This window comes from Procambarus clarkii, chromosome 55 (assembly GCF_040958095.1).
Source record: "Procambarus clarkii isolate CNS0578487 chromosome 55, FALCON_Pclarkii_2.0, whole genome shotgun sequence".
In the NCBI taxonomy this organism is placed as follows: domain Eukaryota; kingdom Metazoa; phylum Arthropoda; class Malacostraca; order Decapoda; family Cambaridae; genus Procambarus; species Procambarus clarkii.
In genome coordinates, this window is record NC_091204.1 from 2629452 (window position 1) to 2896951 (window position 267500).

The following is a 267500-nucleotide window of genomic DNA, read 5'->3' on the forward strand; positions in this document are numbered from 1 at the left end:
TTATTCAGCTACGGATCGGGAGGCACTGGCAGTAGTAGAATCAGTTAGGTATTTCGAGCCTTACCTATTTCAGCGGCATTTTGTAATCTACACAGACCATCGAGCGTTAACACACATATTTAAAAAGCGAACGAAATGCCCACGAATGTCACGCTGGTCTCACGAACTTTCGGCCCACTCATTCCAGATCTTGTACAAGCCTGGTCCAGCACATGTTGTGCCAGATACGCTAAGTAGAAATATAGCGGCAGTTCAAATTAATGAAAACATTGAAGCCATTCCATCAGATAAAATGAGAGAATACCAGATGAACGAGCCTAGATGGAAAGAGATTATTGAGTATTTAGAGGGAGGAAAATACCCCAAAAAGAAAAAGAATTTACCTATTCATGATTTTGAGATGAAACAGGGCGTCCTGTATTATGTTAATAGCCAGAATGATAGGGCAGTATTTCAGCTAGTTATTCCGGACGCGTTGCGGTCATCAGCGTTAAAGCTTGCGCATGCTTCAAAAATTGCAGGGCATCCGGGGATCTTTAAAACACACTTAAAAGCAAAGTCTCTATTTTATTTTCCAGGATTACTTTCTGAGGTAATCAATTTCGTGAAGTCGTGCCCTCGTTGCCAGAGGAGGAAAGGCACCCTTAAGGTACAAGCCCCACTTCAGGAATTTCCTGAAATTCGCGAACCGTTAGATCGTGTGGGGGCCGATCTGATTGATTTACACCACAGTCATTCAGGAAATAGATATGTGTTGGTACTAGTTGACCATCTGTCTAGATACACTACACTAGTTGCATTACCTCAGAAGGATTCTCGTACGGTTGCAGATGCATTCTTGCGTAGGTTCGTTACTGTATTCGGACCTCCTAAAGTTTTAGTCTCTGACCGGGGTCAAGAATTCAATGGGAATATATTTAGAGAAGTTTGTAAGATTTTAGAGACAACTTCGGCTTTTACAACAGCCTACCACCCACAAGCAAACGGAATGACGGAACGGACTAATCGTTCAGTCAAGGATATGCTTGCAATCCTTGCTGAACATGATGCAAACACCTGGGATGAACACCTACCCTATGTTCAGTTCGCCTTGAATACTGCCATCCACCAATCAATTAACACCCAACCACTTCATTTGTTTACTGGTAATTCATGCAATTTCCCGTCAGGTCTGCTTAACAGACATAATGTTGCATACGGGGAGGACTATCCTTCAGAGGTCCTTGGAAAAATGAGAAATGCATGGAATATTGCAGCTGAAGCGTCCAAGAAGGCACGGACTCGGTATGCTCATTTTTATGACAAGAAAGTGCGCCCTCTTGAGTTGAAGGAAGGAAGCCTCGTATTGAGAGTGAATGAGGCTGCGCCCGCCAATCAGAGCAGGAAACTAGCTCCGAGGTGGCGAGGACCCTATAGAGTAATTAAAAGGGCGGGGCCGGTTAATCTTGTTATAAAAGGAGTGTTCGAGGACCAGGTGGAAAGGACAATCCATGTAAATAAATTGAAACATTATCATGCTAGAGAGGAATTAGAACTGCCTTCAGCGGGTCTAGTTCCTGACTCAGCAGTGCTGACTCATGGCTTCACCGACGAGTCAGAAGATGAGGATGACCCTCTGTCATCGCTCATTAGTAGTCAGGTGCAGTCTCGCCACCCTATGGTGACGAGATCTCGCGCTATACAGTAAAGTAACTTCCTTGGTTAGTATAATTTAGTATTCATTAGATTTTCCTGTAAAGGCAATGAGATGTACTATGTCTATACTTGACTCAGGTAGCAACTTTTACCGTGCTCTGGGGTTCCACCTCCACCAAACCCAGAGTATATCTATGCTTCCGCTGTGTTGTGTCTGTCTGTTCCCAGGTCTGATTGGTACACCGACCCAGTTGTTCCAGCCACACGTGAACCCTTGTCTGTAAAGACCGAGGGGGGAGGCACGTTACACAAGCCCTCCCCCACCAGACCCAGTAACCCATACATCAGTTACTGTGGGGAGGAGTGACTGTCCAAGAGTCACCCGGCCGACGCCTCACGTCACTAACGAGGTTGTCAGGGCCAGCGAGCTGTCCACATTATAGCAGTCACCGGAGGTGCCATACAACGCCGGGGTAGCTGTCTCGAGATCACCAATACCCACCTGCTGCGTCATCAAGACTGCAGTCATTCCAGCAGTGTTGGAGGAGAGGTCAAGAAATGGAAAGCACGTAGCAGTACTCAAGAATTTCGCCGGAAGATTAATGATTACGTCATCTGAAGTAACAAGAAAGCAGAAGTAAGGCGGTCACAGGTGGAAGGCACGGTTTCCCTACAGAGTACCGGGACTCGCCAATAGAAGGTCGCAAAATTGTCTCCTTTGGCCTAAAGTCGGCGGTACGAGGGTATGCACAGTTGGTGTTTACGGCCTAGTAACCTGGTGACATCAAGAAACGCCTGAGATGACGTGAGCAATGATGGAAGACGAGATTCACCTGTTCTGCAAACAAGCAACCCGCCTCTACGACCTTCTAACATCACTCCTGCTAAGAGACACCGTTGGTACATCCAGTTCTGCTCTGCTGTGGTCATCTGCGACAAGTTTAACATCAAGACTACCGTGTGAACTGTGATTGATACGAAGGCGTGTGGACTGTCGAGAGCAAGATTAATGGCCGAAGTAACAGTATTCTACAGCTGTCACTTGGTACTCCGCTCTACTACACTCTGTCGTCATTCAGGAGTACTGGATGGGAGTACAAGAGGACCAGGTATTGATGTCTACACATGAGAAGAAGCAAGATCGACACCGTCATCGTCAGCGACTACATTCAGCATCCAGCAGCATCGATTTTTTTTTTCTCGTTTACTCAATATGAACAATTGATACGAACAACAAAGTTGGCTCTGAACATCTGTGTAAAGAACATCTGGACACTTTTGTTTAAATGTTGAAAAACAGATTTAGAATCAATACTTTATAAATGTTGAAAAACAGATTTAAAATAATAATTCTAGTATAATATATGAATTTTACTCTATAAATTGGTCAGTAATCAAAATCGAAGCCCCTGTGTAATTGTCTCAGCCCAGAACAAACGGTTATGGAAAATTATGTTGTGTGCTATTTTTTTCAGAATGTTTGAACACAGGAGAGGCGGACCAATATAAACATTGACACTTCTAGTGAGTGAGAACACTTGGCTGTACAGTCAGCTGAAACCTGTGATATAGTATAGGATTTTTTTTTATATTTTTTAGATAGATGTAATAAACATTAGGTGTGTTCCTTAACATGTCAAGGTTGACATTGATGGGGAGTGGTTAGTACACGGATGTGAACTTGATAGTTCCGTAGTACGCTCCCGGATGACTGAAAGTTCAGTCTGATGATATAACTTTAATGTTTGTTTGAGCACGGTGTGGCCGGCTCTAGAGGACACATGGACTTGGCTAGTGAAGAGCCAAGAGAGTTTAATAGCTAGTTTTGATGGTAGAGTAGGGACATGTTATTTAGCTATGTCAGTAAGGATAGGATGTATGTTTCCTGATATTGGAGGGTTGCTGTCAGTTGACAGCTGGGAAATTTATGAAATATGAACATGTTCATTATGATGTTGGACTATTATTTGTCAAATTTTATTAGTTAGGTTAGCTTTTGTTTGTGGCATGAGTTGAATTGTGGGTTTGGATACTAAACCTCGTGAATTTTAACAAATTAACAAGGTTTACTAAGTGCTTGTGCGGGGGGGTTGTAACAGACTAGGCTGTTGTAAGAATTATCCAGAGGGGTTTATCGACAAAAGAGAATGGGAAGCTGAGCCGCATGGTGACCTGACCCCCAGGGGAATTCGCGGTGGAAATAACCAACGCTTTGTTCATAGCTGCGTAAAATGAATCATCCTATAGTATTCAGGAATTTAGAGAAAATTAGCCTTTATTCATTTTGCATTAAAATTGTATTGTATAATAGTACTGGATACAATATCAAGAGTATTCTAATTATTGAGTTAAGTCACCATCAGTGACGTCACGAATCGGATCTAACTTTTAAGGCGGAGTGACCGGCGGTCATAGGTCAGCAGGGTTGACATGTCTAATATTTCTCAAAGTTTTAATAACCATTTTTGTGATCGGGAACAGCTCTGCCGTTAGATGTTTGTAATTCAATTCAGTAAAATAATTCAACCAGTCTGGATCAATTAAGTACAACAGAGGTTAATTGTTATAACTTAAACCTGGCTAGGAACTGGGTAGAACTTTGACTAGGCGGAAGGATACAAGGTTCTAGTCTGGGCTAGGCCAGACGAGGACAAATCAGTGTGAATACGGGAGCAGCTGGGAGAGGTCAAACATCTTACCTCTCCCCAAGACATCTAGCTGGTCGCCCAAGGTATAGTTGCTATGGTTATGTATAGAAATAGTCTTCTCATTTGCCATTCAGGTCAAGTAGGGAGTGTTAAAGTGATAGGGAGTGAACCTATTTAGATTTTGTCTTAGTTTTCTTTTAATAAATTAAATTTGTTATTAATTTGCATTTTATTGTTTCCATGTGTTTTATGTGTATACTTGTCCTGGTCACGTGGTCCACACGAGGCAGAGTTGCATTGGGCGCCGATTCTAACATCGAATCGGAATTATCATTACCGTGTAATTTATTCCACACTCAAGGTCATCGTTTATAGTGGGGATCAAGCCCCTAGGTTGATTAATTAGCGTGATCGATCCAGACCTCGATCATTGCTCTTGTATTACTGGTCTGGTGGTGGCAGCAGAGGTGACTCTAGGGTTTTGTTCAGAGCTTAGGTCACGTCATACTGGGTGTAGAATCCTAAGTCGGTCAATCGTCTTAGGACCACGTGGCGTGGAGTTGGCTTTGTTAAAAGTTTTGGAGTCTCTTGGTTTAGAAATAAAAGTAAGAATACGGGTAGAGGGAGTAGAAAGAAGGAAGTAAAGTGAGAGGAACCCTAACCCGTGTTACATCGTGGTGCCAGGAGGCCTTAGGCGATAGTTGCCAAGTCGTCAATAAATCACATCTCTCGCTTGTGAAACATCAAGTAATCAGTGCCCATAGTGCTAAACTCTCTATGCAAAACAAATTATTATAAGTCAGGTCTAGGTCAGGTCAGGTCAAACAAGTCTATTATAACAAAAATTAAGATAATATATTTTAATATCAAGTGAACAAATTATACACAAAATAAGTCCGTCGTGTGTATGTAAACAAGGGCCATTTGGAGGTAGGCCCACCCCTGTACCCTCTGTGTGTGTATTCTTTCAAATAGTGTAACGTACTCAGGTAACTAGAGCCCAGACACAGAAACTAGAAGCCTCCGCTGTAAGGTAACTAGTGGGAAAATGCAAATAATGTAATCTAACAAGTGAACAAAACAAATTAAGAGTGCGGCATGTGGTAGCAACACTGGCCGTCCATACAGCCTCCTCCAGGCCTGTCTCAAGTTGGTAAACACCCACGGTCAACACCCACGGTCAACACCCACGGTCAACACCCACGGTCAACACCCACGGTCAGCATCCACGGTCAGCACCCACGGTCAACCCCCCCCCCCCACCGGTCAACACCCCACCTTGTAAGACCTTGTAAGACCATCACCACTGAACAGAAGTGTTCAAAAAATGGCTTTGATAAAAACGTGCATAGAATGCAAGATGAAGGTAGATTACCATCAGAGCTTTCAATGCCAACTCTGTTCAGCAGCCATACACAAAAAAATGTGCCAACATGACTAACAATTCAAGGAGAAATGGTCCCAGTGACCACTCTGTGTACTGGCTCTGCAAAAAAGGATGATGTAACTTTTTTTAAATTGATGGAAATCCTGGATAAAACTCCGCGTAGAAAACAGAGAATTACTAATTAATTCCTGCATAGCAATTTCTAATGTCTTCAAACAAACTGTACATGACACCAAGGTACAACCAGCTGTCGCAAAGAGCTCGGTGGCAGCGGCGCCTGAGCAGGGCGCGGAGTCGGGGATGCCTGAGTAGGGCGCGGAGTTGGGGACGCCTGAGCGGAGCGCGGAGTCGGAGACGCCTGAGCGGAGCGCGGAGTCGGGGACGCCTGAGCAGGGCGCGGAGTCGGGGACGCCTGAGCAGGGCGCGGAGTCGGGGACGCCTGAGCAGGGCGCAGAGTCGGGGACGCCTGAGCAGGGCGCGGAGTCGGGGACGCCTGAGCACGGCGCGGAGTCGGGGACGCCTGAGCAGGGTGCAGAGTCGAGGACGCCTGAGCAGGGCGCGGAGTCGGGGACCCCTGAGCGGCGCTCAGTGTCTCAGGCCCCGGAGCAGAGCACAGTGTCGGGGACGCCGCAGCAGAGTGCGGTCCCTGGCAAAGGGAAACAAAGAAAACAAGGCCCCAAAATCTGTTGGTATTACAGATGGGCTACCTGTAAACATGGGGAATCGGGAAGAACAAATGGAACATGTACACACGATCACCCTAGAAAGTGCAGAAACCTCCTCAATACAGGTAAATGTACCAAAAGCTGTGAATTCTTTCACCCAGAAATTTGCAAGAACTCTTTGGACAGGAAAGAGTGCTTCAATGCTGAATGTCCAGCTTTTCATATAAGAGGTACCAGGCGAATAAAACCGGCAGACTACCACTATGAAAACAGCCACTACTCCATCGACCGGGATAATTTTTTAGCAAGAGGAGGAGGAGAAGAACGGCTAAAAATGACCAGACTCTACCACCAACTCGGTCAAATGCTAGAGAGGACGCAAACACAGTGGCCTCCTTACCAGAGCCTCAGATATTAACACCAAGTAAGGCTTCCAGCACTTCCACTAACACGATAACATCATTTATATTTGCCAACATCCAGGGTATAAAAACACGCAAATCCAACAAAGTTCACTTTATAGATGGTCTCCTTCATGAGGCAAATGCAGTGTTTGCAGCCCTAACGGAAACTCACACAAAGAACTACCTTGATGGTGAAATATGGATCTCAGAATACAATCTCTTCAGATGTGATAGGAAACACCGGCTTCAGGGTGGGGTCAGCCTCTACATCAAAGACACACTCATCTGTACTGAGCTGCTAAACATCTCAAATGATATGGTGGAAGTGCTGATAGTCAAAATAGAGATCCTAAATGTAGTTGTTGTCCTCGTATATAAGTCACCGGAGGCAAACCCTCAGCAGTTTAAAGACCAACTAATGAAAATAGAGCACTGCTTGGAAAACCTCACAAATCCAGCTCCAAACATCATCTTGCTTGGGGACTTCAACCTACGGCACCTGAAATGGAAGCACCTGGCTAATACAGTAATATCAGAAAGAATACCAGGAAGTAGCCTAAATGAACAGACACATGCAAATGACCTGCTACGGATGTGCGATAGGTTTGCCTTAAACCAGCAAATAGTAGAACCAACTAGGAAGGAGAACACGCTGGACCTCATTTTCACTAATAATGATGAGTTGATCGGGAACATAATGATTACAAATACCTGTTACTCAGATCACAACTTAATTGAAGTTCTGACAACCATGGGGAATGCACCTTCAAAACCAGTCCAGATTCCCGGTGGAGGAGATTTCAGTAAATTAAACTTCAATAATAAACAGATAAACTGGGAGCAAATAAACCAGGACTTCACAGAAATAAACTGGGAAGAACAGCTAGAAAATGCAAACCTGAACCAGTGCCTGAAAAAAATAAACTCAGTAGCACTAAAAATATGTTCAAACCTCATACCCCTAAGAAAAGAGAGAGAGAGAGATGCAGATTGGAACGGGAACGTCGTTCCCTATATAGGCGAAGAAAACGAATCGCGGAACAACTTGAGAGTCGCACCCTATCTCAAGAACGGCGAAGAAGGTTAGGTAGAGAAATAGAAACAATTGAACTCAAGCTACAAGAATCATACAAAACCCAGGAGAGGCAAAAAGAGCAAAAGACCTTCAGTGAAATAGAGAGAAATCCGAAATATTTTTTCTCCTATGCAAAATCAAGATCAAAAACCACATCTAGTATCGGGCCCTTGCGAAAGGGAGATGGAACTTTCACCAATGACAACAAAGAAATGAGCGAGTTACTGAGGAAGCAGTACGACTCTGTTTTCAGCGAGCCATTAATTGCACTAAAGATTGATAACCCAAATGAATTTTTCATGGATATGATACCAACATCAAATCATATATCAGACGTCGCCCTATACCCACTAGATTTTGAAGAAGCCATAAACAGTATGCCTATGCACTCTGCACCAGGCCCGGATTCTTGGAACTCCATATTCATCAAGAAGTGTAAAAAAACACTATCGCAGGCCCTTCACATTCTGTGGAGACAAAGCCTAGATACTGGCGTTATCCCTGACATACTAAAAACAGCAGAGATATCACCACTCTATAAAGCAGGAAATAAGGCAGAGGCAAAAAAATACAGACCGATAGCACTAACATCGCACATCATAAAAACTTTTGAGAGTGCTAAGAAGTAAGATCACAAAATACATGGAATCACAGCATCTCCATAACCCCGCACAACATGGTTTCAGAACAAGGCGCTCTTGCCTGTCGCAGTTGCTGGACCACTATGATATGGCATTAGATGCTATGGAAGACAAACAAAACGCTGATGTAATTTACACAGATTTCGCAAAAGCTTTTGATAAATGTGACCATGGTGTTATTGCACATAAAATGCGTTCAAAAGGAATTACTGGGAAAACAGGCAGATGGTTCTACAATTTCCAGACTAACAGAACCCAATGTGTAATAGTCAACAAAATAAAAACCAGCCCATCAACCGTGAAGAGCTCAGTCCCCCAGGGTACTGTGCTTGCTCCAGTACTTTTTCTCATCCTCATATCGGACATAGACCAGAGCACAACCTATAGCACTGTATCATCCTTTGCAGATGACACTAGGATTTTCATGAGAGTTGGCAACATAGAGGACACGGCAAACCTGCAATCAGATGTAGATCAGGTCTTTCTATGGGCTACAGAAAATAATATGGTGTTTAACGAGGATAAGTTCCAGCTCATGCGCTACGGAAAAATTGAAAATATAAAAACAGAAACCACGTACAAAACTCAGGCAAATCATAACATAGAACGAAAAGGCAATGTAAAGGATCTGGGTGTACTCATGTCGGAAGACCTTACCTTTAAAGAACACAATAAAGTAGCCGTCACAACTGCAAGAAAAATGACAGGTTGGATAACAAGAACTTTCCACACTAGAGATGCTATACCGATGATGATACTTTTCAAAACGCTTGTGCTCTCTAGAGTGGAGTACTGCTGCACAATGACAGACCCTTTCATAGCTGGAGAAATTGCTGACCTGGAGAGCATGCAGAGATCCTTTACTGCTAGAATCCACTCAGTAAAACATCTAAATTACTGGCCGACTAAAGAGCCTAAATCTCTCTCTTGAGCGCAGGCGGGAGAGATACATAATAATTTACACGTGGAAAATAATTGAGGGGCTGGTCCCAAACCTGCACACAGAAATAACATCACATGAGACCAGGAGGCATGGCAGGATGTGCAGAATACCCCTGTTGAAAAGCGGAGGTGTAACAGGTACTCTGAGAGAGAACTCTATCAACATCAGAGGCCCGAGACTGTTCAATATGCTTCCACTACACATAAGGGGCATAACTGGCCGACCCCTCACAGTGTTCAAGAGAGAACTAGATAAGCACCTCCAAAGGATACCTGATCAACCAGGCTGTGACTCATACGTCAGGCTGCGAGCAGCCGCGTCCAACAGCCTGGTTGATCAGTCCAGCAACCAGGAGGCCTGGTCGACGACCTGGCCGCGAGGACACTAAGCCCCGGAAGCACCTCAAGGTAACCCCCCCCCCCCCTTATTTTTAGGGGGCTATATAGGAGTATTTAAGGATATATAATCGAACAAGTCTGAATGGCCTCTCTAGGACTATATGCATATATATATATGTCCGGAGCTATATAGGATATATATATCCTCAAAATAAAAGAGGGTGAAAAGAAATAGCCCTTATGTTTTATACATTATATTAACAGAAGTACATAGTGGCTTAAACGTAGTCATAATCTAAATCCCCTCCATAATATTGTCTAACTAGAGTCCTCCTTCGTGCCCACAGGTCCGTTGTGGGGTCTTCCTCCCCCTTCTGGGATGATGATGATTCATCATCATCCAGAGGGTGAAAGTGGTGTTGTGGTTCTTCTTCCTCTCCTAAGGGGGGGGGGGTGCTGACGTCATAGCGTTCACTCTCACTGGAAGGGTGTCGCCCTTCCTCTCCTTGTGGCTTTATTGAATATTGAAAAGTATTTACTACTCCATTACTGTGTAGGGTCTCTTTAAAATGGTTATGTGTTAAAGATCTTTGCACAGCGTGGAGGATACCCTTAGCGGTAATGAAATTTGAATTGTCGTGCAACAGCAAACTATACATTTTGGGCTTAAGAGCTACAACTTCAAGGATGTGTCTGTCTGAAACCTCTGACTTTAAATGTCTTAAAACACCCTTTTTAGAATGATCATACAAGGGGTGAGTTTCAGGGAAGTTACTAGTATCCATCCACGACTTAAGGGGTTCTTTTCCCATCTCGTTAAAGAAATCTTCGGTCATTAAACTGAAGATGAAACTATCTGTATCACTGTATATTAGTGCTGCCCTATCTGTATAGTGCTTCTTAAGTACCCCTGTACCAAAAATGGTACAAACTGTATTTTGCTAGCTCAAGAATCTTGAACCCAATGTAATTAGGATGAGTAATTTTAATGAATGGTCTGGAACTGACAGACAATAATTTATTGGCACCTAAATGTACCATACGTTTAAAGCGAGGATTCTTCACCTCCCGTTAAAAGACCCTAGCAGAAGTCACTAGTTTGGTGTCAATGGCATAATGGGCTGGGTTCAGTAGCGTTTTACCAAAAGCACTATTAGTTAACCGTTTAAATAGTGTTTTCCTATCGTTACTGGTGGAGGCATTTCTATTGTTAACATTGGTGTTAACAAATTCCGCCATAAAATCTGACTGGCAGAACTCGTAAATGGCGTGTATAGTCTTTACTTCAAGACCTATCTCAATAAATAGCTGTAAGAGGTGTAGAGATATGAAATAATGTTTTTTGGGGAGATGATCCCCAACCACCTTAATATTTTTGGGGGGAGCTTTGTAATGTTATTTGTTTCCAGAAGTCCCGTACTAAATGGTGAGATATCCCCCATACTTATCCCCCTATGGTGTAAACAAAGGGGTAGATCATCTGTTAGTCTAGCTATTTCAGGTCTTATGTGTTTGGTGTCAATTAAGAGCCAGTACCCTTTGTTAGAAGAGAATGGCTGTTCTGTCATTATCTTCCCTTCACTAACGAAGGAGGTCATCTCATCAGATGACAACCTTCTTAGACCACCATAGGGTAATTTCTTAGCATACAACTCCCATAAAGTGAGTTGAAATCTAAAAACAGTAAGAATGAAGATCTATCCTCCTGGGGGTTAAAAGATGGGTTGACGTAGTGGTTGTTAGCTCTGGCGTAACTCCTAACTGCAGTTGTTAAAACCCCCTCGTATGTTTTGTGACAGGAGATTGTGTAACGTTACATGTGCACTTAACTCCAACGATATTTTGCTGCTTTTCAAGAAGCAGTCATAGGAGTAGCCTGGAAGGCTACAGTAATAAGTCATTTCTAATGAATAGATATCATTTAGAATTACCCTATGGTGAGTAAAAATGTCAGCTAGTAAACCAACGTCACACTTCAAATAAACAAGGAGATAATCCTTTAATGACTCACATCCTGTTGCCTCCCATACTAATTTAGAATGTCTATATTCTTCCAAAGTGATGGATGATTTGTTTAGGGAGCTGTAAAACATTTCAATTGGGGGGAGTGTTGCATCATTAAAGCAGCTGATTTTTGTGACATATTCATAAGAGAAAAACTGCTTACCCCCTAAGAGTAGGTGGTGACTCTCTTCGGGTAAACCTTCTATCATTGAGTGAGTGAATGTTAAGGGGCTGGCTGACTCAATGTGGGTCTTTGCTAGGGACGAAAGACTGCCTGTAATAAAAGCCAGTGAATCAAGAAATTTAAGGTTGCCTATTTCTACCTTAAGATATTTAGTCCCCTGCCTCATGAGGATATTGTTCTTAATATTTGAACCCATGGCAAACTCCCTCAAAATTAAGCCCTTGTCATAAGACATATTGTGGGCAATTAGGACTAAAGTCTCTAGAGCATTCTTGTGACGGAGGTTGCTGTAATTACGTAGAGCTCCAATATAATTGAGCTTTTCCCTAAGGTGATCATGATGTTGAACCTTGAAATTGGTGGGTGTAAATGCCTCCTCACAAAACTGACAGTGTGTCTGTCTCCTAAAATGAACCATATTATCAAGAGACATGTCTATTTCATATTTGGGCAGGCTGGATCTGATAATTTCCCATTTGGTGGCAACTCGCTCCATGAAATGAGTGACACTGTCCCCCCAAATAAGTAAATTTATCAATGACGGAGTGGTTCCTATCAACAATTATATAGCTGTATGCTATAGGCCTATGTATGGCTGTAACAGAACCTAGACAATCCTCAGTGCTTAGGTGGCACTCAAAATCGAAATAAGCTATATGGGATGGGGGGGGGGAGGTAACCTTTCCCTGTATTTTTAAAATGAAGGGTGTCCCCCTCCTGAGGATAAATCATATTCTGGGTGATGTCACAGGAAGAAGAGTGATTTGTCCGCTCGCTAGAATTTTGATATTCTGAAAGACAGCTTCTACAGAAGACTGTCTTTCGCCTGTGGCTGCGAGTAAAGTTCCGTAAAAACTTGTCCAAGTCTTTAATTAATAAGACTTACATGAGACTCCCCCAACAACAATAATGGTACTATGTCCGAGTAATGTCTGCTACCACGACGGCAAAGAGAGACGTGATAGACACCGTCTGTATGTTTGTGAATTGAATACAAAAAAATGGAGAGTTTATTCCTATTCTCCAATTTAGAGATGTCCTCCCATGAGAGAGGGAAAGATAATTGGTCGTATTTGACCATTTTCCTAACCCTAGAGTGAGACTCTACAAGTCTTCCTATACGTTTCCATTTCCATCCTTGTTGTAGCGCCCGAAAAGCAGCAATGCATTGAATAATGCATGTTCCATTGTTACCATTGGGTTTGGGTTGAAGACCTCATGTCGCCCCCTTAAGAAGGGGGGACAAGGCACATATTCCCCCAAAACTGACCTTACACTACCATTACAGATAACGATTTTGAGGAAATCAACGTTAAATAATATAAAACCACTTCCCTCTGTTTCTGATAGGAGATCCTCCAGACGTGTAATCATATATCCCACCCAACTATCAATAAGATCGCCTACCTCCTCAAGAGTTACCAGCCTAGCAGGTGTCGTTATGAAGTGTTCCCTATAGTCATCATCTTCTGTGAGACGTTGTTTTAAAAGTGTTACCTTCACTTCATGGAGGATTTTGAATGATGAAGTAAAATTGCCATGACCCGCCAGAGAATTCATGTAATTCTCTATTTCATTGGTGAAAAGTTCTCTAAAGTTGCTTAGGAGACCTACAGGATCTGTGGCAAAGGCTGGGGGGATGGAATATTCCATTCTAGTAAAGAAATCCCCCAGGGCCCCCACCCTATTAATTAAGAGTGGGGTGTCTATAACATCCTCCCCTTCTGAGGAATTTACATCACTATCTCGAGTGTTGTCATGGGGTCTAAGACCACTAGGACCTGCCTGAGGGATGTCACCACCATCATCATCATCATCATCATCACTCATCTCTTCCTCCCCCCCATTTGCATTGGGCTGTCTAACCCCACCACCACCTAAGGGGCTATTGTTACGTTGGGCTTTGGAATGAAGTTCCTCTTCTACCTGCCCCTGAGATGTCTTTCCCTGCTTCTGAACCACCCCTGGAAAAAAAATAATATTAATAATAATAATAATAATAAAAGGCAACACCCCCACACCCTACTAAACCCCATGACATAACGTCTCAAGAAAGCTTCTTAAGATAATAAAACTAGAGAGAGGGTTTATTCACACACCGACTTTTACCCGGTTATCCTATCCGTTCCTCCGTCCTTACCCGTTGGCAGGCTTCTTGGTCGTCTGTTACTGGTAACAAACTACGTACTCTTAAATGTTGTGTTTCCACGTGGCCGTCCTCCTACCACTGTAACCGGCGATGGGAAACAGCTCTGGCGAGGTTGCGTATTGGCCATACTTGCTTAACCCATGGTCACTTGATGGAGCGTCGCCCTTGTCATGTTCACAGAAAATGGTACCATCCGTTTTCTATGTGCGGCGGCTGAGACGCCAGTGAGAGAGGAAGGTAAACAGAAGAGCGTACAGGACGCCCGCCAAGCTTGGTAGCTACTAGTCATGTAATCATATTAAGTATTAAAGTCAGTAACCAAATCATGACTTTACATCAACCCTACAACCAAGACTTCCTCAGTAACACACAAACACCACATTGGCGACGAGGATGAACTGTGAACGCAGGTATTTGTTCAGTTTCAAACACAAGGGAGAAGCATGCTGCCTGGAGGAGGAAGAGAAGCTGTGAGCGCCATACCCGATGCTGTATGCTAACCGATGCTGCGTGCTAACCAATGCTGTGTGCTAAACGATGCTGTGTGCTAACCGATGCTGTGTACTACCCAAGCTGTGTGCTACCCAAGCTGTGCTGAAGAAACTGTACTGAGGAATCTGCCGACGTTGTGTACGAAACGACGCTTTGATGTGTACAAAACCTGATGTTTTGGTTACGAAACGACGCTTCGTGCTGCAAAATTCATCACACTGAACTGACTGCTGTACCAACTGCTGCACCAACTGCTGCACCAACTGCTGTACCAACTGCTGCTGTACCAACTGCTGCTGTGCCAACTGCTGTGCTGCTGCTGTGAGTAGGAACAACACATGTACACAAGGGCTAGGTAAGAAGTCAGTTGCTGCTATATTGTGCACTGTTGTGAACTTTTGCATTAAAATGCTTGTGTGCTTTGCAAAATTAAAGTAATTACAGTGAATTCTTGACTAACATATACAGTGCAGTAAGTGTTTAATATTCTGAGGAACATTTAAGTGATAAGTTACATTTATTCAGTAAAAATGGCAAATATACCTCAGTTTCCTGCATTTGATCCTGACTGTGACCAGACAAACCTGTCACAGAGGTGGGTCAAATGGCTTAAAAGGTTTGAAAATTTGTTGATAGTTTCTGACATCAAAAGTGCTGAAAGAAAGCGTGCCTTTCTACTTCATTATGCAGGTGATAGAGTTTGTGACATCTTTGACACACTGAAAGACACTGGTGGTGCCAAAGATTATGACACTGCCAAAGCCAAACTAACAGAGCATTTCAAACCAAGGCAAAATACTGCCATGGAAATTATGCATTTAAGGAGAGCAAAACAACTCTCTAATGAAACTGTGGATCAATACCACACACGTCTGCAGGGTTTAGCAGCCCATTGTGAGTTTGCTGATGTTGACAAAGAAATCAAACAGCAAATAATTGAAACATGCACATCTACACGTCTCCGTAGAAGAGCTCTAGAACTTGTTGATGATGAAAGTTCTCTTACCAAGATACTGGATATTGCTCGTCGAATGGAAGATGCTGCACGTGATGCTCGTGTCATGGAGTGCAGTGCCAACAACAGTTCTGCCACTGTTACTAACAGTGATGAGGTACGTAAGGTTCAGGGAGGACACCGTGATCAAAGAAGATATCATGGCAAACCTAACAGTAAATTTAGCCGAGAACCACGTCACAACTGGGGTCAAGGAACAAGGCTCAAGCAGTCACAACGACCCACATCAGAGGGTGTCAACAATAAATGTTACAATTGTGGAGGAGACTACCCACACCAAGATAATGTTTGTCCTGCTCAAGGTAAGAAGTGCTATGAGTGTGGAAAACTAGGTCATTTTGGTGCTATGTGTCGTTCCGCACTAAAGAAGCCACAGTCAATGAATAAAAGCACTGTACGAGGATCAGGTCATAAGGGTCGAGGTGGTAAACACAATATTGCACCTCATATCCAGAATGTTAATAATGTACAAGACAACATTTCATTACAACCAGTCTCAGATGACAGTGAATGTGATTATACTTATGGAGTACAAGCAATCACAGAATGGAATGATCTTCCAAACAACCCAGAGACATGTGTATACATTGCTGGTATTTGTCTCAAGGTTCTCATTGACACTGGATCAAACATTGACACCATTGCTGAGTGCCACTATGAAAAAATTAAAAAACAGTTCCCAAAGCTTGAGAACTATAATGGCAAAGCCACTGCCTATGCTTCAAAGGTAGCCTTGCCAGTGATTGGAACTTTCACTGCAGAGATTAAGTCAAAGAATGCAATGCTCATTACTACATTCCATGTTGTTAGGAATGCAAAGGAGTCTTTACTCAGTTACAAGACTTCAACCAAATTGGGGCTACTTCAGCTTTCTAATGCTGTAGCAGTGGAATCTGCAAACAATGTTGATGCTATTGTTGCTGAATTTTCTGATCGATTTAAATCCATAGGTTGTTATACTGATAGCAAAGTACATCTGCATATCAACCCAGATGTAATTCCAGTTGCCCAACCACATCGCCGACAACCATTCCATACTCGCAAGAAAGTCGATGCCGAACTGGATTGGCTGATAGAACTAGATATCATTGAACCAGTAACAGGCCCAACACCATGGGTAAGCCCAATTGTCACTCCACCAAAGCCGAAGAATCCAGATGAGATACGCATTTGTGTGGACATGCGTGTTCCCAACAAGGCAATAATGCGTGAACGCCATCCTACACCGACTGTAGATGATATGATCTACCGCTTGAATGGTGCAACTGTATTCAGCAAGTTAGATTTAAACAAGGGCTATCATCAGCTTGAACTTGATGAGGAGAGTCGATTCATCACAACGTTTACGACACATCGAGGTCTGTATAGGTACAAGCGCCTGAGTTTTGGTATCAACAGTGCTGCGGAGGTATTCCAGCACATCATCAGCCAGGTATTGCAAGACATACCTAATGCTGACAACATGTCTGATGACATCATTGTTTATGGCCGTACCCAAGCTGAACACGACAAAGCTCTTCGTGCAACATTGCAACGCTTACGAGAAAAGAATTTGACGTTAAGCCGAGCAAAGTGTGAGTTCAATCAACATAAAATTGAATTCTTTGGACATGTACTTAGTGACAAAGGTCTGTCTCCAGATCCTAAGAAAGTTGCAGATATCAAGAATGCTGCACCTCCTTCAACGTCCACTGAAGTACATAGTTTTCTGGGAATGGCAAACTACTGTTCTCGCTTCATTCCAGATTTTGCTACCATTACGAAGCCTCTACGTGAGCTCCTGAAGAAAAATGCATCATGGTACTGGAGCGATATCGAGCAAAATGCATTTGATGCTGTGAAAAATGCACTAGCAGAGAATGCGACTGCTGCGTATTTTGATCCATCAATGGACACTGAGTTAACGGTGGATGCTAGTCCTGTTGGATTAGGTGCTGTTTTAGCCCAACACAAACCTGGTCAACCAGATTCCAGAGTAGTAATTGCCTACGCCAGCCGTTCTCTCACAGATGTTGAGCAACGATACAGTCAGACAGAGAAGGAAGCTCTTGCTCTTGTATGGGGCTGTGAACACTTCAATGTGTATCTGCTTGGTGCGCCCTTCACCACGATGGTCACTGACCACAAACCGTTGGAGACCATCTTCAATAATCCAAAGTCCAAACCACCAGCTCGCATTGAGAGATGGGCTCTTCGTCTGCAACCATACAACTTTACGGTGAAATACAAGCCGGGTGCAGGCAATCCCGCTGATTACATCAGTCGACATCCTGCCAACAGTTTCACCATCACCAAGCATCAGCAAGTTGCCGAGGAATATGTACACTCTGTAACCTGTGATGCAGTCCCTAAGGCTCTTACTCTTGATGAAATCCGTACTGCAACCCTAGAGGACCCAACTCTGCAAGCAACAGTTGATGCATTGACTAAGAAAAAGTTTCCACGCATCCCACCCTCAGGGGTTGACCAAGATGCATTCAAAGCACTTGAACGCATCCAGACAGAATTAAGTGTTACGCAACGACGCGACACTGTGCTGCGAGGTACTCGTATCGTTATTCCAGCTGTTCTCCAGCAACGTGCTCTGAAGCTTGCACATCAAGGACACCAAGGTCTTGTTAGGACCAAACAGCTGCTACGAGAAAAGGTGTGGTTTCCTGGCATTGATCGTCAAGCAAAGGATATGCATGATGCCTGTGTCCCTTGCCAAGCTGCAGTGGATACTTCAAGACCAACACCTCTACAACCTTCACCACTACCTGCTGCACCATGGACGGAAGTATCAATGGACTTCTGCGGACCACTACCAACTGGAGAGTACTTGATGGTAGTCATTGATGATCACTCACGTTATCCAGAAGTAGAAATCATCAATTCCACATCTGCAAAGGCCGTCATCCCGAAACTTGACAAGATCTTTTCAAACTTTGGCATTCCTGAAGTTGTCAAGACGGACAATGGACCGCCATTCAATGGACAAGACTTTGTCAACTTTGCTGAGCATATTGGATTCAAACACCGCCGTGTGATGCCACTACATCCCCAAGCAAATGGAGAAGTTGAGAGATTCATGCAACCTCTCATGAAAGCGGTACGCTGTGCTCATGCCGAAGGACGATCCTGGAAACAAGCTATGTATGCTTTTCTCAGGAACTACCGTGCAACATCACATGGAACACTGGGCAAGTCGCCTGGCGAACTTTTATTTGGACGTCCTATGAGAATCGCACTACCCGTCATGCCAGCCGAGGTAACGGATAAACGTCTCGCTCAGAAGGATGCACTAGCCAAGGGCAAAATGAAAATTGCTCATGATCAACGTGCAAAGGAACAGTTCATAAAGGTTGGTGACACTGTTCTCGTTAAAAAGAAAAAAGAGGGAAAGTTAGATATGCCGTATGATACAAAACCATATAAAGTGATTAGTGTAAAAGGAACTATGGTAACAGCTAGTAATAGAGATCATAGTATAACACGTAATATGGCTTATTTCAAAGTGATTCCAACTAGTGTAGAAAATGATGAAGTGCAAAGTCGTGCAAAAGAAAAAGAAAAAAATAGTTATAACCCGACAAACAATTCATCAAGGGATGTTATTGCATTTAAGGACTCTCGTCCTAAACGTCATGTTAAACGCCCTACACGATTTGATGATTAATTGTGTTCCTATGTAATGAAAAGTATTTACTTATTGTGCTAAACTAAATTTAATATTGTTTGAATAATGCAGATATCTCATTCAATATTTTGTAACTTTGTAGTACAGTTTCTTTCATGTTTGTTTAACATTGCATATGTATTTTTAACATTGAAATCCTTTGTGGAAAAGATTAAGTTGTTTAAATTCTTTGTGTGCTTAATTAATGTTAAATGTATGCAGTATCTCTTGATATGGTAATAACTTACTTTGTGTCAATAACTTTGCTTTGTGCTACAAGCATGGTAGACATCCTGTATTCATTCTTTTTAAAGAAAAGGAGGGATGTCATGTTCACAGAAAATGGTACCATCCGTTTTCTATGTGCGGCGGCTGAGACGCCAGAGAGAGAGGAAGGTAAACAGAAGAGCGTACAGGACGCCCGCCAAGCTTGGTAGCTACTAGTCATGTAATCATATTAAGTATTAAAGTCAGTAACCAAATCATGACTTTACATCAACCCTACAACCAAGACTTCCTCAGTAACACACAAACACCACAGCCCTGCTCCTTATTGTCCTAGTTGCATTGTCCCTCTTACAGTCGTGCATGTCCTTCTTGAATGTCCTGACTTCCAGGACGAGCGTGTGTCTTGCTTTCCAACTGCCCCTTGCAGTCACCTGTCCCTCAATAGAATTCTTGGTGACTCGGATACTTTTGATATCGTTCGCCTTATGCGTTTTTGTTCTCATATTGGCATCCTTGGTGATATTTAGCGCCCTCTGATTATTCTGCGCATTTGATGGTGCTACATAGCCTTCCCGGTTTGGTGCCTTCTTTTGATAATTACTTACTTATTCACACACCTTGGGGACATGATTGTAGATGTTCAGAGACCAAGTGCTCACACAAAGTAACCCAAGAACTGCCGCAGGTGAAAGTGGGGTGAGGCTTGAAGGTGACGTTGCCGCAAATGAGGCATACAAATCCACCCTCTCTGGTAGGCTGGTGATGTTTACATCCTAACAAGGAAATAGCATATAATTATATAATATATTCACACACACACACACACATATATATATATATATATATATATATATATATATATATATATATATATATATATATATATATATATATATATATATATATATATATATTATATATATATATATATATTATATATATATATATATATATATATATATATATATATATATATATATATATATATATATATATATATATATATATTGTGACGGGAAAGTGTTGGAGTATTGATGTTCGTCAGTCATCCAATGGCAGGTGTTAATGCCTGGTCACACTTACAAAAAAAGATGGACTGCTTGCCTGTTGTCTGTGGTAAGTTAGAGGGAGGAACACGTAAAAAACAAAATATGAACAATGAAACTTTAATATATTTACTTTAAACATAAATGAAAATAAAGACAAATCTCGGGGGATTGAAAAATACAATTAAATAACAAAGATAAATGCAAAGACAATGTGAGACACAATAGTATAATGGTGAAATAATAAAATGGTGCTGAGAATATCGGCTATGGCTGAAACCTCCCTTCGTATACAAGCCAGTGAGCTTAGTATGCCAGAGAGAGATGTCAACTCTAAGAGCACAAAGAATATTCTGAAGTTGATAGCTGGTCAGGGCCCCAACGTCGATTCAGGTAGATGGCGCGGAGGTGCAGTGTGCAGGTGCACTGTCGGCGAGTCACCAATCAGGAGCAGGCAGGCTGGAATGGGTAGTTCGCTGGTTGACGGCAAGCCGGCGTGGAGGGTGTGTGGAGTAGGGGGGATCTTGGGTACGTTTTGCCTCTTGGTCAAAACGTTTTGTGCTACCGGTGACGTATCTTGAATGTAGCATCTTATACATGTTAACTGGACGTAACTTGAGGTAGGGAAGAACAGGCTAAATCTCTCTAGAAAGAGATTGACATCAGGTACCTGTGTAAAAATGTCGTCAAAATACCTGCAGTATATTTTACACAGGTACCTGATGTCAGACATTTGCAGGAGCTGAAGGAGGCATTTGAGCAGAGTTCCGTGCTGCGTTTCACTTACGAGATGGAAAAGGATGGGAAGCTGCCCTTTCTAGATGTAACAGTCATGGAAAAGAGCGGAGGTTTCCACACTGCAGTCTACACTAAGGAAACGAGCATAGGAATGTGCCTAAATGCCAACAGCGACTGCCCAGACAGGTACAAGAGGAGTGTTGTTAACGCATATGTCGACCGTGCTCTCAGCCACAGCTCAGAATGGAAGCAAGTCGACGAAAAACTCTGTAGGGTAAGGCAGGTCCTAGTCAACAACGGCTTCTCCAATGGTTTCGTCGAAGACATCATAAGAAGGAAAGTGAAACGCCATGCAACCTCTGAAGAGACAACTAACACAACACCTATACCCCTTATCAGACTATTTTACAGAAACTTCTTTTCCACAGCTCATAAAATGGAGGAAAGGGTCCTGAAAGATATTGTTAATAGAAACGTTATCCCTACAGACAAAAATCAAAGGATACAACTGACGATTTACTATAAAACCAGAAAAACGGCCAGCCTACTCATGAGAAACTCTCCAGACACAAAACAGAACGCTTTAAAAGAGACTAACGTCGTCTATGCCTTCAAATGCCCTCTTGGGGACTGTAAGCTCCAAAAAACCCAGTATATAGGCAAGACAACAACATCTCTTTCCATGCGTTTAACGATGCATAAGCAACAGGGCTCCATTAAGGAACATATAATCTCTTCCCACAACCAAACCATCGCCAGAGAAATCCTAGTAAACAACACAGAAATCATCGATAGATACAGCGATAGCAGGCGGCTTCACGTTTGCGAGGCACTACACATCAAGAAGTCAACACCAGCAATCAACAGCCAATTAATGCACAACTATATTCTGCCCACCTCAAGACTCCGCTCCAATATAGAAGCATCAAGAAATATGGACCAATAGGCTTTCTACAATCACTTCTATTCAATACCCATTGTTTCGTGTTCTGTCTTGTGTTGATGAAATTAACACCCTATTAATGCCACCTCTTGTTCTGTCATGTGTTGATGAAATTAATACCCTATTAATGCCACCTCACCCCATCCACCTCTCTCAAATGTAGATATAAAATCGGAGAAGCGTAAGTTCTATTCAGTTGTGTATTTGTAAACTAAAGTCTTTGAAAATGTATTAAGTTTTACGAAACGCGCTCGTGTCGCGTCAGACTAGAAATAAAAATAAATTTTGGAGAATTGATTTTTGATTTACCTCCAACAGTGAAAAGAAATGTACGAAAGATTGAGAAAATTCGTGTTAGAATTATTAATCTTACTTTTTCGGTCATATTTAATAATATATGTCTACAGGAAAGACTGCTACCAAAATATACTAATATATATATATATATATATATATATATATATATATAGATATATAGATAGATAGATGACCTACAGTGGAAACAAGCCTCTCTTCCCGTAAGAATGGGGGCCTCGGAGTTCGAACAGCAACGCAAATCCGAGATCCGAAAAAATCCGAAAATCCGATATATATATATATATATATATATAAAGAAGCCTGAATGGTCCCCAGGACTATATACTACTGAAAACTCAAACCCCAGAAGTGACTCGAACCCATACTGCCAGGAGCAACGCAACTGGTATGTACAGGGACGCCTTAATCTGCTTGACCATCACGACCGGACATAAGGAAGTGATAGCCGAAGCTATTTGAACCTCTTCCCCGCCGGCACTCGGATGGTAATCTCGGGCATAGCATTTTATCAAATCACCTCATTCTTTGGGGCACACGTGAGGAACACAAATGTAAACAAGCCTTAATTGTCCCCAGGACTATATACTACTGAAAACTCAAACCCCAGAAGTGACTCGAACCCATACTGCCAGGAGCAACGCAACTGGTATGTACAGGGACGCCTTAATCTGCTTGACCATCACGACCGGACATAAGGAAGTGATAGCCGAAGCTATTTGAACCACTTCCCCGCCGGCACTCGGATGGTAATCTCGGGCATAGCATTTTATCAAATCACCTCATTCTTTGGGGCACACGTGAGGAACACAAATGTAAACAAGCCTGAATGGTCCCCTGGACTATATACAACTGAAAACTCACACCCCAGAAGTGACTCGAACCCATACTGCCAGGAGCAACACAACTGGTATGTACAGGGACGCCTTAATCCGCTTGACCATCACGACCGGACATAAGGAAGTGATAGCCGAAGCTATTTGAACCACTTCCTCGCCGGCACTCGGATGGTAATCTTGGGCATAGCATTTTATCAAATCACCTCATTCTTTGGGACACACTTGAGGAACACAAATGCAAACAAGCCTGATTGGTCCCCAGGACTATATACAAATGAAAACTCACACCCCAGAAGTGACTCGAACCCATACTGCCAGGAACAACGCAACTGGTATGTACAGGGACGCCTTAATCCGCTTGACCATCACGACCGGACATAAGGAAGTGATAGCCGAAGCTATTTGAACCACTTCCCCGCCGGCACTCGGATGGTATTCTTGGGCATAGCATTTTATCAAATCACCTCATTCTTTGGGGCACACGTGAGGAACACAAATGCAAACAAGCCTGAATGGTCCCCAGGACTATATTACAACTGAAAACTCACACCCCAGAAGTGACTCGAACCCATACTGCCAGGAGCAACGCAACTGGTATGTACAGGGACGCCTTAATCTGCTTGACCATCAAGACCGGACAAAAGGAAGTGATAGCCGAAGCTATTTGAACCACTTCCCCGCCGGCATTCGGATGGAAATCTTGGGCATAGCATTTTATCAAATCACCTCATTCTTTGGGTCACACGTGAGGAACACAAATGCAAACAAGCCTGAATGGTCCCCAGGACTATATACAACTGAAAACTCACACCCCAGAAGTGACTCGAACCCATACTTCCAGGAACAACGCAACTGGTATGTACACGGCCGCCTTAATCCGCTTGACCATCACGACCGGCCATAAGGAAGTGATAGCCGAAGCTATTTGAACCACTTCCCCGCCGGCACTCGGATGGTAATCTTGGGCATAGCATTTTATCAAATCACCTCATTCTTTGGGGCACACGTGAGGAACACAAATGCAAACAAGCCTGAATGGTCCCCAGGACTATATACAACTGAAAACTCACACCCCAGAAGTGACTCGAACCCATACTGCCAGGAGCATCGCAACTGGTATGTACAGGGACGCCTTAATCCGCTTGACCATCACGACCGGACATAAGGAAGTGATAGCCGAAGTTATTTGAACCACTTCCCCGCCGGCACTCGGATGGTAATCTTGGGCATAGCATTTTATCAAATCACCTCATTCTTTGGGGCACACGTGAGGAACACAAATGCAAACAACCCTGAATGGTCCCCAGGACTATATGCAACTGAAAACTCACACCCCAGAAGTGACTCGAACCCATACTGCCAGGAGCAACGCAACTGGTATGTACAGGGACGCCTTAATCTGCTTGACCATCACGACCAGACATAAGGAAGTGATAGCCGAAGCTATTTGAAGCAATTCCCCGCCGGCACTCGGATGGTAATATTAGGCATTGCATTTTATCAAATCACCTCATTCTTTAGGGCACATGTGAGGAACACAAATGCAAACAAGCCTGAATGATCCCCAGGACTATATACAACTGAAAACTCACACCCCAGAAGTGACTCGAACCCATACTGCCAGGAGCAACGCAACTGGTATGTACAGGGACACCTTAATCCTCTTGACCATCACGACCGGACATAAGGAAGTGATAGCCGAAGCTATTTGAACCACTTCCCCGCCGGCACTCGGATGGTAATCTTGGGCATAGCATTTTATCAAATCACCTCATTCTTTGGGGCACAAGTGAGGAACACAAATGCAAACAAGCCTGAATGGTCCCCAGGACTATATACAACTGAAAACTCACACCCCAGAAGTGACTCGAACCCATACTGCCAGGAGCAACGCAACTGGTATGTACAGGGACGCCTTAATCCGCTTGACCATCACGACCAGACATAAGGAAGTGATAGCCGAAGCTATTTGAACCACTTCCCCGCCGGCACTCGGATGGTAATCTTGGGCATAGCATTTTATCAAATCACCTCATTCTTTGGGGCACACGTGAGGAACACAAATGCAAACAAGCCTGAATGGTCCCCAGGACTATATACAACTGAAAACTCACACCCAAGAAGTGACTCGAACCCATACTGCCAGGAGCAACGCAACTGGTATGTACAGGGACGCCTTAATCCGCTTGACCATCACGACCGGACATAAGGAAGTGATAGCCGAAGCTATTTGAACCACTTCCCCGCCGGCACTTGGATGGTAATCTTGGCATAGCATTTTATTAAATCACCTCATTCTTTGGGGCACACGTGAGGAACACAAATGCAAACAAGCCTGAATGGTCCCCAGGACTATATACAACTGAAAATTCACACCCCAGAAGTGACTCGAACCCATACTGCCAGGAGCAACGCAACTGGTATGTACAGGGACGCCTAAATCCGCTTGACCATCACGACCGGACATAAGGAAGTGATAGCCGAAGTTATTTGAACCACTTCCCCGCCGGCACTCAGATGGTAATCTTGGCATAGCATTTTATCAAATCACCTCATTCTTTGGGGCACACGTGAGGAACACAAATGCAAACATGCCTGAATGGTCCCCAGGACTATATACAACTGAAAACTCACACCCCAGAAGTGACTCGAACCCATACTGCCAGGAGCAACGCAACTGGTGTGTACAGGGACGCCTTAATCCACTTGACCATCACGACCGGACATAAGGAAGTGATAGCCGAAGCTATTTGAACCACTTCCCCGCCGGCACTTGGATGGTAATCTTGGGCAAAGCATTTTATCAAATCACCTCATTCTTTAGGGCACACAGGGGGAACACAAATGCAAACAAGCCTGAATGGTCCCCAGGACTATATACAACTGAAAACTCACACCCCAGAAGTGACTCGAACCCATACTGCCAGGAGCAACGCAACTGGTATGTACAGGGACGCCTTAATCCGTTTGACCATCACGACCAGACATAAGGAAGTGATAGCTGAAGCTATTTGAACCACTTCCCTGCCGGCACTCGGATGGTAATCTTGGGCATAGCATTTTATCAAATCACCTCATTCTTTGGGGCACACGTCAGGAACACAAATGCAAACAAGCCTGAATGGTCCCCAGGACTATATACAACTGAAAACTCACACCCCAGAAGTGACTCGAACCCATACTTCCAGGAACAACGCAACTGGTATGTACACGGCCGCCTTAATCCGCTTGACCATCACGACCGGCCATAAGGAAGTGATAGCCGAAGCTATTTGAACCACTTCCCCGCCGGCACTCGGATGGTAATCTTGGGCATAGCATTTTATCAAATCACCTCATTCTTTGGGGCACACGTGAGGAACACAAATGCAAACAAGCCTGAATGGTCCCCAGGACTATATACAACTGAAAACTCACACCCCAGAAGTGACTCGAACCCATACTGCCAGGAGCATCGCAACTGGTATGTACAGGGACGCCTTAATCCGCTTGACCATCACGACCGGACATAAGGAAGTGATAGCCGAAGTTATTTGAACCACTTCCCCGCCGGCACTCGGATGGTAATCTTGGGCATAGCATTTTATCAAATCACCTCATTCTTTGGGGCACACGTGAGGAACACAAATGCAAACAACCCTGAATGGTCCCCAGGACTATATGCAACTGAAAACTCACACCCCAGAAGTGACTCGAACCCATACTGCCAGGAGCAACGCAACTGGTATGTACAGGGACGCCTTAATCTGCTTGACCATCACGACCAGACATAAGGAAGTGATAGCCGAAGCTATTTGAAGCAATTCCCCGCCGGCACTCGGATGGTAATATTAGGCATTGCATTTTATCAAATCACCTCATTCTTTGGGGCACATGTGAGGAACACAAATGCAAACAAGCCTGAATGATCCCCAGGACTATATACAACTGAAAACTCACACCCCAGAAGTGACTCGAACCCATACTGCCAGGAGCAACACAACTGGTATGTACAGGGACACCTTAATCCTCTTGACCATCACGACCGGACATAAGGAAGTGATAGCCGAAGCTATTTGAACCACTTCCCCGCCGGCACTCGGATGGTAATCTTGGGCATAGCATTTTATCAAATCACCTCATTCTTTGGGGCACAAGTGAGGAACACAAATGCAAACAAGCCTGAATGGTCCCCAGGACTATATACAACTGAAAACTCACACCCCAGAAGTGACTCGAACCCATACTGCCAGGAGCAACGCAACTGGTATGTACAGGGACGCCTTAATCCGCTTGACCATCACGACCAGACATAAGGAAGTGATAGCCGAAGCTATTTGAACCACTTCCCCGCCGGCACTCGGATGGTAATCTTGGGCATAGCATTTTATCAAATCACCTCATTCTTTGGGGCACACGTGAGGAACACAAATGCAAACAAGCCTGAATGGTCCCCAGGACTATATACAACTGAAAACTCACACCCAAGAAGTGACTCGAACCCATACTGCCAGGAGCAACGCAACTGGTATGTACAGGGACGCCTTAATCCGCTTGACCATCACGACCGGACATAAGGAAGTGATAGCCGAAGCTATTTGAACCACTTCCCCGCCGGCACTTGGATGGTAATCTTGGCATAGCATTTTATTAAATCACCTCATTCTTTGGGGCACACGTGAGGAACACAAATGCAAACAAGCCTGAATGGTCCCCAGGACTATATACAACTGAAAATTCACACCCCAGAAGTGACTCGAACCCATACTGCCAGGAGCAACGCAACTGGTATGTACAGGGACGCCTAAATCCGCTTGACCATCACGACCGGACATAAGGAAGTGATAGCCGAAGTTATTTGAACCACTTCCCCGCCGGCACTCAGATGGTAATCTTGGCATAGCATTTTATCAAATCACCTCATTCTTTGGGGCACACGTGAGGAACACAAATGCAAACATGCCTGAATGGTCCCCAGGACTATATACAACTGAAAACTCACACCCCAGAAGTGACTCGAACCCATACTGCCAGGAGCAACGCAACTGGTGTGTACAGGGACGCCTTAATCCACTTGACCATCACGACCGGACATAAGGAAGTGATAGCCGAAGCTATTTGAACCACTTCCCCGCCGGCACTTGGATGGTAATCTTGGGCAAAGCATTTTATCAAATCACCTCATTCTTTAGGGCACACAGGGGGAACACAAATGCAAACAAGCCTGAATGGTCCCCAGGACTATATACAACTGAAAACTCACACCCCAGAAGTGACTCGAACCCATACTGCCAGGAGCAACGCAACTGGTATGTACAGGGACGCCTTAATCCGTTTGACCATCACGACCAGACATAAGGAAGTGATAGCTGAAGCTATTTGAACCACTTCCCTGCCGGCACTCGGATGGTAATCTTGGGCATAGCATTTTATCAAATCACCTCATTCTTTGGGGCACACGTCAGGAACACAAATGCAAACAAGCCTGAATGGTCCCCAGGACTATATACAACTGAAAACTCACACCCCAGAAGTGACTCGAACCCATACTGCCAGGAGCAACGCAACTGGTATGTACAGGGACGCCTTAATCCGCTTGACCATCACGACCGGACATAAGGAAGTGATAGCCGAAGCTATTTGAACCACTTCCCCGCCGGCACTCGGATGGTAATCTTGGCATAGCATTTTATCAAATCACCTCATTCTTTGGGGCACACGTGAGGAACACAAATGCAAACAAGCCTGAATGGTCCCCAAGACTATATATAACTGAAAACTCACACCCCAGAAGTGTCTCGAACCCATACTGCCAGGAGCAACGCAACTGTTATGTACAGGGACGCCTTAATCCGCTTGACCATCAGGACCGGACATAAGGAAGTGATAGCCGAAGCTATTTGAACCACTTCCTCGCCGGCACTCGGATGGTAATCTTGAGCATAGCATTTTATCAAATCACCTCATTCTTTGGGGCACACGTGAGGAACACAAATGCAAACAAGCCTGAATGGTCCCCAGGACTATATACAACTGAAAACTCACACCCCAGAAGTGACTCGAACCCATACTGCCAGGAGCAACACAACTGGTATGTACAGGGACGCCTTAATCCGCTTGACCATCACGACCGGACATAAGGAAGTGATAGCCGAAGCTATTTGAACCACTTCCCCGCCGGCACTCGGATGGTAATCTTGGGCATAGCATTTTATCAAATCACCTCATTCTTTGGGGCACACGTGAGGAACACAAATGCAAACAAGACTGAAAACTCACACCCCAGAAGTGACTCGAACCCATACTGCCAGGAGCAACGCAACTGGTATGTACAGAGACGCCTTAATCCGCTTGACCATCACGACCGGACATAAGGAAGTGATAGCCGAAGCTATTTGAACCACTTCCCCGCCGGCACTCGGGTGGTAATCTTGGGCATAGCATTTTATCAAATCACCTCATTCTTTGGGGCACACGTGAGGAACACAAATGCAAACAAGTTGTATATAGTCAAGTGTTGTACAGGACTATATACAACTATATCAGTTGTATATAGTCGTGGGGACCATTCAGGCTTGTTCGCATTTGTGTTCCTCACGTGTGCCCCAAAGAATGAGGTGATTTGATAAAATGCTATACCCAAGATTACCATCCGAGTGCCGGTGGGGAAGTGGTTCAAATAGCTTCGGCTATCACTTCCTTATGTCCGGTCGTGATGGTCAAGCAGATTAAGGCGTCCCTGTACATACCAGTTGCGTTGCTCCTGGCAGTATGGGTTCGAGTCACTTCTGGGGTGTGAGTTTTCAGTTGTATATAGTCCTGGGGTCCATTCAGGCTTGTTTGCATTTGTGTTCCTCACGTGTGCCCCAAAGAATAAGGTGATTTGATAAAATGCTATGCCCAAGATTACCATCCGAGTGCCGGCGGGGAAGTGGTTCAAATAGCTTCGGCTATCACTTCCTTATGTCCGGTTGTGATGATCAAGCGGATTAAGGCGTCCCTGTACATACCAGTTGCGTTGCTCCTGGCAGTATGGGTTCGAGTCACTTCTGGGGTGTGAGTTTTCAGTTGTATATAGTCCTGGGGTCCATTCAGGCTTGTTTGCATTTGTGTTCCTCACATGTGCCCCAAAGAATGAGGTGATTTGATAAAATGCTATGCCCAAGATTACCATCCGAGTGCCGGCGGGGAAGTGGTTCAAATAGCTTCGGCTATCACTTCCTTATGTCCGGTTGTGATGGTCAAGCGGATTAAGGCGTCCCTGTACATACCAGTTGCGTTGCTCCTGGCAGTATGGGTTCGAGTCACTTCTGGGGTGTGAGTTTTCAATTGTATATAGTCCTGGGGACCATTCAGGCTTGTTTGCATTTGTGTTCCTCACGTGTGCCCCAAAGAATGAGGTGATTTGATAAAATGCTATGCCCAAGATTACCATCCGAGTGCCGGCGGGGAAGTGGTTCAAATAGCTTCGGCTATCACTTCCTTATGTCCGGTCGTGATGGTCAAGCGGATTAAGGCGTCCCTGTACATACCAGTTGCGTTGCTCCTGGCAGTATGGGTTCGAGTCACTTCTGGGGTGTGAGTTTTCAGTTGTATATAGTCCTGGGGACCATTCAGGCTTGTTTGCATTTGTGTTCCTCACGTGTGCCCCAAAGTATGAGTTGATTTGATAAAATGCTATGCCCAAGATTACCATCCGAGTGCCGGCGGGGAAGTGGTTCAAATAGCTTCGGCTATCACTTCCTTATGTCCGGTCGTGATGGTCAAGCGGATTAAGGCGTCCCTGTACATACCAGTTGCGTTGCTCCTGGCAGTATGGGTTCGAGTCACTTCTGGGGTGTAAGTTTTCAGTTGTATATAGTCCTGGAGACCATTCAGGCTTGTTTGCATTTGTGTTCCTCACGTGTGCCCCAAAGAATGAGGTGATTTGATAAAATGCTATGCCCAAGATTACCATCCGAGTGCCGGTGGGGAAGTGGTTCAAATAGCTTCGGCTATCACTTCCTTATGTCCGGTCGTGATGGTCAAGCGGATTAAGGCGTCCCTGTACATACCAGTTGCGTTTCTCCTGGCAGTATGGGTTTGAGTCACTTCTGGGGAGTGAGTTTTCAGTTGTATATAGTCCTGGGGACCATTCAGGCTTGTTTGCATTTGTGTTCCTCATGTGTGCCCCAAAGAATGAGGTGATTTGATAAAATGCTATGCCCAAGATTACCATCCGAGTGCCGGCGGGGAAGTGGTTCAAATAGCTTCGGCTATCACTTCCTTATGTCCGGTCGTGATGGTCAAGCGGATTAAGGCGTCCCTGTACATACCAGTTGCATTGCTCCTGGCAGTATGGGTTCGAGTCACTTCTGGGGTGTGAGTTTTCAGTTGTATATAGTCCTGGGGACCATTCAGGCTTGTTTGCATTTGTGTTCCTCACGTGTGCCCCAAAGAATGAGGTGATTTGATAAAATGCTATGCCCAAGATTACCATCCGAATGTCGGCGGGGAAGTGGTTCAAATAGCTTCGGCTATCACTTCCTTATGTCCGGTCGTGATGGTCAAGCGGATTAAGGCGTCCCTGTACATACCAGTTGCGTTGCTCCTGGCAGTATGGGTTCGAGTCACTTCTGGGGTGTGAGTTTTCAGTTATATATATATATATATATATATATATATATATATATATATATATATATATATATATATATATATATATATATATATATATATATATATATATATATATATATATATTGTTAGGATAATCTCCTTTCAGAGAGATTTGGCCTGCTCTTTCCTATCATCATGTTATTTCAGTACATCTACAACATCTCGATACTACAAGCAAGTGTAGTACGTATTGACTCTGATACGTTTTGCCAGGCCAAAACGTTTCATCGCACTCGCTCTCCACCTCCCCCCTCCCTCTTTGTCGATCACCAAACTACCACTTCCAGCCAGCCCGCTTCTGATTGGTGAATCGACATCTGCACCTCTGCACTTCAGCGCCATCTACATAGCCGATGACGGAGCATGCACCAGCCATTGGATTCAGAATATCCTTGTGCTCTAAAGCTGACACAACTACTTGGTAAACGCTGTGTTTATTGATGAATGTTTTCAGCCAGCACTTTATTCTCAACACCTGTTAATTAATTTTTGTCTTTGTCCATTTTAGAGTAACGTCACCAATATTTTATTTTATGTTATTTTTTGACATTATAATCTTGTTTGTTTGCACTGTACATAGCCAAGGAATTGTCTTATTCATATTTATTTTCAATTTAATTAAAGTTTTATTGTTCATACTATTTGTTTTGCTTGTTTTGCCGTACTCTGCCACAGGACACAACAGGTACGCAGTCTTCTTTTTTTTTTTTAAATGTGATAGGCATTGACACCAGCCATTGGGAGGACTGCCGAACACCTTCACTTCTTTTTTCCATCACATTTAATGGACACCTGTCCTAGGAGCCTCACTCAGGTACTAGTACTAGAACATCAATTTGTGGAAGTGTACTTGGCTTTGATAAAGTTGCTTTTCATTATTTTCATAACTTTTAATATTTATATGGTGCTGTGTATTTTGTGCACAGTTAACATATTGTTAGTGTTGGATAACTGTGGATTACGTGGTGACTGGAGGCCTCAGTCATTCTCTTAATTGGTCGTTCATCCCTCAGTGTTATTACTCGTGTATTCCACCTTTTTTGTCCCAAAGTTATTTCTCAAATTCAGACAGATCATCATTTTGGTACCCTGGTACTTTGGTTTGTCTTCGGGCCACGTACCCTATCTTCTGCAATCCGACCAAAGGAGGATACAGAGGGCCATAGTTCCTCTAGCACGAACTACGCTGTTGAGCTGGGACCTCAATAGCAGTTCTCGTCACCAGTTGACACTCGCACCCCTACACATCGGTCAGTGATGATGATATTTACTCAGGTAGGGAATTGGCTTTCTTTTTCAGAGCACAAAGAACGCTAATTCTGTTTGAAATTAGTTTCAAACAGAATTAGCGTTTCATGGGAACGCTAAACCCATGGCAAACTCCCTCAAAATTAAGCCCTTGTCATAAGACATATTGTGGGCAATTAGGACTAAAGTCTCTAGAGCATTCTTGTGACGGAGGTTGCTGTAATTACATAGAGCTCCAATATAATTGAGCTTTTCCCTAAGGTGATCATGATGTTGAACCTTGAAATTGGTGGGTGTAAATACCTCCTCACAAAACTGACAGTGTGTCTGTCTCCTAAAATGAACCATATTATCAAGAGACATGTCTATTTCATATTTGGGTAGGCTGGATCTGATAATTTCCCATTTGGTGGCAACTCGCTCCATGAAATGAGTGACACTGTCCCCCCAAATAAGTAAATTTATCAATGACGGAGTGGTTCCTATCAACAATTATATAGCTGTATGCTATAGGCCTATGTATGGCTGTAACAGAACCTAGACAATCCTCAGTGCTTAGGTGGCACTCAAAATCGAAATAAGCTATATGGGATGGGGGGGGGGGAGGTAACCTTTCCCTGTATTTTTAAAATGAAGGGTGTCCCCCTCCTGAGGATAAATCATATTCTGGGTGATGTCACAGGAAGAAGAGTGATTTGTCCGCTCGCTAGAATTTTGATATTCTGAAAGACAGCTTCTACAGAAGACTGTCTTTCGCCTGTGGCTGCGAGTAAAGTTCCGTAAAAACTTGTCCAAGTCTTTAATTAATAAGACTTACATGAGACTCCCCCAACAACAATAATGGTACTATGTCCGAGTAATGTCTGCTACCACGACGGCAAAGAGAGACGTGATAGACACCGTCTGTATGTTTGTGAATTGAATACAAAAAAATGGAGAGTTTATTCCTATTCTCCAATTTAGAGATGTCCTCCCATGAGAGAGGGAAAGATAATTGGTCGTATTTGACCATTTTCCTAACCCTAGAGTGAGACTCTACAAGTCTTCCTATACGTGTCCATTTCCATCCTTGTTGTAGCGCCCGAAAAGCAGCAATGCATTGAATAATGCATGTTCCATTGTTACCATTGGGGTTTGGGTTGAAGACCTCATGTCGCCCCCTTAAGAAGGGGGGACAAGGCACATATTCCCCCAAAACTGACCTTACACTACCATTACAGATAACGATTTTGAGGAAATCAACGTTAAATAATATAAAACCACTTCCCTCTGTTTCTGATAGGAGATCCTCAAGACGTGTAATCATATATCCCACCCAACTATCAATAAGATCGCCTACCTCCTCAAGAGTTACCAGCCTAGCAGGTGTCGTTATGAAGTGTTCCCTACAGTCATCATCTTCTGTGAGACGTTGTTTTAAAAGTGTTACCTTCACTTCATGGAGGATTTTGAATGATGAAGTAAAATTGCCATGACCCGCCAGAGAATTCATGTAATTCTCTATTTCATTGGTGAAAAGTTCTCTAAAGTTGCTTAGGAGACCTACAGGATCTGTGGCAAAGGCTGGGGGGATGGAATATTCCATTCTAGTAAAGAAATCCCCCAGGGCCCCCACCCTATTAATTAAGAGAGGGGTGTCTATAACATCCTCCCCTTCTGAGGAATTTACATCACTATCTCGAGTGTTGTCATGGGGTCTAAGACCACTAGGACCTGCCTGAGGGATGTCACCACCATCATCATCATCATCATCATCACTCATCTCTTCCTCCCCCCCATTTGCATTGGGCTGTCTAACCCCACCACCACCACCACCTAAGGGGCTATTGTTACGTTGGGCTTTGGAATGAAGTTCCTCTTCTACCTGCCCCTGAGATGTCTTTCCCTGCTTCTGAACCACCCCTGGAAAAAAAAATAATATTAATAATAATAATAATAATAATAATAAAAGGCAACACCCCCACACCCTACTAAACCCCATGACATAACGTCTCAAGAAAGCTTCTTAAGATAATAAAACTAGAGAGAGGGTTTATTCACACACCGACTTTTACCCGGTTATCATATCCGTTCCTCCGTCCTTACCCGTTGGCAGGCTTCTTGGTCGTCTGTTACTGGTAACAAACTACGTACTCTTAAATGTTGTGTTTCCACGTGGCCGTCCTCCTACCACTGTAACCGGCGATGGGAAACAGCTCTGGCGAGGTTGCGTATTGGCCATACTTGCTTAACCCATGGTCACTTGATGGAGCGTCGCCCTGCTCCTTATTGTCCTAGTTGCATTGTCCCTCTTACAGTCGTGCATGTCCTTCTTGAATGTCCTGACTTCCAGGACGAGCGTTTGTCTTGCTTTCCGACTGCCCCTTGCAGTCACCTGTCCCTCAATAGAATTCTTGGTGACTCGGATACTTTTGATATCGTTCGCCTTATGCGTTTTTGTTCTCGAATTGGCATCCTTGGTGATATTTAGCGCCCTCTGATTATTCTGCGCATTTGATGGTGCTACATAGCCTTCCCGGTTTGGTGCCTTCTTTTGATAATTACTTACTTATTCACACACCTTGGGGACATGATTGTAGATGTTCAGAGACCAAGTGCTCACACAAAGTAACCCAAGAACTGCCGCAGGTGAAAGTGGGGTGAGGCTTGAAGGTGACGTTGCCGCAAATGAGGCATACAAATCCACCCTCTCTGGTAGGCTGGTGATGTTTACATTCTAACAAGGAAATAGCATATAATTATATATTATATTCACATATATATATATATATATATATATATATATATATATATATATATATATATATATATATATATTGTGACGGGAAAGTGTTGGAGTATTGATGTTCGTCAGTCATCCAATGGCAGGTGTTAATGCCTGGTCACACTTACAAAAAAAGATGGACTGCTTGCCTGTTGTCTGTGGTAAGTTAGAGGGAGGAACACGTAAAACACAAAATATGAACAATGAAACTTTAATATATTTACTTTAAACATAAATGAAAATAAAGACAAATCTCGGGGGATTGAAAAATACAATTAAATAACAAAGATAAATGCAAAGACAATGTGAGACACAATAGTATAATGGTGAAATAATAAAATGGTGCTGAGAATATCGGCTATGGCTGAAACCTCCCTTCGTATACAAGCCAGTGAGCTTACTATGCCAGAGACAGATGTCAACTCTAAGAGCACAAAGAATATTCTGAAGTTGATAGCTGGTCAGGGCACCAACGTCGATTCAGGTAGATGGCGCGGAGGTGCAGTGTGCAGGTGCACGGTCGGCGAGTCACCAATCAGGAGCAGGCAGGCTGGAATGGGTAGTTCGCTGGTTGACGGCAAGCCGGCGTGGAGGGTGTGTGGAGTAGGGGGGATCTTGGGTACGTTTTGCCTTTTGGTCAAAACGTTTTGTGCTACCGGTGACGTATCTTGAATGTAGCATCTTATACATGTTAACTGGACGTAACTTGAGGTAGGGAAGAACAGGCTAAATCTCTCTAGAAAGAGATTGACATCAGGTACCTGTGTAAAAATGTCGTCAAAATACCTGCAGTATATTTTACACAGGTACCTGATGTCAGACATCTGCAGGAGCTGAAGGAGGCATTTGAGCAGAGTTCCGTGCTGCGTTTCACTTACGAGATGGAAAAGGATGGGAAGCTGCCCTTTCTAGATGTAACAGTCATGGAAAAGAGCGGAAGTTTCCACACTGCAGTCTACACTAAGGAAACGAGCATAGGAATGTGCCTAAATGCCAACAGCGACTGCCCAGACAGGTACAAGAGGAGTGTTGTTAACGCATATGTCGACCGTGCTCTCAGCCACAGCTCAGAATGGAAGCAAGTCGACGAAGAACTCTATAGGGTAAGGCAGGTCCTAGTCAACAACGGCTTCTCCAATGGTTTCGTCGAAGACATCATAAGAAGGAAAGTGAAACGCCATGCAACCTCTGAAGAGACAACTAACACAACACCTATACCCCCTATCAGACTATTTTACAGGAACTTCTTTTCCACAGCTCATAAAATGGAGGAAAGGGTCCTGAAAGATATTGTTAATAGAAACGTTATCCCTACAGACAAAAATCAGAGGATACAACTGACGATTTACTATAAAACCAGAAAAACGGCCAGCCTACTCATGAGAAACTCTCCAGACACAAAACAGAACGCTTTAAAAGAGACTAACGTCGTCTATGCCTTCAAATGCCCTCTTGGGGACTGTAAGCTCCAAAAAACCCAGTATATAGGCAAGACAACAACATCTCTTTCCAGGCGTTTAACGATGCATAAGCAACAGGGCTCCATTAAGGAACATATAATCTCTTCCCACAACCAAACCATCGCCAGAGAAATCCTAGTAAACAACACAGAAATCATCGATAGATACAGCGATAGCAGGCGGCTTCACGTTTGCGAGGCACTACACATCAAGAAGTCAACACCAGCAATCAACAGCCAATTAATGCACAACTATATTCTACCCACCTCAAGACTCCACTCCAATATAGAAGCATCAAGAAATATGGACCAATAGGCTTTCTACAATCACTTCTATTCAATACCCATTGTTTCGTGTTCTGTCTTGTGTTGATGAAATTAACACCCTATTAATGCCACCTCTTGTTATGTCTTGTGTTGATGAAATTAATACCCGATTAATGCCACCTCACCCCATCCACCTCTCTCAAATGTAGATATAAAATCGGAGAAGCGTAAGTTCTATTCAGTTGTGTATTTGTGAACTAAAGTCTTTGAAAATGTAATAAGTTTTACAAAACGCGCTCGTGTCGCGTCAGACTAGAAATAAAAATGAATTTTGGAGAATTGATTTTTGATTTACCTCAAACAGTGAAAAGAAATGTACGAAAGATTGAGAAAATTCGTGTTAGAATTATTAATTTTACTTTTTCGGTCATATTTAATAATATATGTCTACAGGAAAGACTGCTACCAAAATATACTAATATATATATATATATATAAATATATATATATATATATATATATATATATATATATATATATATATATATATATATATATATATATATATATATAAACAAGCCTGAATGGTCCCCAGGACTATATACTACTGAAAACTCACACCCCAGAAGTGACTCGAACCCATACTACCAGGAGCAACGCAACTGGTATGTACAGGGACGCCTTAATCTGCTTGACCATTACGACCGGACATAAGGAAGTGATAGCCGAAGCTATTTGAACCACTTCCCCGCCGGCACTCGGATGGTAATCTCGGGCATAGCATTTTATCAAATCACCTCATTCTTTGGGGCACACGTGATGAACACAAATGTAAACAAGCCTGAATGGTCCCCTGGACTATATACAACTGAAAACTCACACCCCAGAAGTGACTCGAACCCATACTGCCAGGAGCAACACAACTGGTATGTACAGGGACGCCTTAATCCGCTTGACCATCATGACCGGACATAAGGAAGTGATAGCCGAAGCTATTTGAACCACTTCCTCGCCGGCACTCGGATGGTTCTCTTGGGCATAGCATTTTATCAAATCACCTCATTCTTTGGGGCACACGTGAGGAACACAAATGCAAACAAGCCTGATTGGTCCCCAGGCCTATATACAACTGAAAACTCACACCCCAGAAGTGACTCGAACCCATACTGCCAGGAACAACGCAACTGGTATGTACAGGGACGCCTTAATCCGCTTGACCATCACGACCGGACATAAGGAAGTGATAGCCGAAGCTATTTGAACCACTTCCCCGCCGGCACTCTGATGGTAATCTTGAGCATAGCATTTTATCAAATCTCCTCATTCTTTGGAGCACACGTGAGAAACACAAATGCAAACAAGCCTGAATGGTCCCCAGGACTATATACTACTGAAAACTCACACCCCAGAAGTGACTCGAAACCATACTGCCAGGAGCAACGCAACTGGTATGTTCAGGGACGCCTTAATCCGTTTGACCATCACGACCGGACATAAGGAAGTGATAGCCGAAGCTATTTGAACCACTTCCCCGCCGGCACTTGGATGGTAATCTTGGGCATAGCATTTTATCAAATCACCTCATTCTTTGGGGCACACGTGAGGAACACAAATGCAAACAAGCCTGAATGGTCCCCAGGACTATATACAACTGAAAACTCACACCCCAGAAGTGACTCGAACCCATACTGCCAGGAACAACGCAACTGGTATGTACACGGACGCCTTAATCCGCTTGACCATCACGACCGGACATAAGGAAGTGATAGCCGAAGCTATTTGAACCACTTCCCCACCGGCACTCGGATGGTAATCTTGGGCATAGCATTTTATCAAATCACCTCATTCTTTGGGGCACACGTGAGGAACACAAATGCAAACAACCCTGAATGGTCCCCAGGACTATATACAACTGAAAACTCACACCCCAGAAGTGACTCGAACCCATACTGCCAGGAGCAACGCAACTGGTATGTACAGGGAGGCCTTAATCCGCTTGACCATCACGACCAGACATAAGGAAGTGATAGCCGAAGCTATTTGAAGCAATTCCCCGCCGGCACTCGGATAGTAATCTTGGGCATAGCATTTTATCAAATCACCTCATTCTTTGGGGCACACGTGAGGAACACAAATGCAAACAAGCCTGAATGGTCCCCAGGACTATATACTACTGAAAACTCACACCCCAGAAGTGACTCGAACCCATACTGCCAGGAGCAACGCAACTGGTATGTACAGGGACGCCTTAATCCGTTTGACCATCACGACCGGACATAAGGAAGTGATAGCCGAAGCTATTTGAACCACTTCCCCGCCGGCACTCGGATGGTAATCTTGGGCATAGCATTTTATCAAATCACCTCATTCTTTGGGGCACACGTGAGGAACACAAATGCAAACAAGCCTGAATGGTCCCCAGGACTATATACAACTGAAAACTCACACCCCAGAAGTGACTCGAACCCATACTGCCAGGAGCAATGCAACTGGTATGTACAGGGACGCCTTAATCCGCTTGACCATCACGACCAGACATGAGGAAGTGATAGCCGAAGCTATTTGAACCACTTCCCCGCCGGCACTCGGATGGTAATCTTGGGCATAGCATTTTATCAAATCACCTCATTCTTTGGGGCACACGTGAGGAACACAAATGCAAACAAGCCTGAATGGTCCCCAGGACTATATACTACTGAAAACTCACACCCCAGAAGTGACTCGAACCCATACTGCCAGGAGCAACGCAACTGGTATGTACAGGGACGCCTAAATCTGCTTGACCATCACGACCGGACATAAGGAAGTGATAGCCGAAGCTATTTGAACCACTTCCCCGCCGGAACTCGGATGGTATTCTTGGGCATAGCATTTTATCAAATCACCTCATTCTTTGGGGCACACGTGAGGAACACAAATGCAAACAAGCCTGAATGGTCCCCAGGACTATTTACAACTGAAAACTCACACCCCAGAAGTGACTCGAACCCATACTGCCAGGAGCAACGCAACTGGTATGTACAGGGACGCCTTAATCCGCTTGACCATCACGACCGGACATAAGGAAGTGATAGCCGAAGCTATTTGAACCACTTCCCCGTCGGAACTCGGATGGTAATCTTGGGCATAGCATTTTATCAAATCACCTCATTCTTTGGGGCACACGTGAGGAACACAAATGCAAACAAGCCAGAATGGTCCCCAGGACTATTTACAACTGAAAACTCACACCCCAGAAGTGACTCGAACCCATACTGCCAGGAGCAACGCAACTGGTATGTACAGGGACGCCTTAATCCGCTTGACCATGACGACCGGACATAAGGAAGTGATAGCCGAAGCTATTTGAACCACTTCCCCGCTGGCACTCGGATGGTAATCTTGGGCATAGCATTTTATCAAATCACCTCATTCTTTGGGGCACACGTGAGGAACACAAATGCAAACAAGCCTGAATGGTCCCCAGGACTATATACAACTGAAAACTCACACCCCAGAAGTGACTCGAACCCATACTGTCAGGAGCAACGCAACTGGTATGTACAGGGACGCCTTAATCCGCTTGACCATCACGACCGGACATAAGGAAGTGATAGCCGAAGCTATTTGAACCACTTCCCCGCCGGCACTCGGATGGTAATCTTGGGCATAGCATTTTATCAAATCACCTCATTCTTTGGAGCACACGTGAGGAACACAAATGCAAACAAGCCTGAATGGTCCCCAGGACTATATACTACTGAAAACTCACACCCCAGAAGTGACTCGAACCCATACTGCCAGGAGCAACGCAACTGGTATGTACAGGGACGCCTTAATCCGTTTGACCATCACGACCGGACATAAGGAAGTGATAGCCGAAGCTATTTGAACCACTTCCCCGCCGGCACTCGGATGGTAATCTTGGGCATAGCATTTTATCAAATCACCTCATTCTTTGGGGCACACGTGAGGAACACAAATGCAAACAAGCCTGAATGGTCCCCAGGACTATATACAACTGAAAACTCACACCCCAGAAGTGACTCGAACCCATACTGCCAGGAGCAACGCAACTGGTATGTACAGGGACGCCTTAATCCGCTTGACTATCACGACCGGACATAATGAAGTGATAGCCGAAGCTATTTGAACCACTTCCCCGCCGGCACTCGGATGGTAATCTTGGGCATAGCATTTTATCAAATCACCTCTTTCTTTGGGGCACACGTAAGGAACACAAATGCAAACAAGCCTGAATGGTCCCCAGGACTATATACAACTGAAAACTCACACCCCAGAAGTGACTCGAACCCATACTGTCAGGAGCAACGCAACTGGTATATACAGGGACGCCTTAATCCGCTTGACCATCACGACCGGACATAAGGAAGTGATAGCCGAAGCTATTTGAACCACTTCCCCGCCGGCATTCGGATGGTAATCTTGGGCATAGCATTTTATCAAATCACCCCATTGTCGTGACGCTGAACCCCGGTTCATTCCGAACACAGCGATTACACAACACATAACACCTTGCCTCAGCAACCGTTACTACCACCTATACTCCTACACACACCAGACCCTTGAGGCGTACCACTAGGTTTGTACTGGAACACAATGAATGAACATATGGAAGGTATTTAAAGGCCGTCGTGTTTTGTCATTTAATTACCAAGAATAGACACTGACAAATAATAATATATTAACATACTCTATTAGGTCAATACACTTCCAATACCCATAGACCACTTGACCTCCGCGGTCACCACACACACTCGTAACTTCCGCCTAAGTCACTAATACGGAATGATTACTACAACGCTCCACACCCGGTTAGTCTTACATTCAATACTCACATACTGCAGACTTAACTTGGTCACTAAGATCACATCAGGTTCTCGCATAGCTGTCTGCTACCCTTCGCTGCTGCCACAAACGGAGACCTCGGAGGACTTGCTAGTCCAACTTCCACAACCAGACTCACTCCAGTCAGCCATCTACCTCAACCATTTCACCCCACCTCTCAAGGAAGGTATAATCCGATTAACCTTATCCCTAGAGAGGTAATCTTGTTCCTAGAAGCCTGACGAAGAATAATTCCTCTTTCCAGGAATTATTAATTTGGGTAAACAGCTTCGGTCTTAATCCATTGACCTTTCTTAGATATGTGATCCATAGTCTGTCTACTTACATGTACTTCCAGTCATCATTCGTTAAGTGTTGTAGTAATGATCCTCTAGCTAATAATTCCTACTAACTTGTGGATTACAACACCACTCCCCTCCTTAAACACGCATATGTCCCCATATGCATCATTGCAATGGTTCCATTAGTGTAAGGACCTGGAGGATGCACCCACCATATGTGTACAACTACAAAATCATCCAAAAAGTTCATCATACACACGATGAAATAAATTAAAATTTTCCCCGACATGACTCACAACACTTCTCCAACATATACATTATATTCACATCATAGCACAGGTAAAATAGTCTGTAATAATTTTTCCCATCTCCAACAATGCACATATACCTAAACTGCTGACATATAATTACATACAAACATAACCATAAAATTACATGGACCAGAATGCTGGCACTTAAACAGAAATGACACTAGTCATTAATATATACACAACACATATATATCTAAGGTTCTTCATCCTTAGTAATTATAATTTAACATCTTGCCCTGTACTGTTGACATAAGGGCTTACAATGATCACACAATGTTTCACTGGCCTCCTCCACAATTGGCAGCATCACTTCTCTTGTCTTCGTGTCCCATGGTTGCTAGGTCATAGATCCTCCATGACCCAGACAAAACCCAGGCTGTCCAGCCTGTTGAATGTTGTCAATGTCCCATCGTTGCTCTGAGGTAACGTGATCCTGGCCTCCAGAGCAACGGAGATTCCTACCCCAGGGTCATGTTCCCTTGGGTCTGTGCTGACGTCTCGTTCCAGGGCACCAATCCCAGAACGCTGTAGATCCCTCACAGCTCTCTGGTCTAGGCCCATCCGCCCAGAGTGTGTCCACCTGTATTCACACCTTCCCGACCGCTGTACCTGCAAAATATTCCCTCGGAGCCCCCTGGCTCGATCCCATTATTACATAACCCCCTCGGCTCCTTACTCTCTCCCCGTATATAGCCTGAGCGCAGCTGCAAAACCATTGCAGCTGGCCCTTATCCCTGCTTTGATGTCAGGGGGCGAATTTCGCCTATAACGTCACGTTGGCTTCACTTCCACCCCCCTTTTTTTTCTAGAATAACTGAGTGTAGCCTCATAGCTTCCCTTCTACTCTACCTGAAGCTCTGTGACATGATCCCGGGGGACCTTCTCAAGCCTAACACTCAGTAATGGTGCCGATGAGGTAATATACAGTATATACATACACATACATTATCACAATAAATACCTCATTAAAATAATTTCACACTTATGTCACTAAAACATCATACTGCCACTGGCTCGCCTCTAGCGAGATTCCTGTAACAACTTAATAAGAAATTAGTATATCTACTTCGCTCGTCCACTGCAACCACCAACACCTGAAATTTTGAAATTCTACATTATAATCTTATCCATAAGACTTACCCACTCCGACTTAATTAATGAAAATTTTAATGAAAATAATGAATTTTTATTAGTCTTTTATGAGTCTTGCTAGAGATATCGACTTGACTCGCCTACTGCAGCCACCAACTCCTGCAATTATCCACATTTCATCTTATCCATAAGACTTACTTACTCCGACACACCATTACCACTGGTCATCCCAACCACTGATGACCTCAATATAACGCCACACATCCCTACAACCACTTCCTGCGTCCTAACGCACCGACCTTGCTACGCCAATACTCACCTTACCGACCACTACCTGGCGCCCCTGCGCCACCATATACTCCACAACACCACACTCCATACCAGGCGTCCAAACGCCACCACACTACACCACCCATTGGCGTCCCCAACGCCCTCAACACAACACCCGGCGTCCCCAACGCCCTCAACACAACACCCGGCGTCACCAACGCCATCAACACACCACCCGGCGTCCCCAACGCCATCAACACAACACCCGGCGTCCCCAACGCCCTCAACACAACACCCGGCGTCACCAACGCCATCAACACACCACCCGGCGTCCCCAACGCCATCAACACACCACCCGGCGTCACCAACGCCATCAACACAACACCCGGCGTCCCCAACGCCATCAACACAACACACGGCGTCCCCAACGCCCTCAACACAACACACGGCGTCCCCAGCGCCCTCAACACAACACACGGCGTCCCCAACGCCCTCAACACAACACACGGCGTCCCCAACGCCATTACCACCACAGGCATATGCCTTGCGCCAGAGCGCATCAAAACACCACGAGACGTCACCACCAATAAGTAACCAGACGCCACACACACTCCCTTTTCTCTCGTAATCCGTTAATTACCTGACCAACACTCGTCAGGCATAATTTCTTGTGTAGTGGCCACCCGCCACACTCTACCACCTGCGTTAACATACTTCAACGCTAATGTCTACAATACACCCGGTGTTACAACACCCAGTTATGCTACACATGCTACACCTTGGCGCTACAATGCCAACAATGTCATGCACTATACTACATCCATGATATCCACAGTGAAAACATGCACATTTCACTACAGTAAATACTATGCATTACGCTGGCGTCTAATAAGCCACTACACATGCATTACACTACACACCACATGCATTACACTACACACCCCGGCGTACAAACGCCAATACACAACCATGCACTACACCCGGCGCCACACACCCCCACCAACGGGACACGCTTCCCGTGTCCCACGCTAACACTCTCCATAATGCTACCTGCACCCACAAAAAAAATCTCCATGGCCCTCTCCAGGGTACAGTAGACGGCGAACCCCAGACGTCAAATTACGCATCGCTCGCTATGCCAAGGCGTCCATAATTCACTGCGCCTATTTTCTGTATCTACACCTGACAACGCCGGAACTCGCACAGTACTTTAGGTAATATTTCATTATCCTTAAAATATTCGATTTACACGTTACATGAAATTTAATTAACTTTAAATTACGTAGTTTACACGATTAATTTCACCTTAGCAACGGTTTCTCACTATTTCCGCCTTACCAACGATATAAAACAAGCTCCAAGGTGCGGCTCGCTTGGCCCGCACATGGCCCACGCTGGCCCGCACATGGCCCACGCCGGCCCACATTCACCCGCGCTAGTTTACCTCGCCACTCTGTATACTCCGCACTACGAACACTGTATAATCCGCACTACGAACACTGCACTTGTTTTGGATCCCGATGCTTCAGTGGTCCAGACTTGCCTCTTAGCCGTCTCTCGTTGCGGGAATCTGGAAAGAAAGAAATAAACCCCACATGTGCCCCACAATGGCCTAGTCCCTTTAATTAACTAACTCCTCTGACCTGGTCTCACCTGACCCTTCTTTCCTCCGTCTAGTAACCACCATTCTCACCACAACCCGACGTCTACCATTTCCCGAACACTCCCTCACCAACTAAACCAGAACCACACTTCCTTCATCTCGCACAGTGTTCCAGAACCTGTTTGCGCTGCCACCAAATATGTCGTCTACCAATTCCCTAACATTCCCTCACCAACCAAACCAGGAACACAATGAAGGGACATATCGAAGGTCTTTAAAGGCCGTCGTGTTTTGTCATTTAATTACCAAGAATAGACTCTGACAAATAATAATATATTAACATACTCTATTAGGTCAATACACTTCCAATACCCATAGACCACTTGACCTCCGCGGTCACCACACACACTCGTAACTTCCGCCTAAGTCACTAATACGGAATGATTACTACAACGCTCCACACCCGGTTAGTCTTACATTCAATACTCACATACTGCAGACTTAACTTGGTCACTAAGATCACATCAGGTTCTCGCATAGCTGTCTGCTACCCTTCGCTGCTGCCACAAACGGAGACCTCGGAGGACTTGCTAGTCCAACTTCCACAACCAGACTCACTCCAGTCAGCCATCTACCTCAACCATTTCACCCCACCTCTCAAGGAAGGTATAATCCGATTAACCTTATCCCTAGAGAGGTAATCTTGTTCCTAGAAGCCTGACGAAGAATAATTCCTCTTTCCAGGAATTATTAATTTGGCTAAACAGCTTCGGTCTTAATCCATTGACCTTTCTTAGATATGTGATCCATAGTCTGTCTACTTACATGTACTTCCAGTCATCATTCGTTAAGTGTTGTAGTAATGATCCTCTAGCTAATAATTCCTACTAACTTGTGGATTACAACACCATTCTTTGGGGCACACGTGAGGAACACAAATGCAAACAAGCCAGAATGGTCCCCAGGACTATTTACAACTGAAAACTCACACCCCAGAAGTGACTCGAACCCATACTGTCAGGAGCAACGCAACTGGTATGTACAGGGACGCCTTAATCCGCTTGACCATCACGACCGGACATAAGGAAGTGATAGCCGAAGCTATTTGAACCACTTCCCCGCCGGCACTCGGATGGTAATCTTGGGCATAGCATTTTATCAAATCACCTCATTCTTTGGAGCACACGTGAGGAACACAAATGCAAACAAGCCTGAATGGTCCCCAGGACTATATACTACTGAAAACTCACACCCCAGAAGTGACTCGAACCCATACTGCCAGGAGCAACGCAACTGGTATGTACAGGGACGCCTTAATCCGTTTGACCATCACGACCGGACATAAGGAAGTGATAGCCGAAGCTATTTGAACCACTTCCCCGCCGGCACTCGGATGGTAATCTTGGGCATAGCATTTTATCAAATCACCTCATTCTTTGGGGCACACGTGAGGAACACAAATGCAAACAAGCCTGAATGGTCCCCAGGACTATATACAACTGAAAACTCACACCCCAGAAGTGACTCGAACCCATACTGCCAGGAGCAACGCAACTGGTATGTACAGGGACGCCTTAATCCGCTTGACTATCACGACCGGACATAATGAAGTGATAGCCGAAGCTATTTGAACCACTTCCCCGCCGGCACTCGGATGGTAATCTTGGGCATAGCATTTTATCAAATCACCTCTTTCTTTGGGGCACACGTAAGGAACACAAATGCAAACAAGCCTGAATGGTCCTCAGGACTATATACAACTGAAAACTCACACCCCAGAAGTGACTCGAACCCATACTGTCAGGAGCAACGCAACTGGTATATACAGGGACGCCTTAATCCGCTTGACCATCACAACCGGACATAAGGAAGTGATAGCCGAAGCAATTTGAACCACTTCCCCGCCGGCATTCGGATGGTAATCTTGGGCATAGCATTTTATCAAATCACCCCATTCTTTGGGGCACACGTGAGGAACACAAATGCAAACAAGCCAGAATGGTCCCCAGGACTATATACAACTGAAAACTCACACCCCAGAAGTGACTCGAACCCATACTGCCAGGAGCAACGCAACTGGTATGTACAGGGACGCCTTAATCCGCTTGACCATCACGACCGGACATAAATAAGTGATAGCCGAAGCTATTTGAACCACTTCCCCGCCGGCACTCGGATGGTAATCTTGGGCATAGCATTTTATCAAATCACCTCATTCTTTGGGGCACACGTGAGGAACACAAATGGAAACAAGCCTGAATGGTCCCCAGGACTATATACAACTGAAAACTCACACCCCAGAAGTGACTCGAACCCATACTACCAGGAGCAACGCAACTGGTATGTACAGGGACGCCTTAATCCGCTTGACCATCACGACCGGACATAAGGAAGTGATAGCCGAAGCTATTTGAACCACTTCCCTGCTGGCACTCAGATGGTAATCTTGGGCATAGCATTTTATCAAATCACCTCTTTCTTTGGGGCACACGTAAGGAACACAAATGCAAACAAGCCTGCATGGTCCCCAGGACTATATACAACTGAAAACTCACACCCCAGAAGTGACTCGAACCCATACTGTCAGGAGCAACGCAACTGGTATGTACAGGGACGCCTTAATCCGCTTGACCATCACGACCGGAAAAGGTGAAATGAGGTGAAAATAAACTTTTTACACAAGACAGAACACGAAACAATGGGTATTAAAGGTAGGTAACTGCAGAAGGCCTATTTTTATTGGCCCATATTTCTTGATGCTTCTATATTGGAGCGGAGTCTTGAAGTGGGTAGAATATAGTTGTGCATTAATTGGCTGTTGATTGCTGGTGTTGACTTCTTGATGTGTAGTGCCTCGCAGACGTCAAGCCGCCTGCTATCGCTGTATCTATCGATAGATAGTCGAATATATATATATATATATATATATATATATATATATATATATATATATATATATATATATATATATATATATATATATATTAGTATATTTTGGTAGCAGTCTTTCCTGTAGACATATTTTATTAAATATGACCGAAAAAGTAAGATTAATAATTCTAACACGAATTTTCTCAATCTTTCGTACATTATGCTTCACTGTTGGAGGTAAATCAAAAATCACTTCTCCAAAATTCATTTTTATTTCTAGTCTGACGCGACACGGGCGCGTTTCGTAAAACTTATTACATTTTCAAAGACTTCACAAATACACAACTGATTAGAACTTGCGTTTCCCTGATTTTATATCTACATTTGAGTGAGGTGGGAAGGGTGATGTGGCATTACATTTGAGTAAGGTGGGAAGGATGATGTGGCATTAGAGGATATTAATAGGGTATTAAAAGTATCAACACAAGACAGAACACGAAACAATGGATATTGAATAGAAGTGTTTGTAGAAAGCCTATTGGTCCATATTTCTTGATGCTTCTATATTGGAGCGGAGTCTTGAGGTGGGTAGAATATAGTTGTGCAATAATTGGCTGTTGATTGCTGGTGTTGACTTCTTGATGTGTAGTGCCTCGCAAACGTCGAGCCGCCTGCTATCGCTGTATCTATCGATGATTTCTGTGTTGTTTACTAGGATTTCTCTGGCGATGGTTTGGTTATGGGAAGAGATTATATGTTCCTTAATGGAGCCCTGTTGTTTATGCATCGTTAAACGCCTAGAAAGAGATGTTGTTGTCTTGCCTATATACTGGGTTTTTTGGAGCTTACAGTCCCCAAGTGGGCATTTGAAGGCATAGACGACGTTAGTCTCTTTTAAAGCGTTCTGTTTCGTGTCTGGAGAGTTTCTCATGAGTAGGCTGGCCGTTTTTCTGGTTTTATAGTAAATCGTCAGTTGTATCCTCTAATTTTTGTCTGTAGGGATAACGTTTCTATTAACAATATCTTTCAGGACCCTTTCCTCTGTTTTATGAGCTGTGGAAAAGAAGTTCCTGTAAAATAGTCTAATAGGGGGTATTGGTGTTGTGTTAGTTGTCTCTTCGGAGGTTGCATGGCTTTTCACTTTCCTTCTTATGATGTCTTCGATGAAACCATTGGAGAAGCCGTTATTGACTAGAACCTGCCTTACCCTACAGAGTTCTTCGTCGACTTGCTTCCATTCTGAGCTGTGGCTGAGAGCACGGTCGACGTATGCGTTAACAACACTCCTCTTGTACCTGTCAGGGCAGTCGCTGTTGGCATTTAGGCACATTCCTATGTTTGTTTCCTTTGTGTAGACTGCAGTGTGGAAACCTCCGCCCTTTTCCATGACTGTTACATCTAGAAAAGGCAGCTTCCCATCCTTTTCCGTCTCGTAAGTGAAACGCAGCACGGAACTCTGCTCAAATGCCTCCTTCAGCTCCTGCAGATGTCTGACATCAGGTACCTGTGTAAAAATGTCGTCAACATACCTGCAGTATATGGCCGGTTTCAAGTTCATGTCGACTAAGACTTTTTGCTCGATGGTACCCATGTAGAAGTTTGCAAACAGGACACCTAGGGGAGAACCCATAGCGACCCCATCTACTTGCTTATACATGTGCCCATCCGGGCTCAAGAAGGGTGCCTCTTTAGTACAAGCTTGGAGTAGTTTCCTCAGAATACTTTCTGGCATGTCAAGAGGAGTACAGGCTGGATCACGATACACTCTGTCGGCTATCATTCCGATTGTCTCGTCCACAGGTACGTTGGTAAACAGCGATTCTACGTCCAACGAGGCTCTTATCCCTGTGGCCCGTGCGCCCCGCAGTAAGTCCACAAATTCCTTTGGAGACTTCAGGCTGAAGGCGCAAGGAACATAAGGAGTCAGCAGGCCGTTGAGTCGCTTCGCCAATGTGTACGTGGGTGTGGGTATCTGGCTAATGATTGGCCGAAGTGGGTTTCCAGGCTTGTGCGTCTTGACATTTCCATACGCATATCCAGGTTTATATTCCCCAATGATCTTTGGCAGGTGGAGTCCGGATTTCTTGGCGTTCACAGTTTCGATCAGTTTGTTGACCTTTGCTTTTAATTCGGCTGTAGTGTCCTTCGTTACCCTTTGGAACTTAGTTTGGTCAGAGAGTATGATGTTCATTTTCGCCAGATATTCGTCTTTTTTAAGAATGACATATATTGGCGACTTGTCACCTCTCCTGACAACTATCTCCTTGTTCTCACGAAGGCTTTTAGCTGCCGCTCTAAGCTCGGGGGACAGTATGGTGCTTCTGTAGTTGCCTCGATTCTTTCCTCCTTCTGCAATAAGTTCTGCTTGTAAGGTATCTTTGGTAGTGACCTTCTTTTGTGTCTCGAGGTCGAATATGTCGTCCAACAGAATTTCCAACTCCACTTTCCGGGCCATTTCACTCGGTCTGGACATAACATGACAGTTTATGCCCAGATTTAGGAGAGTGACTTGGTCCTCAGTGAGGTTAATTCCTGCAAGGTTCTTGCAGGAATTATATATAATATATGCAAGGAATATATATATTCCTGCATATATATATATATATATATATATATATATATATATATATATATATATATATATATATATATATATATATATATATATATATATATATATATATATATATATATATATATATATGCGAACAAGCCTGAATGGTCCCCAGGACAATATGCAACTGAAAACTCACACCCCAGAAGTGACTCGAACCCATACTCCCAGGAGCAACGCAACTGGTATGTACAAGACGCCTTTATCCACTTGACCATCACGACCGGACAAAATGAGGTGATAGCCGAGGCTATTTGAACCACCCCACCGCCGGCACTCGGATAGTAATCTTGGGCATAGCATTTTACCAAATCTCCTCATTCTTTGGGGCACACGTGAGGAACACAAAAAATTGTGTTCCTCACGTGTGCCCCAAAGAATGAGGTGATTTGGTAAAATGCTATGCCCAAGATTACTATCCGAGTGCAGGCGGGGGGGGAGGTTCAAATAGCCTCGGCTATCACCTCATTTTGTCCGGTCGTGATGGTCAAGTGGATTAAGGCGTCTTGTACATACCAGTTGCGTTGCTCCTGGGAGTATGGGTTCGAGTCACTTCTGGGGTGTGAGTTTTCAGTTATATATATATATATATATATATATATATATATATATATATATATATATATATATATATATATATATATATATATATATATATATATATATATATTGGTAGCAGTCTTTCTTGTAAACATATATTATTAAATATGACCGAAGAAGTAAGATTAATAATTCTAACACAAATTTTCTCAATATTTCTTATGTTTCTTTTCACTGTCGATGGTAATTGAAAATTCAAATCTCCAAAATTCATTTTTATTTCTAGTCTGACGCGACACTTGAACGTCTTTCGTAATAACTTATTACATTTTCAGAGACTTTTTTGTTTACACACACAGAACTATAACCTGCAAACACTAAACAGAGTTCTACTATGCTATAATTTTAAACTGCTTTCATCTTATATACCTGCATTTGGGTGAGGTGATACGATACAACAGTTTTCGATGAGGTGAAAACAAATTTTCAACACAAGACGGAACACGAAACAATGGGTATAATTTTGGGTAAATTAAAGAGAAGAATACATGTAACTGCAAAGGGCCTATTGGCCCTTTGCAGTAGAACTTCGATTTCAACCCTTAACCCTGTTGTAGCTCAGTCGATTAAGGCAGTGTCTTGGATGCTCCTGGATGCAGGTTCGAATCCTCGTCACGGCCCTTGTGGATTTGTTCATTTGATGCATCACGTTAGTGTGATCTCTGTGTGTGATGATTTAATGGCGAAGAGGGAGAACGGCCAATAGACATAGCTCGGGTGCAGGGGGGGGGGGGGGAAGGGTGCAAAAGCCTGGTTTGTGCCTCGGAGAGGCAACGGGATCCAGTAAGTTCAGTAGAACTTCGGTTTCAACCCTTAACCCTGTCGTAGCTCAGTCGATTAAGGCAGCGTCTGGGATGCTCCCGGACGCAGGTTCGAATCCTCGTCACATCCCTTGTGGATTTTTTCATTTGATGCATCACGTTAGTGTAATCTCTGTGTGTGATCTTCACTGATTGCTTTGAAATTTTGACACAATGTTGCATTCGAATAGGCACGTCTTTTCATATACCTACTATATAGATGCCACACCTGTGACAGGTAAAAACATGCGTTTTTGAAAAACAGCACTATCTGTTACACATAAGATCAAAACATGCTATGTTTAATATGTAATGATTCCATTTCAATGTTTCTGATTGCATTGATAAATGCAATTTTCTTAAAATTTCGATTTATTGTAATTTTGATTTAATTATTTTGTGTGACATTGCGTTGGAATTGAGCTTTCTTGTTAACCATACTGATCATTTCTTGAGTATAGTTTATTTTTCTATTTTTTTATTATTTTTCATTTCGTTTTTTTATTTTTTTCGTATATTTCAGTGATGGGGACGTCTGGGGCCAGATTCACGAAGCAGTTGTGCAAGTACTTACGAAAGTGTACATCGTTCCTCAATCTTTGATGGCTTTAGTTGCATTTATTAAACAGTTTACACGCATGAAAACTTGTCAATCAACTGTTGTTATTGTTATAAACAGCCTCCGGGTGCTTCGGAGCTCATTAACTGTTTAATAATTGTAAACAAAGCTGCCAAAGATTGAGAAGAGCTGTACAGGTTCGCAAGTGTTTGCCTAACTTCTTTGTGAATTTAGCCCCAGATCTTTTGATGTTCCCAATTTTCTGATGGGAACATCAGATCAATTGATCATCAGACGAGGGAGTGGGGAATGGTGGGGAGGACGAGGGGACAGGGGAGTTGAAGATGGTGGGGACGAGGGGGAATGGAGAATGGTTGAGATGACAGGAGACTGGGAGATAGTGGGGAAGACGAGGGGAAGGGGGAAGAGGGGAATGGTAGGGAGAACGAGGGGATGGGGGTGGGGGATGTAATGGTAGGGAGGACGAGAGGACGGAGGAGTAGGAGATTATTTGAAGGACGAGGGGATGGTGGAGTAGGGAATGGTTAGGAAGACGAGGGGATGCTGGAGTGGAGGATGAAGGGGGAGGAAAAAGGGACGAGGGAGTGAGGAATGGTAGGAAGAACGAGGGGACAGGGGAGGGGGGAATGGTGGGGAGGACGAGGGGACAGGGGAGTAGGAGATTGTGGGGAGGACGAGGGGACTGGGAAGGGGGGAATGTTGGGAAGGACTAGGAGACAGGGGAAGGTTGCTGTGGCTCAGTAACGCCCATGCGTTGCCGAGCCATAGCAATGCGTGGCCAGGTACAGAAAGAATATAAATAAAAATGGAAATGTTCGTTTATTCAAAATCGCTAATCTCCGAAAGTTCTTCACCGATTGCTTTGAAATTTTCACACAACGTTCCATTCGCATCCGAGCGGGTTTTTATATACATATTATATAGATGTCACTTTTGTGACGAGAAAAAAACATGCTTTTTTGAAAAACAGTTTTTTTTATGTTTTTCATGTGAGGGAAATCTTCGAAACCCTTTTACTGATTGCTTTTAAATTTTGACACAACGTTGCATACGAATAGGAGCGTGTTTTTATATACCTAATATATAGAAGCCAAACCTGTGTCAGGTAAAAACATATTAAAAAAAAACAGCGCCATCTGTTGAACCTAAGAGCAACACAAGCTGTGATCTCCGAAAGTTCTTCACCGATTGCTTTAAAATTTTGACACAATGTTCCATTGGAATATGCGCGATTTTATATACCTACTACATAGATGCTACACCTGTCACAGGAGAAAAAATTTGTTTGTTTTTTAAACAGCGCAATCTGCACCACACCCTATACTAAATATGCTACGATTCCTTTTCTATGTTTCCGATTTCATTGATAAAATGAATTTTCACAGATTTCGATTTATTTTGATTTTTATTTAATTATTTTGTGTGACATTGCCTTAGAATTGAGTTGTGTTGTTTATCATACCGTTCATTTCATGAGTATAGTTTATTTTTGAATTTTTTCATTTCGTTTTTTTAACTGCTCTTCTTATTTTTCGCTGATGGGAACATCAGATAATTTGATGATCCCAATTTTCTGATGGGAACAGATCATATGGGAATGCATCGGACAAGGAAGTGGGGAATTGTGGGGAGGACGAGGAGACAGGAGAGATAGTGGGGGAGGACGAGGGGACAGTGGAGTGGGGAATGTTAGGTAGGACGAGGGGACGGGGAAGAGGGTTGTGGTAGGGAGGACGAGGGGGATGGGAAGTGGGAAATGGTGGGGAGGATTGGGGGACGGGAATGTTGCTGTGTCTCTGCAACACACATGTGTTGCTGAGCCACAGCAATGCGAGGCGAGGTACAGCTAGAATGAATAAAAAAGGACAATAGGTCTTCTGGAGTTTCATTTATCTATTTAAATGATAGTGCAACAATAGTAACACCTTAATGGTCTAGTTGCAGGTTAGTACAGTGACTTATGTTGTGTAGAAAATATTTACGTCATATGTTACTGAGAATAGTGACACTCTTTTTTTGTCTTCATATATAATGGTCAGCCAACAATGGTGAGATTCAAGAACTATGTAATGATGTTATGAGTACGTAGTCAACACATGTTTAACTAACATTGTCAATTCCTTGTTTTCCCTACTTCAAGCTTGTGTGATCATATATCAACTTGGTTGATGAATGATATCCTCAGCAGTCATCTTGTCTAACTGATGATGGTAACAAAATATTGCTCTCCTCTCAAGTCAGTATGATTAGATGTCAACTAGTGTAAAGTAGGATATCATAAATTACAGTAATATTAATTGGCCAAGATAACATATTTTTGTTCATACAAATAGCTAACATTGCGAATTTACGAATGTTGGTGTTTAGGTTTAGGTATCTTTATCAAAGATAACCTTAATCTTTGTTAACTGATGATGGCACCAATGTTTATCTTTCCTCCATCAAGTTTCGTCAAATAGCAACTTTTAGATTCCAATAATACTTTTGATAAATAATGGCAACAATGTTTTTTCTTTCCACTGACTAGTATTACCAACATTGTATTGCCGAGACTTTATGGCATAGGACACTTATAATGGTCATTTTACAAGGCTGGAGCTAACGGCTCACCCTTGTAAATTCATCTATTGTAGGGTTCTGAATACCTTCATTCTGGGAGACCCCCTGCTGGATATATGTAATGATTAAAGATATAATGTCACAGAGAGATGGATTACTGCAGGCATTTTTAGTCCAACTTTAGTTAGACCGAGGCTATTTGAGCTGTGCATTTGGGGTGATTTTGAGGCAGCATTGCCCTAGAATGTGTTAAATGTTAAAAACTGAGGCTGTGCTAATATATTCAATGTCATGGTATGATTATTTTATAATAGTTCTATGACACATTGTCTCATCACCGTATTTTTATAAAATACATATTATCTTTACAATATATAATCTTTACAATTTTTAGATAACTGTCACTCAATTTATGTCAAAAATTTACTTTAGTATTTAGATTTTTATACATCTGTTTAGTATTGCCAGCATTGAAATGATTTTAATAAGTTGTTACCAGTTAAGTTCCCGATCCAGGTAATGAAAGTATCTACTTGTTGTTATATGACTAATGTACTGCCCTTTTTTATGTAAATTTTTCAAATTATGAATATATTGCAATTTTAAAATAAAGTAGGTAATTGATTTACATAATAATACCACCACTAGCGCTCTGGTTACAAGCAATAAATTATCAAATAAGGATTGGTAAGATGTTAGATATCTTTAATGGTGATCTATTCTGATTATTTTTAACACAGTTATCCTCTGTTAAATTTGGAATGGAAAATCGATTTGCATAATATTTAAAGTTGGTATTTCCTTTCAATAGTTTAAAAGTTGTTCGTCAAGGACGGTTTATTTCAACACTTTACAGAAACCTCTAGAATCGTTATGGTTAATGAATAATAACAATTGTGGTATCTTGACAGGCATGACAGCCCTGCGCTGGGCAGCCGAAGGTGGTCACGACAACACTGTGAAGGTCCTCCTCGACGCTGGAGCAGACGTCATCGTTGCAGATAATAATAGTAAGAATCACACTTATGCATCCAAACATTATTTAACATTCATATCACACACCAAACCTCAAGTATGGTGTAACGAAATAGAATATTTTTATTTTATGATACAATATGTAGTACTAATGGTGTCAAGTTCCCCAGCCTACCTAAGAAACAATAAATGTTCAATTTATAGTAACATTATTCAAAAGAAAGATACACTCAAAATAATAATTATACTGCAGTGCAACACATTACATATATTTTGCTACATAATTCACTATGTATATGAAGAAGAAAATTACTTACATAAGAGCATAAGAACAAATGTAACTGCAGACGGCCTATTGGTCCATCAAAGGCAGCACCTATTTATAACCACCCAATCCCACTCTTATACTTTTCCAACCCACATTTAAAACAATCGAGGGACTAATAGATCAGCTAAAGGGCGATTTAAGTAGGATCATTGGAAAACATTTGTCTCACTAATTCATTGTTTATATTTACCATTTTATGCTATAATTACCTATGTATTATGCTTGTATGTTTGCTGTATCAGATGGGCCATTGGGCTACATCAGATGGGCCAATTGGCTGCATCTGATGGGCCAATGGGCCGTCTGCGTTGTCCAAGTATTGTACCTCACCTTACTTCACCACTCTCTCCTGCCTATTTATACCCATCACTCGATCTGTAAAATCACTCCTTCTGAAGATGTATTAATATACGAAAGTACTTAAGGAAATTCCTGTTTCATTTTTCCTCCGTGGTCTGATATATATATATATATATATATATATATATATATATATATATATATATATATATATATATATATATATATATATATATATATATATATATCTATATATATATATATATATATATATATATATATATATATATATATATATATATATATATATATATATATTTATATATATATATATATATATATATATATATATTTATATATATATATATATATATATATTTATATATATATATATATATATATATATATATATATATATATATATATATATATATATAAATATATATATATATATATATATATATATATATATATAAATATATATATATATATATATATATATATGTCGTACCTAGTAGCCAGAACTCACTTCTCAGCCTACTATGCAAGGCCAAATTTGCCTAGTAAGCCAAGTTTTCATGAATTAATTGTTTTTCGACTACCTAACCTACCTAACCTAACCTAACCTAACTTTTTCGGCTACCTAACCTAACCTAACCTATAAAGATAGGTTAGGTTAGGTAGGGTTGGTTAGGTTCGGTCATATATCTACGTTAATTTTAACTCCAATAAAAAAAATTGACCTCATACATAATGAAATGGGTAGCTTTATCATTTCATAAGAAAAAAATTAGAGAAAATATATTAATTCAGGAAAACTTGGCTTATTAGGCAAATTTGGTCTTGCATATTAGGCTGAGAAGTGCGTTCTGGCTACTAGGTACGACATATATATATATATATATATATATATATATATATATATATATATATATATATATATATATATATATATATATATATATATATATATATATATATATATATATATGTCGTACCTAGTAGCCAGAACTCACTTTTTGGCCTACTATTCAAGGCCCGATTTGCCTAATAAGCCAAGTTTTCCTGAAATAATATATTTTCTCTAATTTTTTTCTTATGACATGATAAAGCTACCCATTTCATTATGTATGAGGTCAATTTTTTTTTATTGGAGTTAAAATTAACGTAGATATATGACCGAACCTACCTAACCTAACCTAACCTATCTTTATAGGTTAGGTTAGGTTAGGTAGCCGAAAACGTTAGGTTAGGTTAGGTAGGTTAGGTAGACGAAAAACCATTAATTCATGAAAACTTGGCTTATTAGGCAAATTTGGCCTTGCATAGTAGGCTGAGAAGTGCGTTCTGGCTACTAGGTACGACATATATATATATATATATATATATATATATATATATATATATATATATATATATATATATATATATATATATATATATATATGTTTCATTGAATATGACCGCATATTCTGTATTTATTATTTTCTGGTTTAGGGCTTCTATCCCTCTAACTATTTTCTTAGCATCAGGGCTTAATTGAAATAGGAGTTCTCCAAAACTCATTTTCGTACTTTTAAGGTGAAGAAAAGAAGTGATTTACTATAGAGTGTATTACACTTATTTGTATAATTTGCACGACGTTTCGAACCTCCATGGTTCAGAAGACACAGAAGACAATGTCCAACATAACAGGCCAATTACACTGGATTAATCTTTGTGTTTAGATAGGAGATGCCTCGTATGGGCCAATAAGCCTTCTGCAGCCCCTATGTTTATCCCTTATGTATCCCCCCATGTTTTCACCTTCATTGTATTATCACCTGACCTAATGCGGGTATAAAATCAACTAGTATTGTAAGATCTGTTCACTTGAGAATGAACCATGGAGGTTCGAAACGTCGTGCAAATTATACAAATAAGTGTAATACACTCTATAGTAAATCACTTCTTTTCTTCACCTTAAAAGTACGAAAAGGAGTTTTGGAGAACTCCTATTTCAATTAAGCCCTGATGCTAAGAAAATAGTTAGAGGGATAGAAGCCCTAAACCAGAAAATAATAAATACAGAATATGCGGTCATATTCAATGAAACATGTTTGAAAGAAAACCTGCTGCCAGTATACACCAATATATATATATATATATATATATATATATATATATATATATATATATATATATATATATATATATATATATATATATATATATATATAGCTTTGAGGCACTCCATTTACAACATTTTCCCACTCTGACTTAACCCCATTTATACTAACTCTGTTTTCTTTGGTATAGACTTGCCCTAATCTAACTTAATACAGCACCTCCAATACCATAAGTCTATCTTTTTAATCAGTCTTTTTGCTAAAGTCAAGATACAAAACATCACAATCCTTACCACTATCAACTGCCTCAACTACGACTATATGTATTACCTAGTTATCTGGTTATATGCCTATAGAACTCAAGTATACCACTATTAACTGCCTCAAGGTGGGGTCCCTTGATTGTTTCAAGCGTTGCTGGGACATATAAATGTGTAGGATTGGGTAGTTAAAAATAGGAGCTGCCTCTTATGGGCCAAAAGCCCTTCTGTAGTTACCTTTGTTGTTATATTGTTATCACACAACGTCACATATTGAACACATAAGAACAAAGGCAACTGCAGAAGGCCTATTGGCCCATACGAGGCAGCTCCTATTTATAACCACCCAATCCCACTCATATACATGTCCAACCCATGCTTGAAACAATCGAGGGACCCCACCTCCACAATGGTACGCGGCAATTGGTTCCACAAATCAACAACCCTGTTACTGAACCAGTATTTACCCAAGTCTTTCCTAAATCTAAACTTATCCAATTTTATCTTATCTTATACCCATTATTTCGTGTTCTGTCTTGAGTTGATACTTTTAATACCCTATTAATATCCCCTTTGTTATGTCCATTCACCCACTTGTAAACCTCTATCATGTCAGCTTTGTTAATCTTTCTTCATATGAAAGATTTCTAATTTGGGGAATTAACTTAGTCATCCTACGCTGGACACGTTCAAGTGAATTTATATCCATTCTATAATATGGCGACCAAAACTGAACTGCATAATCTAAATGGGGCCTAACTAGAGCAAGATATAGCTTGAGAACCACACCAGGTGTCTTGTTACTAACGCTGCGATTAATAAATCCAAGTGTTATTACGAACACTTGGATTTATTTTATTATTATTTATTTGCCTTATTACGAACATTTATGCATTGATCCTTTTGTTTTAAATTCTTACTACTCATAACTCCCAGATCCCTTTCGCAATCCAACTTCGCAATCTCAACACCATCTAGCTCGTATCTTGTAACTCTATCATCATTACCTAACCTCAGAACTTTACATTTATCAGTATTAAACTGATTGGCATCTGCCAATCCTTTGACAATTTCAAAACCCTATCTAGATCAACTTGAAGTGATAGTGAGTCCTCCTCCGAATTTATTTCCCTACCGATTTTCGTATCATCGGCAAATTTACAAATGTTGCTACTCAAACCTGAATCTAAATCATTTATATATATTATAAATATATATCAGGTGCAGTCACAGTGAGAGGTTGTGTTAGCTGGAGCTCCGATTCTAGTAACATTATTATTGCAAGGATTAGTGAAGGATTTGGTGAGTCTGGTTGGAGCTCTGAGAGCAGAGATGGATTCCCTGCGGGAGGAGGTACGACGGCTGAGATTTCGGGAGGAAACGAAGGAGGAGGCCAGTGTTGACGGGACCTCATTAAGAAGGACTGACAGATCCAGTATTAAGAAGACCTCGTCTAGGCAAATTGTGAAAACAGGGGTCTTAAGAAGACCTTGGCAAAACCGACAAATAATACCCTACACCTAAGGACTTTTAATGCATTTGACGTATTAGAGGACGAGTGCTGTGGTGAACCTGTTGTTCAAAGAGGAGACAATGCAACGAGGAGCATTGAAGCGCAGGTCCCTCAAACTGCTCGAAAGGAAAAGGGAGGATCGAAGCGAATTTTGGTTGTGGGAGATTTCCAGGTGAGGTATTTAGACAGAACGTTTTGTGCCAGAGATAGGGGGAACAGATTAAGGGTTTGCTATCCGGGAGCTGGAATTGGTGATATTGTTGGAAACATGAATGATATTATGACGGGAAATGGAAACAAACCCATTATTTGTATTAGTGCAGGGGGTAATGATGTTGGGCTAGTTATGAGTGAGGAACTAATACAGAGATTCAGGACAGCCATTGAATTAGTTAGGATAAAGGGAGGAATCCCGATCATATGTGGCATTCTTCCAAGAAAGGGAGTGGGAAATGAATGGATGTCAAGGGCACTTGGTGTCAATTGCCGGCTGGAAAGATATTGCAAATCAAATGCAATATCTTTCATAGACAACTGGGAACACTTCTATGGAAGAAATGAAATGTATGCTCGTGATGGGGTGCATCTATCGAGAGCTGGGGTTGTTGCTGTTGCGAACTCGTTGGAAGAAGTGGTTAGAGGTGTTTGTTTGGGTTTAAACTGTTAGTAGATAGAGGTATGGGAATTGATTTGGAGGAAGGAGATAATAAAAGTATGTGTTTGTGGGAGAAAGGAATTCGGCCTCTCAAAATTCCTGAAAGCCTAACAACCCCATAACCCTCCCTCCGACCCACCCACACATAATACACATAGTCAGCAACGAGAAGACATAACGTATTGCGCACCCGGCACAACCTCCGCAGAAAGGACAAAAACAAAATACCTCAAAAGGCCACCCCGACACCCCGGCCCACAAACCCCAACCAACACGTCCCGAAACCAATCAAGCAAGCCCCTCAACCGCTCACAAAAAGAAAAGACATGCAACTGAGTCTCAGGGAGGCCACAGTGCACACACGCGTCAGAGGCACGCAAACCCAGCATGCACAACCGCGCATTCGTCGCCAACGACAAATGCAAGAACCGAAACAACAATTCCCGCTGTTGCGGTGCCAGAAACCGAGCCCCCAACGCCACCCACACCACCCCCTAATCCCAACACGGGAACAAACCCTCCACCCGCGGCGGAACACGACGAAATAAAACCCTATACACCGCCTTAAACGACAAGGACATGAAACCCTGACAACGGCAGACCTCCCGAAAAATGGCCACTGCCCAAGAGTAAACAGGAGGGGTGCAGAAGGCCGCCTCCTGACAAACACCAAAATTCACCAAAAAGCTAAACTGAACAGAGCAATAATAAATACCTAAAGCATTGAGCCCCCCACCCAACTCGAACCCCTGACACAACGAGACCCAGAACAGCGCCCGAGCCCTAGTAAACACATAAGGAATACCCACCCCACCCTCCCGCACAGCCAACACCAACGTCGACCGACGAACCGGGTGGTAATGACCGCACCACACATAATGATAAACCTGGCGTTCCAACCCGAAAGCCAGCTTGCGATCCAGGGGGAAGCACCGAGCCACGAACCAGACAGCTAATAGGACGCGAACCAGGTATATCTTGAGGTTATCTTGTGATAATTTCGGGGCTTTTTAGTTTCCCTGCGGCCCGGTCCTCGACCAGGCCTCCACCCCCAGGAAGCAGCCCGTAACAGCTGACTAACACCCAGGTACCTATTTTACTGCTAGGTAAGACCGGACATAATGAGGTGATAGCCGATTGGTAAAATGCTATGCCCAAGATTACTATCCGAGTGCCGGCGGTGGGGTGGTTCAAATAGCCTCGGCTATCACCTCATTATGTCTGGTTGTGATGGTCAAGTGGATTAAGGCGTCTTGTACATACCAGTTGCGTTTGCTCCTGGGAGTATGGGTTCGAGTCACTTCTGGGGTGTGAGTTTTCAGTTGCATATTGTCCAGGGGACCATTCAGGCTTGTTCGCATTTGTGTTCCTCACGTGTGCCCCAAAGAATGAGGTGATTTGGTAAAATGCTATGCCCAAGATTACTATCCGAGTGCCGGCGGTGGGGTGGTTCAAATAGCCTCGGCTATCATCTCATTATGTCCGGTCGTGATGGTCAAGTGGATTAAGGCGTCTTGTACATACCAGTTGCGTTTGCTCCTGGGAGTATGGGTTCGAGTCACTTCTGGGGTGTGAGTTTTCAGTTGCATATTGTCCAGGGGACCATTCAGGCTTGTTCGCATTTGTGTTCCTCACGTGTGCCCCAAAGAATGAGGTGATTTGGTAAAATGCTATGCCCAAGATTACTATCCGAGTGCCGGCGATGGGGTGGTTCAAATAGCCTCGGCTATCACCTCATTATGTCCAGTCGTGATGGTCAAGTGGATTAAGGCGTCTTGTACATACCAGTTGCGTTTGCTCCTGGGAGTATGGGTTCGAGTCACTTCTGGGGTGTGAGTTTTCAGTTGCATATTGTCCTAGGGACCATTCAGGCTTGTTCGCATTTGTGTTCCTCACGTGTGCCCCAAAGAATGAGGTGATTTGGTAAAATGCTATGCCCAAGATTACTATCCGAGTGCCGGCGGTGGGGTGGTTCAAATAGCCTCGGCTATCACCTCATTATGTCCGGTCGTGATGGTCAAGTGGATTAAGGTGTCTTGTACATACCAGTTGCGTTTGCTCCTGGGAGTATGGGTTCGAGTCACTTCTGGGGTGTGAGTTTTCAGTTGCATATTGTCCTGGGGACCATTCAGGCTTGTTCGCATTTGTGTTCCTCACGTGTGCCCCAAAGAATGAGGTGATTTGGTAAAATGCTATGCCCAAGATTACTATCCGAGTGCCGGCGGTGGGGTGGTTCAAATAGCCTCGGCTATCACCTCATTATGTCCGGTCGTGATGGTCAAGTGGATTAAGGCGTCTTGTACATACCAGTTGCGTTTGCTCCTGGGAGTATGGGTTCGAGTCACTTCTGGGGTGTGAGTTTTCAGTTGCATATTGTCCTGGGGACCATTCAGGCTTGTTCGCATTTGTGTTCCTCACGTGTGCCCCAAAGAATGAGGTGAATTGGTAAAATGCTATGCCTAAGATTACTATCCGAGTGCCGGCGGTGGGGTGGTTCAAATAGCCTCGGCTATCACCTCATTATGTCCGGTCGTGATAGCCAAGTGGATTAAGGCGTCTTGTACATACCAGTTGCGTTTGCTCCTGGGAGTATGGGTTCGAGTCACTTCTGGGGTGTGAGTTTTCAGTTGCATATTGTCCTGGGGACCATTCAGGCTTGTTCGCATTTGTGTTCCTCACGTGTGCCCCAAAGAATGAGGTGATTTGGTAAAATGCTATGCCCAAGATTACTATCCGAGTGCCGGCGGTGGGGTGGTTCATATAGCCTCGGCTATCACCTCATTATGTCCGGTCGTGATAGCCAAGTGGATTAAGGCGTCTTGTACATACCAGTTGCGTTTGCTCCTGGGAGTATGGGTTCGAGTCACTTCTGGGGTGTGAGTTTTCAGTTATATATATATATATATATATATATATATATATATATATATATATATATATATATATATATATATATATATATATATATACATATATATATATATATACATATATATATATATATATATATACATATATATATATATATTATTAAATATAACCGAAAGGTAAGATTAATAATTCTAACACGAATTTTCTCAATCTTTCGTACATTTCCTTTCACTGTTGGAGGTAATTCAAAAATCAATTCTCCAAAATTCATTTTTATTTCTAGTCTGACGCGACACGAGCGCGTTTCGTAAAACTTATTACATTTTCAAAGACTTTAGTTTACAAATACACAACTGAATAGAACTTACACATCTCCGGTTTTGTTTATATCTACATTTGAGTGAGGTGGATGGGGTGAGGTGGCATTAATAGGGTATTAATTTCATCAACACAAGACAGAACAAGAGGTGGCATTAATATTGTATTAATTTCATCAACACAAGACAGAACACGAAACAATGGGTATTGAAATGGAAGTGATTGTAGAAAGCCTATTGGTCCATATTTCTTGATGCTTCTATATTGGAGCGGAGTCTTGAGGTGGGTAGAATATAGTTGTGCATTAATTGGCTGTTGATTGCTGGTGTTGACTTCTTAATGTGTAGTGCCTCGCAAACGTCAAGCCGCCTGCTATCGCTGTATCTATCGATGATTTCTGTGTTGTTTACTAGGATTTCTCTGGCGATGGTTTGGTTGTGGGAAGAGATTATATGTTCCTTAATGGAGCCCTGTTGTTTATGCATCGTTAAACGCCTAGAAAGAGATGTTGTTGTCTTGCCTATATACTGGGTTTTTTGGAGCTTACAGTCCCCAAGTGGGCATTTGAAGGCATTGACGACGTTGGTCTCTTTTAAAGCGTTCTGCTTTGTGTCTGGAGAGTTTCTCATGAGTAGGCTGGCCGTTTTTCTGGTTTTATAGTAAATCGTCAGTTGTATCCTCTGATTTTTGTCTGTAGGGATAACGTTTCTATTAACAATATCTTTCAGGACCCTTTCCTCTGTTTTATGAGCTGTGGAAAAGAAGTTCCTGTAAAATAGTCTAATAGGGGGAATAGGTGTTGTGTTAGTTGTCTCTTCAGAGGTTGCATGCGTTTCACTTTCCTTCTTATGATGTCTTCGACGAAACCATTGGAGAAGCCGTTGTTGACTAGGACCTGCCTTACCCTACAGAGTTCTTCATCGACTTGCTTCCATTCTGAGCTGTGGCTTAGAGCACGGTCGACATATGCGTTAACAACACTCCTCTTGTACCTGTCTGGGCAGTCGCTGTTGGCATTTAGGCACATTCCTATGTTCGTTTCCTTTGTGTAGACTGCAGTGTGGAAACCTCCGCTCTTTTCCATGACTGTTACATCTAGAAAGGGCAGCTTCCCATCCTTTTCCATCTCGTAAGTGAAATGCAGCACGGAGCTCTGCTCAAATGCCTCCTTCAGCTCCTGCAGATGTCTGACATCACGTACCTGTGTAAAAATGTCGTCAACATACCTGCAGTATATGGCCGGTTTCAAGCTCATGTCGACTAAGACTTTTTGCTCGATGGTACCCATGCAGAAGTTTGCAAACAGGACACCTAGGGGAAAACCCATGGCGACCCCATCTACTTGCTTATACATTGTCACGTGGGGGGGTGGGGGGCCGGGGCTCTGCTAGCACTCGGCTGATAGGGGCTCAAAGGCCCAAATACTCAGCCCCTCCGACTCCCGGGATTCACCGGAGTCTCCTTGGTCACACAAGAGAGGACCAACAATGCCCACCTCCGCAGGTCTTTGCTTCCACCACAAAAGGGGGTGCCACTGATTCACCCTGGAAGCCCTTCAGTCAAACATGGGGAAACTGCTGTTAACAGTTCCGGCCTAGACCCGTGGAGGAGTGAAGGAAGACTCAGGCTTACCTTATAACAATAACCTCCCTGAGTCTTGCCTGCCAGACAAAAAGGTTGCAGGAACTCCTTTTCCGCCTGTCTTCTCTATCTTCTTCTTAGCAAGGTCGCCAGCTGGGTTATTATATCTGCACCCCAGCAATGCAGTTCAGTGGGTGTATTATATATTGTTTGTAGCCAGAAGATTGCTACTCCCATAGATCTGCTACTAGACTGTTGGCCCAGGGTACTCTCCCAGGAAGGTGTGTGGCTTTACCTCTCTCTAGCCACTACGTTAATAGTTGCCCCCATTCAGGCACCGATACTGATCGGATGGCTAAGGGTACACTTTTATGAAAGTCTGTGCTGTCTTTACCACCCTCCAGGCAATAAAAACTTCTATAGAGAACGTTGTGTTCCCTAGGTGGTACTATGATAACCTTCGTGTATGCTCATAGAGAATTATCATATATGGAGGTACACTTAAACACAGTGATAAAATGTGTGAATTTACTGATGCAAATTACATGAACACACACACAATCACAAGTAATATACGAATATGGAAATATGGATAATAAGTCTGGAGATCGTCAGCCTCTTCTTCCACGACCTCCAACACTCCTTCAACTGGGCAGAAAGACAGGAGTCCCACACTCTCACAGGAGGGCCTCTTAACCACGTCGGCGCCTCTTCTTCACTGTCCTGCCATCCATACACACTGTCCTCTCTGACAGTCCTGGACACAAGCTGCCTTGCAGCCTACTCTACTACTAAAGTATTAATGTCCTGTTACCACATACATAAGTAACTATTGTGGCCTAACTAGCCTACTCACACAAGGGGTAATGGGAGGGAAAATGATCTAACTTACATTCCTGGCTCACGACGCCTGTCCCTCGATGGTGTGAGGTTCCCACGCTTCCTTGGGTCGATCCTTGACGATCCAGGACGTTCCACAGGTCCTCAGGTGTCGTGGAGCCTTCGCGTCGTCGCCGTTCCAATCCCTGAGATTCAGCTGCCCCAATCCTGGTTCATCGATCGGCGCTGAGCTAATCACTATTTTTCCCACACTCGCCCCTTCCACAAGGCGTTGCTTCTCGTCCTAGGCACGGTGTCGTCCTTCCATGACCCTCAGTGGATGTGACCCGGTCACAGCTAGGCTTGCCCGCCACACCTTTTCTGACCCTCAACGTCCAACGTCGCCGCCCTGCGTCGTCGCCGAATATTTTCCAAGTTTGGCCCTCTTTCGCTCAATAAACTTGGTTCCTTTTGCTTCCCAGAAGCGCGGGGTCTCCAATATATCCGATGGGCTGCAATAGCCAGCACTAATCCACCAAGAAAGGCTTGTAGAGCCTCTAATCCTGGAGAGCAGACCGAGGTGCGTCCTGTCGCTTCCAAGGTCGGGTCACTTCTGACGTTGGCGCCGCCTGGGGCACTCGGTGACGTCATGGCGGGCCCTGATTTGTCGCCCGCGACCTAAGTCGGCCAATCCGCGATCGGCTAGTGTTCCTTCCAAAAGGTCATATCTGCATTAGGGGATACTCTTTCATTTTATAACAGGGCGCCAATTTCCCTTTATTTACAACTTATAATATAACTTCCTTCCCTTTACTGGCAGTCGGTCTGGTCGCCACATATATCATTAGACTCCCTGAACCTCAGAGAATCAGTAGGGAGAGCTGATATGACTCTTAAAGCAGGCAAACGAAAGAGATAGGAGAGGGCACCATAACATACCCCTCCCCTTAAAATAAGAGTCATATCGGTTAGTAAATCCGGGAGAGGGCATCTGCCACCACATTCTCCCCTCCTTTAATGTGCCTGATTTCTAGCCAGTACTCTTGGAACAGTAGGGCCCATCTTGTCAGCCTTTGGTTCGTGTTCTTCATCCTGTGCACGAACGTCAAGGGGTTATGATCGGTGAACACTTGCACCGATCTAGTACCTCCACCCACATAGATGTCAAAATGCTTCAGTGCCAGGATCAGGGCCAAGGCTTCCTTTTCCACTGTACTATAAGCCCTCTGGTACCTTTCGAATTTCTTCGAGTAGAATGCCACTGGACGGTGGACTCCGTCCTTCTCTTGAGCTAACATGGCTCCAATCCCCACGTCGCTAGCGTCGACGTATAAGATAAAGTCTGACTCAAAGTCAGGCGAAATCAGCACTGGCGCTTCAGTCAACAACTTCTTAGTCTTCTCAAAGGACTCCTGGCATGCTTCCCCCCACTTCCATCTAACGTTCTTAGATAGCAATTCAGTCAGAGGGTGTGCCACTGTCGAGAAGTTATTGCAAAATCCTCTATAGTATCCAACCATCCCTAAATATCGTAACAATTCCTTTCTCGTCCTGGGATTCGGATATTCTTTGATTGCCATCACTTTCTGGTCTACTGGAGTCACTTCCCCTTGACCCACGACGAAACCTAAGTATTCTAATCGGGCCTTTCCGAATTCGCTCTTGGCCAGATTAACGGTCAGGTTTGCTTCTTCCAACCGTTGGAATAACTCCGTCAGTCGATTCATGTGTTGTTTCCAGCTATCGGCGTACACCACTATATCATCTATATACACGGCGCAGCCTTCCATCCCTCTTAGCACTTCGTTCATCATCCTCTGAAAGCAACTTCCGCTGTTCTTCATACCAAACGGAAGCACTTTGTACTGGTACAATCCGTCTGGAGTAGCAAACGCTGAGATCTTTCTCGCACTCGGAGACAAAGGGATTCGATAATACCCTTTCAGTAGGTCGACCTTGGTGACAAACCTTGCATTTCCTACTTGGTCGACGCAATCACTTATTCGGGGCATCGGGTGAGAATCTGACACGGTTATGGCATTCACTTTACGATAGTCAGTGCAAAAACGATATGATCCGTCACTCTTCTTGACCAGCACACAGGGCGAGCTCCACTCACCGTTGCTGGGCTCAGCGAGATCATTCGCTAGCAGATATTCCACCGCCTGTCGCATGATCTTCCTCTTCTCGAGACTCACCCGATAAGCACTCTGCTTGATTGGCTTTCCTCCGCACACGTCCACCTCGTGCACCACACTCTTGTGCCGTCGGGGCACATCCGTGAAAAGCGACTTGTTCCTTCTTATCAGGGTCACTAGTTCTCTCCTTTTCTCTTTATCCAGATGACGCAGCCTGTCTTCTAGGTGTGTCAAACTCTCTGTATTCGACAGGCGCGTACCATCGGCACGGGCCCACTTTCTCTCCTCCGCTCGCAACACTTGGTCCATCTCCATACACAGAACCAATTTCCCCTCTCGCGACTGTGTTGCTCCCTTCACTCCCGCACTCTCTTGCTCCTCTGGGAAGTATGGCTTTAAACGATTGACATGACACACCTGTGTCTTGTTAGGGCGATTCGGCTTGCTGATCTCATAATTTACAGGACCCACACGCCGAACAACCGAGTATGGACCACCAAAGCGTGATTCCGTCACTCTACCCCTCCCAGGTAGCAACATCATCACTCTGGCTCCTGCCTCGAACTCCCTTGGGACAGCCTTCTTGTCGTACCAGATCGACATCTTCTCTTGCGCTGTCTTCAAGTGATCAGCAGCCAGCTCCTTCGCCGTTTTCAATCGTTCATGGAATCTTCGCACATACTCTTCCACTGTCACTAATATCTTCTCCGCCGTCATCCGCTCCTTCAGCATCAATAACGGGCTCCTTACTTCGTGCCCAAACACTAGCTGGAATGGAGAGAATCCCAGAGACTCAACTATAGCATCTCGGATCACGAACAGGGCTGGACAGACAGCCTCATCCCATTCCGCTCCCTGTTCAGCACAATACACTCTTAAGATAGTCTTCAGAGTTGAATGGAACCTCTCAATCGCTCCCTGCGATTGAGGTCTATAAGGAGACGATCGTAGTTGGGCTATTCCCCAGCTCGCAATAGCCTGCCTAAACCACCTCGACTGGAAAACACTTCCACAGTCGGACTGGATCTCCTTGGGCACACCTACCCAAGCAAAGGGAGTGCCGGCGGTGGGGTGGTTCATATAGCCTCGGCTATCACCTCATTATGTCCGGTCGTGATGGTCAAGTGGATTAAGGCGTCTTGTAAATACCAGTTGCGTTGCTTCTGGGAGTATGGGTTCGAGTCACTTCTGGGGTGTGAGTTTTCAGTTGCATATGTCCTGGGGACCATTCAGGCTTGTTCGCATTTGTGTTCCTCACGTGTGCCCCAAAGAATGAGGTGATTTGGTAAAATGCTATGCCCAAGATAACTATCCGAGTGCCGGCGGTGGGGTGGTTCATATAGCCTCGGCTATCACCTCATTATGTCCGGTCGTGATGGTCAAGTGGATTAAGGCGTCTTGTACATACCAGTTGCGTTGCTTCTGGGAGTATGGGTTCGAGTCACTTCTGGGGTGTGAGTTTTCAATTGCATATGTCCTGGGGACCATTCAGGCTTGTTCGCATTTGTGTTCCTCACGTGTGCCCCAAAGAATGAGGTGATTTGGTAAAATGCTATGCCCAAGATAACTATCCGAGTGCCGGCGGTGGGGTGGTTCATATAGCCTCGGCTATCACCTCATTATGTCCGGTCGTGATGGTCAAGTGGATTAAGGCGTCTTGTACATACCAGTTGCGTTGCTTCTGGGAGTATGGGTTCGAGTCACTTCTGGGGTGTGAGTTTTCAGTTGCATATGTCCTGGGGACCATTCAGGCTTGTTCGCATATATATATATATATATATATATATATATATATATATATATATATATATATATATATATATATATATATATATAACGATATATAGTGACGATAATGTGCGCATTCATTACCACAACGGAGCCAGGTGTTTGGGTTCTGGGCGCCCTCCCAGGGAGAACACCAATCAACAGCCCACACCGCCCGTAAGGCAAAACACCTCCCAGACCTTCATTCCCACAGAAAATTTATTAGAAGCTATCAAAGCAACATCGGCCAGAACCTTGCAACACATCCCTAAAGCAGCCCGCCCCCATGCAGCAGCCAAATTATCTGCCCTCCTGAGAAAGGTCAACGACTCTCCTGGAACGACCCAAGCATGGCACAACCTCCTAATGTTTAGCAACATATGTCTAGCCACCCCTGCAAGGAGAGACAAAACCTTAGCTGCCTCAGTCATCAAAGCTATAAATGATTTTCCCAGGGAGGACAACCAGGTGCGCCTTCCCACTCGCGCGAGAAACACCCACGGCAGGAAGAGCAACAGTGGCATATCCGAGACATCAAAAATCAGAACATCAGTCACCAAGAAAATAGAAGAAGGAAACACTATTGGCGCAATACGAGTCATCACCAGTGAGGACTCAATTGCCGACAGAGATGCCGCAACAGCTCAAGCCCTAAGGGAGAAACACCCACCCAGGGCTCCGCGTGAGGACGACATTGTACAAGTGGGGGCTACCGGAGCAGAACCTCTCTGGGTGGCTGAAACTGTGGTCCATAAAGCAGCCATGTCCTTCCCTACAGGATCAGCAGGTGGGTTCACAGGACTAAAACCCAACCACCTCAAGCAAATGCTCAACCCTGCACTGGGTGACATTGCAAAGAACCTCTTGGTGGAACTAACCAGATTCACCAACACATGTCTAGCTGGCAACATACCAGCGTCCATAAGACCTATCTTTTTTGGAGCATCTCTCTGTGCTCTAAAGAAAAAGGATGGAGGGATCAGGCCAATAGCTGTGGGCAATTCTCTCCGGCGTCTCGTCGCAAAGGCAGCTGCAAGAACAGTTAGTGATGCAGCGGCCAACATGCTGAAGCCAAAACAGCTCGGGTTTGGCATTCCACAAGGGTGTGAGGCGGCAGCCCATGCAGCTCGAGCCTTCATCGCCAACATCACAGACGAAAAGGCCCTTATCAAGCTAGATTTCAAAAATGCCTTCAATTTGGTGCGGAGGGATGCTGTACTCCGTGCGGTTCATAGTCATTTCCCTTCCCTCTACCCTTTTGTACATTCATGCTACAGTATGGATCTTAAGCTACTTTTTGGCGAACATGAAATTAACTCGCGAGAAGGCGTCCAACAGGGTGACCCCCTCGCTCCTCTCCTTTTCTGCTTAGTCATCAAACAAGTCACAGAGGTCCTGTCCAGCGAGCTTAACATCTGGTTCTTGGATGATGGTACCCTAGCTGGGTCCCAAGACTCCCTCCTGGAGGACATCAGAAAAATCCAGGAGCAAGGTGCAGTTTTAGGCCTCACCCTGAACCCTTCTAAATGTGAAATAATATGTTCCAACCAGGGCATCGTAGAGAGAATAGAGGGTCTTCTGCCAAATATCCATAAAACTAAACCTGAAGACAGCACACTCCTAGGAGCTCCCCTGGGGTTGAAAGCCATCGATGAGGTCCTTGATAAGAAAATCGCCGACCTTAAGAGGATGCATGGGAGGATTGAGGATATTGATGCTCATGATGCACTCTACCTCATCACCAGATGTCTGTCCCTCCCCAGGTTAACCTACTTTCTGAGGTGTTCACCATCTTACAGTAGCCAAAAACTAAGTGAGTATGACCGGTTACTGAAATCAATGGTAGAAAATGCCCTTAACCTCTCTCTCGATGACCTACAGTGGAAACAAGCCTCTCTTCCCGTAAGACTTGGGGGCCTCAGAGTTCGAACAGCAACGCAAATCGCTGTTCCAGCCTTCCTGTCCTCCTTATCAGCATCCGACGACCTTGTGAAGGAAATTCTACCTGCCCACTTACATCAGCTGGCAGGTGTACATGATCCCAATTTTACACGCTGTGCCACAGAGTGGGCCTCTCGTGCAGGCCAATCACCTCAACCACCATCCCCAAAATCCCACAAGCAATCCAGCTGGGATGGTCCCATTGTAGACCAAGTTGCTGCAAAGTGCCTGGGTGCTGCAACAACACAACACGACATTGCTCGCCTCACAGCAGTAGCAGCACCACATGCAGGGGATTTCCTGTTAGCAACCCCAATGTCGGCAACTGGCACGCGTCTCACACCACACGCCCTCCGAATTGCTGTGGCCCTCCGCCTTGCTGCCCCAATCCACACCAGATATAGGTGTATTTGCGGCGAGGTGGTGGCTGACAGGTACGGTCACCATGGCCTACTCTGCCAAAGCACAGGGGGATGGCACTCGAGGCACAGTGAAGTTAACGACATCATCAAGAGGAGCCTCACCACAGCTGGATGCCCAGCTTAAAGAGAGCCCCGTTACCTAACGCCACGTAACTCTGATGCTCTTATTGGTCGCCCGGATGGTATCACAGTGAACCCCTGGAAGAATGGCAAGCAGTTGGTATGGGACTACACGTGCGTATCAACCCTGGCTAACACCTACATTAACCTTAGTGTTGCACAACCAGGTGGCGCTGCCACCCACAGGGAAGCAGCCAAATCCCGTAAGTATAGAGAACTGGATCACCACTACAATTTTGTCCCCATTGCTTCTGAGACGCTCGGCGCCTGGGGTAAAAGTGCTACCAGTTTTTTGAAGGAACTGGGTTCTAGGCTCATTGAAACAACAAGGGACCCGAGAGCTGCAAGCTTTCTTTTCCAGCGCCTCAGTGTGGCGATACAGAGGGGAAATGCGCACTGCATCCAGGGTTCCTGCCCGCCATCTGAGGAGCTGGAGGAACTCGACAACCTATGACAACCATCTTTGTAACCCATATGTAACTCCTTTTTTTGTAACAAAGTTCAAATAAAGTAAATATATATGTGTAAATACAAAAGAATGAGGGTGGTTGGAGAAGATAATATTAGTGTTCAGTGAGAAACAACAAGGTCTCCTCTGAATACTTTTTATTTTCTTCTCCGAGGCTATGGGTCCCCACATTGGCACCAGAGGTGGTACCCTCACAAACTTTAAAAAAAAAAAAAAAAAAAAAAAAAAAAAAAAAAAAAAATATATATATATATATATATATATATATATATATATATATATATATATATATATATATATATATATATGTCGTACTTAGTAGCTAGAACGCACTTTTCAGCCTACTATGCAAGGCCCGATTTGCCTAATAAGCCAAATTGTCCTGAATTTTAATGTGTGCGTTCTGCGTGCGTTTTAAAAGTGCGTTCTGGCTACTAGGTACGACATATATATATATATATATATATATATATATATATATATATATATATATATATATATATATATATATATATATATATATATATATATATGTCGTACCTAGTAGCCAGAACGCACTTCTCACCCTACTATGCAAGGCCCGATTTGCCTAATAAGCCAAGTTTTCATGAATTAATGTTTTTTCGACTACCTAACCTACCTAACCTAACCTAACCTAACTTTTTTGGCTACCTAACCGAACCTAACCTATAGAGATAGGTTAGGTTAGGTTAGGTAGGGTTGGTTAGGTTTGGTCATATATCTACATTAATTTTAACTCCAATAAAAAAAAATTGACTTCATACATAATGAAATGGGTAGCTTTATCATTTCATGAGAAAAAAATTAGAGAAAATATATTAATTCAGGAAAACTTGGCTTATTAGGCAAATCGGGCCTTGCATAGTAGGCTGAGAAGTGCGTTCTGGCTACTAGGTACGACATATATATATATATATATATATATATATATATATATGTCGTACCTAGTAGCCAGAACGCACTTATCAGCCTACTATGCAAGGCCCAATTTGCCTAATAAGCCAAGTTTTCATGAATTAATATATTTTCTCTAATTTTTTTCTTATGAAATGATAAAGCTACCCATTTCATTATGTATGAGGTCAATTTTTTTTTAATGGAGTTAAAATTAACGTAGATATATGATCGAACCTAACCAACCCTACCTAACCTATCTTCATAGGTTAGGTTCGGTTAGGTAGCAGAAAAAGTTAGGTTAGGTTAGGTTAGGTAGGTTAGGTAGTCGAAAAAACATTAATTCATGAAAACTTGGCTTATTAGGCAAATCGGGCCTTGCATAGTAGGCTGATAAGTGCGTTCTGGCTATTAGGTACGACATATATATATATATATATATATATATATATATATATATATATATATATATATATATATATATATATATATATATATATATATATATATATATATATATATATATATATATAGTATTCTCTTTCAAGAGATATTTAGCCTGCTCTTTCCTATATCGCGTTAATTCTATACGTCTGCAACATCAAGTTACCACATTCAAGAATATATAATAGTGGAATAACAGACGTCTCTACAGGGAGAACACTACCTTACTCTCACTCCTCACCCCCCTCCTTTACTGTCGGTGCACCACCTCGTCGATCACCAAACGACCACTTCAAACCAACACTCTCCCCATTGGTGAATCAGCGACGCCAGCGCCCTTTGCATCGCCAATATATAGTCTCGCATGAGCAGTTGGCCTCAGAATATTCTTGTGCTCTAGAGCTGACATTTCTATCTAAGCATATGTCATGTATATTAGTAGAGGTCTCAGCCAGCTCCCTATTCTCAGCACCGTTAACTAATTTTTGTCCTGCTTATTGTAGAGTAATGTACTCATTATTTTATTTTATATTGTGTTTTGTCTTTGTCTCTAGTTTTTGATCTGCACTGTACATAGTTAAGGGATTATCTTTATTTTTTTTCTATTTGTTTAAAGTAAATTAAAATTCATTATTTATAAGATTTGTAAACATGACAGTTTATGCCCAGATTTAGGAGAGTGACTTGGTCCTCAGTGAGGTTAAAAACGGCCAGCCTACTCATGAGAAACTCTCCAGACACAAAACAGAACGCTTTAAAAGAGACTAACGTCGTCTATGCCTTCAAATACCCTCTTGGGGACTGTAAGCTCCAAAAAACCCAGTATATAGGCAAGACAACAACATCTCTTTCTAGGCGTTTAACGATGCATAAGCAACAGGGCTCCATTAAGGAACATATAATCTCTTCCCACAACAAAACCATCGCCAGAGAAATCCTAGTAAACAACACAGAAATCATCGATAGATACAGCGATAGCAGGCGGCTTGACGTTTGCGAGGCACTACACATCAAGAAGTCAACACCAGCAATCAACAGCCAATTAATGCACAACTATATTCTACCCACCTCAAGATTCCGCTCCAATATAGAAGCATCAAGAAATATGGACCAATAGGCTTTCTACAAACACTTCTATTCAATACCCATTGTTTCGTGTTCTGTCTTGTGTTGATGAAATTAATACCCTATTAATGCCACCTCTTGTTCTGTCTTGTGTTGACGAAATTAATACCCTATTAATGCCACCTCACCCCATCCACCTCACTCAAATGTAGATATAAAATCGGAGATGCGTAAGTTCTATTCAGTTGTGTATTTGTAAACTAAAGTCTTTGAAAATGTAATAAGTTTTACGAAACGCGCTCGTGTCGCGTCAGACTAGAAATAAAAATGAATTTTGGAGAATTGATTTTTGATTTACCTCCAACAGTGAAAAGAAATGTACGAAAGATTGAGAAAATTCGTGTTAGAATTATTAATCTTACTTCTTCGGTCATATTTAATAATATATATATATATATATATATATATATATATATATATATATATATATATATATATATATATATATATATATATATATATATATATATATATATATGTCGTACCTAGTAGCCAGAACGCACTTCTCAGCCTACTATGCAAGGCCCGATTTGCCTAATAAGCCAAGTTTTTTCTGAATTAATATATTTTCTTTAATTTTGTTCTTATGAAATGATAAAGCTGCCCATTTCATTATGTATGAGGTCAATTATTTTTTATTGGAGTTAAAATTAACGTAGATATATGACCGAACCTAACCAACCCTACCTAACCTAACCTAACCTATCTTTATGGGTTAGGTTAGGTTAGGTAGCCGAAAAAGCTAGGTTAGGTTAGGTTAGGTAGGTTAGGTAGTCGAAAAACAATTAATTCATGAAAACTTGGCTTATTAGGTAAATCGGGCCTTGCATAGTAGGCTGAGAAGTGCGTTCTGGCTACTAGGTACGACATATATATATATATATATATATATATATATATATATATATATATATATATATATATATATATATATATATATATATATATATATATATATATATATATATATATATATATATATATATATATGTGTGTGTTTGTATATATATGTATGTATGTGTATATATATATATGTGTATGTATGTATGTATGTATGTATGTATGCCTGTATATATGTATGTATATGTATGTATATATATTTTTTTTTTACCTAGAAGGCGTACCACCTCTGGTGCAAGTGTAGGGACCCATAGCCTCGGAGAAGAAAATAAAGAGTACTCAAAGAAGACCTTGTGGATCTTCACTGAACACTTTAATATTTTTTTCTCCTACCACCCCTATTCTTTTGGTATGTATGTATATATATCTAACTTTATTTGAAAATTTCATTACACAAAAAGGGATACAACATTGGTTACATGCAAGGTACAAGGCTACTTGTCACAAGTTGTAGAGCTCTTCCAGCTCCTCAGATGGCGGGCAGGATCCATGAACGCAGTGAGCATTTCCTCTATGGACCGCCACATTAAGGCGCTGAAAGAGAAAACTGGCAGCTCTAGGGTCTCTAGTAGTTTCAATTAACTTGGACCCCAACTCCTTAAAAAAAACTAACAGCACTTTTACCCCAGGCACCAAGTGTCTCTAAGACAATGGGGACAAAATTTGTAGTGGTGCTCAAGGTCTCTGTGTTTACGTGACTTGGCTGTTTCCCGGTGATTGGCAGCACCTCCTGCTTGTGTAGCACTGAAGTCAACATAGGTGTTGGCTAAAGTTGAAACGCAAGTGTAGTCCCACACCAACTGTTTACCATTCTTACAGTGGTTCACTGTGATTCCATCTGGACGACCGACAGGCTCATCAGAGTTGCGGGACATTAGGTAACGGGGCTCTCTCTCTGCTGGACAACCGGCTGTGGTAAGGCTTCTCTTAATAATGTCGTTAACCTCGCAGTGTCTTGCATGCCATCCTCCGGTCCTTTGGCAGAGAAGGCCATGCCGTCTGTACCTGTCGGCCACTGCCTTGCCGCAAATACACCTGTATTCGGTGTGGATTGGGGCAGCGAGGCGGAGAGTCACGGCAATTCGGAGGGGCTGCTGTGTGAGATGGGTGCCGGTTGCTGACTTTGAGGTTGCTAATAGGAAGTCACCTGCATGGGGAGCTGCTACAGCTCTAAGTCGGGCAGTGGCATGTGGTGTTGTCGCAGCTTCTAGCAAAGTCGCAGCTTCTTGGTCAGCAATGGGACAATCCCAGCTGGATTGCTTATGGGCTTCAGAAGGCAGTGGTTGGGGTGCTGGTCCTGCGAGAAAGACCCATTTGGATGTGCACTCTGTGAAGATGGGATCATGTATCCCTGCCCGTTGAGCTAGGTGTTCAGGTAGGATCCTTCACCAAGTTGTCGGACGCCACTGAAGAGGACTGGAACGCTGGTACAGCAATTTGTGTTGCTGTGCGCACACCAAGGCCCCCGAGTCTGACAGGAAGGGAGACCTGTTTCCACTGTGAGTCGCTGAGAGAAAGGTTGAGGGCTTTTTCTAGCATTTATTTCAGCAAGTTGTCGTACTCTTCTAATTTAATATTAATGAAAGATAGCGAACATCGTAGAAAGTAGGTCAGCCTGGGGAGGGACAAGGATCTGGTGATGAGGTAAAGTGCATCATGAGCATCGATGTCTTCAATCCTCTCGTTCATCCTCTTCAGGTCAGTGATCTTCTTACCAAGGACCTCGTCGATGGCCTTCCCTCCAAGAGGAGCACCTAGGAGTGTGCTGTCCTCAGGGATGGTTGTATGAATGTCAGGCAAAACAACCTTTATTCGCTCTATTATGTGCTGGTTGGTGGAGGTTATTTCGCACTTGGAAGAGTTCAGGGTGAGGCCTTGACTTGCTCCTGAATTATTCTTATGGCATCCAAGAGTGAGTCTGGGGGAGCCAGCTTGAGTACCATCGTCCAAAAACAAAATATTGAGCTCACTGGACAGGTTATCAGTGTCTTCCTTGATGACTAGGCAGAAAAGAAAAGGAGCAAGGGGGTCACCCTGTTGGACACCTTCTAGTGATTCAATTTCATGTTCCCCAAATAGCAGAGTTAGATTCCTGCTGTAGCATGAGTTTACAAATGGGTAGAGGGAAGGAAAAAGGCGATGAACCGCACTGAGTACTGCATCCCTTCTAACCAGATTGAAACCATTTTTGAAGTCCAGCTTTATCAGGGCTTTTTCATCCGTAATGTTGGCAATGTAGGCTCTAGCTGCATGAGCCGCTGCCTCACACCCTTGGGGAATGCCAAATCCAAGCTGTTTTGGCTTCAGCATGTCGGCTGCTGCCTGACTAACTGTTCTAGAAGCAGCCTTAGCGACGAGGCGCCGGAGTGAATTGCCTACAGCTATCGGTCTGATTCCTCCATCTTTTTTCCTCAGGACACAGAGGGTAGCGCCAAAAAAGAGAGGCCGTATGGTCTCTGGTATGTTGCCAGTTAGACACGTGTTGGAGAATCTAGTTAGTTCCACCAGGAAGCCCTGAGCAATGTCTCCCTGTGCAGGGTTGAGCATTTGTTTGATGTGGTTGGGTCTTAGTCCTGTGAACCCACCTGCTGATCCCGGTGGGAAGGATAAAGCTGCTTTATGCACCACGGATTCGAGCACACACAGGGGTTCCGCTCTGTTGGCACCGACTAGGGGAACACTGTCATCACGAAGAGCTCTGGGTTAGTGTTTTTCTCTCAGGGCTTGTGCTGTATTGGCATTCCTGGTGGCAACTGTGTCTTCAATGATGATGACTCTGATTGCCCCTATTGTGTTGCCGTCTTCTATTTTCTTGCTGACAGTAGCTCTGATTTTGGATGCCTCGGTTGTACTGTTGATATCTTTCCTGCGGTGGATGTTTTTGGCACGGGTGGGGAGGGGTGCCTGGTTGTCCTCTCTAGGAAAACAATTTAGAATAGAATCTCTCTAGGATTAGAATCTCTCTAGGAAAACTATTGAGAATGCTCATCAAACTTGCAAATCCCTCTGTTAAGTTTGACCTCATTCAATCAGCTGCTAAGCAAAAAACCAACCTCTATATAAATGAGTGCCTTACAAAGCAGCGTGGATCCCTCCTCTTCAGGCTGCGTAAAATTCGCAAACAAAAACCTGGTCTTATCAAACAGTGCTACACTAGGAATGGAACGATCATTGCAAAGAAGGAAAGTGCAGGAAAAAGATATGATATAAAGTGTGACCAACAACTACCTGCCTTCTTTAGTGATTGTGGTATATCTGAAAACCTGAACCCGACCAATGCCAATACTTAAAATAACTCTTTGAGTGCCTGAGCCTAACCTAACTTAATCTAACCTTGTCCAAGGTGCTGTCCCTGCCTTACCATTTACCTAATGTTCTCTCATTCATATAATTTCCTAAGTAATCAGTCAAGTCTCCATGCACTTATGCAATCATCTACATCAGTATCATTGTAAACTTTTACTCTTAAATCTAATCTTACCCTATTCTTTTTAAATTTTAAATTTAATTGTCCTGATTTATGTCATTTTTGAAATTAACTATTGATCTCATTTTGTTCTCCTAATTAAGTTCATACTAATTATAGGTTAAAAACTAAGCTTATATAGATAATTATCTTTAAGATTATTTTACTTTACATTCATCATTTGTCAAATTTTTTATATATTCATCTTGACAGTCTCTACTGATATTTTGTTCTCTCCATCAAACTTGTGTATCCTTCATGGCTATCTAGTGATCTTAATTCTGCTTCTAATTGTTTAAATTCTTTTGTTTACTTGCATTTATTGTTGTGTTTTGCTATAATTATTCTCTAATTATAGCAGACTTAGTATTTGTGTAAGCATTTACCTCAGTGTCTTAGTAAAATCTTGCTCATAAATATAATCTTACCCTGTTATTTTTTTTTTATTTTTAAACTTAATTGTAATTTGATTTATACATCATTTATTATAATTAATTATTGAGCTCATTTTGTTTTCTTAAGTTCATACTAATTATAGGTTCACAACTAAGCTTTATTAAATAATTTATTCTTAAGATTATTTTTTTCTTTACAATTATTAATTGTCTCTTTATTTTTTGCTATATATTATTCTTGTCAGTCTACTGATTTTTTCTTCTCTCTTAACCTAACTACTGTATCCTTCCTGGCTATCTACGGGGATCTTTACTCTACTTCTAATTGTTTCTATTTTTTGTGTATCTACGTTTATTCTTGTGTTTTGCTATAATTACTTTCTATTTACAGCAGATCTGGTATTTAACTATTCCTGTAAATGCTTATCTTATTGTATCGTGACATTATTGTATCTATATGCTTACTGATATTGATCCTGATCGAAATCTTCTGTCCCATACCCACACAAATCAGCACATTGATCATCATTATTGTAGGTATTACACAGCAAATCTTGCAAAAAACAAACTCCTAAATAGCACCTGCTTATCAGTTTACAACCAAAATGTTAGGTCACTTGGTAAACATTTTGATGATATAAATGCACTATTCACAGCACTAGGTACTAAATTATCATTCATCATTTTAACAGAAACTTGGCTAAGCAATGATTATATCCAAGTCTACAATTTAGCTGGTTATAAAGTCATTCATAACTGCAGGCCTAACAAAAAAGGAGGTGGCACAGCAATATATTACAAAGATACCTTCATCTGCAATTATGTCATTAGTGATAGAGACGACTATTGTGAATATACCTTTGCCAAGTTCTCCAGTAAATCCCTTAAATCCTCCCTGACTATCGGTGCCATCTATAGATTTCCTAATACCAACGTAGCTTTATTCTCAGACAATGCAAGGAATCTTATCATAAATAACAATCTCAACAAAAATCACATCATTCTGGGAGGTGATTTCAATATTGACCTGGGTCTTCAAAACAACCCACAAGTTGACTATTTCCGTAACAGCATGCACTCCTGTATGCTAATCCCCACAATCACCAAGCCCACCGGAGTCACTCAAACATCTGTCACTACCCTGGATCACTTATGGACTAATATAACAGCTCCCCTTACATCTGGGGTAATCTATGACAGAACAACTGACCACTATCCTACCTTCCTCATAGCAAACATGGACACAACACCACCAGAAAGCAAGAAACTCTCTTTCAGGCTACACAGTGAATCAGCTTTAGGCAATCTCTCTAATGCACTTCACAATATTAACTGGGAATCTGAATTTAATAATACACGGGATATAAACTCATTAACAAACCTCTTTCTCTCCAAAACTCTTAGCCTCTACAACACTCACTGTCCCCTCCTTACCAAACAAGTAACTGATAAAAGAAAAAATAACCCGTGGCTCACAAGTGGCATAATTAAATCAATCAACAAAAAACATGAATATGAAAAGAAATTTAGGATTGGCCTAGTTACAAAGGAAGTAGTTAAGAGGTACTCATCAGTGCTTACCAGTATCATAAGAAAAGCTAAACTTTCATATTATGAGACTAGATTCAAAGAAGCAAAAGGAAACATGAAAAGCACATGGAAAACCATCTCTAATATCCTAGGAACTAAACAACACTCCCACAACCAGATAACACTCTCTAAGGATGGCCTTACACCGTCATCTGATTTAGAAATGGCGAATGAATTTAATAGCTTCTTTTCATCGGTTGGTGCTAACCTTGCCAGTAAAATCCCACAGACTCAGACACATATCAACACATATCTCTCAGGCAGCTATCCAAACTATCTTCTCCTTTCACCAGTCAGCCCAACAGAAGTTGTGTCCATCATACACTCACTAAAAACCAAAGCTGGGAACATCAGTGAAATCCCATCCATTGTATACAAGAGCACCTCCCACGCCCTTGCGCCACCTATAGCTCTGCTGTTCAACAAATCCCTTGAGTGTCATACCTTCCCTGATATCCTTAAAAAAGCAAGAGTAGCGCCAGTTCATAAAGAAGGTTATCCGGCGGACATAAACAATTATAGACCAATATGAAACCTACCCATACTATCAAAAATATTTGAAAAAATTATCTACAAACAGCTCTACTAATATCTCGTAAAATTCGACATTCTTAGCCCCTGTCAGTTTGGCTTCCGCTCCCAAAAGAGTACCAACGATGCAATTATTAGTCTCCTTGATATAATTTACTCAGCCCTTGACAAAAATGAGTTTCCGATTGGACTCTTCATTGACCTGAGAAAGGCCTTTGATACTGTTAATCACAATTACCTCTTACGTAAACTCCATCATTATGGAATCCGAGGCCATACACTGGACTATATCCAATCTTATCTTAGTGATAAACACCAATGTGTAGCCATCAATAATATAACCTCTCCCACTCTACCAATAACCGTTGGAGTGCCACAGGGCAGCATTTTGGGACCTCTCCTATTTCTTATATACATTAATGATCTGCCTAATGTCTCTAACATTCTGAAAGCTATTTTGTTTGCTGATGATACTACCCTCATCTACTCTAACCCCAACCCACATACACTAAATAATGTTGTTAATAATAAACTAAAAAAAGTCCACTTATGGATGTCAACCAACAAACTAACACTTAACATAAAAAAGACCTACTACATCTTATTTGGAAGCAAATCTACAAATGCAATTCAGCTTTAGATACACAATGTAAACATTAGCAATAAAAATGATGGAAAGTTTCTCGGCCTATTCCTAGAAAAGAGACTCCACTTCAGTACCCACATCCAACACATAACTAAGAAAGTCTTTAAAACAGTTGGTATACTCTCCAAAATTAGATATTATGTACCTGACTCTGCACTTATCTCTCTATATTATGCACTAATCTATCCCTATCTTAATTATGGTATCTGTGCATGGGGTTCAACCACTGCAAACCACTAGTAATAATGACTGAGGAAGCTAGTGATTTGTCTCTCCTAGCAGGGACAGCTAGGCATATGTTTCCAAACAGAAGAAAGTTGTGCCAGGCTTGGATGGTTCCGGGAGAGTCACTGAGCTTCTTCAAGAGGCTGGATAGTTTGGCTGCCGCTTGGGGGCGCGCAGCTTTGGGGATGTGCTGCAAGGTTCCAACCGATGTTGCTTTGATAGCTTCTAATAGGTTCTCAGTCGAAATGAAGCTGTTGAAGGTGTTTTCCCTGACTGCTGGTGTGGGATCCTGATTGATACTCTCTTTGGGAGGGCGCCACATACCCGGACAATCGGTTCCGTTGTGAGCATGCTTGCGCACATCCCCCGTTACGCTTGAGATTCCACACCTTGTCACACACTTGGCATGTGCCGTACCTGTCGGCGATTGATGGGTCTTCTTGGCTGAGAGAAGCCTAGCTGTCAGTCGTGACCTGCGACATCGGCGAGCGCTGGGCGGGTGCTAGGCAGGTGCTGGGTGGCCGCTGGGCGGATGATGGGTGGGCGCTGGTCGGATGATGGGCGGGCGCTGGGCGGGCGCTGGGCGGACGTAGCGTGGGGGGTGGACACAGGGAAATAGCAGATGCAGTTGGGTGGGGCTGGGGGGGGGGGGGACCGGCACCTCTCGACTCGTAGGTTGGGTGACGGTACACACTTGAGGGTATGGGAGAGGGGGGAGGAGGGGTGGCAGAAGGGTGACACTAACACGTTTGTATAATTTCGAGATATATCACTGCACAATATTGTACACTTGTAATCTGGTTCACTGTGGACTCGATGCACTTAAAACACGATACCTGTTTCCTGAGAGCTGAGGTATCTAGTTTTCAGGGATGTTTTCATAAATACTTACACACGGGACACCCCCGTCGTCTGACCGCAAACATCCCATCGGCCCCCCCCCCCCCACCAACCCCCAATCATAGCTGAGGGAGCCCCTCAGGGTGCGCTTGTTGGCCCTCACTGTAGTTCAGACGCTTCCACGCTGCCTATCCACTTCTTTGATCATCAGAGTTGCGCGGCATTAGGTAACGGGGTTCTCTCTCTGCGGGACAATCAGCTGTGGTAAGGCTTCTCATATTAAAGTCATTAACCTCCCTGTGTCTTGCATGCGATCCTCATGACTTTTGGCAGAGAAGGCCATGTTGTTAATACCTGTCGGTCACTGCCTCGCCGAATATAACTGTATTCGGTGTGGATTGGGGCCATGAGGCAGAGAGCCACGGCAAATCGGAGGGCCTGCGGTGTGAAACGTGTGCCATTTGCTGACTTTGGGGTTGCTAATGGAAGTCACCTGCATGGGGGAACTGCTACACCTCTAAGTCAGGCAGTGTCATGTTGTCACAGCTTCTAGGCATGTCACAGCTGCTTGGTCGATAATGGGGCAATACCAGCTGGATTTCTTGTTAGCTTCACAAGGTGGGGGTAAGGTGCTGGCAAGGCAAGAGAGGACCAGCACCTCACCACACACACACACACACATACACCCGTAATTACATAAGTGTAATTACCTAAGTGTAGTTGCAGGATGAGAGCTACGCTCGTGGTGTCCCGTCTTCCCAGCACTCTTTGTCATACAACGCTTTGAAACTACTGACGGTCTTGGCCTTCACCACCTTCTCACCTAACTTGTTCCAACCGTCTACCACTCTGTTTGCGAAAGTGAATTTTCTTATATTTCTTCGGCATCTGTGTTTAGCTAGTTTATATCTATGACCTCTTGTTCTTAAAGTTCCAGATGTCAGGAAATCTTCCCTATCGATTTTATAAATTCCTGTTACTATTTTGTATGTAGTGATCATATCACCTCTTTTTCTTCTGTCTTCCAGTTTTGGAATATTTAATGCCTCTAACCTCTCTTCGTAGCTCTTGCCCTTCAGTTCTGGGAGCCACTTAGTAGCATGTCTTTGCACCTTTTCCAGTTTGTTGATGTGCATTTTAAGATATGGGCACCACACAACTGCTGCATATTCTTGTTTTAGCCTAACAAAAGTCGTGAACAATTTCTTTAGTATATCGCCATCCATGTATTTAAAAGCAATTCTGAAGTTAGAAAGCATGGCATAGGCTCCTCGCACAATATTCTTTATGTGGTCCTCAGGTGATAGTTTTCTATCTAGAACCACCCCTAGATCTCTTTCTTTATCAAAATTCTTTAAAGATTTCTCACATAATATATAGGTTGTGTGGGGGTCTATGTTCTCCTATTCCACATTCCATAACGTGTCGTTTATTAACATTAAATTCCATTTGCCAAGTGGTGCTCCATTTACTTATTTTGTCCAGGTCATCTTTAAGGGCATGACAATCATCTAAGTTTCTTATCCTTTCTATTATCTTAGCATCATCAGCAAACATGTTCATATAATGCTGTATACCAACAGGTAGATCATTTATGTAGACAATAAACATCACTGGTGCAAGAACTGAACCCTGTGGTACTCCACTTGTGACATTTCTCCAGTCCGATACATTGCCTCTGATCACTGCCCTCGTTTTTCTATCAGTCAGAAAATTTTTCATCCATGTTAGAAGCTTACCTGTCACCCCTCCAATATTTTCCAGTTTCCAGAACAACCTCTTATGTGGAACTCTGTCAAAAGCCTTTTTTAGGTCCAGATAGATGCAGTCAACCCAACCATCTCTTTCCTGTAATATCTCTGTTGCTCGATCATAGAAACTGAGTAAATTCGATACACAAGATCTTCCAGATCGAAAACCATACTGTCTGTCTGATATTATATCATTTCTCTCCAGGTGTTCTACCCATTTAGTTTTAATTATTTTTTCCATTTTTTTGACAATTACACTTCTCAATGATACCGGTCTATAAGTAAGAGGGTCTTCCCTGCTTCCACTTTTGTAGATTGGAACTATGTTAGCCTTTTTCCACACATCAGCTATAACTCCTGTAAACAGGAATGCCTGAAAAATCAGTTGAAGTGGAATGCTGAGCTCAGGTGCACATTCTCTCAGAACCCATGGTGAAACTCCATCTGGACCAACTGCCTTGTTCTTATTTAGCTCCTTGAGCATTTTTTCCACTTCATCTCTAGACACCTCTATGTGCTCTATGTTGTTCTCTGGAATTCTTATTGTATCTGGTTCCCTGAAGATTTAATTTTGTACAAACACACTTTGGAACTTTTCGTTTAATGTTTCACACATTTCCTTTTCATTTTCTGTGAATCTATTTCCCATTTTCAACCTCTGTATATCATCCTTTACCTGCAATTTCTTGTTTATGAATTTATTGAATAGACCTGGTTCTGTTTTACATTTGTCTGCAATCCCTTTTTCAAAATTTCTTTCTGCCTCTCTCCTCACTGCCGTGTAGTTGTTTCACGCATCTTTGTATCGCTGGTATGTTTGGGGTTTGGCCTCTTTCTGTATTGATTCCATTTTTGTGTCTTTTTGTCTCTGGCCCTCTCACACTTTCTGCTGAACCAATACTGTTTCCTAGTTCTGCTTCTCTGTTTTGGTATAATTTTTTTTGTGCCTTTATCATATATTTCACAAAACTTGACATACATCTCATTCACTTCCTTACCTAGCAACAAGTCTGTCCAATTATACCCACTAAAAAAATTTCTAAGGTTGCCATAATGTCCTCTCCTAAAGTCAGGTTATTCAATTGCATCAACCTTCATATTTTCTTCCAGATTATAACGCATTGCATACTTTATTCCCAAAAAGACATGGTCACTTTTACCCAAGGGAGGAAGGTATTGAATGTCAAATATTTCTTCCTCCTTCCTGGTAAATATCAAATCTAGCATGGAGGGAACGTCCCCTTCCCTCATCCTCGTAGCTTGTTTAACATGTTGATACAAGAATGTTTCCAGGATGAGGTCTACAAATTTACAGGTCCAGAAATCTTCTGTTTTAGCTTCATATGCTTCCCAGTCTATGGCTTTCAAGTTGAAGTCGCCGACTATCAACAGTCGTGAACTATCGTTATCCGCTCTCGCTATGATCTCTCTCATTAATGTTATAAGACCTTCTCGTTTACTATCTAGCTCCTCCTTTGACCATGTGCTGCTTGGTGGTGGACTATATGCATTTATGATCATTAGTTTATCATCCTCATGGCAGATCTCAAGTGCTCTTATATCAACTTCTTGTGGATTGGCAGTCATTATTTCCTTCACCTTTCGGTGTTCTTTCACCAGCACGGCAACGCCACCGCCTTTCTTAATTTTTCTATCCCGTCTCCAAATTGAGTCCCCTTGGGAATATGACCTCATTTAAAATAACATCTTCAAGTTTTGTCTCCGTGAGTGCAACAATGTCTGGTGTCTGGAGCTGTATTACATCACTTAACTCCAGTATCTTCGATCTTACTCCATCTATGTTGGTGTATGCAATCTTCAGGAACTTGTTCCCCCTCTTCTTATTTTTCACTCCCCCTCTCTCTAATGATTTTGTTGGTTTGCCTCTATGTACCACTTTACTGGCCTGCCTACCCCTATCACTTTGTAGAAAAAAGAATTGATTTCTTCTTCATTCCCGCTCTCATTTAAACGTTTTGCCTCGGCGAGGTTTAGTTTCAGCTTCTCTCTATCTTCTTTTGAAAGATCTCGTCTTAACGACCACACTTTCCCATCTTCATCACTTTGTAATTTTCTAGCATTCCTTAGTACTTCTTCCATCTGTTGGCACCATTTAGGGTGATCCTCAAAGGTCGATCTTTCCCTTTTACATATCTGCCTATTCTCCTGTAGTCACACACATTCTCTATGGTTGTAAGACCTTCCACGAGGCCAACAATTTTATCTACTACTTTTGCTTCTTCTACAGCTCTTTCTAGCCTAGATGTTATCTCCTTTTCCTTGCAGCCAAAAATTATCTGGGACTTGCTCCGATCAACTGAGTTTTGCACCAACTTCGGGTTAGATGCCAATTCTTTTCTCACTTCCAGCCTAATGTTTGTTTTATCTTGGTTGCTGCAGTGTTTGACTTCCTTTACTGCTTCTTCTATTTTTTCCTTCTCCTTGGCCACTTGTGCATAAGTGAGTTGCATATCTTTGTTGCACTGTTCTATTCCCTGTGTCACTTCCTCCATCTGTGCTGACAAAAGCTGTTTCTCCTGTTGAAATTCCTTACCTAACCTATTGTAGTCATTTATGTTTAAATTTACTTTAAATTCTTCCAAAGCTATTTTTAAGAGTTTATTTTCTTCTTCCATGGCTTTGCAATTTGTTTCCAATTGAATCTTATCCTTGCGCAAGTCTTTCACTACACCCTCAAGACATACAACTTTGCTATTTAAATGGTCATTACTTTCTTTCAATTTACTAATTATTTCTACATGAGAGGTCACTATAGTATCTAATTTTACCAACTTGTTGTATAGATTGGTTATATCAATGCTTTCTTCACTGAATCCAACAAAATCAAGCTCTGTTTTGTATTTCCTCTTGCCGGCGGCCATCTTGAATGTTCTTCTCTGCACTGGAAACACTAGGGCAACTTTTTCTCATCCAGTTTTTCACTTCCCTTAGCACATTCCTGTTATCTCACCTATTTTTCAAAAGCACTATACCTTTATGTACTCTGGGACACCACTCACTATCATCATCCTTTACTACATTACTTAGGATTGTTGAAATATGCTGGAGCTCCTCTTGTCTGCCTCTTGGGAAAGAACTTGGGATAGAACCGTGTGTGTGTGTGTGTACTCACCTAATTGTGCTTGCGGGGGTTGAGCTCTGGGTCTTTGGTCCCGCCTCTCAACTGGTGTACAGATTCCTGAGCCTACTGGGCTCTATCATATCTACATTTGAAACTGTGTATGGAGTCAGCCTCCACCACATCACTTCCTAGTTCATTCCATTTACTAACTACTCTGACACTGAAAAAGTTCTTTCTAACGTCCCTGTGGCTCATTTGGGTATTCAGCTTCCACCTGTGTCCCCTTGTTCGCATCCCACTAGTGTTGAATAGTTCATCCTTGTTTACCCGGTCGATTCCCCTGAGGATTTTGAAGGTTGTGATCATGTCCCCCCTTACTCTTCTGTCTTCCAGTGTCGTAAGGTGCATTTCCCGCAGCCTTTCCTCATAACTCATGCCTCTTAGTTCTGGGACTAGTCTAGTAGCATACCTTTGGACTTTTTCCAGCTTCGTCTTGTGCTTGACAAGGTACGGGCTCCATGCTGGGGCCCCATACTCCAGGATTGGTCTTACATATGTGGTGTACAAGATTCTGAATGATTCCTTGCACAGGTTCCTGAACGCCGTTCTGATGTTAGCCAGCCTCGCATATGCCGCAGACGTTATTCTCTTTATGTGGGCTTCAGGAGACAGGTTTGGTGTGATATCAACTCCTAGATCTTTCTCTCTGTCTGTTTCATTAAGTACTTCATCTCCTATTCTGTATCCTGTGCCTGGCCTCCTGTTTCCACTGCCTAGTTCCATTACTTTGCATTTACTCGGGTTGAACTTCAACAGCCACTTGTTGGACCATTCACTCAGTCTATCCAGGTCATCTTGTAGCCTCCTACTATCATCCTCTGTTTCAATCCTCCTCATAATTTTTGCATCGTCGGCAAACATTGAGAGGAACGAATCTATACCCTCTGGGAGATCATTTACATATACCAGAAACGGTATAGGTCCAAGGACTGACCCCTGCGGGACTCCACTTGTGACGTCTCGCCAATCTGAGACCTCACCCCTCACACAGACTCGTTGTCTCCTGTTGCTTAGGTACTCCTCTATCCACCGGAGTACCTTCCCTTTCACTCCAGCCTGCGTCTCCAACTTTCGCACTAGCTTCTTGTGTGGCACTGTATCAAAGGCTTTCTGACAATCCAAAAATATGCAGTCTGCCCACCCTTCTCTTTCTTGCTTTATTTTTGTTGTTTGGTCGTAGAATTCAAGTAACCCTGTGAGGCAGGACCTGCCATCCCTGAACCCATGTTGATGCTGTGTTACAAAGTTCCTTCGCTCCAGATGCTCCACTAGTTTTTTTCGCACAATCTTCTCCATCAGCTTGCATGGTATGCAGGTTAGGGACACTGGCCTGTAGTTCAGTGCCTCTTGTCAATCCCCTTTCTTGTTTATCGGGACTACGTTACCTGCTTTCCAAATATCTGGCAGTTCCCCTGTTGCCAGTGATTTGTTATACACTATGGAGAGTGGTAGGCACAGTTCTCTTGCTCCTTCCTTTAGAACCCAAGGGGAGATTCCATCTGGGCCTATAGCCTTCGTCACGTCCAACTCTAGTAAACATTTCCTTACTTCCCCACTGGTAATCTCAAACTCTTCCAGTGGTTCCTGGTTAGCTATTCCCTCACTTACCTCTGGAATTTCTCCTTGCTCTAAGGTGAAGACCTCCTGGAATTTCTTATTCAATTCCTCACACACTTCCTTGTCATTTGTAGTGAATCCTTCCGCCTTTATCCTTAATTTCATAACCTGTTCCTTTACTGGTTTTTTCTCCTAATGTGGCTATGCAACAATTTAGGCTGAGTCTTTGCCTTGCTTGCGATGTCATTTTCGTATTGTCCTTCTGCCTCTCTTCTCATCCTGACGTATTCATTCCTGGCATTCTGGTATCTTTCTCTGCTCTCCAGAGTCCTGTTATTCCTATAGTTTCTCCATGCCCTTTTACTTTGCTGCTTAGCTAGCCTACATCTCTGATTAAACCATGGGTTTCTCATTTTCATTTCTCTGTTTTCCTTTTGGACTGGGACAAACTTGTTTGCTGCGTCCTTGCACTTCTGCGTGATGTAATCCATCATATCTTGGGCCGTCTTTCCCCTGAGCTCTGTTTCCCATGCTATATCTATTAGGAATTTTCTTATCCCCTCATAGTTTCCCTTTCGGTATGCTAACCTTTTGGTTTCGGTATCCCTCCTCGAGTTCAATAACCCTTCTTCAATCAAGTACTCAAACACCAGTACACTGTGGTCGCTCATTCCTACTGGGTCCTCAAAACCGATTTCTCTTATGTCGGAGTCGTTCAGAGTGAAGACTAGGTCGAGTCTCGCTGGTTCGTCATTGCCTCTCATCCCTGTGGGTTCTCCGACATGCTGGGTTAAAAAGTTGCTTGTCACCACCTCCAATAGTTTGGCTCTCCACGTATCCTTGCCTCCATGCGGTTCCTTGTGTGTGTGTGTGTGTGTGTGTGCATTCACCTAGTGATATTCAGTTAGTTGTGCTTGCAGGGGTTGAGCTCTGCTCTTTCGGCCTGCCTCTCAACTGTCAATCAATCGACTTGTTAGTGACTCAGAATGTTCGGTAATATGTTTAATGTTTGTGATGTGCTGTTTGTGATGTTCATATATATGAACACGTTGTACTGAATGGGATGAGAATAGCTTGAGCTACCTCATCCCTTTATGTGCATTTTACCTCAATAAACTTATTTCAATTTAATTTCAAATCAACTGTTACTAACTCTGAGAAACTCTCCATTTTTTTCTCCCATCACCGGGGATCGAACCCAGACCCTAGGATTATGAGTCCAGAGCGCTGCTCACTCAGCTATCAGGCCCCCCTGATATGTTCTCACCAAGTTGTGCTTGCGGGGGTTGAGCTCTGGCTCTTTGGTCCCATTGTGTGTGTGTGTACTCACCTAGTTGTGGTTGCAGGGGTTGAGCTTTGCTCTTTCAGCCCGCCTCTCAACTCTCAATCAACTGTTACTAACTACTAACAAACTAGTTCCCCCCCCCCCCCACACACACACAGACCCAGAAAGCAGCTCCGTAACAGCTGTTTAACTCTCAGGCACTTATTTACTGCTAGGTAACAGGTGCATCAGTTTGAAAGAAACTTTGCCCATTTATTTCAGCCTTTTCCGGGAATTGAACCCCAGCCACCGAATTACGAGTCCGGCACGCTGTCCACTCAGCTACCAGAACCCCTGTTTGTGTGTGTGTGTGTAATTACCTAAGTGTAGTTCAGGACGAGAGCTACGCTCGTGATGTCCCGTCTTCCCAGCACTCTTCGTCATATAATGCTTTGAAACTACTGACGGTCTTGGCCTCCACCACCTTCTCACCTAACTTGTTCCAACCGTCTACCACTCTGTTTGCGAAAGTGAATTTCCTTATATTTCTTCGGCATCTGTGTTTAGCTAGTTTAAATCTATGACCTCTTGTTCTTAGAGTTCCAGGTCTCAGGAAATCTTCCCTATCGATTTTATCAATTCCTGTTACTATTTTGTATGTAGTGATCATATCACCTCTTTTTCTTCTGTCTGCTAGTTTTGGCATATATAATGCCTCTAACCTCTCCTCGTAGCTCTTGCCCTTCAGTTCTGGGAGCCACTTAGTAGCATGTCTTTGCACCTTTTCCAGTTTGTTGATGTGCTTCTTAAGATATGGGCACCACACAACTGCTGCATATTCTAGCTTTGGCCTAACAAAAGTCGTGAACCATTTTTTTAGTATATCGCCATCCATGTATTTAAAAACAATTCTGAAGTTAGAAAGCGTGGCATAGACTCCTCGCCCAATATTCTTTATGTGGTCCTCAGGTGATAGTTTTCTATCTAGAACTACTCCTAGATCTCTTTCTTTATCAAAATTCTTTAAAGATTTCTCACACAATATATAGGTTGTGTGAGGTCTATGTTCTCCTATTCCACATTCCATAACATGGCATTTATTAACATTAAATTCCATTTGCCAAGTGGTGCTCCATATACTTATTTTGTCCAGTTCATCTTTAAGGGCATGACAATCATCTAAGTTTCTTATCCTTCCTATTATCTTAGCATCATCAACATGTTCATACAATTCTATATCCCAACTGGTAGATCATTTATGTAGACAATGAACATCACTGGTGCAGGAACTGAACCCTGTGATACTCCACTTGGGACATTTCTCCAGTCCGATACATTGCCTCTGAACACTGCACTCGTTTTTCTATCAGTCAGAAATTTTTCATCCATGTTAGAAGCTTACCTGTCACCCCTCCAATATTTTCCAGTTTCCAGAACAACCTCTTATGTGGAACTCTGTCAAAAGCCTTTTTTAGGTCCAGATAGATGCAGTCAACCCAACCATCTCTTTCTTGTAATATCTCTGTAGCTCGATCATAGAAACTGAGTAAATTCGATACACAAGATCTTCCAGATCGAAAACCATACTGTCTGTCTGATATTATATCATTTCTCTCCAGGTGTTCTACCCATTTAGTTTTAATTATTTTTTCAAATTTTTGGACTATTACACTTGTCAATGATACCGGTCTATAATTAAGGGGGTCTTCCCTGCTTCCATTTTTGTAGATTGGAACTATGTTAGCCTTTTTCCACATATCAGCTACAACTCCTGTAAACAGGGATGCCTGAAAAATCAGTTGAAGTGGAATGCTGAGCTCAGGTGCACATTCTCTCAGAACCCATGGTGAAACTCCATCTGGACCAACTGCCTTGTTCTTATTTAGCTCCTTGAGCATTTTTTCCACTTCATCTCTAGACACCTCTATGTGCTCTATGTTGTTCTCTGGAATTCTTATTGTATCTGGTTCCCTGAAGATTTAATTTTGTACAAACACACTTTGGAACTTTTCGTTTAATGTTTCACACATTTCCTTTTCATTTTCTGTGAATCTATTTCCCATTTTCAACCTCTGTATATCATCCTTTACCTGCAATTTCTTGTTTATGAATTTATTGAATAGACCTGGTTCTGTTTTACATTTGTCTGCAATCCCTTTTTCAAAATTTCTTTCTGCCTCTCTCCTCACTGCCGTGTAGTTGTTTCTCGCATCTTTGTATCGCTGGTATGTTTGGGGTTTGGCCTCTTTCTGTATTGATTCCATTTTAGTGTCTTTTTGTCTCTGGCCCTCTCACACTTTCTGCTGAACCAATCCTGTTTCCTAGTTCTGCTTCTCTGTTTTGGTATAATTTTTTTTGTTCCTTTATCATATATTTCACAAAACTTGACATACATCTCATTCACTTCCTTACCTAGCAACAAGTCTGTCCAATTATACCCACTAAAAAAATTTCTAAGGTTGCCATAATGTCCTCTCCTAAAGTCAGGTTTTTCAATTTCACCAACCTTCATATTTTCTTCCAGATTATAACGCATTGCATACTTTATTCCCAAAAAGACATGGTCACTTTTACCCAAGGGAGGAAGGTATTGAATGTCAAATATTTCTTCCTCCTTCCTGGTAAATATCAAATCTAGCATGGAGGGAACGTCCCCTTCCCTCATCCTCGTAGCTTGTTTAACATGTTGATACAAGAATGTTTCCAGGATGAGGTCTACAAATTTACAGGTCCAGAAATCTTCTGTTTTAGCTTCATATGCTTCCCAGTCTATGGCTTTCAAGTTGAAGTCGCCGACTATCAACAGTCGTGAACTATCGTTATCCGCTCTCGCTATGATCTCTCTCATTATTGTTATAAGACCTTCTCGTTTACTATCTAGCTCCTCCTTTGACTATGTGCTGCTTGGTAGTGGACTATATGCATTCATGATCATTAGTTTATCATCCTCATGGCAGATCTCTAGTGCTATTATGTCAACTTCTTGTGGATTGTCAGTTATTATTTCCTTCACCTTTAGGTGTTCTTTCACCAGCACAGCAACGCCACCGCCTTTCCAAATTTTTCTGTCCCGTCTCCAAATTGAGTAGCCCCTTGGGAATATGACCTCATTTAAAATAACATCTTCAAGTTTTGTCTCCGTGAGTGCAACAATGTCTGGTGTCTGGAGCTGTATTACATCACTTAACTCCAGTATCTTCGATCTTACTCCATCTATGTTGGGTTATGCAATCTTCAGGAACTTGTTCTCCCTATTCTTATTTATTCTTATTAGTGTGTGTGTGTGTGTGTGTGTGTGTGTGTGTGTGTGTGTGTGTGTGTACTCACCTACTTGTACTCACCTATTTGTGCTTGCGGGGGTTTAGCTTTGGCTCTTTGGTCCCGCCTCTCAACTGTCAATCAACTGGTGTATAGATTCCTGAGCCTACTGGGCTCTAGCATATCTACATTTGAAACAGTGTATGAAGTCAGCCTCCACTACATCACTCTGTGTGTGTGTGTGTGTGTGTGTGTGTGTGTGTGTGTGTGTGTGTGTGTGTGTGTGTGTGTGTGTGTGTGTGTGTGTGTGTGTGTGTGTGTGTGTGTGTGTGTGTGTGTGTTTGTGCGTGTGTGTGTATGTGTGTGTGTACTCACCTAGTTGTACGCACCTAGTTGTGCTTGCAGGGGTTGAGCTCTGGCTCTTTGGTCCCGCCTCTCAACCGTCAATCAACTGGTGTACAGATTCCTGAGCCTACTGGGCTCTATAATATGAAACTGTGTATGGAGTCAGCCTCCAGCCTGGAGTCATATCACTGCCTAATGCATTCCTCGGGTTAACTACTCTGACACTGAAAAAGTTCTTTCTAACGTCCCTGTGGCTCATTTGGGTACTCAGTCTCCACCTGTGTCCCCTTGTTCGCGTACCTCACGTGTTAAACAATTTATCCTTTTCTACCCTGTCAATTCCTCTGAGAATTTTGTAGGTTGTGATCATGTCTCCCCTTACTCCTCTGTCTTCTAGTGTCGTGAGATGCATTTCACGCAGCCTTTCCTTACAACTCATGCCTCTTAGTTCAGGGACTAGCCTAGTGGCATAAATTTGAACTTTTTCCAGCTTGTCTTGTGCTTGACGGGCTCCATGCTGGGGCCGCATACTTCAGGATTGGTCTGACATATGTGGTATACAATGTTCTGAATGATTCCTTACTCAGGTTCCTGATGACTTGTTTTGATGCTAGCCAGCCTCGCGTATGCCACAGATGTAATTATTCCTATGTGGGCTTCAGGAGACAGGTTTGGTGTGATATCAACTCCTAGATCTTTCTCTCTGTCCGTTTCATGAAGTGCTTCATCTCCCATTCTGTATCCTCTGTCAGGGCTCCTGTTTCCACCGCCTAGTTTTATTTTCTTACATTTACTCTGGTTTAACTTTAGTAGCCATTTGTTGTGCCATTCATTCAGTTTGTCTAGGTCATCTTGTAGCCTCATACTATCTTATTCTGTTGTAATCCTCATATTTTTGGCATCGTCAGCAAACATTGAGAGAAATGATTCTGTATCCTCTGGGAGATCATTTACATATATCAAAACAGTATAGGTCCAAGGACTGACCCCTGCAGCACTCCACTGGTGACGCCTCTCCAATCTGAGACCTCACCCCTCACAGTGACTCGCTGTCTTCTGGTGCTTAGGTACTCCCTTATCCAATGGAGTACCTTCCCTTTCACTCCTGTCTACATCTCCAGCTTTTGCACCAGCCTCTTATGTTGTACTGTGTCAAAGGCTTTCTGGCCATCCAAAAATATGCAGTCTGCCCACCCCTCTCTTTCTTGCCTGATTTTTTTTTTTTTTTGCCTTTCGTAGGATTCAATTAATCCTGTGAGGCAGGACTTGCCATCCCTGAACCCATGTTGATGCTGTGTTACAAAGTTCTTTATCTTCAGATGATCCACTAGCTTTTTACGCACAAGCTTCTCCAACAGCTTGCATGGTATGCAGGTTAGGGACATTGGCCTGTAATTCAGTTCCTCTTGTCTTTCCCCTCTGTATATCGGGACTACAATATCCGTCTTCCAAATTTTTGGCAATTCCCCTGTTACCAGTGATTTGTTATACATTAGGAAGAGTGGAAGGCACCATACTTCTGCTCCTTCCTTTAGTATCAAAGGGGAGGTTCCCTCTGAGCATATAGCCTTTGTCACAACCAACTCTAGTAAAAGCTTCCTTCCATCCCCACTGGTACTCTCACACTCTTCTAGTTGTGCCTGGTTAACTATTTCCTCTCCTATCTCTGGTACTTCTCCTTGCTCTAATGTGATGACCTTTTTTAATTTGAATTTCCTATTCAGTTTCTTGCACACTTCCTTGTCATTTGTAGTGAATCTGTCTGCCCCTATCCTCATTTTCATTACCTGTTCCTTTACTGCTCTTTTCTCCTGATGTGGCTGTGCAGTAATTTAGGTTGAGTCTTTGCCTTGCTTGTGATGTCATTTTCGTATAGCCCTTCTGCCTCTCTTCTCAACCTGACATATTCATTCTGGCACTCTGGTATCTTTCTCTGCTCTCCAGTGTCCGGTTATTTTCTGTAGTTTCTCCACGCCCTTTTACTTTGCTGCTTAGCTAGCCTACATCTCTGATTAAACCATGGGTTTCTCATCTGTATTTCATTCTTATCCTTTTGAACTGGGACAAACTTGTCTGCTGTCTCCTTACACTTCTGCGTGATGTATTCCATCATGTCTTGGGCCGTGTTTCCCCTGAGCACTGTTTCCCATGTAACATCTGTTTGGAATTTTCTTATCTGCTCACAGTTTCCTTTTCGGAATGCCAGCCATGAATAATTTGTTTCAGTTCCCCTCCTCGAGTTCATTAACCCTTCTTCAACCAGATACTCAATCGTCAGTACACTGTGGTCGCTCATTCCTACTGGGGCCTCAAAACCGATTTCTCTTATGTCGGAGTCGTTCAGAGTGAAGACTAGTTCGAGTCTCGCTTGTTCATCGATTCCTTTCACGCTTGTGGATTCCCTGACATGCTGGCTTAAAAAGTTTGTTGTCGCTACCTGTGTTTCTTGTGTATGTACTTACCTAGTTGTGCTTGCAGGGGTTGAGCTCAGGCTTTTTGGTCCCCGCCTTTCAACTGGTGAACAGGTTCCTTAGCCTAGTCGCTCAATCATATCTACTCTTGGAACTGTGCATGCAGTATGCCTCCACCACATCACTTCTGTCACGGACCTTGGCGCCATCTACGATCCAGTGGCCGAACTACAGCAGTTGACCCTTTGTCGTGACGCTGAACCCCGGTTCATTCCGAACACAGCGATTACACAACACATAACACCTTGCCTCAGCAACCGTTACTACCACCTATACTCCTACACACACCAGACCCTTGAGGCGTACCACTCGGTTTGTACTGGAACACAATGAATGAACATATGGAAGGTATTTAAAGGCCGTCGGGTTTTGTCATTTAATTACAAAGAATAGACTCTGACAAATAATACTATATTAATTAACATGCTCTATTAGGTCAATACATTCCCAATACCCATAGACCACTTGACCTCCACGATCACCACCCACACTCGTAACTTCCGCCTAAGTCCCTAATACGGAATGATTACTACAACGCTCCACACCCGGTTAGTCTTTCATTCAATACTCACATACTGCAGACTTAACTTGGTCACTAAGATCACAACAGGTTTTCGCATAGCTGTCTGCTACACTTCGCTTCTGCCGCAAACGGAGATCCAGAGGACTTCTCGGTTCAACTCCCACAATCAGACTGACTCCAGTCAGCCATCTATCTCAACCATTTCACCCCGCCTCTCAAGGAAGGTATAATCCGATTAACCTTATCCCTAGAGCGGTAACCTTGATCCTAGAAGCCTGACGAAGAATAATTCCTCTTTCCAGGAATTAGTAATTTGGCTAAACAGCTTCGGTCTTAATCCATTGACCTTTCTTAGATATGTGCTCCATAGTCTGTCCACTTACATGTACTTCCAATCATCATTCGTTAAGTGTTGTAGTAATGGCTAATAATTCCTACTAACTTGTGGATTACAACACCACTCCCCTCCTTAAACACGCATATGTCCCCATATGCATCATTGCAATGGTTTCATTAGTGCAAGGACCTGGAGGATGCACCCACCATATGTGTACAACTAAAAAATCATCCAAAAAGTTCATCATACACACGATGAAATAAATTAAAATTTTCCCCGACATAACTCACAATACTTCTCCAACATATACATTATATTCACATCATAGCGTAGGTAAAATAGTCTGTAATAATTTATCCCATCTCCAACAATGCACATATACCTAAACTGCTGACATATAATTACATACAAACATAAACATAAAATTACATTGGCCAGAATGCTGGCACTTAAACAGAAATGACACTAGTCATTAATATATACACAACACATATATATCTAAGGTTCTTCATCATTAATAATAAGTTAATTATAATTTAACATCTTGTCCTGTACTGTTGACATAAGGCTTACAATGATCACACAATGTTTCACTGGCCTCCTACACAATTGGCAGCATCACTTCTCTTGTCTTCGTGTCCCATGGTTGCTAGGTCATTGATCCTCCATGACCCAGACAAAACCCAGGCTGTCCAGCATGGTGAATGTTGTCAATGTCCCATCGTTGCTCTGAGCTAACGTGATCCTGGCCTCCAGAACAACGGAGATTCCTACCCCAGGGTCATGTTCCCTTGGGTCTGTGCTGACGTCTCGTTCCAGGGCACCACCCCAGAACGCTGTAGATCCCTCACAGCTCTCTGGTCTAGGCCCATCCGCCCAGAGTGTGTCCACCTGTATTCACACCTTCCCGACCGCTGTACCTGCAAAATATTCCCTCGGAGCCCCCTGGCTCGATCCCATTATTACATAACCCCCTCGGCTCCTTACTCTCTCCCCGTATATAGCCTGAGCGCAGCTGCAAAACCATTGCAGCCTGGCCCTTATCCCTGCTTTGATGTCAGGGGGCGAATTTCGCCTATAACGTCACGTTGGCTTCACTTCCTCCCCCCTTTTTTTCTAGAATTACTGAGTGTAGCCTCATAGCTTCCCTTCTACTCTACCTGAAGCTCTGTGACATGATCCCGGGGGACCTTCTCAAGCCTAACACTCAGTAATGGTGCCGATGAGGTAATATACAATGTATACATACACATATATTATCACAATAAATACCTCATTAACATAATTTCCAACTTATGTCACTAAAACATCATACTGCCACTGGCTCGCCTCTAGCGAGATTCCTGTAACAACTTAATATGAAATTAGTATCTCTACTTCGCTCGCCCACTGCAACCACCCACACCTGAAATTTTGAAATTCTACCTTGTAATCTTATCCATATGTCTTACCCACTCGGACATAATTAATGAAAATTTTAATGAGAATAATGAATTTTTATTAGTCTTTTATGAGTTTTGCTGGATATATCGACTTGGCTCGCCTACTGCAGCCACCAACTCCTGCAATTATCCACATTTCATCTTATCCATAAGACTTACCCACTCCGACACACCATTACCTCTGGTCATCCCAACCACTGATGACCTTAACATAACGCACACATCCCTACAACCACTTCCTGCGTCCTAACGCACCGATCTTGCTACGCCAATACTCACCTTACCGACCACTACCTGGCGCCCCTGCGCCACCATATACTTCACAACACTACACTCCATACCAGGCGTCCAAACGCCACTACACTATACCACCCAATGGCGTCCCCAACGCCCTCAACACAACACCCGGCGTCCCCAACGTCCTGAACACAACACACGGCGTCCCCAACGCCCTCAACACAACACACGGCGTCCCCAACGCCCTCAACACAACACACGGCGTCCCCTACGCCCTCAACACAACACACGGCGTCCCCAACGCCCTCAACACAACACACGGCGTCCCCAACGCCCTCAACACAACACACGGCGTCCCCAACGCCATCAACACAACACCCGGCGTCCCCAACGCCATCAACACAACACACGGCGTCCCCAACGCCATCAACACAACACCCGGCGTCCCCAACGCCATCAACACAACACACGGCGTCCCCAACGCCATCAACACAACACACGGCGTCCCCAACGCCTTCAACACAACACACGGCGTCCCCAACGCCATCAACACAACACACGGCGTTAAAATTATCAGTAATGTTACACATGCTACACCTAATCGCTACAATGCGAACAATGTCATGCACTATACTACATCCATAATATCAACAGTCAAAACATGCACAATTCACTACAGTAAATACTATGCATTATGCTGATAAGCCACTACACGTGCACTACACTACACAACCCGGCATACAAATGCCAATACACAATCATGCACTTCACTTGGCGTCTAAACGCCAATACACACTGCGTCGCCACCTCTGGACGCCACACACCCCCACCGACGGGACACGCTCCTCGTGTCCCAGGTAACACTCTCCATAATGCTACCTGCACCCACAAAAAATCTCCATGGCCCTCTCCAGGGTACACAAGACATCGAACCCCAGACGTCAAATTACGCGTCGCTCGCTATGCCTAGGAGTTCACAATTCACTTCGCCTATTTTCTGTATCGATGTAACGCCTGAAATCGCTCGAATCTTTACGTAATATTTAATTATCCTTAAAATATTCGATTTACACGTTACATGAAATTTAATTAACTTTAAATCACGTAGTTTTCACACATAATTTCACCTTAGCAACTGTTTCTCACTATTGCCACCATACCGACGATATAAAACAAGCTCCAAGGTGCGGCTCGCTTGGCCCACCCATCGCTTGGCACGCACATGGCCCACGCCGGCCCACATTCACCCACGCTAGTTTACCTCGCCACTCTGTATACTCCGCACTACGAACATTGTATAATCCGCACTACGAACACTGAACTTGTTTTGGATCACGATGCTTCAGTGGTCCAGACTTGCATCTTAGCCGTCTCTCGTTGCAGGAATTTGGAAAGAAAGAAATAAACCCCACATGTGCCCCACAATAGCCTAGTCCCTTTAATTAACTAACACCTCTGACCTGGTCTCACCTGACCCTTCTTTCCTCCGTCTAGTAACCACCATTTTCACCACAACCCGACGTCTACCATTTCCCGAACACTCCCTCACCAACTAAACCAGAACCACACTTCCTTCATCTCGCACCGTGTTCCAAAACCTGTTTGCGCTGCCACCAAATATGTCGTCTACCAATTCCCTAACATTCCCTCACCAACCGAACCAGGAACACTATGAGGGGACAGATGGAAGGTATTTAAAGGCCGTCGGGTTTTGTCATTTAATTACAAAGAATAGACTCTGACAAATAATACTATATTAATTAACATACTCTATTAGGTCAATACACTTCCAATACCCATAGACCACTTGACCTCCGCGATCACCACCCACACTCGTAACTTCCGCCTAAGTCCCTAATACGGAATGATTACTACAACGCTCCACACCCGGTTAGTCTTTCATTCAATACTCACATACTGCAGACTTAACTTGGTCACTAAGATCACAACAGGTTTTCGCATAGCTGTCTGCTACACTTCGCTGCTGCCGCAAACGGAGATCCAGAGGACTTCTCGGTTCAACTCCCACAATCAGACTGACTCCAGTCAGCCATCTATCTCAACCATTTCACCCCGCCTCTCAAGGAAGGTATAATCCGATTAACCTTATCCCTAGAGCAGGTAACCTTGATCCTAGAAGCCTGACGAAGAATAATTCCTCTTTCCAGGAATTAGTAATTTGGCTAAACAGCTTCGGTCTTAATCCATTGACCTTTCTTAGATATGTGATCCATAGTCTGTCTACTTACATGTACTTCCAATCATCATTCGTTAAGTGTTGTAGTAATGATCCTCTAGCTAATAATTCCTACTAACTTGTGGATTACAACACCTTCCATTAATCAGTTTCCCATCTTGTAGTCGGCCAGGCTGAAAGATGACGAGTAACACGGACGAGGGATGGGAGTCAGTGAAGTCGGGACAGTGGAAGACTTGGGTCGACCTGAAGGTGCTAGCTAAGTGGGCTAGTTGAGCGCTGCTGTTGAGTGTTATAGACTTCTCTCCTGGAGGTGCTAGCCAGTGAGGCTAGGTGAGCACTGTGGTTGGGCGCTGTAGACTTCGATTCTGGAAGGTACTAGCCAGTGGGGCTAGGTGAGCACTGTGGATGGGCGCTGTAGACTTCGATTCTGGAAGGTACTAGGCAAGTGGGCTAGTTGAGCACTGTGGTTGGGCGCTGTAGACTTCGATTCTGGAAGGTACTAGCCAAGTGGGCTAGTTGAGCACTGTGGTTGGGCGCTGTAGACTTCGATTCTGGAAGGTACTAGCCAAGTGGGCTAGTTGAGCACTGTGGTTGGGCGCTGTAGACTTCGATTCTGGAAGGTACTAGCCAAGTGGGGCTAGTTGAGCGTAACTGATTTTACTGATTGAGCGTCCCAGCGAGTGTGCAACGGACGTGGAGCATCGAAGACTTCATCAGAGGCACATTGTGTCCGTCATCCGTGAAGCAGGCGAGCGTAAGGGCTAGCAACGCCGCTCCAGGTTGACCTTGCATAGACTTGTATATTATAATGGTGATGGGAAATAATAATGGGTTATTTTAAGTCTAATTCTTTTCATTTTACCTTTAAACATTACACTATTTTTCCCACCAAGATTAGGGTTCTCTGAACTAGAATCGGATCATAGTTTAAAAAGAACCCAGTTACGAAGGGTTCGTAACAACTTCCTAATGCATTCTCTTTGTCTACTACTCTGACACTGAAAAAAATTCTTTCTAATGTCTCTATTGCTCATCTGGGCACTCAATTTCCACCTCCCCTAGTGCAAGTGCCCTTTGTGTTAAATAGTCTGTCTTTATCTACCCCTGTCAATTCCATGGAGAATCTTGTATGTGGTGATCATGTCCCCCATAACTCTTCTGTTTCTCAGTAACGTGAGGTTTAATTCCCGTAGTCCATCCTCGTAGCTCATACCCCTCAGTTCGGGTATTAGTCTGGTGGCAAACCTTCGTACCTTTTCCAGTTTAGTGTTTTGCTTGACTAAATATGGACTCCATGCTGGGACCGCATACTCCAGGATTGGTCTGACACATGTGGTATACAAAGCTCTGAATGATTCTTTACACGTGTTTCTAATGGCTGTTCTTATGTTAACCAACCTGGCATATGCTACTGATTTTTTCATGAGGTGGGCTTCAGAGGACAGGTCTGGCGTGATATCAACCCCCAGGTCTTCCTCTCTCTCTCTCTCTCTCTCTGACTCTTGAAGTATTTCATCTCCCACATGATACCGTGTATCTGGTCTCCTGCTCCCTTCACCTATCTTCAATACATTATATTTGCTTTGGTTAAACTCTAACAAACATTTGTTCGACCATTCCTACAGCTTGTCCAGGTCTTCTTGAAGCCTCAAGCTTTCCTCCTCTGTCTTAATCCTTCTCATAATTTTGGCTTCGTCAGCAAACATTGAGAGGAATGAGTCTATATCCTCTGGGAGATCATTTACGTAAATCAGAAACAAGATAGGTCCAAGTACAGAGCCCTGCGTGACTCCACTGGTGACTTCACGCCACTCTGAAGTCTCGCCCCTCATTAACTCTGCTTCCTATTGCTTAGGTACTCCTTTATCCACTGGAGCACCATACCAGTTACTCTTGCCTAGTTTCTCCAGCTTATGCATCAGCCTCATATAGGGTACCGTATCAGGTTTTCCGATAATCCAAGAAAATGCAGTCCGCCAATTCGTCTGTTGCTTAATCTTTGTCACCTGATCGTTGAATTCTATTAAGCCTGTAAGGCAAGATTTACCCTCCTTGAACCGATGTTGATTAGTTGTCACGATGTCCCTTATCTCCAGATGTGTTACTAGGTTTTTTCTCGCGATCTTGTCCATCATCCTTGCATGGTATAAAAGTTAAGGACACTGGCCTGTAGTTCAGTGCCTCTTGTCTGTCACCCTTTTTGTATATTGGGACTACTTTAGCCGTCTTCCATATATCTGGTAGGTCTCCCATCTCCAGTGACCTACTATACACTATGGAGAGTGGCAAGCAAAGTGCTTCTGCACACTCTTTCAGTACCTATGGTAAGATTCCGTCTGGGCCAACAGCCTTTCTCACGTTCAGATCCAAAAGATGCCTCTTGACCTCATCTCTTGTGATTTCGAACCCTTCCATGGCCGCCTAGTTTACCTCTCCTAGTGCTGTGATCTCAGCCTCGTTCTATTGTGAAGACCTCTTGGAGCCTCTTTTTGACTTCTTCACACACATCTTTGTCATTCTCTGTGTACCTGTCCTCGCCTGTTCTAAGTTTCTTCACCTGTTCCTTCACTGTTTTCCTTCTGATATGACTGTGCAGTAGTTTTGGCTCGTTCTTGGGTTTATTAACTATATCATTTTCATACCTTTTCTCAGCTGCTCTTCTCACTTACATACTCCTACCTGGTTCTCTGGTATCTCTCTCTACTTTCTGGTGTTCTGTTATTTCAGAAGTTCCTCCTCAACCTTTTGTTCAGTTCCATTGCTTCCATACATGCCCTATTAAACCAACGATTCTTCTTTTGCTATTCGGCTTATTCCTGTCGGGCCGGGATAAACCTGTTTACTACCTCCTGACACTTTTAGGTGACATTGTCCATCATATCTTGTACGAACTTAGTTCTCAGTTGTGTGTCCCAATGTATATCCCATAGAAATTTTCTCATTTCCTCATAATTTACCTTTCGGTACGCCAGCCCTTTGTTTCCCAGTTCTTATTTTGGGGAGATAAATCCTAGCTCTACCAGGTAATCAAAGATCAGTACACTGTGATCAGTGATTCATAAGGGGGCTTCTAACATAAGTTCCCTTATATGCGACTCATTTACAGTAAATATTAGATCAGGTATAGCTGGTTCGTCCTCTCCTCTAATTTTTGTCGGTCCCTTGATGTGTTGGCTTAGAAAGTTTCTTGTTGCCACGTCCAGCTGCTTAGCTCTCCAAGTGTCTTGTCCTCCATGTGGGTCTCTGTTCTCCCACTCTATATTCCCGTGGTTGAAGTCTTCCATGATTATTAGTCTGGATCCGTTCCTGCTAGCGATAGAAGCTACTCTCTCTCTATTATATTAATGGTGGCAATGTTGTTTCCATCTTCTGTCGTTTGGTGGGGGTTATATTTGACTACTACTATAATCTTGTCCTCCAATTGCTGTGTGTGTGTGTGTGTGTGTGTGTGTGTGTGTGTGTGTGTGTGTGTGTGTGTGTGTGTGTGTGTGTGTGTGTGTGTGTGTGTGTGTGTGTGTGTGTGTGTGTGTGTGTGTGTGTGTGTGTGTGTGTGTGTGTGTGTGTGTGTGTGTGTGTGTGTGTGTGTGTGTGTGTGTGTGTAAATTTGTTCGGTATCAATAAAATACTAACTCTTACGGGCAATAGTATGCTGGAGTTTAATTTCTCCATAAAAATGAAAGTGCAACAAGGACCATAATAACCTACAAATTGAACATCCTTGTTGTTCTAGTTGCAGGTTGGTATAGTCATATAGTGACTTGTGTTGTATAGATAATGTACATGTAGATGTCATGAATAACAGTAAATAGTAAAAACCATCATGCTTTGTCTCAATCCATTATAGTCAGCTAATAATTGTGGGATTCAAGAACTATAATGATGTTTTAATGACATAATTAACACATGTTTGCTTCAGTCTTAAGAAGATTTGTTCAGATAACGACTGGTAGGATGCATAATATCTTTATTAGTAATATTGTTTAACTAACATTGTCAACTCCTTCTTTTCTTTGTCTCAAGCTTGTGTGATCATATACCAGCTTGGTTGATGATGGATATCCTCAGCAATCATCTTGTTTTTTCTAACAATGATAGCACAATGTTCCTCTCTTCTCGAGTCAGTATAGTTAGATAAAGACTACTAGTGTGAAGCAGGATATCATGGTTATAGTAATACACCGTTCCCCACTCCCTCACCCGATGCATTCCCAAATGATCTGAGGTTCCCATCAGAAAATTGGGAACATCAAATGATCTGATGTTCCCATGACTGATATATAAAAATAAACAGATAAAACACAAAATTAAAAAAAAATGAAAATTATATAAAAAATAAACTACTCCGACAAAATGAACGGTATGGTAAATAACACAGCTTAATTCCAATGCAATGTCACACAAAATAATTAAACCAAAATGAAAATAAATCAAAATCTATGAAAATTCAATTTATCAATGAAATCGGAAATATTGAAAGGCATCGTAACATATTTAGTATAGTGCATGTTGCTATTACGTGCAATAGATGGCACTGTTTATAAACAAAAAGCATGTTTTTTACCTGTCACAGGTGTGGCATCTATACGTATACTCGCAAAATGAATGGTATTGTAATCAACTCTGCTCAATTTCACGCACTGTCACACATAATGAATAAATTAAATTGAAAATAAATCGAAATCTACGAAAATTCAATTTGTCAATGCAATCGGGAACATTGAAATGGAATAGTAACATATTTATTATAGCGTGTGCTGCTCTTCGTGCAACAGATGGCGCTGTTTCTTAAAAAATGATTGTTTTTACCTGTCTCAGGTGTGGCATCTATACTTACACTTACGAAATGAACGGTATTGTAAATAACACAGCTCAATTCCACCGTATGTATGTATATAGTATAGTATAGTAGCATGTATATAGTAGGTATATAATAACACGCCCCTATTCGAATGCAACGGTGTGTCAGATTTTCAGAGCAATCGGTAAAGAGGTTCGATGATTTCCCTCACATGAAAAAACATGAAAAAATATTAAAAAAAAAACATATTTTTTCCCGGCACAGACGTTACATCTATATAGTATGTATATAAAAAAGAACCTCGGATGCGAATGAAACGTTGTGGTTAAATTTCGAAGCAATCGGTGAAGAACTTTCGGAGATTAGCGATTTTGAACAAACGAACATTTACATTTTTATTTATATAGATTTATCAGGCGTGTTGCTCATGCCTTAACATTGCCAAACATTTATGGTGTATGTTGCTTATAAAGGTTATATTGATTAACTGGCGATGGCAAGACTGGAGCTATCGGTTCACACTTAGTAAAGTCATTTATTGTTGGGTTCTGCATAATGCTCTTCTTCTTCTTCTGTTAATAAAAATAATAATAATATTTATTAGGGGAAAGTACATACATACAAAATGGTATACAAGAAAAATGTTGTATCTCTAGGTAGGGCAAGTAAATACAATGCCTCAAGCCACTAATACACTCAGTGTTTCAGGCATGACAATAGCACCACTGTTGTTCTCGTCACAAGTTATAAATTATCAAATAAGAACTGGTGAAATGTCGGATATTTTAATGGTGATCTATTCTTATTAATTGTAAATTGATCTTCCTCTCTTAAATTTACAGTGAAAATATTTATACATAAAAGCTTAAAATCGGTATACTTCACTAGTATATAAAAATGGTCAACTAGAACAACTTATTTCAATATTTTACATAAATTACTGGAATCGTGACGGTTTATGCATAATAACAATTGTGGTATCTGTTGACAGGCTGGACAGCCCTTCACGGGGCAGCCGCAGGTGGTCACGACAACACTGTGAAGATCCTCCTCGACGCTGGAGCAGACGTCAACGCTACAGATAATGGCCGTAAGAGTCACACTTATGCATCCCAACATTATACAACACTCATATCACACAACACACCACACTTATCATGTGTCAAAATGTAATATTTATATTTTAAAACTATACCATAGGGGAAAGTGTTTGTCTGTTCATAGTTGGAGGCTAAAGTTTTAAAATAAGTTGTGTTATAGTAATCTGCACCATAATTCATTGATTTTGAAAAAATTAACAGAAAATTCCTGCTGTGAATAATTTGTCCATACTAGCATCAAACAGACAATTCTCCCACAGTGGCAAAAGTTTCTCAAGCAACTGCTCTTTACCATGGTAAGGATAACTATTGTTTTTCTAGTACTTCACACCACTGAACTGCTGTCACTGCCAACTACCTACACATTAGATAATTATATTATTTTTAAGACAGAGATTGACAGAGAAAAAGATAGAGACAGAAACACACAGAAAGTCAGAAACAAAAACACAGCTCGAGACAGACAGAGCGAGGAAGAGACAAAGATAGAGGAAGAGAATGAGGCAAACAGTAGATAAAGGGATGGATGGATAGACAAATGAATAAACAGATAATCCGTAGGAGCTGTGATGCGGGTTTGAACCTATGTGCTGGGTGTTCCCAGGCACACGCTCTCTTTGTATTGAAGGCGGAGCGTCAGAGGTAGAACATTTCGAGATGACAGAGCCAGAGTGCATGGGGGGGATTGTGCGAAACTCTGGTTCGTGCTTCAGTGGAAGCCTCAGAAGTCCTAGAAGTCCTCATGCAGTAGTACCTCAGCTTGTAATCCTTTTTGACCTTGTCGTCGCTTACTCTTCTAGAGAGTGTGCCTGGGAACACCTAGCGCATAGGTTCGAACCTATGTCACGGCTCCTACGGATTTTCTCATTGATGCATCACGCGAGTGTGATTACTCACTGTGTAATGAATAGGTAGATGCATGTATGGATACATAGGTAGACATATGAGTGGTTAGATGGAGGGATAAATGGATGAATAGATAGACAGATGAGTAGATGAGTGGACAGGTAAATGGAAGGACAGATAGATGAATATATGGATGGACGTATAGGTAGCAAGATGGATATGGATTGAAGATTAATTACATGGGATAGATAAATAGAGATAATTGAGTGGATGAATGGATAGAACGATCAGTAGGTGCATGGATTGATAGATGGATAGATAGATAGAACAATAGATGAATAGAAAGAACCTGATGGATATGAACGAAGGATAGAAGGCTGTACAGATGGACGGAGAGAAAGAAAGGTGGATATATATATATATATATATATATATATATATATATATATATATATATATATATATATATATATATATATATATATATTTGTTGTGTATATGTATATTTGTTGTAACGTAAATCACTGTGATTTGTTAGTGTGATTTGTCATTGTCGTGGGGGAACTCGGCTGTAGACGAGTACTTGGGTACACATATATTCTCCTGTTATCTGGTAGGACATCGAAGTCCAGCATTCAGTGAGGTGATTGCGAGGCAATTATTATAACGTAACCAAGGGAACGCCCATTGCTTTAAGAAAATTTGTTCTTTGACAATTTGAGTAACGTAAAATACGTTTGGGTTAATTTACGTTCCTGCAAGCAGCTACGGTAGTCTCGAGGAGCCTAGCCATCAGCCAGGTAAGAATTAGAGTATTGTCTGTCGTAATTAACGGTCAGTGGGCCGGGTAATTGACGTGTTTCAGGAAGTCAAAGTAATTAACCTCGATCCTTGTTTGATCGACTCACACGAAGGCTCCATTGTTCCATTAACGTAACGTCGTTATCTGCCCGGAAGTACCGGCACTTGATTGACTCGTGGGAGGAGTAACGTCATTTTAGAATAACGTAAACGTGGGGCTAATTACTGTTATTAGCCACCTGAATTGGTCTGAGTATGGAAGGCTCAGACGGAATTCATACCTTAATGTAAATTACTGAGCCAGTGTGAAAGGTTGCGTATTTTAATTGTTTAATTATTGATCTTGAGGATAGTAATTAATTACTCTAAAGGTAATCACGAGTGATTACCGTTCTCTTAGCACTTTGGACATTGTAAATCAGAGTTTACCATCGCTGAGTGATTAGTAACCGATTAACGTAAATTAACGTAACTAGTAAAGAGATTAATCAGCTGTCTGGAAGTACAGGGATTAATGGGATTTTCTCACTGAATGCTCGACGGGTAGAGTGTTGTGTAATTCCCGCGTTACTAGTGACAGTTGTAAGAGTTATTAATTTAACGTAAATGTTATTGTGTTATTAACGTAAATCAATTGTTATTGATTGTTGATCGTCCGTGGGACGGAGTGTTAACGTAAGGATTAATTTGAGGAAGGGTGCTGGAGTTGCCAGTGAACCCATAAGTTATTGTTGTCATTGAAAGACTATTGATTTGATTGCATTGCAACCGCTGTTGCAGGAGTAGACTGCACTGTGGCGTAGAACAGTTAGGAGGTTACTGGAGACGTATTTCAGAACCTACTTTGTCATGTGTTGTAATTGTGATTATAGATCTGTTAGTTCTTGTTTCTTGTTGATTCCTCTGTGTTCACGCTTATGTTGGAGTTAGTTCATTATGCAGTCCGAGGGGCTGATGTCTAGCTGTCATTGATAGTGTCACAGGAAGGATTTCGAGTAACGTCATTGACATTTCTTTTTGTTTTGTTGTAGTAGTTAGTACTTTATTGAATAAACTAAGTTGTTATGGTTAACACTGTCTTTTCGTTACACCCCCACACATTATTATTGTTATGCGAATGTTCTTCACACTCGACTAATAAAATTGAGACTAATTTTCTGAGCTTTGGATCAAATATACGGCACCACACAACAATAAATTATTGTTGTGAGAGCCCGTGACCTACTCGTTAGATTCGCTTCGGCGATTGGCTAAGGTCAGCGGCCTAGTGGGGGGGATTTCAATTTTCATTGGGGTCTCGGCGTTTGCTCGCGCCTAGTCAATTGTTCATACATGGTCCCAAAGTGAGGAATGAGCTGTTTACTACACTGGTGTGTTAGCTAAGCAAGTCCTTCCTCAGGCGACCTAGTTGAATATCACGACAGGAATAAAGGTTAAAGAATAAAGAAAGTTCTTAGAAATTTTCCGAGCTAAAATTCCTTATACCAATTTCAATTTATTCCAAAACTTCTCACAAGTTTACAAACTCAAACTCTCACACCTGGCCTACTGTGTTGGTGAGAGGGTGAGTGTTGCCACCCTGGCCTACTGTGTTGGTGAGAGGGTGAGTGTTGCCACCCTGGCCTACTGTGTTGGTGAGAGGGTGAGTGTTGCCTCCCTGGTCTACTGTGTTGGTGAGAGGGTTAGTGTTGCCTCCCTGGTCTACTGTGTTGGTGAGAGGGTCAGTGTTGCCTCCCTGGCCTACTGTGTTGGTGAGAGGGTCAGTGTTGTCTCCCTGGCCTACTGTATTGGTGAGAGGGTCAGTGTTGCCTCCCTGGTCTACTGTGTTGGTGAGAGGGTCAGTGTTGTCTCCCTGGTCTACTGTGTTGGTGAGAGGGTGAGTGTTGCCTCCCTGGTCTACTGTGTTGGTGAGAGGGTGAGTGTTGCCTCCCTGGTCTACTGTGTTGGTGAGAGGGTGAGTGTTGTCTCCCTGGCCTACTGTGTTGGTGAGAGGGTCAGTGTTGTCTCCCTGGCCTACTGTGTTGGTGAGAGGGTGAGTGTTGCCTCCCTGGTCTACTGTGTTGGGGAGAGGGTCAGTGTTGTCTCCCTGGCCTACTGTGTTGGTGAGAGGGTCAGTGTTGCCTCCCTGGCCTACTGTGTTGGTGAGAGGGTGAGTGTTGCCTCCCTGGTCTACTGTGTTGGTGAGAGGGTGAGTGTTGCCTCCCTGGCCTACTGTGTTGGTGAGAGGGTGAGTGTTGCCTCCCTGGTCTACTGTGTTGGTGAGAGGGTGAGTGTTGCCTCCCTGGTCTACTGTGTTGGTGAGAGGGTGAGTGTTGTCTCCCTGGCCTACTGTGTTGGTGAGAGGGTGAGTGTTGCCTCCCTGGTCTACTGTGTTGGTGAGAGGGTGAGTGTTGCCTCCCTGGTCTACTGTGTTGGTGAGAGGGTGAGTGTTGTCTCCCTGTCCTACTGTGTTGGTGAGAGGGTGAGTGTTGCCTCCCTGGCCTACTGTGTTGGTGAGAGGGTGAGTGTTGCCTCCCTGGTCTACTGTGTTGGTGAGAGGGTGAGTGTTGCCTCCCTGGCCTACTGTGTTGGTGAGAGGGTGAGTGTTGCCTCCCTGGTCTACTGTGTTGGTGAGAGGGTGAGTGTTGTCTCCCTGGTCTACTGTGTTGGTGAGAGGGTCAGTGTTGTCTCCCTGGTCTACTGTGTTGGTGAGAGGGTCAGTGTTGTCTCCCTGGTCTACTGTGTTGGTGAGAGGGTGAGTGTTGTCTCCCTGGTCTACTGTGTTGGTGAGAGGGTGAGTGTTGTCTCCCTGGTCTACTGTGTTGGTGAGAGGGTGAGTGTTGTCTCCCTGGTCTACTGTGTTGGTGAGAGGGTCAGTGTTGTCTCCCTGGTCTACTGTGTTGGTGAGAGGGTGAGTGTTGTCTCCCTGGTCTACTGTGTTGTGAGAGGGTCAGTGTTGTCTCCCTGGTCTACTGTGTTGGTGAGAGGGTGAGTGTTGTCTCCCTGGTCTACTGTGTTGGTGAGAGGGTCAGTGTTGTCTCCCTGGTCTACTGTGTTGGTGAGAGGGTCAGTGTTGTCTCCCTGGTCTACTGTGTTGGTGAGAGGGTCAGTGTTGTCTCCCTGGTCTACTGTGTTGGTGAGAGGGTCAGTGTTGTCTCCCTGGTCTACTGTGTTGGTGAGAGGGTCAGTGTTGTCTCCCTGGTCTACTGTGTTGGTGAGAGGGTCAGTGTTGTCTCCCTGGTCTACTGTGTTGGTGAGAGGGTGAGTGTTGTCTCCCTGGTCTACTGTGTTGGTGAGAGGGTCAGTGTTGTCTCCCTGGTCTACTGTGTTGGTGAGAGGGTCAGTGTTGTCTCCCTGGTCTACTGTGTTGGTGAGAGGGTCAGTGTTGTCTCCCTGGTCTACTGTGTTGGTGAGAGGGTCAGTGTTGTCTCCCTGGTCTACTGTGTTGGTGAGAGGGTCAGTGTTGTCTCCCTGGTCTACTGTGTTGGTGAGAGGGTGAGTGTTGTCTCCCTGGCCTACTGTGTTGGTGAGAGGGTGAGTGTTGCCTCCCTGGTCTACTGTGTTGGTGAGAGGGTCAGTGTTGTCTCCCTGGTCTACTGTGTTGGTGAGAGGGTGAGTGTTGTCTCCCTGGTCTACTGTGTTGGTGAGAGGGTCAGTGTTGTCTCCCTGGTCTACTGTGTTGGTGAGAGGGTGAGTGTTGTCTCCCTGGCCTACTGTGTTGGTGAGAGGGTGAGTGTTGCCTCCCTGGTCTACTGTGTTGGTGAGAGGGTCAGTGTTGTCTCCCTGGTCTACTGTGTTGGTGAGAGGGTGAGTGTTGTCTCCCTGGTCTACTGTGTTGGTGAGAGGGTCAGTGTTGTCTCCCTAGTCTACTGTGTTGGTGAGAGGGTGAGTGTTGTCTCCCTGGCCTACTGTGTTGGTGAGAGGGTGAGTGTTGCCTCCCTGGTCTACTGTGTTGGTGAGAGGGTGAGTGTTGTCTCCCTGGCCTACTGTACTCGCCTATTTGTGCTTGCGGGAGTTGAGCTTTTTCTCTTTGGTCCCGCCTCTCAACTGCCAATCAACTGGTGTACAGGTTCCTGAGCCTACTGGGCTCTATCTTATCTACATTTGAAACTGTGTATGGAGTCAGCCTCCACCACATCACTTATTAGTGCATTCCGTTTACCAACTTCTTTGACCCTGAAAAAGTTCTTTCTAATGTTCCTGTTGCTCATTTGGGTACTCAGCTTCCACCTGTATCCCCTTGTGCGTGTACCACCCGTGTTAAATAATCAATCCATGTCTAATCTGTCAATTTCCCTTAGAATTTTGTATGTGGTGATCATGTCTCCCCCTAGCTCTTCAATCTACCAGCGACGTGAGCTGCAGTTCACTCAACTGTCCTCATACCTCATACCTCTTAGTTCTGGGACTAGCTTAGTGGCATACCTCTGAACATTTTCCAGCTTTGTCTTGTACTTGACTAGGTATGGGCTCCTTGCTGGGGCCGTATACTCCAGGATTGGCCATACATATGTGGTATACAAGGTTCTGAAGGATTCCTTACACAGGTTTCTGAAAGCAGTTCTGATGGTAGCCAGCCTCGCATAGGCCGCTGATGTTATTCTTTTGATGTGGGCTTCAGGAGACAGGTTTAGCGTGATATCAACTCCTAGATCTTTTTCTCTGTCCATTTCGTGAAGAACTTCATCTCCCATTCGGTATCCAGTGACTGGCCTCCTAATTCATCCTCTAGTTTCATTGCCTTACATTTACTTGCGCTGAACTTTAGTAGCCATTTGTCGGACCATTCCTTCAGTTTGTCTAGGTCATATTATCATCCTCGCCTCATATTTTCTTCCTTGGTCTTGATCTTCCTCATAATTTCTGCATCATTAGCAAACATTGAGAGAAACGAGTCAATTCCTTCTGGGAGATCATTTACGTATATCAGAAAGAGTATAGGTCCAAGGACTGATCCCTGTGGGACTCCACTGGTGACTACCCGCCACTCTGAGACCTAATCCCTCACAGTGACTCGCCGTGTCCTGTTGCTTAGGTACTCCCTTATCCAGTGGAGTACTTTACCTTTCACTCATGCCTGCATCTCCAGTTTGTGCACTAGAGTCTTATGTGGTACTGTGTCACAGGTTTTCTGGCAATCCAAAAAAATTGCAGTCTGCCCATCCCTCTCTCTTTCTTACCTGATTTTTGTTGCCTCGTCGAAGAACTCAATTAATCCTGTGAGGCAGGACTTGCCATCCCAGAACCCATGTTGATGCTGTGTTACAAAGTTCTTTCGCTCCAGATGGTCTTCTAGTTTTTTTCGCACAATCTTCTCCATCATCTTTCATGATATGCAAGTTAGGGATACTGACCTGTAGTTAAGTGCCTCCTGCCTATAACCCTTCTTGTATATTGGGACTACATTGGCTGTCTTCCAAATTTTTGGCAGTTCACCTGTTACCAGTGATTTCTTGCACACCATGGAGAGTGGCAGGCACAGATCTTCTGCTCCTTCCTTTAGACTCCATGGTGATATTCCATCCGGGCCAAAAGCCTTTGTCACATCCAAATCTAGCAGTTGCTTCCTCATCTCCCCACTGGTAATCACAAACTCCTCTATTGGTGTCTGGTTTGATGTTCCCTCTCCTATCTCTGGGACTTCTCCTTGCTCTGTGGTGAAGACCTCCTGGAATTTCTTATTCAATTCTTTGCACACTTCTTTCTGGTTTGCAGTGAATCTTTCTTCCCCTATCCTCAGTTTCATTATCTGTTCCTTCACTGATTTTTTCCTCCTGATGTGGCTATGCAGCAGTTTGGGTTGTCTTTACCTTGCTCGCTAAGTCATTTCATATTACCTCTCTACCTCTCTTCTGACCCTGGCATATTCATTCCTGGCGCTCTGGTATCATTCTCTGCACACTAGTGTTCTGTTGATTTTATAGTTTCTCCATGCCATTTTACTCAGTTGTTTTGCAAGCTTACATCTCTGATTAAACCATGTGTTTCTCATCTGCATATATTTTTTTTCCTTTTGGACTGGGACGAACTTGTCTGCTGTCTCCTTACACTTCTGTGTGATGTAGTCCATCATGTCATGAACTGTGTTGAAATTGAAATTGAAATTGAAATAAGTTTATTGAGGTAAAATACACACAAAGGGATGAGGTAGCTCAAGCTATTCTCACCCCATTCAGTACAACGTGTTAATACATACATAGACACACATCACAAATAAACATATTACCAAACATTCTGAGAGATAAACATATACATTTCCTCCTTCACAAGTAGTATGGTATCAGACGTACACACAAATACTTTTATGACCTAGGTATACTGTATAGACAATTTGCAAGAGACACGCAGATAATTCAACAAAATATTACAGTCTTGGTGCAAAATTCTTATATCTCTCAAGAATATCATCAACCTTTCCGTTGTGACACATCCAGGCTATTTGTTCAGGAACAGTCCTTATCTCAGTGTTTCTATATACATTAATCAACGGACAATCAAGAACATAATGGGCCAGGGTGTGAGACCTTAACATACCACATAGTTTACACCTGGTGTCATTATCATGAACACCTATCCCATATTTCCAGTAATATTTGTACCCAAGCCTGAGTCGTGTGTTTGTGAGGGGGTGAGTGTTGTCACCCTGGCCTACTGTGTTGGTGAGAGGGTGAGTGTTGCCTCCCTAGCCTACTGTGTTGGTGAGAGGGTGAGTGTTGCCTCCCTGGCCTACTGTGTTGGTGAAAGGGTCAGTGTTGCTTCCTTGGTCTATCCTACTTGTCCACCACAACACTACCCTCCTCTTCCTTCTCCAAAACACTCCCCTCCTCATCCTCCTAGAACACAGTACCCTCCTCTTCCTTCCACAACACTACCCTTCTCTTCCTTCTCCACCACACTTCCCTCCTCTTGCTTCTCCACAACACTACCCTCCTCCTCATTAACAACACTACCCTCCACTTCCTCCACAACACTCCCCTCCTCCTCTTCCTCATCCACATCACTACCCTCCTCTTCCTTCTCCACAATACTACCCTCCTCATCCTTCTCCACAGCACTACTCTCTTCTTCCTCCTCCACAACACTACCCTCCTCTTCCGCCTCCCCAACATCCAACTACCCTCCTCCTCCCCCGAGAGTGTGAACCTGACTGACATCCGAGGAGATGCGTCAGGAGACCGCCAAGCCATTGAGTACCCTGTCTCGGTAGTGATGAAGGCAGAGGTGGCCGACAAGGAAGACGCTGGAGAAGATGAGACAGTGTCGATTAAACCGATAGAAGATATCGATGTAGATATAGCATGGCTGTTTGATGAAGGTCCAGCCCAGGAGTCTCGGTGAGGTCAAATGTGAAGATGGCCCAGCCGAAGAAGAGTCATGTGAAGAGAGCGATCCTGAGTAGAACCTAGACTGTTGAAATTAAGAGTCGGAAGGTGAATGCAACTGTGCTGAGTAGGAATAAGGAAAGATGTGGACAGACTGAGGACGGGAGTAGAGCGTCAAGTTGTCCACGAGCACAGAGGCATTCGGATAGTAGAGTTAAGTTGTGGGAGATGTCAGGCGTTGACATGTTTCACAGAAAACGTAGAGGAGAGATAGTGAAGAAAAGTAATAGCCAAGGAAATGAAAGAAGAAGAGACAGTATGTGTGGAGAGATGCTTACGAGCACCTTAGGAGAGGTAAAGCTACATGTACGGTCGAGTGCTGTTGGCTGTAAGACAGTGCTCGAAGAAACTTTTAGGGAACGAAGAAGAGTTGAAGGAGAAAAAAGGGAGTTGTATAGAGGTGAGAGGTGTGGGAAGAGGATGATGATACAAGCATGGAGGAATAGAAGAAAGCCGAGGACTCGATGGAAGTCAAGCAGGATGAGGTCTCGGATAAATGAGGAGACGAAAGGGAGGATCGTCAGTGAAGACGAGGGAGTGAAGTATGATGACAGGAGACGGAAGTATAATGGCCGTAGATGGAAGTGTGAAGACGACAGAGGAGGTACAGGCAGTAGATGTCTGACTCTGGACGTGAAGAGAAGAAGACGAGGAAACGGAGGGTGGAGACAGTAAGTAGAGTGGACTGATGGAGTGCAGGCGTCCAAGGAGGACAGCCTAGCCAAGAGATTCCAGAGAGGTCAGATCGTTTGTGAGAAGATCCTGTTTCTGGCGAGTTGTGAGCCAGATGTTGCAAGGAGCAACGAACTAATTGTAGACTCCTAAGGGAGTACGTAAGCAGATCAACCGGTCGAACAAATCGGTTGAAGAACGAGACAGTGTGGTGGCGGATGTATTATCCCGAGCTTTACCACTTTAATAACTCTCAAAAATAAGGGGAGGGGAGTGATATGATCTCAGCCTACAGGAGAAACGAGTCTCCCCCCTTGAGAGTTATTCAACAAGCCTGACCTAACTAGAAAGTATAGGAAATATAGAGGCGATAACACAGATGTAAAATAGTTTGTTGGATTTAATGAACAATTTGAGATTATGGGCAGTACATAAGGAAATAGATAAATGACTGGTTAGGAGATGTGGATATTTTGCTGGAGGCGTGAGGCTCTCTTCTTTAGGGCTTTGACCTCACTTGAGGCCAGACATCGCAGGGGGAAAGCCGCACTCCGTTTGAGCTCCCGTCAGGAAGGAACCCCTAGTGATATATCTCCAAGAGAAGAGAAGTGTGCAGACGTGCCAGCTGTGGAATTGAGCTGAGAACGTTGTGGTCTCAAGTTCTGGACGGCGAGGAGAGTATTAAGCCGCCCAGAGGCATTACTGTGGGCTGTGGAATCGCCCTGACCAGGCTCCGTCAGAGGGAGGGGCGCCCTCGACGAGATAATCTGCCGTAAGCACGATTTAAGCCAGTTCATAGTGATTGCTTGTAATTGGTCGTGTGCCCAGCGACAGTAGCAATGTTTATTGATGAGTTAGAAATGTTTGGTAAGGCAGGAAGCCTAAATAAGAGGAGATGAGAGACAGCTGGAAGGACGAGCAGCGCGTCCTCTACCGTCGTCCGCTTGAAGCCAACTGGCTGAGTGGCTGAGGAGGAGAGTGTGGAGGCCCGCCGGGCGAGGTGGAGCATGGACCCGCCCAACGGGGGAGTCCACTCTCACAGTACGTAGAGGACAGATAGAAGTTGGAGGCAAACATTGTGTGATTATTTTTGTTTATGTGTTAAAGGGGAGTCATTTTTATTGGAGTGTCGATGGGTTGCAGGTTTGTCTTTGGGGAAAAAGTTGCAGAGAACTCCGAAGCCAGCACAGAGAGAGTAGTTGATGAGACTCTAAGGTAGTGGAGGAGAGGACCTCGAGCTGTGAGGAGCAGTGAAGAGGAGTATCACGTGCTTCTCTAGAGGTGGTGAAGCACCACAGTTGTTCTAGGGAACTTCATGGTGTAGCAGCCAGGAGAGCTGTGGAGGACCCTAGCAGAAGGGTGAAGCACCGTAGTTGCTCAAGGAAAACTTCTTCTTCCTCTTCTTCTTCCACAACACTACCCTCCTCCTCCTTCTCCTCCTCCTCCTCCTTCTCCTCCTCCTCCACAACACGACCCTCCTCTTCCTTCTCCACAACACAACCTTCCTCCTCCTCCTCCACAACACGACCCTCTTCTTCCTTCTCCACAACACTTCCCTCCTCTTCCTCCTCCACAACACTACCCACCCCCTCCTCCTCCTCCTATAAAACACTACCCTCCTCTTCTTCTTCCACAACACTCCCCTCTTCTTCCTCCTCCACAACACTCCCCTCTTCTTCCTCCTCCACAACACTACCCACCCCCTCCTCCTGTACAGCACTATCCTCCTCTTACTCTTCCACAACACTTCCCTCCTTTCCTTCTCCACAACACTCCTCTCCTCTATCTTCTCCACAACACTCCTCTCCTCTTCCTCCTCCACAACACTACCCTCCTACTCCTCCTCCACAACACTACCCTCCTCCTCCTCCTCAACACTACCCTCCTCCTCCTCCTCTTCCTCCACAACACGACCCTCCTCTTCCTTCTCCACAACACTACCCTCCTCCTCCTCCTCTTCCTCCACAACACGACCCTCCCCTTCCTTCTCCAAAACACGGCTCTCCTCTTACTCCTCCACAACACTACCCTCCTCCTCCTCCTCTTCCTCCACAACACGACCCTCCTCTTCCTTCTCCACAACACTACCCTCCTCCTCCTCCTTTTCCTCCACATCACGACCCTCCTCTTCCTTCTCCACAACACTACCCTCCTCTTCCTTCTCCACAACACTACCCTCCTCCTCCTCCTCCTCCTCCACAACACGACCCTCCTCCTCCTCCTCCTGTACAACACTACCCCCTACTTCCTCCTCCACAACACTACCCTCCTCTTCCTTCTCGACAACACTTCCCTCCTCATCCTTCTCTACAACACTTCCCTCCTCTTACTCCTCAACAACACTACCCTCCTCCTCCACAACACTATCCTCCTCTTCTTCTTCCACAACACTCCCCTTCTCTTCCTCCTCCACAACACTCCTCTCCTCTTCTTCCTCCACGACACTACCCTCCTCCTCCTCCTCCTTCACAACACTTCCCTCCTCTTCATTCTCCACAACACTACCCTCCTCCTCTACAATATTACCCTCCTCCTCCTCCTCCACAACACTACCTTCCTCCTCCTCCTCCTCCACTACACTACCCTCCTCCTCCTCCTCCTCCTCCACAACACTACCCTCCTCCTCCTCCTCCTCCTCCTCCACGACACTACCTTCCTCCTCCTCCTCCTCCTCCACAACACTACCCTCCTCCTCCTCCTCCTCCTCCACGACACTACCCTCCTCCTCCTCCTACTCCTGCACAACACTACCCTCCTCCTCCTCCTCCTCCACAACACTACCCTCCTCCTCCTCCTCCTCCGCAACACTACCCTCCTCCTCCTCCTCCTCCTCCTCCACAACACTACCCTCCTCCTCCTCCTCCATAACACTACCCTCCTCCTCCTCCTCCAAAACACTACCCTCCTCCTCCTTCAAAACACTACCCTCTTCTTCCTTCTCCACAACACTACGCCCCTCTTCCTCTTACACAACACTACCCTCCTCTTCCTCCTCCTCCTCCCACAACACTACCCTCCTCTTCCTCCTCTACAACACTACCCTCCTCTTCCTCCTCCACAACACTATCCTCCTCTTCCTCTTCCACAACACTACCCTCCTCCTCCTCCTCCTCCTCCACCACAACACTATCCTTCTCTTCATCCTCCACAACACTACCCTCCTCCTCCTCCTTCTCCTCCACAACACTACCCTCCTCCTCCTCCTCCCCCTCCTCCACAACACTACCCTCCTCCTCCTCCTCCTCCTCTTCCTCCTCCTCCTCGACAACACTACCCTCCTCCTCCTCCTCCACAACACTACCCTCCTCCTCCTCCTCCAAAACCCTACCCTCCTCCTCCTCCTCCACAACACTACACTCCTCCTCCTCCTCCTTCACAACACTACCCTCTTCTTCCTTCTCCACAACACTACCCCCCTCTTCCTCTTACACAACAATACCCTCCTCTTTCTCCTCCTCCTCCACAACACTACCCTCCTCTTCCTCCTCCACAACACTACCCTCCTCTTCCTGCTCCACAACACTACCCTCCTCTTCCTCTTCCACAACACAACCCTCCTCCTCCTCCACCACAACACTACCCTCCTCTTCCTTCTCCATAACACTTCCCTCCTCTTCATCCACCACAACACTTCCCTCCTCTTCCTCTTCCACAACACTACCCTCTTCTTCCTTCTCCACAACACTACCCTCCTCTTCCTCCTCCACAACACTACCCTCCTCTTCCTCTTCCACAACACTACCCTCCTCCTTCTCCTCCTCCACCACAACACTATCCTCCTGTTCTTCCTCCACAACACTACCCTCCTTCTCCTCCTCCACAACACTACCCTCCTCTTCCTCTTTCACAACACTACCCTCCTCTTTCTCCTCCACAACACTACCCTTCTTCTTCTCCTCCACAACACAACCCTCCTCTTCCTCTACAACACTACCCTCCTCTTCGTCCTCCACAGCAATACCCTCCTCCTCCTCCTCCTCCTCCACAACACTACCCTCCTCCTCTTCTCCTCCTCCACAACACTACCTTCCTCTTCCTCCTCCACAACACTTCTCTCCTCCTCTTCCTCCACAACACTACCCTCCTCTTCCTTCTCCACAACACTACCCTCCTCTTCCTTCTCCACAAAACTCCCCTCCTCTTCCTCCTCAACAACACTACCCTCCTCTTCCTTCTCCACAAAACTACCCACCTCTTCCTCTTCCATAGCACTACCCTCCTCTTCCCCCTACAAAACGCTACCCTCCTCTTCCTCCTCCACAACACTACCCTCCTCTTCCTCCTCCACAACACTACCCTCATCTTACTCCTCCACAACACAACCCACCCCCTCTTCCTCCTCCTGTACAACACTACCCTCCTCTTCCTCCTCTACATTACTACCCTCTTCTTCCTCCTCCACAACACTACCCTCCTCCTCCACAACACTACCCTCTTCTTCCTCCTCCACAACACTACCCTCCTCTTCCTCTACAACACAACCCTACTCCTCCTCCTCCACAACACTATCCTACTCTTCCTCCTATACAACACTACTCTCCTCTTCCTCCTCTACATTACTACCTTCCTCTTCCTCCTCTACATTACTTCCCTCCTCTTCCTCCTCCACAACACAACCCTCCGCTTCCTCTACAACACTACCCTCCTCCTCCTAATCCTCCACAACACTACCCTCCTCCTCCTCCTCCACAACACTTCCCTCCTCTTCCTCCTCCACAACACTACCCTCTTCTTCCTCCTCCACAGCACTACCCTCCTCTTCCTCCTCCACAGCACTACCCTCCTCTTCCTCCTCCACAGCACTACCCTCCTCTTCCTCCTCCACAGCACTACCCTCCTCTTCCTCCTCCACAGCACTACCCTCCTCTTCCTCCTCCACAGCACTACCCTCCTTCCTCCTCTACAACACTACCCTCCGCTTTCTCCTTTACAACACTACTCTCTCTTCCTCCTCTACAACACTACTCTCCTCTTCGTCCTCTACATTACTACCCTCCTCTTCCTCCTCCACAACACTACTCTCCTCTTCCTCCTCCACAGCACTACCCTCCTCTTGCTCCTCCACAGCACTACCCTCCTCTTCCTCCTCCACGACACTACCCTCCTTCCTCCTCCACGACACTACCCTCCTCTTCCTCATCCACAACTCTACCCTCCTCTTCCTCCTCCACAGCACTACCCTCCTCTTCCTCTTCAAAAAAACTATCCTCCTCTTACTCCTCCACAAGGCTACCCTCCTCTTCCTCCTCCACAAGACTACCCTCCTCTTCCTCCTCCACAACACTACCCTCCTCTTCCTCCTCCACAACACTACCCTCCTCTTCCTCCTCCACAAAACTACCCTTCTCTTCCTCCTCCACAACACTACCCTCCTCTTCCTCCTCCACAACACTTCCCTTTTCCTCCTCCTCCACAACACTACCCTCTTCTTCCTCCTGCACAAAACCTTCCTCCTCCTCCTCCTCCTCCATAACACGACCTTCCTCTTCCTCCTCCACAACTCTTCCCTCTTCCTCTTCCTCCACAACACTACCCTCCTCTTCCTCCTCCACAACACCACCCTCCGCTTCCTCCTCCACAACACTACCCTCCTCTTCCTCCTCCACAGCACCACCCTCCGCTTCCTCCTCCACAACACTGCCCTCCTCTTCCTCTTCCACAACACTTCCCTCCACCTCCTCCTCAACACTTCCCTTTTCCTCCTCCTCCACAACACTACCCTCTTCTTCCTCCTGCACAAAACTTCCCTCCTCCTCCTCCTCCTCCATAACACGACCTTCCTCTTCCTCCTCCACAACTCTTCCCTCTTCCTCTTCCTCCACAACACTACCCACCTCTTCCTCCTCCACAACACTACCCTCCTCTTCCTCCTCCACAACACTACCCTCCTCTTCCTCCTTCACAGCACTACCCTCCTCTCCCTCCTCCAGAACACTACCCTCCTCTTCCCCGTCCACAACACTACCCTCCTCTTGCTCCTCTACAACACTACTCTCCTCTTCCTCCTCTACATTACTACCCTCCTCCTCCTCCTCTACATTACTACCCTCCTCTTCCTCCTCTACAACACTACCCTCCTCTTACTCCTCTACAACACTACCCTCCTCTTCCTCCTCCACAACACTACCCTCCTCTTCCTCCTCCACAACACTACCCTCCTCTTCCTCCTCCACAAGTCTACCCTCCTCTTCCTCCTCCACAGCACTACCCTCCTCTTCCTCCTCCACAGCACTACCCTCCTTTTCCTCCTCCACGACACTACCCTCCTTCCTCCTCCACGACACTACCCTCCTCTTCCTCATCCACAACTCTACCCTCCTCTTCCTCCACCACAGCACTACCCTCCTCTTCCTCTTCAAAAAAACTATCCTCCTCTTACTCCTCCACAAGGCTACCCTCCTCTTCCTCCTCCACAAGACTACCCTCCTCTTCCTCCTCCACAACACTACCCTCCTCTTCCTCCTCCACAACACTACCCTCCTCTTCCTCCTCCACAAAACTACCCTTCTCTTCCTCCTCCACAACACTACCCTCCTCTTCCTCCTCCACAACACTTCCCTCCTCCTCCTCCTCCACAACACTACCCTCCTCCTCCTCCTATACAACACTACCTTCCTCTTCCACATCAACAACACTTCCCTCCTCCTCTTCCTCCACAACACTACGCTCCTCTTCCTCCTCCACAACACTACCCTCCTCTTTAACTTCCACAACAATACCCTCCACTTCCTCTTGCACAACACTTCCCTCCACCTCCTCCACAACACTTCCCTTTTCCTCCTCCTCCACAACACTACCCTCTTCTTCCTCCTGCACAAAACTTCCCTCCTCCTCCTCCTCCTCCATAACACGACCTTCCTTTTCCTCCTCCACAACTCTTCCCTCTTCCTCTTCCTCCACAACACTACCCTCCTCTTCCTCCTCCACAACACCACCCTCCGCTTCCTCCTCCACAACACTACCCTCCTCTTCCTCCTCCACAGCACCACCCTCCGCTTCCTCCTCCACAACACTACCCTCCTCTTCCTCTTCCACAACACTTCCCTCCACCTCCTCCACAACACTTCCCTTTTCCTCCTCCTCCACAACACTACCCTCTTCTTCCTCCTGCACAAAACTTCCCTCCTCCTCCTCCTCCTCCATAACACGACCTTCCTCTTCCTCCTCCACAACTCTTCCCTCTTCCTCTTCCTCCACAACACTACCCACCTCTTCCTCCTCCACAACACTACCCTCCTCTTCCTCCTCCACAACACTACCCTCCTCTTCCTCCTTCACAGCACTACCCTCCTCTTCCTCCTCCAGAACACTACCCTCCTCTTCCCCCTCCACAACACTACCCTCCTCTTGCTCCTCTACAAAACTACTCTCCTCTTCCTCCTCTACATTAGTACCCTCCTCCTCCTCCTCTACATTACTACCCTCCTCTTCCTCCTCTACAACACTACCCTCCTCTTACTCCTCCACAACACTACCCTCCTCTTCCTCCTCCACAACACTACCCTCCTCTTCCTCCTCCACAAGACTACCCTCCTCTTCCTCCTCCACAGCACTACCCTCCTCTTCCTCCTCCACAGCACTACCCTCCTCTTCCTCCTCCACAGCACTACCCTCCTTCCTCCTCCACAACACTACCCTCCTCTTCCTCCTCCACAACACTACCCTCCTCCTCCTTCTCCACGACACTACCCTCCTCTTCCTTCTCCATAACACTTCCCTCCTCTTTATCCTCCAGAACACTTTCCTCCTCTTCCTCCTCCACAACACTACCCTCCTCTTCCTTCTCCACAACACTACCCTCCTCTTCCTCCTCCACAATACTTCCCTCCTCTTCCTCTTCCACGACACTACCCTCCTCCTCCTCCTCCACCACAACACTATCCTCCTCTTCTTCCTCCACAACACTACCCTCTTCTTCCTCCTCCTCCTCCACCACAACACTATCCTCCTCTTCTTCCTCCACAACACTACCCTCCTCCTCCTCCTCCTCCTCCACAACACTACCCTCCTCTTCCTCTTTCACAACACTACCCTCCTCTTTCTCCTCCACAACACTACCCTCCTCTTCCTCCTCTTCAAAACATCCCTACTCTTCCTCCTCCACAACACTACCCTCCTACTCCTCCTCCTCCTCCACTACACTACTCTCCTCCTCCTCCTCCACAACACTACCCTCCTCCTAATCCTCCTCCTCAACAACATTACCTTCCTCTTCCTCCTCCACAACACTTCCCTTCTCCTCTTCCTCCACAACACTACCCTCTTCTTCCTGCTCCACAACACTACCCTCCTCTTCCTTCTCCACAAAACTACCCTCCTCTTCCTCCTCAACAACACTACCCTCCTCTTCCTTCTCCACAAAACTACCCTCCTCTTCCTCCTCAACAACACTACCCTCCTCTTCCTCCTCCACAACACTACCCTCCTCCTCCTCCTCCACAACACTTCCCTCTTCTTCTTCCTCCACATCACTACACTCCTCTTCCTCCACAACACTACCCTACTCTTCCTCCTCCACAACACAACCCTACTCTTCCTCCTCTACAACACTACTCTCCTCTTCCTCCTCTACATTACTACCCTCCTCTTCCTCCTCTACAACACTACTCTCCTCTGTCTCCTCCACAACACTACTCTCCTCTTTCTCCTCCACAACACTACCCTCCTCCTCCTCCTCCACAACACTACCCTCCTCTTCCTCCTCCACAACACTACCCTCCTCCTCTTCCTCCACAACACTACCCTCCTCTTCCTCCTCTACAACACTACTCTCCTCTTCCTCCTTTGCATTACTACCCTCCTCTTCCTCCTCTACAACACTACCCTCCTCTTCCTCCTCCAGAGCACTTCCCTCCTCCTCCTCCGCAACACTACCCACCTCCTCCTCCTCCACAACACTTCCCTCCTCCTCCTCCTCCTCGACACTACCCTCCTCCTCCACAACACTACCCTCCTCTTCCTCCTCCACAACAAAACCCTCCTCTTCCTCTACAACACTACCCATCTCCTCCTCTTCCACAACACTACCCCTTCTCTTCGTCCTCCTCAACACAACCCTCCTCCTTCTCCTCCACGACACTACCCTCCTCCTCCACAACACTACCCTCCTCCTCCACAACACTACCCTCCTCTTCCACCTTCACAACACAACCCTCCTCTTCCTCCTCCACAACAATGCCCTCTTCTTCCTCCTCTTCAACACAACCCTCCTCTTCCTCCTCCACAACAGTACCCTTCTCCTACTCCTCCTCCTCCTCCTCCTCCTCCTCCTCCGCCAAACTTCCCTCTTCTTCCTCCCCCAAAACACTACTCTCCTCCTCCTTCTCCTCCTCCACAACACTACCTTCCTCTTCCACCTCAACAACACTTCCCTCCTCCTCTTCCTCCACAACACTACGCTCCTCTTCCTCCTCTACAACACTACTCGCATCTTCCTCTTCTACATTACTACCCTCCTCCTCCACCTCTACATTACTATCCTCCTCTTCCTCCTCTACAACACTACCCTCCTCTTCCTCCTCCTCAACACTACCCTCCTCCTCCTCCTCTACTACACTACCCTCCTCTTCCTACTCCACATCACTACCCTCCTCCTCCTCCTCCACAACACTACCCTCCTCTTCCTCCTCTACAACACTACTCTCCTTTTCCTCCTCTACATTACTACCCTCCTCTTCCTCCACCACAGCACTACCCTCCTCTTTCTACTCCACATCACTACCCTCCTCCTCCTCCTCCACAACACTACCCTCCTCTTCCTCCACCACAACACTACCCTCCTCTTCCTCCTCCACAACACTACGTCCTCCTCCTCCTCCACAACACTACCCTCCTCTTCCTCCTCCACAACACTACCCTCCTCTTCCTCCTCCACAGCGCTACCCTCCTCTTCCTCCTCCACTGCGCTACCCTCCTCTTCCTCCTCAACAAAACTATCCTCCTCTTCCTCCTCCACAAGGCTACCCTCCTCCTCCTCCTCCACAACACTACCCTCCTCTTCCTCGTCCACAACACTACCCTCCTCTTCTTCCTTCACAACACAACCATCCTCGTTCTCCTCCACAACACTACCCTCCTCTTCCTCCTCCACAACACTACCCTCCTCTTCCTACTCCACAGTACTACTCTGCTCTTCCTCCTCCAAAGCACTACCCTCCTCTTCTTCCTCCACAGCACTACCCTCCTCTTCCTTCTCCACAGCACTACCCTCCTCTTCCTTCTCCACAACTCTACCCTCCTCTTACTCCTCCAAAACACTACCCTCCTCTTCCTCCTCAACAAAACTATCCTCCTCTTCCTCCTCCACAACACTTCCCTCCTCCTCCTCCTCCACCACAACACTATCCTCCTGTTCTTCCTCCACAACACTACCCTCCTCCACAAAACTACCCTACTCTTCCTCCTCCACAACACTACCCTCCTCTTCCTCCTCCACAACACTTCCCTCCTCCTCCTCCTCCACCACAACACTATCCTCCTGTTCTTCCTCCACAACACTACCCTCCTCTTCCTCTTCCACAAAACTACCCTACTCTTCCTCCTCCACAACACTACCCTCCTCTTCCTCCTCCACAACACATACCTCCTCCTCCTCCTCCTCCACAACACTACCATCCTCCTCCATAATACTACCCTCCTCCTCCTCCTCCACAACACTTCCCTCCTCCTCCTCCTCCACAACACTACCCTCCTCCTCCTCCTCCACAACACTACCTTCCTCTTCCACCTCAACAACACTTCCCTCCTCCTCCTCCTCCACAACACTAACCTCCTCCTCTTCCTTAACACCACTACCTTCCTCTTCCACCTCAACAACACTTCCCTCCTCCTCTTCTTCCACAACACTACCTTCCTCGTCCTACTCCACAGACTTCCCTCCTCCTCCTCCTCCTCCACAACACTACCCTCCTCTTCCTCCTCCACAACACCACCCTCGCTTCCTCCTCCACAACACTACCCTCCTCTTCCTCCTTCCACAACACTTCCCTCCTCCTCCTTCACAACACTTCCCTTTTCCTCCTCCTCCACAACACTACCCTCTTCTTCCTCCTGCACAAAACTTCCCTCCTCCTCCTCCTCCTACATAACACGACCTTCTTCTTCCTCCTCCACAACACTTCCCTCTTCCTCTTCCTCCACAACACTACCCACCTCTTCCTCCTCCACAACACTTCCCTCCTCCTCTTCCTCTACATCACTACCCTCCTCTTCCTCCTTTACAACACTACTCTCCTTTTCCTCCTCTACAACACTACCCTCCTCTTCCTCCTCCACAACACTACCCTCCTTCTCCTCCTCCACAACACTACCCTCCTCCTCCTTCTCCACAACATTACCCTCCTCCTCCTCCTCCACAACACTACCCACCTCCTCCTCCTCTACAATACTACCCTCCTCTTCCTCTTTTACAACACTACTCTCCTCTTCCTCCTCTACAATACTACCGTTCTCTTCCTCCTCCACAACACTACCCTCCTCCTCCTCCTCCTCCACAACACTGCCCTCCTCCTCCTCCTCCACAACACCACCCTCCTCCTCCACAACACTACCCTCCTCTTCCTCCTCCACAACACAACCCTCCTCTTCCTCTACAACACTACCCTCATCTTCCTCCTCCACAACACAACCCTCCTCTTCCTCTACAACACAACCCTCCTCCTCCTCTTCCACATCACTTCCCTTTTCTTCGTCCTCCTCAACACAACCCTCCTCCTCCTCCTCCACGACACTACCCTCCTCCTCCACAACACTACCCTCCTCTTCCACCTTCACAACACAACTCTCCTCTTCCTCCTCTACATTACTACCCTCGTCTTCCTCCTCTACATTACTTCCCACCTCTTCCTCCTCCACAACACTTCTCTCCTTTTCCTCCTTTACATTACTACCCTCCACTTCCTCCTCTACAACACTACCCTCCTCTTCCTCCTCTACATTACTTCCCTCCTCTTCCTCCTCCACAACACTACTCTCCTCTTCCTCCTTTACATTACTACCCTCCACTTCCTCCTCTACAACACTACCCTCCTCTTCCTCCTCCACAACACTACCCTCCTCCTCCTCCTCCACAACACTACCCTCCTCCTCCTCCTCCTCCTCCTCCTCCTCCTCCGCAACACTACCCTGTTCTTCTTCCCCCACAACACTACCCTCCTCCTCCTCCACAACACTACCTTCCTCTTCCACCTCAACAACACTTCCCTCCTCCTCTTCCTCCACAACACTACGCTCCTCTTCCTACTCCACAGTACTACTCTCCTCTTCCTCCTCCAAAGCACTACCCTCCTCTTCTTCCTCCACAGCACTACCCTCCTCTTCCTTCTCCACAGCACTACCATCCTCTTCCTTCTCCACAACTCTACCCTCCTCTTCCTCCTCCACAACACTTCCCTCCTCCTCCTCCTCCACCACAACACTATCCTCCTGTTCTTCCTCCACAACACTACCCTCCTCCACAAAACTACCCTACTCTTCCTCCTCCACAACACTACCCTCCTCTTCCTCCTCCACAACACTTCCATCCTCCTCCTCCTCCACCACAACACTATCCTCCTGTTCTTCCTCCACAACACTACCCTCCTCTTCCTCTTCCACAAAACTACCCTACTCTTCCTCCTCCACAACACTACCCTCCTCTTCCTCCTCCACAACACATCCCTCCTCCTCCTCCTCCTCCACAACACTACCATCCTCCTCCATAATACTACCCTCCTCCTCCTCCTCCACAACACTTCCCTCCTCCTCCTCCTCCACAACACTACCCTCCTCCTCCTCCTCCACAACACTACCTTCCTCTTCCACCTCAACAACACTTCCCTCCTCCTCCTCCTCCACAACACTAACCTCCTCCTCCTCCTTAACACCACTACCTTCCTCTTCCACCTCAACAACACTTCCCTCCTCCTCTTCTTCCACAACACTACCTTCCTCGTCCTACTCCACAACACTTCCCTCCTCCTCCTCCTCCTCCACAACACTACCCTCCTCTTCCTCCTCCACAACACCACCCTCGCTTCCTCCTATACAACACTACCCTCCTCTTCCTCCTTCCACAACACTTCCCTCCTCCTCCTTCACAACACTTCCCTTTTCCTCCTCCTCCACAACACTACCCTCTTCTTCCTCCTGCACAAAACTTCCCTCCTCCTCCTCCTCCTCCATAACACGACCTTCTTCTTCCTCCTCCACAACACTTCCCTCCTCCTCTTCCTCTACATCACTACCCTCCTCTTCCTCCTCTACAACACTACCCTCCTCTTCCTCCTTCAGAGCACTACCCTCCACTTCCTCCTCCACAACACTACCTTCCTTTTTCTCCTCCACAACACTACCCTACTCTTCCTCGTAACAACTCTACCCAACTCTTCCTCCTCTACAACACTACCCTCCTCTTCCTCCTCCACAACACTACCCTCCTCCTCCTCCTCCACAACACTACCCTCCTCCTCCTCCTCCTCCTCCGCAACACTACCCTCCTCCTCCTCCTCCTCCTCCTCCTCCTCCTCCTCCACAACACTACCTTCCTCTTCCACCTCAACAACACTTCCCTCCTCCTCTTCCTCCACAACACTACGCTCCTCTTCCTCCTCTACAACACTACTCTCCTCTTCCTCCTCTACATTTCTACCCTCCTCTTCCTCCTCTACATTACTACCCTCCTCTTCCTCCTCTACAACACTACCCTCCTCTTCCTCCTCTACAACACTACCCTCCTCTTCCTCCTCCACAACACTACCCTCCTCCTCCACAACACTACCCTCTTCTTCCTCCTCCACAACACTACCCTCCTCTTCCTCCACAACACTATCCTACTCTTCCTCCTCTACAACACTACTCTCCTCTTCCTCCTCTTCATTACTACCCTCCTCTTCCTCCTTTACAACACTACCCTCCTCTTCCTCCTCCACAACACAACCCTCCTCTTCCTCTACAACACTACCCTCCTCTTCCTCCTCCACAACACAACCCTCCTCTTCCTCTACAACAGTACCCTCCTCCTCCTATTCCACAACAATACCCTTCTCTTCGTCCTCCTCAACACAACCCTCCTCCTCCTCCTCCACGACACTACCCTCCTCCTCCTCCTCCACGACACTACCCTCCTCCTCTACAACACTACCCTCCTCTTCCACCTTCACAACACAACTCTCCTCTTCCTCCTCTACATTACTACCCTCCTCTTCCTCCTCTACATTACTTCCCTCTTCTTTCTCCTCCACAACACTTCTCTCCTTTTCCTCCTCCACAATACTACCCTCCTCCTCCTAATCCTCCACAACACTACCCTCCTCCTCCTCCTCCACAACACTACCCTCCTCTTCCTCCTCCACAACACTACCCTCTTCTTCCTCCTCCACAGCACTACCCTCCTCTTCCTCCTCCACAGCACTACCCTCCTCTTCCTCCTCCACAGCACTACCCTCCTCTTCCTCCTCCACAGCACTACCCTCCTCATCCTCCTCCACAGCACAACCCTCCTCTTCCTCCTCCACAGCACTACCCTCCTTCCTCCTCTACAACACTACCCTCCGCTTTCTCCTTTACAACACTACTCTCTCTTCCTCCTCTACAACACTACTCTCCTCTTCGTCCTCTACATTACTACCCTCCTCCACAACACTTCTCTCGTCTTCCTCCTCCACAGCACTACCCTCCTTTTCCTCTTCCACAGCACTACCCTCCTTCCTCCTCCACAGCACTACCCTCCTCTTCCTCCTCCACAACTCTACCCTCCTCTTCCTCCTCCACAGCACTACCCTCCTCTTCCTCCTCAAAAAAACTATCCTCCTCCTACTCCCCCACAAGGCTACCCTCCTCTTCCTCCTCCACAAGACTACCTTCCTCTTCCTCCTCCACAACACTACCCTCCTCTTCCTCCTCCACAGCACTACCCTCCTCTTCCTCCTCCACAACTCTACCCTCCTCTTCCTCCTCCACAACACTACCCTCCTCTTCCTCCTCCACAACACTTCCCTCCTCCTCCTCCTCCACAACACTACCCTCCTCCTCCTCCTATACAACACTACCTTCCTTTTCCACATCAACAACACTTCCCTCCTCCTCTTCCTCCACAACACTACGCTCCTCTTCCTCCTCCACAACACTTCCCTCCTCTTTCACTTCCACAACACCACCTTCCTCGTCCTCCTCCACAACACTACCCTCCTCTTCCTCCTCCACAACACTACCCTCCTCTTCCTCCTCCACAACACTACCCTCCTCTTCCTCCTCCACAACACTACCCTCCTCTTCCTTCTCCACAAAACTACCCTACTCTTCCTCCTCCACAACACTACCCTACTCTTCCTCCTCCACAACACTTCCCTCCTCCTCCTCCTCCACAACACTACCCTCCTCCTCCTCCTATACAACACTACCTTCCTCTTCCACATCAACAACACTTCCCTCCTCCTCTTCCTTCACAACACTACACTCCTCTTCCTCCTCCACAACACTTCCCTCCTCTTTCACTTCCACAACACTACCTTCCTCGTCCTCCTCCACAACACTACCCTCCTCTTCCTCCTCCACAACACTACCCTCCTCTTCCTCCTCCACAACACTACCCTCCTCTTCCTCCTCCACAACACTACCCTCCTCTTCCTTCTCCACAAAACTACCCTACTCTTCCTCCTCCACAACACTACCCTGTTCTTCCTCCTCTACAACACTTCCCTCCTCCTCTTCCTCCACAACACTACCCTCCTCCTCCTCCTATACAACACTACCTTCCTCTTCCACATCAACAACACTTCCCTCCTCCCCTTCCTTCACAACACTACGCTCCTCTTCCTCCTCCACAACACTACCCTCATCTTCATCCTCCACAACACCACCCTCCGCTTCCTCCTCCACAACACTACCCTCCTCTTCCTCTTCCACAACACTTCGTTCCACCTCCTCCACAACACTTCCCTTTTCCTCCTCCTCCACAACACTACCCTCTTCTTCCTCCTGCACAAAACTTCCCTCCTCCTCCTCCTCCTCCATAACACGACCTTCCTCTTCCTCCTCCACAATTCTTCCCTCTTCCTCTTCCTCCACAACACTACCCACCTCTTCCTCCTCCACAACACTACCCTCCTCTTCCTCCTCCACAACACTACCCTCCTCTTCCTCCTTCACAGCACTACCCTCCTCTTCCTCCTCCAGAACACTACCCTCCTCTTCCCCCTCCACAACACTACCTACCTCTTGCTCCTCTACAACACTACCCTTCTCCTCCTCCTCTACATTACTACCCTCCTCTTCCTCCTCTACAACACTACCCTCCTCTTACTCCTCCACAACACTACCCTCCTCTTCCTCCTCCACAACACTACCCTCCTCTTCCTCCTCCACAACACTACCCTCCTCTTCCTCCTCCACAAGACTACCCTCCTCTTCCTCCTCCACAGCACTACCCTCCTCTTCCTCCTCCACAGCACTACCCTCCTCTTCCTCCTCCTCAGCACTACCCTCCTTCCTCCTCCACAACACTACCCTCCTCTTCCTCCTCCACAACACTACCCTCTTCTTCCACCTCCACAACACTACCCTCCTCTTCCTCCTCCACAAAACTACCCTCCTCTTCCACCTCCACAACACTACCCTCCTCTTCCTCCTCAACAACACTACCCTCCTCTTCCTCCTCCACAACACTACCCTCCTCTTCCTCCTCCACAACACTACTCTCCTCTTCCTCCTCCACAACACTACTCTCCTCTTCCTCCTCCACAACACTACCCTCCTCTTCCTCCTCCATAACACTACCCTCCTCCTCCTCCTCCTCAACACTACCCTCCTCCTCCTCCTCCGCAACACTACCCTCTTCTTCCTCCCCCACAACACTACCCTCCTCCTCCTCCTCCTCCTCCTCCACAACACTACCTTCCTCTTCCACCTCAATAACACTTCCCTCCTCTTCCTCCTCCACAAAACTACTCTCCTCTTCCTCCTCCACAAGACTACCCTCCTCTTCCTTCTCCACAACACTACCCTCCTCTTCCTCCTCAACAGCACTACCCTCCTCCACAAAACTGCACTCCTCTTCCTTCTCCACAACACTACCCTCCTCTTCCTCCTCCACAACACTTTCCTCCTCCTTCTCCTCCACAGCACTACCCTCCTCTTCCTCCTCCACAACACTTTCCTCCTCCTCCTCCTCCACAACACTACCCTCCTCCTCCTCCTCCACAACACTACCTTCCTCTTCCACCTCAACAACACTTCCCTCCTCCTCTTCCTCCACAACACTACCTTCCTCGTCCTCCTCCACAACACTACCCTCTTCTTCCTCCTGCACAAAACTTCCCTCCTCCTCCTACTCCTCCATAACACGACCTTCCTCTTCCTCCTCCACAATTCTTCCCTCTTCCTCTTCCTCCACAACACTACGCACCTCTTCCTCCTCCACAACTCTACCCTCCTCTTCCTCCTCCACAACACTACCCTCCTCTTCCTCCTTCACAGCACTACCCTCCTCTTCCTCCTCCAGAACACTACCCTCCTCTTTCCCCTCCACAACACTACCCTCCTCTTCCTCCTCTACAACACTACCCTCCTCTTCCTCCTCCACAACACTACCCTCCTCTTACTCCTCTACAACACTACCCTCCTCTTCCTCCTCCATAACACTACCCTCCTTTTCCTCCTCCACAACACTACCCCTCGTCTTCTTCCTCCACAAAACTACCCTCCTCTTCCTCCTCTTCAACACTACCCCTCCTCTTCCTCCTTCACAAAACTACCCACCTCTTCCTCCTCCACAACACTACCCTCCTCTTCCTTTTCCACAACACTTCCCTCCTCCTCTTCCTCCACAACACTGCCCTCCTCTTCCTCCTCCACAACACTACCCTCCTCTTCCTCCTCCACAACACTACCCTCTTCTTCCTCCTGCACAAAACTTCCCTTCTCCTCCTCCTTCTCCTCCACAACACGACCTTCCTCTTCCATCTCCACAACACTTCCCTCCTCTTCTTCTTCCACAACACAACCCACCTCTTCATCCTCCACAACACTACCCTCCTCTTCCTCCTCCACAACACTACCCTCTTCTTCCTCCTGCACAAAACTTCCCTCCTCCTCCTCCTCCTCCATAACACGACCTTCCTCTTCCTCCTCCACAATTCTTCCCTCTTCCTCCTCCTCCACAACACTACCCACCTCTTCCTCCTCCACAACACTACCCTCCTCTTCCTCCTCCACAACACTACCCTCCTCTTCCTCCTTCACAGCACTACCCTCCTCTTCCTCCTCCAGAACACTACCCTCCTCTTCCCCCTCCACAACACTACCCTCCTCTTGCTCCTCTACAACACTACCCTTCTCCTCCTCCTCTACATTACTACCCTCCTCTTCCTCCTCTACAACACTACCCTCCTCTTACTCCTCCACAACACTACCCTCCTCTTCCTCCTCCACAACACTACCCTCCTCTTCCTCCTCCACAACACTACCCTCCTCTTCCTCCTCCACAAGACTACCCTCCTCTTCCTCCTCCACAGCACTACCCTCCTCTTCCTCCTCCACAGCACTACCCTCCTCTTCCTCCTCCACAGCACTACCCTCCTTCCTCCTCCACAACACTACCCTCCTCTTCCTCCTCCACAACACTACCCTCTTCTTCCTCCTCCACAACACTACCCTCCTCTTCCTCCTCCACAAAACTACCCTCCTCTTCCACCTCCACAACACTACCCTCCTCTTCCTCCTCAACAACACTACCCTCCTCTTCCTCCTCCTCAACACTACCCTCCTCCACAACACTACTCTCCTCTTCCTCCTCCACAACACTACTCTCCTCTTCCTCCTCCACAACACTACCCTCCTCTTCCTCCTCCACAACACTACCCTCGTCCTCCTCCTCCTCAACACTACCCTCCTCCTCCTCCTCCGCAACACTACCCTCTTCTTCCTCCCCCACAACACTACCCTCCTCCTCCTCCTCCTCCTCCACAACACTACCTTCCTCTTCCACCTCAACAACACTTCCCTCCTCTTCCTCCTCCACAAAACTACTCTCCTCTTCCTCCTCCACAAGACTACCCTCCTCTTCCTCCTCCACAACACTACCCTCCTCTTCCTCCTCAACAGCACTACCCTCCTCCACAAAACTGCACTCCTCTTCCTTCTCCACAACACTACCCTCCTCTTCCTCCTCCACAACACTTTCCTCCTCCTTCTCCTCCACAGCACTACCCTCCTCTTCCTCCTCCACATCAATTTCCTCCTCCTCCTCCTCCACAACACTACCCTCCTCCTCCTCCTCCACAACACTACCTTCCTCTTCCACCTCAACAACACTTCCCTCCTCCTCTTCCTCCACAACACTACGCTCCTCTTCCTCCTCCACAACACTACCCTCCTCTTTCACTTCCACAACACTACCTCCCTCGTCCTCCTCCACAACACTACCCTCTTCTTCCTCCTGCACAAAACTTCCCTCCTCCTCCTCCTCCTCCATAACACGACCTTCCTCTTCCTCCTCCACAATTCTTCCCTCTTCCTCTTCCTCCACAACACTACGCACCTCTTCCTCCTCCACAACTCTACCCTCCTCTTCCTCCTCCACAACACTACCTTCCTCTTCCTCCTTCACAGCACTACCCTCCTCTTCCTCCTCCAGAACACTACCCTCCTCTTTCCCCTCCACAACACTACCCTCCTCTTCCTCCTCTACAACACTACCCTCCTCTTCCTCCTCCACAACACTACCCTCCTCTTACTCCTCTACAACACTACCCTCCTCTTCCTCCTCCATAACACTACCCTCCTTTTCCTCCTCCACAACACTACCCCTCGTCTTCTTCCTCCACAAAACTACCCTCCTCTTCCTCCTCCTCAACACTACCCCTCCTCTTCCTCCTTCACAAAACTACCCACCTCTTCCTCCTCCACAACACTACCCTCCTCTTCCTTTTCCACAACACTTCCCTCCTCCTCTTCCTCCACAACACTTCTCTCCTCTTCCTCCTCCACAACACTACCCTCCTCTTCCTCCTCCACAACACTACCCTCTTCTTCCTCCTGCACAAAACTTCCCTTCTCCTCCTCCTCCTCCTCCACAACACGACCTTCCTCTTCCATCTCCACAACACTTCCCTCCTCTTCTTCTTCCACAACACAACCCACCTCTTCTTCCTCCACAACACTACCCTCCTCTTACTCCTCCACAGCACTACCATCCTCTTCCTCCTCCACTGCACTACCCTCCTCTTCTACGCTTGTATTGGACTAGTGGAAGATCCAAGTCTCACTAATACCTCAACTACTTGGTATTCACGAGGTCCACTATTAGTCAAGAAACCAGAAATATTTAACCTCACACTTTTGGCACGTTTTAAATTTAACTGCTCGACTAACTGTTGTGTAATGAAGGTTTTTTGTGATCCTTGATCAAAAAGACCTCTAGTGTTAACTCTAGATCTCCGGTTTATTAGTCTAAGTTGAGCTGTAGGCAGAGTGGTATTATTGCCTGACTCAGTAGCAAGTACATTTATTTCTTGATGCACTTTGCAATATTGCACTGTGGTAGAATTCGTGGAATTCTCCCCAGTGGTCATGGTTGGTGTAGAAGATTTTCTACATAAGGCGTAGTGATGTACACCTTGGTTGCATCTGTTGCAGGAACGAAGCTGCACTACACATTTTTTTGGGATCATGAGAGCCCATGCACTTGGTGCACTTATGTATTTCTTGCAACCTTTTAATCCTAGTATTATAAGTAGTATAAACAGAGCATTGGTAGGTGGCATGTCCTTGATTACAAAACAGACACCTTCTCTCCTTGTTTGACTTGGTCTCTTTAGTAGACAAGTCATTGGTTATCTCAGGAGACACCGAATAAGTACCTACATTTCCACTTCTTTTCCCAGTGGATGGAGTAGTCTTGGATTTATATTTACTAGACTTATTCAAAGTCGGCTTGGGTTTGACTGAAGTGTCAGTATTAGTTGGTTTAGACTCAGGTTTAATTTTATCATGAGTCTTCAACCTGTTAACCGTTATTCTCAGTCCTTCAAATATATGGTCAAGAGTGAGAAACTCGGTATTATAGTGTGAGCAGAGCTCTGTTAAGACATTTCGAGGTAATTTCCTCTGCAAAAGTAACTTGATTGACCATTCTGAAGCTGGTATATAAACTTTAGTACCTAAGGCCTTTACTAGAGACTCTACTTCTAGTCTGAAGCTTTGAAGTGACTCTGGTCTACTATTTGGTGCATTCAGATCTAGCAATTGGTAATAGAGGGTAGTGTCACGTGGGGGTGGGCGGTCCGGGGCTCTGCTAACACTCGGCTGCTAGGGGCTCAAAGGGCCCAAATACTCAGCCCCTCCGACTCCCTGGATTCACCGGAGTCTCCTTGGTCACACAAGATAGGACCAACAATGCCCACCTCCGCAGGTCTTTGCTTCCACCCCAAAGGGGTGCCACTGATTCACCCTGGAAGCCCTTCAGTTAACCACGGGGAAACTGCTGTTAACAGTTCCGGCCTAGACCCGTGGGGGAGTGAAGGAAGACTCAGGCTTACCTATAACCATAACCTCCCTGAGTCTTGCCTGCCAGACAAAAAAAAGGTTGCAGGAACTCCTTTCCCGCCTGTCTTCTCTATCTTCCTCTTAGCAAGGTCGCCAGCTGGGTTATTATATCTGCACCCCAGCAATGCAGTTCAGTGGGTGTATCATATATCGTTTGTAGCCAGAAATGTATGCTCATAGAGAAATATCACAAATGGAGGCACACTCAAACACAGTAATAAAATGTGTGGATTTACTGACGCAAATTACATGAACACACACACACAATCACAAGTAATACATGAATATGGAATATGGATAATGAGTCTGGAGATCGTCAGCCTCTTCTTCCACGACCTCCAACTCTCCTTCAACTGGGCAGGAAGACAGGAGTCTCACACTCTCACAGGAGGGCCTCTTCACCACGTCGGCACCTCTTCTTCACTGTCCTGCCATCCATACACACTGTCCTCTCTGACAGTCCTGGACCCAAGCTGCTTTGCAGCCTATTCTACTATTAAAGTAATAAAGTCTTGCTGCCACATACACAAGTAAATATTGTGGCCTAACTAGCCTACTCATACAAGGGGTAATGGGAGGGAAAATGATCTACCTTACACTCCTGGCTCACGACGCCTGTCCCTCGATGGTGTGAGGTTCCCACGCTTCCTTGGGTCGATCCTCGACGATCCGGGACGTTCCACAGGTCCTCAGGTGTCGTGAAGCCTTCGCGTCGTCGCCGTTCCAATCCCTGAGATTCAGCTGCCCCAATCCTGGTTCACCGATGGGCGCTGAGCTAATCACTATTTTCCCCACACTCGCCTCTCCCACAGGGCGTCGCTCCTTGTCCTAGGCACGGTGTCGTCCTTCCAAGATTCTCAGTGGATGTGACCCCAGTCACAGCTAGCTTGCTCGCCCACCTTCCAGACCTCAACGTCCAGCCAGCGGCGCCGCCCAGCGTCGTCGCCGACTATTTTCCAAGTTTGGGCACTTCTCTGCTCACTGAACTTGGTTCCTCTTTTGCTTCCCAGAAGCGCAGGGTCTCCAATAACTGTGGTAGGCTGCGCAGGCCAGCTCAATCCACTGAACAAGGCTTGCAGAGCCTCCAATCTTTGAGAGCAGACCGAGGCGCGTCCTGTCGCTTCCACGGTCAGTACAACTCTGACGTTGGCGCCGCCCGGGGCACTCGGTGACGTCATGGCGGGCCCTGATTTGTCGCCCGCGACCTACGTCGGCCAATCCGCGATCGGCTTGTCTCCCTTCCAAAAGGTCATATCTGCCGTAGGGGATACTGTTTCATTTTATAACAGGGCGCCAATTTTCCTTTATTTACAACTTATAATATAACCTCCTTCCACTAAATGGCGGCCGGTCTGGTCGCCACATATATCATTAGACTCCCTGAACCTCAGAGAATCAGTAGGGAGAGCTGATATGACTCTTTAAGCCGGCAAACGAAAGAAATAGGAGAGGGCACCGTAACAGTAGCTATACTTAACTCTTTGTTGCAATAGTTCAACTTCAACAGTTTTATAGCTTCCTCATAATTACTCTCATCGAGAGTTAGGTTATGTATGACCTTTATAGCTTATAAATTTATGTACTTAGCAGCTCTCTGGTAGTATTCTGGTGTTACTCCCCAACGATTATCTTGACTTGGTTGGCGAGGTTCCACTAACGTGAATACTACCGAATTACTGATGAGCTTGAAAGAAGAAATTATGGCTTTAAGGTACTTGATCACCTCAGCTGGATGACGAGTAGGATGGATGTCATTACCACCTAAGTATATAATGGTTAGATGGTGTGGCCACTCTAACGCAGGTGTTAGTGTGGAATTGTTATAAAAGTTATGAGCTGTTGCTCCTGGTGACCTAAAGATTCTTACTTCTGTATGAGGTATAGGTCTAAGTGTTGTGGGTATTTGACTGTGTCCCACTAGTGCTACCTTATACATGAGGTGAAAGTAGCAATGAATTGGTGTGACTTAGACTAACTTATGTGCTACGCTGTTGGCAGACACAATTAATTAAATGGTTAGTCTAGATTACATCACACAAGGATTAGTTATTACTAATTAGTATTTATAATTATAATTTATGTTTATTCGGTTCGATAAGGACCATATTGTGGGACATTTGGGGCTTGACTCTATTTATTAAAATATTAATGTAATGAAAATCAATTACGAAGGACCACCTGCTTTTATAGTAAAGAGGGAAACTAATAAAATGTGATCATTAGAAAATTCCTAGATGAACCAGTAACTATGGATAAATACTAGAGAATATAATCACTTGTATAATTAATGGGCTGTATATAATTTAACTGAATCAAAGCCTCAAACACCTACATTGGGGGGTTATTACTAGAACTTCATATATGTCTAGGAACTAGTGTGGTTCGTGCACCAGTTCATTATGCAATAATCTAATCCTATGATCAATTATAGAATCAATAAAACAATCACCAATAAGAACATAGATTATGAACATGAGAAATTAATGATTATAATAAACACGTGTTAATCCAGAAAACAGTGATCCATAGTAATAATACACTACAGATAATGTAATTAAAGGAATACGGAAAAGGGTCTTAGCTTGAAGACGTTTTCCAAGACATCGGTTATGACTCATCCTCGGAATCTCCTGAACTCATCATGGAACACTGGGAGATGATTAACACGGGAAATGACAGCTCGGGGAATTCTTCACACACGCTGCAAATCAAAATATATTCAGTAGCAACATATTAGGCTGCTAAATATCTATGTTCAAGAAATTAAAATGGAGAGTGGAGACAGATAATAACCTGTGGTTTGTTTTAGTTGCTCGGCGTAACGACAAGCTACCCAGCTATAACCTATCCATAATGATGTATCAAAAGGGAATAAAGGTACTTAGCTAATAGGGCACTGTGTAAGTTGAGGCTTGCCGAAGCTCGCGTCCTAGGTTCTGTCGTCGTAATAATGAACACGTGGTGTCGAGCCTAGCCTAGATGCTGACGCACTTCTCTGGCCGGTCACATTAGTCTACACGGAACCAATTAACAGGTTCCCGGCGAAACGTCAAGTTAATTCTCGTTGACGATCCACCACGAGGGTGACACTATAAACCAGCTAAGTTGCTATATTCTGCAACAATTCTTCACACCTCACAGTGGCGACTTTCCTCCTCCCCGTTCTCGGTGGCGTCCACTCCAGCAATGGCGTCTCCTCTCCCCCCGCTCCGCGTCCCGCATTTGATACACAACTTATTTACTACGAATAATATCATTTCTCGCAGTTGTGATTGAAATGCTCGGATAAGGACGGGTTTATTATTCAGAGGAGTTAAATATTATTATTTGCCCGTTTTACGATGGTAAACAAGCAATGGAGATGAATTAAAGTCTCTCCAGGGCATTCACGCGTGACGTTAATTTTATTACCAGATAACAGTTGTAACTATAAACGCTCTATTTGGCATTAGTTGGGGATCAGTTTATCTGTAAATAATTATCACACAGAACACCGTTGTTTTATAGAGAATCAAACTCAATTCTCAGACACACTGGATATAGATGTGTTTATTATAATGGAATCTGACGCAATACTGGCGTCTGGTGACGTAAGAATTCTAGCCTTATTGTACAGATACAATTATTAGTACATGTGAACTCTACGGTTGATTAATTTTAATTACTACAGTGATTAGTAGATTTAGTAATAATTAATAATAATACAACAGTGTTGTATTATTGTTGGAAATTTCCAACATGAACAGTGTTGGAAAGATTCCTTTGACTATTTTTTGGTTGATTGGATAATAAGTTTAGTTGAGAAATGAGGAAAGTGACTATGTTTTAGTTGATTGGCAAAAGATTTAGATAAGAAGTTACAAGAAAGGTTTGTCTTTGTAAATTTGGAACTGAATAAAGTGTATATTTGTTTAAGAACGGGGTTGGTAGAACTATTAAGTTGACTACGAGAATTACTTTGACATAGTTTTGCAAATAAAAACTTGGTGACTAAAATTGTTGAGGGAACTGTATTGCAGTATAATATTATTTGACAAAGAACTAGTAAGTGAATGGAAGAAACAAATTGGTTTAAAGAAACAAAGAACATAAAAAAAATTGAGGTTAAGTAGGGGAATGAACACAGTGAACATACGGTGAACACAGAAAACATGTAAGAAAAAGTTGATGAATAGAGTGAACATGCAGAGAATATGAACTTATAGAGAATATGAAGACATGATAAGGAACATAGGGAATACAAAGAATGAACACTGAACATGTGAAGAACAAGCTAAGAACATTGAGAACATGAATATTGAGTATAAAAGTTATACAGAGAACATATGATGTACATGAAAACATGACAAAGAACATAGTGAACATACGGGGAAAATGGTAGAAAAAAATTTGAACTGAGCATGCTGTGAACATTTGCAGAACATGGAATGAACACAGAAAACATGGAAAAAATGTGAAGAACACAGCTGAATATAGAGAAAATATGCAAATACAGTATGATGATTATTGAAGGTTTGGATACGTTGGGAATGAAAGATAATTACACAGGTTGGGGTTTTGTGACTACTCTGATAAAGAGTTAGGCTGGAGAGGGACTTGATCGGATATATTTATGTTCGATGATCTAAGACAGAGGAAATGGAGCTTGGCTAATGTCCAGATTAATTTTACTACGTTAGAAATAAGGTGATCTTAAATCTCAGGGTGATTTAGTTGGAAAATAAAGAACTTGTACAAAATGAACTAAGCTGGGGGACAAGAGTTGAAACTTGATAACTGAACTGGTTTTTATTTACTATGTCTGAAAATGTAGTTGGGTGTTTAAATCTCAGGGGGATTTGGACTGATAGTAATGAATTTACAGGAATGAACCTGGACAGAGGACAAGAGCTAGAGTTTTATAATTGTTTACATCATATTTACTATGTCTGAAATACAGAGGGTAAAAATTTCAGGGAAATTGATGGGTTATTAAAAAGATACAAGAGAGAACTAAGGTGGGGACGAGAGCTGGAGCTCGTTAACTGTTTTGATCTTATTTACGGTGCATGAAATACAGAGGGTAAAAATTTCAGGGGAATTGATAGGATATTAACAAAGACTTGAGGGTGGAGCAGGGTGGGGGACGAGAGCTGGAGCTCAGTAACTGACTTGATCTTATTTACTACGACTGAAATATGACTGTTTAAAATTTAAGGGAGATTGGACTGCTAGTAGCGAAAATGTGGTCTCTGTCAAATTTGGGTCTTCAATTGGACTCTGATTAATTTCGATCATGAACTGGACTCTAATGAAAATTGGGTAGAAAATGGACTCTGTCAAATTTCTGTCGTTAATTGGACTCTGACGAATTTCTGTTGATAATTGGACTCTGATGAAATTTGAGCTTAAAACTGTCTCTGACTAATTTTGCTAGAAAACTGGACTCTGGCGAATTTCTGTTGATAATTGGACTCTGATGAACTATGAGCTTAAAACTGTCTCTGACTAATTTTGCTCACAAATTGGAAATTCATTTTTAGGTATAAAATGGTCTCTGACGAAATTCTGTCTATAACTGGGCTCTGTTCAATTTTGGTCCTTACAGGTGAAATAGTCGTAAATGGATATAAAACTAAATGTTATGGCTAAGTTGTCTATTTTCCTTAATAAAACATCTAAGACAATATTCTCTGAAAATGGTCTTTTTTTACAAAATTTGGTCATAAACATATAAATAAACTTCTATGATTATTTAAAACTCTGAAATATTTTCTTAAAACTGAACTCTGAAAAAATTTGAGTTTCTCCCATATGAACTTTAACAAACTTGTATGAACTTATTTTCATCATAAGAACTTTTAACAAACTTTTAAAATCTCAGAAATTATTTTCCTCATAAGAATTCCTTAACTCCAAATCTGTGACTGGCCAAATTCACCTGGAACCCCCAAAGATCCACAGGGGATTTTCGAAATTTACCTGAAAACCTTGACTCACACAGACGATTTTTCCGAAGTTGAAAACAGGCAAAATATGTCCATAGAGTTCACCTGGAAATGATGTGACACAAACACGATATTTTCTAAAAATTTTCTTTAAGATTTTCCTACTTATTTTCATCATAAGAAACCTTAACAAACTTCTAAAATCTCAGAAATTATTTTCCTCGTAAGAATTCCTTAATTCCAAATCTGTGACTCCCCAAATTTGCCTGAAAACCCCGAAGATCCACAGAACATTTTTTCCCCCAGAAAAAAAAATGTTCTGTGGTTCTTACCCCCTACTACTCACACACACACACACACACACACACACACACAGACATACACACACACCCACTGAGGGCTCGGTGCGGCGGTCGAGAGAGTCTTGTGAGGCGGCTGAGGGCAGGGAGGAAACCGGAGATGAGGGGAGGTGCAAACCTGGGCTGTTAGGCGAGAGGGGGGCTTACTCCCGCCGTTTACCCGCTGGACCTCCTCCAGTCGAAACTGGAGAAGGTTCAGAGGTTTGCGACGAGGCTTGTCCCTGAGTTACGAGGGATGGGATATGAAGAGCGTCTGAAGGAACTGAACCTTACGACACTAGAGAAATGAAGGGAGAGAGGAGATATTATAGGGACATATAAAATACTCAGGGGAATTGACAAAGTGGAAATAGATGAAATGTTCACACGTAATAATAACAAAACGAGGGGACATGGGTGGAAACTGGAAACTCAGTTGAGTCACAGAGATGTTAGGAAGTTTTCTTTTAGCGTGAGAGTAGTGGAAAAATGGAATGCACTTGGGGAACAGGTTGTGAAAGCAAATACTATTCATACTTTTAAAACTAGATATGATAGGGAAATGGGACAGGAGTCATTGCTGTAAACATCCGATAGCTGGAAAGGCGGGATCCAAGAGTCAATGCTCGATCCTGCAAGAACAAATAGGTGAGTACACACACACACACACACACACACACAATCACACACACACTCACACACACACACAGTCTTGGGTTAGCTTTGATCGTGAGCAGACGTGTAGGGTCAGCGGTCGCGTTAACCGAGGGAACAATAGGGTTCAAGGGAGCGGGTGTACTGTGCAGTGAGAATCGGGACAGTGTAAATTGAACAGTGGCATTGTAATGCAACACATTGATCACATCTCATGGTAAATTATCTTAGTGAATTTAGAGAAGATAGCTAGTGAAGATCGACTTCTTGAGGAAGCATCAATCGCATCAGCCGGGACCCACGTGGAGACCTGAAGTCCTCACAGGATTACCGACGACACGCCGTGTATTCACCTGGAGTGCTTGTGGGGGGCTGGCTGGTAAGTGTCTCTCATAAGTCTCCAACAGTGTACAAGGTTAATATAATATCATATCATAGACACTATTGCATTCCATTCAATAATACAATCGTAATAATACAATCGTGGTAGACAGGTAACAGGGACAGCAACTGTGAGCTCACTGGGAACCCAGATAAGCCGCTAATCCTCCCCCACCCACCGTAATCTGAAGACTACACGTCACCCATCTCTTAACCCCCCATCTCACTCTCCCAACACACTTCCCCCCACCACCACCACTCCCACACTCCCAAAACACTCCCACCCCCCCGCACCACACCCACTCACACAAGGACTATTCTTGCTCTCTCTCTCTTGACAAGGGCAAAATGGCAGATGGACACAACAGGGACACAGGGAACAGCCAAATTGATCAAACGAGGGACATGTTAACCCAAGTTCTGGAGGGATTCAGGAAGGAGATGCAGGAAATGTGGATTACAATTAACAACCTGCAAAGTGAGCTGACATTAGCAAGGGAGGAGATCAAATCCCTCACAGAAAAAAATAAAAAGACCGAGCAGATTATCATCCAAAGGGAAGGTGGGAATGTTACATTGGAAGGAAATGCCTCTGTACCTGAAACATTTGCAGACATACTGAAAAAGAGCTCAGAAGCAATGAACACAGTGAGGGAGGTAGCGATGCAAGCAGCTACATCACAGGAAGCAGCAAGCTGCACCACTCACCTGCTGGAGAGAAAAAGATCAGTGGTAGTTGTAGGCATCAAAGAACAGGAAGGATCCAACAGGCAAAAATGGAACAGCAAGGATAGAGAGGCAGTACAGGGGCTACTGAAGAAGTTACAGATGGAAGGGGCTGAACGAAACATTGAGAAGGATTTCAGGTTGGGCTGGTACAACAAGGACAGAAACCGACTTGTAAAGGTGGTGTTTACAAACGAAACCACGAAGGAGGATATTCTCGAAAGGAACAGTCGACTGCAGCATGTGGAGGGATACAAGAAAGTATTCCTGCAGAGGGAAAGGACGAAGGAGGAGAGAGCCAGAGCAGCAGAGGCAAGGAGGAAGCGCAGGGAGGGAGAAGCACGCCAGGAAATCACAGCCCCCAACACAACAGTCCTAGAGACAAGAGGCGAACCCAAAATGAGCATCCCAGCAACACCAGAGGGGAGGGCAACCCCACCACCCCCCTCTGCATAAAAACCCTCCCTTCCCCTCACCCTACCTGCCCCCACCCAACCCTCCCTCCCCCCCCACCCCATTCTTACCCTGTCATCCCTTCCCTATTCCCATCATGTCCCCCCTCCCACCTTTCCCCCCTCCCCCTTCATCCCATACCCTCCCTATCCCTCCTCCCCCCTTCACCCCTTATCCTCCATGTCCCCCCTATCTCCTTAACCCACACCCTACCTGTCCCCCCTTCCATGAAACCCTCACCCAAAACTCCCCTGAAACACTTCAAACCACCTCACAGATCATCTCACCCACTGAAAAGCTTCCCACACCAGCAGAATGCTCGCCAAGAAAGGGACAAGAAAATGAACTGAAGAAAGTGAGCTTCAAGGCAATGTACACTAACATAGATGGAATTACTAATAAAACAAGTGAAGTCGGAGAATGGGCACTAGAAGAAAACCCAGACATAATAGCACTCACAGAAACAAAGCTAACAAACACCATAACAAACGCAGTGTTTCCACAGGGCTACTATGTAGTGAGGAAAGAGAGAGAAGGGAGAGGAGGAGGTGGTGTAGCTTTGCTACTAAGAGAAAGTTGGAGTTTTGAAGAGATGGTAATTCAGAACTGTGAAGGGTTCAGTGACTACGTATCAGGCACCATAGCAACTGGAGGACAGAAAATTATAGTAGTAGTCATATATAACCCCCTACCGAATGTCAGAAGACCCAGACAGGAATATGATAGAAACAACTTGGCCACCATCAATATAATAGAGAGAGCAGCTTCTGTGGCTAGCAGGAACGGATCCAGGCTCCTAATCATGGGAGACTTCAACCATGGAAAGATAGATTGGGGGTACAGAGACCCACATGGAGGCCCAGACACATGGAGAGCTAAGCTGCTGGATGTGGCAACAAGAAACTTTCTAAGTCAACATGTCAAGTGACCGACAAGAACGAGAGGAGGGGATGAACCAGCCTTGCTTGATCTGATATTTACCCTAAATGAGTCGGATATAAGGGAAGTTAAGTTGGAAGCCCCCTTGGGAATGAGTGATCATAGTGTATTGAGCTTTGAGTGTCTGGTTGAGATAGGAATTATTACCCCCAAAAAAGAACTGGGAAACAAAGGTCTGGCGTACCGAAAGGGAAACTATGAGGAGATGAATAAATTCCTATGGGATATACATTGGGACACAGAACTCGGAGCCAAGTCCGTACAAGACATGATGGACTATGTCACCCAAAAATGTCAGGAGGCTGTAAGCAGGTTTGTCCCAGCCCGACAGGAAAAAACAGAGAAGCAAAGGAAGAATCCGTGGTTTAATAGGGAATGTATTATAGCAAAGGAGCTGAACAAAAGGGCATGGAGGAACTTCCGTAATAACAGAACACCAGAAAGTAGAGAGACATACCAGAGAACCAGGAACGAGTATGTTAGTGTGAGAAGAGCAGCTGAGAAAGGGTATGAAAATGAAATAGCTAATAAAGCCAAGACCGAACCAAAGCTACTACACAGTCACATCAGGAGGAAGACAACAGTGAAGGAACAGGTGATTAAACTTAGGGTGGGCGAGGACAGGTACACAGAGAATGACAAAGAGGTGTGTGAAGAACTCAACAATAGGTTCCAGGAGGTCTTTACAATAGAACAGGGAGAAGTCACGGTGCTAGGAGAGGTGGCAGCAAACCAGGTGACCTTGGAAAGGTTCGAAATTACAAGAGATGAGGTCAAGAAGCATCTATTGGAGCTGGATGTGAGAAATGCTGTTGGGCCGGATGGAATCTCACCATGGGTATTGAAAGAGTGTGCAGGAGCACTTTCCTTGCCACTCTCCATAGTGTATAGTAGGTCACTGGAAACGGGAGACCTACCAGAAGTATGGAAGACTGCTAATGTAGTACCAATATTTAAAAAGGGTGACAGACAAGAGGCACTGAACTACAGGCCAGTGTCCTTAACTTGTTTACCATGCAAGGTGATGGAGAAGATTGTGAGAAAAAACCTAGTAACACATCTGGAGAGAAGAGACTTCGTGACAACCCATCAACATGGGTTCAGGGAGGGTAAATCTTGCCTTACAGGCTTGATAGAATTCTATGATCAGGTGACAAAGATTAAACAAGAAAGAGAAGGATAAGCGGACTGCATTTTTTTGGACTGTCGGAAAGCCTTTGACACTGTACCCCATAAAAGGTTGATGCATAAGCTGGAGAAACAGGCAGGAGTAACTGGTAGGGCGCTCCAGTGGATAAGGGAGTACCTAAGCAATAGGAAGCAGAGAGTTATAGTGAGGGGTGAGACCTCAGAATGGCGGGAAGTCACCAGTGGAGTCCCACAGGGCTCTGTGCTTGGACCTATCCTGTTTCTGATATACGTAAAAGATCTCCCAGAGGGTATAGACTCATTCCTCTCAATGTTTGCTGACGACGCCAAAATTATGAGAAGGATTAAGACTGAGGAGGACAGCTTGAGGCTTTAAGAAGACCTGGACAAGCTGCAGGAATGGTCGAACAAATGGCTGTTAGAGTTTAACCCAAGCAAATGTAATGTAATGAAGATAGGAGTAGGAAGCAGGAGACCAGATACAAGGTATCACTTGGGAGATGAAATACTTCAAGAGTCAGAGAGAGAGAGAAAGACCTGGGGGTTGATATCACGCCAGACCTGTCCCCTGAAGCTCATATCAAGAGGATAACATCAGCAGCATATGCCAGGTTGGCTAACATAAGAACGGCCTTTAGAAACTTGTGTAAGGAATCTTTCAGAACATTATATACCACATATGTCAGACCAATCCTGGAGTATGCGGCTCCAGCATGGAGTCCATATCTAGTCAAGCATAAGACTAAACTGGAAAAGGTTCAAAGGTTTGCCACCAGACTAGTACCCGAGCTGAGAGGCATGAGCTACGAGGAGAGACTACGGGAATTGAACCTCACTTCGTTGGAAGACAGAAGAGTTAGGGGGATATGATCACCACATTCAAGATTCTCAAGGGAATCGACAGGGATGATAAAGACAGGCTATTTAACACAAGGGGCACACGCACTAGGGGACACAGGTGGAAACTGAGTGCCCAAATGAGCCACAGAGATATTAGAAAGAACTTTTTTAGTGTCAGAGTGGTTGACAAGTGGAATGCATTAGGAAGCAATGTGGTGCAGGCTGACTCCATACACAGTTTCAAGTGTAGATATGATTGAGCCCAATAGGCTCAGGAATCTGTACACCTGTTGATTGACGGTTGAGAGGCAGGACCAAAGAGCCAGACCTCAACCCCCGCAAGCACAACTAGGTGAGTACACACACACACACACACACACACACACACACACACACACACACACACACCTACATGTCGATGTTTGCGGATGATGCAAAGTTGATGAGAAGAGTTGTGACAGATGAGGATTGCAGGATCCTCCAAGAGGACCTGAACAGATTGCAGAGATGGTCAGAGAAATGGGTACTAGAATTCAACACGAGCAAATGTAAAGTTATGGAAATGGGACTAGGAGATAGGAGACCAAAGGGACAGTACACAATGAAGGGGAACAGCCTACCTGTAACGACGCGTGAAAGAGACCTGGGGGTGGACGTAACACCTAATCTATCTCCTGAGGCACATATTAATAGGATAACGACAGCAGCGTACTCTACACTGGCAAAAGTTAGAACATCATTCAGAAACCTAAGTAAGGAGGCATTTAGGGCGCTTTACACTGCCTACGTAAGGCCAGTCTTAGAGTATGCCGCCTCATCATGGAGTCCCCATCTGAAGAAGCATATAATGAAACTGGAAAAGGTCCAGAGGTTTGCAACGAGACTCGTCCCAGAGCTACGAGGGATGGGGTATGAGGAGCGCCTGAGGGAACTGTGCCTTACGACACTAGAAAGAAGAAGGGAGAGGGGGGACATGATAGGAACGTATAAGATACTCAGAGGGATTGACAGAGTGGACATAGACGAAATGTTCACACGGAATAGTAACAGAACGAGAGGACATGGATGGAAGCTTGAAACTCAGATGAGTCACAGAGATGTTAGAAAGTTTTCTTTTAGCGTGAGAGTAGTGGGAAAATGGAATGCACTTCAGGAACAGGTTGTGGAAGCAAATACTATTCATAATTTTAAAACCAGGTATGATAGGGAAATGGGACAGGAGTCATTGCTGTAAACAACCGATGCTCGAAAGGCGGGATCCAAGAGTCAATGCTCGATCCTGCAGACACAACTAGGTGAGTACAACTAGGTGAGTACAACTAGGTGAGTACACACACACACACACACACACACACAAACACACACTCACACTCACACTCACACACACACACACACACAATCAAAAAAATCAAGGAATCAAAAGGCTGGCATACCGAAAGGGGAATTATGAACAGATGAGAAGTTTCCTAAGTGAAATACCTTGGGACACAGACCTCAGAGATAAGTCTGTACAGGGTATGATGGACTATGTTACCCAAAAGTGTCAGGAGGCAGTAAACAGGTTCATCCCGGCCCAAAGGGAAAAATCCGAGAAGCAACAGAAGAATCCATGGTATAATAAGGCATGTATGGAAGCGAAGAAACTGAACAAAAAGGCGTGGAGGAACTTCCGGAATAACAGAACACCAGAAAGCAGAGAGAGATACCAGAGAACCAGGAATGAGTACGTCAGGGAGAGAAGAGAAGCAGAGAAAAATTTTGAAAATGATATAGCAAACAAAGCCAAGACCGAACCAAAGCTACTCCACAGTCACATCAGAAGGAAAACAACAGCGAAAGAACAGGTATTGAAACTTAGAACAGGCGAGGACAGGTATACAGAGAATGACAGAGAGGTGTGTGAGGAACTCAACAAGAGGTTCCAGGAGGTCTTCACAATAGAACAGGGTGAGGTCACTGTGCCAGGAGAAAGGGAGGAAAACAAGGCAGCCTTGGAGGAGTTCGAAATTACGAGAGAGGAGGTCAAGAGACACCTGCTGGATCTGGATGTTAGAAAGGCTGTTGGTCCAGATGGGATCTCACCATGGGTACTGAAAGAGTGTGCAGAGGCACTTTGCCTGCCACTCTCCATAGTGTATAGTAAGTCACTAGAGACGGGAGACCTACCAGAAATATGGAAGACGGCGAATGTGGTCCCAACATACAAAAAGGGCGACAGACAAGAGGCACTGAACTACAGGCCAGTGTCCTTGACTTGTATACCATGCAAGGTGATGGAGAAGATCGTGAGAAAAAACCTGGTAACACATCTGGAGAGAAGGGACTTCGTGACAAATCGCCAACATGGATTCAGGGAGGGTAAATCTTGCCTTACAGGCTTGATAGAATTCTACGATCAGGTGACACAGATTAAGCAAGAAAGAGAGGGCTGGGCGGACTGCATTTTCTTGGATTGTCGGAAAGCCTTTGACACAGTACCGCATAAGAGGCTGGTACATAAGCTGGAGAGACAGGCAGGTGTAGCTGGTAAGGTGCTCCAGTGGATAAGGGAGTATCTAAGCAATAGGAAGCAGAGAGTTACGGTGAGGGGTGAGACCTCCGATTGGCGTGAAGTCACCAGTGGAGTCCCACAGGGCTCTGTACTCGGTCCTATCTTGTTTCTGATATATGTAAATGATCTCCCGGAGGGTATCGATTCATTTCTCTCAATGTTTGCGGACGATGCTAAAATTATGAGAAGGATTAAAACAGAAGAGGACTGTTTGAGGCTTCAAGAAGACCTAGACAAGCTGAAGGAATGGTCAAACAAATGGTTGTTAGAGTTTAACCCAACCAAATGTAATGTAATGAAGATAGGTGTAGGGAGCAGGAGGCCAGATACAAGGTATCATCTGGGAGAGGAAATTCTTCAGGAGTCAGAGAAGGAAAAAGACTTGGGGGTTGATATCACGCCAGACCTGTCTCCTGCAGCACATATCAAGCGGATAACATCAGCGCCAAAGGCCAGGCTGGCCAACATACGAACGGCATTCAGAAACTTGTGTAAAGAATCATTAAGAACTTTGTATACCACATATGTCAGGCCAATCCTGGAGTATGCAGCCCCAGCATGGAGTCCATATCTAGTCAAGGATAAGACTAAACTGGAAAAGGTTCAAAGGTTTGCCACCAGACTAGTACCCGAGCTGAGAGGTATGAGCTACGAGGAGAGACTACGGGAATTAAACCTCACTTCGCTGGAAGACAGAAGAGTTAGGGGGGACATGATCACCACATTCAAGATTCTGAAGGGGATTGATAGGGTAGATAAAGACAGTCTATTTAACACAAGGGGAACACGCACAAGGGGACACAGGTGGAAACTGAGTGCCCAAATGAGCCACAGAGATATTAGAAAGAACTTTTTTAGTGTCAGAGTGGTTGACAAATGGAATGCATTAGGAAGTGATGTGGTGGAGGCTGACTCCATACACAGTTTCAAGTGTAGATATGACAGAGCCCGATAGGCTCATGAATCTGTACACCTGTTGATTGACGGTTGAGAGGCGGGACCAAAGAGCCAGAGCTCAACCCCCGCAAACACAACTAGGTGAGTACAACTAGGTGAGTACACACACACACACACACACACACACACACACACACACACACACACACACACACACACACACACACACACACACACACACACACACACACACACACACACACACAAACACAATCACACACACACACACACTCACACTCTCACACACACATACACACACACACACACACACACACACACACACACACACACACACACACACACACACACACACACACACACACACACACACACACACACACACACACACACACACAGGAGAGAAGGGACTTCGTGACAAATCGACAACATGGGTTCAGGGAGGGTAAATCTTGCCTGACTGGCTTAGTAGGTGACCAGGTGACCAGGTGAAAAAGATTAAGCAAGAAAGAGAGGGCTGGGCGGACTGCATTTTCTTGGATTGTCGGAAAGCCTTTGACACAGTACCGCATAAGAGGCTGGTACATAAGCTGGAGAGACAGGCAGGTGTAGCTGGTAAGGTGCTCCAATGGATAAGTACCTAAGCAATAGGAAGCAGAGAGCTACGGTGAGGGGTGAGACCTCTGATTGGCGTGAAGTCACCAGTGGAGTCTCACAGGGCTCTGTACTCGGTCCTCTCTTGTTTCTGATATATGTAAATGATCTCCCGGAGGGTATAGATTCATTTCTCTCAATGTTTGCGGATGATGCCAAAATTATGAGAAGGATTAAGACAGAAGAGGACTGTTTGAGGCTTCAAGAAGACCTAAACAAACTGAAGGAATGGTCGAACAAGTGGTTGTTAGAGTTCAACCCAACCAAATGTAATGTAATGAAGATAGGTGTAGGGAGCAGGCGGCCAAATACAAGGTATCATCTGGGAGAGGAAATCCTTCAGGAGTCAGAGAAAGAAAAAGACTTGGGAGTTGATATCACGCCAGACTTGTCTCCTGCAGCACATATCAAGAGGATAACATCAGCGGCATATGCCAGGCTGGCCAACATACGAACGGCATTCAGAAATTTGTGTAAAGAATCATTCAGAACTTTGTATACCACATATGTCAGGCCAATTCTGGAGTATGCAGCCCCATCATGGTGTCCATATCTAGTCAAGGATAAGACTAAACTGGAAAAGGTTCAAAGATTTGCCCCCAGACTAGTACCCGAGCTGAGAGATATGAGCTACGAGGAGAGACTGCGGGAATTGAACCTCACTTCGCTGGAAGACAGAAGAGTTAGGGGGGGACATGATCACTACATTCAAGATTCTCAAGGGAATTGATAGGGTAGATAAAGACAGGCTATTTAACACAAGGGGCACACGCACAAGGGGACACAGGTGGAAACTGAGCGTCCAAATGAGCCACAGAGATATTAGAAAGAACTTTTTTAGTGTCAGAGTGGTTGACAAATGGAATGCATTAGGAAGTGATGTGGTGGAGGCTGACTCCATACACAGTTTCAAGTGTAGATATGATAGAGCCCAATAGGCTCAGGAATCTGTACACCTGTTGATTGACGGTTGAGAGACGGGACCAAAGAGCCAGAGCTCAACCCCCGCAAGCACAACTAGGTGAGTACACACACACACACACACACACACACACACAATAATATTCATTTGGTGTTGGATGTAAAGGACTAGACACGCTTTGCATGTTGACCAATCCTCACCCTAGAAAATGAAGGTACGACGATGTTTCGGTCTATCCTGGACCATTCCCAAGTCGATTGTGCTTTATATTTCAAAACTGATATTTATTTTGGATAGTAGATAGCTGATTTTCCACGTTACGTTGCATTGTGAGAAACAAGGTCTAAAAATCTGTCACACAGTAATAATTATTTTGTGATGAATGAAGTTGAGATGGAGATTGACTAGACAAGCTTTACATTTAAAAAATTTATATATTTTGGACATCAGAAAGCTGATTTTCCGCAAGGCGTTTTTGATGCTTTTTTGGTTTTGAAAATAATTGACAGTTTAGACCAAGTTTAGTGAGGTCTTGTTGGTCCTGAGTAAGATCGTAAGTTGCGAGGTTTATGTAGCCATCCTTTGGACGAGGGATCTTTAACTGTCCATCGTTTAGGGCGGTCAATTTTCGGAGGGTCTTAGTTTCTAAATAGGTTTTGTGTTGTTGTTTTAGTTTGAGTAGTTCACTGTTGATGGTGTGCTTGAGTTGGTTGGGGATATTGTACTGGATCCATTTATTTAACTGCTATTCAGACTGCTCTGTAAGGGTTTGGAGGGCTTCCTTCTTCGCGTTAAGTTGATGCTGTATGAGATCTTCTTATCTTGAGGTTATCTTGAGTGTATTTCGGGGCTTTAGTGTCCCCGCGGCCAGGTCCTCGACTAGGCTTCCACCCCCAGGAAGCAGCCCGTGACAGCTGACTAACTCCCAGGTACATATGTACTGCTAGGTAACAGGGGCATAGGGTGAAAGAAACCCATCGTTTCTCGCCGGCGCCCGGGATCGAACCCGGGACCACAGTATCACATGTCTAGCGAACTGTCCTCTCGGCCCCCAACATCTTGCCTACATATATCTGTAAACTCTGTGTTGCAGACTGCTGGGTCATGTGGAGTTATATTGGTGAATACTGGCAGCAGGTATTCATTTATACATGTTGCACTGAATATGACTGCTCATTCTGTATTGATTATTTTCTTGTTTAGGGTTTCTATCCCTCTGAACAGTGCTCTTACATCTTGGTTTAATTGGAAGAGAAGTTCTTCAAAAGTCATCTTCGTTTAGTGATCAGTACACAGATAATAGCGCTCCCCTTTCCCCTTCCACATCTCCTTCCCCTTACCTCCTCTCGTTCGCCTTTCTTTCTCCTGTTCTCCCTTCCCTTCCTTCGAGCCGACATCGGTCATAAACACGTCAAGGGCAGGCAAGGGACACTGTCCAGGCGTCTCAGGCCATATCTAGGGGAAGAGGAGGGTTATGAGCTGTGTACAGATCACTACATTTGTTCGAGGTAAAGAAAAATCAATAAATAATTGTAGACTGTATTACACTTGTTATAAAATTACTCACCGTTTCGAACCTACATGGTTCATTCTCAAGTGATTTTAAAGTACAAAGGATATTGGATTTATACCATTAGGGGGGAGGGTGTCAGGTGTAGACCAAGTAGACCAATACAAATGGGACAAGAATAAGGCATAAAGGGGAGAAAAGTAAGGCGTTAAAGTTTGAAGAAAAAGGCGAAAATAGGGCCCAAAGCACGTCAGGCCCATGATTCACGTGAATTGTTCATAGCATGTTGAGCAATGTCTTCTATGTTGGCATCTTCATGTTCCGGTCTTGTTCTTACTCTCATGGTGGGTAGGTGAATAGTTCCATAATTTGGGTATTCTTGGTAGATTTTTCCGTTTTTATGTGGATTGCTCCAAAAATTTATAATCTTCTTACATCTTGGGTTATGTCTATTATACAAGTATTTTTATGCAATCTATATAAATAAAAATGGAAATGTTCCTTTGTTTATAATCGCTAATCTCCGGAATTTCTTCACTGATTGCTTTGAAATTTTCACACCACATTCCATTCTCATCCGAGCAGGTTTTTATATACATATTATATAGATGTCACGTCTGTGACGGTAAAAAAAAACATGCTTTTTCTGAAAAACAGTGTTTCATGTGAGGGAAATCTTCGAAACCTATTTACCGATTGCGTTGAAATTTTGACACAACGTTGCATTCGAATAGGTGCATCTTTTTATATACCTGTTATATACATGCCTCACCTGTGACAAGAAAAAACATGCTTATTTTGAAAAACAACGCCATCTGTTGGTCGTATGAGCAACACACGCTGTAATCTCTGCAAGTTCTTCACTGATTGTTTTGAAATTTTGACACAACGTTGCATTCGAATAGGCACGTTTTTTCACATGCCTACTATATAGATGCTCCCCCATGTGACAGGTAAAAACATGCATTTTTGAAAAACAGCGCCATCTGTTGCACATAAGATCAACACATGCTATGCTAAATATGTTACAATTCCATTTCAATGTTTCTGATTTCATTGATAAATGGAATTTTCTTAAATTTCGATTTATATTACTTTTGATTCAATTATTTTGTGTAACATTGCGTTGGAATTGAGCTGTGTTGTTAACCATACCGTTCATTTCTTGAGTATAGTTTTTTTTCTATTTTTTCGTTATTTTCATTTCGTTTTTTGAACTTTTTTTCTTATATTTCTGTGATGGGGACATCTGGGGCCAGATTCACGAAGCAGTTATGCAAGTACTTACGAAAGTGTACATCGTTCCTCAATCTTTGATGGCTTTAGTTGCATTTATTAAACAGTTTACAAGCATGAAAACTTGTCAATCAACTGTTGTTATTTTTATAAACAGCCTCCTGGTTATTCGGACCTCATTAACTGTTTAATAATTGTAAACAAAGCTGCCAAAGATTGAGAAGATATGTACAGTTTCGTAAGTGTTTGCCTAACTTCTTTGTGAATCTAGCCCCAGATCATTTGATGTTCCCAATTTTCTGATGGGAACATCAGATCATTTGATCATCAAACTAGGGAGTGGGGAATGGTGGGGAGGACGAGGGCACAGGGGAGTTGGGGATGGTGGGGACGAGGGGAATGGAGAATGGTTGGGATGACAAGGGGGACAGGAAAGTGGCAGATAGTGGGGAGGATGAGGAGACGGGGGAGGAGAGGGAATGGTAGGGAGGACATGGGGATGGGGGGAGGGTGGGGGAATGGTAGGGAGGACGAGGGGACAGGGGAAAGGGTAATGGTGGGGGAGGACGAGGGGACAGGGGAGTTGGGGATGGTGGGGGCGAGGGGAACGGAGAATGGTTTGGAGGAAAAGGGGACAGGAGAATGGCGGATAGTGGGGAGGATGAGGGGACGGGGGATGAGAGGGAATGGTAGGGAATGGTAGGGAGGACGGGGGAGGGGGGGTGGTAGGGAGGACGAGGGGACGGGGAGTAGGAGATTGTGGGGAGGACGAGGGGTTTGTGGAGTAGGGAATGGTTAAGTGGACGAGGGGATGCTGGAGTGGAGTATGAAGGGGAGGAAAAAGGAACGAGGGAGTGAGGAATGGTTGGGAGGACGAAGGAACGGGGGAGGAGGGGGGAATGTTTGGGAAGACTGTGAGACAGGGGAAGGTTACTGTGACTCAGCAACACATATGCGTTGCTGAACCACAGCAACGCGTGGCCGGGTACAGCTAGTAGAAAATAAAGTAATTGTTACATACATAGTGATGGGTGTGCATTCTCGAAGATGTAGAAGCTACAGCAAAATCAGATTATTAACAAAGGAGATAAAATACCACAAATCTATAAAAAAAAATTGTCCTCCCCCCTAAAAAAATGGACATTGGTGATATTAACAAATATTGACATTGGGCAACGTAATTATATGATATAACAATATACATCATAATTCCATATTCATTTTTAATTGTGTTATCTGCCCATTTTTGGGCAAATAGTCAAATAAAATCTATTTTGTAACGTATTGGGATGAAACATTCACGATGCTGTTGCCAAAAAAATCGTGATTTGTGTAACGCTTTCAATTAATTTGTATTATATTCGAATATTTTTTGAGCTCCTTGCCCCTTTATTTTACTTCCCGCTTGCCCTTGCCTCCCTGAAATGTAACAACTCCATTCTTATCCTTCCTTCCGACAAAGGCAATTCGGTGGTTGTCCTTGAGCGTGTGGACTACCTCCAGAGAACAAATGTCTTACTTCCCTGACTTCTAACTTTTTGGATGGCCATAAAACTTCCTTCAACCGCAAACTAAGACAGCTCTCTCGTCCTTACCCTCCTGACTTCGATCTTATTAATCGTTTTCGAGTCATCTGTCCTTCTCTTCCTTATATGTACGGTCAACCTAAGACTCATAAACCTGGTGCTCCTCTTCGCCCTATCATTTCTTCAAGGGGGCTCTGTCGACTACCCTCTTGCCTCCTGGCTAGCTAAAACTTTGATTCCTTACCTTGGCCATTTTCTCCTGCCCACCTTCGTCACTCTCAGGGCACTCATAGAAAGACTGCGCCTGCAGCCCTCCTGTAAGATGCCTAGTCTTGATGTCGACTCTCTGTTCACTACTGTTCCCCTCGATGACGTTCTCTCTTTCCTTAGACAGAAGGCGACTGAGGGCCTTCTTCCTCTCTTGCTTCCCAGTGACGTTTTCCTCGAACTCATCAGACTCTGTGTTGATTCTAACTCATTCTCTTTCAACAGTAAATACTTCTCAAAAATTTTAGGTTCCCCTCTTTCCCCTGTTCATGCTCATCTCTTATCGGAATACTTTGAAACTGTTCTTTTTCCCTCTACTGATACTCGTCCCTCTCTCTGGCTTCGCTATGTTGATGATATTTTTGCTTAATGGCCCCATGACCTTAGTCTTTTCCAGCTTTTCTTCTCCTCTCCTCTCTTAACAATCTGGCACCTTCAATACATTTCAAAGTTGAATGGAAATCTAATTCCCTCCTTCCTTTTCTTGACGTTCACGTTCACAGCTCTGTGCCCGGGTTCATTTTCTCTGTCTACCGCAGACCCATGCATAGCGGCATGTACAATTATTTCTTTTCCTACCATCCTCCTTCTGTTAAGAAAAGTTAACTCCTTCGTCCTTCGTCTCTCTCTCTTCCTCTACGCTCTACACATCTGCGACCCTCAGTTTCTTGATTCTAAAATTTCCTTTATTTATAAATCTTTTTCTCCCCTTGGTTACCCTTTACATTTTATGAACTGTGCCTATTCTCAAGCAAAACGAAATTTCTTTCATCCTAAACTTTCCTGCCTCTACTCTACACAGACGCCATCTTGTAGAATCAGTTCTGATACACACCCTGCCCAACATGAACCTGAGTCCTGGCTTTGTTGCTGTTGACTCTTCCCTTTCACGGCATATACTCAAATGCTCTAAACTTTCTAACATACGTGACCTAACATAAGCCTGCCCTTCATTTTTCTCTTTTCTCTTTCTTTCTCTTTTTCTTTTTTCTCTCACGTTCCCATTATTATACCTATTATTACTCCCTTTATTACACCTTACCAACCGTACCTTTTCCCTTGCTCTTTTCTTCCTCTTAGATTTCCGTCTCCTCATCTCTCTCGCATTACTCATGCCCTTGCCTCCCTCGTCTCATAGAGCCAAAGTAGCAGAAGGAAGATTCACTGCGATATGCCACAACAAGCCACTGGTTACTACTCATTCAAGCCTGGCAAAAATAATTCCTGAGACATTGCAGTAACCATACACAGACTCAGACTTGGTTACAAGTGCTGCTGGGAGGTAATAAACCTAATAGTTAAAGAGTGTCATATCTGTGGAACAGAAGCAGAGGCGCCCCTGTTACACTACTTACTGGAATGTGAAGCTACTGAAACCCTGCGGATCAAACTGAACATTAATCCAACAACAGCAGCTGCATTAGATGCACATTCCACAGCGACTACAATGATTAGAAAAGCCGTAGAGGAATGGAACTCATTAGTGAGCATTCTGCATCTATATCCGCCACCAAGATAATGTTATTAAAACAAGACTAAAACCAGTGCACTAAAACAGAAGAGAAAAAGAAACAGGGAAAAAGGAGGAATCCATACCAACATTTAAAACTTTGACCCAAATATCACAGTAACAAGGTTATCACGAATAACTGAACACATTTACGGGCTCACCATAGCCCGTACTACATGGACATTTCATCTTTATTTGACATCATCTTCTTTATTTGACAATGAAAACACAATATTGCTCTCTTCTCAAGTCATTTTACTAGTCATTATACATTTTACTAACAACTACTGTGAAGCAGGATATCTTAAATCATAATAATATATTCAGGCGTAGCATCGTGTTGCTCATGCCTTAAGCTGAAATGATAAGATAACTAATAGTGGTGTTCAGCGCATCTGTGAAGGTCATTGTTAATTGATGACGACAACGATGTTCCTTCAGTCAATTCTCTAATATCATCAGTTACATACCATTTATGGTTATATTGGTTGAATGGTGATGGCAACAATGTTTCTCTTTAATTGAGCTAGTATTGCCAACATTATATTGCAAAGGTTTATGGTGTACGATGCTTATAAAGGTTATATTGGCTAACTGACGATGGCAGGACTGGAGCTATCGGTCCACCCTAGTAAAGTCAGCTATTGTTTCATAATGGTCTTCTTCTGTTAATAATAATAATAATAATGCAAATAATAATAAAAATAATAATAATAATAATAATAATAATAATAATAATAATAATAATAATAATAATAATAATAATAATAATAATAATAATAATAATAATAATAATAATATTGATTAGGGGAAAAGTACATACATATTAAATTGGATACAAATGACAATCCCCATACCCCTCAGCCAGGGAAAATGATCGAGGGACATCACCACAGACAGGGACAGGGAAGAATGGTGCATACTATCTGTGAATGGATCAGCCAGACATTAGGGGGATTCAGCAGTGACCTGCAGGAAATGAAAGTGGGATTCAGCAGAGACCTGCAGGAAATGAAAGTGGGATTCAGCAGAGACCTGCAGGAAATGCAAGCATTAATACATAGCCAAAAAAGTGAGTTGGAGGAAGCCAAGGAGAAGATAAAGAGACTGAGGGAAAAATCAGAATTCAAACCAGTACAGGGTATGCAACCTCCTGGAGACAGGGTACGAAGCTGATGGAGGGCGCCTTCCAGGGGGGACTCTCGTTTGCAGAAATACTGCAAAACATCCAAAGTGCCTAGCCTGCTTTAGAGGCAGAAGCTATGAAAGCAGCTACCTCACAGGAAGGTGCAAAATGTACTGAACAAATGTTGGAAAGGAAAAAAACTTTTATAATTGTAGGAGTACAGGAACCAGAAGGATCCAGTCAGGAGGAGGGAGAAGGGGGGACCGAGCAACAATGACAGAGATCTTGAAGAGATTGGATATGAAAGAGGCAAATGGCAACATAGAGAAGGTTTTCAGTTTGGGCATCTACAAGAAGAAAAGGAAACGACTGATAAAGGTAGTTCTAATGAACGAGGTAATAAAATAAAAAATCCTATCCAGAAAGAGCAGATTTATGAGGTTCGGGGGATGTGATGACGTCTCTCTGCAAAGGGACATGACGAGGGAAGAGAGAAGGAAGGCTGCAGAAGCAAGGAAACGCAAAGAAAGGGTTTAGAATATGGGAGTCACAAGACTCAGATCAGTAGCTCCAGGAACCTCAGAGGGGAGTGGGAATCCCCCCTCCCCCCACCAACAAGCCAGTAACCCCAGGGTGGATTATAACAGAAGCCTCTCATCATCCATCTCCATAGCCATCCCTCAACAATCACCTGCACCTCCCCAGACAGTGAAGTTCCTCTTCAGACCATGCCCCCTCCCTGGTCTCTGACCCCAGGCCCACCACATTCTCCCCCATGCCTGTCTTCTTCCCCAACCCCTTCCACAGGTCCTCCCTGTTCCTGCCCCTATTGACCTTCCCTGTTTCTCCAGCCCATGCCCTTCCCAGTTCCGCCACCCCAAGCTCTCCTTCCTACCCCAACCCCCCTTCCTCCTTGACCCCACCCTTTCCCAGGCTCCCTTTCCCTCCCCAACCCCCAGCCTCCCGGTCAACCCAACCCAGTCTCCCCTGCAAACCACAACCCGTGATCTCCCACCACATGCCCCCTCCTGCTTCCTCATCCCATCCCCTAATTAACCCCCAACCTCCGACCCCTTCAGCCACACCACCTAATACCCTTCTGGCCTCCCAGGTCCTCCTTGCTAGGCCCTCCCACCCCATGGCACCTCCTGCCCTCCAACTCCAGATGAATCAACAGAAACTGAGAATAGACAGAGGAGAGTCAGCTTCAATGTAATGTACTCGAACATAAATGGGGTTACAAGCAAGACAACTGAACTTAGGGAAAGAGCACAGGAAGTAAACACAAATGTAATTGGACTCACAGAAACAAAACTCTCAGTAATCATAATGAATGCAGTGTTTTCCCAGGACTACAGTGTAATAGGTTAAGAGAAGAAAGAAAGGGGAAGAGGCGGAGTGGCTCTACTGATGAGAAAGGAATTGAGTTTCGAGGAGATGGTTATTCCGGGATGCAAAGGGTTCAGAGACTTCATAACAGGTACTATGACGATGGGAGGATCAAGAGGAGTAGTTGTAGCAGTCATATATAACCCCACCACCAAATGAAAGAAGACCCAGGCAAGAGTATGACAGAAACAACATAGCAGTTAGCACTATAATTGAGAGAGCAACCGCTGCTGCCTGTAGAAATTGCTCCCATCTGCTCATAATTGGGGACTTTAATCACCGAAGGATAGACTAGGAAAACAAAGAACCACATGTAGGTGAGGAAACATGAAGAGCAAAACTATTGGACCTGGCGACTAGAAACTTTTTAAGTCAGCCTGTCAAGGGTCCCAAGAGAATGAGAGGCAATGATGAACCAGCAAGACTCGACCTAGTATTTACTCTGAACGATTCAGACATAAGGGAAATCGTTCTCGAATCTCCCGTGGGAATGAGTGATCACAGTGTGAGAGTTTGAGATTAGTGGAATAAGTGAAATGGTTGAGGAACTGAGCTCGGAAAATTTCTAAGTATTTTATTTATTCTTTAACCTTTATTCGTGTCGTGATATTCAATTAGGTCGCCTGAGGAAGGACTTGCTTAGCTAACACACAAAGTGTAGTAAGCTGCTCATTCCTCACTCTAGGACCATATATGAACAATTGACTAGGCGCGAGCAAACGCTGAGACACCCAATAAAATTGAAATCTCCTCCACTTGGTCGCAGACCTTCGCCATTCGGCGAAATGAATCTTATGAGTTGGTCCTGGGCTCTCACAACAATAATTTATTGTTGTGTGGTGCCGTATATTTGGTCCAAAACTCTGAATCAGTCTCAATTTTTATAGTCGAGTGTGACAGTACACTTACAGGGCAATAATAATGTGTGGGGGTGTAACGAAAAGACAGTGTTCAACATAACAACTTAGTTTATTCAATAAAGTACTAACTACTACAACAAAACAAAAAGAAATGTCAATGACGTTACTCGAAATCCTTCCTGTGAAGGAAGGATTAACCTAACCTAACCTAACCTAACAAGATACAAGAACTAACAGATCTAAAATCACAATTACAACAAATGACACAGTAGGTTCTGAAACACGTCTCCAGTAACCTCCTACTGTTCTACACCCTGTGCAGTCTACACCTGCAGTAGCGGTTGCAATGCAATAAAATCAGTAGCCTTTCAATGACAACAATGACTAATGGGTTCACTGGCAACTCCAGCAACCCTTCCTCATATTAATCCTTATGTTAACACTCCGTCCCCCTGACGATCAACAATCAATAACAATTTGATTTACGTTAATAACACAATAACATTTACGTTAAATTAATAACACAACTGTCACTAGTAACGCGGAAATTACACAACACTCTACCCGTCGAGCATTCAGTGAGAAAATCCCATTAATCCCTGTACTCACAGACAGCTGATTAATCTCTTTACTAGTTACGTTAATTTACGTTAATCGGTTACTAATCACTCAGCGATGGTAAACTCTGATTTACAATGTCCAAAGTGCTAAGAGAACGGTAATCATTCGTGATTACTTTTACGTTAATTAATTACTATCATCAAGGTCAATAATTAATCAATTAAATATGCAACCTTTCACACTGGCTCAGCAATTTACATTAAGGTATGAATTCCGTCTAAGCCTTCCATACTCAGACCTATTCAAGTGCCTAATAACAGTAATTAGGCACCACGTTTACGTTATTCTAAAATGACGTTACTCCTCCTACGAGTCAATCAAGTGCCGGTACTTCCGGGCAGATAAATAACGACGTTAAATTAATGGAACAATGGAGCCTTCGTGTGAGTCGATCGAACACGGATCGAGGTTAATTACTTTGACTTCCTGAAACACGTCAATTACCCGGCCCACTGACCGTTAATTACGACAGACAATACTCTAATTCATATCTGGCTGATGGCTAGGCTCCCTGAGACTACCGTAGCTGCTTTGCAAGAAAGTAAATTAAGCTAAACGTATTCTACGTTACTCAAATTGTCAAAGAACAAATTCTCTTAGAGCAAAGAGCGTTTCCTTGGTTACGTTATATTAATTGCCTCGCAATCCCCTCACTAAATACTGGACTTCGATGTTCTACCAGATAAACAGGAAAATATAAAACCCAAGTACTCGTCTACAGCCGAGTTCACCCACGACAATGACAAATCACAGTGATTTACGTTACAATCCGGTTGCAATAACAATACTGCATAACCTAGTAAAATAACATACAGGACATAAACCCTCTAGAACACTGCCCCGCAATGACTTTACTGAACTGCAATCACATACGGTGATTGCTCAACACTAGCAACAATCACCATAATTGACAACCCCTTTGTAATAACACACACACGGCAAGTACTCAAAATTCCAAGTAGTAGAATACTGCCCAACACTTACTTACTGTTGCAAATGACCAACAGTGCGCTCTAAATAACCCCTTAGAACACAGGTCCACACATTTCAATCACCACAGTAAATAACACAATAACACTGGGCACAGTGACACTACGATAATATATATATAATTACGGCTGACACATGTAGCCTACAGCTATCAAACGTTACTGGGAACACTAAGGAGATCTTGCATGTCGGAAAATCCAACACCATTTAATATATCATACAGACAGATAAGAGCTGTGTTGTATAAACAAGTTACCCATAGAAAACGTAACTTGTAGTGGAATTACCGTCTATAGAAAACGGGATATCATCACCACATACTATTATAATTCACCAGCTATTCTGCTGGGAATTATTCTTAAATACATTAGTCTTTGGACTTTACCATCATAAAAACATCTTATATAAATTAACTTAATTATCAATATTAAAGTAGAGTAAATGTGACCCTTCTATCACGTTCTGAAATCTGGACAATGTAAGCCAGGCGTCAGAGTGGAGGAAGGAGGGCAGCCATTGTTGTTATATGAGACCAGAGGCTCACACGGGAGCAAATTCGGCTCCTGTTAAATTTACTTGGACGTAGTGTTATGGAACCCAAAGGTGTACCATTGTCAACACGCTGTCTACAAATACAAGTTAAGTGTCTATCCGAAACCCGTTTATCATTCATTTATGGCCATTAATGTCAGGATATAGGGTTAGCCGGTTAGAACGCGAAATCGCCTCATACTAAAGGTAATTAAGCCAGGTCTTTAATGTTCCATGTACTGTATAGTGTTTTCTCTGATATAGCTTGTCATATATAGGATTCTGGCTTCACAGCTAGCGCACTTTTGACAGGTCAAGACGAGGATGCAAGATTATGTACACCAGTTACTGGGTGATAGAAGCTACCTCAAAGAGGATAATTTGGTGTCTACACTCTAGTTATACCTGGTGGACTAACCTGCTGTACTATAAGAGAAGGAACCTCATCAATGTATGTAGCTATTACTGTAATTTGATTGGCTGCATATGTGTAATATAAACCCCCCCTAATGTGTAGAGGATCGATTTGTGAGATTATGAGATTATTGCAGAAATACAGTCCACTTATCATTATACAAATTGCTATCGAAGTATATAAATTAACGTAAATATAAATTCATATAAGTTAAATAAATATAAATCTCACAGGTCGGTTCCCACATTGCACTCCTTAAATCACATGGGTGAGAGATTTATCGATCCCGCAGGCCGAAAAACACTCCCGAGAATTACGTTACTCAACAGAGCGACGGCTATCACTCACCAACAGCCTCGTCATTCATCAAATTCTACCAAAATTACGCTAATACTGAAACCACAATTATTTATATATATATATATATATATATATATATATATATATATATATATATATATATATATATATATATATATATATATATATATATATATATATATATATATATATATATATATTTATATATATATATATATATATATATATATATATATATATATATATATATGTCGTACCTAATAGCCAGAACGCACTTCTCAGCCTACTATGCAAGGCCCGATTTGCCTAATAAGCCAAGTTTTCTTGAATTAATTGTTTTTAGACTACCTAACCTACCTAACCTAACCTAACCTAACTTTTTCGGCTACCTAACCTAACCTAACCTATAAAGCTAGGTTAGGTTAGGTTAGGTAGGGTTGGTTAGGTTCGGTCATATATCTACGTTAATTTTAACTCCAATAAAATTTTTTTTACCTCATACATGATGAAATGGGTAGCTTTATCATTTCATAAGAAAAAAATTAGAAAAAATATATTAATTCATGAAAACTTGGCTTATTAGGCAAATCGGGCCTTGCATAGTAGGCTGAGAAGTGCGTTCTGGCTACTAGGTACGATATATATATATATATATATGTATATATATATATTTATATATATATATATATATATATATATATATATATACATATATATATATATATATATATATATATATATATATATATATATATATATATATATATACAACTTTAGAACACTTTCCCACCAGGAGACTCGAACCCTAGTCAGCACAGAAGCCTTCCAGCAACTGGCATAATAGGTACGCCTTAACCCGCTCCACCACCTGCTCAGACCCTTAAAAGATATGGTAATTTCGGAGTATTTAAATACCACAAAGATCACCACCTCCCAAGAGCACTAGAGCAAGTGAGGGGTCATTTATACGTTTATTTCATCAAGTCCCTGTTAATATGGGAGAACACTGTGTCTATGAACTTAAGGCACAACTCTCCTAAACACTAGAGTGAAGTATACAACTTTAGAACACTTTCCCACCAGGAGACTCGAACCCTAGCCAGCACAGAAGCCTTCCAGCAACTGGCATAACAGGTACGCCTTAACCCGCTCCACCACCTGCTCAGACCCTTAAAAGAGATGGTAATTTCGGAGTATTTAAATACCACAAAGATCACCACCTCCCAAGAGCACTAGAGCAAGTGAGGGGTCATTTATACGTTTATTTCATCAAGTCCCTGTTAATATGGGAGAACACTGTGTCTATGGACTTAAGGCACAACTCTCCTAAACACGAGAGTGAAGTATACAACTTTAGAACACTTTCCTACCAGGAGACTCGAACCCTAGCCAGCACAGAAGCCTTCCAGCAACTGGCATAACAGGTACGCTTTAATCCGCTCCACCACCTGCTCAGACCCATAAAAGAGATGTTAATTTTGGAGTATTTAAATACCACAAAGATCACCACCTCCCAAGAGCACTAGAGCAAGTGAGGGGTCATTTATACGTTTATTTCATCAAGTCCCTGTTAATATGGGAGAACACTGTGTCTATGAACTTAAGGCACAACTCTCCTAAACACGAGAATGAAGTATACAACTTTAGAACACTTTCCCACCAGGAGACTCGAACCCTAGCCAGCACAGAAGCCTTCCAGCAACTGGCATAACAGGTACGCCTTATGCCAGTTGCTGGAAGGCTTCTGTGCTGGCTAGGGTTCGAGTCTCCTGGTGGGAAAGTGTTCTAAAGTTGTATACTTCACTCTCGTGTTTAGGAGAGTTGTGCCTTAAGTTCATAGACACAGTGTTCTCCCATATTAACAGGGACTTGATGAAATAAACGTATAAATGACCCCTCACTTGCTCTAGTGCTCTTGGGAGGTGGTGATCTTTGTGGTATTTAAATACTCCAAAATTAACATCTCTTTTAAGGGTCTGAGCAGGTGGTGGAGCGGGTTAAGGCGTACCTGTTATGCCAGTTGCTGGAAGGCTTCTGTGCTGGCTAGGGTTCGAGTCTCCTGGTGGGAAAGTGTTCTAAAGTTGTATACTTCACTCTCGTGTTTAGGAGAGTTGTGCCTTATATATATATATATATATATATATATATATATATATATATATATATATATATATATATATTAGTATATTTTGGTAGCAGTCTTTCCTGTAGACATATATTATTAAATATGACCGAAAAAGTAAGATTAATAATTCTACCACGAATTTTCTCAATCTTTCGTACATTTCTTTTCACTGTTGGTGGTAATTCAAAAATCAATTCTCCAAAATTCATTTTTATTTCTAGTCTGACGGGACACATGAGCGTGTTTCGTAAAACTTATTACATTTTCAAAGACTTTAGTTAACACATACACAACTGAATAGAACTTACACATCTCCGATTTTGTTTATATCTACATTTGAGTGAGGTGGATGGGGTGAGGTGGTATTTAATAATGTATTAATTTCATCAACACAAGCCAGAACATGAAACAATGGGTACTGAATAGAAGTGATTGTAGAAAGCCTATTGGTCCATATTTCTTGATGCTTCTATATTGGAGTGGAGTCTCGAGGTGGGTAGAATATAGTTGTGCATTAATTGGCTGTTGATTGCTGGTGTTGACTTCTTGATGTGTAATGCCTCGCAAACGTCAAGCCGCCTGCTATCGCTGTATCTATCGATGATTTCTGTGTTGTTTACTAGGATTTCTCTGGCGATGGTTTGGTTGTGGGAAGAGATTATATGTTCCTTAATGGAGCCCTGTTGCTTATGCATCGTTAAACGCCTAGAAAGAGATGTTGTTGTCTTGCCTATATACTGGGTTTTTTGGAGCTTACAGTCCCCAAGAGGGCATTTGAAGGCATAGACGACGTTAGTCTATTTTAAAGCGTTCTGTTTTGTGTCTGGAGAGTTTCTCATGAGTAGGCTGGCCGTTTTTCTGGTTTTATAGTAAATCGTCAGTTGTATCCTCTGATTTTTGTCTGTAGGGATAACGTTTCTATTAACAATATCTTTCAGGACCCTTTCCTCCGTTTTATGAGCTGTGGAAAAGAAGTTCCTGTAAAATAGTCTAATAGGGGGTATAGGTGTTGTGTTGGTTGTCTCTTCAGAGGTTGCATGGCGTTTCACTTTCCTTCTTATGATGTCTTCGACGAAACCATTGGAGAAGCCGTTGTTGACTAGGACCTGCCTTACCCTACAGAGTTCTTCGTCAACTTGCTTCCATTCTGAGCTGTGGCTGAGAGCACGGTCGACATATGCGTTAACAACACTCCTCTTGTACCTATCTGGGCAGTCGCTTTTGGCATTTAGGCACATTCTTATGTTCGTTTCCTTAGTGTAGACTGCAGTGTGGAAATCTCCGCTCTTTTTCATGACTGTTACATCTAGAAAGGGCAGCTTCCCATCCTTTTCCATCTCGTAAGTGAAACGCAGCACGGAACTCCGCTCAAATGCCTCCTTCAACTCCTGCAGATGTCTGACATCAGGTACCTGTGTAAAAATGTCGTCAACATACCTGCAGTATATGGCCGGTTTCATGTTCATGTCGACTAAGACTTTTTGCTCGATGGTACCCATGTAGAAGTTTGCAAAAAGGACACCTAGCGGAGAACCCATGGCGACCCCATCTACTTGCTTATACATGTGCCCATCCGGGCTCAAGAAGGGTGCCTCTTTAGTACAAGCTTGGAGTAGTTTCCTTAGGATATTTTCTGGTATGTCAAGAGGAGTACAGGCTGGATCACGATACACTCTGTCGGCTATCATCCCGATTGTCTCGTCCACTGGTACGTTAGTGAACAGCGACTCTACGTCCAACGAGGCTCTTATTCCTGTGGCCCGTGTGCCCCACAGTAAGTCAACAAATTCCTTTGGCGACTTCAGGCTGAAGGCACAAGGGACATAAGGAGTCAGCAGGCCGTTGAGTCGCTTCGCTAGTCTGTACGTGGGTGTGGGTATCTGGCTAATGATTGGCCGAAGTGGGTTTCCAGGCTTGTGTGTCTTGACATTTCCATACGCATATCCAGGTTTATATTCCCCAATAATCTTTGGCAGGTGGAGTCCTGATTTCTTGGCGTTCACAGTTTCGACTAGTCTGTTGACCTTTGCTTTCAATTCGGCTGTAGTGTAGTGTATATATATATATATATATATATATATATATATATATATATATATATATATATATATATATATAAATATATATATATATATATATATATATATATATATATATATATATATATATATAAAAGTTTGTGAGGGTACCACCTCTGGTGCCAATGTGGGGACCCATAGCCTCGGAGAAGAAAATAAAAAGTATTCAGAGGAGACCTTGTGGTTTCTCACTGAACACTAATATTATCTTTTCCTACCACCCCCATTCTTTTGTATGTACACATATATATTTACTTTATTTGAACTTTGTTACAAAAAAGGAGTTACATATGGGCTACAAAGATGGTTATCATAGGTTGTCGAGTTCCTCCAGCTCCTCAGATGGCGGGCAGGAACCCTGGATGCAGTGCGCATTTCGCCACACTGAGGCGCTGGAAAAGAAAGCTTGCAGCTCTCGGGTCCATTGTTGTTTCAATGAGCCTAGAACCCAGTTCCTTCAAGAAACTGGTAGCACTTTTACCCCAGGCGCCGAGTGTCTCAGAAGCAATGGGGACAAAATTGTAGTGGTGATCCAGTTCTCTATACTTACGGGATTTGGCTGCTTCCCTGTGGGTGGCAGCGCCACCTGGTTGTGCAACACTGAGATTAATGTAGGTGTTAGCCAGGGTTGATACACACGTGTAGTCCCATACCAACTGCTTGCCATTCTTCCAGGGGTTCACTGTGATACCATCCGGGCGACCAATAAGAGCATCAGAGTTACGGGGCGTTAGGTAACGGGGCTCTCTTTCAGCTGAGCATCCAGCTGTGGTGAGGCTTCTCTTGATGATGTCGTTAACTTCACTGTGCCTCGAGTGCCATCCCCCTGTGCTTTGGCAGAGTAGGCCATGGTGGCCGTACCTGTCAGCCACCACCTCGCCGCAAATACACCTATATCTGGTGTGGATTGGGGCAGCAAGGCGGAGGGCCACAGCAATTCGGAGGGCGTGTGGTGTGAGATGCGTGCCAGTGGCCGACATTGGGGTTGCTAACAGGAAATCCCCTGCATGTGGTGCTGCTACTGCTGTGAGGCGAGCAATGTCGTGTTGTGTTGTTGCAGCACCCAGGCACTCTGCAGCAACTTGGTCTACAATGGGGCCATCCCAGCTGGATTGCTTGTGGGCTTTTGGGGATGGTGGTTGAGGTGATTGGCATGCACGAGAGGCCCACTCTGTGGCACAGCGTGTAAAATTGGGATCATGTACACCTGCCAGCTGATGTAAGTGGGCAGGTAGAATTTCCTTCACAAGGTCGTCGGATGCTGATAAGGAGGACAGGAAGGCTGGAACAGCGATTTGCGTTGCTGTTCGAACTCCGAGGCCCCCAAGTCTTACGGGAAGAGAGGCTTGTTTCCACTGTAGGTCATCGAGAGAGAGGTTAAGGGCTTTTTCTAGCATTGATTTCAGTAACCGGTCATACTCACTTATTTTTTGGCTACTGTAAGATGGTGAACACCTCAGAAAGTAGGTTAACCTGGGGAAAAACAGACATCTGGTAATGAGGTAGAGTGCATCATGAGCATCAATATCCTCAATCCTCCCATCCATCCTCTTAAGGTCGGCGATTTTCTTATCAAGGACCTCATCGATGGCCTTCAACCCCAGGGGAGCTCCTAGGAGTGTGCTGTCTTCAGGTTTAGTTATATTGATATTTGGCAGAAGACCCTCTATTCTCTCTACGATGCCCAGGTTGGAACATATTATTTCACATTTAGAAGGGTTTAGCGTGAGGCCTAAAACTGCACCTTGCTCCTGGATTTTTCTGATGACCTCCAGGAGGGAGTCTTGGGAACCAGCTAGGGTACCATCATCCAAGAACCAGATGTTAAGCTCGCTGGACAGGACCTCTGTGACTTGTTTGATGACTAAGCAGAAAAGGAGAGGAGCAAGGGGGTCACCCTGTTGGACGCCTTCTCGCGAGTCAATTTCATGTTGACTATATATATATATATATATATATATATATATATATATATATATATATATATATATATATATATATATATATATATATACACATGTATATACATGTATATATATATATATATATATATATATATATATATATATATATATATATATATATATATATATATATATATATATATATATATATATATATATATATATATTTTGTGACGATAATCTCCTTCAAGAGAGATTGAGCCCGCTCTTCCCTCCTAAGTTCTTCGCTATACATCCCTATACAACTAATATGGAAGAAATATCCAACAAATACAACACCAAGGTTTGCCAGAGAGCAAACGTATTCAGCACCAGGAACACCTGCTCCCCCCACCACTCGAACCACCAAACTACCTGTCCGTCGCCTGCTCATCGCTGATTGGCCGGTGGTCAGTCGCACCTGCTCCTCCACCGCCACACTACCTGATGTCTGGGGCCACCACGACCTAGAGACCTCAGAATATCCAGTGCTTTCAACAAGTTAACACGTCTCGTTGGTAGACTAAGCTCTGGCTTACGCGTACTAAGAGAGGTGGCAGCTTAAAGCCAATATTCCTGCACCTATATATCTGATTGTATATTGTTCACTTGTTATTACTCACTTGTCTTAACGTAACTTTTCATTTTGTCATTTGATTATTCTTATTATTTTGATTGATTGATTTTATGTTCCAATTTGTATGTCCATTTTATTCATGTTTTGCTTTTCTAACATAATTAAAATCTCATTGTTAAATTTACTTGTGTTTTGTGTGTCTTCCCATTACCTTACCACAGACGAAGTTCCAGATTTTCTCTTTTTATTTCTATATGTGATGAGGCCATACCCCTAGCTTTTGAAACAGCCCAACACCAACGCGTTACCGTCACAATAATATATATATATATATATATATATATATATATATATATATATATATATATATATATATATATATATAAATATATATATATATATATATATATATATATATATATATATATATATATATATATATATATATATATATATATATATATATATATGCGAACAAGCCTGAATGGTCCCTAGGACAATATGCAACTGAAAACTCACACCCCAGAAGTGACTCGAACCCATACTCCCAGGAGCAACGCAACTGGTATGTACAAGACGCCTTAATCCACTTGACCATCACGACCGGACATAATGAGGTGATAGCCGAGGCCATTTGAACCACCCCACCGCCGGCACTCAAATAGTAATCTTGGGCATAGCATTTTACCAAATCACCTCATTCTTTGGGGCACACGTGAGGAACACAAATGCGAACAAGCCAGAATGGTCCCCAGGACAATATGCAACTGAAAACTCACACCGCAGAAGTGATTCGAACCCATACTCCCAGGAGCAACGCAACTGGTATGTACAAGACGCCTTAATCCACTTGAACATCACGACCGGACATAATGAGGTGATAGCCGGGGCTACTTGAACCACCCCACCGCCGGCACTCGGATAGTAATCTTGGGCATAGCATTTTACCAAATCACCTCATTCTTTGGGGCACACGTGAGGAACACAAATGCGAACAAGCCTGAATGGTCCCCAGGACAATAAGCAACTGAAAACTCACACCCCAGAAGTGATTCGAACCCATACTCCCAGGAGCAACGCAACTGGTATGTACAAGACGCCTTAATCCACTTGAACATCACGACCGGACATAATGAGGTGATAGCCGAGGCTATTTGAACCACCCCACCGCCGGCACTCGGATAGTAATCTTGGGCATAGCATTTTACCAAATCACCTCATTCTTTGGGGCACACGTGAGGAACACAAATGCGAACAAGCCTGAATGGTCCCCAGGACAATAAGCAACTGAAAACTCACACCCCAGAAGTGACTCGAACCCATACTCCCAGGAGCAACGCAACTGGTATGTACAAGACGCCTTAATCCTCTTGACCATCACGACCGGACATAATGATGTGATAGCCGAGGCTATTTGAACCACCCCACCGCCGGCACTCGGATAGTAATCTTGGGCATAGCATTTTACCAAATCACTTCATTCTTTGGGGCACACGTGAGGAACACGCGGGCACACGCGGTGGGGTGGTTCAAATAGCCTCGGCTATCACCTCATTATGTCCGGTCGTGATGGTCAAGTGGATTAAGGCGTCTTGTACATACCAGTTGCGTTTCTCCTGGGAGTATGGGTTCGAGTCACTTCTGGGGTGTGAGTTTTCAGTTGCATATTGTCCTGGGGACCATTCAGGCTTGTTCGCCTTTGTGTTCCTCACGTGTGCCCCAAAGAATGAGGTGATTTGGTAAAATGCTATGCCCAAGATTACTATCCGAGTGCCGGCGGTGGGGTGGTTCAAATAGCCTCGGCTATCACCTCATTATGTCCGGTCGTGATGGTCAAGTGGATTAAGGCGTCTTGTACATACCAGTTGCGTTGCTCCTGGGAGTATGGGTTCGAGTCACTTCTGGGGTGTGAGTTTTCAGTTATATATATATATATATATATATATATATATATATATATATATATATATATATATATATATATATATATATATATATTTATATATATATATATATATATATATATATATATATATATATATATATATATATATATATATATATATATATATATATATATATATATATATATATATATATATATATATATATATCATTTGTCATGGCCCTGGGAACAATTCAAGAAATTAGCACCACACTCTGGTATCACTCCATATCACTCCACAATAATCAATGGCCAGGAATCACTGACGTTACACCTGCAAGATTACACATGGAATAATATCACTCTGTCTCGCAGACGATCAAAAATGAATGAATTACCACAATTGAATATAAATATTACATGGACATCCTCTCAGTCCTTGGCTAATCTATGTATACTCTGTTCCCGTGTGTACCCACAAACACACACACACACTGTACGTCTGTGTACACAAGACGTAAGTCCCTCTGGACTGACAAGATGACAACAAGGGTGATTAGTTCCTCGTCCACACTTCACTTCACCTCTACAGGTGCTTAGTGACAATGCGACGGAACACCTGACTTCGAATTCAAGCTTTAAAGACTAACTAATCACCAAAAATACACACATAGGTACTTACTCATTAATACTGCCGGCCTTACACACACACCATTCCCATACATCAGGCACCCTGCTACGGGTGGCTGACTCATAGTGGTGGAGATGGCTAGAGCGGTCCTCACGTGGTATCTTATGTGCAATTGGTGCGCACTCGAACCCCCCAACCCCCCTCACAACACGGCTCTTTCATGGCGACGAGTCAAGTGGCTGGCGCAGGCGGCCCACAGCTCACCCACCATGCGGCCTAGCTGTTTCCGCGCAAACTTGAGTCTCGCTTCAAGCCATACAATAGAATGATGCTATAGGCATATCTCTGTCCACAGACGTGGTACCCCGGCCAGGGTAACATTTCTGGAATGCTGATGACGGGGGCACTCACATGAGCCTAAACACTAGATGTTTCGGTTGTTGGTTACCAAACTTAAGTCTGCGCACTTAACAAGTGCACTTAACAAGTGTTAACTGGCCTCCACAGGCATAAGAGCACCATTGTAAGTGAGCTGGTGAACCATCCTCTCACACACAGTGTACTGTTGTTTGAGTATCTGGTCATACTGTTATCTTGAATATTAGAGGAAAGACGGCTCAAGACATGATGGACTACATCACACAGAAGTGCAAGGAGGTAGCAGACAAGTTCGTCCCAATACAAGCGGAAATGAAATGCAAATGAGAAACCCGTGGTTTAATCAAGGATGTAAGCTAGCAAATCCACTAAGTAAAGGCTTGTGGAGAAACTATAGAAACAACAGAACACTAGAGAGCTGAGAAAGATACCAGAATTCCGGGAATGAATACATCTGGGTTAGAAAAGAGGTAGAGAGGCAGTATGAAAATGACATAGCAAGCAAGGCAAAGACTCAACCCAAACTGCTGCATAACCACATCTGGAGGAAAACAATAGTGAAGGAACAAGTAATGAAACTGATGATATGGGTAGAAAAATTCACTACAAACAACAAGGAAGTGTGTGAGGAACTCAATACGATATTCCAGGAGGTTTTCACTTCTGTGTAAGGAGAAGTCCTAGAGATAAGAGAGGGAATATCAAAACAGGACACCACTAGAGGAGTTTGTGACTACCAGTGGGGAGGAGAGGAAGCATCTGCCTGATTTGGATGTGACAAAGGTTATTGGTCCAGATGAAATTTCACCATGGATTCTAAAGGAAGGATCAGAAGCTCTATGCATCCCACTCTCCATGGTGTACAACAAATCACTGGAAACAGGTGAACTGCCAAAAATTTGGAAGACGGCCAATGAAGTTCCAATATACAGGAAGGGTGATAGGCAGGTGGCACTGAGCTAGAGGCCAGTGTCACTAACTTGCATTCCATGCAAGTTGATGGAGAAGATTGTGCGTAAAAAGCTAGTAGAACATCTTGAGAGAAAGAACTTTGTAATGCAACGTCAACAAGGATTCAGAGATGCCAAATCATGCCTAACAGGTTTAATTGAGTTCTATGACCAGGCAACAAAAATTTGGTACTAGAGAGAGGGCTGGGCAGAATGCATATTTCTTGACTGTCAGAAAGCCTGTCACAGTACCACAAAAGAGACTAGTACAAAACTGGAGATGCAGGCCGGAGTGAAAGAGAAAGTACTCCACTGGATAAAGGAGTACCTACGCAACAGGACACAGCGAGTCACTGTGAGGGGTGAGATCTGGGAGTGGCGAGGAATCACCAGTGGAATTCCACATGGATCAGTCCTTGGACCTGTACTGATTCTGAAATAAGTAAATGATCTCCCAGAAGGAATTGACTCGTTCCTCTCAATGTTTGCTGATGATGCAAAAACTATGAGGAGAATCAAGACAGAGGAAGATAGTATGAGGCTACAAGATGAGCTAGAAAAACTGAAGGAATGGTCCAACAAATGGCTACTAAAGTTCAACCCAAGTAAATGTAAGGTAATGAAACTAGGACGAGGAAATAGGAAGCCAGACATTGGATACTGAATGGGAGATGAAGTCGTTCACGAAACGGGCAGAAAGAAAGGTCAATGAGTTGATATCACACCAAACATGTCTCCGGAAGCCCACATAAAAAGAATAACATCAGTGGCCTTTGGGAGGCAGGATAACATCAGAACTTCTTTCAGAAACCTGTGTAAGGAATCCTTCAGAACCTTGTATACAACATATGTAAGGCTAATCCTGGAGTATGCAGCCCCAGCATGGAGTCCGTACCTAGTCAAGCACAAGACGAAGCTGGAAAAAGTTCAGAGGTATGCCACTAGGCTAGTCCCGGAACTAAGAGAAAAAGTTATGAATTATAAGGAAAGGCTACGGGAACTGCTCCTCATGTCGCTGGTAGACAGAAGAGCTCGTGGAGACATGATCACCACATACAAAATTCTCAGGGGAATTGACATGGTAGACAAGGATGGATTATTTAACACAGGTGGTACATGAACAAGGGGTCAGGTGGAAGCTGAGTTCCCAAATGATCCACACAGACATTAGAGAGAACTTTTTCAGGGTCAGAGAAGTTGTTAAACGGAATGCAGTAGGAAGTGAGATGGTGGAGGCTGACTTCATACACAGTTTCATATGTAGATATGATAGAACTCAGTAACCTCAGGAATCTGTACATCAGTTGGTTGGCGGTTGAGAGGCGGGACCTAAGAGCCAAAGCTCAACCCTCGCAAGCACAATTGTTGAATAAAATTAGGTGAGAACAAGAAGAATGTTTTATTTCTTATTAGGGCAAGTATATACTATGCTGCAAGCCAATAATACTCACAGAGTTTCGGGCATGACAATAGCATCACTGTCGCTCTCGAGGCAAGTAATAAGTGCTTATATAAGTACAGGTGGGATGTCGGACATTTTAATGGTGATCTATTGTTAACAATTTTAACACGATCTTCCTCTCTTAAATTTAGGGTGGAAAATAATTTTACATAATATTTGGAGTCCGTACACTCACAAAAGTAAAAAGAAATGTCCATCTCGAACAGCTTATTACAATATATTACAGAAACATCTTGAATCGTGATGGATTATGCATAATAACAATTGTGGTATCTGTTGACAGGCGGGACAGCCCTTTACTTTGCAGCCGCACGTGGTCACGACAACACTGTGAAGGTCCTCCTCGACGCTGGAGCAGACATCAACGTTGCAGATAATATCGGTAAGAGTCACACTTATGCATCCAAACATTATACAACACTCATGTCACACAACACACCAAACTTATCATTTGACAAAATGCAATATATATATTTTATAATTATACCATAGGAGATAATGTCTGTTTGTGTGTCTGTTCAAAGTTGGAGGCCAAACGTTTCATATACAAAAAATTGTCATATACGTTTCATATACAAAAGTAATCTGCACCATTATTCACTGATGTTACGAAAATTAACAGAAAATTCCTGATGTGAATAATTTGTCCGTACTAGCATTAAAAAGACAATTCTCCCAGACCGTTAAAAGTTTCTCAATCAACTGTTATATACCAGAGTAAGGGTAACTATTCTTGTTTTAGTACTTCACACCACTTAGCTGCTTTTGCTGCCAACCAACCACACATTAGACAATTGTATTTTTTATAAGACAGAGAGAGAGAGAGAAAAAGAGTGAGACAGACACAGTGTGAGAGCGTACATTCATTAACCAGGCGTTGCCCACATAGGAAATGCCAGATGTACGATGTTCTCTTCGGGAGTCACTACAAACTCACAGGCCTCCACGCTGGGAAGCCAGTTGTGGAATCTGGCTTCCAAATTCCACAATTGGAATCGCTGATCCAGAAAGTGAGCAGCATGAGCGTTTTGCTTCCGCTGCGCCAAGGGTTCCGTATGTCAGGTAGAGATGAAGACCAAGACGGTATTCACCCCCACAAGCCAATACAGAGCCATCCTCACTTGGGTCGTTCTCTCTGCAACTTGCATGCAAGCAAATATAGCCGGTAGAGCTTGGATTCTCACACCAATATTTATATAAAGATGTTTGGGGTTAGGAGCTGGAACTTGAACCAACTTAAGAGACAATTGGAATGTGATGTGAAATGGGGCCGTACTGCAGAATGGGGAATGATGTCAAAGGCAAGTGTAATAGCAAAAATAGCTTTATTCAACTACCTACTAATACACAGGCACCCACATTACGTTAATTCAAGAGTGTCATTTCAAATCTGTCAATACCACAATTGCAGTAGGTCTCCTGACCCACCACCTGACAGGTGTATAGTCATAAGGCCTCGACCCACTGTTGCAGTAGGTCTCCTGACCCCCCACCTGACAGGTGTATAGAGTCATAAGGCCTCGACCCACTGTTGCAGTAGGTCTCCTGACCCACCACCTGACAGGTGTAAAGGAAATCAAGGCCTCGACCCACCGGACAGGTCATCAGCAACAGTTTACTAACCTGAAACACGTGCACATTCTTGGCAAATATCAAAATACTTCACTACCACAATACATCAACATATATAAATGCATACATAACAGTGTCATTAGGACACACAACAATACCAACAATTGCTTTAACAATCAATGTCACCAAGACATTCAATCACCTACGTAACACATGTAACTTGAACAGCAACCAAAACATATAAGAACATAAGAACATAAGAACAAAGGCAACTGCAGAAGGCCTATTGGCCCATACGAGGCAGCTCCTATTCTATAACCACCCAATCCCACTCATATACTTGTCCAACCCGTGCTTGAAACAATCGAGGGACCCCACCTCCACAATGTTACGCGGCAATTGGTTCCACAAATCAACAACCCTGTTACTGAACCAGTATTTACCCAAGTCTTTCCTAAATCTAAACTTATCCAATTTATACCCATTGTTTCGTGTTCTGTCCTGTGTTGATACTTTTAATACCCTATTAATATCCCCCCGGTTATGTCCATTCATCCACTTGTAAACCTCTATCATGTCACCCCTAACTCTTCGCCTTTCCAGTGAATGCAACTTAAGCTTTGTTAATCTTTCTTCATATGAAAGATTTCTAATTTGGGGAATTAACTTAGTCATCCTACGCTGGACACGTTCAAGTGAATTTATATCCATTCTATAATATGGCGACCAAAACTGAACTGCATAATCTAAATGGGGCCTAACTAGAGCAAGATATAGCTTGAGAACCACACCAGGTGTCTTGTTACTAACGCTGCGATTAATAAATCCAAGTGTCCGATTTGCCTTATTACGAACATTTATGCATTGATCCTTTTGTTTTAAATTCTTACTAATCATAACTCCCAGATCCCTTTCGCAATCCGACTTCGCAATCACAACACCATCTAGCTCGTATCTAGTAACTCTATCATCATTACCTAACCTCAGAACTTTACATTTATCAGCATTAAACTGCATCTGCCAATCCTTCGACCACCCCAAAACCCTATCCAGATCAACTTGAAGTGATAGTGAGTCCTCCTCCGAATTAATTTCCCTACCGATTTTCGTATCATCGGCAAATTTGCAAATGTTGCTACTCAAACCTGAATCTAAATCATTTATATATATTATAAACAACAGAGGTCCCAGGACAGAGCCTTGAGGCACTCCACTTACAACATTTTCCCACTCTGACTTGATTCCATTTATACTAACTCTCTGTTTCCTTTGGTATAGCCATGCCCTAATCCAGCTTAATATAGCACCCCCAATACCATGAGACTCTATTTTTTTAATCAGTCTTTCATGTGGCACTGTATCAAAAGCTTTGCTAAAGTCAAGGTATACAACATCGCAATCCTTACCACTATCAACTGCCTCAACAATGCTAGAATAAAAAGATAACAAATTTGTTAAACATGAACGGCCATTTATAAAACCATGTTGCGACTCAATTATTAATTTATGTTTTTCAAGATGAAGACGAATTATATTTGCTATTATAGATTCGAGCAACTTTCCCACAATGGACGTTAGGCTAATTGGTCGATAGTTAGACGCAAGTGATCTATCTCCTTTCTTAAAAACTGGTATCACATTAGCAACTTTCCAAAACTCTGGCACTCTGCCTGACTCTATTGATTTATTAAATATGGTTGACAGTGGGTCACAAAGCTCCTCTTTGCATTCTTTAAGCACCCTAGCAAACACTTCATCCGGCCCTGGGGATTTGTTTGGTTTGAGTTTTACTATTTGTTTAAGAACATCCTCCCTGGTAACTGCTAAACTCGTCAACCTGTCCTCGTCCCCACCCACATAGACTTGTTCGGCTGAAGGCATATTGTTAAGTTCCTCTTTAGTAAATACAGATACAAAATATTTATTAAAAATACTACTCATCTCTTCATCACTATCTGTTATTTGACCTGTCTCAGTTTTTAATGGACCTATCCTTTCCCTAGTCTTAGTACGATATAACTGAAAAAACCCTTTAGGATTTGTCTTTGCTTGCCCTGCTATGCGAACTTCATAGTTTCTTTTTGCTTTCCTTATCTCTTTTTTAACATTTCTAACCAGTTGTACGAATTCCTGTTCTAAAGTGACCTCCCCATTTTTAATCCTTTTGTACCAAGCTCTCTTTTTACCTATAAGGTTCTTCAAATTCTTTGTTATCCACTTTGGGTCATTAGTATTCGATCTATTCAATTTGTATGGTATACTACGTTCCTGTGCTTTGTTTAGAATATTCTTAAATAAGTTATATATTGAATCCACATCGAAATCCCCATTTAAGTCACCTATCGCTGGGTTCATGTCTCGCTCCAAGACCGGCCCACACCCCATACCCAAGACTTTCCAATCAATTTGACCCAAAAAATTTCTTAGGCTATTAAAATCAGCTTTTCGAAAATCTGGCACTTTAACAGAATTTTCTCCTACTGGTCTATTCCATTCTATGCTAAATCTGATTTCTTTGTGATCACTGCTCCCTAGCTCACTCCCTATTTCGATGTCATTAATTTGCGTTTCCCTGTTAGTTAACACTAAATCTAAAATATTATTTTCCCGTGTTGGTTCCATAATGTGTTGCGTAAGAAAGCAATCGTCAATTAATTCTAGAAAATCTTCTGCTTCACTATTCCCTGTTTTGTTCAACCAGTTTATTCCGCTAAAATTAAAGTCACCCATGACATAAATACTGTTAGATCTAGATGCTCTAGATATTTCATCCCATAGATGCTTTGCTTCCATTCTGTCTAAATTTGGTGGCCTATATATTACTCCTATTATAATATTATTAGCTTTTTCGTTTAATTCAATCCAAATAGTTTCTGTGTGTGGCTCTGTTTTGATTCCCTCTTTGAGACTACATTTCAAATTGTCCCTAACATATATGGCTACTCCACCTCCTCGTCTAATATATCTATCTGTGTGAAATAGTTTAAATCCATATATTTGATATTCAGCTAATAGTTCTCTATTTTCTACATTCATCCACGTTTCGGTAAGTGCAATAATATCTATTTTTTCTGTGCAGACAAGAGCATTTAATTCGTTAATTTTATTTCTTAGACTTCTACTGTTAGTGTAATATACCCTAAGTGAATTGTTATTTTGCGGACCTTCTCTTTCCCTGATCGTTTTGCCAATTCCTTTCTCCCACAAACACATACTTTTATTACATCCTTCCTCCAAATCAATTCCCATACCTCTATCTACTAACAGTTTAAACCCAAACAAACACCTCTAACCACTTCTTCTAACGAGTTCGCAACAGCAACAACCCCAGCTCTCGATAGATGCACCCCATCACGAGCATACATTTCATTTCTTCCATAGAAGTGTTCCCAGTTGTCTATGAAAGATATTGCATTTGATTTGCAATATCTTTCCAGCCGGCAATTGACACCAAGTGCCCTCGATATCCATTCATTTCCCACTCCCTTTCTTGGAAGAATGCCACATATGATCGGGATTCCTCCCTTGCTCCTAACTAACTCTATGGCTGTTTTATACCTCTGAATCAGTTCCTCACTCCTGACTCGACCAACATCATTTCCTCCCACGCTAATGCAAATAATGGGATTGTTCCCATTACCAGCCATAATATCATTCATGTTGTTTATAATATCACCAATGCCAGCTCCGGGATAGCAAACCCTTAACCTGTTCCCCTTATCTCTAGCACAAAACGTTCTATCCAAATACCTTATCTGGGAATCTCCCACAACTAATGTTTGCTTAGGTACTTCCTTTACTTTCTGAGGGGCCTGCGCTTCCTTTCTCTTCGTTGCTTTCCCTTTTGCGCGATCCACAGTCTCTCCACAGCACTCGTCCTCCAAAACGTCAAATGAATTTGAAGTTGCTATGGCGTTTGAAGGCGGCTTTATCAAAGTATGAAGGCGGCTTTATCAAAGTATATACAATTAACATTTAATTTTTCAATTAATTATCATTAATTAATTAACCACAATTATATTAATTACGGTCACTTAGATGGTCAACAAATCAACAGTTACATCAACGTCACTTTCACCCAGACAAGTGTCCAATCAAAGACAATTACGTTTATCACTGTCACCTCGCCAATTAACAATCACTTAATTACATTAATATATTGTTTATCAATTAGACGAAACAATCAATTAACAGCTTAATACACTGTCAACCGACAGCTATCAAAGAAAATAATGACTTTACTAATTACAAAAATAATTTTACTAATTACATTAATGAATCACTACCAAGGATATCACTGGGACAATCCAACACCACACAATAATTACAAACACAATTTAAGAACATAAGAACATAAAAACAAAGGCAACTGCAGAAGGCTTATTGGCCATTACGAGGCAGCTCCTATATATAACCACCCAATCCCACTCATATACATGTCTAACCCACGCTTGAAACAATCGAGGGACCCAACCTCCACCACGTTATGCAGTAATTGGTTTCACAAATCAACAACTCTGTTACCGAACCAGTATTTACCCAAGTTTTTCCTAAATCTAAACTTAACCAATTTATACCCATTTTTTCGTGTTCTGTCTTGTGTTGATACTTTTAATACCCTATTTATATCCCCTTTGTTATGTCCATTCATCCACATGTAAACCTCTATCATGTCACCCCTAACTCTTCGCCTTTCCAGTGAATGCAAATTAAGCTTTGTTAATCTTTCTTCATATGAAAGATTTCTAATTTGGGGAATTAACTTAGTCATCCTACGCTGGACACGTTCAAGTTAATTTATATCCATTCTATAGTTTAGCGACCAAAACTGAAATGCATAATCTAAATGGGGCCTAACCAGAGCAAGATATAACTGAAGAACAACACCAGGTGTCTTGTTACTAACGCTTCGATTAATAAATCCCAGTGTCCTACTTGCCTTATTACGAACACTCAGGCATTGAACCTTTTGTTTTAAATTCTTACTAATCATAACTCCCAGATCCGTTTCGCAATCCGACTTCGCAATCTCAACACCAACAAGCTCGTATCTTGTAACTCTATCATCATTACCTAGCCTCAGAACTTTACATTTATCAGCATTAAACTGCATCTGCCAATCTTTTGACCATTTCAAAAATCCTATTTAGATCAACTTGAAGTGATAGTGCGTCTTCTTCCGTGTTAATTTCCCTACCGATTTTTGTATCATCTGCAAATTTGCAGATGTTGCTACTCAAACCTGAATCTAAATCATTTATATATATTATAAACAACAAAAGTCCCAGGACAGAGCCCTGAGGTACTCTACAAACAACATTATCCCTCTCTGACTTAATCCCATTTGTACTAACTCTCTGTTTCCTTTGGAATAGCCATGCCCTAATCCAACTTAATATACCACACCCAATACCATGAGTCTCTATTTTTTTAATGAGTCTTTCATGTGGCACTGTATCAAAAGCTTTGCTAAAGTCAAGGTACACAACATCCGAAGCGAATTTTGGTTGTGGGAGATTCCCAGGTGAGGTATTTAGACAGAACGTTTTGTGCCAGAGATAGGGGGAACAGATTAAGGGTTTGCTATCCGGGAGCTGGAATTGGTGATATTGTTGGAAACATGAATGATATTATGACAGGAAATGGAAACAAACCCATTATTTGTATTAGTGCAGGGGGTAATGATGTTGGACGAGTTAGGAGTGAGGAACTAATACAGAGATTCAGGACAGCCATTGAATTTGTTAGGAGCAAGGGAGGAATCTCGATCATATGTGGCATTCTTCGAAGAAAGGGAGTAGGAAATGAATGGATATCGAGGGCACTTGGTGTCAATTGCCGGCTGGAAAGATATTGCAAATCAAATGCAATATCTTTCATAGACAACTGGGAACACTTCTATGGAAGAAATGGAATGTATGCTCGTGATGGGGTGCATCTATCGAGAGCTGGGGTTGTTGCTGTTGCGAACTCGTTGGAAGAAGTGGTTAGAGGTGTTTGTTTGGGTTTAAACTGTTAGCTGATAGAGGTATGGGAATTGATTTGGAGGAAGGAGATAATAAAAGTACGTGTTTGTGGGAGAAAGGAATTGGCAAAATGATCAGGGAAAGAGAAGGGCCTCAAAATAACAATTCACTTAGGGTATATTACACTAACAGTAGAAGTCTAAGAAATAAAATTAACGAATTAAATGCTCTTGTCTGCACAGAAAAAATAGATATTATTGCACTTACCGAAACGTGGATGAATGTAGAAAATAGAGAACTATTAGCTGAATATCAAATAAATGGATTTTAACTATTTCACACAGATAGATATATTAGACGAGGAGGAGGAGTAGCCATATATGTTAGGGACAATTTGAAATGTAGTCTCAAAGAGGGAATCAAAACTGAGCCACACACACAAACTATTTGGATAGAATTATACGAAAAAGCAAATAATATTATAATAGGAGTTATATATAGGCCACCAAACTTAGACAGAATGGAAGCAAAGCATCTATCGGATGAAATATCTAGGGCATGTAGATCTAACAGTATTTACGTCATGGGTTACTTTAATTTTAGTGGAATAAACTGGTTGAACAAAACAGGGAATAGTGAAGCAGAAGATTTTCTAGAATTAATTGACGATTGCTTTCTTACGCAACACATTAAGAAACCAACACGGGAAAATAATATTTTAGATTTAGGGTTAACTAACAGGGAAACACAAATTAATGACATCGAAATAGGGAGTGAGCTAGGGAACAGTGATCACAAAGAAATCAGATTTAGCATAGAATGGAATAGACCTGTAGGAGAAAATTCTGTTAAAGTGCCAGATTTTCGAAAAGCTGATTTCAATAGCCTTAGAAATTTTTTGGGTCAAATTGATTGGAAAGTCTTGGGTATGGGGTGGGGGCCGGTCTTGGAGCGAGACATGAACCCAGCGATAGGTGACGTAAATGGGGATTTCGATGTGGATTCAATATATAACTTATTTAAGAATATTCTAAACAAAGCACAGGAACGTAGTATACCATACAAATTGAATAGATCGAATACCAATGACCCAAAGTGGATAACAAAGAATTTGAAGAACCTTATAGGTAAAAAGAGAGCTTGGTACAAAAGGATTAAAAATGGGGAGGTCACTTTAGAACAGGAATTGTTACAACTGGTTAGAAATGTTCAAAAAGAGATAAGGAAAGCAAAAAGAAACTATGAAGTTCGCATAGCAGGGCAAGCAAAGACAAATCCTAAAGGTTTTTTTCAGTTATATCGTACTAAGACTAGGGAAAGGATAGGTTCATTAAAAACTGAGACAGGTCAAATAACAGATAGTGATGAAGAGATGAGTACTATTTTTAATAAATATTTTGTATCTGTATTTACTAAAGAGGAACTTAACAATATGCCTTCAGCCGAACAAGTCTATGTGGGTGGGGACGAGGACAGGTTGACGAGTTTAGCAGTTACCAGGGAGGATGTGCTTAAACAAATAGTAAAACTCAAACCAAACAAATCCCCAGGGCCGGATGAAGTGTTTGCGAGGGTGCTTAAAGAATGCAAATAGGAGCTTTGTGACCCACTGTCTACCATATTTAATAAATCAATAGAGTCAGGCAGAGTGCCAGAGTTTTGGAAAGTTGCTAATATGATACCAGTTTTTAAGAAAGGAGATAGATCACTTGCGTCTAACTATCGACCAATTAGCCTAACGTCTATTGTGGGAAAGTTACTCGAATCTATAATAGCAAATAAAATTCGTCTTCATCTTGAAAAACATAAATTAATAATTGAGTCGCAACATGGTTTTATAAATGGCAGTTCATGTTTAACAAATTTGTTATCTTTTTATTCTAGCATTGTTGAGGCAGTTGACAGTGGTAAGGATTGCGATTTTGTGTGCCTTGACTTTAGCAAAGCTTTTGATACAGTGCCACATGAAAGACTGATTAAAAGGTTAGATTCTCATGGTATTGGGGGTGCTATATTAAGCTGGATTAGGGCATGGCTATACCAAAGGAAACAGAGAGTTAGTATAAATGGAGTCAAGTCAGAGTGGGAATATGTTGTAAGTGGGGTGCCTCAGGGCTCTGTCCTGGGACCTCTGTTGTTTATAATATATATAAATGATTTAGATTCAGGTTTGAGTAGCAACATTTGCAAATTTGCCGATGATACGAAAATCGGTAGGGAAATTAATTCGGAGGAGGACTCACTATCACTTCAAGTTGATCTAGATAGGGTTTTGAAATGGTCAAAGGATTGGCAGATGCAGTTTAATGCTGATAAATGTAAAGTTCTGAGGTTAGGTAATGATGATAGGGTTACAAGATACGAGCTAGATGGTGTTGAGATCGCGAATTCGAATTGCGAAAGGGATCTGGGAGTTATGATTTGCAAGAATTTAAAACAAAAGGATCAATGCATAAATGTTCGTAATAAGGCAAATCGGACACTTGGATTTATTAATCGCAGCGTTAGTAACAAGACACCTGGTGTGGTTCTCAAGCTATATCTTGCTCTAGTTAGGCCCCATTTAGATTATGCAGTTCAGTTTTGGTCGCCATATTATAGAATGGATATAAATTCACTTGAACGTGTCCAGCGTAGGATGACTAAGTTAATTCCCCAAATTAGAAATCTTTCATATGAAGAAAGATTAACAAAGCTTAAGTTGCATTCACTGGAAAGGCGAAGAGTTAGGGGTGACATGATAGAGGTTTACAAGTGGGTGAATGGACATAACAAAGGGGATATTAATAGGGTATTAAAAGTATCAACAGAAGACAGAACACGAAACAATGGGTATAAATTGGATAAGTTTAGATTTAGGAAAGACTTGGGTAAATACTGGTTCAGTAACAGGGTTGTTAATTTGTGGAACCAATTGCCGCGTAACATTGTGGAGGTGGGGTCCCTCGATTGTTTCAAGCATGGGTTGGACATGTATGAGTGGGATTGGGTGGTTATAAATAGGAGCTGCCTCGTTTGGGCCAACAGGCCTTCTGCAGTTGCCTTTGTTCTTATGTTCTTATGTTCTTAAGTTCGCATAGCAGAGCAAGCAAAGTCAAATCCTAAAGGTTTTTTTCAGTTATATCGAACATAAGACTAGGGAAAGGATAGGTCCATTAAAATCTGAGACAGGTCAAATAACGGATAATGACAAGGAGATGAGTATTATTTTTAACAAATATTTTATATCTGTATTTACTAAAGAAGAACTTAACAATATGCCTTCAGCCGAACAAGTCTATGTGGGTGGGAATGAGGACAGGTTGACTAGTTTAGCAGTTACCAGGGAGGATGTAATTAAACAATTAGAAAAACTAAAACCAAACAAATCCCCAGGGCCGGATGAAGTTTTTGCCAGGGTGCTTAAAGAATGCAAAGAGGAGCTTTCCGAGCCACTGTCTACCATATTTAATAAATCAATAGAGTCAGGCAGAGTGCCAGAGTCATGGAAGGTAGCTAATGTGGTACCAATTTTTAAGAAAGGAGATAGATCACTTGCGTCAAACTATCGGCCAATTAGCCTAACGTCTATTGTGGGAAAGTTACTTGAATCAATAATTGCAAATACAATTCGTCTCCATCTTGAATAACATAAATTAATAAATGAGTCGCAACATGGTTTTACAAATGCCCGTTCATGTTTAACAAATTTGCTAACTTTTTATTCCAGCATAGTTGAGGCAGTTGATAGTGGTAAGGATTGTTATGTTGTGTACCTTGACATTAGCAAAGCTTTTGATACAGTGTGTGGGACATTTGGGGCTTGAATCTAATTATTTAAATATTAATATAGTAAAATAAATTACGAAGGACCACCCGCTTTTAAGATAAAGAGGGAAACTGAGAAATTATGATCATTTGATGATTCCTAGATGAACCGGTAACTATGGATAAAACACTAGAGAATATGATCATAGAAATAATTAATGGGCTGTATAATTAAATGAATCAAACCTCAAACACCTACATTGGGGGGTTATTACTGGAACTCAGTACGTCCAGGAACTAGTGTGGTTCGTTCACTAATCCAAGATGTAATAATCTAATCCTATGAATAATTGTGAAATCAATGTCATTATCATTAATGGGAACGTAGATTATGAATATAATAATGATAATCATAATAAACACATGTCAATCCAAGAAACAGAGTTCTGCATGTAAATAATTCCAGATAATAAATTAGAGGAATACAAAGGAATCTTAGCTTAATGACGATTCCTTAAAGTAAGTCACGACGCTTCCTCTGATTCTCCTGGGCTCGGCTGGATGACGAGTGGGATTCGATTAACATGGGAGAGGGCAGCTAGGAGAATTCTTCTCACGTGCTGCAAAATAAATATTTACAGTAGCAACTAATTAAACTACTGGATTTCTATGTCCAACAAATTAATATTAATAGTAGGTAAGGGATAATGACCTGTGATTTGATGTTGGTATACGTCGTCACGACAAACTACCCAGCTATAATTCTACACCCTATCAGATGCATCAAATAAGGATAAGATACTTAGCTAATATGGGCACTGTGTAAGTTTTAAGTTTGCCGAAATTCGCGTCCCAGGCTCTGGCTTCACCTATCCTGGATAATGACGCGCTTCACTGGCCGGTCACGTGGAATCACAAAGAACCAGATTTGATATGTTCCTTATATGACACTGACACCAGGTGAAGATATTGTCTGCAAGGCTTTTCACGCCTCACAGTGGCGACTTTCTTCGGGAGAATGGATAGCGTTTACCCTGATGGCTGGGTAATGGCGTCTCCTCGTGAGCACTACGTGAACAGGTCCGCTCGGGAGCGTCTCAACACGTGCACTGGCTTCCTCTCCTTCCCCGCTCCGCGTCTCGTGTTCATTAGACAAGTTATTATCATGAATATTAGTATTTCTCGCGGTTGTGCTTGAAATGCTCGAGTCAGGACGGGTTTATTATTTAGAAGAGTTAAATATTATTATTTGCCAGTTCAGTGAGAGTAAACATATAATGGAGAAGAATTAATGTCTCTCCATGGCATTCACTTGTGACGTTAATTTTTATTACTAGATAACTGCTATGACTCTAACGCTCTATTCGGCTTTAGTTGGAGGTCAATTTATCTGTAATTAATTATCACACAGAACACCTTTTGTTATAGAGAATCGAATTTCAATTCTCAGGCACATTGGATATAATGTGTTCATTACAATGAAATCTGACGCAATACTGGCGTCGGGTGACGTAGGAATTCTAGCCTATTGCACAGATGAAATTATTAGTACATGTGAATTCTACGTTGTGTTAATTTACTTACTACAATGATTAGTAGAATTAGTAATAATTAATGAGAAGACAACAGTGTTGTATTCGGTGTTGGAAATTTCCAACATAACTCCGGGGGGAGGATTCTAGGGTCGTAGTGTACTGTGGAGTACTGACCTATCCCGAAGTTGGTATTAATATTAGTATGTTAATATGTTAATATGTTAGTACACACATAACGAACGTCCCGTATTTATCAAGGACTTACAAGAAACTTGAGTCTTGCTAATTACATGTCAAATGAAACATGTTACTTATAGCCTACACAATAATTAAAGATTTTAAATCACACAATTTAAACAACAGAATCTACTGTGATGCGAATATCCTGGGTCATAGTGACTTGTAATGGTTTGTTACGTGATATCACATCGCAGCATCATCATAGTTATCTAAGTGGAAGGTAAAGGGAATTACTGTTGTTCAGAGTTGTAATAGGCTAACAAATTCTGCCTACATTGTTGAGCAGCAGCTCTAGTGGGGCGTTTGCTTGGAGGATCAGGATCATTGTCCTCGGAAATTACTGGGGAAACTGGATCTGGCTGATATTCTCGCTCAGTCAATTCAAGGGGAACCAGCTTCTCTAAAGTTTTTAGAGTAGTGTTGCCTCGGCATAGAACTTTAACTACTCTCAGGACACCTTGATGATCTGGATGAACGGCAACAATTTTGCCTATAGGCCACTCTGACCTTGGTCCATCACTGTCGACTAGTACTAGGTCCCCTGGTTTTAATTGCACTTTATTGTAAGGACTCGAAGCTCCGTAGTGGTACTCTCGTAGAGCTGTGAGGTACTCTCGAGTCCACACCTCATTCCACCTGTTAATAACTCTGGAGAGATGCTGGTAGCTTTCCACCAAGTCTCCTCTGGTCACAAGTGACGGGTCTACAGGGTCCTCTTCGGCTAAAGGGATGAGAGGGCTCAGTAGACCTCCATGGATCAAATGTGAGGGACTCAGAGGTTCTCTCTGAGTGAAATCATCAGACAGGTAGGTTATTGGGCGGTTATTGACTCGCGCCTCGATTTCCACAACAATAGTTTGGAGTTCGGAGTAACTGACCTTTTGTCGGTGTAAAGTTTTCCTTAGACACTTGTTGACTGTGCCTACCATTCGCTCATAGAACCCACCTTGCCAAGGGGCTCTCGGTGCTATGAATTTCCAGTGACATTGTCGTCTCTGTAGGACTGACTGTACTTCTGGGTGGTTCCAGACTTCTCGCAAACAAGATTCTCCTGCCACAAAATTGGAACCATTGTCCGATATCATTAATTCGGGACAAGATCTGCGAGCAGCAAATCTGCGGAAGGCCTGGATAAAGGCTTCAGCACTCATGTCTGGAGTGACTTCTAAATGTACGCCTCTGGTTGTAGCACACGTAAAGAGACAAATGGTATGTTATCACTGGTATGTTATCTGGGTTACCAGTGAGAAATAAGGCTCCTGTGTAATCAACACCAGTGGTTTCGAAAGGACGAAGATGAACCACTCTCCCTTCTGGGAGTGGTGGAGGTCCTGGGTAAGGACATACTCTAGCGTCGTATCTCTTACAGATTACACAAGATTTAATAATTGACTTAACTGTCTGACGACCTTGAGGAAGCCAGTACTTTTGTCTAAGGTCGGTGAGAGTATCTAAAACTCCACCATGTAAGGTACCATATTGATGGTGATGTAAGACAAGAAGTTTAGTGATGATGTGGTGACGAGGTAGAAGAATTGGATTCTTTGTGTCCAAATCAATTTTTGCATGATGCAAACGTCCTCCACATCGTAGTATGTTATGAGTGTTGGCATCATACCAGATACCTAGAGACTTGGTTAATTTATCTGGAAGATTTTCATATTCGCTTCCATGTCTCTTGTTGTGCACGTTTGATCCAGTAGAGGATAGGATTGGGAAACTTATGTCGAATTCCTACCTTAGCAAGAAAATCAAACACATGTGCAGTCACTCGTAATAATTTGCTTAAGTTAGAATAATGGTGAGGATCAATGGCTAATGTTCGTTGAGGTTCTGGTTCTTTCATGGGAGTGATGATATTGGTCACTATGACTTGTGACTTTTGTTTGGGCCACTGACCACCAACAAGCCATGAAGGTCCATTGAACCACAGCGAAGACTTGACAAGTTGTTTTAATGTTAATCCTCGAGATAAATAATCTGCAGGATTGTCCTTAGTAGGAACATGTCTAAATTTATATCCAGCAGATAACTCATGAATCTCCCTGACTCGATTACTGACGTAGGGAGTTTTGTTGTTATTGTTTCTTACCCATTGTAAGACTGCCTCGTTGTCTGACCACACTACAATCTCACCAAAGTGGATATTATTGAGTGTCTTTGCCAGGCAATGAGCCAATCTTACTCCCACCAGCAATGCAGTCAACTCCATCTGAGGTAAAGATCTCTTCCTAATGGGAGCAACTCTTGCTTTAGAGGTGAGCAAAATTGATTGTGCACTATTAACTAAATAGGCTACTGCGCCATATGCTTTGCCAGAGGCATCACAGAAAACGTGCAAATTGGTGGGTAAGTTTGGTCCTGAAGCATTACGAGGAAATTTCAAAACGCCTAACTGATTAAAATCCGTTGAGAGTATTTGCCATTTAGCTTGTAACTCACTTGGTAACGGATCATCCCATCCCATATGTTTCTGCCAGCACTCCTGCATTAGGAGTTTGCCCCTTATTAATATAGGACTAAGTAGGCCTAAAGGGTCAAATGGTTGACTGACAAACGAGAGCAGTGTTCTCATGGTAAGGGTTGAATTATCAGTTTGTACTGACTTGACATTCATCTCGTCAGTACTGGTGTTCCATTCCACGCCTAGAACCTTTAATTGACTGGGTACCTGATAATCTGGAAATTCTTTCTCGATTACCTGGTTAAGCAGTTTATTATTTGAGGCCCATGACTGTAGTGGCATATTGGCTCCTAATAGTTCATGGTTAGCCTCATGGTAGATTTCTACCAGGTCAGCTTGATCATTAGTTGTCCCCTGGAAATTGTCGACATACAAGTTGTCGCTAATGTCTGCCTTATAGGGGCTGTTTGATTTCCTCAAATGTGTGTCTAATGTTGCTTGCAAAAGAAACGGTGAGGACGTAGCTCCAAATAATACTGAGGCAAAACGATAGGTGATTACTTCTGTTACGGTGCCCTCTCCTATTTCTTTCGTTTGCCGGCTTAAAGAGTCATATCAGCTCTCCCTACTGATTCTCTGAGGTTCAGGGAGTCTAATGATATATGTGGTGACCAGACCGGCTGCCAGTTAAGGGAAGGAAGTTATATTATAAGTTGTAAATAAAGGAAAATTGGCACCCTGTTATAAAATGAAACAGTATCCCCTATGGCAGATATGACCTTTTGGAAGGGACATTAGCCGATCGCGGATTAGCCGACGTAGGTCGCGGGCGACAAATCAGGGCCCGCCATGACGTCACCAAGTGCCCCGGGCGGCGCCAACGTCAGAGTGGTTCTGACCTTGGAAGCGACAGGACGCGCCTCGGTCTGCTCTCAAGGATTGGAGGCTCTGCAAGCCTTATTCAGTGGATCGAACTAGCCGTCGCAGTCCACCCTAGTTATTGGCGACCCTGCGCTTCTGGGAAGCAAAAGAGGGACCAAGTTCATTGAGCAGAGAAGTGCCAAACTTGGAAAATAGTCGGCGACGACGCTGGGCGGCGCCGCTGGCTGGACGTTGAGGTCTGGAAGATGGGCGGGCAGGCCTAGCTGTGACTGGGGTCACATCCACTGAGAATCTTGGAAGGACGACACCGTGCCTAGGACAAGGAGCACCGCCTTGTGGGAGAGGCGAGTGTGGGGAAAAATAGTGATTAGCTCAGCGCCCATCGATGAACCAGGATTGGGGCAGCTGAATCTCAGGGATTGGAACGGCGACGACGCGAAGGCTCCACGACACCTGAGGACCTGTGGAACGTCCTGGATCGTCAAGGATCGACCCAAGGAAGCGTGGGAACCTCACACCATCGAGGGACAGGCGTCGTGAGCCAGGAATGTAAGGTAGATCATTTTCCCTCCCATTACCCCTTGTATGAGTAGGCTAGTTAGGCCACAATATTTACTTGTGTATGTGGCAGCAAGACTTTATTACTTTAATAGTAGAATAGGCTGCAAGGCAGCTTGAGTCCAGGACTGTCAGAGAGGACAGTGTGTATGGATGGCAGGACAGTGAAGAAGAGGCGCCGACGTGGTGAAGAGGCCCTCCTGTGAGAGTGTGAGACTCCTGTCTTTCTGCCCAGTTGAAGGAGGGTTGGAGGTCGTGGAAGAAGAGGCTGACGATCTCCAGACTCATTATCCATATTCCATATTCATGTATTACTTGTGATTGTGTGTGTGTGTTCATGTAATTTGCATCAGTAAATCCACACATTTTATTACTGTGTTTGAGTGTGCCTCCATTTATGATATTTCTCTATGAGCATACATTTCTGGCTACAAACAATATATAATACACCCACTGAACTGCATTGCTGGGGTGCAGATATAATAACCCAGCTGGCGACCTTGCTAAGAGGAAGATAGAGAAGACAGGCGGGAAAGGAGTTCCTGCAACCTTTTTTTGTCTGGCAGGCAAGACTCAGGGAGGTTATGGTTATAGGTAAGCCTGAGTCTTCCTTCACTCTCCCATGGGTCTAGGCCGGAACTGTTAACAGCAGTTTCCCCGTGTTTGACTGAAGGGCTTCCAGGGTGAATCAGTGGCACCCCTTTGTGGTGGAAGCAAAGACGTGCGGAGGTGGGCATTGTTGGTCCTCTCTTGTGTGACCAAGGAGACTCCGGTGAATCCAGGGAGTCGGAGGGGCTGAGTATTTGGGCCTTTGAGCCCCTAGCAGCCGAGTGTTAGCAGAGCCCCGGACCACCCACCCCCATGTGACAGAGAACTGGCGACCTCGCCAGGATTCGAACCCCAGTAGCAAGAACTGGGAACTTCGCCAGGAAGCGTGGATCAAGTTACAGTGTGGACCAAATTTCAAGACAAGTGTTGCCAGGGTACTAATACAGTGTGGCCAGTGAATTCGGTGGTACTGTTACTCAACCAGCTAAGGGACTGAAACGGTGAAATTAGTGCCTACTAACTTGTCTGTGCTGTCGTGTATGCTTGATGATATAGAGATGGAGGAAGACAAAGTAAAGAAATTTATTGACACAAGGGACGAGAGAATTTTGGAAGAGTGTACCAAGCCCCAGCTCCAACAAGTGGCAAACCACTTTGGGATCAGGTTGAGGACGACTAAGGTAGCGGAGCGAGGGATAGAGATCATGGCACAGCTCACAGCTCGAGAGGAAGCGACGGGAGAGGAGCCATCTCAAGAGGAGCCGTCCCGAGGAGAGCCGTCGCAAGGTGAACCGTCCCGACTAGGGCCTCCCCAAGCGCCTACCAGTGTGGAGAGAATTCACAGTGAACATGGGAGCAGTGGAAGGTCCAGCTGTAGTAAGAGGAGCCTGCAACTGGAAATAATGAAGATGCAACTGGAAGCCCAGCTGCGACGAGAGGAGAGAGAAGCGCAAATGCGGCGAGAGGAGCGAGAAGCTCGGCTGCAGCGAGAAGAAGGAGAGAGACAACTGCGACTGGAGGAGATAAAGGCAAAGAAAGAAGTCGAATTGCATCGCGTTGAACGTGGTCTGCCCTCACTACCTGCACGGCGGGATGACCTCAAGGTAAGGGAACGTGACTTACCTACGTTCGAACCACAAGAAGCTGAGGCGTTCTTCGAACACTTTGAACGGATAGCAACTCTGAAGAAGTGGCCGGAAGATGATTGGGCTGCTCTGGTCCAGGGCAGGTTGACTGGTGAGGCCCGGGAAGCCTATAACATGCTGGACCTAGAGGAGTGTACTAGTTATGACGCGATTAAGAATGCGGTTCTCCACTCATTCCGGCTGACTCCGGAGATGTACCGGAAGCGGTTCAGAGAGTGTACAAGAGCGTCGGGAAAGACTTACGCCGAGACCGCCAGGGATATGGAACGGAAATTCCTACGATGGTTGAAGGCGGAGGAAGCGGAGTCGGTGGATGATATCAAACGACTGATAGTGATGGAGAAGTTCATGTCGGTGCTCCATCCTGAGTTGCGAGTAAGGTTGAGAGAAGCAGGTATTAAGGACCTGAAGGCTGCAGCGGATCGAGCCGACATGCTGGAGGAGGCACTACATATCAGGAGGGAGGGGCCGCCCAGACACTCGCCTTACCCCAGGTCGGGAGGGAACCTTAGGAGTTCAGGAGGAGCGAGGACGAGTGGGGACTCTCCCATGAGTAGTGTGCCCGATGAAGTGACGCGGTTCAAGAGCTCAAGAGACGCGGGGAGGAAGCCCCAAGCTGTGAGCAGTGGACCTAACTCGGGAGCGAGTGCTGCAGTCCCGAACACGACGACAGGGAGTCCAAGGAGGACCCAGGGGACGTCTGCAAGTGGTACCGCCAGAGTGACTAGCGAGTGGCCGCCCAGGGGAGGTGGCCGATGCTACAACTGTGGTGTGAGAGGACATTATGCCCGCGAGTGTGAGGAGCACCAAAGGAATGTAGGATTAATGTTGGAAGAGGAGAGAGTGTTTGTTCACACCCCATATTATAGTGGACCCAACGTGAATGGTTGGGAAATGAAGTTGGATGAACATCCCTTCGTTTTCGGGGCCAACGTGAAGTTTGGAAAGTCAGACCCAGTGGAGGTTGCCGTGCTTCGAGATACGGGTGCTGACATAAGTATGGTGACCAGGAGTATTCTCCCCAAGGAATTTAATGATTCACCTGTGGGAGTGGTGAGGATACGCAGTGTGGGGGAGGAATATAGGTTGCCACTTCACGAAGTACAGCTGATTGCCGACTGCGGAGTCGAGAAAGCTATAGTAGCTGTAGCCCCTAAATTACCCCTAGAGCATGTACAGATGGTGCTGGGTAATGACCTCGGAGGAGGTAGGATACAACCCGATTGGGCCAGGAGTGCTTATGTTGCAAGCAGCGGTACAACCCTGCCGGGTGAGGTATCGGTCGTTCCAGATGATAGAGAGGAAGTCGACTTCGCCAGGGGAAACGTCGCCAGAGACGACGACAACGAGGGCGAGAGTGCAGAGAGGTCGTCGGAGGTAGTGGAAAACCCCGACGAAGCCCTCCGACTAAGCCTGATGATGCGTGTGGAGGAGTGGCGAGGAGCAGCTGTACAAACGCCTGGGGCGGTGAAGAGGCTGCAGACTGCACTCCCTCCATACAGAAAAGTGAATAAAGTAAGCTCAGTGGATGAGCGAACGGCAGTGAGGGGCAGAGTGGAGGAGCCACGATGCAAGGCACCCTATGCCGGCCAGATGAATAGTGGTAGGTGCAAGATGAACCACCGTGGTGAGGTGAGCCACAGGGAGGTGGATGAGCCCAACCACGAACCGAAGAAGACGTCTGCAGGGAAGAGAATCTCATGGAGGAGTGGAGATGTTCGTCGGGAACGAAGGAGCGAGTGGTATAGGAAAGGCAATACGAAGAAAGCAGGGAATAGGTACACCCAGGGTAGGCGCCAGCCTAACCAGAGGGGCATTGGGCCATCGCAAAAGCCTAGTGTGGAAGAGTGGAAGCTGCTGGATGGAGTACAGGTTACAAGTGCCACTGTGAGGAGACAACGCACCTACGGGAGAAGAGGAACCGAGAAGAGAGAAGATTGGCGAAGAGGAGATCATGAGAGGAAACATGGAGTACCTGTAGGACGCAGTGGAAATGCAAGACTATCTCGGAGTGCACGTCGCGGTGGAGGCGCTGCATGCACTGAATCTTACAGTAGTAACGAGCCGTGGGAGTACACCCGTAGCCACGGAGAGGGGATTTCTTGTAGGTGTTCAGGGAACACCCATCACACCCGGTACTATGCGAGGTGGAAATACAATGAGGCAAGTGACTGGCAAGGTGGTACGAGCCATGTCACCAACTGGAGGAGTGACACTTCAGGAACGGAGGGAGCAAGAGTATAGATTGCCCTCTTGAGTGCTGCTCTTCCGATATGACTCTTATTTTAAGGGGAGGGGTATGTTACGGTGCCCTCTCCTATTTCTTTCGTTTGCCGGCTTAAAGAGTCATATCAGCTCTCCCTACTGATTCTCTGAGGTTCAGGGAGTCTAATGATATATGTGGCAACCAGACCGGCTGCCAGTTAAGGGAAGGAAGTTATATTATAAGTTGTAAATAAAGGAAAATTGGCGCCCTGTTATAAAATGAAACAGTATTCCCTATGGCAGATATGACCTTTTGGAAGGGACATTAGCCGATCGCGGATTGGCCAACGTAGGTCGCGGGCGACAAATCAGGGCCCGCCATGACGTCACCGAGTGCCCCGGGCGGCGCCAACGTCAGAGTGGTTCTGACCTTGGAAGCGACAGGACGCGCCTCGGTCTGCTCTCAAGGATTGGAGGCTCTGCAAGCCTTATTCAGTGGATCGAACTAGCCGTCGCAGTCCACCATAGTTATTGGAGACCCTGCGCTTCTGGGAAGCAAAAGAGGAACCAAGTTCATTGAGCAGAGAAGTGCCAAACTTGGAAAATAGTCGGCGACGACACTGGGCGGCGCCGCTGGCTGGACGTTGAGGTCTGGAAGATGGGCGGGCAGGCCTAGCTGTGACTGGGGTCACATCCACTGAGAATCTTGGAAGGACGACACCGTGCCTAGGACAAGGAGCACCGCCTTGTGGGAGAGGCGGGTGTGGGGAAAAATAGTGATTAGCTCAGCGCCCATCGATGAACCAGGATCGGGGCAACTGAATCTCAGGGATTGGAACGGCGACGACGCGAAGGCTCCACGACACCTGAGAACCTGTGGAACGTCCTGGATCGTCAAGGATCGACCCAAGGAAGCGTGGGAACCTCACACCATCGAGGGACAGGCGTCGTGAGCCAGGAATGTAAGGTAGATCATTTTCCCTCCCATTACCCCTTGTATGAGTAGCCTAGTTAGGCCACAATATTTACTTGTGTATGTGGCAGCAAGACTTTATTACTTTAATAGTAGAATAGGCTGCAAGGCAGCTTGAGTCCAGGACTGTCAGAGAGGACAGTGTGTATGGATGGCAGGACAGTGAAGAAGAGGCGCCGACGTGGTGAAGAGGCCCTCCTGTGAGAGTGTGAGACTCCTGTCTTTCTGCCCAGTTGAAGGAGGGTTGGAGGTCGTGGAAGAAGAGGCTGACGATCTCCAGACTCATTATCCATATTCCATATTCATGTATTACTTGTGATTGTGTGTGTGTGTTCATGTAATTTGCATCAGTAAATCCACACATTTTATTACTGTGTTTGAGTGTGCCTCCATTTATGATATTTCTCTATGAGCATACATTTCTGGCTACAAACAATATATAATACACCCACTGAACTGCATTGCTGGGGTGCAGATATAATAACCCAGCTGGCGACCTTGCTAAGAGGAAGATAGAGAAGACAGGCGGGAAAGGAGTTCCTGCAACCTTTTTTTGTCTGGCAGGCAAGACTCAGGGAGGTTATGGTTATAGGTAAGCCTGAGTCTTCCTTCACTCTCCCACGGGTCTAGGCCAGAACTGTTAACAACAGTTTCCCCGTGTTTGACTGAAGGGCTTCCAGGGTGAATCAGTGGCACCCCTTTGTGGTGGAAGCAAAGACCTGCGGAAATGGGCATTGTTGGTCCTCTCTTGTGTGACCAAGGAGACTCCGGTGAATCCAGGGAGTCGGAGGGGCTGAGTATTTGGGCCTTTGAGCCCCTAGCAGCCGAGTGTTAGCAGAGCCCCGGACCACCCACCCCCACGTGACACTTCACTGTTAGGATCCAGTGGATCCTTAATCCAGAGGAATTTTGTGTAGTTACGATCTTCCTCCTGCAAACCTACTCGGAGAAAGGCTTTGCTAATATCAGCTGTATAGGCAAAAATGCCTGTGCGAAATCGTAACAACACATCATGTAGCCTTTGTGTTAGGCTAGGTCCCGTTTGGAGACATTCATTTAAAGACACACTGCTTGGCTTTACTTTAGCACTGCAGTTAAAGACAATACGAATAGGTGTTGTCAATGATTCTTTCACCACAGCGTAATGAGGTAAATAATGACCTGTTTTTCGGTCATCGTGTTCAACAACTTCAATGAATTTACTGTTAAGTTGTTGTTGGATAAGTTGATGATACATGTTCAGTTTGTCTGGCTGCTTCTGTAGTCGTGTTAATTGAGACTGCAATTGTGAGGCTGCCATAAAATAATTAACTGGAAGTTGTGGATGATCCAACTTCCATGGGAGTCTTACCCAGTATTGTTTATTTGAGTAGACAACTGTATCCAGGTATTGCTGGTAAGTCCACGTATCATCAGGACTTGGTTGTTCAGGGATAATGCCTAAAGTGTCTAAATCCCACAAACGATGTATTGGTGGGTCAGACTCAATATCCTCAGATATTTCCCTGAAACGTAGGGGTGACTGCTTCAAGCCTAGTCACGCCACGATTATGTTATTGGCTTGTTGGTTTGTGGGCGCTGGACCTTGTCTGAAAAGCACTGGTCCCGTAAGCAATTTGCCCCCTGCGGACGACAACAAATTCATTTCATGTTGCCTAGTGCATCCAGTTATAAACTTGAAATAATGATCCGCGCCTATAAGTAATCCAACATCTGTGAGGCAGTCAGAATTTATTTTATAATCTGCCAACCTCATGCGGTTTCGTTTAAGATGTCTCGCAGTGCGAGCTAATCCTGTGACCTGCAGGTCTGTAGGAAGTTTATCCACTACTACCGCTTGGATTGGACTAGTAGAAGATCCGAGTCTTACTAATACTTTAACTACCTTGTAGTCACGAGGTCCACTATTTGACAAGAAACCAGAAATATTTAACCTCACACTTTTGGCAGGTTTTAAATTTAACTCATCTACCAACTGTTGTGTAATGAAGGTTTTCTGTGAACCTTGGTCAAAAAGACCTCTAGTGTTAATTCTAGATCTTCGGTTTATTAGTTTAAGTTGAGCTGTAGGCAGAGTAGTATTATTGCCTGACTCAGTAGCAAGTACATTTACTTCTTGATGCACTTTGCAATATTGCACTGCGGTAGAATTCGTGGAATTCTCCCCAGTGGTCATGGTTGGTGTAGAAGATTTTCTACATAAGGCGTAGTGGTGTACACCTTGGTTACAGCGGTTGCAGGAACGTAACTGTACTGCACATTTCTTGGGATCATGAGAGCCCATGCACTTGGTGCACTTGTGCAATTCTTGTAACCTTTTAACCCTAACATTATAAGTAGGATAAAGAGAGCATTGATAAGTGGTGTGTCCCTGATTGCAGAACAGACACCTTCTCTGGTTAATAGACTTAGTCTCTTTAGTAGACAAGTCATTGGTTATCTCAGAAGGAGACACCGAATATGTACCTACATTTCCACTTCTTTTCTCAGTGGATGGAGTAGTTTTGGATTTATATGTATTAGACTTACTCAGAGTCTGTTTAGGTTTGACTGAAATATCAGTACTAGTTGGTTTAGACTCAGGTTTAATTTTATCATGAGTCTTCAACCTGTTAACCGTGATCCTCAATCCCTCGAAAATTTGGTCAAGAGTGAGAAACTCGGTATTATAATGTGAGCAGAGCTCTGTCAAGACATTTCGAGGTAATTTCCTCTGTAATAATAACTTGATAGACCATTCTGAAGCAGGTATATTAACTTTTGTACCTAAGGCCTTTACTAGAGACTCTACTTCTAGTCTGAAGCTTTGAAGTGACTCTGGTCTACTATTTGGTGCATTCAGATCTAGCAATTGATAATAGAGGGTAGCTATACTTAACTCTTTGTTGCAATAGTTCAACTTCAGGAGTTTTATAGCTTCCTCATAATTAATCTCATCAAGAGTGAGGTTATGTATGACCTTTTTAGCCTCTCCTTGGAGAAGACTAAGTAGGTATGAAAATTTAGAGACCTTGTCTAGAGACGGCTTCTTATGGATGTGAACTTCAAAGGAAGTCCAAAAATTGTCCCAATTTTCTGTATCTAATCCTGAAAATGTAGGTAAGTCTAAAGTAGGTAGACGAACCTCTGGTAGTTGGTTATTGAAGTGAGACCCTGTGTTGCTGGTATTGGATCCAGATTGTTTTGCTAATTTAGATAGCCTGATAATTATATCTTGAGTCTCATCTTCATACTAGGAGATGTCGTCTACAATTTGACTTACTTCCTCAGGATCGGCTTCTACAGTATTTAGCAGATCAAGGTAAGATTGACCTGCAGATTTGACTTGATCAAATTTCAGATCAGCCACTCTAACTGATGTCTCTAAGTGATAAGAGTCAATGGGAGTATCTTTAGTTAAGCCCTCAGCCTTGTTAATTAATCTGGTCAAATGACCTTTAAGGCCAATGTAGGTTCTCCTCAATTGTTCAGGAGTAGCCATGTTGGGCTTAGGTTTAAACTTCATGGGATTAGTATATGTATTACTAATGAAGCTTGGGTACTTGTTCATTAGTGGACAAGTAACATTAAATGTAGCCTAATTTAAGGTGGCTATTTATATTTTACCTCACTTGAGGTTGAATGTACCTACCTACCTAACAACAAATAGCTAGATATTTTGTGTACTGTCTGAACTTCACCATTAGTTCTCGTCCGGTTAGCTCTTCTATATCACCATCAGAGTTAATGGAGATTATCCAGCAATACACAAAATAGATACACAAAATAATGCAAACAAGAGAAATATTATAGAGACACTCCAATCAGAGTTATCTCAAAATTTAATCCCACCCTGTTTAGGGTCAGCACAAATAGTATAATACATACACTACTGACTAGCTTAGGACTAGTCGTGATAATTCCTAACTAAGAACTATAAAGTTATTTAGTCTGGGCTTGTACCAAATTCAGCACAATCTCAGCCTAAATTCTACCTAATAATATTGGTAAAGATTATTGTGGTGCAGTAAGGTGAATATAGTTGTGCTGTATTTTTGTTTTTTTTGTTTTATAAGAGTGCTCTTGCACACACAGGTGAAAACATATAAAGTTAAGTTTGGCTTGCTAGCCACAGCCGTTTGTGATGGTTGATGGTGTTAATTAACTTGTCAACCACATGCAACCTAGACTCACCTGACAAGTGTACACCATCTCTGGTCAGGTTCTGTCTATAAGGTCTGGCTGTAAATTGGATATATGTGGCATCCAATCTCACTCGTTTTTTCAGCCTGAAATTTATGTACTTAGCAGCTCTCTGGTAGTATTCTGGGGTTACTCCCCAACGATTATCTTGACTTGGTTGGCGAGGTTCCACTAATGTGACTACTATCGATTTACTGATGAGCTTGAAAGAAGAGATTATGGCTTTGAGGTGTTTGATCACCTCAGCTGGATGACGAGTGGGATGGATGTCATTACCACCTAAGTATATAATGGTTAGATGGTGAGGCCACTCTAACGCAGGTGTTAGTGTGGGGTTGTTATAAAAGTTATGAGCTGTTGCTCCTGGTGACCTAAAGATTCTCACCTCTGTGTGAGGTATAGGTCTAAGTGTTGTGGGTAATTGGCTATGACCCACTAAAGCTACCTTACACATGAGGTGAAAGTAGCAATATGTTAGTGTGATCTAGGCTAACTGATGTGTTATACTGTTAGTTGACACAATAAATTAAATAGTTAGTCTAGCTTATGTCACACAAGGATTAGTTATTAATGATTAATATTTGTAATTATAATTTAATGCCTATCCGGTTCGAAGGACCATAATGTGGGACATTTGGGGCTTGAATCTAATTATTTAAATATTAATATAGTAAAATAAATTACAAAGGACCACCCGCTTTTAAGATAAAGAGGGAAACTGAGAAATTATGATCATTTGATGATTCCTAGATGATCCAGTAACTATGGAAAAAACACTAGAGAATATGATCATAGAAATAATTAATGGGCTTTATAATTAAATGAATCAAACCTCAAACACCTACATTATGGGGTTATTACTGGAACTCAGTACGTCCAGGAACTAGTGTGGTTCGTTCACTAATCCAAGATGTAATAATCTAATCCTATGAATAATTGTGAAATCAATGTCATTATCATTAATGGGAACATAGATTATGAATATAATAATGATAATCATAATAAACACATGTCAATCCAAGAAACAGAGTTCTGCATGTAAATAATTCCAGATAATAAATTAGAGGAATACAAAGGAATCTTAGCTTAATGACGATTCCTTAAAGTAAGTCACGATGCTTCCTCTGATTCTCCTGGGCTTGGCTGGATGACGAGTGGGATTCGATTAACATGGGAGAGGACAGCTAGGAGAATTCTTCTCACATGCTGCAAAATAAATATTTACAGTAGCAACTAATTAAACTACTGGATTTCTATGTCCAACAAATTAATATTAATAGTAGGTAAGGGATAATGACCTGTGATTTGATGTTGGTATACGTCGTCACGACAAACTACCCAGCTATAATTCTACACCCTATCAGATGCATCAAATAAGGATAAGATACTTAGCTAATATGGGCACTGTGTAAGTTTTAAGTTTGCCGAAATTCGCGTCCCAGGCTCTGGCTTCACCTATCCTGGATAATGACGCGCTTCCCTGGCCGGTCACGTGGAATCACAAAGAACCAGATTTGATAGGTTCCTTATATGACACTGACACCAGGTGAAGATATTGTCTGCAAGGCTTTTCACGCCTCACAGTGGCGACTTTCTTCGGGAGAATGGATAGCGTTTACCCTGATGGCTGGGTAATGGCGTCTCCTCGTGAGCACTACGTGAACAGGTCCGCTCGGGAGCGTCTCAACACGTGCACTGGCTTCCTCTCCTTCCCCGCTCCGCGTCTCGCGTTCATTAGACAAGTTATTATCATGAATATTAGTATTTCTCGTGGTTGTGCTTGAAATGCTCGAGTCAGGACGGGTTTATTATTTAGAAGAGTTAAATATTATTATTTGCCAGTTCAGTGAGAGTAAACATATAATGGAGAAGAATTAATGTCTCTCCATGGCATTCACTTGTGACGTTAATTTTTATTACTAGATAACTGCTATGACTCTAACGCTCTATTCGGCTTTAGTTGGAGGTCAATTTATCTGTAATTAATTATCACACAGAACACCTTTTGTTATAGAGAATCGAATTTCAATTCTCAGGCACATTGGATATAATGTGTTCATTACAATGAAATCTGACGCAATACTGGCGTCGGGTGATGTAGGAATTCTAGCCTATTGCACAGATGAAATTATTAGTACATGTGAATTCTACGTTGTGTTAATTTACTTACTACAATGATTAGTAGAATTAGTACTAATTAATGAGAAGACAACAGTGTTGTATTCGGTGTTGGAAATTTCCAAAACAGTGCCACATGAAAGACTAATTAAAAAAATAGAAGCTCATGGTATTAGGGGTGCTATATTAACTTGGATTAGGGCATGGCTATTCCAAAGGAAACAGAGAGTTAGTATAAATGGGGTTAAGTCAGAGTGGGATAATGTTGTTAGTGGAGTACCTCAGGGCTCTGTCCTGGGACCTCTGTTGTTTATAATATATATAAATGATTTAGATTCAGGTTTGAGTAGCAACATTTGCAAATTTGCCGATGATATGAAAATCGGTAGGGAAATTAATTCGGAGGAGCACTTACTATCACTTCAAGTTGATCTAGATAGGGTTTTGAAATGGTCAAAGGATTGGCAAATGCAGTTTAATGCTGATAAATGTAAAGTTCTGAGGCTAGGTAATGATGATAGAGTTACAAGATACGAGCTAGATGGTGTTGAGATTGCGAAGTCGGATTGCGAAAGGGATCTGGGAGTTATGATTAGTAAGAATTTAAAAAAAAAGGATCAATGCATGAATGTTCGTAATAAGGCGAATAGGACAATGGGATTTATTAATCGAAGCGTTAGTAACAAGACACCTGGTGTGGTTCTTAAGCTATATCTTGCTCTGGTTAGGCCCCATTTAGGTTATGCAGTTCAGTTTTGGTCGCCGTATTATAGAATGTATATAAATTCACTTGAACGTGTCCAACGTAGGATGATTAAGTTAATTCCCCAAATTAGAAATCTTTCATATGAAGAAAGATTAACAAAGCTTAACTTGCATTCACTGGAAAGGCGAAGAGTTAGGGGTGACATGATAGAGGTTTACAAGTGGATGAATGGACATAACAGGGGGGTATTAATAGGGTATTAAAAATATCAACACAAGACAGAACACGAAACAATGGGTATAAATTGGATAAGTTTAGATTTAGGAAAGATTTGGGTAAATACTGGTTCAGTAACAGGGTTGTTGACTTGTGGAACCAATTCCACAAATTTGTTTGTTTGAAAAACATTGAAAAACATAAATTAATAATTGAGTCGCAACATGGTTTTATAAATGGCCGTTCATGTTTAACAAATTTGTTATCTTTTTATTCTAGCATTGTTGAGGCAGTTGATAGTGGTAAGGATTGCGATGTTGTATACCTTGACTTTAGCAAAGCTTTTGATACAGTGCCACATGAAAGACTGATTAAAAAGATAGAGTCTCATGGTATTGGGGGTGCTATATTAAGCTGGATTAGGGCATGGCTATACCAAAGGAAACAGAGAGTTAGTATAAATGGAATCAAGTCAGAGTGGGAAAATGTTGTAAGTGGAGTGCCTCAAGGCTCTGTCCTGGGACCTCTGTTGTTTATAATATATATAAATGATTTAGATTCAGGTTTGAGTAGCAACATTTGCAAATTTGCCGATGATACGCAAATCGCTAGGGAAATTAATTCGGAGGAGGACTCACTATCACTTCAAGTTGATCTGGATAGGGTTTTGAAATGGTCAAAGGATTGGCAGATGCAGTTTAATGCTGATAAATGTAAAGTTCTAAGGTTAGGTAATGATGATAGAGTTACAAGATACGAGCTAGATGGTGTTGTGATTGCGAAGTCGGATTGCGAAAGGGATCTGGGAGTTATGATTAGTAAGAATTTAAAACATAAGGATCAATGCATAAATGTTCGTAATAAGGCAAATCGGACACTTGGATTTATTAATCGCAGCGTTAGTAACAAGACACCTGGTGTGGTTCTCAAGCTATATCTTGCTCTAGTTAGGCCCCATTTAGATTATGCAGTTCAGTTTTGGTCGCCATATTATAGAATGGATATAAATTCACTTGAACGTGTCCAGCGTAGGATGACTAAGTTAATTCCCCAAATTAGAAATCTTTCATATGAAGAAAGATTAACAAAGCTTAAGTTGCATTCACTGGAAAGGCGAAGAGTTAGAGGCGACATGATAGAGGTTTACAAGTGGGTGAATGGACATAACAAGGGGGATATTAATAGGGTATTAAAAGTATCAACACAGGACAGAACACGAAACAATGGGTATAAATTGGAGAAGTTTAGATTTAAGAAAGACTTGGGTAAATACTGGTTCAGTAACAGGGTTGTAGATTTGGTCAGTTTTGGTCAGGTGAAGTCACAGTGAGAGGTTGTGTTAACCGGAGCTCCTGAGTGTTGTTATATTATCATAGCAATATGGAAGTTGTAGTGAAGGACCTGGTGACTCTAGTGGGAGCCCTGAGGACAGAGTTGGACTCTCTGCGGGAGGAGGTGCGTCAGCTTAAAAAACAACGAGAAGTAACGAAGGAGGAGACCAGCAGTAAAGGGACCTCGTCTTGGAGAGTTGCGAAAGACAGGGGCCTTAAGAAGACTTTGATAAAGCCGCCTTCAAACGCCATAGCAACTTCAAATTCATTTGACGTTTTGGAGGACGAGTGCTGTGGAGAGACTGTGGATCGCGCAAAAGGGAAAGCAACGAAGAGAAAGGAAGCGCAGGCCCCTCAGAAAGTAAAGGAAGTACCTAAGCAAACATTAGTTGTGGGAGATTCCCAGATAAGGTATTTGGATAGAACGTTTTGTGCTAGAGATAGGGGGAACAGGTTAAGGGTTTGCTATCCCGGAGCTGGCATTGGTGATATTATAAACAACATGAATGATATTATGGCTGGTAATGGGAACAATCCCATTATTTGCATTAGCGTGGGAGGAAATGATGTTGGTCGAGTCAGGAGTGAGGAACTGATTCAGAGGTATAAAACAGCCATAGAGTTAGTTAGGAGCAAGGGAGGAATCCCGATCATATGTGGCATTCTTCCAAGAAAGGGAGTGGGAAATGAATGGATATCGAGGGCACTTGGTGTCAATTGCCGGCTGGAAAGATATTGCAAATCAAATGCAATATCTTTCATAGACAACTGGGAACACTTCTATGGAAGAAATGAAATGTATGCCCGTGATGGGGTGCATCTATCGAGAGCTGGGGTTGTTGCTGTTGCGAACTCGCTAGAAGAAGTGGTTAGAGGTGTTTGTTTGGGTTTAAACTGTTAGTAGATAGAGGTATGGGAATTGATTTGGAGGAAGGAGGTAATAAAAGTATGTGTTTGTGGGAGAAAGGAATTGGCAAAACGATCAGGGAAAGAGAAGGTCCGCAAAATAACAATTCACTTAGGGTATATTACACTAACAGTAGAAGTCTAAGAAATAAAATTAACGAATTAAATGCTCTTGTCTGCACAGAAAAAATAGATATTATTGCACTTACCGAAACGTGGATGAATGTAGAAAATAGAGAACTATTAGCTGAATATCAAATATATGGATTTAAACTATTTCACTCAGATAGATATATTAGACGAGGAGGTGGAGTAGCCATATATGTTAGGGACAATTTGAAATGTAGTCTCAAAGAGGGAATCAAAACAGAGCCACACACAGAAACTATTTGGATAGAATTAAACGAAAAAGCAAATAAAATTATAATAGGAGTAATATATAGGCCACCAAATTTAGACAGAATGGAAGCAAAGCACCTATGGGATGAAATATCTAGAGCATCTAGATCTAACAGTATTTATGTCATGGGTGACTTTAATTTTAGCGGAATAAACTGGTTGAACAAAACAGGGAATAGTGAAGCAGATGATTTTCTAGAATTAATTGACGATTGCTTTCTTACGCAACACATTAAGGAACCAACACGGGAAAATAATATTTTAGATTTAGTGTTAACTAACAGGGAAACGCAAATTAATGACATCGAAATAGGGAGTGAGCTAGGGAGCAGTGATCACAAAGAAATCAGATTTAGCATAGAATGGAATAGACCAGTAGGAGATAATTCTGTTCAAGTGCCAGATTTTCGAAAAGCTGATTTTAATAGCCTAAGAAATTTTTTGGGTCAAATTGATTGGAAAGTCTTGGGTATGGGGTGTGGGCCGGTCTTGGAGCGAGACATGAACCCAGCGATAGGTGACTTAAATGGGGATTTCGATGTGGATTCAATATATAACTTATTTAAGAATATTCTAAACAAAGCACAGGAACGTAGTATACCATACAAATTGAATAGATCGAATACTAATGACCCAAAGTGGATAACAAAGAATTTGAAGAACCTTATAGGTAAAAAGAGAGCTTGGTACAAAAGGATTAAAAATGGGGAGGTCACTTTAGAACAGGAATTCGTACAACTGGTTAGAAATGTTAAAAAAGAGATAAGGAAAGCAAAAAGAAACTATGAAGTTCGCATAGCAGGGCAAGCAAAGACAAATCCTAAAGGGTTTTTTCAGTTATATCGTACTAAGACTAGGGAAAGGATAGGTCCATTAAAAACTGAGACAGGTCAAATAACAGATAGTGATGAAGAGATGAGTAGTATTTTTAATAAATATTTTGTATCTGTATTTACTAAAGAGGAACTTAACAATATGCCTTCAGCCGAACAAGTCTATGTGGGTGGGGACGAGGACAGGTTGACGAGTTTAGCAGTTACCAGGGAGGATGTTCTTAAACAAATAGTAAAACTCAAACCAAACAAATCCCCAGGGCCGGATGAAGTGTTTGCCAGGGTGCTTAAAGAATGCAAAGAGGAGCTTTGTGACCCACTGTCAACCATATTTAATAAATCAATAGAGTCAGGCAGAGTGCCAGAGTTTTGGAAAGTTGCTAATGTGATACCAGTTTTTAAGAAAGGAGATAGATCACTTGCGTCTAACTATCGACCAATTAGCCTAACGTCTATTGTGGGAAAGTTACTCGAATCCATAATAGCAAATAAAATTCGTCTTCATCTTGAAAAACATAAATTAATAATTGAGTCGCAACATGGTTTTATAAATGGCCGTTCATGTTTAACAAATTTGTTATCCTTTTATTCTAGCATTGTTGAGGCAGTTGATAGTGGTAAGGATTGCGATGTTGTATACCTTGACTTTAGCAAAGCTTTTGATACAGTGCCACATGAAAGACTGATTAAAAAGATAGAGTCTCATGGTATTGTTACCTTTAGTTAGGAGCAAGGGAGGAATCCCGATCATATGTGGCATTCTTCCAAGAAAGGGAGTGGGAAATGAATGGATATCGAGGGCACTTGGTGTCAATTGCCGGCTGGAAAGATATTGCAAATCAAATGCAATATCTTTCATAGACAACTGGGAACACTTCTATGGAAGAAATGAAATGTATGCTCGTGATGGGGTGCATCTATCGAGAGCTGGGGTTGTTGCTGTTGCGAACTCGCTAGAAGAAGTGGTAGAGGTGTTTGTTTGGGTTTAAACTGTTAGTAGATAGAGGTATGGGAATTGATTTGGAGGAAGGAGGTAATAAAAGTATGTGTTTGTGGGAGAAAGGAATTGGCAAAACGATCAGGGAAAGAGAAGGTCCGCAAAATAACAATTCACTTAGGGTATATTACACTAACAGTAGAAGTCTAAGAAATAAAATTAACGAATTAAATGCTCTTGTCTGCACAGAAAAAATAGATATTATTGCACTTACCGAAACGTGGATGAATGTAGAAAATAGAGAACTATTAGCTGAATATCAAATATATGGATTTAAACTATTTCACACAGATAGATATATTAGACGAGGAGGTGGAGTAGCCATATATGTTAGGGACAATTTGAAATGTAGTCTCAAAGAGGGAATCAAAACAGAGCCACACACAGAAACTATTTGGATTGAATTAAACGAAAAAGCTAATAATATTATAATAGGAGTAATATATAGGCCACCAAATTTAGACAGAATGGAAGCAAAGCATCTATGGGATGAAATATCTAGAGCATCTAGATCTAACAGTATTTATGTCATGGGTGACTTTAATTTTAGCGGAATAAACTGGTTGAACAAAACAGGGAATAGTGAAGCAGAAGATTTTCTAGAATTAATTGACGATTGCTTTCTTACGCAACACATTAAGGAACCAACACGGGAAAATAATATTTTAGATTTAGTGTTAACTAACAGGGAAACGCAAATTAATGACATCGAAATAGGGAGTGAGCTAGGGAGCAGTGATCACAAAGAAATCAGATTTAGCATAGAATGGAATAGACCAGTAGGAGAAAATTCTGTTAAAGTGCCAGATTTTCGAAAAGCTGGTTTTAATAGCCTAAGAAATTTTTTGGGTCAAATTGATTGGAAAGGCTTGGGTATGGGGTGTGGGCCGGTCTTGGAGCGAGACATGAACCCAGCGATAGGTGACTTAAATGGGGATTTCGATGTGGATTCAATATATAACTTATTTAAGAATATTCTAAACAAAGCACAGGAACGTAGTATACCATACAAATTGAATAGATCGTATACTAATGACCCAAAGTGGATAACAAAGAATTTGAAGAACCTTATAGTTAAAAAGAGAGCTTGGTACAAAAGGATTAAAAATGGGGAGGTCACTTTAGAACAGGAATTCGTACAACTGGTTAGAAATGTTAAAAAAGAGATAAGGAAAGCAAAAAGAAACTATGAAGTTCGCATAGCAGGGCAAGCAAAGACAAATCCTAAAGGGTTTTTTCAGTTATATCGTACTAAGACTAGGGAAAGGATAGGTCCATTAAAAACTGAGACAGTATTTATGTCATGGGTGACTTTAATTTTAGCGGAATAAACTGGTTGAACAAAACAGGGAATAGTGAAGCAGAAGATTTTCTAGAATTAATTGACGATTGCTTTCTTACGCAACACATTAAGGAACCAACACGGGAAAATAATATTTTAGATTTAGTGTTAACTAACAGGGAAACGCAAATTAATGACATCGAAATAGGGAGTGAGCTAGGGAGCAGTGATCACAAAGAAATCAGATTTAGCATAGAATGGAATAGACCAGTAGGAGAAAATTCTGTTAAAGTGCCAGATTTTCGAAAAGCTGATTTTAATAGCCTAAGAAATTTTTTGGGTCAAATTGATTGGAAAGGCTTGGGTATGGGGTGTGGGCCAGTCTTGGAGCGAGACATGAACCCAGCGATAGGTGACTTAAATGGGGATTTCGATGTGGATTCAATATATAACTTATTTAAGAATATTCTAAACAAAGCACAGGAACGTAGTATACCATACAAATTGAATAGATCGTATACTAATGACCCAAAGTGGATAACAAAGAATTTGAAGAACCTTATAGGTAAAAAGAGAGCTTGGTACAAAAGGATTAAAAATGGGGAGGTCACTTTAGAACAGGAATTCGTACAACTGGTTAGAAATGTTAAAAAAGAGATAAGGAAAGCAAAAAGAAACTATGAAGTTCGCATAGCAGGGCAAGCAAAGACAAATCCTAAAGGGTTTTTTCAGTTATATCGTACTAAGACTAGGGAAAGGATAGGTCCATTAAAAACTGAGACAGGTCAAATAACAGATAGTGATGAAGAGATGAGTAGTATTTTTAATAAATATTTTGTATCTGTATTTACTAAAGAGGAACTTAACAATATGCCTTCAGCCGAACAAGTCTATGTGGGTGGGGACGAGGACAGGTTGACGAGTTTAGCAGTTACCAGGGAGGATGTTCTTAAACAAATAGTAAAACTCAAACCAAACAAATCCCCAGGGCCGGATGAAGTGTTTGCTAGGGTGCTTAAAGAATGCAAAGAGGAGCTTTGTGACCCACTGTCAACCATATTTAATAAATCAATAGAGTCAGGCAGAGTGCCAGAGTTTTGGAAAGTTGCTAATGTGATACCAGTTTTTAAGAAAGGAGATAGATCACTTGCGTCTAACTATCGACCAATTAGCCTAACGTCTATTGTGGGAAAGTTACTCGAATCTATAATAGCAAATAAAATTCGTCTTCATCTTGAAAAACATAAATTAATAATTGAGTCGCAACATGGTTTTATAAATGGCCGTTCATGTTTAACAAATTTGTTATCTTTTTATTCTAGCATTGTTGAGGCAGTTGATAGTGGTAAGGATTGCGATGTTGTATACCTTGACTTTAGCAAAGCTTTTGATACAGTGCCACATGAAAGACTGATTAAAAAAATAGAGTCTCATGGTATTGGGGGTGCTATATTAAGCTGGATTAGGGCATGGCTATACCAAAGGAAACAGAGAGTTAGTATAAATGGAATCAAGTCAGAGTGGGAAAATGTTGTAAGTGGAGTGCCTCAAGGCTCTGTCCTGGGACCTCTGTTGTTTATAATATATATAAATGATTTAGATTCAGGTTTGAGTAGCAACATTTGCAAATTTGCCGATGATACGAAAATCGGTAGGGAAATTAATTCGGAGGAGGACTCACTATCACTTCAAGTTGATCTAGATAGGGTTTTGAAATGGTCAAAGGATTGGCAGATGCAGTTTAATGCTGATAAATGTAAAGTTCTGAGGTTAGGTAATGATGATAGAGTTACAAGATACGAGCTAGATGGTGTTGTGATTGCGAAGTCGGATTGCGAAAGGGATCTGGGAGTTATGATTAGTAAGAATTTAAAACAAAAGGATCAATGCATAAATGTTCGTAATAAGGCAAATCGGACACTTGGATTTATTAATCGCAGCGTTAGTAACAAGACACCTGGTGTGGTTCTCAAGCTATATCTTGCTCTAGTTAGGCCCCATTTAGATTATGCAGTTCAGTTTTGGTCGCCATATTATAGAATGGATATAAATTCACTTGAACGTGTCCAGCGTAGGATGACTAAGTTAATTCCCCAAATTAGAAATCTTTCATATGAAGAAAGATTAACAAAGCTTAAGTTGCATTCACTGGAAAGGCGAAGAGTTAGGGGTGACATGATAGAGGTTTACAAGTGGATGAATGGACATAACCGGGGGGATATTAATAGGGTATTAAAAGTATCAACACAGGACAGAACACGAAACAATGGATATAAATTGGATAAGTTTAGATTTAGGAAAGACTTGGGTAAATACTGGTTCAGTAACAGGGTTGTTGATTTGTGGAACCAATTGCCGCGTAACATTGTGGAGGTGGGGTCCCTCGATTGTTTCAAGCACGGGTTGGACAAGTATATGAGTGGGATTGGGTGGTTATAGAATAGGAGCTGCCTCGTGTGGGCCAATGGGCCTTCTGCAGTTACCTTTGTTCTTATGTTCTTATGTTCTTAGGTCAAATAACAGATAGTGATGAAGAGATGAGTAGTATTTTTAATAAATATTTTGTATCTGTATTTACTAAAGAGGAACTTAACAATATGCCTTCAGCCGAACAAGTCTATGTGGGTGGGGACGAGGACAGGTTGACGAGTTTAGCAGTTACCAGGGAGGATGTTCTTAAACAAATAAGAACATAAGAACATAAGAACAAAGGTAACTGCAGAAGGCCTATTGGCCCATACGAGGCAGCTCCTATTCTATAACCACCCAATCCCACTCATATACTTGTCCAACCCGTGCTTGAAACAATCGAGGGACCCCACCTCCACAATGTTACGCGGCAATTGGTTCCACAAATCAACAACCCTGTTACTGAACCAGTATTTACCCAAGTCTTTCCTAAATCTAAACTTATCCAATTTATATCCATTGTTTCGTGTTCTGTCCTGTGTTGATACTTTTAATACCCTATTAATATCCCCCCGGTTATGTCCATTCATCCACTTGTAAACCTCTATCATGTCACCCCTAACTCTTCGCCTTTCCAGTGAATGCAACTTAAGCTTTGTTAATCTTTCTTCATATGAAAGATTTCTAATTTGGGGAATTAACTTAGTCATCCTACGCTGGACACGTTCAAGTGAATTTATATCCATTCTATAATATGGCGACCAAAACTGAACTGCATAATCTAAATGGGGCCTAACTAGAGCAAGATATAGCTTGAGAACCACACCAGGTGTCTTGTTACTAACGCTGCGATTAATAAATCCAAGTGTCCGATTTGCCTTATTACGAACATTTATGCATTGATCCTTTTGTTTTAAATTCTTACTAATCATAACTCCCAGATCCCTTTCGCAATCCGACTTCGCAATCACAACACCATCTAGCTCGTACCTTGTAACTCTATCATCATTACCTAACCTCAGAACTTTACATTTATCAGCATTAAACTGCATCTGCCAATCCTTTGACCATTTCAAAACCCTATCTAGATCAACTTGAAGTGATAGTGAGTCCTCCTCCGAATTAATTTCCCTACCGATTTTCGTATCATCGGCAAATTTGCAAATGTTGCTACTCAAACCTGAATCTAAATCATTTATATATATTATAAACAACAGAGGTCCCAGGACAGAGCCTTGAGGCACTCCACTTACAACATTTTCCCACTCTGACTTGATTCCATTTATACTAACTCTCTGTTTCCTTTGGTATAGCCATGCCCTAATCCAGCTTAATATAGCACCCCCAATACCATGAGACTCTATTTTTTTAATCAGTCTTTCATGTGGCACTGTATCAAAAGCTTTGCTAAAGTCAAGGTATACAACATCGCAATCCTTACCACTATCAACTGCCTCAACAATGCTAGAATAAAAAGATAACAAATTTGTTAAACATGAACGGCCATTTATAAAACCATGTTGCGACTCAATTATTAATTTATGTTTTTCAAGATGAAGACGAATTTTATTTGCTATTATAGATTCGAGTAACTTTCCCACAATAGACGTTAGGCTAATTGGTCGATAGTTAGACGCAAGTGATCTATCTCCTTTCTTAAAAACTGGTATTACATTAGCAACTTTCCAAAACTCTGGCACTCTGCCTGACTCTATTGATTTATTAAATATGGTTGACAGTGGGTCACAAAGCTCCTCTTTGCATTCTTTAAGCACCCTAGCAAACACTTCATCCGGCCCTGGGGATTTGTTTGGTTTGAGTTTTACTATTTGTTTAAGAACATCCTCCCTGGTAACTGCTAAACTCGTCAACCTGTCCTCGTCCCCACCCACATAGACTTGTTCGGCTGAAGGCATATTGTTAAGTTCCTCTTTAGTAAATACAGATACAAAATATTTATTAAAAATACTACTCATCTCTTCATCACTATCTGTTATTTGACCTGTCTCAGTTTTTATTGGACCTATCCTTTCCCTAGTCTTAGTACGATATAACTGAAAAAACCCTTTAGGATTTGTCTTTGCTTGCCCTGCTATGCGAACTTCATAGTTTCTTTTTGCTTTCCTTATCTCTTTTTTAACATTTCTAACCAGTTGTACGAATTCCTGTTCTAAAGTGACCTCCCCATTTTTAATCCTTTTGTACCAAGCTCTCTTTTTACCTATAAGGTTCTTCAAATTCTTTGTTATCCACTTTGGGTCATTAGTATACGATCTATTCAATTTGTATGGTATACTACGTTCCTGTGCTTTGTTTAGAATATTCTTAAATAAGTTATATATTGAATCCACATCGAAATCCCCATTTAAGTCACCTATCGCTGGGTTCATGTCTCGCTCCAAGACCGGCCCACACCCCATACCCAAGCCTTTCCAATCAATTTGACCCAAAAAATTTCTTAGGCTATTAAAATCAGCTTTTCGAAAATCTGGCACTTTAACAGAATTTTCTCCTACTGGTCTATTCCATTCTATGCTAAATCTGATTTCTTTGTGATCACTGCTCCCTAGCTCACTCCCTATTTCGATGTCATTAATTTGCGTTTCCCTGTTAGTTAACACTAAATCTAAAATATTATTTTCCCGTGTTGGTTCCTTAATGTGTTGCGTAAGAAAGCAATCGTCAATTAATTCTAGAAAATCTTCTGCTTCACTATTCCCTGTTTTGTTCAACCAGTTTATTCCGCTAAAATTAAAGTCACCCATGACATAAATACTGTTAGATCTAGATGCTCTAGATATTTCTAAATAGTAAATAGCAAATAGTAAAACTCAAACCAAACAAATCCCCAGGGCCGGATGAAGTGTTTGCTAGGGTGCTTAAAGAATGCAAAGAGGAGCTTTGTGACCCACTGTCAACCATATTTAATAAATCAATAGAGTCAGGCAGAGTGCCAGAGTTTTGGAAAGTTGCTAATGTGATACCAGTTTTTAAGAAAGGAGATAGATCACTTGCGTCTAACTATCGACCAATTAGCCTAACGTCTATTGTGGGAAAGTTACTCGAATCTATAATAGCAAATAAAATTCGTCTTCATCTTGAAAAACATAAATTAATAATTGAGTCGCAACATGGTTTTATAAATGGCCGTTCATGTTTAACAAATTTGTTATCTTTTTATTCTAGCATTGTTGAGGCAGTTGATAGTGGTAAGGATTGCGATGTTGTATACCTTGACTTTAGCAAAGCTTTTGATACAGTGCCACATGAAAGACTGATTAAAAAAATAGAGTCTCATGGTAATGGGGGTGCTATATTAAGCTGGATTAGGGCATGGCTATACCAAAGGAAACAGAGAGTTAGTATAAATGGAATCAAGTCAGAGTGGGAAAATGTTGTAAGTGGAGTGCCTCAAGGCTCTGTCCTGGGACCTCTGTTGTTTATAATATATATAAATGATTTAGATTCAGGTTTGAGTAGCAACATTTGCAAATTTGCCGATGATACGAAAATCGGTAGGGAAATTAATTCGGAGGAGGACTCACTATCACTTCAAGTTGATCTAGATAGGGTTTTGAAATGGTCAAAGGATTGGCAGATGCAGTTTAATGCTGATAAATGTAAAGTTCTGAGGTTAGGTAATGATGATAGAGTTACAAGATACGAGCTAGATGGTGTTGTGATTGCGAAGTCGGATTGCGAAAGGGATCTGGGAGTTATGATTAGTAAGAATTTAAAACAAAAGGATCAATGCATAAATGTTCGTAATAAGGCAAATCGGACACTTGGATTTATTAATCGCAGCGTTAGTAACAAGACACCTGGTGTGGTTCTCAAGCTATATCTTGCTCTAGTTAGGCCCCATTTAGATTATGCAGTTCAGTTTTGGTCGCCATATTATAGAATGGATATAAATTCACTTGAACGTGTCCAGCGTAGGATGACTAAGTTAATTCCCCAAATTAGAAATCTTTCATATGAAGAAAGATTAACAAAGCTTAAGTTGCATTCACTGGAAAGGCGAAGAGTTAGGGGTGACATGATAGAGGTTTACAAGTGGATGAATGGACATAACCGGGGGGATATTAATAGGGTATTAAAAGTATCAACACAGGACAGAACACGAAACAATGGATATAAATTGGATAAGTTTAGATTTAGGAAAGACTTGGGTAAATACTGGTTCAGTAACAGGGTTGTTGATTTGTGGAACCAATTGCCGCGTAACATTGTGGAGGAGGGGTCCCTCGATTGTTTCAAGCACGGGTTGGACAAGTATATGAGTGGGATTGGGTGGTTATAGAATAGGAGCTGCCTCGTATGGGCCAATAGGCCTTCTGCAGTTACCTTTGTTCTTATGTTCTTATGTTCTTAGATTTGTGGAACCAATTGCCGCATAACGTGGTGGAGGTGGTGTCCCTCGATTGTTTCAAGCGCGGGTTGGACAAGTATATGAGTGGGATTGGGTGGTTATTGAATAGGAGCTGCCTCGTATGGGCCAATAGGCCTTCTGCAGTTATCTTTGTTCTTATGTTCTTATGTATTGGGGGTGCTATATTAAGCTGGATTAGGGCATGGCTATACCAAAGGAAACAGAGAGTTAGTATAAATGGAATCAAGTCAGAGTGGGAAAATGTTGTAAGTGGAGTGCCTCAAGGCTCTGTCCTGGGACCTCTGTTGTTTATAATATATATAAATGATTTAGATTCAGGTTTGAGTAGCAACATTTGCAAATTTGCCGATGATACGAAAATCGGTAGGGAAATTAATTCGGAGGAGGACTCACTATCACTTCAAGTTGATCTAGATAGGGTTTTGAAATGGTCAAAGGATTGGCAGATGCAGTTTAATGCTGATAAATGTAAAGTTCTGAGGTTAGGTAATGATGATAGAGTTACAAGATACGAGCTAGATGGTGTTGTGATTGCGAAGTCGGATTGCGAAAGGGATCTGGGAGTTATGATTAGTAAGAATTTAAAACATAAGGATCAATGCATAAATGTTCGTAATAAGGCAAATCGGACACTTGGATTTATTAATCGCAGCGTTAGTAACAAGACACCTGGTGTGGTTCTCAAGCTATATCTTGCTCTAGTTAGGCCCCATTTAGATTATGCAGTTCAGTTTTGGTCGCCATATTATAGAATGGATATAAATTCACTTGAACGTGTCCAGCGTAGGATGACTAAGTTAATTCCCCAAATTAGAAATCTTTCATATGAAGAAAGATTAACAAAGCTTAAGTTGCATTCACTGGTAAGGCGAAGAGTTAGGGGCGACATGATAGAGGTTTACAAGTGGGTGAATGGACATAACAAGGGGGATATTAATAGGGTATTAAAAGTATCAACACAGGACAGAACACGAAACAATGGGTATAAATTGGAGAAGTTTAGATTTAGGAAAGACTTGGGTAAATACTGGTTCAGTAACAGGGTTGTAGATTTGTGGAACCAATTGCCGCGTAACGTGGTGGAGGTGGGGTCCCTCGATTGTTTCAAGCGCGGGTTGGACAAGTATATGAGTGGGATTGGGTGGTTATAGAATAGGAGCTGCCTCGTATGGGCCAATAGGCCTTCTGCAGTTACCTTTGTTCTTATGTTCTTATGTTCTTAGATTTGTGGAACCAATTGCCGCATAACGTGGTGGAGGTGGTGTCCCTCGATTGTTTCAAGCGCGGGTTGGACAAGTATATGAGTGGGATTGGGTGGTTATTGAATAGGAGCTGCCTCGTATGGGCCAATAGGCCTTCTGCAGTTATCTTTGTTCTTATGTTCTTATGTAACATACAATCCTTACCACTATCAACTGCTTCAAGTATGCTGGAATAAAAGATAGCAAATTTGTTAAACATGAACGGCCATTTGTAAAACCATATGGCTACTCATTTATTAATTTATGTTATTCAAGATGACGACGAATTGAACATAACATAAGAACATAAGAACAAAGGTAACTGCAGAAGGCCTATTGGCCCATACGAGGCAGCTCCTATTCTATAACCACCCAATCCCACTCATATACTTGTCCAACCCGTGCTTGAAACAATCGAGGGACCCCACCTCCACAATGTTACGCGGCAATTGGTTCCACAAATCAACAACCCTGTTACTGAACCAGTATTTACCCAAGTCTTTCCTAAATCTAAACTTATCCAATTTATATCCATTGTTTCGTGTTCTGTCCTGTGTTGATACTTTTAATACCCTATTAATATCCCCCCGGTTATGTCCATTCATCCACTTGTAAACCTCTATCATGTCACCCCTAACTCTTCGCCTTTCCAGTGAATGCAACTTAAGCTTTGTTAATCTTTCTTCATATCAAAGATTTCTAATTTGGGGAATTAACTTAGTCATCCTACGCTGGACACGTTCAAGTGAATTTATATCCATTCTATAATATGGCGACCAAAACTGAACTGCATAATCTAAATGGGGCCTAACTAGAGCAAGATATAGCTTGAGAACCACACCAGGTGTCTTGTTACTAACGCTGCGATTAATAAATCCAAGTGTCCGATTTGCCTTATTACGAACATTTATGCATTGATCCTTTTGTTTTAAATTCTTACTAATCATAACTCCCAGATCCCTTTCGCAATCCGACTTCGCAATCACAACACCATCTAGCTCGTATCTTGTAACTCTATCATAAGAACATAAGAACATAAGAACAAAGGTAACTGCAGAAGGCCTATTGGCCCATACGAGGCAGCTCCTATTCTATAACCACCCAATCCCACTCATATACTTGTCCAACCCGTGCTTGAAACAATCGAGGGACCCCACCTCCACAATGTTACGCGGCAATTGGTTCCACAAATCAACAACCCTGTTACTGAACCAGTATTTACCCAAGTCTTTCCTAAATCTAAACTTATCCAATTTATATCCATTGTTTCGTGTTCTGTCCTGTGTTGATACTTTTAATACCCTATTAATATCCCCCCGGTTATGCCCATTCATCCACTTGTAAACCTCTATCATGTCACCCCTAACTCTTCGCCTTTCCAGTGAATGCAACTTAAGCTTTGTTAATCTTTCTTCATATGAAAGATTTCTAATTTGGGGAATTAACTTAGTCATCCTACGCTGGACACGTTCAAGTGAATTTATATCCATTCTATAATATGGCGACCAAAACTGAACTGCATAATCTAAATGGGGCCTAACTAGAGCAAGATATAGCTTGAGAACCACACCAGGTGTCTTGTTACTAACGCTGCGATTAATAAATCCAAGTGTCCGATTTGCCTTATTACGAACATTTATGCATTGATCCTTTTGTTTTAAATTCTTACTAATCATAACTCCCAGATCCCTTTCGCAATCCGACTTCGCAATCACAACACCATCTAGCTCGTATCTTGTAACTCTATCATCATTACCTAACCTCAGAACTTTACATTTATCAGCATTAAACTGCATCTGCCAATCCTTTGACCATTTCAAAACCCTATCTAGATCAACTTGAAGTGATAGTGAGTCCTCCTCCGAATTAATTTCCCTACCGATTTTCGTATCATCGGCAAATTTGCAAATGTTGCTACTCAAACCTGAATCTAAATCATTTATATATATTATAAACAACAGAGGTCCCAGGACAGAGCCTTGAGGCACTCCACTTACAACATTTTCCCACTCTGACTTGATTCCATTTATACTAATTTTTTATTTTTTTTTTTTTTTTTTTGTCCTGTCTAAACTTGATTATGGTTGCCCTGCTTACTCTTCTGCTTCTCCTTCTACTCTTCGCCGTCTTGATGCTTTGCACCATTCTGGGTTGCGTCTCAGCTCTGGTGCCTTTCGTTCGACTTCTGCCCTCAGTTTGTATGTTGACACTGGCTTTCTCTCTCTTCAGGACCGCCGTGATCGCTACTGTCTTTGCTATCTTGCACGGTCCTTACAGTATCCTTCCTCTCGCCTCTGTCGTGCTTTGACTTTTGCTCCTCCTGTGGTTCCTGTTCCTCTTCATCGTCTCCCACTTTCTGTCCGGTTATCTCGCTTGCAGGATTCTCTTTCTGTTCATATTTCTAATGTTTCTCCTCATATTGTTCCTTCCTTGCCTCCGTAGAGAGTCCCCCTTCCCAAGTTTTGTACGTCATTGACTTGTATTACTAAAGCCTTTACCCCTCCTACAATTCTGAAAAGCCTCTTCCTTGAGCACTTTTCTTCGCACTCCCATTCTACATAAGAACAAATCATCATTAATCATCATTACCTAACCTCAGAACTTTACATTTATCAGCATTAAACTGCATCTGCCAATCCTTTGACCATTTCAAAACCCTATCTAGATCAACTTGAAGTGATAGTGAGTCCTCCTCCGAATTAATTTCCCTACCGATTTTCGTATCATCGGCAAATTTGCAAATGTTGCTACTCAAACCTGAATCTAAATCATTTATATATATTATAAACAACAGAGGTCCCAGGACAGAGCCTTGAGGCACTCCACTTACAACATTTTCCCACTCTGACTTGATTCCATTTATACTAACTCTCTGTTTCCTTTGGTATAGCCATGCCCTAATCCAGCTTAATATAGCACCCCCAATACCATGAGACTCTATCTTTTTAATCAGTCTTTCATGTGGCACTGTATCAAAAGCTTTGCTAAAGTCAAGGTATACAACATCGCAATCCTTACCACTATCAACTGCCTCAACAATGCTAGAATAAAAAGATAACAAATTTGTTAAACATGAACGGCCATTTATAAAACCATGTTGCGACTCAATTATTAATTTATGTTTTTCAAGATGAAGACGAATTTTATTTGCTATTATAGATTCGAGTAACTTTCCCACAATAGACGTTAGGCTAATTGGTCGATAGTTAGACGCAAGTGATCTATCTCCTTTCTTAAAAACTGGTATCACATTAGCAACTTTCCAAAACTCTGGCACTCTGCCTGACTCTATTGATTTATTAAATATGGTTGACAGTGGGTCACAAAGCTCCTCTTTGCATTCTTTAAGCACCCTGGCAAACACTTCATCCGGCCCTGGGGATTTGTTTGGTTTGAGTTTTACTATTTGTTTAAGAACATCCTCCCTGGTAACTGCTAAACTCGTCAACCTGTCCTCGTCCCCACCCACATAGACTTGTTCGGCTGAAGGCATATTGTTAAGTTCCTCTTTAGTAAATACAGATACAAAATATTTATTAAAAATACTACTCATCTCTTCATCACTATCTGTTATTTGACCTGTCTCAGTTTTTAATGGACCTATCCTTTCCCTAGTCTTAGTACGATATAACTGAAAAAACCCTTTAGGATTTGTCTTTGTTTGCCCTGCTATGCGAACTTCATAGTTTCTTTTTGCTTTCCTTATCTCTTTTTTAACATTTCTAACCAGTTGTACGAATTCCTGTTCTAAAGTGACCTCCCCATTTTTAATCCTTTTGTACCAAGCTCTCTTTTTACCTATAAGGTTCTTCAAATTCTTTGTTATCCACTTTGGGTCATTAGTATTCGATCTATTCAATTTGTATGGTATACTACGTTCCTGTGCTTTGTTTAGAATATTCTTAAATAAGTTATATATTGAATCCACATCGAAATCCCCATTTAAGTCACCTATCGCTGGGTTCATGTCTCGCTCCAAGACCGGCCCACACCCCATACCCAAGACTTTCCAATCAATTTGACCCAAAAAATTTCTTAGGCTATTAAAATCAGCTTTTCGAAAATCTGGCACTTTAACAGAATTTTCTCCTACTGGTCTATTCCATTCTATGCTAAATCTGATTTCTTTGTGATCACTGCTCCCTAGCTCACTCCCTATTTCGATGTCATTAATTTGCGTTTCCCTGTTAGTTAACACTAAATCTAAAATATTATTTTCCCGTGTTGGTTCCTTAATGTGTTGCGTAAGAAAGCAATCGTCAATTAATTCTAGAAAATCTTCTGCTTCACTATTCCCTGTTTTGTTCAACCAGTTTATTCCGCTAAAATTAAAGTCACCCATGACATAAATACTGTTAGATCTAGATGCTCTAGATATTTCATCCCATAGATGCTTTGCTTCCATTCTGTCTAAATTTGGTGGCCTATATATTACTCCTATTATAATATTATTAGCTTTTTCGTTTAATTCAATCCAAATAGTTTCTGTGTGTGGCTCTGTTTTGATTCCCTCTTTGAGACTACATTTCAAATTGTCCCTAACATATATGGCTACTCCACCTCCTCGTCTAATATATCTATCTGTGTGAAATAGTTTAAATCCATATATTTGATATTCAGCTAATAGTTCTCTATTTTCTACATTCATCCACGTTTCGGTAAGTGCAATAATATCTATTTTTTCTGTGCAGACAAGAGCATTTAATTCTTTAATTTTATTTCTTAGACTTCTACTGTTAGTGTAATATACCCTAAGTGAATTGTTATTTTGCGGACCTTCTCTTTCCCTGATAGTTTTGCCAATTCCTTTCTCCCACAAACACATACTTTTATTACCTCCTTCCTCCAAATCAATTCCCATACCTCTATCTACTAACAGTTTAAAGGTTCTGATTTATTTATATTTATAAGGTTCTTCAAATTCTTTGTTATCCACTTTGGGTCATTGGTATTCGATCTATTCAATTTGTATGGTATACAACGTTCCTGTGCTTTGTTTAGAATATTCTTAAATAAGTTATATATTGAATACACATCGAAATCCCCATTTAAGTCACCAATCGCTGGGTTCATGTCTCGCTCCAAGACCGGCCCCCACCCCATACCCAAGACTTTCCAATCAATTTGACCCAAAAAATTTCTAAGGCTATTAAAATCAGCTTTTCGAAAATCTGGCACTTTAACAGAATTTCTATTCCATTCTATGCTAAATCTGATTTCTTTGTGATCACTGTTACCTAGCTCACTCCCTATTTTGATGTCATTAATTTGTGTTTCCCTGTTAGTTAACACTAAATCTAAAATATTATTTTCCCGTGTTGGTTCCTTAATGTGTTGCGTAAGAAAGCAATCGTCAATTAATTCTAGAAAATCTTCTGCTTCAGTATTCCCTGTTTTGTTCAACCAGTTTATTCCACTAAAATTAAAGTAACCCATGACGTAAATACTGTTAGATCTAGATGCCCTAGATATTTCATCCCATAGATGCTTTGCTTCCATTCTGTCTAAATTTGGTGGCCTATATATAACTCCTATTATAATATTATTTGCTTTTTCGTATAATTCTATCCAAATAGTTTCTGTGTGTGGCTCAGTTTTGATTCCCTCTTTGAGACTACATTTCAAATTATCCCTAACATATATGGCTACTCCCCCTCCTCGTCTAATATATCTATCTGTGTGAAATAGTTTAAATCCATTTATTTGATATTCAGCTAATAGTTCCTATTTTCTACATTCATCCACGTTTCGGTAAGTGCAATAATATCTATTTTTTTCTGTGCAGACAAGAGCATTTAATTCGTTAATTTTATTTCTTAGACTTCTACTGTTAGTGTAATATACCCTAAGTGAATTGATATTTTGAGGCCCTTCTCTTTCCCTGATCATTTTGCCAATTCATTTCTCCCACAAACACGTACTTTTATTAGCTCCTTCCTCCAAATCAATTCCCATACCTCTATCAGCTAACAGTTTAAACCCAAACAAACACCTCTAACTACTTCTTCCAACGAGTTCGCAACAGCAACAACCACAGCTCTCGATAGATGCACCCCATCACGAGCATACATTCCATTTCTTCCATAGAAGTGTTCCCAGTTGTCTATGAAAGATATTGCATTTGATTTGCAATATCTTTCCAGCCGGCAATTGACACCAAGTGCCCTCGATATCCATTCATTTCCTACTCCCTTTCTTGGAAGAATGCCACATATGATCGGGATTCCTCCCTTGCTCCTAACTAATTCAATGGCTGTCCTGAATCTCTGTATTAGTTCCTCACTCCTAACTCGTCCAACATCATTACCCCTGCACTAATACAAATAATGGGTTTGTTTCTATTTCCTGTCATAATATCATTCATGTTTCCAACAATATCACCAATTCCAGCTCCCGGATAGCAAACCCTTAAGCTGTTCCCCCTATCTCTGGCACAAAACGTTCTGTCTAAATACCTCACCTGGGAATCTCCCACAACCAAAATTCGCTTCGATTCTCCCTTTTCCTTTCGAGCAGTTTGAGGGACCTGCGCTTCAATGCTCCTCGTTACTTTGTCTTTGCCACCTCGTTGAACAACAGGTTCAACACAGCACTCGTCCTCTAATACGTCAAATGCGTTAAAAGTCCTTAGGTGTAGGCTATTAGTTTTCGGTTTTGCCAAGGTCTTCTTAAGACCCCTGTCTTTCACAACTTGCCAAGACGAGGACTTCTTAATACTGGTCTCGTCAGTCCTTCTTAATGAGGTCTCGTCAACACTGGCCTCCTCCTTCGTTTCCTCCCGAAGTCGTAGCCGTCGTACCTCCTCCTGCAGGGAATCCATCTCTGCTCTTAGAGCTCCAACCAGACTCACCAAATCTTTTACTAATCCTTCCATTATTGCAATAATGATCCCACAATAAACCACAATCATCAAGATCCCACACTTTCCCACAATAAACGTTAGGCTAATTGGCTGATAGTTTGACGCAAGTGATCTATCTCTTTTCTTTAAAATTGTTTACCATATTAGCTACCTTCCATGACTCTGACACTCTACTTAACTCTATTGATTTATTAAATGTGGTAGGATGTGGCTCGGAAATCTCCTCTTTGCATTCTTTAAGCATCCAAGCAAAACACTTCATCCGGCCCTGGGGATTTGTTTGGTTTTAGTTTTACTATTTGTTATATTACATCCTCCCTGGTAACTGCTAAACTAGTCAACCTGTCCTCGTCCCCACCCACATATATTTGTTCGGCTGAAGGCATATTGTTAAGCTCCTCTTTAGTAAATACAGATATAAAATATTTATTAAAAATACTACTCATCTCCTCGTCATTATCCGTTATCTGCCCTGTCTCAGTTTTTAATGGACCTATCCTTTCCCTAGTCTTAGTTTGATATAACTGATAAAACCCTTTAGGATTTGTCTTTGCTTGCCCTGCTATGCGAACATCGTAGTTTCTTTTTGCTTTCCTAATCTCTTTTTTAACATTTCTAACCAGTTGAACGAATTCCCTTTCTAATCTAACTTCCCCATTCTTAATCCTTTTGTACCACGCTCTCTTTTTACCTGTAAGGTTCTTCAGATCCTTTGTTATCCACTTTGGATCATTAGTATTCGATCTATTCAATTTATATTGTATACTACGTTCCTGGGCTTTGCTTAGAATATTTTTAAATAGGCTATATTTTGAATCAACATCGAAATCCCCATTTCCGTCACCTGTTACTGGGTTCACATCTCGCCCACACCCCATCCCCAAGACATTCCAGTCAATTTGACCCAAAAAATTTCTAGGCTATTATAATCAGCTTTTCGAAAATCTGGCACTTTAACAGAATTATCTCCTACAGATCTATTCCATTCTATGATAAATCTGATTTCTTTATGATCACTGTTCCCTAGCTCACTCCCTATTTCCATGTCCTTAATTTGTGTTTCCCTGTTAGTTAACACTAAATCTAAAATATTATTTTAAAATTTTATATAAAAAATTATTATATTATATATAATATAAATATTATTTAGACTTGATATCAATATTAGTGTGCCACACAGAAAACCACTATTTACTTTTGTGCCACTGAGACAACCGTAGTAGTGAATCTCTTCTCAATACCTGTACCAGATGTTAGCATCCTAAATCATTCACACACACACACACACAATACGTCACCTGTCAATCACTGTTATGGTATCAACACCATTGCTGGAGTGAGGAGTGACGATATCAGCGACATCTATGGACCTGTACTCCAACTCCAAGGCATCAAGTTAGACGAAGACAACGTCATCTGTTGTAGGTGTGACGCCTGTGAAAGACTCCTGCTTCATATCTCAGTTAGGAGGTGAGATCGTTGGTGATGATCTTTGGTGAGTGACGTGACGATATCAACCCCATCTAAATTTTATCCATTAACATTTCAACGTTCCCAAGTGAAAGGTTTCCATCCTATGTTCTCCTTGTCTTCCGTCTTGCTATTGACTTTTATGTTCACAGATGTGACGTAGAAGGTTATTGCACTCTGGAAATCAGTTTACCTTGGGCAGTCCAGAACTCTTGACGTTTCCTGTGAGGACAAGTGGCCGCCATCGGTATTAAGCACGCAGTTGGCTCTTGTAATTAGGCAATGTTTGTGTGGACCGACGTACCCGGTATTTGGCCAAGAGGAGTTACAAGACGACAATAGTGGGCGTCTGCTGAGAAGTGCTGCTAGTGTGTTGCTAGAGACTTCTGTCAGGGTGTTAAAGACCCTGGAAGTGATTATTTGTGACCTCTTGCAATGTGTTGCTGAAGCTCTCTGCCAGTGTTTCTGGAGATCAAATGTGGGATATTGGGACATTGTGACGATACGGTGTGTGGACTGGCTCATGCTGAGGAAGGTGAACTCAACGGTGAATAACACTGAGCGTGGACGACGTATACTTGAAGATAGTGGACTCAATGGGTTTTGAGGAACACTTCAGATATATTGAGTGTCCTGGGTGAACGCAACACTGTGTACATAGGTGTAGTTATACTTCCATAGATGATATATTGGTGAAGGTGTAATTGCATCTTGTTTACTCCCCTTTATTCCTTGCACTATTCCTTGCTACCGCCAATTCTTGAGAACTTACCATTGACTTGCAGGTGGGATCATAGAAGAAGAGGCTCTAAGGCCCATTACGCAGAACATGGTTACTGTCTCACGCGGACAATTACAATCACTAATGACAGGCCAAGGAAGGTTAAGAGCTGTCAAGCAGACAGATTAACACATTCCACGATCCCTTTGGACACTCCCACAGAAAACTTGTTGTGAGATACTATGATAATCCAAGATCGGGTAATTACTAATTACCAAATTAATGAGTGCACATTTTTTTAACAATACCCAGAAATTGTACTTGCATACAGATTCACACCCTGACACGCTCATGCACACAGCAGCTGCTGTAGATGATGGTCAGCGTGGCAGATAGGCTGTACATGTGAGCGAGGAGACCCAGTACTATACCCATATTAATGGATAGCTTCCACCTCCAGCTATCAGATGATCGATGTTAAATCTAGGAGTTAGGATTTGCAATACACAGGGCTGATCCTATCACACAGACAAGACCCTAAGAGCACCAGCACAATTTGCAAACAATCACTGTTTAATGAGGTTTAATTTAATTCCCACACTTTTCAACGACGGATAATATCTTCAGCCATGTGCGATTTATATTTCTCCCATAACTCTGTTGGAGATGAAGGAGAGTCGGTGGTCAGTATGATTGCAAACAATGCACGAATTTGATTTGGATGTGTCGTGTTGGAAGCGTCATTAATGCCTACATTCCAGTGTCGGTCGTTCGCCAATAAATTCCGAGCTTGACTTGCACTACCGAAAGTGGCATGTATCTCAATGGCTGGAAAGATGTTGGACCGGGCACATTTACCAACAGCATACGAAGAAAGAAGCATTTTTCTTGATTGGGATGCACGATGTACAGTCTGCCTATCGTAGTTTATTTGAATATGCCAGGATGTCCGTCGACTCGTTGTCCTCGTTTGCGTCGATCAAATGATTTGCTACTGGCATTCCATGTGTAATACGTAGGCACTTCCGAGTACAGCAGTGTTTTCGCAAACGTGTCATTTTGACATAACGTGAAGAAAACGGTTAACGTTGTAGCTGGTGGATTCATAGCTGTTTGTTGCACATTTGCAGCTGTGAAATAAACGTGTTGTCCATTTTCTTGTTTAAAAAACAAACAAAAAATACTAACGAAATATTTCAATTCAAACGCAGATCAATCGTTCACCCCTCAATTTCACCACCAATTGCACTGAAAAATAAGAAGAACAGTTAAAAAAACGAAATAAAAACAATGAAAAAGAAACAAATAAGCTATACCCACGAAATGAATGGTATGGTAGACAACACAGCTCAATTCCAACGCAACGTCACACACAATAATTAAATCTAAATGAAAATAAATAAAAATTTATGAAAATTCAGTTTATCAATGCAATCGGAAACATTGAAATGGAAACATAACGTATTTTGTATATCGTGTCTTGCTCTTATGTGCAACAGATGGCGCTGTTGTTCAATAAACGCATGCTTTTACCTGTCACAGATTTGGCATCTAAATAGTAAGTATATAAAAACACGCAAGTATTCGAATAGAACGTTGTGTTCAAATTTCAAAGCAATCGGTGAAGAACGTGTGGAAAGCGTGTGTTGATCTGCCGTCTTTCAGATGGCACTGTTTTTTAAAAAAAACATGTTTTTTCCTGTTGTAGGTGAGGCATATATATAGTAGGTATATGAAAACACTTGCCTATTCGAATGCAATTCTGTGTCAAAATTTGACAGGAATCGGTAAAGAGGTTTCGAAGATTTCCCTAACATGAAAAACGCCCGAAAAACAAATCTTCAAAAAAAAACATGTTTTTTCCCGTCACCGACCTGACATGTATATAGTATGTAAATAAAAACCCGCTCTGATGCGATGGGAACGTTCTGTCAAAATTTCAAGGCAATCGGTGAATAACTTTCGAAGATTAGCGATTTTGAACAAACGAACATTTCCATTTTTATTTTTATATACTAGCTGTACCCGGCCACGCATTGCTGTGGCTCAGCAACGCATGTGCATAGCTGAGCCACAGCAACCTTCCCCTGTCTCCCAGTCCTCCCCACCATTCCCCCCTCCCTGGTCCCCTCGTCCTCCCAACTATTCCTCACTCCCTCGACCCTTTTTCCTCCCCTTCATCCTCCACTCCAGCATCCACTCGTCCTCCCCACAATCTCCTACTACCCCGTCCCCTAGTCCTCCCAACCATTCCCCTCCTCCCCCGTCCCCTTGTCCTCCCCACTATCCTGTCCCCTTGTCATCTCAACCATTCTCCATTCCCCTCGTCCCCACCATCCCCAACTCCCCTGTCCCCTCGTTTTCCCCCAGCATTACCGCCTCCCAAGTCCTTTCGTCCTCCCCACCATTCCCCATTTCCTCGTCTGATGATCAAATGATCTGATGTTCCCATCAGAAAATTGGGAACATCAAATGATCTGGGACAAGATTCACAAAGAAGTTAGGCAAACGCCCACGAACCTGTACATCTCTTCTCAATCTTTGGCAGCTTTGTTTAGAATTATTAAACAGTTAATGATGTTCGAAGCACCAGGAGGCTGTTTATAACAATAAGAACAGTTGATTGACAAGTTTTCATGCTTGTAAACTGTTATTAAATGCAACTAAAGCCATCAATGTACACTCTCGTAAGTACTTGCATAACTGTTTCGTGAATCTGGTCCCAGATGTCCCCATCACTGAAATCTAAGAAAAAAAGTTAAAAAACGAAATGAAAAATAATGAAAAAATAGGAAAACAAACTATACTCAAGAAATGAACGGTATGGTTAACAAGAAAACTCAATTCCTACGCAATGTTACACAAAATAATTAAATCAAAATTAAAATAAATCGAAATTTATGAAAATTTCATTTATCAATGAAATCAGAGACATTGAAATGGAATCATAACATATTTAGCATAGCATGGTTGATCTTATGTGTAACATATGGCGCTGTTTATCAAAAACGCATGTTTTTACCTGTCACTGGGGTGGCATTTATATTGTAGGTATATGAAAAGACGCGCCTATTCGAATGCCACATTGTGTCACAATTTCAAAGCAATCAGTGAAGAAATTTCGGAGATTACAGCGTATGTTGCTCTTACGACCAACAGATGGCGCTGTTTTTCAAAATAAGCATTTTTTTCTTGTCATAGGTGAGGCAGGTATATAGTAGCTACATAAAAAGACGCGCCTATTCGAATGCAACGTTGTGTCAAAATTTCAACGCAACCGGTAAAGAGGTTTCGAAGATTTCCCGCGAATGAAAAACACAGTTTTTCAGAAAAAGCAGGATTTTTACCGTCACAGACGTGACGTCTATATAGTATGTATATAAAAACCTGTTCGGATGCGAATGGAACGTTGTGGGAAAATTTCAAAGCAATTGGTGAAGAAATTCCGGAGATTAGCGATTATGAACAAACGAATATTTCCATTTTAATTCATATAGATTAAACGATGTTAAGTTGTCTTACAAGACAACAAATAAGTTCTTGCTGTACAAATAATTTAAATGAATCCGTGTTCATATGGGCGAAAATATAAAGAGTAGAAATTCGTTATTCAGGTATTCACTGGAATAGCAGGATTTAGCTGTATAAAATATTTCCAGCAAATAATATTATATGGATTAATCGACTATAAATCTATGATCAGGTAATAATTCTTATTAAGGAATGCTGAAGTAAAGTGAATTTAATGCAATTCACGTAAAGGTAAACATTTTCCCCCAGCTGTGTGGGCTGACGCAACAGTCCGCCATAATTTCTAGGGAAAATGAGTTATTACTATGCTTTAATAAAATGAACTCAAGATTACTAAACTATTGGTTAGTAGAGTTAGTGGATTATAATACATAGTACAAGAATAGTTTCTTAAAGTACTAAGTGTTAATAAATAGATGTTGGAAGTTTCCAACACTTGATTGTTCCTCAGATGACTGGACAATCATCCTACAAATCAGACTTCCATTAACTGAGCCATTACTGCTTCCACTATGCAGCACAATAGGCGTACACTCGTTTTTTTTAAACTTTCTCTAAGGGGTTTCACTACTCACGTTCAGAAGCTTACACGTGACTCTAATCTAGCATTGTTAATACTGAAAGTCCATCAGGGCAATACACATGGTCACTGGAATCTCCAAAACGTGTCGTAGTATCGTTAATTTATTCTTGCTGAAGGAAATTATGTCGTTTAAACTCCAGCAATATCTCAGCGTTCCGGTTATAGTAATAATTACTGGTGTGAGGATAACAATACTTCAGGACAATGGCTAATAGAGGCCTTCCTTCGACCTCTTGAAGACGGCCTGCTTTCTCCCTAAATGTCCTGACGAGAATGTCAGCACAAGGCGCTTCATTGAGCAGCTGCGGGCACCTTGTGGATCCTATGACTTCATTTCGTCTTGGTCAGTGAAAACCACAGGCCTCTCCCTCCACTTTTATACTCCTCTCTGATTCGTTGTGGCAAGAGTTTATGCTGGTGGAGCCAAGCCTGGCGTTACTGCTTCTCACATAGTGACTAGTTGTTCGAGGTGGAGGGTTTTGTGATCAGGCCTTCCAACGGTTTTGTGAGGGGAAACCTCATTTTCACCCCCCCTACCACTCTACAACAATATTTTTCCCACTGGTTGAGTAGTATGTCTCCCCTTGTAACAGACTTCTGCATTATCGATTACAGCTGACCCAGGTGCCCCGTGTCGCAACTGTTGTCCTCCTTGTACTCATCTCGTTGTAGCGAGTCCAATGATAACCAACTTGATAACTCCGTTATTTGGTACCTAAAGTTTAACTCTTGCAAGCTCAACATCAATAACATCAAGCAAAGACTTAGTGCACTGACAGAGCTCTCTCTCACACACAGAAACTCAGAAACAGAAACACTGCTAGAGACAGATAGACAGAGATAGAGAGAGGCAGAGATAAAGATAGAGGAAGAGAATGGGAAAGACACGGAAATGATAGACCAATAGGCAGATGAGTAAAAAAATAATCCGTAGGAGCCGTGATGAGGGTTTGAACCTATATGCTGGTGTTCCCAAACACATGCTCTCTGTGTATTGAGGGAGGAGCGTCAGAGGTAGAACATTCCGAGATGACAGAGCCAAGCTTGTACTAAAGAGGCACCCTTCTTGAGCCCGGATGGGCACATGTATAAGCAAGTAGATGGGGTCGCCATGGGTTCTCCCCTAGGTGTCCTGTTTGCAAACTTCTACATGGGTACCATCGAGCAAAAAGTCTTAGTCGACATGAACTTGAAACCGGCCATATACTGCAGGTATGTTGACGACATTTTTACACAGGTACCTGATGTCAGACATCTGCAGGAGCTGAAGGAGGCATTTGAGCACAGTTCCGTGCTGCGTTTCACTTACGAGATGGAAAAGGATGGAAAGCTGCCCTTTCTAGATGTAACAGTCATGGAAAAGAGCGGATGTTTCCAGACTGCAGTCTACACTAAGGAAACGAACATAGGAATGTGCCTAAATGCCAACAGCGACTGCCCAGACAGGTACAAGAGGAGTGTTGTTAACGCATATGTCGACCGTGCTCTAAGCCACAGCTCAGAATTGAAGCAAGTCGACGAAGAACTCTGTAGGGTAAGGCAGGTCCAAGTCAACAACGGCTTCTCCAATGGTTTCGTCGAAGACATCATAAGAAGGAAAGTGAAACGCCATGCAACCTCTGAAGAGACAACTAACACAACACCTATACCCCCTATTAGACTATTTTACAGGAACTTCTTTTCCACAGCTCATAAAACAGAGGAAAGGGTCCTGAAAGATATTGTTAATAGAAACGTTATCCCTACAGACAAAAATCAGAGGATACAACTGACGATTTACTATAAAACCAGAAAAAACGGCCAGCCTAGTCATGAGAAACTCTCCAGACACAAAGCAAAACGCTTTAAAAGAGACCAACGTCGTCTATGCCTTCAAATGCCCACTTGGGGACTGTAAGCTCCAAAAAAACCAGTATATAGGCAAGACAACAACATCTCTTTCTAGGCGTTTAACAATGCATAAACAACAGGGCTCCATTAAGGAACATATAATCTCTTCCCACAACCAAACCATCGCCAGAGAAATCCTAGTAAACAACACAGAAATAATCGATAGATACAGCGATAGCAGGCGGCTTGACGTTTGCGAGGCACTACACATTAAGAAGTCAACACCAGCAATCAACAGTCAATTAATGCACAACTATATTCTACCCACCTCAAGACTCCGCTCCAATATAGAAGCATCAAGAAATATGGACCAATAGGCTTTCTACAATCACTTCCATTTAAATACCCATTGTTTTGTGTTTTGTCTAGTGTTGATGAAATTAATACCCTATTAATGCCACCTCTTGTTCTGTCTTGTGTTGATGAAATTAATACCCTATTAATGCCACCTCACCCCATCCACCTCACTCAAATGTAGATATAAACAAAATCGGAGATGTTTAAGTTCTATTCAGTTGTGTATTTGTAAACTAAAGTCTTTGAAAATGTAATAAGTTTTACGAAACGCTCTCGTGTCGCGTCAGACTAGAAATAAAAATGAATTTTGGAGAATTGATTTTTGAATTACCTCCAACAGTGAAAAGAAATGTACGAAAGATTGAGAAAATTCGTGTTTGAATTATTAATCTTACTTTTTCGGTCATATTTAATAATATATGTCTACAGGAAAGACTGCTACCAAAATATACTAATATATATATATATATATATATATATATATATATATATATATATATATATATATAAAGTTTGTGAGGGTACCACCTCTGGTGCCAATGTGGGGACCCATAGCCTCAGAGAAGAAAATAAAAAGTATTCAGAGTAGACCTATATATATATATATATATATATATATATATATATATATATATATATATATATATATATATATATATATATATATATATATATATATATATATTTATGTATTTATATATGTATTTATATATATATATATATATATATATATATATATATATATATATATATATATATATATATGTCGTACCTAATAGCCAGAACGCACTTCTCAGCCTACTATTCAAGGCCCGATTTGCCTAATAAGCCAAGTTTTCATGAATTAATGTTTTTTCGTCTACCTAACCTACCTAACCTAACCTAACCTAGCTTTTTTTGGCTACCTAACCTAACCTTACCTATAAATATAGGCTAGGTTAGGTTAGGTAGGGTTGGTTAGGTTTGGTCATATATCTACGTTAATTTTAACTCCAATAAAAAAAAATTGACCTCGTACATAGAGAAAAGGGTTGCTTTATCATTTCATAAGAAAAAAATTATAGTAAATATATTAATTCAGGAAAACTTGGCTTATTAGCCAAATCGGGCCTTGAATAGTAGGCTGAGAAGTGAGTTCTGGCTACTAGGTACGACATATATATATATATAAATATATATTTATATAATATATATATATATATATATATATATATATATATATATATATATTTATGTATTTATATACGTATTTATATATATATATATATATATATATATATATATATATTTATGTATTTATATATGTATTTATATATATATATATATATATATATATATTTATATTTATATATATATATATATATATATATATATATATATATATATATATATATATATATATATATTTATATTTATATATATATATATATATATATATATATATATATATATATATATATATATATATATTTATATATATATATATATATATATATATATATATATATATATATATATATATATACATATATATATATTTATATATATATATATATTTATATATATATATATATATATATATATATATATATAAATACATATATAAATACATATATATATATATATATATATATATATATATATATATAAATACATATATTTATACCCATATATATATATATATATATATATATATATATATATATAAATACATATATAAATACATATCTTCTATATATATATATATATATATATATATATATATATATATATATATATATATATATATATATATATATATATATATATATATATATATATATAGAAGAGTTTGTGAGGGTACCACCTCTGGTGCCAATGTGGGGACCCATAGCCTCGGAGAAGAAAATAAAAAGTATTCAGAGGAGACCTTGTGGTTTCTCACTGAACACTAATATTATCTTCTCCTACCACCCCCATTCTTTTGTATGTACACATATATATTTACTTTATTTGAACTTTGCTACAAAAAAGGAGTTACATATGGGTTACAAAGATGGTTGTCATAGGTTGTCGAGTTCCTCCAGCTCCTCAGATGGCGGGCAGGAACCCTGGATGCAGTGCGCATTTCCCCTCTGTATCGCCACACTGAGGCGCTGGAAAAGAAAGCTTGCAGCTCTCGGGTCCCTTGTTGTTTCAATGAGCCTAGAACCCAGTTCCTTCAAAAAACTGGTAGCACTTTTACCCCAGGCGCCGAGCGTCTCAGAAGCAATGGGGACAAAATTGTAGTGGTGATCCAGTTCTCTATACTTACGGGATTTGGCTGCTTCCCTGTGGGTGGCAGCGCCACCTGGTTGTGCAACACTGAGGTTAATGTAGGTGTTAGCCAGGGCTGATACGCACGTGTAGTCCCATACCAACTGCTTGCCATTCATCCAGGGGTTCACTGTGATACCATCCGGGCGACCAATAAGAGCATCAGAGTTACGGGGCGTTAGGTAACGGGGCTCTCTTTCAGCTGGGCATCCAGCTGTGGTGAGGCTCCTCTTGATGATGTCGTATGTTTATATATATATATATATATATATATATATATATATATATATATATATATATATATATAAATACATATATAAATACATATATATATATATATATATATATATATATATATATATATATGTATTTATATATATATATATATATATATATATATACAACTTTAGAACACTTTCCCACCAGGAGACTCGAACCCTAGCCAGCACAGAAGCCTTCCAGCAACTGGCATAACAGGTACGCCTTAACCCACTCCACCACCCGCTCAGACTCTTAAAAGAGATGGTAATTTCAGAGTATTTAAATACACCAAAGATCATCACCTCCCAAGAGCACCAGAGCAAGTGAGGGGTCACACCAGAGCAAGTGAAGTTGTATACTTCACTCTCGTGTTTAGAAGAGTTGTGCCTTAAGCATAGACACTGTGTCTTCCCATATTAACAGGGACTTGATGAAATTAACGTCTAAATGACCCCTCACTTGCTCTGGTGCTCTTGGGAGGTGATGATCTTTGGTGTATTTAAATACTCTGAAATTACCATCTCTTTTAAGAGTCTGAGCGGGTGGTGGAGTGGGTTAAGGCGTACCTGTTATGCCAGTTGCTGGTAGGCTTCTGTGCTGGCTAGGGTTCGAGTCTCCTGGTGGGAAAGTGTTCTAAAGTTGTATACTTCACTCTCGTGTTTAGAAGAGTTGTGCCTTAAGCATAGACACTGTGTCTTCCCATATTAACAGGGACTTGATGAAATTAACGTCTAAATGACCCCTCACTTGCTCTGGTGCTCTTGGGAGGTGATGATCTTTGGTGTATTTAAATACTCTGAAATTACCATCTCTTTTAAGAGTCTGAGCGGGTGGTGGAGTGGGTTAAGGCGTACCTGTTATGCCAGTTGCTGGAAGGCTTCTGTGCTGGCTAGGGTTCGAGTCTCCTGGTGGGAAAGTGTTCTAAAGTTGTATACTTCACTCTCGTGTTTAGAAGAGTTGTGCCTTATATATATATATATATATATATATATATAAATATATATGATTTCTGTGTTGTTTACTAGGATTTCTAGTAAACAACACAGATTTCTAGAGAAATCCTAGTAAACAACACAGAAATCATCGATAGATATAGCGATAGCAGGCGGCTTGACGTTTGCGAGGCATTTCTGTGTTGTTTACTAGGATTTCTAGTAAACAACACAGATTTCTAGAGAAATCCTAGTAAACAACACAGTAATCATCGATAGATACAGCGATAGCAGGCTGCTTGACGTTTGCAAGGCATTACACATCAAGAAGTCAACACCAGCAATCACCAGCCAATTAATGCACAACTATATTCTACCCACCTCGAGACTCCACTCCAATATAGAAGCATCAAGAAATATGGACCAATAGGCTTTCTACAATCACTTCTATTCAGTACCCATTGTTTCATGTTCTGGCTTGTGTTGATGAAATTAATACCTTATTAAATACCACCTCATCCCATCCACCTCACTCAAATGTAGATATAAGCAAAATCGGAGATGTGTAAGTTCTATTCAGTTGTGTATGTGTTAACTAAAGTCTTTGAAAATGTAATAAGTTTTACGAAACGCGCTCAAGTGTCGCGTCAGACTAGAAATAAAAATGAATTTTGGAGAATTGATTTTTGAATTACCTCCAACAGTGAAAAGAAATGTACGAAAGATTGAGAAAATTCGTGTTAGAATTATTAATCTTACTTTTTCGGTCATATTTAATAATATATGTCTACAGGAAAGACTGCTACCAAAATATACTAATATATATATATATATATATATATATTTTATTTCAGCGTCTCAGTGTGGCGATCCAGAGGGGAAATGCTTGCTGCGTCCTCGGTTCCTGTCCAGAAGCGGAGGAGCTTCAAGAGATCCATAACCTTTAGGCATTTGTCTTGTATGTTTTGTAACCTTTAAATACACAATAAAGGAAAAAAAAAAAAGGGAAGGGGGTGGTAGGAGAAAAGCACACAGAAACTGTATTGGAGGGAATACACATTCCCTCCAATGCGTTATGTGTGGTTTCCTCCGAGGCTATGGGTCCCCCTTCTTCCAGCCAGAGGTGGTACTCCCTTCCCTATTTTTTTATATATATATATATATATATATATATATATATATATATATATATATATATATATATATATATATATATATATATATATGTGACGGTAACGCGTTGGTGTTCGGCTGTTCAAAGCTAGGGGTATGGCCTCGTCACATAGTATTAAAAAAAAATAGAAAATCTGGAACTTCGTCTGTGGTAAGGTAAGGAGAAGACACACAAAACACAAGTAAATTTTAACAATGGAATTTTAATTACGTTAAAGAAATAAAACATGAATAAAATGGTCAAACAAATTCGTATAATAAAATCAATCAATCAAAATAATAAGAATAATTAAATGACACAATGAAAAGTTACGTTAAGACAAAATAACAAGAAGTGCAATATACAAGTATATGAAAGGTGCTGGAATATTGGCTTTAAGCTATCACCTCTCTCAGTATACGTACGCTAAAGCTTACGTCTAGCAGGGAGAAGTGTTAACTGTGAAAGCACGGAATATTCTAAGGACTGAGGTCGTGGCGGCCCCAGACATCAAGTAGTATGGGGGGGGGGAGTGCAGTTGCAGCCCGACCGGCGACCAATCAGAGGAGCCGGCAGCAAGACGGGTAGTTTGGCGGTTTGAGTCTGAGCAGGTGTTCCTGGCTGCATACGTTTTGCGCTCTGGCAAACCTTGGAGATGTTGTTGTCGTTGTTGGACATTTCTTCCATAGTAGTTTTATATATATATAACGACGTAATTGTGGAGGGAAGAGCAGGCTCAATCTCTTGAAGGAGATTATCGTCACAATATATATATATATATATATATATATATATATATATATATATATATATATATATATATATATATATATATATATATATATACATATATATATATATATATATATATATATATATATGTATATATATATATATATATATATATATATATATATATATATATATATATATATATATATATAAACGCGACACGGGTGCGTTTCGTAAAACTTATTACATTTTCAAAGACTTCACAAATACACAACTGATTAGAACTTACGTATCTCTGATTTTATATCTACATTTGAGTGAGGTGGGAGGGGTGATGTGGCATTAACACAAGACAGAACAAGAGGGGATATTAATAGGGTATTAAAAGTATCAACACAAGACAGAACAGAAACAATGGGTATTGAATAGAAGTGTTTGTAGAAAGCCTATTGGTCCATATTTCTTGATGCTTCTATATTGGAGCGGAGTCTTGAGGTGGGTAGAATATAGTTGTGCAATAATTGGCTGTTGATTGCTGGTGTTGACTTCTTGATGTGTAGTGCCTCGCAAACGTCAAGCCGCCTGCTATCGCTGTATCTATCGATGATTTCTGTGTTGTTTACTAGGATTTCTCTGGCGATGGTTTGGTTATGGGAAGAGATTATATGTTCCTTAATGGAGCCCTGTTGCTTATGCATCGTTAAACGCCTAGAAAGAGATGTTGTTGTCTTGCCTATATACTGGGTTTTTTGGAGCTTACAGTCCCCATGTGGGCATTTGAAGGCATAGACGACGTTAGTCTCTTTTAAAGCGTTCTGTTTTGTGTCTGGAGAGTTTCTCATGAGTAGGCTGGCCGTTTTTCTGGTTTTATAGTAAATCGTCAGTTGTATCCTCTGATTTTTGTCTGTAGGGATAACGTTTCTATTAACAATATCTTTCAGGACCCTTTCCTCCGTTTTATGAGCTGTGGAAAAGAAGTTCCTGTAAAATAGTCTAATAGGGGGTATAGGTGTTGTGTTAGTTGTCTCTTCAGAAGTTGCATGGCTTTTCACTTTCCTTCTTATGATGTCTTCGATGAAACCATTGGAGAAGCCGTTATTGACTAGGACCTGCCTTACCCTACAGAGTTCTTCGTCGACTTGCTTCCATTCTGAGCTGTGGCTGAGAGCACGGTCGACGTATGCGTTAACAACACTCCTCTTGTACCTGTCAGGGCAGTCGCTGTTGGCATTTAGGCACATTCCTATGTTTGTTTCCTTAGTGTAGACTGCAGTGTGGAAACCTCCGCCCTTTTCCATGACTGTTACATCTAGAAAAGGCAGCTTCCCATCCTTTTCCGTCTCGTAAGTGAAACTCAGCACGGAACTCTGCTCAAATGCCTCCTTCAGCTCCTGCAGATGTCTGACATCAGGTACCTGTGTAAAAATGTCGTCAACATACCTGCAGTATATGGCCCCGACAGGTACAAGAGGAGTGTTGTTAACGCATACGTCGACCGTGCTCTCAGCCACAGCTCAGAATGGAAGCAAGTCGACGAAGAACTCTGTAGGGTAAGGCAGGTCCTAGTCAATAACGGCTTCTCCAATGGTTTCATCGAAGACATCATAAGAAGGAAAGTGAAAAGCCATGCAACCTCTGAAGAGACAACTAACACAACACCTATACCCCCTATTAGACTATTTTACAGGAACTTCTTTTCCACAGCTCATAAAACGGAGGAAAGGGTCCTGAAAGATATTGTTAATAGAAACGTTATCCCTACAGACAAAAATCAGAGGATACAACTGACGATTTACTATAAAACCAGAAAAACGGCCAGCCTACTCATGAGAAACTCTCCAGACACAAAACAGAACGCTTTAAAAGAGACTAACGTCGTCTATGCCTTCAAATGCCCAGTTGGGGACTGTAAGCTCCAAAAAACCCAGTATATAGGCAAGACAACAACATCTCTTTCTAGGCGTTTAACGATGCATAAGCAACAGGGCTCCATTAAGGAACATATAATCTCTTCCCATAACCAAACCATCGCCAGAGAAATCCTAGTAAACAACACAGAAATCATCGATAGATACAGCGATAGCAGGCGGCTTGACGTTTGCGAGGCACTACACATCAAGAAGTCAACACCAGCAATCAACAGCCAATTATTGCACAACTATATTCTACCCACCTCAAGACTCCGCTCCAATATAGAAGCATCAAGAAATATGGACCAATAGGCTTTCTACAAACACTTCTATACCCATTGTTTCTGTTCTGTCTTGTGTTGATACTTTTAATACCCTATTAATATCCCCTCCTGTTCTGTCTTGTGTTAATGCCACATCACCCTTCCCACCTCACTCAAATGTAGATATAATATCAGAGAGACGTAAGTTCTAATCAGTTGTGTATTTGTGAAGTCTTTGAAAATGTAATAAGTTTTACGAAACGCGCCCGTGTCGCGTCAGACTAGAAATAAAAATGAATTTTGGAGAAGTGATTTTTGATTTACCTCCAACAGTGAAGCGTAATGTACGAAAGATTGAGAAAATTCGTGTTAGAATTATTAATCTTACTTTTTCGGTCATATTTAATAATATATGTCTACAGGAAAGACTGCTACCAAAATATACTAATATATATATATATATATATATATATATATATATATATATATATATATATATATATATATATATATATATATATATATATATATATATATATATATAGGCAAGACAACATATATATATATATATATATATATATATATATATATATATATATATATATATATATAGGCAAGACAACATATATATATATATATATATATATATATATATATATATATATATATATATATATATATATATATATATATATATATATATATATATATATATATATATATATATATGTATATATATGTATATATATGTATATAAATATTTTTTTTTACCTAGAAGGCGTACCACCTCTGGTGCAAGTGTAGGGACCCATAGCCTCGGAGATGAAAATAAAGAGTACTCAAAGAAGACCTTGTGGATCTTCACTGAACACTTTAATATTTTTTTTTCTTACCACCCCTATTCTTTTGGTATGTATGTATATATATCTAACTGCTTTTGAAAATTTCATTACACAAAAAGGGATACAACATTGGTTACATGCAGGGTACAAGGCTACTTGTCACAAGTTGTAGAGCTCTTCCAGCTCCTCAGATGGCGGGCAGGATCCATAAACGCAGTGAGCATTTCCTCTCTGGATCACCACATTAAGGCGCTGAAAGAGAAAACTGGCAGCTCTAGGGTCTCTAGTAGTTTCAATTAGCTTGGACCCCAACTCCTTCAAAAAAACTAACAGCACTTTTACCCCAGGCACCAAGTGTCTCTGAGACAATGAGGACAAAATTGTAGTGGTGCTCAAGGTCTCTGTGTTTACGTGACTTGGCTTTTTTCCGGTGATTGGCAGCACCTCCTGCTTGTGTAGCACTGAAGTCAACATAGGTGTTGGCTAAAGTTGAAACGCAAGTGTAGTCCCACACCAACTATTTACCATTCTTACAGTGGTTCACCGTGATTCCATCTGGACGACCGACAGGCTCATCAGAGTTGCGGGACATTAGGTAACGGGGCTCTCTCTCTGCTGGACAACCGGCTGTGGTAAGGCTTCTCTTAATAATGTCGTTAACCTCGCAGTGTCTTGCATGCCATCCTCCGGTCCTTTGGCAAAGAAGGCCATGCCGTCCGTACCTGTCGGCCTCTGCCTTGCCGCAAATACACCTGTATTCGGTGTGGATTGGGGCAGCGAGGCGGAGAGCCACGGCAATTCGAAGGGCCACGGCAATTCGAAGGGCCTGCGGTGTGAGACGGGTGCCGGTTGCTGACTTTGAGGTTGCTAATAGGAAGTCACCTGCATGGGGAGCTGCTACAGCTCTAAGTCGGGCAGTGGCATGTGGTGTTGTCGCAGTTTCTTGGTCGGCAATGGGACAATCCCAGCTGGATTGCTTATGGGCTTCAGAAGGCAGTGGTTGGGGTGCTGGTCCTGCGAGAAAGACCCATTTGGTTGTGCACTCTATAAAGATGGGATCATGTATCCCTGCCCGTTGAGCTAGGTGTTCAGGTAGGATTTCCTTCACCAAGTTGTCGGGCGCCACTGAAGATGACTGGAACGCTGGTACAGCAATTTGTGTTGCTGTGCGCACGCCGAGGCCCCCGAGTCTGACAGGAAGGGAGGCCTGTTTCCACTGTAAGTCACTGAGAGAAAGGTTGAGGGCTTTTTCTAGCATTTATTTCAGCAAGTTGTCGTACTCTTCTAATTTAATATTAATGAAAGATAGCGAACATCGTAGAAAGTAGGTCAGCCTGGGGAGGGACAAGCATCTGGTGATGAGGTAAAGTGCATCATGAGCATCGATGTCTTCAAACCTCTCGTTCATCCTCTTCAGGTCAGTGATCTTCTTGCCAAGGACCTCGTCGATGGCATTCCTTCCAAGAGGAGCACCCAGGAGTGTGCTGTCCTCAGGGATGGTTGTATGAATGTCAGGCAAAACAACCTTTATTCGCTCTATTATGTGCTGGTTGGTGGAGGTTATTTCGCACTTGGAAGAGTTCAGGGTGAGGCCTTGACTTGCTCCTTGGTCCTGAATTATTCTTATGGCATCCAAGAGTGAGTCTGGGGGAGCCAGCTTGAGTACCATCGTCCAAAAACAAAATATTGAGCTCACTGGACAGGTTATCAGTGTCTTCCTTGATGACTAGGCAGAAAAGAAAAGGAGCAAGGGGGTCACCCTGTTGGACTCCTTCTAGTGATTCAATTTCATGTTCCCCAAATAGCAGAGTTAGATTCCTGCTGTAGCATGAGTTTACAAATGGGTAGAGGGAAGGAAAAAGGCGATGAACCGCACTGAGTACTGCATCCCTTCTAACCAGATTGAAACCATTTTTGAAGTCCAGCTTTATCAGGGCTTTTTCATCCGTAATGTTGGCAATGTAGGCTCTAGCTGCATGAGCCGCTGCCTCACACCCTTGGGAAATGCCAAACCCAAGCTGTTTTGGCTTCAGCATGTCGGCTGCTGCCTGACTAACTGTTCTAGAAGCAGCCTTAGCGACGAGGCGCCGGAGTGAATTGCCCACAGCTATCGGTCTGATTCCTCCAACTTTTTCCCTCAGGACACAGAGGGTAGCGCCAAAAAAGAGAGGCCGTATGGTCTCTGGTATGTTGCCAGCTAGACATGTGTTGGCGAATCTAGTTAGTTCCACCAGGAGGCCCTGTGCAATGTCTCCCAGTGCAGGGTTGAGCATTTGTTTGATGTGGTTGGGTCTTAGTCCTGTGAACCCACCTGCTGATCCCGGTGGGAAGGATAAAGCTGCTTTATGCACCACGGATTCGAGCACACACAGGGGTTCCGCTCTGTTGGCACCGACTAGGGGAACACTGTCATCACGAGGAGCTCTGGGTTAGTGTTTTTCTCTCAGGGCTTGTGCTGTATTGGCATTCCTGGTGGCAACTGTGTCTTCACTGATGATGACTCTGATTGCCCCTATTGTGTTGCCGTCTTCTATTTTCTTGCTGACAGTAGCTCTGATTTTGGATGCATCGGTTCTACTGTTGATATCTTAGCTGCGGTGGGTGTTTTTGGCAGGGTGGGGAGGGGTGCCTGGTTGTCCTCTCTAGGAAAACAATTTAGAATAGAATCTCTCTAGGATTAGAATCTCTCTAGGAAAACTGTTGAGAATGCTCATCAAACTTGCAAATCCCTCTGTTAAGTTTGACCTCATACAATCAGCTGCTAAGCAAAAAACCAACCTCTATGCAAATGAGTGCCTTACAAAGCAGCGTGGATCCCTCCTCTTCAGGCTGCGTAAAATTCGCAAACAAAACCCTGGTCTTATCAAGCAGTGCTACACTAGGAATGGAACGATCATTGCAAAGAAGGAAAGTGCAGGAAAAAGATATGAAATAAAGTGTGACCAACAACTACTGGCCTACTTTAGTGATTGTGGTATATCTGAAAACCTGAACCCGACCAATGCCAATACTTAAAATAACTCTTTGAGTGCCTGAGCCTAACCTAACTTAATCTAACCTTGTCCAAGGTGCTGTCTCTGCCTTACCATTTACCTAATGTTCTCTCATTCATATAATTTCCTAAGTACTGAGTCAAGTCTCCATGCACTTATGCAATCATCTACATCAGTATCATTGTAAACTTTTACTCTTAAATCTAATCTTACCCTATTCTTTTTAAATTTTAAATTTAATTGTCCTGATTTATGTCATTTATTGAAATTAATTATTGATATCATTTTGTTCTCTTAATTAAGTTCATATTAATTATAGGTTAAAAACTAAGCTTATATAGATAATTATCTTTAAGATTATTTTACTTTACATTCATCATTTGTCAAATTTTTTATATATTCATCTTGACAGTCTCTACTGATATTTTGTTCTCTCCGCCAAACTTGTGTATCCTTCATGGCTATCTAGTGATCTTAATCCTGCTTCTAATTGTTTCAATTCTTTTGTTTACTTGCATTTATTGTTGTGTTTTGCTATAATTATTCTCTAATTATAGCAGACTTAGTATTTGTGTAAGCATTTACCTCAGTGTTTTAGTAAAATCTTGCTCATAAATATAATCTTACCCTGTTATTTTTTTTTAATTTTTAAACTTAATTGTAATTTGATTTATACATCATTTATTATAATTAATTATTGAGCTCATTTTGTTTTCTTAAGTTCATACTAATTATAGGTTCACAACTAAGCTTTATTAAATAATTTATTCTTAATATTATTTTTTTCTTTACAATTATTAATTGTCTCTTTATTTTTTGCTATATATTATTCTTGTCAGTCTACTGATTTTTTCTTCTCTCTTAACCTAACTACTGTATCCTTCCTGGCTATCTACGGGGATCTTTACTCTACTTCTAATTGTTTCTATTTTTTGTGTATCTACGTTTATTGTTGTGTTTTGCTATAATTACTTTCTATTTACAGCAGATCTGGTATTTAACTATTCCTGTAAATGCTTATCTTATTGTATCGTGACATTATTGTATCTATATGCTTACTGATATTGATCCTGATCGAAATCTTCTGTCCCATACCCACACAAATCAGCACATTGATCATCATTATTGTAGGTATTACACAGCAAATCTTGCAAAAAACAAACTCCTAAATAGCACCTGCTTATCAGTTTACAACCAAAATGTTAGGTCACTTGGTAAACATTTTGATAATATAAATGCACTACTCACAGCACTAGGTACTAAATTATCATTCATCATTTTAACAGAAACTTGGCTAAGCAATGACTATATCCAACTCTATAATTTAGCTGGTTATAAAGTCATTCATAACTACAGGCCTAACAAAAAAGGAGGTGGCACAGCAATATATTACAAAGATACCTTCATCTGCAATAATGTCATTAGTGATAGAGACGACTATTGTGAATATACCTTTGCCAAGTTCTCCAGTAAATCCCTTAAATCCTCCCTGACTATCGGTGCCATCTATAGATTTCCTAATACCAACATAGCTTCATTCTCAGACAACCTAAGGAATCTTATCATAAATAACAATCTCAACAAAAATCACATCATTCTGGGAGGTGATTTCAATATTGACCTGGGTCTTCAAAACAACCCTCAAGTTGACTATTTCCGTAACAGCATGCACTCCTGTATGCTAATCCCCACAATCACCAAGCCCACCCGAGTCACTCAAACATCTGCCACTACCCTGGATCACTTATGGACTAATATAACAGCTCCCCTTACATCTGGGGTAATCTATGACAGAACAACTGACCACTATCCTACCTTCCTCATAGCAAACATGGACACAGCACCACCAGAAAGCAAGAAACTCTCTTTCAGGCTACACAGTGAATCAGCTTTAGGCAATCTCTCTAATGCACTTCACAATATTAACTGGGAATCTGAATTTAATAATACACAGGATATAAACTCAATAACTAACCTCTTTCTCTCCAAAACTCTTAGCCTCTACAACACTCACTGTCCCCTCCTTACCAAACAAGTAACTGATAAAAGAAAAAAAAAACCGTGGCTCACAAGTGGCATAATTAAATCAATCAACAAAAAAACATGAATATGAAAAGAAATTTAGGATTGGCCTAGTTACAAAGGAAGTAGTTAAGAGGTACTCATCAGTGCTTACCAGTATCATAAGAAAAGCTAAACTTTCATATTATGAGACTAGATTCAAAGAAGCAAAAGGCAACATGAAAAGCACATGGAAAACCATCTCTAATATCCTAGGAACTAAACAACACTCCCACAACCAGATAACACTCTCTAAGGATGGCCTTACACCGTCATCTGATTTAGAAATGGCGAATGAATTTAATAGCTTCTTTTCATCGGTTGGTGCTAACCTTGCCAGTAAAATCCCACAGACTCAGATACATATCAACACATATCTCTCAGGCAGCTATCCAAACTCTCTTCTCCTTTTACCAGTCAGCCCGACAGATGTTGTGTCCATCATACACTCACTAAAAACCAAAGCTGGGAACATCAGTGAAATCCCATCCATTGTATACCAGAGCACCTCCCACGCCTTTGCGCCACCTATAGCTCTGCTGTTCAACAAATCCTTTGAGTGTCATACCTTCCCTGATATCCTTAAAAAAGCAAGAGTAGCCCCAGTTCATAAAGGAGGTAATCCGGCGGACATAAACAATTATAGACCAATATCAAACCTACCCATACTATCAAAAGTATTTGAAAAAATTATCTACAAACAGCTCTACTAATATCTCGTAAAATTCGACATTCTTAGCCCCTGTCAGTTTGGCTTCCGCTCCCAAAAGAGTACCAACGATGCAATTATTAGTCTCCTTGATATAATTTACTTAGTTCTTGACAAAAATGAGTTTCCGATTGGACTCTTCATTGACCAGAGAAAGGCCTTTGATACTGTTAATCACAATTACCTCTTACGTAAACACCATCATTATGGAATCCGAGGCCATACACTGGACTATATCCAATCTTATCTTAGTGATAAACACCAATGTGTAGCCATCAACAATATAACCTCTCCCACTCTACCAATAACCGGTGGAGTGCCACAGGGCAGCATTTTGGGGCCTCTCCTATTTCTTATATACATCCATGATCTGCCTAATGTCTCTAACATTCTGAAACCTATTTTGTTTGCTGATGATACTTCCCTCATCTACTCTGACCCCAACCCACATACACTAAATAATGTTGTTAATAATGAACTAAAAAAAGTCCACTTATGGATGTCAACCAACAAACTAACACTTAACATAGAAAAGACCTACTACATCTTATTTGGAAGCAAATCTACAAATGCAATTCAGCTTTAGATAGACAATGTAAACATTAGCAATAAAAATGATGGAAAGTTTCTCGGCCTATTCCTAGACAAGAGACTCCACTTCAGTACCCACATCCAACACATAACTAAGAAAGTCTCTAAAACAGTTGGTATACTCTCCAAAATCAGATATTATGTACCTGACTCTGCTCTTATCTCTCTATATTATGCAATAATCTATCCCTATCTTAATTATGGTATCTGTGCATGGGGTTCAACCACTGCAAACCACTAGTAATAATGACTGAGGAAGCTAGTGATTTGTCTCTCCTAGCAGGGACAGCTAGGCATTTGTTTCCAAACAGGAGAAAGTTGTGCCAGGCCTTGATGGTTCCGGGAGAGTCATTGACCTTCTTCAAGAGGCTGGATAGTTTGGCTACCGCTTGGGGGCGCGCAGCTTTGGGGATGTGCTGCAAGGTTCCAACCGATGTTGCTTTGATAGCTTCTAATAGGTTCTCAGTCGAAATGAAGCTGTTGGAGGTGTTTTCCCTGACTGCTGGTGTGGGATCCTGATTGATACTCTCTTTGGGAGGGCGCCACATGCCCGAACAATAGGTTCCGTTGTGACCATGCTTGCTCACATCCCCCGTTACGCTTGAGATTCCACACCTTGTCACACACTTGGCATGTGCCGTACCTGTCGGCGATTGATGGCTCCTCTTGGCTGAGAGAAGCCTAGCTGTCAGTCGTGACCTGCGACATCGGCAGGCGCTGGGCGGGTGCTAGGCAGGTGCTGGGTGGCCGCTGGGCGGATGATGGGTGGGCGCTGGTCGGATGATGGGCGGGCGCTGGGTGGGCGCTGGGCGGGCGCTGGATGGGTGCTGGGCGGGCGCTGGATGGGTGCTGGGCGGGCGTTGGGCGGGCCCTGGGCGGACGTAGCGTGGGGGGTGGACACAGGGAAATAGCAGATGCAGTTGGGTGGGGTTGGGGGGGGGGGGGACTGGCACCTCTCGACTCGTAGGTTAGGTGACGGTACACACTTGAGGGTATGGGAGAGGGGGGAGGAGGGGTGGCAGAGGGGTGACACTAACACGTTTGTATAATTTCGAGATATATCACTGCACAATATTGTACACTTGTAATCTGGTTCACTGTGGACTCGATGCACTTAAAACACGATACCTGTTTCCTGAGAGCTGAGGTATCTAGTTTTCAGGGATGTTTTCATAAATACTTACACACGGGACACCCCCGTCGTCTGACCGCAAACATCCCATCGGCCCCCCCACCCACCAACCCCCAATCATAGCTGAGGGAACCCCTCAGGGTGCGCTTGTTGGCCCTCACTGTAGTTCAGACGCTTCCACGCTGCCTTTCCACTTCTTTGATCATCAGAGTTGCGCGGCATTAGGTAACGGGGTTCTCTCTCTGCGGGACAATCAGCTGTGGTAAGGCTTCTCATATTAAAGTCATTAACCTCGCTGTGTCGTGCATACGATCCTCATGACTTTTGGCAGAGAAGGCCATGTTGTCAAAACCTGTCGGACACTGCCTCGCCGAATATAACTGTATTCGGTGTGGATTGGGGCCGTGAGGCAGAGAGCCACGGCAAATCGGAGGGCCTGCGGTGTGAAACGTGTGCCATTTGCTGACTTTGGGGTTGCTAATGGAAGTCACCTGCATGGGGGAACTGCTACACCTCTAAGTCAGGCAGTGTCATGTTGTCACAGCTTCTAGGCATGTCACAGCTGCTTGGTCGACAATGGGGCAATACCAGCTGGATTTCTTGTTAGCTTCACAAGGTGGGGGTGAGGTGCTGGCCCTGCAAGAGAGGACCAGCACCTCACCACCACACACACACTCGTAATTACATAAGTGTAATTACCTAAGTGTAGTTACAGGATGAGAGCTACGCTCGTGGTGTCCCGTCTTCCCAGCACTCTTTGTCATATAACGCTTTGAAACTACTGACGGTCTTGGCCTCCACCACCTTCTCACCTAACTTGTTCCAACCGTCTACCACTCTGTTTGTGAAAGTGAATTTTCTTATATTTCTCCGGCATCTGTGTTTAGCTAGTTTATATCTATGACCTCTTGTTCTTAAAGTTCCAGGTCTCAGGAAATCTTTCCTATCGATTTTATCAATTCCTGTTACTATTTTGTAGGTAGTGATTATATCACCTCTTTTTCTTCTGTCTTCCAGTTTTGGCATATTTAATGCCTCTAACCTCTCTTCGTAGCTCTTGCCCTTCAGTTCTGGGAGCCACTTAGTAGCATGTCTTTGCACCTTTTCTAGTTTGATGATGTGCTTCTTAAGATATGGGCACCACACAACCGCTGCATATTCTAGCTTTGGCCTAACAAAAGTCGTGAACAATTTCTATAGTTTATCGCCATCCATGTATTTAAAAGCAATTCTGAAGTTAGAAAGCGTGGCATAGGCTCCTCGCACAATATTCTTTATGTGGTCCTCAGGTGATAGTTTTCTATCTAGAACTACCCATAGATCTCTTTCTTTCTCTAGATCTCAGCCAAGTGGTGCTCCATATACTTATTTTGTCCAGTTCATCTTTAAGGGCATGCAAATCATCTAAGTTTCTTATCCTTCCTATTATCTTAGCATCATCAACATGTTCATATAATTCTGTATCCCAACTGGTAGATCATTTATGTAGACAATAAACATGACTGGTGCAGGAACTGAACCCTGTGATACTTCACTTGTGACATTTCTCCAGTCCGATACATTGCCTCTGATCACTGCCCTCATTTTTCTATCAGTCAGAAAATTTTTCATCCATGTTAGAAGCTTACCTGTCACCCCTCCAATATTTTCCAGTTTCCAGAACAACTTCTTATGTGGAACTCTGTCGAAAGCCTTTTTTAGGTCCAGATAGATGCAGTCAACCCAACCATCTATTTCCTGTAATATCTCTGTTGCTCGATCATTGCTCGAAACTAATATATCATGTTGCTCGAAAATAAGTAAATTCGATACACAGGATCTTCCAGATCGAAAACCATACTGTCTGTCTGATATTATATAATTTCTCTCCAGGTGTTCTACCCATTTAGTTTTAATTATTTTTTCCAATATTTTGAGTATTACACTTGTCAATGATACCGGTCTATAATTAAGGGGGTCCTCCCTGCTTCCACTTTTGTAGATTGGAACTATATTAGTCTTTTTCCACACATCAGCTACAACTCTTGTAAACAGGGATGCCTGAAAAATCTGTTGAAGTGGAATGCTGAGCTCAGGTGCACATTCTCTCAGAACCTATGGTGAAACTCCATCTGGACCAACTGCTTTGTTCTTATTTAGCTCCTTGAACATTTTTTCCACTTCGTCTCTAGACACCTCTATGTGCTCTATGTTGTTCTCTGGAATTCCTATTGAATCTGGTTCCCTGAAGATTTCATTTTGTACAAACACACTTTGGAACTTTTCGTTTAATGTTTCACACATTTCCTTTTCATTTTCCGGGAATCTATTTCCCATTTTCAACCTCTGAATATTATCCTTTACCTGCAATTTGTTGTTCATGAATTTATTGAATAGACCTGGTTCTATTTTACATTTGTCTGCAATCAATTTTTCAAAATTTCTTTCTGCCTCTCTCCTCACTGCCGTGTAGTTGTTTCACGCATCTTTGTATCGCTGGTATGTTTGGGGTTTGGCCTCTTCCTGTATTGATTCTATTTTTGTGTCTTTTTGTATCTGGCCCTCTCACACTTTCTGCTGAACCAATCCTGTTTCCTAGTTCTGCATCTCTGTTTTGGTATAATTTTTTTGTGCCTTTATCATATATTTAACAAAACTTGACATACATCTCATTCATTCCTTGCCTAGCAACAAGTCTGTCCAATTATACTCACTAAAAAAAATTCTAAGGTTGCCATAATGTCCTCTCCTAAAGTCAGGTTTTTCAATTTCACCAACCTTCATATTTTCTTCCAAATTATAACGCATTGCATACTTTATTCCCAAAAAGACATGGTCACTTTTACCCAAGGGAGGAAGGTACTGAATGTCAAATATTTCTTCCTCCTTCCTGGTAAATATCAAATCTAGCATGGAGGGAGCGTCCCCTTTCCTCATCCTCGTAGCTTGTTTAACATGTTGATACAAGAATGTTTCTAGGATGAGGTCTACAAATTTACACGTCCAAAAATCTTCTGTTTTAGCTTCATATGCTTCCCAATCTATGGATTTCAAGTTGAAGTCGCCAACTATCAACAGTCGTGAACTATCGTTATCCGCTCTCGCTATGATCTCTCTCATTATTGTTATAAGACCTTCTCGTTTACAATCTAGCTCCTCCTTTGACCATGTGCTGCTTGGTGGTGGACTATATGCATTTATGATCATTAGTTTATCATCCTCATGGCAGATCTCTAGTGCTATTATGTCAACTTCTTGTGGATTGGCAGTCATTATTTCGTTCACCTTTAGGTGTTCTTTCACCAGCACAGCAACGCCACCGCCTTTCCTAATTTTTCTGTCCCGTCTCCAAATTGAGTAGCCCCTTGGGAATATGACCTCATTTAAAATAACATCTTCAAGTTTTGTCTCCGTGAGTGCAACAATGTCTGGTGTCTGGAGCTGTATTACATCACTTAACTCCAGTATCTTCGATCTTACTCCATCTATGTTGGGTTATGCAATCTTCAGGAACTTGTTCCCCCTATTCTTATTTATTCTTATTAGTGTGTGTGTGTGTGTGTGTGTACTCACCTAGTTGTGTCTGCAAGATCGAGCATTGACTCTTGGATCCCGCCTTTCGAGCATCGGTTGTTTACAGCAATGACTCCTGTCCCATTTCCCTATCATACCTGGTTTTAAAATTATGAATACTATTTACTTCCACAACCTGTTCCTGAAGTGCATTCCATTTTCCCACTAATCTCACGCTAAAAGAAAACTTCCTAACATCTCTGTGACTCATCTGAGTTTCAAGCTTCCATCCATGTCCCCTCGTTCTGTTACTATTCCGTGTGAACATTTCGTCTATGTCCACTCTGTCAATCTCTCTGAGTATCTTATACGTATCTGTCATGTGCCCCCACTCCCGTCTTCTTTCTAGTGTCGTAAGGCACAGTTCCCTCAGGCGCTCCTCATACCCCATCCCTCGTAGCTCTGGGACAAGTCTCGTTGCAAACCTCTGAACCTTTTCCAGTTTCATTATATGCTTCTTCAGATAGGGACTCCATGATGAGGCAGCATACTCTAAGACTGACCTCACGTAGGCAGTGTAAAGCGCCCTAAATGCCTCCTTACTTAGGTTTCTGAATCATGTTCTAACTTTTGCCAGTGTAGAGTACGCTGCTGTCGTTATCCTATTTATATGTGCCTCAGGAGATAGATTAGGTGTTACGTCCACCCCCAGGTCTCTTTCGTGCGTCGTCACAGGTAGGCTGTTCCCCTTCATTGTGTACTGTCCCTTAGGTCTCCTATCTCCTAGTCCCATTTCCATAACTTTACATTTGCTCGTGTTGAATTCCAGTAGCCATTTCTCTGACCATCTTTGCAACCTGTTCAGGTCCTCTTGGAGGATCCTGCAATCCTCATCTGTCACAACTCTTCTCATCAACTTTGCGTCATCCGCAAACATCGACATGTAAGACTCTACGCCTGTAAACATGTCGTTAACATATACAAGAAATAGAATTGGTCCCAGCACCGATCCTTGCGGTACTCCACTTGTTACTGTTCGCCAGTTCGACGTCTCACCCCTTACCGTAAATCTTTGGTTCCTTCCTGTTGGGTAGTTCCTTATCCATGCTAGGACCTTTCCCTCCACCCCTGCCTGCCTCTCGAGCTTGAACAGCAGTCTCATGTGCGGTATTGTATCAAAGGCTTTTTGGCAGTCCAGAAATATGCAGTCTGCACAACCATCTCTGTCCTGTCTTATCCTCGTTATTTTACCATAGAATTCCAGAAGGTTTGTTAGGCACGATTTCCCTGTCCAGAACCCATGTTGATGTTTGTTCACAAACCTAATGTTCTCCAGGTGTGCAACCAGTCGTAGCCTAATTATTCTTTCCAGTATTTTACAGGGGATGCTTGTCAGTGATACAGGTCTATAGTTAAGTGCCTTCTCCCTATCACCTTTCTTGAAGATCGGCACGACATTTGCCTTCTTCCAGCAACTGGGCAATTCTCCCGACATAAGTGACTCATTAAAGATCATTGCCAGAGGCACGCTGAGGGCCTGCGCTGCTTCTTTTAGTATCCACGGTGATACTTTGTCTAGTCCAACTGCTTTAGTTGCATCTAGAGTTGTCAACTGTTTCATTACCTCCTCTGCTGTCACCTCTATATCTGATAGTCTTTCATCTAGGGTAACCCCTTCCAACAATGGGAGCTGCTCAGGCTCGGTAGTGAACACTCCATGGAAACTGGCATTCAGTGCCTCACAGATTTCCTTGTCACTTTCAGTATATGCCCCCTCTGTCTTCCTTAGTCTTGTCACTTGGTCGTTCACCGACATTTTTCTTCTTATATGACTGTGTAGTAACTGAGGTTGTTTTTTCGCTTTGATCGCAATATCGTTCTCATAGTCCCTTTCCGATGTTCGTCTTATGGTAATGTAATCGTTCCTAGCTCTGTTGTATCTGATCCTGTTGTCCTTTGTCCTTTGTCTTCTGTACTTCCTCCACTCCCGCCTGCTGGCCATTTTTGCTTCCTGACACTGTCTATTAAACCATGGGTTATTATATTCCTTCTTATTCTTTCCCTTTACTGTTGGTATAAATCTCTCTTCGGCCTCCTGGCATTTCTGTATGACTAGGTCCATCATATCTTGGACTGTTTTTCCTCTAATTTCTTCCTCCCACTGCACTTCACCAAGATAGTCCCTTATCCTCTTATAGTCCCCTTTCCTGTAGTCAACTCTCCTTTCCCAGTTCTCTTGTCCCATGGTCATAAGTTTGAATTCCATCATGTAGTCAAAGACTAGGACACAATGGTCACTGGCCCCTAGAGGTATTTCATGCTCTAAATTCTAGATATCTTCTACGTTCTGGGTGAAAATCAGGTCTAATAGGCTCGGTGCATCTCCTCCTCTTTCCCTTGTGTCTTCCTTCACATGTTGTGTTAGAAAATTCCTGTCTATAACATCTACTAATTTTGCTCCCCACGTTTCGTCCCCTCCATAGGGATTCCTTGATTCCCAATTTATCTCTCCATGATTTAGGTCCCCCATGATCAGCAGCTTCGCTCTCATTCTGTGGGCTAGTGTTGCTGCCTTCTGCAGTTCATCTATACATGCCTTGTTGTTGTCATCATACTCCTGCCTGGGTCTTTTACTGTTTGGTGGGGGATTGTAGATTACCAAGATCACAATCTTCCTCCCATCTATTGTCAGAGTTCCATGTATGAAGCTTGTGCACTCATTGGTAACTCGATTTCCCAGGTCTTCAAACTTCCATTTCTGCTTTATTAGGAATGCCACTCCCCCTCCCTGTCTCTGTGTCCTCTCTTTTCGTATCACCTGGTACCCTTCTGGAAAGATTGCATCTGAGATCATGTCATTTATTTTAGTTTCCACAATTGCAACTATGTCACGACCTGCTTCACTCACTCTTTCTTTTATCTCTTCTGCTTTATTAGATACCCCATCAGCATTGGTGTACCAAATCTTGAGATTCTTCATGGAAACTCTTGTACCAGAGTTCTCCCTTTCTCTGGGGGTCTGGGGGGATCTGGGGGTGACTGGGGGCAGGGGGGTTCGGGGGATCTGGGGGGTGTCTGGGGGATGACTGGGGGCGGGGAGGATCCGGGGGATGTCCGGGGGGATCCGGGGGGTGTCTGGGGGGGTCCGGGGGGGTGAAAGAGGTCAGGAGGGGTGCTTGGGGGGCTAATAAGGGCTGGGCTTCTAGGAAGGTAGGTAGGAGGGTCTGGGGTAGGGCCTGGGTAGGTAGGTCTGGAGTAGGAAGAGCATACTGGGTCTGAAGATTAGGAAGGGCATAGAGGGGTTGGGAGATAGCGTAAGGTTGGGAGTCAGATAGAGGTTGAGAGGTTGGGAGGGGAAGGATAGAGGGGATGGGGGGGAACCTCCCACCCCCCTCGCAAGGGTGGGGGGAACCTCCCACCCCCCTCGCAAGGGTGGGGGTCACATGGAAGGAGAGGGGATGAGGAGGGGTGAGGGCTAGGTAGGTTTTGGGTGTTGAGGGGATGAGGGCTGGGTGGGTTCTTGGGTTGAGGGGATGAGGGCTGGATGGGTTTTGGGGGTTGAGGTGATGAGGGGGTCCTTGGAATGTGGGATGAATTTGACTGCAGTGGAGTCAAGGGAGGTGTTGGGGAGATAAGCAGGGGCGGCTGATTAGGGGAAGGAGTGACCTGAGAAGCAGGTGTGAGCTGGTTAGCATGGGGTGGATTAGCACTGGGGTGTGTAGCTACGCTCAAATGGGAAGAGTTGTATTGTTGTTTGCTTGCTCTGTGGGCTATCTGCTCCTCCTTCGTCATGAATTTGTCGATATATATACGTTGTAGTAATTTTCGCTACCTTTGAGTAAGTGTTTGTGATGCAGTATGTAATCCACTGCCTCTTCTTTAGTGAACTGTACCAGGACAGGTCGTTTCCTGTTACAGTTGTATGGCCCAATGCGTCGTTGGACTTGCACCTCATTCCCTGCCATCTGGGCTCTCATGTCTCACAAGATCCCCTGTAGCTCCAAATCCTCAATCTCCATCCTTTCCTGCCTCGATGGTGCCCTGGCTTCAAGCAATCCATGGATTATGATTGTCCTCTTTCTCAGTTCAGGGTCATGCTGGTGGCCCCCTCCCTGGCTGACCCCCACCCCTCCCACACCCGCTATTCCACCTACTACTACTCCCCCTTCCCCTGCCAAGCTTCCCTTATTCCTGACAAATTCATTAGTAAGCCTAGATATTTCTCCTTGCCATTCTACCCTGCTCTTCCTGATTTCCTCTTGAATATAATCCATAAACTCTTGTTTGAGTCTTTGAACCTCGTCCTGTATCTTATTAAAGACTTCACTTTTAATCCCCTGGATTAGATCATCTATGCAAACATCCCTCTTCTCTACAAATGTCTCAATCATCTTCTCCACAAACCTATCTTCTTCCTCAATCATAATACTGTTGGATCTAGACGATCTTCCTGACCTAGTCATTGCTATAATGCAACCTTACCCACAAGGGTTTCAAGTATCTTACCGACCTGCTAACACAATAGGTGAGTGAATCTCCAAGTGTCGTCCCACGTGGTGGTAGAAGGGTTGCTGCCGGGGGTGAGGTCACGCGGTCAGAGGTCGGTGAGGTCCGCTACACACTGCACACTGCCACAGTACTTCCTCAACTATTTTGAATAACGCTACTTTAACTGTTTTTCTTCACTACCTTATGGCTTTGGTCAAAACCCAAGTTTTTTTCATTCACTTGTACACACTTTTTCACTTCGAAGTTGCCTGATTACCCCTCCCACTCCACTAGTGAACCAGGAGCTCCCAACCCACGTCCACCCAACACGATGGTCACAAGTCAAGTGTGTGTGTGTGTGTACTCACCTATTTGTGCTTGCGGGGGTTGAGCTTTGGCTCTTTGGTCCCGCCTCTCAACTGTCAATCAACTGGTGTATAGATTCCTGAGCCTACTGGGCTCTATCATATCTACATTTGAAACTGTGTATGAAGTCAGCCTCCACCACATCACTGTGTGTGTGTGTGTGTGTGTGTGTGTGTGTGTGTGTGTGTGTGTGTGTGTGTGTGTGTGTGTGTGTGTGTGTGTGTGTGTGTGTGTGTGTGTGTACTCACCTAGTTGTGTTTGCAGGGGTTGAGCTCTGGCTCTTTGGTCCCGCCTCTCAACCGTCAATCAACTTTTAATCCCCTGGATTAGATCATCTATGCAAACATCCCTCTACAAATGTCTCAATCATCTTCTCCACAAACCTATCTTGTGTATGTGTGTGTGTGTGTACTCACCTAATTGTGGTTGCGGGGGTTGAGCTCTGGCTCTTTGGTCCCGCCTCTCCACCGTCAATCAACTGGTGTACAGATTCCTGAGCCTACTGGGCTCTATCATATCTACATTTGAAACTGTGTATGGAGTCAGCCTCCACCACATCACTTCCTAATGCATTCCATTTACTAACTACTCTGACACTGAAAAAGTTCTTTCTAATGTCTCTGTGGCACATTTGGGTACTCAGCTTCCACCTGTGTCCCCTTGTTCGCGTCCCTCCAGTGTTGAATAGTTCATCCTTGTTTACCCTGTCGATTCCCCTGAGGATTTTGTAGGTTGTGATCATGTCCTCCCTTACTCTTCTGTCTTCCAGTGTCGTAAGGTGCATTTCCCGCAGCCTTTCCTCATAACTCATGCCTCTTAGTTCTGGGACTAGTCTAGTAGCATACCTTTGGAATTTTTCCAGCTTCGTCTTGTGTTTGACAAGGTACGGGCTCCATGCTGGAGCCGCATGCTCCAGGATTGGTCTTGCATATGTTGTGTACAAGATTCTGAATGATTCCTTACACAGGTTCCTGAACGCCGTTCTGATGTTAGCCAGCCTAGCATATGCCGCAGACGTTATTCTCTTTATGTGGGCTTCAGGAGACAGGTTTGGTGTGATATTAACTCCTAGATCTTTCTCTCTCTCTGTTTCATTAAGTACTTCATCTCCTATTCTGTATCCTGTGTCTGGCCTCCTGTTTCCACTGCCTAGTTTCATTACTTTGCATTTACTCGGGTTGAACTTCAACAGCCATTTGTTGGACCATTCACTCAGTCTATCTAGGTCATCTTGTAGCCTCCTACTATCATCCTCTGTTTCAATCCTCCTCATAATTTTTGCATCGTCGGCAAACATTGAGAGGAACGAATCTATACCCTCTGGGAGATCATTTACATATACCAGAAACAGTATAGGTCCAATGACTGACCCCTGCGGGACTCCACTTGTAACTTCTCGCCAGTCTCAGACCTCACCCCTCACACAGACTCGTTGTCTCCTGTTGCTTAGGTACTCCTCTATCCACCGGAGTACCTTCCCTTTCACTCCAGCCTGCGTCTCCAACTTTCGCACTCGCCTCTTGTGTGGCACTGTATCAAAAGCTTTTTGACAATCCAAAAATATCCAGTCTGCCCACCCTTCTCTTTCTTGCCTTATTTTTGTTGCCTGGTCGTAGAATTCAAGTAACCCTGTGAGGCAGGACCTGCCACCCCTGAAACCATGTTGATGCTGTGTTACAAAGTTCCTTCGCTCTAGATGCTCCAATAGTTTTTTTCGCACAATCTTCTCCATTAGCTTGCATGGTATGCAGGTTAGGGACACAGGCCTGTAGTTCAGTGCCTCCTGTCTATCCCCTTTCTTGTATATCGGGACTACGTTAGCTGCTTTCCAAATATCTGGCAGTTCCCCTGTTGCCAGTGATTTGTTATACACTATGGAGAGTGGTAGGCACAGTTCTCCTGCTCCTTCCTTTAGAACCCAAGGGGAGATTCCATCTGGGCCTATAGCCTTTGTCACATCCAACTCTAGTAAACACTTCCTTACTTCCGTGCTGGTAATCTCAAACTCTTCCAGTGGTTCCTGGTTAGCTATTCCCACACTTACTTCTGGAATTTCTCCTTGCTCTAAGGTGAAGACCTTGAATTTCTTATTCAATTCCTCACACACTTCATTGTCATTTGTAGTGAATCCTTCCGCCCCTATCCTTAATTTCATAACCTGTTCCTTTACTGTTGTTTTTCTCCTGATGTGGCTATGGAACAATTTAGGCTGAGTCTTTGCCTTGCTTGCAATGTCATTTTCGTATTGTCTTTCTGCCTCTCTTCTCATCCTGACATATTCATTCCTGGCATTCTGGTATCTTTCTCTACTCTCCAGTGTCCTGTTATTCCTATAGTTTCTCCATGCCCTTTTACTTTGCTGCTTAGCTAGCCCACATCTCTGATTAAACCATGGGTTTCTCATTTTCATTTCTCTATTTTCCTTTTGGACTGCGACAAACTTGCTTGCTGCGTCCTTGCACTTCTGTGTGATGTAATCCATCATATCTTGGGCCGTCTCTCCCCTGAGCTCTGTTTCCCATGCTATATCTGTTAGGAATTTTCTTATCCCCTCATAGTTTCCCTTTCAGTATGCTAATCTTTTGGTTTCGGTATCCCTCCTCGAGTTCAATAACCCTTCTTCAATCAACTACTCAAACACCAGTACACTGTGGTCGCTCATTCCTATTGGGTCCTCAAAACCGATTTTTCTTATGTCGGAGTCGTTCAGAGTGAAGACTAGGACGAGTCTCGCTGGTTCATCATTGCCTCTCATCCTTGTGGGTTTTCCGACATGCTTGGTTAAAAAGTTTCTTGTCACCACCTCCAATAGTTTGGCTCTCCACGTATCCTCGCCTCCATGCGGTTCCTCGTTCTCCCAGTCAATCCTTCCGTGATTGAAGTCGCCCATGATGAGCAGGAGGGATCTATTTCTACAGGC

At 43.0% G+C, this 267500-nt stretch overlaps 1 protein-coding gene across 1 annotated transcript; it reads left to right on the forward strand.

Annotated features, from left to right (window-relative positions):
* The first annotated feature begins 36356 nt into the window (after nt 1-36356).
* LOC138352863 (uncharacterized) lies at nt 36357-182976 on the forward strand. Its single transcript, XM_069305415.1, has 6 exons — nt 36357-36480; nt 57063-57223; nt 164800-165099; nt 165277-165457; nt 182501-182599; nt 182960-182976. The coding sequence occupies exons 1-6, from the start codon at nt 36357-36359 to the stop codon at nt 182974-182976; spliced, it is 882 nt and encodes a 293-aa protein (XP_069161516.1).
* Nucleotides 182977-267500: the final 84524 nt, after the last annotated feature.

Excerpts from the sequence above, each read along its gene's own strand:
- LOC138352863 (XM_069305415.1), top strand. The coding sequence starts at position 36,357 with ATGGCTGAAACCTCCCTTCGTATACAAGCCAGTGAGCTTACTATGCCA. Across the intron at positions 165,100-165,276 it reads TGCAACCTCCTGGAGACAGG|GAGTACAGGAACCAGAAGGA; the intron begins GTACGAAGCTGA and ends TTATAATTGTAG. Across the intron at positions 165,458-182,500 it reads AGGTAGTTCTAATGAACGAG|GCGGGACAGCCCTTTACTTT; the intron begins GTAATAAAATAA and ends ATCTGTTGACAG.